At 33.4% G+C, this 243690-nt stretch overlaps 2 protein-coding genes across 3 annotated transcripts; one reads left to right on the top strand and one right to left on the bottom strand.

Annotated features, from left to right (window-relative positions):
• Positions 1-40775: 40775 nt before the first annotated feature.
• LOC124369046 (LIM domain kinase 1) lies at positions 40776-138904 on the bottom strand. Of its 2 annotated transcripts, XM_046826741.1 has the most exons (14): positions 138769-138904; positions 124880-125003; positions 119232-119346; positions 113856-113986; positions 100038-100235; positions 91767-91859; positions 83587-83719; positions 70808-71013; positions 59555-59786; positions 55691-55948; positions 51231-51488; positions 47307-47461; positions 43267-43373; positions 40776-41325 (listed from the first exon to the last, which is right to left on the bottom strand). In XM_046826741.1, exons 1-14 carry the CDS (start codon positions 138782-138784, stop codon positions 41174-41176), a joined length of 2178 nt encoding a protein of 725 aa, XP_046682697.1. In that variant the 5' UTR covers positions 138785-138904; the 3' UTR covers positions 40776-41173. The 2 variants fall into 2 exon arrangements, with proteins under 2 accessions (XP_046682697.1, XP_046682698.1); XM_046826742.1 differs by lacking the exon at positions 91767-91859.
• Positions 138905-148576: 9672 nt separating this feature from the next.
• On the top strand, positions 148577-214713 carry LOC124369047 (VWFA and cache domain-containing protein 1). Its single transcript, XM_046826743.1, has 20 exons — positions 148577-149036; positions 160183-160245; positions 160674-160813; positions 162742-162818; positions 166727-166868; positions 169906-170012; positions 176524-176706; positions 182872-183081; positions 183781-184041; positions 186035-186190; positions 190452-190615; positions 192262-192472; positions 195230-195476; positions 197558-197787; positions 201490-201704; positions 202460-202675; positions 203451-203692; positions 204566-204702; positions 206302-206520; positions 209570-214713. Exons 1-20 carry the CDS (start codon positions 148797-148799, stop codon positions 209845-209847), a joined length of 3738 nt encoding a protein of 1245 aa, XP_046682699.1. The 5' UTR covers positions 148577-148796; the 3' UTR covers positions 209848-214713.
• The last annotated feature ends 28977 nt before the right edge of the window (positions 214714-243690 follow it).

Here is a 243690-nt window from a genome sequence, read left to right on the forward strand (position 1 = left end):
CACTCAACATCTTCCCCACCACAGATACCCAGCTATACCCAGAGCTTCGTCCGTGGGAATAAAAATCATTTTATGTCTAAATTAATTATACAAACTATCAACATTTCGAATATTTGTATATTTATTTTAAATATTAATCATTAATATGTATAACTGCCATGAAATCTATCAATTTGTAACATAGTCTTCGTTAATACTCGTGATTATTTTGCTTCTTAAGCCATTTACAAAAATGTACGTATAAACGCACATAAATTATTTATTTTCTGTAGTTTTAAATTATTTCCTGTATCATAAACGCCAACTGTCATGACTGAAATGTAAGAAATTTTTCCCATTTTTTTGTATAATTCACTACTTTATCGTAGCGTTCTTTATAACTCAGAAACCTAATTCGTACCCGATGCTAATGCATGTGCAATGGTTAGTACTTTTCCTAAAGAAGAAGAATGGTTATTTCTGATAAAATTTCCATTCTTCTTGAAAATAGATATATCTGAAGAAGAATGAAACTCAGGTTTCCACTCTAACTGTTAGGGAACTAATCGAGTTCTCTTAAACTAAGAAGTTTTCTTTATGTTTCGTAGCATTCCCAAAAGTAGAAGGTTACCAAAGCTAACTGTTATTTAATACTCTTGACCAATATAACTTACTTGTGTTAGTTAGTTATTGTTAGTTGTTTTATTGCAGTGTGTTTTTTCTCAGAAACTTCAAACTTGTTACACTACAACTTAAAACACAAGATGCGCATTAACTATTATGATGTTTGGCGTTTAAAAACGTATTACTTGACCTAACATCAACGTACTTTTACATATGAACATTGGAGAAGTAGTTGCCTCTTGAAAAAATGTACTTTTAGTCTAGACACATTTCTTAACCTGGTTTGGCATATTATACTTTGGTGCATTTAATTAAAAAGCGTGTTCCAATAAACAAAATTGGTGCAGGAATTAGTCAACTTCAATTTTAATAAAATTTGTTGAACATGTAGACTTAATAAATAAAATAAACTTTCCCCGGCTGCAAATATTTTATTCAGCAATAAGAAAAAGTATACCCATAAAATAATTAAAATATTTATAAATAACGTCACATTTGATCCCATAGTTTTTAGGTGACTTGTGAAATTTATAAAGGATCAATATTACATAAGTCACTGGGCAAGATATTCCATCCCAAAAATGTCTACAGCTATACGAGTAAATATACTAGTCAATTCACCAAAGGAAGAAATATAATTTCTCTAAGAATGTAACTTATTTATAATTTTATTACCCTATTTTATGCACTGACCGTAAGATTTTACATACGTATTCCAACATATAAATATAAATAGTGGACTTGTAAATTGAAGAACAATGTAACAGCTCTAAAATCGTACAGTTAACATTGTTTTTGCCATTCTGTTAATCACCACATCCCATCAGATTTGGACACTATTAATTTTCAATTTAAAACAAACACTTCAATAATATACTTTTTATATTTCTGCGAGGCCTTTCGTACTCAATAAGCACACCATCAGACCCTTTAGTTATGTGTGTCTGATGATGTGTTCATTGAGAACGAAAGGCCTCACATAAATATAAAAAAGTATATTATCGGAGTGTTTGTTTTAAATTAATAACTAATTCCAATAAGAACAGAGCTTCTAGAATGTAAATATTAATTTATTATCAAGGAAAGTTGTTTTTAATCCAAATACTCGTATAATTTTAATTTTTCTATATGGCACAATATTTGAAAAGGCGAGCATAGCTAGTCAGAATATGACAGCTTATTTTAGTGTGTAGCAAATTTATTGTAGCACTTTTAGTTTTAAGGGTTCTATACATGTTTGACCTTGTGTATTAGGGTTTTAACAACCGAGGAAAAGGGTAGATTTCAGTCATCGAAATGTAGAGTTCTATTTTTGCAACATAACGATGGCAAATGTTCGAAATCCTATTATCGTTTCATTCTAAAAATCTTTGTAATACCTTTATGGAAACAAAAAATAGAAAACTATGAAATCTATGGTTTTAGGTAATATACCATGTTAACTGCAGTTATGAAAATAAAAATGTATCTCTTCATAATTTCTTCCTCAAAACCCATTTATTTAGGTATGCAAAATTATAATTTTCTCAAAGAATTCCTCTTATTGTCCAGACCCAAATAAACAACAATTAAAAAATATCAATCCTTAATAATTGCCCTATTTTCTAGCTCCAATAGTTTTCACATAATACTAAAAAAGTTGTGTTTCATCGTCCGTTTAACACGTTTTTAAATATATAACAAAATCTTAAGGCAATTAAATTTTTGTAAATTAAGAAGTATTGATCAAAAAGTTACGCGAATCCTATGTAAAATAAATATTACATTTTTTATATGGATAATTGTTTATTCCAATGATAAACTGATTATATAGATTTTTACCACGATGAATGAACAGATAATTATCCTAGGCCATGTTTATACATAGTTTTTATGAATTATAATCTCCTGGTTCATAAGAATCATCTGTTTATAAAAATGGAAAATTAACATTTTTTGAAAGGCTAGTACCTATCGAGAAGTGTTATTATATTCCCAAGACTCGATTTTGTGGGGTTAGTAAGATCACTATTCTAGATTAATCTGCTCTCTCACACTAGAATGTGACACCTTATATGGAACACTGTATATGTAATCTGTAGTACTAAGATCTTTCGCTTTAATTGATAATTGTGAATGATCTTGGCGACAACAATTGCATGTTATCAAACCTCATCATAGTCATTATGATGCGTATGTTTGACTAATATTTGAGGTGTTTAAATAGATTTTAATAGTTCTGAGTTATGTCTGGAGATATTCTTCATTTAGTTTTTATTCGCAGGAATAGTGTTATATTAATAAACCCGTACAAAGTAATGTCCCGATAATCATCAGTTTAAACGAATCAATTTAATTATGCGCCTTCAATATTTTAGTGATGTTTACTCTGCGGCCAAGCTAGGAAAATGTCACGAGCAGTAAATGACGGCGCAACAAGTGTTATCTATATTCTATTCCAGTTTACATTGCTGCTATTTCTCATATAAAATCACAATTTTAGATGTTAACTGTTAAATTTGGCACCTAATTATTCCCTTAAAAGAGCTATTGTTGTATTTAGGCGTTTATACATTACCAACGAACAGGGCAAAATTTACCTTGGTGAAATGCTTTGTTCGTTTTGCCTCCATGGTATTACTAACTGTATTTTCAAACATTTATTTTATTTTACAAACATTTTAAAGAAGCAGTTGGGGTCATTCTTATATCTTATAGTGGGCTTTAAATTTTTAAACACTGAACCTAGTAGCATAAAATTTTAAGTCCTATTTCAATATATCTGACTGATGAAAAACATTTTGTAAAAAGTCAATTTTTTATTGTTAGGGAACATGCATTCTTTAATAGACCAACTATCAAAATTTCATAAAAAAGAAATATTGTGTGGATTTCGATTTAAACCTATATTTAAGGAAAGTCTTTTTAAAATCGTTTAGGATTATTAGATACTTACGGTTCTGATGTATTTTAGATAATAATTTAGATTTATCACATAATAATTTATAATAAATCACATCTTAGATTTATTTAATTTTTTTTAATTTCAAATTATTAACAAATGAAAAGATAAAAAAAAGATATAACTTCCGAATTGGAAATTAAATATTCCATGCAATAATTAATTACTTACAAACAAAAATTGATCAAAATGAGCATTGACAATTTAGTTCAACTTACACAAATGCAGTGTCACACGGAGGGGTTGTCCTTTTGAAACAGAGGGTATGAGGATTGAGGAATATATTGCAATAAAGAAAAAGCTTTACTTTTTTATTATGGAACATTTAATACTTTACCACGTGCACTGAGAAAAAAATTACTTATTTCCTAGACTTTGTCTAGTAGTGTGCTTTGTCTAATAGGTAGCATTTTGTTAGGTACCATCGATTTTTTAATAAGTAATCAAATCTTTTAAAACCAATTTTTATGAAATGTTTAAATTCATGATTTTTTAATGTTAAAATACATTTCAAGTTTTCTAATTTAAAAACATATCTTGGTATACGAAATGTGTGATACTGGTCAAGATCAGTCTGTTTGTTTGGATTCTGGAGATAATTGTGTAAACATATACACTCATATATCAGCAAAACCGAATGTTTATTTCTTGGCAACACTTCTTACGCGTAAGATAAACATGCAAAATTTGGAACTTAATGGTTTTGAAATTTTTACTTCAATCGAATCATTGATTTTACTCTATGTATAAGTATTATCTATACAAATATTTTCAACATAACTGAAGACTTTGTCAGTTACTTATTGATAGGTTTAAACGGTCATTAAATGTGTATTATTAAACTACTCAGAAACAAATAAGATTATTGCACAAGAAAATAAAATTGACACTGATAATATTTAAAAAGTATAGAACAAGTAAGTCAGAAATATGCAACAGGAAAACTGCTAGAAAATAAAAATTAACACACATAAATGGAGCTTTACTCGTTTCTCTGATTACTGCATTTATGGTAATTAAATACACAAGACGAGTAGAATACACGTAAGGATAACAGTAAAGATAATTTAAATTGTTTACGAATCCCACGTAAGGAATGTGTATGCATAAGGATAAGCCTTAAATAGTAATGAGGCATGTCAAAACTATGTCAACTAAAAATAGGAAGGAATATTTTGTGATGTTTATAATTTTTCTTAAGATGCAAATAATCTGGGTGATAGTACTTTACTTAGTTTTATAGATGTGCTTTATATTTGGTTTTTATGGAATTCCAAATTGCAATATTTACATTCTTTAGTCTTTGAATGACATGTCATGCAATCTATTTAAATACTTTGCCTATCTTAAGTTAGGTAATACATTACATAACATTTCGTGGATAAACGATTTATATTTTTTTGTGAACAAACTAACTTTAAATTACCAGTGAGCAAATTTATACCACAAGCGAATAAATGAAAAGAAATAGAATGGTAGGGGTAGGAAGGGACATTGTAGATTAAATAAATAAACCAGTTATAGGTCTGGACCTACGCCTCGGCATTTGGCCGAGTGCTTATCACTTTTCCTATTAAACCTAAAATTGCTTCAAAAGTGGAAGTGGTGCATTAAAATAAAACATTGCTAAAATCTAATAATATTATTTCCATTTCTTTTCAAGTGTTGTTACTGGTAAAGGTCCCCTGTACCATACGGTCACTTTATTTTGAGGCCATATTCCAGACGTAACTTCATAACAAAACAGTACATTACTTTCAATCTGTTAGAAAGATTTAGGAAACTGGGCGATCTGATCAGTGTCGTCAATCTATTTAGAATAATTAAGGGGGAAATTATATGATACATGAATTTAAATAATAAATATGAGTATGATAAAAAAGCGTGAGGTAAGGACCATGCAACCGCCATCCCGTTATGTAATATTTCAGAAATGTTCCCACAAAAGCAAAGCACAGTATATTCAGAGTTTCACAAAATGCAGGAACTTGATACATCTAGGTGGCCTAATAAAGTGGACAATTTATAAGAATAAGTTTGATAAGAAATAATTTTGAGTTTAATAACAAAAACCTTTTTAAATGGTCATAGAATGTTATTCCAGATATCAAATCTGATAAGAAAGGATACCTAAACTTTTACTGTCTTTGCTTGGTAAAAGATTTGACATGGAATTCGTTACTTAATGTGTATTGCAATCGCAAACCGTCACCAGATACTTTTCTCATTTCGATGTAATCAAACGTATTGGATTCGGCTCTAATGAAGTGAAGGACGTAGACGTTTAAATTCTATTAAAATTATACAATCATTTTGAAGAATGCCAAGATTAAATTACACGGATAAATAATTCTGGCCATAACAACCTTTCTTGTAAACGTTAATAATCCTCAGCTGAGTTGATATACAAACACAAGCATCTAATGTCATCAGTAAATAGTAGTCTCCCACAACTGTCTTTCGCGTGACCTTCACTGTTGATAAAACTTAGCCTTAACTATTGAAAAGACCTTTAGCCACTCCAGATCTACGAGTTTAAACCTTGCAGAAAGATATCCAGAAAAACAAATTCGTGATTTTCAGGGCTTGATATAGTTACTAAATCAAATGAGCCCAGAGGTGCAGGTTCCGGGTAACGCTAACTTTACAAGTATAAATTGCATCAATTGTGAGCGGTACTTCATGGTAACCATGATTAGATTCTGACATACCTTTGAGAGAGCAGACTGAATGGCTATGGGTCTATAGTTTATATTGCTGTCACGTCGTTTAAAACAATTTCTGTAAACAATAAAGCTGGACAATTTGCAGACAGCTCGAGTATGCAAGAGACCACAAAATTTCAAACTTCTTGACAGTATAAATATGAAACAAGGACTGCATTCCTTGGCACCATCTATTTCTTCACTTCTGGTAAAGTAAATGGTAGAGAATTGAAAAAGCTGCAGTTCGTAGAACACAAAAAAGGAGATTATTGCAAATAAGTCAGGAATATACGTTGGTAGGCTACAAACTAAAAGTAATATCAAAAGTAGTTTCACCATCAAAGCACAGACTGAAAGTAGAATCGTTATAAATTTTAATGGTCTATTGTATACATTATTATTATGTATAGACTAACAGTAAACGGGTATTTGGTTGTTAAGCACGTCCTATATTATATATTATAAAACAGTTATACTCGTAGGTACCTCAGTGTTTCCCTTTATCAGAAATCTATAAATAGAGTTAAGTTTTATGCGTCAAGATATGATTTAACTTTATTACATAATAAGAGGAATTGAGCAATATTCGACGATGAATTTTTTTTCCGAAAGGACATGGAACTAATGATAATTTAATCATACATATTCTCCTCAGTTGTTACTACAAAAAACCACCACCTTCATTTTTAAATAAAAGTCGTGGATAATGTTTAACTAGTCGCTAAACAAATTATTAAAAGTAAAAAACTGTATTTGTGTAAAAGAATGTTTTTTTTAATAAATGCTTGAAAATTACGCTTGCCCAATATCCAAACTTAAAATCTATGATTCTACCAGAATATGTTGTCCAATATAAAGTAACGACTACGGATCAAATACAATGTTACGTCTTTATTGAAATAGAAGTAATCTACTTTTTATTTAAAATACAATTTTATACTCTTTGCCTTGTTGTGAACTTTTTACACATAATATGACATAGATTTTCCATCAAGTGAATTAGTTTCATTTCATATTTCATAAATATGGGCTCCTCTCGGTTAGAATTATAGGCAAACCAAGTAAGCAAAAGTAAATTTGTGGACGGAAGAAAAAAATTTCAAAATCTAGCAAAAACTGGCCTACTCTAAAAGTTTGGGTACAAAATGTAGAACTCAAATGAAAGCATTATTGGATATTGGATAATGATGTATATTTGGAGCCGCTTTGTTTGTAGGTAATAGAACATTTCAATTTTGTGTTTATTATGCATATATTTTTTCCAATTATGGGCAGTATTAAGCTTCCAAAAGGTTTAATAAGCTAATAAAGGAAAATACAATTGAAGATAGACAAAAAGAAAGAGGGCTTCGATCTCAATTATGTGATGAAAAAGGATAGACAAATAAGAGGGAGAAAATACAAACTCGAATACGTAGAAGACAACCCTGATGATACCAGCGATGGACCAGGATTGTTTTAGGATAGGCCTACTTTCAATTTATGCAATAAGAAAAAGCATCGGTCACAGTCCTTTAAAATAACTTTCTGAAGACAAAAAGTATAGAAAATTACAATTTCATAACCAGGCCCAATTATAAACTGCTAAAGTTAAAGAAATGAATATTTTACAGCATTTATGTGAATTATACCTTCAGGATATGTTTTCAAGTATGTGACTTAAGAAAATTATATTTTAATGAAATTAATTTTAGAAAATGATTCAAACTTATTTTTTAATAAAGTATTACATAAGGAAATTCTTTTACTGAATAATACACGTCATTCTTTCCTGTGTCTGTTACAATTGACATCGTTATCATTAGCTGTTTTTCTTGGCGCCTGATTATAACATATCAGTTAACTCTTCTTTATATGCCAAGTTTTCATAAATAATTTTCTATTTCTTGTGACTTCAAGAATGGTACCTTAAAGGCTTGTGACTAAAACCTTCTTTTTAAAAATTCAAAAGAAGTTATGTATCCGAACACCGATTAAACCGCTTTAAATAGCCTGTTTGCTTGCTTTTCATCATGACTTTTCCGAAATTTATTTAGTTATTGAATAGGCTTTTATTCATTTTCAGTAGCAAAAAGTTTTGAAATTTTACCAGAAGTGTACATGATCTAGGCTGCAAGTTCTAGCGAGATATTTTTTATTATTTATTGTATGAAAAAAGTAAGTAAACTTATATCCTAAAGAACTTGTTAAATTAAAAATCAAAATACTCCCACTCAGATAAATTTATTTCTTATATCTTTATGGTTAAGATCGTAGCTTTAATATTGAAAAATAAGGAAGTGAAATATCCCGGGCAATAAAAACTTTACGATTATCGGCAAATTGAATATTGATTTGGGAAGTGTTATCCGAAAACCCAAATTCACATTAAAATGTACTTTATCGACAATGTTATACTACTTTAGTTAATGATGGAACAATGACAATGATGACAATGTTAATAATGTTACTCTTTACTTTGACAATGTGCAAAAGTGTGTGATATTCCTTATATATTAGGCACTGAAGTGATAATATTACAAAATGCAATATTTTCAAGAAAATTGTTTAAATCAATTGTACAGGAATTTATACAATATAACTAATAATCAGTGAAACGAAATAGTAATTAATAATTTTGTAGAAACTAATAGAAATATTTGTTTCTATTTTTGGAGTATTCTTTGGTGTGTACGAATATATCATTTCTGTTTCAGTTTTTTTTTAAATAATTGTCTCAATTATTTTAGTATTGAAGTCATTCTTGATCGCTAAATATCATATTGTATCCTTTTCTTAATTGAACTTCGCTTCCTTTATTGTATAAACGTTTTGGGTTCCCGGGATGATTTCAGACAGTAAAAACCTGTATTTGGAAAAACTTTTGGAATTAAAAGAAATCTACATGATATTATGGTCCTTTACAGTTCACCAACACATCCTTTCTAAACACTTTTATTTATTTTCACAAATGTTATTTGGCAACATATGTTGTTTGTTATATTATGTGATAACTCTTTACTGAGATAATGACCTTAGTCCCGAAACGTCACGTTAGTGTTTATAAATAAATTTGTAAAAGCTACTTATTCACTGAACATTGTCCGCCTTCGAAGTTTTTATAAGGCAGCACTGTCACACGTTGTAGCTTCTGCTTCCGCAGTTCGGATGTGGTTCATTCTTTTTAAATATGTGATTATCTGCACCTCCTAGTTGTGGGGGGCAGGTTCTAAAACGATGAGGCGGTCGTTGAGTTTTTTAGAGCCATGGCTGAAGGCAACGTGGCTGACGCAGAAGGCTGCGGCTTGACAGGTCATTCCCCACGGCTCTTTTAATCAGTTGGTCCTGTTATAGATAACAGAACAAATCATTTCAAAATATCCTTTCATGGATAATTCCGCTGCTTCTCTTCCAAATCCGCTCTTTCCTGATCCCCCTCATGTGCATGTTGTTCTAATAGGGTTTGAGTGCCCGAACTGCCAAAGAGCCATTAAGTACGTACTAATATTGACTTGGATGCACTTCGGTGAAGAACAAATCCGGATGAGGTAAATTCAGGGTGATAGAAAGACTCTCGGGGAGTTGTTTATTATGACGAGGCGATTTCTACACAGAAAGATATTCGATTGTTTTATGAACATAAGCTATTTGTTGGGAGAAACGAAGAATGCCAGACGATCACTCTGTGGAGCAGCAACCCTAAACATGTGCGACCATTAATGTGGCGAATGACAAAAGTGGCTGCAGGCGGCTGATGGCTCCTTATTACATCGTCCGAGTGCTGTGGAGGACCCCATCGCAGCCGTTCTGCAGACATTCTGCATACATGTTGTCTGCGCCCGCCAACGTTACTTGAATCGAGTCTCACGTACAAGATCCTCGCTTTTTTGTCTGTTGCAGTAGAGGCTACTCATGGTCGACACCCCCTTCCTTGTGACAACTAGTTAAGAATTTCGTTCATAATCGTTTGATATAGAGGACGTCAAAAACTGTACGCATGGTTTTGCCGCCACGTCTAGCTGTTTTACGGCTAAAGGCCGCCCTTTGGCAACCAAAAATAAATTTGAGACGATGGAATATGGCCGAATTCAAAAGTGATACAGGAAAGACACGAACCGTACTACGATAGAGGAACTGCAGCGTTTGAGCTTTTGAGCATATTGCATGGCCAGTCATCGCACCCGTTCCTTCTAGCCATCTTCGTTCTCACCTCATCTTGTCGGCATTTACTCTATTCACTTTTAACTTAATTTTTGGTTTTGGAAAAGTCTCAAAATTTGATAGTCGGTTTTCATTCCTAAACGCAAAATAACCCCAACAGCAGCAGCATAAAATCTTAGTTCGAGACGATGAGGATAATCCCCCTCGGGGAGCGAACTTAACTGACGCCTCAGTGTTTCTTTGACGGCGACTGTACTGAAAATGTCACAGTCCTAATATATCAAGGTATTATCTTGTCGGAAGCGCGGTTGAAGTTGGATTAGTTCCATATTGCTTTGTTATATGTTGCACAAGCACTTGTCAACGTGAGTCTCTTTGTCATTGCTAACGTTTCGACAGCGATAGAAGGGGCACGTGGATTTTGAGAGTACCTGGAAAGTATATATTAGTGGAGTCGCCAGAGTATTATTCAGTTGCCGGTACGAGATCGCAAGTTTGTCGTATGGGTGGTGAAATAAGCTAGGACGATTCGTAGTTGTTTTCATAGGCTTGTTGCATTTTCAAACTAGGCCAATCCAAGAGGTTAAGCATAGTAATACGTCAGATAATACCACGATGCCAAACAAATGTATACCAGTTGTATTGGGATTTCACACTCAATACCAGCTCTTTGTCTGCCGCTTTATCATTCTACAAGGTACTGTTTTCGTTAACTTAATTGCTCAGGTTTATATTCCTCACTCAGAGTTTTAAAATATGAATAAAGTCTCGATGAGTACAATCCATTGGACCATGTCGTAATGGATATCTACGGGGATATAGATCAAATCATTAAACAGTTTTAATAAAATAACGGAATACTGGACTTTGTTGCGTCACTGCTGTGTTACAAAAAAATTAGTCTAACATTTGAACCAAACGTACATGAACCCTTTAACAGTACATATTCATTAAAATGAAGTAGTTTATTAAATCCATTCTTTATCCTTGAAAATATTAGTTTCACATACAGTATGTCCATTTTTCATCATTCACATGAAACTTTATTATAGAGTCTGTATCTAGAATATAAATGTAAAAAGTACTTCGATGAAATTTGATCTAGAGAATAAGTTTTAACATGGTTGTTAAAAGACTTGTCCCTTTGATACCTTCTGCAATTCTGGTCTACTCGTGCCATTTTTGTTACGTTCTTAAAGCTCTGTGACTAGTTGTGGGGTGTTTTATGTGTCCAGTATGAAACTAATTTTTCCATATTGTTTATAGATGACACTATAGCATTGTTTTATAAACTTTACGCCCAACATTTTAAGGAAATTTATTTGCCTCAAATATTAACATACAATACAACATGAATAGAAAGGAGAAGAGGATGAATCCCATACACCCTGAAAAGTGCAACGCAACCAGGACAGAAGTCCATTCACCAGGCTCAGTTAAGGCCAAGAAACCCCATCTGGCCTCCGACACTTAACCTGGTGACACGTGGTTTAAAAGTGACTTCCGAACCAGCACCACTAATGGCTAGGAAAGTAGTAGCTTATAAGGACATGACCACTCAGCGGTCACCCATCCGAGGAGTAGCCAAGCTCGTTGTTACTTGACTCGGTTATCTCTCTATAACCACTGTACTCACTAGACAAGGGCATTAGCCTCACACTAAGATATTCTAACCGGAATGGAATTGTGGCGTACTTAAATAATCCATAAACTTAGCGCCGTAATCAATGCTGGCTTAAGACTAATTAAAAACGGCCCATGTGATTAATTATAATTTATTCCAGCAAAGATTACGCATATATTGCTGGAGATACCTGAAATAAATAATTTCGCAGTTTGAAGTCAACCATTAACATGTTCGATTTCTAAATATCAATGGCAAAGAAACGGAAAACAATTTGTCAAAGGGATAATTTTAGGGGAAAGGTCGGTTGTGGATGCCATTTTTTTAAAATATAACGAGGTGATAGTTAAGGCATGATTGATTAAGGGCAATAATTGGCGAGGTGAGAGGCGCTCGCTGGCGGTGTAGAAGTGTGGTCTCGCCGCGGCCATCGAGGAAACTGGAGTTTGGCGTGACTTAAGGGCCACCCTGCTAGTCGCTGTCCTGGCCATGGTCGTAGCGTGGCGCCTCTCCCACCAGCCAGTATAATTTACTCATCTATAACTGGCATCTAGTTATCAGTTTATTACTGTTTCACCCTATACTATCCGTTCAGAAAACATTCAGCTGCCATATCTACTATCTTACAGTAAAATATCCTGAATAACTGGTCTCGATTTACCGTTACTGGAGATCGCGCTTGTTACAACAACAGGAACTTGTTCAACTGTTCAACAATACAGCAAGCACATACAAGAATAAAATGACACAAATATTATCTTATCCCAAGAAAAGTTCAGAAATTTAAAAAAGTCTAGTAACAGATAAAACACTATTAGTGATGAGCCAACAAAACAGAAAAGTCATATTCAATAAAATTCAAAAAAATATATATACACTTGAATAAGTTTCGTAAATATGACTATATAATCGATGCCACGAATCACCAAAATTTCAAATTATATTAAAGCTACAGTAACCGTGCCCTGCAAAAATCGCTAGAAATAACTCTATTAATTTTTTATGAAAACTTTTCCCATTGATATTTGACTGCATAATGAATGAACAGGTGGTACAATCGGTTTTCAGTTCAAATTTTTATTATGTTGTAAACTAAAGTTTGGTAACAGCACTTTCAGATAACATTTTGTATAAATGAAAAATGAAAATATAGTATCACTCCCTAAAGTGTGGTTGGCATATGAAGCATAATCTAGAGGCATATTATTATCTGACAAATAAAAACTGTTTGCAGTATCGATATAAAAGATGGCTGGAAGGAATGGCATGTTTATGTATAAAAAGGCTATTTCCTTAAAAGGAAACAGATAAAACATTTACATTATATTTAATTTAAAATATGTAATTTCGCTTATTCATAATTCATTATAAATATCACTCCCTAAGGTATAACTCATACTGATACCGCAAAAGTTTACATTATTATTTTTTATTTGGCCCTGGTTACAAACTTGCCTATATTTAACACTAAATATCTGTAATTTCTTATGGATTTATGAAACATGTTTTCCACGTTTTCTATCTTGAGGAAAGTTATCTTAAATAGCTCTGAATTTATTATTATGCTTAACCCAAACTATCACAAACGAAAATTGATTGTACCGCCTTAAAGACGCCTGCATGGAAAACTATTTTGTATTTTAACAGTTATATTTCTAGCCATGTGATACTCATCTACCTTATTGTTTAAAATGTATACACTTCATATCTACAAATAACTTTTTACGAACTAGCTTTGAAATTATAGTTAGAAAAGTACAATAAATAAAACGCAGTTTACGGGGAAATTTTTTTTAAGAAGTTATATTTTTAATTGTTTATTGCAAATTAATAATAGTAGAAATCAAGCATTTATATTCTAGCTAAGAGTGTATTTCAAGGATAATTCTTAGTATTAGTAAACAATATCTATAACTTCCCTTGGAGACTTCTCAACATGTAAGTTCAAAATTAAACAATTCAGAAATAGTCGTGTTATTGTGGTTCACAATATTCTATTTGAAAAATCATTGAAAGTTGCTATGGATATTAAATAGCTCCAAGAGTATTTAGCAATTGGATTTCCAACACAGACAGCCATTATTCTTGTACAAACTTACATCTCTGCAGATTCAATTTCGAAAGTAAAGTTAAGAACTAAAATCGAAATCAATACAATTGGAGAAATAATAAATATTTTAATAAGTTATAGGTTAGGAACCTTAATAACAGTTGGATACGATTTCAAATATTAACCTTTTGATAAAATAAACGAAAAACACACAATACACATATAAAATTCTTAGTGGTCTTACAATTCATAGTATTTAAGAGAAACAGTTACAACTAAATTAACATGATCTGAAACTAGCTTTTGTCCATAAATATAACTAAAATTGGCGAAACGCTCGAATTTGTGCCAATAAAATATTTAACTCATAACTAATATTGCACATAGAATGTATGGCTTTAATTGACCGATTAAGCAATGCGATTTAGTAGGACAAATTATGAGATTTATAAAACAAATTTCTTGATCAAGCTATATAATATTAGAGTCCCTAAATGTTTATTTAGGGAAGAGATAATCACGAGCAAAAGTGAGTGTTTTTATTTAAACTTTTCATAATACGAATGTAACATTGCCCTAAGAGTGGACTGTTACAGAGAGATGGAAGACGAAAACATGTATTTCAGTATTACAACATCACAACGTTGTAAGCATATTTTTCCTTGATACTTCTTTTCCCTCCAACCTAAAACGTTATCCCATTTTACTATAGCTTGTATCACTTCTGTATGTCATTAATGATAATTTTCTTACCGCATTCGAAGATCGATTTTTATTTATGTGTCTATATTTCTTTATAATGTTTTGGGAATTTTAGAACTACTGGTTCATACTCTTGATCAAAACAGTGATCATTCTCAAAATTTTTGACTTTCTGCAAATCAATCCGAAAATAATTGAATCTAATAGATCCGATAAGTTCTGATTGCAGCAAAACGGATGATCTTAACTTACATTCAAAAGATGTATATATTCAAAGACGTTATCTGTAATACCTGTACTCAGATGGGAAATATACCAAACCAATAACCGATATTTAGTTATTTATTTGTTTATAGCTACAATTCTTTAATAAACTTTACTTGGAGACAAATAGAATAACTCTTTTTTTACTCCAAATTAATTAAATTATAGGCACTCACAGTATGTATTTTGGGTAGTTAAGACCGCACTCTCAAAAAATGTCTCAAGATAACGACATGCATTTTTACGGTGAAGTATGAGTAATGGCCTGAAGAAATATTATTTTTAATTAAACATGTGATTTTAAGAAAATCATAAATTTTACAAAGACACAAATCAACACCTGAAGTCAAATGAGAATGACCGTTAGAAATCGCATATCCAATTTATCACGTAGCAGTAGAACGTATGTAGAACGCTGGAGATTCGGTAGACTCTGCAATTGTCAGAACTATACACACTTCTATTATACATGTACGTAAGCATTACTTGCAATTGCCAACATCACAAACAACAGCTATACAGGGAGCTCAGTATAGGGTGTCACAAACTTCTGTAGCTGATAGTACATTATCATTGCCCCTTAAACATTGGTCGAGAAGTGTGTCGTTCAGCCGCTAGCCGACATTTTGTATTTTTATAAAACAATTATTATCCCTAGAACTAGTAACGCCACAGATACCAAACTTTGCACATAGATTTTGGTGAATAAGAGGAGAATTAAAGAAATAATGGTGTGATTTACTTTAATATTGACAAAATGGTTTCTCTTGAAGATTAAAGACTAATAACAAAACCCCAGTATTGTTACAAAACATTTACAAAATGCACTATTCAATGCGTAAGCGAGCACGACCACATTGAAGGAATGCTTGCACAAGCCGGGAGCAACAATTATTTTGTCAGTAGAACAAACGAGTAAAAACAGCTGACGGCAATTCTAAATACATGTTGAATACAAATACAGTTCTAAAAATGTAATGCAATACATCACCATAGATAGAATGAGCAATAAAACTAGCCTATAATAGAATAGTTCAAAGGGTTTTGAGACTGATTATAACAGAGTATCAAACGAATCCTTTAGTGTTCTATGTACAATATGCTAGTACAACCGTTTGACCCAAATTTAATTCACTCAATGTCTTTCTGTAAAATCAATTAATACATAAGACACTTTTAAATATTACACACAACTATAAATAAAACATATCAAATCTTAGAGTTGTATTGAATTTCAAATTAACTGATTCGTGCCTTACTTCTAGCCAACGAATAACAACCGGACTGCATGTGGACAAGCTAATAATGTTTTGACAGTTGTAAATTAATAATAATACGATGGCTTACTAACTAAACGAGGGGCTGCTCCAAAAACTGAGCATTTATCATTTGTCAAGTATCGAGGCAAACTAATTAATCAGTTAATGGTGAATGGAACGGAGGCAGGCAGGCAGGCTGGCAGGTAGCCGGAGAGGCAGTGGAGGAGGAAGCTGATCGACTGTTGTAGGACGGGTAGTAGCCAGGGTGAGATTATGTTCTTGTGAATGTAAAATTGTGTGTAATTATAGAGGTGGAGGCAGCAAAAACCAACACAACAGCTATATAATATTATGAGGGAGGAGATTGTAGGATGAGTAACGTCTTTCGAGAGGTGTGGATTAGATGCCTGGAGGCGACCACACAGGACCGTTGTTATCGGCCCCAGCCACCCGCGCACCACACACGTACAAGCGTGCGGCGCGCAGCACCCGTATGCTGCATCTTGACACCGCCGCAGCGCTCCTCCGTGATGCTGGAGCGTTTTTCTTGGCTCTTACCAACTTCATAGCACCAGAACGCTGCATCTTGTCACCGCTGCAGCGCTCCTCTATGATGTTGGTGCGTTTTTTCCCTGCCATAACCACTTCCGTAGCATTCGTATGCTGCACCTTGTCACCGCCGCAGCGCTCCTCCGTGATACCGGAGGGGTTTTCTCTGCCCTAACTACTTCCGTAGCATTCGTATGCTGCATCTTGTCACCGCCGCAGCGCTCCTCCGTGATACCGGAGGGGTTTTCTCTGCCCTACCACTCCCGTACTACCCGTTTTATGCATATAGATAGCGCCGCAACGCTCCTCCGTGATGCGGGAGCGTTTTTTTTTTCGCTCTAACCACTTCCGCAGCACCCGTATGCTGCATCTTGACACTGGCACAGCGCTCCTCCGTGATACCGGATCGTTTTCCTCTGTCCTAACCACTTCCGCAGCATCCGTATACTGCATCTTGACACTGCCACAGCGCTCCTCCGTGATACCGGATCGTTTTCCTCTGTCCTAACCACTTCCGCAGCATCCGTATACTGCATCTTGACACTGCCACAGCGCTCCTCCGTGATACCGGATCGTTTTCCTCTGTCCTAACCACTTCCGCAGCATCCGTATACTACATCTTGACACTGCCGCAACGCTCCTACGTGATGCGGGAGCGTTTTTTTTTTTTCGCTCTAACCACTTCCGCAGCACCCGTATGCTGCATCTTGACACTGGCACAGCGCTCCTCCGTGATACCGGATCGTTTTCCTCTGTCCTAACCACTTCCGCAGCATCCGTATACTGCATCTTGACACTGCCACAGCGCTCCTCCGTGATACCGGATCGTTTTCCTCTGTCCTAACCACTTCCGCAGCATCCGTATACTGCATCTTGACACTGCCACAGCGCTCCTCCGTGATACCGGATCGTTTTCCTCTGTCCTAACCACTTCCGCAGCATCCGTATACTGCATCTTGACACTGCCACAGCGCTCCTCCGTGATACCGGATCGTTTTCCTCTGTCCTAACCACTTCCGCAGCATCCGTATACTGCATCTTGATACTGCCGCAGCGCTCCTCCGTTATACCGGAGCGTCTGTAGCACCCGTACAGTGTTCTGTAATGAAATCAAATCGCTCATTTGCAAATACAAATGTAAATAGCATGGAAAAGACCAATTTAAAATTCAAAAATATATGCCTCATCGAGACTGTAATTAAACTTAAACCTCTCAAACATCCATGCCTTATTACAAACCGTTTTTAGTACTGGGGCTAGTTATATCACGGCCTGGCCTCACAGTCAAATGCTTAAAACTGGACAACGCTCTAAAATCCGTTTTATGTCAATAATAGCTTCATGCCAGTTTTTAATGTCTTGGGCGTAATAACGTGAACACCCGCCTGTGAATGAAAACGTTAATAAAAAAACCCATTCTGTACAGAACTGTGCGGTAATTATTTCTCTTTCCCTACATTCATTTAAGCATCATTTCTCCCAGGCGCATTTAAACATCAAAGTAAAGTTGATTATAAACTGTAGATATATTTCCAAATTATGAATAACTAAATTTGGTAACATTTCCTGCATTACTAATTACAATACAAATTTTTCAATAATACTTTTTACAGCTTCCTCTAACAGAATGGCGTGTCACTGCATACTGCACAAGTTTTTGTGCAGTTGTAACTAAGCGATTTCATTGACATATATCAATAATAAAATTGGACTGAGTATTGAGTATAGCAGGGTTCTCGGTAGCTCAGAGTAGTTGGTTCCAGAAATACATTTGAAAATTGGGCGACTTCAGTTCCAGTGCTTAGAAATAATTAATCCATAAAAGAGGCACTAAAATACTGCGTCAATATTGTCAATTTTCTCTTTATAAACCAAAATGCCCTTAAAAAAACTGGTTGTGTTTGGTCAAACAATTAAATAATCTTGATAAAGTTTTTCGAATATTTTGCTAAGAAGGGGTAAAATATAGACAGGGCGGTAATTATTTACTGATCAAGAATTAATTTGGTTAACGGTTTATAACATGCTTTGAGAAATGTTATGGGTCACATAGACATCTATCTGATATCACAGAATGTTTTCACTGGTTGAATGGTTAATCAACTTCCTCCTCAACTAACTCCTACGAGACTGTTCTGTTGTCTATTCGATAAGTTCCTCTGTGTGTTTTAAGTTCCTGTCCTATTTCCGGCCCTAACCACCCTCGCAGCATCCACAGACTGCACCTTGGTTTAGCAGCCACGTGCTTACGTGCTTCAAGATACTGTCGCGCCGTTCTCGGCTCCCTGCCGGCCGTACAGCAAACATACGCTGCACCGTATCCTTTCCTAGCATAACTATAGGCAGACACTTGTACAATCTTGGTTCAAAGATTGGGATGGAGCCAACGCTACAGTCATACCGGTCCTGCAGAATGTACTCTCATATTCGAAATGCACATGTTCTTTGTTACTATCTACAGAATTTCTTTACTAGGTACTTTTCAGCCAACTACACTCCTATATATAACATAAATAGCAAGGTAGACAGGCATGCAATTAGTTTGTAAGTCATTTTAAAATAGTTAGCATATTAAGTAAGTCGGCAGTTAGCTTGTAAAACCAGGCAAGTGTAAATAAAAAAGTTTTTTTGTGTTAAGTGGAAAGGAACTAATCACAAAAATTAGGTTAATATAAAAAGTAATATATGTATCTCCATTTTTCCTTCAATAACTTAAACACAGTATATGTAAATATTCTCGATTATTTGTCTGTCCTAATCTTATCATAGCTTACTCTCTATCTTTACAACTATCTTTTAATATATATGGACGTTTTGAAGCAGTGTACGTAAATATTTTCTTTTCCAAAGATTAGATATTCAACCAAACATTGTGTGTAAATGCAGAACCTCCAAAGATAAAAGGGAGATTACCTTTCACTAGGGGAGATTTATGCCTCATAGTTTGCTAAGGTGCACTTCTTTAAAGAGCCAGCTTGTCCTTGTTTCATTCCGGGAAAGTGGCAACGCTCTTATGCCAAGTATTTTAGAGTTTCATATGTCAATGTGTTTCTTGGTAGCAATATAAAAATGAATAAAATGTATCTAAAAATATACTTTCTTGATGTTTTTATTAGTTCTTGTAATATATTAATGCCATAACAAGAACGTAAGTAGAACGGTGGTATCTTAATCTCCTACGCCAGCTGTTTTGAGATATCAATCAGTGATATAAAGAGCCGCCTCTTAAAGGTCTAAAGGAAAGAAAACTAATAATACCACGTGAGTGTATCTGACATGGTATTATGAGTGAGATTGGATACAAAACATGTTTATTCCATTTGAGATGAGTTCTCCACTTCTGCGCCTATGCATAGACCCTATCTATGAACATACTGCGCTCATTCGTTAACATTGGTAACCTGCTCAGTGCTCATCGTAATGTAACGGAAAGGAAAGTAATAAAAATGTTCTTATTAGAATAGTATAGGTATTGCTAGTTTGTAACACCTAAATTTACCGGATGGTTAATTCCTTAAATAATGTATTAAATAATATTGTGACGAAAACGGGAAAATGTCTCGTATCGGTGTACAGCATTTGCTTTTGTTTGGTACTTATTTCGTCCCGTTTTCAATTTATATCGCTTTTTGATATTTTACGAATTAATATTATACTCATAATGTTTGACTGTGTCACTGGCAAGCAAGAGAGTACAGCGATTACTGTATAGCCAACTACATTTATTTCGGTTTTATGTTGTTTGTGACACTGTGACACTGTTACACATAAAATTGAAATAACTACTCATTCAAGAAAGCGTGTAGTACGAGTCCATCTGCTTTGTTCGCCATGTCTATCTTTGCCGTAAACGTCCCAAATTTAACCCTCTAGTTATCTTATTGGAAAGTTTGAAATGCGATATTTACAATTATTCAATCTCCTAATTATGTTATACAGTAATATACTATACTGAATAGATCACAACTGTCAGTCAGCCCTCAAAATGAATACTCTCTTATCCCGATTAGCCTAGTATGCCCTGAAGCGAGGAGACGGAGACTTAAATATCCCAAATGTTGACAACGGTGATGGCAGAGGCAGGTGCCTACAAGTTTTCCCCGCCTCCCAAATCTGCCAGATCTAACAATAATGAGTAGAGAATGAGAGGCAGAGGTAGAAGTGGAGGCGGGGAGTCGAGGCGCCTACCGCGAGGTGGTCGGACACCTGTCTGACTGTCACTCATTATGCCAGGTGGTGGCCAGGCGCTCAGGCGCCCGACCATCGCCTCTCCCCTGCCCACAGCGATCCCCTAAACAAACAACTGCAACCTACATTTTCACTGCCAGCTCACTTTAGATTGGACCGGACGATTTGCGCGCAACCACTTATTACGGGCTACATATTGATTTTAATCTGGTGTCTGGTCTCAGTTTGGACTCTGCCGGGCCGGAGGGCCCACACACCGGATCCGATCACCTCATCTTCTGACTCGCAGCAGCTGTTAGCGTAGTCATCTCTGAGACCCTGTCATTGATTGTAGGCTCACTTCAATCCCGAGCACACTACGCGATTCTTGTAGAGAGACTCGACACTAACTAATAAATGTTTTAATATATTGTACATGTTTTGAACATGAGCCATGAAGAAAGAAATATGAAAACGAGATAATTTGGGTCGGATAAATTTACGTGAAATCTAGCGTTAAGAAAAGATTGTAAGTAACAGTTGGTGGATGCAGGCACTCTTGCACACACGCTTGTGTATGTGTGTATTTTGTATAAGACATAGTATACAAAATTAATATATATTATGTATTTTTTATTAATGTATATTTTACCTTATTTCAGCCAAACTCTAAATTTAACAGTTTCTATATTTTTCATGCAAGATACCGTACCTTTCACTGTAATTATTAATGTTGACTACACCGTTAATTATTATATGTTAAAACATCCAATAAACCTAACCCCTTTTAGTTAAACGTTTAATATTTCCTGTTATTTTGTTACTATACCTATTTCTTTACAACACTATACACCACTCTAGGATAAAGTTCATGTTGACAATGTTTGATCTCAAGATATTTCCCCATTCATATCCAGGTTCAGAGTGACATCCTGGTGGAGGAATATATCCAGGAACAGAGATACATGTCCTGGAAAAGTGATGTAGTATAAGTTATAGAGATGGAAGTTTCTTCAATTACCATAACCTACTTAGTGTTGCTAGGGGAAATCTTTGTTCCCCACAACGGCGCAAGTGTTACATTTCTTGTCTTCTTGAAAATCCATTCTTACTCTCTACAGCAATTACAATTAGTAGTTGCTATTATCTGTTTTTTACAGTATAACATCTGAGGTTCTTACATCTCAAGAAAAGATGGTCTTTCCACTAACAGTTCCAACATACATTATTGTCACATTGTTGCTTTGCAGTGCAACCTGGATTTTGGATGAATGTTGCTTCATAACCAAAACACGATACTATTATACTGTAGTACTGACGTCTATTAATCTGAATATGTTGTTTGCTGTTGCTTTCACCTTGAGCAATCCTGCACATCTCATTTGCTTGTTGAATATGTTTTGATCTATTTATCTGTCCTTCAGGCTATCAATTAAGCTTTGTGGATTCTGTGAAGCACCTTTTATTCTGGAATGCTAATTTGAATAGTAGGGCAAGAGATGGCGTCGGAGAAGAACTATATGCCTTAATGAATGGTCTTCCAATACTCCGCATACTGTTCCCCTTGATGTATCACATCAGCAATAATTCTATGCTCCTGCTGTTGCTTCATCATAAGCTTGTACTCTGGGTGCATTGCATATAGGACATTGGATTTATATTCTAGTGTAAACACTCCTTGTTTGTGTATAAAAATAATTAAAGTTTTGAATGCCTCACCTTGACCTTACATTTGATAATTTTGAGATTTTTACTCTATTCCGATGGCAGAAACTGCATTTCAAAGTACCTCACAAAATCCATACAACTTTCCCAAGAGTCTATTTTACTTTTACTGAAGGGAACCAGAACTGTAGAAAATCTCTACCAACACCTCTATGACGTCGTGTTGCTCAATAACATATTTATTCAGTAACTCTCATCTATCTAGAAATGAAATCGTACCTTTTGTTCCGTTGAAACAGAGATTCCACTTATACTGTAATTGTTCTGTAAGCTGCAAATACCCAGTTGTTTTTGAAGCATCACAAGCATATAAGGCGGACCTAAATGGCTTGTAATTCTGAATGGCTGTGGACAGGCCCATACTCGACCGGTTTTCTCGTACAATTTTACAGGGGTCCAGGCCCTCAGAAAACCGGGGTCTTAGCCGGACCTTGCCACACGTTTATTTGAAGAGTCAGTGTCAACGGAAGAGGCGGGACATGACGGGGCCTGGCCGAATATTATTTTCCGGGGCCTGCCAAAGCTGAGTACAGCCCTGGCTGTGGATTAAATTTATTTGAGGTATTGCCAAAGGTTTAATGCTTAGAATTCTTTAGTGTCTTTTAATGATGAAATTATTACTAAAGAAGTGTTGCAGAAGCAGGGGGAATTCTCAACATTTCACTAACAGTAATGCACTGAGTTTTGCCCTTACTCCATATTCTGTAACGGTGAGGTATAGGTTGATTTTCAGCAAGCCTTGTATTTTATGGGGTTATTCAAAGATAGAAAACCTCTTAAACACTAGATAGGGTAGTCAAGCAGCGTAAAGTGTTTGTCACTGCTAACTCGGAATTGAAAGGGAAATAAGAGTGGCGGAGAATGGATGGCTTACAATGACCGTCAATAAAATCTGACAAAAGACTAGCCATAATATTAAAAAATAAACAATAAATCAAATAAATATTAATTCAAAAACTAGTTTCCTCAAAGGCATGCTTCGCTCGACTTCAGCATAAAACTATGGAGCACTGGTGTCAATGAATGTCAACTTACTCAGCAACTTTGAAAGTTAGGAAGATAGTCTGTTTTACCCCTCCTCTCCACTTTTGCTGTTTTCAGCCTGAACCATCTTAATTTCTGGATTCAGTAGATACATTCACCAACACTATCCACATCAGATATCAAAGTCATCGCACTTGATGGTTCATCTGAAAAGTCTCTGCATACCTTTTACGGCCATACTACCAAGCTGAGATGCTCTCTTTTGTATTCATCAAAATTTACTACCTCATGACAAAGCAGTTCCAACCCGTGCAACTTCAGCATTATTGTCTATTCTCTCAAAAAAGAGCTCAAAGTTTATGGCCTCTAGGTTTGCCAAAATTGTAAAAAAGATACCACCTACTGACCTACTGGATTTTGTCAAACAACAAACATTATTCTCTATTTTGGGTTCCAACCATGAACCTGGTTTTCAGTTCATGGGGGGTTTCTGCCAATGGCTCCAGCAGCTTTTCCTGAACTATATCCAAAGGTCAAACGTTTTATACAGGTAAACCCTACACCCTCCAAGTACTATTAAAAAATGTGTGTATCTATGATACTCCAGCAATATGAATCTGACAATTTTGAATCATTGATTTCAACATGATGAAATAGCTTATTAACCAATTAAAGCTTGCTTAAGTTAATGTAACTGCCATAACCTCAGGTTGAGGGTTTAAATGCAGAGAGCCCCACTTCACAATCAAGGTACCTGAATCCCCAGTTTTTCTACATTTTTTTAACACAATCTTAAATGTAATTTTAATTGACTATAACTTTATTGGCCATTAAGAAAAGATTTTGGCAGAAGCAGGCATGTATATGTATTCTACCAGCAAATATCAAACTCCTTGCATAACAGAAAAACTACTGTGCAAATAGAAAAACACTTTTTTCAAAATTATGGCTTCTCATCAACATTATTTATGTATCATACATACCACTCAGATTCAAAAATAAATTTTAAAGTAGACAATAGACAAAGGACTTTATTAACATATTCATAGAGGACAATACATACCGTCATATAGAAGAGTGTACAGACTACATTTTAGTTTAGTTTACAAATTCTTTTTCAGTGTAGAAGGATTTATCTTGTAGCCAATGGGTCTTGTAGACAAAACTAGCACAATACTGTTTGATCGAGTTTAAGGTGGTGGTTAGTGCCTTGGTTGAACTGTATCATGACTGTACCTTCGGTATACATTACTGTGACAATTTCCCTGCAACCAATTTTGTAAATCATTTGTAAAAGAAAGGAATAGGTGAACTGAACTTTCTGGAACTCCTCTTTGTGCATTGACAAGCTCTGATTTGGTTTAGTGTCTGGTGTGGTTCTTAGTGTACTGTATTTTCAATAGCTGTTTTGTATCATTTAGGTAGTTTTGAAACCAGCTTGCTATAGTTTCTGTCACACCTATGACTTTTAGCATTAGAAGTAATTGATTGTGATTAAGGCAGTCGAAAGCCTTACTAAAGTCTAAGAATAAGCTGGTTACTGTCTTGCCCTGTTCCACAAAATATATTATATGTTCCAGGAGTTGAATTCATGCAGAGGATGATGATCTTCTTTTGAGGCTGGCATGTTGTTGGTTTGTGAGCAGATTGTTTTTCTCCAGATATAAATTATTTTTGAAAAAGTCTGGATTAAGAAGATCAGTCTGTGTCTTCCTGTTTCCATAGCATTTTCATTTTAATATTTAGGGTAAAGTTTTGTAGTTTTCAGCAGTGTTGGTAAAGCTCCTTGTTGGGGAGACTTATTTGTGATGTCTGTAACTATTTTTCCAGTGCTTAGATGTATGACTTTTAACTTTGTGCAATCAGAGTCCTTGTGTGTGATTTTTGTGAGACTTTTTCCTGGTTGTTGTCCTGGTCTAATGTTGATTGGAGGATCTTGTGAAAGTTGCTATACGAGAAGTTTAGTTAACATCTCCTGCAGAAAGTACTGTGTTCCAGTTTTGGTTTTTCAGGCTTGTTTTGAATAGATTTGTGGTTTCATGACTAAAAACTCTTACCCATTCATGTGGGTGGCAGGGCTTCTCATTCAATGTCAAAAGAAGAAAAGAGTTCTGTTAACTTGTAATTGTCACTAATAGCTCTGAGATTGTCAATATTTATGTCACCCATGAGAACTATTGTTCTTATTGTCTGCAGCACATTTTAAAGTTAGTGTGATAAAATTTCAATTGCTAGGTTCATGCATTTTGTGGTCTGTATACTCCCAGTACTTGCACTATTTCCATCTTCAATCTTATTTCATATAGTGCCGTTTCACATGTTAGTTCATATTCACTCCCATTTGTGCTTGCTAGTTTTATTATTTCTTCTTAGCCGTTTTTGGTGTAGCCGAGTATGCCATCTTTATGTGGTTTCACCTTATGAAACTACCAATGAAAGAATACCCTTCTATAGGCATATTATCTAGAATTTCTTCAGCACCACAATGTTCTATTACTATTAAAAATGTGGTAAGTGGTAGCTTTAATAGTGAGCCAGTCTGTCTAATTTATTTGGTAGCCAGTTTATATTTTGATGAGATATAGTAATGCTGTATGGTTCAGGGTGTTTATGGGTTAGTTCAGAATGTTTCTTGCTTTTTTCAGGTTTGAGTTGAGAAATATTAGTGCAGAATGTTTGGCTCTGTGTTTTTCCATAGAAAACTTGGCTGAGGCTAAAAAAAAAAAATAGGATTATGTGGCTTCTCCAGTATTGACATTATATGCTATAGTAGAATTTCCATTAGTCAGTAGATATTTATTTTCTAATGGTGTAGTTGATTTGAGTAAGATGTCTATTGAGAAATTAGTTAGATCCTCTGAAGTAAGATGGTTTACTGTTTTTATCCAGCCACTTATTCTGTGAACCACTGTCTCGCGTGATATAGGGGAAAGTTTTAGTGTCTTGTTCTTGTTACCAGGCAGTGGGACAATGGAGTTGTATATGTCCTTCATGTTATTGGACATGTGGATTACTGGTGTTTTCTGCTTGCTTGCCCTGGTATTCATGAATAGATGATGTTTTAGATTTATTAGTTCATATGTTTCCGATAGTTTAAATACAAGACCCGAGTCTTTGTCCTAGCTAAGTGTTTGTTTAAAGTCATTGGAGGTGTGTAAAATTTGTAGGCTTGGTTCTCCTTCGATCTTACTTGTCTTCATTCCCCGGCTGTAGTAGTAGCTGGACAGAAGGGCTGTGCATCTGTTTAGTGTATTAAGTACTTGTGAAATGGTTGCTACATATTTCTTCGAATTTGTAATATTGTACTAAGCTCTGTGTTCTATTAATTGATGGAATTTGATTGGTGTCACTGACAAGCATTCCTTTATGGGATCAACAGAGGGTGACTGTGTGAATAGAACTTCTCCAGCATGCATCATGAGTGCTTCGTCTATAATGAGAGTCTATTGTACCTGTTTCCTGTTTTTAAGTGGCATGAAGAGTTTATTATGAATGAGTGTATAGTGCAGAATGTGTCAATTTGGCGTTTACTAAGGTTCGGGTGCAACTTGCTGTGATGTGTCCAAAAGTCTAAAAATGCATCTTTTATAGGAAATAAGGCAATATCACCATCTTTGTAGTTATTTCATATAAAAGTAGTTTTCCTGCATTTTGACACTCCATAATTTAAATCAGGAATAGAGGGTATCTCAATATCTTTAACTCTATTGCAGAGTTTTAAGTCATTTAGGATACATGTGTCAGATATTAGTATATTCTATTTATGAGAATGTTGTTTGACTTGAATTTTTATTTATTTTCTCTTTTCTCATAGGCCCCCTCAACTGGTAGGATAATTCTTCACATGCTTTTATCGTTAGTCATACAGATTTTAAGTTGATAAATGCATTCTTGATTTTTGTTCTCCTAGAAAAATCTAGACGAAGTGTCTTTTTCAGTGTGGCTAATGTCATACTCTTTATATATCTTACCTATGTCCCTTAGAAGTCTTTATTCTTTCATTTACTACTTTAATATATGTAGTTTCCACTGTCCTTGAAAAGAGTCTTGCTATTTTTCTCTGGTTCTTGTCAATTGTACTGTCAAGGCCTTCATCTATAAACATTTAAAATTTTTATTTTGTGTGTAGAGGTGTGGACGGTGATGGTATGCATTGAATAAAAATCATTTAAAGAAACTCCCTGATGTTGGATTGCCTTACATTTATTACATTCAGGATTTTGTTAACTTTTATAGGGAAAAGAGCACAAAATCGTATACAAACCACAAACTAGTTCTAAGAACCAGAATAATTGTTTCCTCCATTTCATTTAATTACTAGAAAAACATATTAATATTTTTGTTTTGCCTTGGTTGTCAGTTGTAATAAAATTGTTAGCAGACAATTTCTTGTTAATTATTCTCTGGGATACTTTAGAATGGTTCTTTACATCTAAAGATGAAGGCCATGTATGTTTCTCCAGATATATGTTAAAGAAAGGTATTTTACATGTTTTTGGTAGGTCTTTGTCAGTATATTAGCCTTATTCTTCAGACAGGAAAGAAAGATTTTAGGTTGGAAAGTTGGGTGCCATCTTCATACATTAAATAGAAAATTCTGCCTGTATTTATCAAAGAGTGCTTAATATATTTTTGAGTTACAGACGTTGTTTCTGTATCTTCATTGTCACTTAGTGTTGTTAGTATTTAACATGGGCAGTTTTAGATAGGGTTAGATATTATCTTATGAGTTCAGATTGGTTGGTATCGTTGCAGTGTGCTTGGTGCAGTTTTTCCAAGGAGGTTTGGCTCGATCCTCCCTTGTCACAGGTAGAAAAACGGGTTAGTGGGTTTATTTCTGAAAAAGTTTGGATTTTCCTCCTATGTATGTCACTAGGTTTTAAGTAAGTATTTTCTAGAGTACCATTGACTTCATCAATATGTTTATTATGAAATTCCTCAGTGTGTACAATGTCCCGTATTTTTATGTCGGTACAGAGACACATATTATTTGCTAGTGTCAAGCGTGTGGAAACGTGTTGTTGTGGGTTTGCTCTGTGTTTTGCGAGTTGAAGATATACGCGAAAATGACTAGTTACTTATTTTTTTATTTTTTTAGAGTTAGTGACAGGTCTTTCTGTGTTATTCTCAGTTAAAAGAGTTTTGAATAGACATTTTGTGTACTAAGGGATATTGTAGAAGTGTTCTTTTTTTTGTTCCTGTCGGGATTGAAGTTTAATGTATTCTTTCTGATTTTTTATACTATCGATCTCAGCTGAATGAGCTGATATAACAATCATGAGAGTTATGGTGTCTGCTTTGGAGTTTGTGTTGCTTCATTTAGGGGTTGTGTTACCTTTAAAGGGGTTTACTGGTTAATTGGTTGTCATTCAGTTTGTTTTGAAGAGATTTTATTGTTTTTTTTCCCTGGTCATATATCTTCTCAGCGTATGGTTGATGTTCGTGTCATATTTTTCTATAGATATAGCTGAAAGAATTTTTCTTTTTTCACTTGAGCTTTTTCATCAGCTGTTGTTTTAGGTCTAGTATTTTTTCAGCCCAGTTCAAAATGTTCTCTTCTAGGCAGTTGTTTCAGTGCGTACGACTGAGCCAATTTGTGTACCCATATCCAGCCTATTGAGTTTTCAAGAAAGCTTTTTTTATTTTTATTTATTTTCTAGATATAGGAATAGGTTTTTTACTTTTACAGTGTCCTTTGCTGAACCACAAAATGTAACATTGTACTAGTTGGGGGTGTTGTTATTTTTAGATGCATCATTAATTACATCTTTAATTATGGCAGGCCATTTGGAGCATCAAAATGACTTCTTCATATTTGTTTTGTTATTTTGTACTTTATTTATTATTAAAAAGACATTTATTTATTTTGCTGTGGGTTGACTGGTGTTGAAATACTACTGTTAATTACTATTTTGTGATCAAGAAAGTAGAGATAAAATATAATAGAGTTGCAAGTTTACATTGACAGATATTAGTCTGTTGAAGTAATAGTAATCAAGACATAACAACTACTAATTGGGGCCAATATTGAGTTGTTGTTTGGTGTCATGTCACACTACGCCTAAATCATTTGAAATATCTGCTTTTTGTCAATCTGCTATTTTCAGCTGTATGACTGCTATGAGTGTTATGTGTGTCTGTTATGTTGTCAACTGTTAGTAATGTAATGTGATTAAATCAGCCAGCTGTAGTGTGTGGAAGGTCAGTAAGCTACCGAACGTGTAGTTTGCAGTGTCTGACAGTCGACCCAGCTGCTACTGTTGGCTCTACTAAAGACAATGCAGTGTAGACATTTTTGTCTGTTTCTAAATGGATTTAGAGTTTGTCTTATTATTAACATAAATATTACAGTGATAATTTATTTTTGGTCCTTAGTTGTTTGAATGTCTTGATTAGTGAGTTTTAGTTACTGAATTAAGCATGTGTAGCAATGTATCTTGTTTCTTGGAATTGTCATAGGTTCAAGGTATTGAAATTTTCGTTTTTTTTTTTTTTTTTTTTTTTTTTTTTTTGCGGTTTACTTACTACAGAAGATCATTTTGAGATTAATTTAAATCCCACTATCAGCTCGCCGTTGATTTAATTTACTGCAAAAAAATAGACGAAAGCTGATTGGAGGCATATTTCTGCCAACTAATATGTCCTGAAATTTAATTTCTTTATTTTAATTATTTCGGAGAAGGCACTTTAGTGAACAGGGATCAACATAAAAATTGTAACATTCTTTAGCTACATTATAAGTAACTGAACCAGTAGAACTCACAGGTCTCATTGGAATGCCTTCTTTATGCACTTTAGTCAACATACAGCAGTATTACTTATAGGTCATAGTTAATCAATTCTCTATGTTGTTTTTATCTCTTTCTGTGTTAACTCTGATTGCTTTATTTACTAATGAGGTGATGGCACTTGGTGATATTTCTAACTGATTTTAGCATATTATACAAATAAAAAAAGTCAAAGTCAAAAAGTATATACATCCATTGGAGGTGAATATTAATAATGATTTATTGCAGTATGACAATTGTACATTGTAATGTTTTTAACTTAACAACCTTGGACCAAAGCACACTTTGACCAACAAAACATGACCACCTCCAGGACATACAGAGAGAGTTGTCAGCAAATCAAGTGTCCTAAACATATCTTTGCATGACTCTCTGAATTTTAATTTGCAAATAATTTCGGACTACATTCTTTTGGAAGTTTAAATACTCTTTTAATTTATATTTAGTACATCTGCTACAGAGGCCTGGGCCATATGAAATATGAGAATATACAAGATGTTTCATGAAGTTATGCAGAAATTGTGAGAGCTCATTCTGCATGAAAAAATTGTGAAAAAAGTTATATGAACATGGGTCCAAAAATACTTCATAGCGAGTTACGGCTAGCAAAAGATTTTGCCCGGATTTGAGCTCACCATGTAAAACAAGGTCTTCTTGAAATTCTAGTAAGGTAGATTAAGAGGAAAATTCAATTGTTTGTTATGGTTTTTTACCTGATAAATTGAATAAAACATATCCCAGAGCAGTAAGTTAAATAGTATTAGAGAAAAACAGTGCCAAATACAAAAATATTGAGTTAAAAGACACATTTTTCATCTTTGGGCAACAATAACTTTATTTCACCAAGAAACATATAAAAATTTGTTCCCACCAAGAAACACTTGGAGGGAACTTGTACAAAACTTTATTCTGAAAAAAACAGTGTAAATTAAGTATACAGAAAGAGAATATATATTTGATTAAATGAATGTTTATTCAAAACAGTAGAAAATAAAATTACCCGTGAAACGTTAAACCTATTCAACCAAATTACAGTAAATTTTCAAAAGTGTCTCTGCCAAGTTCAATGGATTTTCTACTCATTTAAGGATGGGTCGTTGTTTTCCATACTTCAACAGGGCTTTCCTTTAACTGCGTAAAAACTTCATTAATACATCTAAGAAGTGCCTCACAGGAATTAAGTTTGACCTCGTAAACCTTTTCCTTTATCCATCCCCATATGCAAAAACCCAACGGCGTATGATCTGGTGACCTGGGTCACCAGTGTATAGGACCCCCACGACTGATCCATTTATTTGGAAATTGTTGATTTGATTAGATGGAAACAATACCTGAAAAGTGTGGCGATACACCATCATGTTGGAAGTACAGCTGGCATCGCGTTGCAAGAGAAACATCTTCAAGCAATGTCAGTAATTCTTGTTGAAGAAACACTGCAAGCATGTCTGGCCTGTTAAGTGCTCTTGAAAAATAAACGGTCCAATCAGCTGATCAAGAGTAATACCACACCATACATTAATGCTAAAACGGTGTTGAAAGTTACGTTCAATTGTTGCATGAGGGTTCACTTCTGCCCATTAATGTTGGTTTTTTTAAATTGTTAATACCATCACTAGTGAACTCATCTGTAAATAAAATATATTTAAAGAGTCAACAATGAGTGTTTCACCAAATGCAGTACTCCAAGCGATGGGCATTATCTCCTGGATGTAAATACTGTATTTTTTTGTTAATGGTAGGGATAGAGCTTATTATTATTGACTGTTCTCCATACTTTACTTCGCCTAACCTTGCACCGTTTAGAAATATGTCTTCTACTAATATCTGAACTATGTTCAACAGCAGCAACAATTTTTTCCTCTACAATAACATCATGTTGGCAAGAGCGGGCATACTAAAACTTGGCGCTAGGAAGTAATCCCATAATGTAGCACTAATTGTTCTAGCATTTGTAATTCTGCAGTAAGGGTAACGTCTAAATTCTTCAACAGTGGCCAGAGACTGCTTTCACATACACCATAAATAAACACTATATCGGCGTGTTCTTCACTTGTAAATAAGTGTTGCATTACTACTCCAATAATTTAATAATTACTATGGACAAAACAAACCTTACATGGACTGAAATTCAATTACTATGAACAGAACAATACACACATGGACTGACTCATTTGTTAGCTCTCAAAATTATTTGAATTTTACAGTTAAAATCCAATCATTGTTGAAAAGCTGCTTATTGTATTGCAAACTTACAAAAGAAATATTTCCCGCAAAACATCATTCTGTGTTAATAAATCAAATTACAGGTAAATCAAGCTGTAAAGCATGTCAGCAGCACCTGAATGCACTGCTAAAATCAATCTCTATGAAATAAATCTTCATTTAAGAATTGACATATACAATTTCTTAGTAGAAATTTAACTTATTTAATGAGTAATTAACAAAGTTATTGTCAGTTAAATGTAAATAGCGTGTTGTACTGTTGTAAATAAAAATTCATTTAATCAAACATCTTAATTTGCTTTCTGTGTACTTTATTTACACCATTTTATTCAAAATAAAATATTTACAAGTTTCATTAAAAATTTTGGTCTGTTTCTTTGAAACAACAAAGATATTGTTGCCCAAAGATGAAAAATGTGTTTTTCACTCCATTGTTTGCATTTGACATAGGTTTTTTCAAAAACTACCTAACTTACAGCTCTGGAACCTGTTTTATTAAATTTTTCAGGTAAAAAAACATAAGAAACTATTGAATTCGCCCCGTAATCTACCTTACCAGGATTTCAGGAAGACTTGTTTTACATAGTGAGCTGAAATACAGGTGAAATCTTTCGCTAGCCGTAATTCGCTAACAAAGTATTTTCGTACCCATGTTCATATCTTTCTTCATTTTTACATGTAGAATGAGCTCCCACAATTTCTGCATATCTTCATGAATCATATCTTCATGTATAAGTCAAAGTAGACAAAGATCATCATCGCCACCCCTCCCCCCCTGCAGCTCAATATGGTAATAGATGAAACCTCCTTCGACCATAAGTTATTCAATTTTGGACTGGAATCAATTAGTCCCAATTATGGCCGTCATCCACACAATTATTTTTCATAAATGGGAACAATTTGGTAGTTTATTTTTAAAAATGGAAAATTTTTGAGGAAACAAACAACATATAGTTTAAAAACTACAATTTTAAAGTAAGGACACAATGAAGAAACTTTTATTTCTCCCTGAATGTTTATTTATTAAATCTATTGTGGTAACTAGAAGCTACTGTACAAGTGGAAAATAAATTGTTTTGAAAGTTAAAATGCTTAAGGTAACAAAATGTTAATAAACTTTAGTACTATAAAAATGTAAAACTAAACAACTATTTTACAAATATTCAGATCTTTTCTAAATTGTTCATGGAACTCTAGAGAGCTTATCAACTAGTGGACATATCTTCTTACAATTAAAGCTGCTTTATATTGCTATAACTTAAGTATACTGTAACATGTTGATTACATTCCCCTAACATTTATGGTTACAACAAATATTAAAAGTCAAAATCTTGAGTTTACTTTTACAATTTAGATAATTATTGCAAACGTATGTTATTTTTGACTAAATGTAACTTTTAAGCTATAAGAATCTTAATACATTACCTCAAATAAATCCCTACAGGATTTTACAAACATTTAAATTCGGGTACAGTTAAACGAGACACTCATATAAGTAAAAAATACTATTAATCCATATTTTCCACACAATAATGAAAAATCCTATAATTAGTATTATACTTTAGAATCAATAACCAAACCATATACTTTAACCCTCTGAGTAACAAGGTTGAAATATCCAACCTAAAAAATATTTAATTATAACACAACGACAGAAAAAAGTAAAAATTTAATTTTTGGATGCCAAAACTTTTCAACAAAAAACATAAATCTTTTGATTAAGCTTTTGGAGTAAGAAAAAATTGGAAGTGTAGACTGCCTTCCCTAAAGAAAAATATACAACTTTCCTAAACACTTTTTATTTTTATTTTATCATGGCATTTAAAAAACCAAAAATATGAATCAACCTTTGTTTTTAAATTAATTGAAAAAAAGAAAGAGAAGAAATAAGAAATTTAAATAAATTCTTAAGAAACATCAGCAACTCAGGTAAAGCTCTTGTATTGAAAATTTTAAATTGAAAACCGTTCCATTTAAACAGAGATCTCATTTACTCTAAAAATAAGCATTTTTATATTAGAAAAATATCTAAATCCTCAAATATCTAGAAGACAATTTAGAACATCATTATTTCAGAAACAGGAACTACAAACAACTATCTATATGAAAATACAGTTGTGGGGGTAAAATATAGGTATCAATCCAAACAAAGTGTGTAACATATTTAATATATTATTTTACTAATTTCGTTCAGACTAATAACACATCATACAGAAAAATAGTAATAGTACTAATTTTGATATTATCAAAACTACAGAACTGAACTAAATTATACAATTGTCTTTTCATTTAAAAGCTTTTAATAACAATACGAAAATCAGCTAAGAATCAACTAAATAGATTACTGTCACATATTGTACATTCATCTTTTATGTGTGGATGTACTGAATTAAAAACAATTTGTATAACAATTACAATTCAAAAAAGGTATCTACCAAACCGCAGGCCAATCTTTTCCAGCTTTTTCAAAACTGTGAAAAACTGGGACAAAATCAACCTATGACCTTAATGCAGAAGCATGAATTTATCGATAATATTCAGCGTAGATTTAGTACAGGTAAATCTGTAACAACTGCAGTTTCATTCATAGAGCCAGTTGTAGAGTCTGTTGATAAGGACGAACTATTAATGGAAATTTTATGGCCTTGTCAAAAGCATCTAATAGTGCTAACCACATCTTGTAAAACATAGAAATGTCACTAACATATGTCCTACATACAAAACAGCCTGTCTATATGCAGGTGGATTGAACTTAAAATATCAGAAAAATATTTAAACCAAATGGAGTTTTTATATCAAACAGAACTTACTAATATCATAAATTATTTGAACGACCATAATTCAACCATAAATGTTGATTAAAGTATTTTTATTCTGTTTGATATTAAACAAACAAACAAAAAATTGACACCCCAATATATATTTGGTAGTAAACAGATTAAGATACAAAATATCACAAACTTTCTTGGCTTATATACAAATCAACATTTAACTTGGAATGATCATGTTAGCAAGTTAGTATCTAAAATAAGTTCAGGAATGTATGCACTTCATAGAATGTCAATTTTTGTAATGGTGAAACATTACAATATACTTTATTTTTTATATTCATTCTCAATTTCCTATAGTACTTGCGGCTCTTATTTCAAAATCTTGACCTTATACTTAAACAAGAAAAGAGAGCTGTATGAGTTATTAATAAATTAAAATAGAAATAGTCAGCTACAGAATATTTCAAGGATATTGAAATTCTAACATGTTTTTATTGACAATGCAATACACAATTATCTATTTTGAAATTTTATTTATTAATACAAATCCCACAGAATCAGATGAACGTTTCCACAAAAAATAAGAATTACGTCATACCACACATCATAATCTAAAGTTTGGCAAAAAACTTTTACAGGGGAAAAATCTTTTAGATCACTGCCAGATATAATAAAAAGAACAACAATATTAATAAATTTAGGAACATGTTAAAGGGCTATGTCATTAAACGAATATTATACTCTTATCAATGAGTTTTAATACGTAGATGCATTTTGTAAAATGACTACGTAGCAAGTAAGCACTACTTTTGGAAATCATATTAGTAATTATAAATTACAGTAATGTTACACATGTACATGTGCATTTTATACACATGCACATTTTTATAAATAAAGCTATTTGAAATTGAAAAACCAGACAAGTTTATTATTATATACTATTTCCCTGCACCTCCTACAAGCCACTGACCATATACAAGGATTATCCAGAAAATAACCTCAGTTTTGAAATACAAAGTAAACCAGTGAAGATACAACTTTATTACATACATCTGAAAACTACAACTCTGCTATATTTTTCTACATAGTCACCAAGCACAGATTCAAGTACTTGTCATAACTTTGAACGGTCTTTGAAATAACCTAAAAGCTTTTTGAGAAGCTCTTCAACCACCGAGATGCAAGCCATCGCTAAATGTTCAAGAACAGGTGAAACCCACTAAGAGCCGTGGCAGCCTAGTTTTTCTGTCACTGTCTTGTGTAAAAATAGAAATTTCAGCAAAATGATCGAAAAGTTTTGAAATTATGAAGGCTCTTCATAGGATCTTCTATCACAGCACTCGTATTTTGAATTAAAAACTAGACAACGCACAAATTTACGATGCTTCATCTTTCATAGTTAGAAGCGTAATGAACCATTGAACACAATGATGTCGACATAGCAGTGTCACCCCCACAAACTTAATGTGCTATGCATAAACAGCAGTTACTTCCCGGATATTCTTTGTACAAAAAGTAAAAACTGGCTTCAAATTTCTTTTCAGTTGGTTATTTTTTTATTTAAATTAGGTTGTACGTCCTTAGCTACTTTAACCTATAAAACTCCAAGTGAAAACCCACTCAAACCATGGTAGATAATGCCTTGCTTGAGATACTATTAGTAAAGCCTTGAGAGAAACTACAAAATCTTAATCATCTAGTGCACTAGTTGGGTTAATAATCAACATCTTACAGTACAATGTTAAAACAACATAACATACTACAACAATTATTATCTTAGTTTTAATATTTACTGGTATTTTGTTCTCATAGTAGTTTAATAATATCAGTACTGATTTATAAATAACGAGAGATAAATGCAGAAGAAGTATATTCTTTAAGCTAACTGAAAGAAATAATTTCACAATGACTGAAATAATTACTCGTATTTCTATGAAATTAACCCTTCGCGCGCTGTTGACAAATATAACCGCCAATATTTACTTTGCTCAAAACGCTGTTGACAAATATATTCGCTTTTAAACATTGAGGTTATTATTGGGAGTAAGTAGTTCCCAGTTTTGCCGGTGGAGTGCAGAAACTGATGGAGTATTTATCCCTCAATAGAAAAGCACAGTAATAGTTGTCCCCGCCTCCCGGTTTTTCTCCAAGCTGCAAAATGGCAGCGCACTACCCATGCCACTGCCTGTTTTGCCAGACACAAGCGCTACTGACGAACTAACTCGCCGGTTTAGTTCGTTCGCGGACTGAGAGTGGAACTGTTGTGTTTACGTTGTTAAATTGGTTTTTGACATATTGGGAAGATGTGTTGTGTGTACACGCAACGGTTTACGCAAGGAGACCATTTACGTGTGCGAGACATGCACCGCCCGGCCGAACCTGCACCCGGATACGTGTTTCAAGACGTACCACACGTTGACGTTATCTTGAACACCGTGATGGCTAATTTTATATCTTTTTATACCCATTAATGTTTTATTTTAATTGTATAATATACATACTATACATATAATATACTATAATATAACATTATACACGATAGTAAAATTTCGTTCAACATTTCGTTAAATTTGGTGTATTTATATTGTTTTATAATTTAAATAAACGTATTAAAAAAAATTATACTTTTTTCGTTCCCAAAAGTCTTTTTATATGGTAACAAACTCAAATACAACATTAGCGTTGACTTTATGGAAAAAAAATTTTTGAGGTATATGTAGCGTTTGGGTATGGTGCGTCCCAAATTGCCGTAGCGCGGGAAGGGTTAAGAGAGCATCACACAACCACAGGATTTTCTCCTGTTACATTAAAATGAACATAAAGCATTTCATTTGGTTTTAGGTAAAACTTACAAACACAACAATTTTATATCCAAACATTAATCATATGTGTTCTCTCAGTTACACTGGGAAACTGAAGTTGTTTTTGCGCTTAATTATAACATGTATACAATATAAAATTGTAACTGAAAAATTGTAAAAGGTAAAACTGTTCTTACTAGTGTCCAATCTGCTGGTGAGTGTAGGTAACAAGATAATAAATATATATATATATATATATATATATATATATATATATATATATATATATATATATAATAAATTAATTAGGCTTTTTGCCGCTCATTGTGCATTAACAGTTTGTGTTCCTCATGGTTCCAGTTCATCCAGTTCAGGTAGAAGTATCCATCTACTTCACATTTCCACTACATTTTTAGTTTTTTGTATTTTCATTAATATTAATAAGGATCACTGTTCTATCTGTTTCACTTCGTTTGGCATGCTGTGGTTATTTTCAATCAGGAGTAACTAAAAAGTAAATAAAATTATGTAGAATCTATATTTAAAATTTCGCCACAATGGTAATAATAGAATATCACGATACTAAGGACAGAAAGCCATCCTTAAGGATATTTGATCAAATAAAAGTTTATAGAATTAATTCATTTAGGACTACGTACAATTTGATTTAAATTTTAGACATTTTTTTAGTTGTTTAATGTCATGTTTCACAGACGCTTTAATATGGGGTATGATTGTTGATCATTAAATATATTGCACTATAATTTATTGTATTAATTTCATTTGTCATCACTCCCTTCTGAGCTGATGTAACAACTTGTTATTTCTGTACAGAAATTAAGTGAAGTTTTGTCCTAATTTAAATTGCTGCCCTTCTATTGCACTGCTTCTGGCAGCATCTCCATCTCTAAAACAATATAGGGGTGACTCATTATGCCTCATCCACCCGCTTCCGATATCCGTGAGGAGAAGCAACACGCCTTATTACCTCAAATCACCACCAAATTGCAACACCAGTAAGGACATACTTACCTTTTATGTTTCAATCACAATTTATATACTATATATACGGTACATCATTTAAATATCAAAGTTACCAACAAAAATTAAAACCACATTGGTAATTAATTATAAATTTCATATAATTTATTTTAATCTGAACTACTATCATATTATTAAATTATGAATTATAAGTCAAGTATTAAAATGGTTTACTTTAGAAAATATTCATACACTTTCTTCATATTAAAATTCAGATATTTAGAAATAACTGTTTCATGATTACAGACTTACATAAGGCTACAAAAAATTAATAACCATGGGATTTGACAGATGATAATGATCTGCTTGTTGTTAAGATATTGAAGAGGCAACACAGGTCTCAATGTAATAGACTACAACATGATATTTCAGCATGGATAGTAAAAAGGCATTTTACTAAAAGTTTCTACCTACGAACAAAATGAAAAGCAACATGTCATGCGAGAGATAGTGGAATGTGCTATACACAAGAAATGCTTACTATTAATCAACAATAGAACAACATAAATGCAACTGAAAGACTTATTAATTTTAAAACACTGTCCTTACTAGAAGTTCTGAATTTACAGAACCAATAAAACTAGCCATGTAGGAAATAAAATAAAACTGTTCAATTACTTTATTTTTAGATCATTCACCAAATGTGTCAACGGTAGAATATTAGAAAAATATTGAAACAGTATCTAAATTCACATAAATAATAGAATTATGAAAATTTATTGTAAAGAAATGTTAAGTGCATCCATAAAATTATGATACAGTTTTTAATCCTTGAATCTACAGAGAAGAAACATATCTGCGTAACACAAACATAGGACATTTCATAAGTCAACACTATTTGAGTAAACACTTTGTGGTGATTAATTACTTTCATCCATAATGTTTAAGTTTTGAAATAGCATATATGCTGTGAAATCCATACAACACTACAAGATTTTAAGGATGATGATTAAAACAGATTAATTTTAAATAGTTTTAATATACCAGTAGTTTTAATATTAGTCCTCATTGTATTTGTAATCTTTTGGCACAATGTATGTATATTTGATTGTACGTATATTTGAAGCTGTTTTAAAAATGCATATACTTGAATAAATTATAATTTACTTGAGTATTGAATCCAATTGTATGCGTGCAGATATTATAATGTTTGGGATTTATTATTTTACTAAACAAGGTGAGTTTCAACTGCCTTATCTCATTTCTTTTTTAGTTTATCTCAGAAATGTTTTATGGATCACTGTATCAACACAGTACTTTAATTTATCCATACTTTTGTTATGATCTGTTTAAGATAATTTCCAACTAACAGTATTTCTGATTCTTAATTAGTGAGTCTGGATTAGTAAAGTTTACTGTAAATAAGTGCTGACTTTGATAACTGTTTCATAACAAATTTAACATCCTTTTTCTATTCCTGGGTATTCAGACATACAAATTAGATATAAAAATTGTATTTATTAGTAAATTGCCTAATTAAAGAAATACTACTAAAACTACTTGATAAAATACACATGGTATTTGTTAATATTATTAACAGTATAAAGTTTTACAGAAATATTACAATATTTAGCTTTATGAGAAATAAGACCTTACAACAAGAAAGTTTGTATAAAACTTACAAGCACTTGTTTTTTTACATGAGATTCAGTATGAGATTACACACCTCATCAGGTTGTTAACTACATTTTTTCAACTATACAATAACTAATAATGCACATTGTTTAGTTAGCGAAAAACATATTCGCAACAGCGTCTTCAAAACAAATTATCTTGTTCAAGTCTTATTTGCCCTGTTATAACCTATCTTAATATACCATATCAACATTGAGCATTTTAGAGTGCCGTTGTCTCAACAGTCTTAAAGTGGCACTCTGGACTAGACGATTTCTTCTCATGGATCGAAGTTAGGACTGGACTAGATGTTCGTAAGACTTCAGGTGTGGCTACCTCGGGCGTGGTCGACTCTGATGAGCTCCCACTACGTCCTACAACCAACACAAAAACTGTGATTTTAGAACTGTACTGAACTTCACATTTAACTGATAACTAATAAAAGGCACAACCTACCAAATGAAAACATATTTTATTTCTTATATCTCAACATACTACTAAAGGTGAGCTTAGGAAAAGGGATGAATGTCAGTTGCAGGTCACTCTTATTAAATCTCTTTCCCTTGATTAAATCTCCATAAGTGTTATATGCCTTGTGTATATAGAATCAAGAAAACATGACACATGATACATGTGTGTGTACATATAAATATATATATATTAATGGCATAGCCTAATTTAATTTCAATACAGATTAAATTACAAAAAGTACTTGCTCCTCCGTCAGGACAATAGGGGCTCTTTATATATACACAAATAGTTTTAACATTGTTTGATGGGCAGTACTGAAATTAAGAATTGCTATTCTAATCCAAAGGGAGTAACAGGTTTCACTTGATGTATCATGTTACTTTTACTACAATCAATAGTTTCTTTCATTAGATAAGTTTTAATATTTATATTGCAACTAAAACCTTGACTATATCATCTTACATATACAGCATACATGTTGTTTTCCAACTGTTTCCATGATTTTTATTTTTCAACAAATCCATACAGACTAGCACGCTTTCAACATTTGTAAATTTTCAGAACTAAAAATAATCCTAGGTGGTTTTGAAGAAATAACTTTAGTGTAAATAAATTAATATTATTTAGAGAATTTACGACATTCAGTTCAAATAAAATTATAAAAAGCTTTACATTTGTATGGCTGTGTTTTTTACTTACAAATAGAAAATATATTTGGATTTAAAACAGTTCGTTATCAGGATTAACATTACACGTTATAAAAGAAATGATTAGAAGATTCTCATTTTTTCAGATCTGTTACTAAGGAAATATATAGATATGCTGAACATATAAATGAAACTATTTGAAATATAAAAAGGTACACAAATGTTTCTTATGTTCATATAAATTTTAAGCTGGGCATTTAAGATTGAAAGATTGGACATTTTTACTAACTTTACCTTATAGGATTTTTCAGTAGATATTAACATCTATGTGTTTTGGGTCTATACTCGTAGTTAGAATGTATGAAAATACATATTTTACAATTAAATATGGTGTTTTATGTTACATTAAAAATGTGTTACTTTCATTCTAGTATGAAAGGTACTGTAGTATTAAAAATTAATTTAATTGCAAAAAAAGTTATCATATATTTCTTGAGACGTCTTTGAAGCAAGTTTAGGTTAAAAATGTTCTTTAGAACACTTGCACCTTTTTGTTACCATGTTGCGTCCTTCAGATACTCTCTTATAGCACAACTTGCATTAGCATGATAGATTATGAATTATTCAATCGAATCCAAATCTATGCATATTATCACTTATATTTTTATTGAACATTGGAACACTACATGTGAACAGCTTAAGGTTACATAGCAGACTTAAACATAAGAAGAATTTGTGAACCTCTTCAGTAAAAATGGCACCAACAAAGCATTAATAATGAATAAAACAACTTTCTCGACGGTAAATAGTACAAGACAAAAAAGCTGATGCATTTGTAGTATCCAGAGAGTAGAAGGATGTCAATTTTCTTGTTACTAATAGAGAAAATTAAATTCTCTAAATTTAGCATCAACTCATTTCATCTTGTATTTTGTTGTGTTCAACAGTAACCAGTTGTACATAATGCCTTATAAACGTAATCAATAGATAACCATAAAATTGTTATTTATAATGTCCAGTAAAGAGAAAATCCACCCACATTTATTAGAATTTACCTTTAAAAAAATTGGCAATCTACCACTAACACATGCATTTTTAAGCATTGTGGCAACTCATATGTTAAACAAAGAATTAAAGGTTTATTATATACGGCCAACAAATTACCCACAATATGTACTAGTTTTCAAATACTCAAACCTGTATAATGATAAATATCAAACTCCAAATCTTGAGGCAAAGTTTTCCCAACAGATATATGCATTGCGAGTCCTTCCAGCCACACCTCCATCACTTCAAAGGGTGGCCTGAAATTTAAAATAATTTCTTGTTAATGTTGTTACAGTATAATAATAACAATATCATCAGAAATTAATAGGATTACATTTTTTGCCAGTTAATAAACTAGCAATGATTTTAATTGAGCATAGAGATGTTGAATGGACACTTGTAACACAATTTTACAGTTTCAGACCACTGGTGAAAAATTGCTATTTTATGTATTGATTCCTTAGTCAAAATATTCTATACACGACTTCTGATGGTTTTAAATATGAATTCTATTTACACACTGATGGATGAAAAGACATTAGCTAAAGTTATGTAACTAGTTCTACAAATGGGTATCACACTTAAATTGGTACTGGGACATAGCCGTTTACAGTTACAAATCCATTAGTGAATAGTTATTACTTAATGAAAATATATTCAGCTGAGTTAAAGACAGTACTGTTATAAAAATGTATTACAAACTATCAACCAATCTATCATTGTTACATTGTGTTACAAGGTCACGATAACTTAGTTACACAGATTGTTATGGCCTAAACATTCTAAAATGTAGTTTAGTTTATCATTGTAAGAGTGAGAAGATACACTTTCAAGTGGAAATGTTTGTACATGCAATTCTCTCCGATGTAGCTAACACTACAAGCCAACCAGTGCTGTTCCAGTAAAAGTCATGTAACCTCCGCATTGGTTCATTTAAATCATGTATATACTTCTAGAACAGCGGTTCCCAATCTTTTTTGGTGACTTAGTTTGTACTATGTATTATGGCGTACCCCTTGGTCCATAACACATATATTTTTAAACTGTACATGCATCATTAGTTTGTATTTTTTTATTTTCGTTTTATATGCAATTATAATCACTCGTATGTTATAAAATCAGAATTTCAAAGATAAAATGCAATAAGAATAACTGATCCGTAATGTATTAAAATACAAATATTATATATTTAATTTTTAGTTATTTGTGTTAAAACTTGTTAGGTTGGAATAATAAAATGCAAGAAACTGTATTAATACATATATTTAATTATAATCAAACTACAAAATTCAGAATTGTGGATGTCACACAATGAAAATGTTCGTATAGTTATCATCAGTTATTCAATGTGAGGGATGAGCTTGAATGGAACGGCTTAAACTGCTGATGTCTGGCATAATTGGGCTTAACTTGAGTCTGAGATCACATTCCACTGTTTGCATTCGGTTCCTGTATTTATTTTTTATGTACATCAAATGTGAGAATCCCGCCTCACATAGATAGGAAGTTCGGAATGGTAGTAGAAACTCAACTGCTTTGTCAGAAATTTCACCATACTCTGAACGTCGTTTGATCCAAAAATCAATAAGAGTGGTTTTGTTAAATACTTCTTTGAGATCTGAATCGCAGTTTAACTCAAAAAGTTCCTCTTTGAGTTTCAGAGAAAAGCTGTTTGGAACAATTTTCTCAAATTTTCAGCAAAAGGGGTTTTTAATCCACGAGTATGAACTCAGATTTTCTTGAAAGTATGTTGTAAAGCTAGCTTGGAAGGAGCTACAATGATCTGATATGTCATTCAAAATTGTTTGACTCAGGAGAAGTTCGTTCTCTTTAATAAAAGATTCAAAAGATGGGAACAATGACACTTGGCTTTTCTTTGCTTCCCCTTTTGCAAATCTTAGTTTTAGTTTCACACTATTGATTTTGTCCATAACTAGGAATGGGGTGTTATAGCTTCCTTGTAGTTTCCTTTTAGCATCATTTAACATACTGAATATGTCTCCCAAATAAGCCAATCGGCTCAACCATAATTCATCTGAAAAACGGTAACGATACTGAAAGACTGTGTCGGATAGAAAAATCAATATTTCATGTCGAAGTTCAAAAACTCGAGATATCACTCTTCCTCTCGACAACCACCTTACTTTCGTGTGCAGAAGTAATTGTTTGTGAATACAATCCATTTTATCACATATATTATGGAAAAGGCGTGAGTTCGGTGCTCTAGCTTTAATGAAATTTACTGTCTTTACTGCTTCATTCTGTATATTTTTCAGCTCTGCTGGACATGTCTTTGTAACCAAGGCTTCTCGGTGAAGACTACAATGAATAAACTTAGCCTTTGGGCTTACTTGCTGCACTTGAGTAACAACTCCCTTATGAACTCCAGCCATTGCATTTGCCCCATCTGTGCAAATTCCTACTCATTTTTCCCAGTTCAACTCGTTTTCTCGAATAAATGTGTCTAATTTTCCAAATATTTCATCTGCATTTGTGTGTGAAGGCAAGTTTTGGCAAAATAACATGTCTTCTCTGACAGTATTTCCATCTTCGTACCTAACATAACATATTAGCTGAGCCATGTTAGTTACGTCAGTTGTTTCATCAATTTGAATAGCAAAATATTTGCTTTTTTATTTTCATGAGTAATGTTTCCTTTACATTAGCAGCCATGTCACTTATTCTTCTTGAAACTGTATTGTTAGAAAACGAAAGTGAATCAATCTGTTTAGCCTAACATGGTTGACACAAAGTCTTTAGTTGCTGGCAGTATTAATGTTTCCCCAATGGTATGTGGTTTGCCCTCTTGAGCAATTCTGACTGACTTTATAGGAAGCCTCAACCGCTTTTAAATTCAAACTGGTAAAAGAATTAATAGTTGTCTTGCTGCCTTTTAATGAAGCTTCCTTATTTTTGAAAAAATCCAATGGTTTATCTTTGTAATTTTCATGTTTTGTTAGGAAATGACGCTTTAAAAGAGATGGTTTCATTGCATTGTGAGAAAGTGTTTCCAAACAAATTACACATTGTGGCCTAACTTCATTGTCATGGACCTCATTATAAGTAAATCCATAAGACAAGTAGCTGATATCATATTTACACCTTATTTGTATGCACGTTTGTTTACCTAATGGCTTCGCAGAACACACAGACGAACTTTGATCTTTTGATGAAGACGTACTAGGTACAGGAGTAAAATTACCTTCTTCAAGTGATGATGAAACTTTTTGCTTTTTCTTAACATTTGAAGACTTGCTTAACCACTTATCCATATTGCTATAATAAACACTGTCTATGAAATAATGAATAAAATAACACGAATAATGTGGCAGTATGACACACGCTTAAAACCACACACTTTGCAGACTAGCAGACGATAGACATGGCATGGTCCTGCTCACGTACCACCTGGCAACGGCTCGCGTACCACCAGTTGGTACGTGTACCACAGTTTGGGAATCCCTGTTCTAGAAGACAGTGGTAATTTTTTTATAAATCAACAATAAACAACTGTATGATACTTAACTGCAATACAGTTTATATGATTTGGCAGTCTTTGTTAGTCTAGGCATTGGGATATCGATTTTGGGTTTTCTGATCGTTATGACAATGTATATTTTCTCTGATGATGATAAATTCATCTAAGTTGTTTTTAATGTACAACAAAACACTAATATATATAGATTTATCACAGTTAAAACTTTACGTGTAAAGTTAACAATGCTCCACAGGGACAGCCCAACACAATGTGTGAATATGTTAAAAATTAATTAAAACAAAAGAGAAAAGAAATAAATAGAAAAAAGAAAAGAAAAAATAGCTAGAATGTGACTTAAATAAACACCTAAAAATATTATCTAACTCAACACTTATTTGAACGACATATTATCAACATTTCAACATAGGTATTTATTTCTAGCATTTCAAGTTAAACTGCCCCACTTCTGCTCTTATATATTTTGCCAAAAACCATTAATAAGTCTAAACTAGTATTCCAACAACAAATATTTATTTTTAATAGTTGTAATCTCTTCCTTTCTAACTAACAAACAGTGTTAATAAGTTAAAAATGTAACAAAAATCTCACCACTTTTATCCCCACAAAAACATAATTCCCACCCAATAAAGTCCTATCAGAAAAAAATACAGCCAATCTCCCCTACTTTTGAGCTAAGCAGATAAGTCATTACCTTCGATCAGGTAAAAGGTCACAACAAAGAAATGCTATCCTGTAGAATGGTTCTGGACAAGTTGAGCAGAACTTTTCTCGAAACACGTTCTGGTTCAGACCGAAATCTGAAGATCTTGGAAGATAATCTGGATCGGCATTCACTCTTCCAATGATCTAATTACAAATGAAATAGTGTTATCATAAAACCTTCAGTTCTATTTAATACAAATTTTTATTTTAGTTTATGTTAGAAATTATTCCATTGGCCTACTTTGATGAAATTATTTCACCACTAGCACTATTTAGCATAAAATAATTTTAAGACACCATCTCGACAATAAGTAGTTTGCCATTTTCTCACTAGTTAAACAGTACTATTCAGTCTTAATTTATTATATGTGCTCAATAGAATAATGGGAATAGAGTAATTTGATTTTATAGATCGGCAATACTGCAGCTGGGGAATTACAAAAATAAACAGCTTGGTTCAGTAATAGCTGACCCAAGTAAAGAGTGAGAGTGTAAAATGGCAAATGTTTTAAGCTGAATACATTGTGGACATTCCTTTGACAGTAAAGAATACATTTTCTCATTTATAAAAGCATGGTAATGAAAAATGTAAAAATAAAGATTTTTTTATTAGAAAAGTTATATTTAATTATAAAAATAGCACAACATTAACCCACAAATAACAAATCCAACAATATGAAATATATCTCAGAAACACTGTTGAAATATTTTAAAATGAAACCAAAGATATTTTAAAAAATCTATTTAACAAAATTAACATAAACTTGCCATTTTTAATTAATGTTAAATTGCTATATAACTTTTTATAAAACATGTTGCCTACCTAGAATAATATAAATCTAAGCAAAATTTATATTTTTGACTAAATTAATTTGATATATTGTTCAGTCCAGAGGTTGTATAATCTAGTGGACCAATGGGTTACTTTATATAATCATCAATTTTTAATTCATAATTTGGAATTTAAAAAGGATAACGGAAAATAGTTTCTTTCGTATGCTACTGTTTTATGGCTGTTTAGAACACAGAAATTCCTATTTTTTCATGATTTGACAGATTTTACACTCAAATTGCGCAATAATAAGGATATATACATACAGGGTGTAAGAGAAGTCCTGCACTATACGTATATACAGGGTGTCCCACGAGTAACCCGACAAACTTCTCAGGTTATTTCCTCTTATCAAAATAATTTAAAAAGTTCATATAAACATATGTCCGGAAACGCTTTGTTAGAGAGCTACGGTTAGCGAAAGGGTGCGCTCGATTGGGATTCTAGAAAAGATTGGAAATAAAGCGAAACTGATGTTTTTATGGCGTTAAGATAGTTGTTAAATTTACTGAATCTGATGTAAAATGAACTGAAAAATTAAATAAAATACACTCCAGACCTATAAGACCACCTATTTCTAAGATATCAGACAAAATATGCAAAATTAGGTCATAGCGTTTTATACAAAACGTGTTTTTTATACAAAAGATAAAAATTTTAAAAACTATCTGTGTTATTTACTTCAGTTTTAACAAAACAGCACCTTTTAAACATTTAAAAAATCAAATAACATTAAAACCAGTATAGTTTTAAGAAATGCACAAGATACCAAATATTCAGTACTTTTTATAACAATTCCAATGGTACTTTTCTCAATGAAATCTGTCAATGCATAAGCCAGCATGATCACTTTACAGATACGCTTCCACAAGCCGGGAGCAACAAATAGCTGATACCTCTCCCCTGTGATATGTTTTTTGAATCCGGATTCTGCAAGCATTACATTAAAGTGGTGCTCGCTTAAGCATTGACAGATTTCGTTGAGAAAAGTACCACTGGAATTGTTATGAAAGTTGAAAATAGTTAACATTTTGTAATTTTTTTATAACTAATGCAAAACAGCCGATACCTTTCAATTAATGAAATCTTTATTGCTCCCAGCGGTCTAAAACTTTTTTGCAGCTAGCGGCTAAATGAGACATTTCTCGATCTATGTTTATATGACATTTTTTGTTTGAAATGATCTGTACTATTACCCACAGAAGTTTGTAACACCCTGCATATATACCTGTATAAAGGATGTTCACAAAAAGCTTCTTTAGCTTAATTTGTTTTTCAGATAACGTTTTAATAAAAAATACAAAATGGCAGCTAATGGCTAAAGAGAAATTTCTCTATGTATGTTTATAATGATGATTATTATCAGCCACAGAAGTTTGTGACACCCTATTGTGAACACCCTGAATACATATTATAATATCACATATATAAGCAAATGTACTGAACAGGCGATATGATATAAAATATAGCCTATATAGGTACAATATGTCACCAGAAAATAAGTTTTTGAGAAAATATCAAAATTTTCTATAGAAACAATATTTAGCTGTCTGCTATCTAGCAAACAGCACAACTACTTAGTCAAGTTTCATGGTAATATTGTCTAGTCACAGCATGATTGTGGTACCCCGCTAAAGGATCACAATCCTGCCTCTATTAGCAGTTAACAACTCTCGTAATAGCTTGTCAATGGGTTAAATACAGAATGTCATAACAACGGCAGTGCTGCTGATTGAAGAATATTAAGAAAACTGTAATTAAGAAATTTGTTACCTCCAATATACAAAAGTGAAGCTAAGTAAAGAATGTCTTATTCTACAAGGTGAAGCTAGAGCTAAGAAGCCCTCTCTGACATAACATGGGGACCAACATAAGAAACGCTGTTGTATATGAAGCTTACACATTAATGTAAGACATTAATTGATTTATAAAACATCAAGAACCAAATAACACTTAATTGCTAAATGGAAATAGAATAGACACTGGGAGGCACTGATTATATTTTATCAGTTTTAGCAATACTAACCGCCCTGATTTTCTATTACCATTTTAACTCACAGTTTTCATCCCAAATTGTATATTTTCTTTTATATATTTGTAAAATAAGCTTATTTTTTATTGCATTTTTCAGTGATTAAAGCATTACACAGTCAACAAACACACATATGAACAAGTGTTTTCAAAAAAGGTAAAATCCACTTAAGTCTCTTCACATGGATCACAGACAACTGACACAACCGATTTCAGACAAAGCATGATGTTCCTAGTAAAGGTAGTAGAATGGTGAATGTAGAAACGACTATAGAATTCTTCTTCAAAGCACTGAAGAGGGAAATCACTTTTCAAAAGGAATCTGGAAGGTGATTAAGACAAAATGTTACTTTATTTAGTTTTTGTATGTTAATGTTTACTGCTAACTTCATCAATTTTATGTTAGTGGTAGAGTGCCAAAAGTTTTAAAAGTAGTTTTAAAAAGAGGGCACTATCTCTTATCTGGAGCATTATTTACAAATGAAAATAATGGTAAAATAGTAACAGCCAAGCCTCGTAGTAGGGAAATTTTATTTTCTTGGTTGGCAGCATGAACATTAGTGTGCTTTTGCTCTCTGGCTACTCTAGACGTGTCAGCTGTACTGTCACTCTCAAAAGTTTCATTGGTGTGTTTTATAGTGGACACAAATACTCTCCACATTCCATTGACCTGAGTATGTTGAGATTAACCCAAAAATATTTTAAGATGGTGGGAGACATCTTAATCTAATTGGCTTTTAGTCATTCACTACAGTAAGAAAAATTTTGATTTTTTTTTCAAATAAAAAGAACATGACTGAGACAGAAATTTAGTTCTAAATGTTAAAAATAGTTGAAGAATTTTATCCCATATTGATTTTTTCATATTTTAAATGTACATAGATCAAAGCAATTATGAGAAATATGGTAGTTTGATGGTTACTGCACAATTGTTCTGTAATTGAATCTTTCATTACGCATCAAATTACAATTTTTTTTCTTGTGAATTAAATAATCTTTTACTTACTTAACTTATTCTATAATAAAACATCAAACAAATATATTGTTTACCTCACATAGTACAATTCCAAAAGAAAAAATATCCACTTTCTCATCGTACTTGTTGCCTTTCATCATTTCTGGGGCCATCCAATAAGGGTTTCCGACGACTGTATAGCGCTTCTTGCGCTCACATTTGCGATGGGTGTTGGGACCTGTTTTTGTGCCAAATCTTCGAGCCCCTATTCGACTTATCCCTGAGCCCCGTTCCGAGTTGCTCTGGGAGATGATTCGGGCCAGACCAAAATCGGCTACTACTACAGTCTTGTCCTGAACAAAGAAACAATGCACACTTATTGTATTCAAACATAAAAATAAATATACTTAACGTTCCTATACAAATTGTTGTCCACAGTTATGGATTTTATTAAAGTGACAATTGTAAAGGGCTCTATAAATTAAAGTAAAATAAGTTGAATGCGTAATTAATTAATTTACTACTAGGGAAAAAAGTGTGTAGGCTTGAATTTACATTAATAATCTTGAGAGTGATTCTTACAAACTCGTTGAAAAATAAACATTAAATTAAAGTTAACACTCTTTTAACAATTCAAACTCGAAATAAAATTATGTGATTGTCCACTCAGCTTGCAGGGCCATTATGGGTAGCCATGTCTGTTCTCTGTGTCAAGTAGAAAATCTATGACCAGGTCCTGTCCCTCAGCTCACCTTAGTGAAGCAAAATATCAAAATATGAAAATAGCTTTTATTCCCTTGATGTTAAAAAAAACACAATTGAGACTAACTGTATTTTTATATTGCAAATTAAATACTTTTAAATTAGCTTAAACCATATACTACTCAGCACACTTAAGACAAAATAATAAATAACTAATCAAAATAAGTTTTAAGTTTAAAACTAGCAAACACTGCAAGTATTTAAGAGTTGTACTTAATTCCAGTTATTCAAAGGGTCGAAAATCAATTGCTGCCATTTCAATGCAAGTAATTATGTACATGGTTATGAAATCGGCGAGTGGAAATTCCTTACACAGTTGGCGAGCTGATAGCAAAACTACCCGAGATTTCATTCGAGCTGAGCGAAAGATCACTTAGTGGCCTTACAAGAGCAAAAGGGTTAAGTTATGTACTTAAATCATGACTGTTTTGTTTGATAAGTATATAAAAGATAAACACATGCCCAATTTTAAGTCTATGCAGAAGCCATCATGTTTATATAAGATTATAGATTTCTGTACTTGTACGAGGTGGTATCAGAATGTTCCCGGATTAGCTCTGCTAATTTTTTTTTCTTACCTGGGCTATTATTGGCTGTTATTCTCTTCGAAATAACCTCTATTTGAATTAAGTCAAAGCGTTTTTTTCCACAACTTGAAAACGTCAAAAAACAGCTTTTTCCAGAAAGCTGTTGAGTACTTCCTGCGTTTTTTGTAAGTCTTCAACACTGTCAAAACAGTGACTTTTCATATGCATTTTCAGTTTTGGGAAGAGTAAAAGTTACAAGGAGCTAAATCTGGCAAATAGACAGGATGTGGAAGAGTAGCCATGTTGTTTTTGGCCAAAAACTGTGCTGTTTTCTTGGAAGCATGAGCTGAAACGTTGTCATGGTGCAACAGCCAGTTTTAGTCTTTCCACAAATCAGTTCTTTTTCAAAGCATATTTTCCCTAAAATATCACAATAAAAATCAGAGTACACTGTAACACTAGATAGCACAAACTCACAATGGACAATGCCTTTCAATGTAAAAAAACCACGAGAATTGTTTTTGTTACACTTCTCATTTGTCTTTTTTTTGTAATTGTGGACTTTTCCAAACTGATGACTGCTGTTTTGTTTCTGGTTCATAACCATAAAACCAACTTTCATCACCAGTTATGCTTATGGATATGAATGTGATGTCACTTTCAGATGTCTCTTTGAATTCACTGCACACATCAACACATCGCTATTTCTGATCGACAGTCAAACCCCAAGGCACAAATTTTGCAGCAACTCGATGCACGCCTTGATTTTCAGTTAAACTTTCTTGACAGCTTCCATAGCTAATACAGACACTACTACATAAATCATTTATTGTCTGACTCTTTACGGTCTTCATGACTGAGGTACAGAGATTTTTCAACAACTTGATCTGTTTTGCTTGTGGAAGGCCGTCCTGAGCGATGATCATCTTCAATTGAAGTTTTACCAACCTTGAGCATAAAAAAACCTGTATTCTGCAGTGAATATTCTTCAAAAGCTTCTTGGAAGCATTGCAAAAGTTTTCGTTGGCGATTTCTTAAGTTTAAAGCAAAACTTGATGCAAGCCTGTTGCTCAAATTTATCAGCCATCACAAAAATTGCTATGTAATGATAACACACAACAAAAAAGCACAACTTGTAGAAATAACCTAACCGCTCACAACAACGAAACTCAACACAATGACTCAGCGGCTATTGCAGTAGAGGCTAGGCTATTGGCGTGCTTTGCTGGCTTGTACAGTAGCGTCCAAAAAAAAGGGAAGTACAGTCCGGGGACTTTCTGATACCAACTCGTATACTGTTGCTTACTTATCCATTACTTCATTATCCATTTCCTGCTTCATAAGAACACAGCTTGTTTCAACTCACTTGGACGGAGCACAGACAATCTGTTTTGGAATTCCTATTACCACGGTGCTACTGAGCACCAGGTGTACAGCATTTATTAGTGAATCTACTGCCACCCTTTAAAATCGACAAGAAGCAAGCATAGAAACATCATAGTGATTATCTTACATGCATGTTTATTTATTAAAAGATCTTTGACTGCATATGTTCAATATTGTATTTTATTCCTAAAAATTGTTTACCACAATATGTTGTTCATAGTTGTAAATTTATTGATAGTGATAGAGATACAAGATATATGGCTCTTGTAATATTTATGAGACAATTTCCTTGTAATAACGATAGTCTTTAATAAGTCCCAATTCCTTAATTGTGATCACAAATCAAACATGAAATTCACTTCCAGACTACATCAAAGCACTGGAGAGCCAGACACTGTTCACATCAGGTTTGTAAACACTCTTCCCAGCTTGGACGATCACAGTTTCAAAGTAAATTGTGTGGTCTTGAGTGTTAATGAACAAGAAAAACTATTTTTGAAATGTATTTATTATAGAAAATATTTAATGTTTTGTGTAGTAACATTTTTAATTGTATATTTTATTCAATCCTTTAAACCATAAGAAACTATTATTGTCTCTTAAAACTGCTACACCCACTTTTAGAAAGTCTAATAAAACTGCTAAATGCATATTGCTATATTTTTTATATTTTTGTATAACAAATAATTTTTCCAGTTTCTACTCAGGGTATTGCAATGTTTCTGATACCAAAATTTGCAGAGTTATATTCTCTAACTACAAAAATAGAAAAATGTAAAGTTTACCAAAGTAATGTAATATAATTTGCTGCTAATATGTGTTTTTTGTGGTTAAAAATTTTTATTCTGTTAAAACATAACTTTAAAGCTTAAAACTACAAGAAATAATAAAAACTTTACCATGGCAGCCAAAATATTTCAATTCTGTACTTAATTACCTATAACATATCAAAACGCCATACCCTAAGGGAAGAAATAATAATTTTATAATAAAACGTTATGTGCCAATTTTCTGAAAAATACAAACAAATACAAAACACTCATCAACGGTATAAAATGAGTTCTCATCATTGAACCTATGAAATGTGTTTCACAAAATGTTACTAATACTGAGTCACAAAATCTATTTACAAATTTTTACTAACACTGTTTTATATATTTACAATAACAGTGGATCTATAAAAAATTACCCTAATTGCAAATATGTATGGGCAAACAAATTGGATGGCAGCCTTCTTGGCAAAGAGAACAGTTTCTGATTTTCTTTATTACTCCTGTCACATTTGGTCCCCTTATTTAAGTTTTCACCTTTTTACAAGGAAATTTGATAAACAAAGAAAAACGTCCTGCCCTAGTCCTACCCAGTACACACCTAAATACACCTCAGTATTTCAAACTCTAAGACTTTTAAATAGATGATTTATCTTGATTACTAAATCGCCAATAAACTACAAAATACTATAAACACAATTAAATATACATTAATTGAGCCAATATACTTTATTTTGAAACATGGAATCGGCGGACAGTAAATTGTCCACCTGTACGTTAGGTGAGTAACTCTGCAGACAATGTATCCGCCCATAAGCTACGCGTAGTTTTCGACAGACAATATATTGTCCGCCCTGGTGAAATGGGTTAAATAGGAAGGTGTGATTATTGTTCTAATTGATTCAAAGTTTTTTTTTTACTTAGAGGTTAAATAAAATAAAGAGCTAAGTGAATCTAACTTTGCATCTATACCTTATGTATAGATTATTTTAAATTTAAACATTTCTACACTTTTGATGAATTCCTCCGCGTTGTGATATTAGCAAATTTATACTCTTAAACATTTGCAGTAAAATCTGTTGTTTTGAAGTGTTAACACTAGAAACTCACTTCTCTGACTAGACAGTTATTGGAGTTGAGATCTCTGTGGATGATGTTCATGGAATGGAGGTAGGTCATGCCAGCAGCTATATCCTTGGCAAAACTGACCCTCTGTTCCCAGGGGAGGGGTTCAGCCATATCATGGATCAAGTCCTTTAGAGTTCCACCAGATATAAACTCAGTCACTAGGTGTAACTTCTTGTCTTTATATAAGACACCAATGAATCTCAGAACGTTGTTATGGTGAAGGCTTCTAAGTACTGCCACCTAAACATGGTTAACCGTATTATGAAACAATATTTTTATTGATAAGGATATAAATAACAAAAGCATGATAGATGATAATAGGTGTATGCATGTAGTGTTGACTGTAGATTGAGTTAGATCACAATTATTGTACATGGTTTCTTGAGGATTAAATAAGAAGTTGTCTCCTCCGTATTTACTACAAAACAAGTAAACAGTGTTCTGTATAAATTTATTTACCACTTATATAATAGTTGATTGCCAAACTATTGTGTGTTTAACTCAACTTAACTTTCTAAAGCGAGCTTTCGAGGAATTTCTAAAATTTAGTCCTCAATAAACAAACTGGATACAATCCTCCATCATAATCTAGAGTTTTATTTAGGAGCAGAATTTCTTTTGTCAGATATGTTAAGAGAAAACAGCAATAACAAATTTGAAATAGATTAACATGTTCTTGACAATGGCTTATATCCGGACTCTTATTGCCATTGAATTTTTTGCTAATAATGGTAAAAACCGTAATAGTTTTTTTTACCTTAAATGTCTAAGTATAATGAGAAAAATATGTATGCTTCGCAATGTTACACAAAAAATTATTTCAATATGTTTTTTCAATGTTTTTCCTTCTACCCCAAAGGGTACATAAAAAATGTATTTATCTTAAAAATTAAGCAATTGTACACCCAATGGGATACACAATAGTCTGAGATATTTATTTAAACACTGTATAAAATTTAACCAACCATAAAGGTAGGTAAACAAAAAGAACGCAATAAGGAAATGCATAGCAACGTGTACCTTATCAGGCGCACAATGCGTTTTACAAATTCCGGTGTATACCCAATCAACCAACGAGTTTTACGACATGTAAATACATTTTTGTAGTACATAAGATCTAGTTTTAAGAACATATTATTATTAGAAATTACAAATGACACATATAGTATACAGGGTATTCATAAAGTCCTGTACAGGTTTAATGTTTTCTGAACCATTACATATAAAACAATAACACTTTGTAGATCATTATTACATTATTTACTTTTTGAAGTAACTATTATTGTTCTATATCAGGAGGACGGCCTGCAAGGAATCAAGAAAATCTTAAATGAGAGCATAGGTCGAGTAGTACATCAAATCAAAGGGCTCTATTCACTCTAAAAAATGGCACTGGTTTACAGTTTCAAGTTACAGCTCAAGTTGGGAAAATTAAACTTTGTAAATGCATACTTGACCTACTCAGCTGCCGCCTGAGATCTTAACCACTGATTAACATCGGCGTGTAATTCAGTGTCACTATTGAAGCGCTGCGTTGCCAGTCTTCATAGCTGGAAAGAGATGGTAGTCGCTTAGTGCCAGATCTGGGCTATAAATCGGATGATCAAACACTTCCCAATTAAAATCATCCAAGACTTGTCATATAGATTGGCTGTATGGGGACGTCAATTGTCTTGGAAAAACAAAATTTTTGAGCTCAATTTTCCCCTACGCTTGTTTTGTATCGCTTGCCGTAGCTTCTGCAATGTTTCACAGTACCTCTCTGAGTTGATTGTTGATCCTCGTTCAAGGAAATCAACCAGAATCACACCCTTAGCATCCCAAAAAATAGTTGCCATATGACAGAATTTGGAGACACGTTATTGGTTTTTTTGGAGAATTTGTGTGCCCCCATTCCATAAACTGCATTTTTATTTTACAATTGACATTTTCCACCCATGTTTCATCACCAGTAACTATATGATCGAGAAGTTTGTTACCATGTTTGTCGTATTCATCACGGAAAGTTAACGATGCAGCAAGGCTTTGTTTTTTATGATCTTCCACAAGGATTTTTGAAATTACCTAATACAGAATTTGTCATATCCAAGCTTCCCTATAACAATTTCATGAAGTAAACTTTGTGAAATTTGTGGAAAACGTTCTGAGAGTTCAGTCATTGTGAAACAGCGATTTTCACAAACTTATTCATCAATTTTCAGCATCAAATCTTCGGTCACTAGGCTAAGCCGACCGCTACGACTATGGTCATGAACATTGGTACAGCCATTTTTAAAGTCAATCCACCACAGACTTACTCTGCTTTCACTCATTATTCCATTTCCATAAACTTCACACAGTGGGCGATTGATTTCAATTGGTTTATGGTTTTATGCCAACAAATACCTTATCACTGAATGCACTTTACAAGTGGCAGGATTTTCAATTGCAGCGCACATTTAAATTAATCATAGTGAGAAAAGTAAAAGAGATACAGACAGCGCGACTACAGTTCGATGAACGCCAGAGTGTTTTGACACCAAGATGGCGGTTGTAGCGCCACCCACTGCTGCACTATTAAAAAACATCTGTTACTTTCTGGATAGCCGTCATACTTTGGGTATGAAAAACTGTAGACAAATTACACAATAGTATTTGACTTGAAGCTCTTATTTTTTATATCTATTTCCTGCATCATCGCAGGTCTGCTGCATCATATTCACGGACGAAATCTGTTTGGCAGTAAACAGACATTAAAACAGGTTTTTTGTCATTCTTTGTGTATGAAAAACTGTATGTACAAAACTACAATAACAAAACAGTATGGTTCTTCAAATAATATTTTATTTGAAATTTGTATTTTCTATGTCTATGTGTGTCTGTCACATGGTCACAAGTCACATGTGTCTAGTCACATATGTTAGCAGATTGATGGTAAATGTTTTATTGATTCAGTAAAAAGAACATAGTAGGCCGACAGATGTACAGAACCAAATCAGTATCTATCTGACTTACAACTCAATTCAAAGAGAACAACACAGTCCACAGAGTTGTTCAAATCAGGAACAAAAGACAATGACCAAATCTCCGATTGGCTGATATGGCCATGCATCATGGATCTTCATGATCAGAGGGAAGACTTCCAATTTTGTCAGTGATTTATTGGTGGAACATCCTGGAAGTGCTCATAACATTTACATCAGAGAAGAAAACTCAGGGTTTTTTGCAAGTTTTTTCTTCACGACTCCAGATATGGAGAATTGAAAATAGTGTGAGTTACAAAATAATAACGGTTAAAATTAAATTAGGTCTATCATGTGCTTGGCATTCCCAGTTTTTAACTTGTCAGATAAAAAGTTTCTAATTTACAACCTTCTTCAAATTCTTTTCAAAATTACACTCAAAAATTAAATAATCAGCAGGTATTGTTTTTTTACCTCTTAGTTTAAACAATATTTAGTATTTGAGGGCCCTCCCATAAATATAAGTTTCTGTATTGTTGCATAATTCGTTTTATCTAAATTATAGTAAATATTCTGGTGTGCACTATGGATAAAATGTAAATAATTTTTAGATTTTTATTACATTGTCAATCTTTAAGGAATAGTACAACTAAATTCATATTACTATTATGTAATAACGCTGACCACATTGGGAACTACGCAAAATCTATAGAGAATGTTGTTAGAAAATGTTTATTTTGAAGCATAACTCCTTTATTAATCTTCAGTTAGTAAAATATCTTTAACAGTGTAATATTAATCTTTAGGTTAATAAGCTAATAAAGAGAATTTTGAGAAGATCCTCAATGTAAATCATTCATTGTGTTTCTAAATTATCTTACAATCAATTTTAATAGTAGCTAACCTCTTTAAGAAAGTTTTTCTGGGCATCTTCTTCGACCCTGTATAGTTCCTTTAAGACCATTATTTCACCAGTATCCCTGTGAGTTACTTGGTACACTTTGCCAAAGAACCCTTGGCCTAGCAGCCTCCCTTTGACCAGATCGGAGGCCCTGAATATTCTCTGGTTCTTGGGCTCAACTCGGAAAGAGCGGGTACGTGACAAATCACAGCCATCACGCAGTGTGGGTGGTGATCTAAAATGAGAACAAAAGCAATTATATTATTTCATGTCACCTAATTAGAGATTTCTATTAATTATACAGAAAGTGTTCATTTTTTCCAAAAATCATTTTCAGGAAAACTTTTTTCAGCCTAACACGTTCACTGCAGGCGGTAACTCTGGTTACCACTGCTACACTGCGCTAGGAGCGGGCAGTAACTATGGTTACCACAGAGTTTTTGTTCCAAAATGAGGTCAGTGTGTGGCCAGCACTCGAGCTACCACAACGCCGTATTTCTCGCTCCTTGGGAGGTACTTTTCCCGTGTTTTTATGTACTTTGTTTTCACAATAGACTTTTTTATTATTTTTAATGATTTTTTAAAGTTTTTTTAATAGTAAGTGATTGCATAACATAATGGATCTTCCCCCGTGACCAAGTGGTGTACAATAACTAAGTTCTAGGCGTACAACAGAGCCAGTATTGAGTTCAGATGACAACATGGACGATATGGAGTACCAGACACACACGGAAGTTGAGGATCCTGATTACGAGACCAACCCACCCCAATGGAGCGCTCACAACCGGATTGGAATGAAAGATATTTCCTTTACTAGACAGGAAAGATTTTTAGTTCCTTTGTCAGATGACAAATCTCCAATTAGTTTTTTCACATTGCTTGTGGATAGGTTTTTTAGAGGGAATTATTGTACACTTTTTCACATTTTTATAAACTTTTACATTTGTTTTGGTTTATTCATTTACGTATAAAAATTGTTTACATTCGTCTAAAACGAATAAAATACAGTTTACTTATTTATGATGTATTCATTTGGAATATTCCCACTGCCATAAAAGGGCGTTCCCTAGTGCGAGCAGTAACTAGAGTTACCAACTGGCAAGGAAGACTGTCCCCAGGAGCTAGCGGTAACCACAGTTACCACATTCCCAAAATGGTAGAGAGTAATAATTTTTTTGACTAATACGTAATTTTCAAATATTTATATCTTATTTCAGCCAAAAGTAAGTAAAAATATATTTTAAAACATATACGGAACTCTATATAGAGATTTTTAGCAGCGAACGTGTTAATAAAGAAATATTTATATTATTAAGGAGTGGACATGGCCTTAAAATCATATCATTCTCTTTTTCTGTCCGTATGTGCGATAACCTGTGATAGAAAGGTCCTAGAGACTTGAAACTTATACGTCCTCTTGGTCCAAGGAAGAATTTTATTGATTTTGGAAAAAAAAGATCAAAATTAAAGGTAAAAATAGAATTAAAAAATTTTCCACTGGTTTTATGAGTAACTACGATGTTCAGGTTAAAATCACAAAACAGACTAATTTATACGTAAACTGGGTATAATTTTAATAATATATGTTTTATTACATATACACTTACGTTATTGCAACTGTCAAAGTGAACAAAATGCTGAGATTTTGCATTTATTCACTACATCTGAATCTCATTTCTATGTACAAATTTTACATTCACCTTAATTTTCATTAATTCTGAATTTTTCCCATTCTTGTCCCAATGTCAGTCAGCCAATTACGTGGTCTTCCAAAAGTGTGTCATAAGCTTGTCTGGACTATAGAATACTTCTAAAATCAATGCAGTTTTCAGATAAGATTTAAAAGCCTTAGGAATTGCATTATTTTTTATTGAATTGGGCAGTTGGTTGACAAATTGAACTCTTGCCTGAGAAGGTAAATGTCTAAAGTTACTGTATTGTGTCTCCCAGTTTAGTAATTATCCCTGTGTCTAGTTTAATAAGAGTGTATATTACTGCGTCTTATGAGATTGCAATTTTTCTTGATAAAAAAGAGACATCTCCAAAATGTAGAGGCAGGGTAATGTCAACAGTTTTAGTTTTATGAATGCTGGTCTGCACATCTTTTTGAATTGCAATTTTGCAATTATCCTGATGGGTTTTTTTTAAAAATATACATACATCTGGAAAAATTGTTTAATTAGGTTTTCTATTTACGGGTTTTCAAACACAAAGTATGATAAAACATGATTTTGCAATTGGTAATTTATATAATGCCAATCAGGAATTGTCTGAAAATAGAATCAGCAGACTCACAGCAATAGACAAAAACACATATGGGAAATAATAGCAAGCAAAATATTATTTATTAATGTATGATTAGGTAATCTATTTATGGTTTTGAAAATTCAAAGTAGGGCAAAACATGTTTTAGCGATCCTTAATTTGTGTAAAACTAATTAGCGATAATATTAATGATTGGCATATCTCCCCACATTTGATTGTCGAATCCCATTGATCGATTCAAGATTTGGGATCCGGCTTTGACACATCACTAGAAAGTATAATGATCATACACATACAGAAACCAATATAAAATTAAAATTCTTTCTGTCATGTACACTCAAATAAACCATTAAATATTTCAAACTTAAGAAGAGGATACATCATCAGGCTTGACATTGTTTCCCATATATGATAACTTCAGTTGGATAAATCATGCACAAAAAAGTGCACACTGGGGACTTCAACATCACATGGGACTTCAGTGTTAGAAGTGGCATGCACTGCTTATGTAGCACAGAAGGCCTTGTTGAACAGGTATTATAGCATATGTGGCGTATTTACATACTTTCATATTAAATAACTTTTTAAAGAGTAAATACTATCTAATTGGTATAAAATTCATATGGTTGTAAAGAGAAAGTCATATTTTTTCACTACTTATTTATTGTACTATTGCACAATCATATTTGTTTGCTTATGTTCGGGAGCGATTGGTTAATATTAATTCAGTGTATTGAATAATCTTTTTTTTATTTGTGAACACTTTAAACACATATAATTTTCTGTTTTTTACTCTAAAAAACTGATTGTATTGTAATAAGTTCACAAAAAAATATTGATATAACTTTATCATACAAACTATATATTTCTGATATGAGCATAACGTTTGAGGTAATGTTTATTATTAGATTTTTATTTATACAGTCCAAGTTAGGTATAAAATGAAATTTTGGGGTGAAATTTACACATTACAAGTATTATTCAATTGTATAAAGGTAACAAAAAGTAAATGAACAAAGTATATTACAATGTTCTTTCATAAATGAAATTATGTAATATTTATTGGAGCATTGGTTGTTGAAATAAGTTTTAGAAAAATATATCATTAGTTGGTCTACAGACATTGGCACTAAAGGTAGATTTTGTGCAACTTCTAAGCTTAAACAATAATTAACTATACAGAGTGTAATACTATAAAAACATATTTTTATACATTATTTTAAATTATGAATAAGTTTTTATCCTAGGACAAATAAGTATTTCAAGTCATATGACGCCTATAAAATATTAAAATTTCATTAATCTTAAACATTTTATTTCTTACATACGTGTCTGTTCAGATTTTATATTGAATTGAATTTTCATATTTGTTATCAAAAACCACTAATTTCTGTGTTACAGTAAAATCCATAAAAATAGTTTAATTATGTAACAAAATAAATCAATTTGGTTACCACACATGCATGAGATCATGTAACTAAAATTCTTCAATAAAAAGTTATAATAACATCTGTTATAGTATTTATTGTAAGATAAAAACAGGTATAAACAAATAAAGTAAGGTAAATTAGAGTATTGAATGATGTATACTTTAAACGTGTTTGTTTAGTAATCATAACAAAGAACAGAGGTGCACAGCAACGTGTCACAAGAGGTGAGGAAGTACACTGACCATGGACTGATTACCTATACCTTGAAATTCATCAGTTCTGGATTTCAAAGCATGAGCCTCACACATTTCCCCACCAACAACCCGTCCTCAAGGTTATACAATTATACAATTGTAAAAATAATCTGGTTCTCATTAACCTAATCAGGAGTAACTACTAATCATTATGATAAACAATAATGATACAAGTAAAGTCCACTGCAATGACAAATGCTCTGAATAGTAAATCCTAAATAATGCCATTATGGCTGATTTATTCTCACCTGAACAGCTATCTGACTCTCAAAACATTCTGTTAATACAATTTGTGAATAATAGTGAAAGAAACGGCAGAGAACTGTCGATGACCACAGTACTTTTCATAACACTCTTATCTGCTTTTGCCTTGTTCCTTGTTGTTGTTGGCTACTTTAACTGTACTTTTAAAATATTAAAAAATTACATTTAACCACAATTTTAATAATCAGATTAGATGGTGAATCAAATATGATATTGTCATTCCTAATTAATTATTATATAACTAAATGTATAATTGTTGGATAAGTCTATATTATATACAATTTTATATCTTACTTAACTATTATTCCATTGATACTGTGATCGTGTATATACATAAAGCTTTAGTCCTAGCAAAGAATGGCACTGCACTGGACAAAATATGTATTGTAAATATGTTCAGTAAATCCTTTGAAGAAGCAGTTTAGGTTTCTCCTTGGGTTTTTTATTAAGGAGGATTTAAAAAATTTTAGTAGCTGAAGTACTTTGAGTTTAATAATGTTGTTAATATTTATTACACATGATATGTTAATAATTTACCTTATTTGCATTTAATTCTTGTAAATTTCTTTCATATATCATGAAGTTAAGTGATAAAGATAGCTCAATAATCCTAACTCTGATTTATTAAAAAAATAAATTCTTTTTTAATTCTATTTCTTAAGAGTTCTGAATGCTGTTTTGTTCTTCTGAAAAAAATTGCTTTTTTATTTTTTTCAGTGCATTGGTCTACTCCATGTTTTTTACACATATTTTGTAAAAAATATAAAAGTCTTAAAAAATCAGTTTTTATATTTTTACTTGTGATAACTTAATTCAAATAGAACTTTAAGCAAAGTAACATTACATGTTTAGCTTAATTCATCGCTTTAAGGATTAAACAACAAAATATTGAGTAGAACTTTTCAAATATGGGGTGAAGCAGATCAAAGGCTGCTTGTAGAGAAAGTTAAATTTCACAATATTTTTATTTATATTTGTAATAAAGTACGAAACTTTTAAAACCATCTAAGTTGTGAGATATAACATGAAAAAGTAACTCTGAGAGGTTTTTTATTGATTGCTCAGTAAATTTTAATATTGGTCGGGAAAAAGAGGTTAACCCCTTAAGGTTTTTTTTATGTTCCTAAAATTACGTTGTTTTGGTGTTTAATACAGAAACAGATTTGTAGAGTTTAGATATATACCTTTCTATTCAAAAAAGTTATTTTTAGTTTCTTTTTACAATTTTTTAATATATTTTCCACTAAGACATTTTCCACTATCTGTGCCCATGTCATCATCACCCAAACAAAGCCAATCGCCTATTTTCTGCTTTGGATATTTCCATGGCACAATGAACACTAGAAATAAAATCATAAAACTAATTTATAACTAACACCTTCAAAACTATTATTCAAGAAAGGGTTTTAAAATTTCACAGTTGCTTTTATATGTTGTTAGTATTAGAATTTACTATTAAAGTAATATCAGTTGTCCCTGTAAAGGATGAATAAAAAATAAAGAATCCAATACCTGGAACAGCTAATAAATTATTATCAAGCCAATTTTAAAAAGTAAATGTTATTTTCATTATTAGAGGAATAAACTTTCATTATACGCGATAGAAAAATCAGTCGTGCATACTGCAGAAGCAACTAGGAATCAAGTCAATATCTTTTTCTATCACTTAAATTCCTCTACTCCTCCCCTTATCAAACGCCTCCACTTGCACTACTTACTGTACTGAGCATGTACATTGTTACGGTGAGGAATGTTGAAGCACAGACCTGATAGGGATAAACTAGGAAATAATAATACTCATTTTTATTATTATTAACAGCGTTCATACAGAATCTTTAATTGTGATTATTGGAACCAGCCAAACCAGCATATAAAAAACTGAATCTTTTGTTTACTATTAACAAAATATATTTTCTTATAAAAAAATGTTTGCTAATTATAACTACATTTTAACTACATTTTACAATGTCCAAAAATAAGACTTCATCAACCTAAATATCCATTTGGTTACTGCAGTATTGGTGTCAAATTCTCTGGTATATATTGTACTGGCCCCTGCAAGCAATGGTACCACGCTGGATGCATAAATATCTCTGACAAGCAATTGAAAAAAATTAAAAAAGAAGAAATTGACAACTGGACATGTAAAAACTGTGAACCAATGACATCATCATTAATTTTATCCACTAACCAGGATAACAAAAAAATATGTAGTCCTTCACCAGGGCACAGTCCTAAAACTGCTGACCAAGGCAGTTAACACCAGGGAAATATCTTGACAGCCTGTAGTTTAGCAGAGGAACTAGAAATGGTCAAACAACATGTCCAAAAGTATGAAGACCAAGAGGAAACAGACTTGGAAACCTCATTGACCATTGCGGCTGAAGCTGGAAACTTACTATTGAAGGAGAACAGTAATCTTAAAAGAGACATTCAGGTCTTGTTAAAACAAAAATCGTCTTTAGAAGCTACAATCTAAGGACTGGTATCGAGTGATACCATAATCATGAATGACCTGAGACTATTTCACAGTATCAAAATCATAGATTTAGAGAGTATCCAAAAAATAAAGCTAAATTTAGTGCAAGGAGTCCCAGGCTGTGGAAAGACAACCTACATACTAAACAACTACAAAGATGGAGACCTAGTGCTATTTCCAACACGTGATGCTGCTCAAGACTTCCAAAAGCGGTTCAAAACAAAACACCCAAACGGCAACAAAAGTAATGCAAATGACATTTTCCAAACAGTACACTCTTTCATCATAAACAAAACCAAACAGCTTGACAACAGACCACACCAAAGAGTCATCTTTGATGAGGCACTTGCCGGAGAAGTACTATATGCAACAGTACTCTCAGGGGCAACAGAGGCCCTACTAGTAGGTGACATTAACCAAATACCATATATCAACAGGACATGCTTCTTTGACACAAAATACCATAGCAGTTATCATCCAGACTCTTGACATATCCCACCGCTGCACCAAAAGCACGACAGCTCTACTGGCAAACTTCTATCCTCAATTAATGAAAACCACTAGCAATGTCCAAAATGACAGGGCTAAAAAACTATATGACAACCCTGAAAACCTTCAAATTGATAAACACACATACCAAGTGCTCACATTTAAGCAGTCAGAAAAGAGAGTCTTGGAGAAAATGGGTTACAAAGTTTCATAAATCCATGAATTTCAAGGACGACAAGCTGAACACATAGCGGTGGTAAGAATGTCATCAAACAAGGAGGAAATTTATGACTCCAAAGCACATTGTCTGGTAGCAATATCCAGACACACCAAGACATTCCTATATATAACACCACCTTAAAATGACCAGCTTGCAACTTGGATAGAGAAAGTTAACACCTCCTCACCCTCTGACCTTGACTCAGTATCAATACTGATGCCAGCCACGAATACTACTGAACTCTTGCCAGCCCCAGATAGACAAACACAAATGGACAATAAAGCAGCAACACTCCACATTGAACCAACGACCAAAAAAGTCAACAACACAGCTCTACCAGAGACTCAATGTCACCAAAGACAATGTGACTTTACCAATCAGACCATAGCTTTTTTAGAACCTCTCCCCCACAAAAATATAAAATTCAATATAATTCAGATAATTTTTGAACTCAAATCTGAAAAAGAACCCCAAGATACTAACTTCATAAGTATTCTCCACCAGGTCTTAGAAAGAAAGTAGACAGACTGAACCACCTTCTAAAGGATACTGACCCTAGCATTGTTGTCCTAACAGAACATGGCCTTTCCAAAAAAGACCTAGAAACCACACGCCTAGAAGGGTATTCTTTAATAACAGACTTCTCCAGAGAAAACCACAAACTAGGGGGAGTTGCAATCTACTCTAAAGAGACACTTGTGTCCCAAATAGAACATCTGGACATCTCTGACCTCAGAAGAGAACTCACCTGTGAAGCAGCCCTAACTAGACTAAAGTACAAAAGAAAAACCTTGTACATTCTTGGAATCTACAGATCACCAAGGTGAAAACCAGTATAAACATCTTGTCAGACATCCTGGACCTTATCCAAGCATACAAAAATCATGTGGTACTAGTTGGAGACAAACATTGACAGGCTGAGAAACCATCCCAAAAATGCCCTTCTAGAAGAAGAACTAACTTCTCATAACATCAGACGACTGAAACTACCAGCAACTCGTATAACCTTCGAAACAGCCATCATCCATCGATTGCATCTGCACTAATGTTACAGAGAACGACACAAATGCTATCATTATCCAGTCTGGACTGTCTGACACCAAACAGCACAGATCTGCCTAATATCTGACAAAAGAAGGTCAGGTCAAACATTTCAAATAATAAGAAAAAGACGAATGGGCACTAGAAATCTCAACCACCTGAAAGCTGAGTTAAAGCACAGTGACTGGCAACCAGTTCACTTCGCACCCGACTCCAAAACAGCCTACAACAGTTTCCACACCACAATCAACTCAGCTCTGAATGCTACGTGCCCAATGAGAGACTTAAAAACGGGAAAAAAAGCAGGGACCCATCTTAAGCTATGATCCTGAAGTACAAGCACTAAAGGACGACTACATCAGAGCACTCAACAGACTCGAGATAACTGGGAACAATGAAGACAGAGAAACAATGATAGCTCAAAAGAAGTTATATGACAATAAGCTAAGACTGCTACGTCAAAACCTCAATGCCAGCTATATCACTGACGCTGATAACAAAACAAAGGCCATATGGAACGTCATAAATAAGGAGCGTAAAGCCAAATCCTGTGGATGAAATCAATGCAAATTTGAAATCAACAACAGCATCATTAACGACCCACAAGACGTAGTCGAAACTTTTAACACCTTCTTCGCACAAGTAGCCGAAAAGACCTTAAACCAAAGCGGAACACTCCAAAACCACCCACAAAACCCTATAGACGAACTGACCTGCCATCATTCCTTGACAGCCCCTCAACTTTCAACGAAGTTTTACACACAATTAAATCTCTCAAAACCAAAACCTCAAGTGGCGTGGATGAGTACAGTTCAAAAGCAGTCAAGCATTGTGCAGAAGAACTGACAATTCCCTTAGTATCCATCATCAACAAATCTTTTTCTGAAGGACACTTTCTGTCAGCACTTAAACTCTCTAAAGTCTACCCAAAGCACAAAAAAGGAGCAATCTCAAAACTACCGGCCAATATCGCTTACCTCAACTTTCTCTAAACTAATTGAAAAAATTGCACTTCACAGACTGCTAAACTTTCTTAAACAGAATAACCTAATCACTCCCAATCAAGATGGATTCCTGAAGGGTAGATCAACCAACACAGCAATCATCAGCCTCATAGAACACATAATAGAACAAATTGACAACGAACAGTAAATTGTTGGCCTCTTCCTGGATTACAGTAAGACGTTTGACTGTTTGGGTCACAAACTAATCTCAAAAAAGCTACAACAACTAGGAGTCAGAGAAGTAGCAAACAAGTGGTTTGTAAGCTACCTGGAAGGACGACAACAAGTAGTGGAGACACAATACACAGTTGACAAGTGCACCACCACATTCAGGTCTAACCCTCAGCCCATGACACGAGGTGTCCCTCAAGGATCCGTCCTTGGCCCAATCCTCTTTATCCTTTTAACAAATGACTTCCCTGACTACATCCAAAACTCATTCACCACTTGCATCATTTATGCTGATGACACTACACTGCTCCTAAACAACAACACGGCAGATGCCATTTATGACATCGCAACTACATCCCTAACCATGGCCCTGAACTACTGCAAAACAAATGACCTCGTAATTAACCCAAATAAAACCACCAAAATTAACTTCAGTACAAAACATGACCCTATTCCCGACATCCCAAATATCTTGGAACAAACAAGTACACAGCTAAGAGTCATAAGAGTCATCGAGACAAAAACCTCACGTGGAACAAACATGTCCAAAATATCTGCAAAAAGATGAGTACTGGGGTATATGTGGTGAGGAGAATAAAATGGACCAGCAACCTAGAGGCCACCAAGATTGTATACTATGCACTAGTGGACTCCCACATGAGATACGGAATTGAGGCATGGGGCGGATCATCAGCTGGTAATCACAGCAGAGCACTTATCACCCAAAAAAAGACCATAAGGGCTCTAGCTAACCTAAACCAAGGAGAAAGCTGCAGGCAAGCGTTCAAAACGCATGGCATCCTAACAGTTACCAGCCTCTACATCCTTCAAGTAATCCTTCATGCTTATAATTGCAATCTCGAAACAAACCAAGACGTTCACAATTACAACACAAGGCATGTAGCAAGATACATACTTCCCCGACACCGGACAGCCCTCCTTGAGAAAAGTCCTTCATAAATCAGACGCAAACTGAAGAATCTGCTACCTAATAACCTCCAAACTCTGACTAGAAAAATTCTCAAGAAAGAACTTCAAAAGTATCTGCAGGACAATCCGGTGTACACCTTAGAGGAGTTCCTGGGTCTACTACAATGAAAAAATGCAGTTTTGACATGATTCCATTTCTTGATGTTATTGGATTAGTAATGTACTAATAAACACAAATTGTATAGGCACTATTTTTATCATCATACCTTCTACTAACATTTGCTTGAACTAGCTAAAGTTATTTCAGATACAGAACTAACTTCTTTAATGGTCCATGATCAATCTTCAAACTCAATTGCAAAATTTGTTGACATGTTATATCAGTTTAAAAAGTTGATAGACAATTGGGAAGCCCAAATATCAGTTTATACTCAGACTGTAGTGTATGATTCTTTGAGTCTAGCACCCATATTTGAACTAATATTCTCATTTAACACTTCAAACCCAAAATTAAAAATGGTACCCTCTCAGCTCAATTTTCCTATGTGATTCTAACAACCATAAAAAAACTTTGTGTGAGTAATAACAGTTCTTACATTTTAAAATAAAAATATGATTCATAGTATATAAAACATTTGTTTAACTGATCAGGTTGGTGATGACACAGATGTAAGGAGAAATATAAATGAAAACTACATGAATTCAGTACCCTTCAAGTAGCCTGGAGGTAGAAGAGGAGCGCTCCTGGTTGTTGGTGCGTCCACGGCGCAGTTGGCGTGAGGAGCGTGATCCTGACACATAGCCTTCGTCCTTGCGTTTGAATAGCCTTTCCTTGTCAGGAGGCTTAAGGGTGAGGGGCGGAGGCATAACGGGTCGCCGCCGACTAACCGAGTCAGGGTCATGTTCTATTGTTAGCTATGGACAGACATTAACAGCTTCTATAAGAATATTTTAAACTGTCATCCTTAGCAAAATAATGGTTAATTTATTTAAATGATAAAAAATACGTTTGCCCGTTATCAGAAAACAATCAGAATTTTTATACTCAACAACAAAGTGACTTTCTTTCAATTCACAATAACCTGAAAAAACTGTTAAATTAAAAACTTGTATATTTATCCACAAAGCGATACATAAAAACATACATTAATCACCCAATTAGCTAATGCTCAGTCATTTACCTAACAACATGAAAAATTTCTTTACAAAGAATTTATTAACACAGTCAGAGTTTTTATTATGTTAGATAGGGCTTACTATAGTCTACATGATATATTAGCATAGAAAAACACAATATTAAAAGATTTGAAGCATAATTATGTGTAATTTATTTATTAATGTTTAATTATTTACTGTAACTTAGAATTTTTTTAAGCTTTAAAGTAGCATATCAGAAATATATTAGAATTAGTAATTTTAAATATATTGTTAAGCATAAATTGTCTTATGTACATGATTAGATACCTGTTTGCATTTTAACCACTTCAAATTGTACCAGATAAGAATTTGACTGAAATATTTTAGTAACCGTTGTCTTATTTAATAAAGAAAAATTGGCAATTATAAGGTTAAAGGCCGACCTGGCAAATCACGAATTTGACGTTATCAACGTATTCTGCTCATCCTCCTGAACAAAAATATACATGGTTTTAAGGGGTGCAAATAATAAATAACATGGTTTCAGGGGGCATATTCATAAATAGTTAAGTTTTTAATGTTCTAATGTCCTGTTTGTGGGCTGTGTCTGGATATCTGTAAATATTATCTGCGACCGGGACTGATAGCGTATGTGTTATCTGAGCGCTCCTGGGCAGAAGTCAATGCTTCACACATATTGTGTACTGTAGTTTGGATTGAGTGAGTGCGTGACAATCATGGATCAACCAAATTGTATATGTAAACAAACGCTTATCAGTGACAGCATCACAAATAACCTTAGGAGACGTATACGGAATTTCACTTGACTTTACTTACTATAATAAGCGCTTTAACTTTTTAGCAATATATAGAACTTTTGATAGTGATGTAAACAGTTTTATTGAAGCTCTTGACAACTATTATATGAACTTAGAACACAACAAAAAAATGCATTATGCTGGGAGACATTAACATAGACCTTTTTACAAATAACGACATTTTAGATAAATACTTGAACTGCCTCACTGGCCACGGACTTGTACAATGTGTGGACAGAGCTACTCGGGTGATAGATCACAGCACGACCTGTTTGGACCATATCTTTGTGAGATACGATGACTGGCGGAGTGTGCGGGCAGCAGTGCTACACACCACTGTCACAGACCACTACAGCACCGCACTTAGTATTACACTCGGCAGTGCTGCCCAAGACACCCCCCTCACCGCCCATCACGTACACAGACCGAGCACTGTTCACCGACAATCTTACTAATACTCACTGGGAACCTGTACTGAACTGCTGTGATACAGATGAGTGTGCAAGTAGTTTTGCTCATATTGTTTCAGGTGCATTATCAAATTCAAAAAAACAAATTAAAAATCCTGTTACACGTAAGAAAAAACTCAAGCCATGGATTTCAACCGACCTAATAAGCACTATACGGGAAAGAGATAAAATAAGCAAAATTCTTAAAAAGCAACCTTTTAATTGTGAATTACAAAACCAATTTAAAAAACCTTAGGCAGCATTTGAGCAACACTTTGAAATACGAAAAGCGGCAGTATAACAGGAATAAAACTGAATGAATCAAAAAGAGATGCAAAATTGTTTTGGGAAATAGTGAATGAATTGGCGGGCCGGGAGGGTTAAAATTAGAGACGCGTTTCCAATAAAAAATTTTCTTCCTAGAACGACCACAAATAACAAAGAAATATTAAAACAAGTTAGTAATGATTTCAATACGTTTTTTTCATCTGTTGGTAAAAAAGTTAGCAGACGATATCATTGTAAGTGGGAACCCAGTGGTGAGAGACTCTGACTTTAGATTGAACACGGACTTCACAATACACACTGTGACTGAACAAGAGGTTGCAACGGCAAATCACTGGACTGAGAGGAGGATCCGCACCTGGATGGGATGGGGTTTCGGCGGACCTGATAAAGTCTAATATGCATATTATTTGCAGCCTTTAACACACATAATTAATTTAAGCATATCAACTGGCGTATTTTTCCCCAAAAATTCAAATTGGCTAAATTTACCCCCTTTATAAATCAAATTGTTTTACCGACAAAAGCAACTACCCGCCCTATTTCATTGTTAAGCGTGTTTTCCAAAGTTTTAGAACGTATAGTGAAGAATCAGCTTAGTCTCATATTTACAAAAACAACAATATATTGAGTGTGTGTCAATATGGATTTAGATCAGACAAGAATATTAATGATGTATTGTTTGACGTAAATAAGGAATTGAACGACAATATCTCAAAAAATAATAGGTGTTTACTCATATTTTTAGATTTTGAAAAAAGCGTTTTGACTCAGTTGATCGCACAATCTTGCTACAAAAAATGGAAATGATAGGAATCCGCCGCGGTACTGCTCTAGCATGGTTCACTAGCTACTTGAATGACAGGAAGCAGGTTGTGTCTATATGCGGCGCAACTAGCGATCCACAAAGTGTAGACTACGGGGTAATACAAGGTAGCACATTAGGTCCAATTTTGTTTCTAATATATATCAACAATATTGCAAAAATTCAGTTACAAGGCAAACTTTTTCTGTTCGCAGATGACAGTTTAATATTTATTTCAGGAAGAAGTTGGCTAGAAGCACAGGCCATGGCATTGAGCGATTTGATGAGTATAAAAACAGTGGTTGGATCAAAATATTCTGTCATTAAACATCTTAAAAACAAAATTTATGCCTATTTCTTTAAGCATTAACTCAGAATGCCCCATTCAATTAATTGAAAATTCATAATTGTGGAACTTACACAAATGTAATATGTGATTGTAAGAGTATAGAGAGTGTAGTGTCCTATAAGTATTTAGGTGTGGTTTTCGATCATCGTTTAAAGTGGAACGGAACATGTAGCTTATTTACAAAAAAAAGTCAGAAAATACATCTATGCATTCAGAAGATTAAGTGATATTTTAAGTGACAATGAAATTAAAACATGCGTATTTTGCTTACGTACAGTCTGTATTATCATTTGGTAACATTGCATGGGGAGGAGCTCGAAAATCGGTCCTTGAACCTCTTTTTGTTATTCAAAAAAGTATTTTAAAAGCAGGGTTTAGAAAAGTAAGAGATATCCAACTTACAATCTTTTTCATGAAACATCAATTCTTTCCTTACGCCAGTTGTATATAAAAAGTATACTAATAAACATATATAAACATTTTTCTACAATTTTCTCTTAAACGTCACATTCTTATAATACCAGGCACTCTAATAGAGTGGGGATCTCTGTTATACCATTAATTAAGTCATATTCAAATACTAACTCATTTTATATATCTCAGTCCTTATTTAGAAATATATGTAACAAATTTAGTAATTTTTCTTTATTCGAAACCTTGTCTATTGAAATATTCAAACATAAAGTTACAAGTTTTCTACTGCATGTTGGACTTGAGGAGGCCGAGACCTTGTTACTGTCCGGGGTGTGAGCGGTCATGACCATTCATGTCCATTCTCTGTACCAACTGTTTTGCTCATGATTATGGTTTACCTACGACTAACTGCCTACAGTAGACATTACTGAATACGACATTGCCCCCCCCCCCTCATTCCCATCTTCGGCTGTGGACTTGAAAAATAACCTGTTGACAGGTACTGGAATGCACTGATGGCGATGAACGTTGTATTAATGGAGATACCTTTGGTTTAGAGATATATCAGTGCTACATTCCTGGGAGATAAGTTTGTAAATACATATTAGGTATTAATAATACGACTCTAGCCTACGCACAGGCTGCTTGCCCATGTAGGCTAATTTCCAAACACTATGTTTAATAATTTTAGTTATTTATTGTACATATATTTATTATCAATGTATATATTAATACTAATTGTAATAGTATTGTAATTATACAGGAAATAAACTTTCTTTCATTTCATTTCATTTCACCATCCACTAGTTCAACGAATCGTAGTGAATTGTGTGTGTCAGAGTGTTTTGTCAGACATATTAAGAGTTTACGTTTTGAACCGACAGAAGATTATTTCCTTTTTAATAGAACATTGGAATTTTTAATAATGAGTGTATTTGTTTGTCGTGCGGTCGCGTATTGTTTTTAAATCGGGAGACTTTGATGTTTCGTTGTGACAGAAAAATTTGTAAAAATAGTAAAAAAGTTTTAAATGTTGTAATTTTATTAAATCGGACCAGGCAGGTTCTTTTTTTGGAAGAAAGCGCTTAGACATAGTGACATATTTTGGTTTGGTGACCACGTTGTTGCATTTGAGGCCAGCGAGACAACACTATATTTTGTTGGAGTTTGGCGTTCTGCACATTCTGTGGAACACACTAATGGTAAGTGTTCTCTATTAATGTGCATTTATATATTTATATTAGGGTTTTTCATGATGTATTAAATTTTTTACACTGTACATAATAGCTTTTGCATTACAATTCAATTTATATTTCTGATCAGCACCTCTAGTTTGATATTTTACTGATAGGTACTATCTTGAGGGATGTTTTTCTTTCGTTGACATCAGCGCAGAAAAAAGGCTATCAGCACATTTGGTGCTGCCACAGCCCGCGCTGATGGCCGGAGGCACTCGTCTCACCCCGATAACAAAACTAATCACTTTGTAGCTCGAAATTAGGAAAAACATTTTTCATTTGTGACAAAATTCTGCTCATTTCAGTATTATTTTTCATTTACGTTTGTAAAGATGGTGCCACATCCGATGACATCATCACGAGGTTGAATAACGGTCACAAAAGTCACGTGACACCCGACGTGGATGTACAACATGGACATATTGTTCAGCTCGTGAACAGTTGTTCCATTTTTTATGTTCTACAACTTTGTTATTTCTCATTTGCACCCTGTCAAACCTTATATTGTTTTGTTCTGTAGGTTGATTCCAATACGTTAATAACGCAAAACTCGTATTTTAACCGCTCCGGCCGTTACTTTCACAATTACCGAAAAATTTAATAAACTGGTTTTTTGTTAAAAATTTATCCTACAATTTGAAGAGCCCTCTAGATAAATGTAACCTAGATTGTCATAGTTATTTTATCTTGTCTAAATATCTTAAAAAGTAGCTTCAAATGTAAGGCCTAATCTTGCTTGTAAAAGGTGATTTTTTTATTGGTGCGGTTTTTAAAACTAAATAAAAAAATGAAAAACAACCTGCATTGACATAAAAATGCATTTATTTGAACTACAGTGTCACGACATTAACGTTTAAAAATGATTTCTGGCATATGGGCTCCATTTCGTTCGCGTAGAAAGCCCCATCAAGAAGTCCAATTTTCGAATACTCTTTCCAGCAGCTGTGGTTGAATTCCGCCAATAACTCGACGAATGTTAGCTTCCAAGTCATTTAAAGTTTGTGGCTTGTCAGCGTATACTTGAGACAACATATCCCCACAGAAAGTAGTCTGTTGGCATGATATCACACGACCGTGTGGGCCAGTTGACACTACCTCTAAATGAGATGATACGTTCACCAAATGTTTCTGCCAAGAGGCCAATTGTGTCGTTTGCCGTGTGGCACGTCGCGCCGTCTTGTTGGAACCAGACATTTTCTAAATCCACTTCAAGTTCGTTTAGCTGAGGAAAGAAAAAGTCCCGTAACAATGCCCGATAGCGTTGACCATTTACCGTAACAGTCTGGCCAGCATTGTCTTTAAAAAAATAAGGGCCAATAACACCACCTGCCCAAATGGCGCACCAAACGGTAAGTTTTTGTGGATGAAGGGGCATAGCAACAAATTCTTTTGGGTTTTCATCACTCCAAATCCGACAATTCTGTTTGTTGACAAAGCTGCATAACCAGAAATGAGCCTCATCACTGAAAAAAATCTTGCCTGTGAAAGCTGGATCACGTGTTATCTTATGTTGAGCCCATTCACCGAAATCAAGACGCTTGCGATAGTCTAATCGTTTCAGTTCTTGCACCAACTGAATCTTGTATGGATATAGGCGTAGATCCTTCCGTAAAATATTCCATAGAGTTGAGTAGCAGATCGTTAATTGCTGCGCACGATGACGAATCGACACACTTGGATCCTCTTCAACACTATGAGCAACAGCATCAACAGCCTCTTCGGTCCTTACTGTGCGGCGTCTCTGCCGATGCTTGTCAACAAGAGTGTGGGTATTACGAAAACGATTAACCAAAGCTCGAATACCTGACTCTGATGGACGATTATGAGGTCCGTAAATCAGACGAAGAGCTCGGTAAGTTGCCCGAACTGAACTGGGGTTTTCAAAATAAATTTGCACTATTCGCAAACGCTCTTCTTTTGCAAGTCTGTTCATGGTTACTATACAATAATACGAACTAGACAATACAAATATCGAAATAACATAAGATAATAAACAAAGATCAGCTGTTTTATTCAAATTTAATTGTTGTGTTTAATAGTGGTGCCAACTTAAAAACCACACCAATAAAAAAATCACCCTTTACAATAGAAAACAGTCCAGCACCCAGGAAAACAGGATGACATCTTAACTGATGCACTAAGAAGAAATATTGATAGGCCTGTATGTCTAAGAATTTAGATGGGTAAAATTTCTATAGTAAAAATCAAAATTGTGTTTTAATATAGACTATGTATGTTTTAATGCCAATACAAATTAAATAAATCTCAATGAAGAATAAATGATTAATTTGTATCATGACACCTATTGTTGAAACGACTGCTTGACTGGTCAGTCAAAAAGTCAAGAGCGTTACAGTGTATCCAACACTAAAGAAGAGGAACCTGACTGATAAATTTATTAGTCAGCAAATTGTTATTATGGACCAAATCAAAAACTAAAAATCTAAAAATAAGTGATTACTCTGTGACTTCCATGATTACAATCAGTGACTTATCCATGATTTACGTAGTTAGACAAGCTGATAAGACTAAAAATATATAGGACAAATGAAGATTAGAAACATTACACAACTAAATAAAAACACAAAACTTTGTATGGAACACATTGATATTGCTAAACAAAAAATAAATAACTAGTACTTTGTGAACAAAATTAGTACTTATTATAACTGGACTAATTTAGATCCAAACAGTAGAATAGTGGTAATGGATTTTCATTAAATTCAAGTAAGTTAGATGACTAAAACATTAAAATATTTTATTAATTTAAAAATAGAAAGTTCTTTCTCAATAGAAAGAACAAAAATTTAAGCGGTAAACAAGTGTATTTTCAGTATATGTGAGATTTAGCCTTGTTTCACCCCTTTAGTGCTAAGGGCAGTGGTTAATTTCAGTGGGAACGCAAGGGAACGGCGTTCCCTTACCTCCCAAGAGTGCCGGAACGCAAGGGAACGCTTTTAAAACTACGAGTACAAGTTTTAGTTTAAAAAAATTGTAGGTAGGATCAATATTATGCTATGCTTTGTTTGCGAGTGACTCCTAAGCAGATAGTAAGCGCCCGTACAAGCAGTTGTGAGCTGTGCTGTGATGAGTCTTGCACGGAATCAGGCAGGAGGAAGGTGACGGGCGAGTCATCCAGTTCGCGGCTGCGCCTCTCAATAACAAAGCAATACCCACCCCACCCCCTTCCTTTCCCCCTCCATTCCTTCACCGCGCCACCGCCCCAGTGATCACAAGTGTGTTGACTAGTTGACTTGACCTTGGTGTGTTTCGCGTTTAAGTTACAAGTTGCATCGCATCCCATCACGCTTAAGTTCGTTTTTGAGGTGCAGGTCGTTGATTGTGTTCGTGTTTATGCTTATTAGTGCTGGTGCAGCTAAATAGTTTCCTAATTGACTATGACTACCAGAAAAATTGTTGATTTCTTTAAACCTAACCCTAAGAAACAAAAAGGTTATGCGAATAATGAGAACTGCAGTTCGGAAGCATTGACTACAACTTCAATTGTTGATCAAGATAAAAAAGAAGACGCAATCGGGATCAATGAGGATAATTGCGATTACCATTCCCCTTCGACTTCCTCGTCGGTCAAAATAGTATCCAGGTTGGTGGGTTTGGGATCTGATGCAGACGAAGCTAAGGTTAGTAATGAAAATAATGATTTTGTTAATAGGGGTGAACAGCCAGTTTGTTGGTCTGAAGAACAAATTGTTGAATTTAAAGCTAAAAATCCATGGTTAATTGTGAACAGAGAACTAGGTTGCAACGTTTGCCGTAGTGTGAGTACTCTAGGTGCAGAGAAAACGAAGGGCCTAAAGATTAGCGAAAAGTGGGTTTTAGGAACTGTTACCGCTTATGGAAACAATAAAAAAGACCAGCAATCCTCTCTTAGGAAAAAGATATTTTTACACCGTGGGTCTCGAGCTCATTCTTTAGCTGAAAAAATACTCATTGAAGCTAAGAAAGATACAATGAAAAAAGCTGTTGCTTCTATGCATAAAGAGCAGCAGATTGTAACTGAGCGCACTTTCCGCACGGCTTATAAGCAAGCTAAACTAAATAGGCCATTTTTTGAGTTTGAAACTGAAATTGATCTTCAAATAATGAATGGCTTAGATATGGGGCGAATCCTACATTCAAATGTTGCTTGCTCCAATATAATTCATCATATTTCTGATGAAATGAAATCAGACTTGATAAATGGCCTAATCAAGTCAGACTCTAAATTTTCCCTGCTTTTGGATAAAGCCACTTCAGTTTCAAACAAAAATGCTTTGGTGGTTTATATCAGAACTGTTCTAAAGGGAATGCAAAACCCTATGACAGTGTTCTTAACACTTTTTGAGCTAAATAGCACAACATCAGCTGGTATATTACAAGAACTTTTAAATCAGTTACAAGCATTAGGTCTAAGCTTTGAATTCATGAAAGACCATATGATTGCTCTAACTTGTGATGGTGCTTCAGTGCTACTAGGCAAGAAATCTGGCCTTGCTATACAGCTTACTGAAACGTTCCCCAACTTGTTCATTTGGCATTGTTTGAACCATCGTTTAGAGCTTGCCGTGCACGATTCCATAGAAGAAGTAGCTGGAATCAATCATTTTAAGATATTCATGGATAAAATTAGAAACATGTTTAGTTGTTCATCGAAAAACAGCAGGGAGTTGGCAGAAGTTGCTAAAGGACTAGAGGAGCAAATGTTGAAAATCGGCCGTGTTTTAGATACTCGTTGGGTAGCCTCCAGCTTAATGGCGGTGAAAGCAGTTTGGACAGATTTTAAAGCTTTGTACAATCATTTCATTGAAGCATCTGAAGACAAACAAAGGGACTCGAAGCAACGTTCAACTTACAAAGGGCTTTGTAGTACATTATCTTCTACAACTTTTGTACACAACCTGGCATTGATGTTCGATGCTCTAGAAGAGTTATCGGATTTGTCCTTACAGCTTCAAAAATCAAGCCTCAACCTTATCCAAGCCCACAGTGATGTAACACTGTTAATCAAAGTGTTTGAAAACCGAGTTGAAAACATGGGTAGACGTTCAGTGGAAGCTAAAATTGCTATTGACGATTTGATGTTTCAAGATGTTAAACTTTGTGTAAGATCCAAGATACCCAGTATTCCAGAAAAACAGTTCTATCGGAGCCTCGCTAACAACTTGACTTCAAGGTTGCTATCATCATCTTCAAATGCGGCTGAACACTACACCAAAATCATGAATGACATCAAAGTGATCCACCCCATGTATTGGCCAAAAGACTTATCCATCACCTACGGAGAATGTGAGATCCAGCAAATCTAGATAGATTTAAGATTAGCAGCTCTCAGGATATAATTAGAGACTTCAGACACTTCAAGCAGGGACTGAAGCCTATGTTAAGTGGAGAGAAACCTACTATTCTAGAGCAACCGCCGTCGTTTAAGAAACTGATTTCCATCATAAATAGTATTGCAGTGTCTAGTGCTGAATGTGAACGTGGGTTTTCTGCAATGAATCTAATTATGTCTCCTCTTAGATCTTCACTCTACATTAGCACTGTTTGCGATTTATTGCGGATCAGGCTCCTAGGACCTCCTGTGGCTAGATACAATCCCGAGCGATACATCAAAACCTGGCTGGCGAAGGGACATCATTCTGCACTTGACACCAAGTCAAAACAACGAGGGCAGAAAACTTACCATGAAGACAGCATTGCATTGTGGGAACTTTTTTCCTAAATCTGTTTTTTAAATATCTTTTAGAATTTCAGAACATTAAGTTTTCATTAAAATAACTAGCCTATGCCTAACTTATAGTTGTGTTCTGAACTCAAGTTTCTGAGTTCTTTTTTGTACTTACAGTTAGTTTTGTGTATTGTTGTTTTGTTTCTTTTGTAGTTTTCACTTTAAAATATTAACAAACAACTAAAACTAAGTTTACCAACAGTCTTGGCATTGCCTTACAATATTATACTACAAATCCGTACATATTTGTTATAATAACTAATAAGCAAATAAAATAATCAACTTTAACTTTTTAAAACTACACTAAATTTTAAAAAATGAAACCGTGTTACTCCACTCTGTGTGTCATTTATTTTGTGTGTAATTAAACGCTTCCTTTTCCTTTCCAAGAAGTTGGTTTATTTTGAATGTATTAATATTGTTTTGTACCCATAAGGTATGCAATTTTTTTGTAAAATATGCAAACTTGTAAAAAAGCTGTTATATTAACAAACATCCATTTACATATTAATATGTATTATTATTACTACTGTAATGTGTATAAATAAAACTGTGAATAAGGCTCAATTTGTTTTATTTTACCATTCATTAAAAAATTAATATTGGCGAACTTCATTGATTCAAACAAAATGGTCAATGAAATCAAACCAAATATTTCTGGGAAATTTAAAGTAGGCAACAAGGTGTTAATGGAGTAGAGTAGAGTAGAGAGTAAACTCAATAATTTAAATTCATGTTTTTATTTTCTTACATCCTAATCAAGCACCTTAAAGAAAATAAACAGCATTAAAATATCACTTGGTATTTTATAAAAATGAATGTATTATTATGTCTGGGTGGCCTAAAAACAAAGGTTTACAGTTATAATTTTCAAAAGTTTTCCTGGGTGAGGGCCCCCCTCCTTCCTGGGGTGTATTCCATACCCACCGGTCTGAGCTTCCCGCTTCAAGAGTTCCCACACCTAAAATTTTAGAAATTAAGCACTGGCTAAGGGGTCTGGCGCATTGCCATACCCAAGAGTGCTAAGCATTTTGGTGCATAAATGCAGAGTTTTAGTAAATTCTTTACTTTTCCTTATTTGAGGTCATATCTTGTTACTTTTTTTGTATTGAAGATAAATAACCAATAAACAGAAATAAATACAAAAAATACATTTGTACATATTTGGATTGTTATTAAAAAATTTTCTTTATAATGTAAATATTTTTTTTCACTTTGGCACACAATTTTAGTATGTAAACAATTTTATATTATTTTTCTGATGCTACCATCGGAAAGAGCAACTAAAACTAAATAAATTCCATATATTTTATTTTATTTTTACACAACAAATAAGAAGTGTGAACGAAAAATATATGTTGTCCGCACCAAATTTTGCCCTACATGTAATGTTTGAAACACTCAAGAGAAAAAGTAATACACTTACTATTATTAGCATAAATACTTTACTAACTTTATTATTATTTATAAAAGAAGACATTCAAGCACAGTTAACACTTTTTTTACATAAATAATTGTTTTATTCAGTAATAAAACTATAAAAAAAAGGTGAAGTAACTCATCATAACCCGCAATGTTCTTATTAGACATAGTTTGTAACTTAGTAAAATATAATACGGAAAACGCAAATGAAAAATTAAGTAATGCAATGATTTGGAATACTAATGAAGTAGTATTTCACAATTATAACACAATTTAATGGATAAAATAAGATAAAACAGAGTAAACAAAGCACAGTGTCAGTTCGCTTGCAACGTAAACATCCGAACTGGCCTTCTTTTTATTTCACATCAAAGACGTATAAACAGCTGGTCGTCGGCAATAAAATATACAAATATCGTTACTCTATGGCTTTTGGATGAACTGTCATCGTTTGCAGCCAGTAACTTGCATAAACTGAACCAATATATATATAAAAATACACTGCGTCTACGACGTGTAAAAAGGTTAACAGTTAAAACATACAACAAAACAAATTATTTGCTGAAACAATGAGAACTAATAAAGATTAACAATAGTGAATGAAGTGTGCAGACTATATATGCACGGAAACATCATTCATGTTAAACACTTTTATTTTTTTTGTTCACTTAAATTATTTTTTTGTTCTACTAATATTTTAATTTTTGTGTGTGTTCATTAATGTTACTGCATTTCCTACTTGATATTGTTTAAGTCTGAATTGAAGTAAAACAAAATATTCAGCCTGGATTGAATGGATAAAAGAGTAATCATATCATTATAACAAATATATAAACATTTTACCTGAAGAACAGTGTCTGAATGACGTATTAGATTTTCAATGTTCTCAATGGGCTGGTCTTTGACAGGTGTGCCATTGACTTCCAGAATCCGATCACCTATGTGAAGAGACATCAATTCGCTACTGACATCTAACCTGCAATCAATAGAGTAGTAACTACCATATCTAAAACTTCAAATCTCAACGGTTTTGTTTATTTAACTGCAATAACTAAATATAGAGAACCTATAAAGTCAAACCATACATTTTACATCCAATGTAAGAAGGTTTCAGTAAATATTCTTCAATATGCACTTACATCTCCAGATTAAAATTTGAGGTTACACTATTACTTCACCAAAATCCAGCAAGGAGATCTTCAATTTTAATAGACCAGCACAGTCTGTGGATCACTCAGCACTGCAGACCAAATCAACATGCCCATTGGTTGTTGGATGAACACTAACTAATCGCTATTGTGTTATCATCCAGGTAGTATAAAATTATCACCAGATTGTTTTACAAGAAATTTAAAGTTTGGAAACAATATTGATAAGTTATCACATCTAAATAGAATTGTTTTAACTAGCACTGAGATAGCAAGATATAAACGTACATAGATACACGTAGTCTAACAACTTCTGTACTGATACTTTCTTCTGTATCTTACAAAGTTTTAAAATGATGGCTAATCTTAATTAACAGTTCACATCATAAAAGTCTTGTGACAACTTTGTAATCTTAAAACTTATTGACTTCATAATTCAAAGTTTCAAGGCGGTGGCTGGATATAAAATATATCTATATCCTAACTATGTAAGAAGATATATTTCAAATGTTTCTCTATTAAATAAAGTCAATTTGGATTTAATACATCACTCCTTGCATATTTTGATTCTGCAACCATCAGATGACATTATTCTTCTGTTGTGGAAGATTTCAGCTAAGATGGTTTACTTTTCATTCCATTTATTCCAGAGGGGAGTATGACAAAATTGTGAAAATATTTAAAGCATATTTGTTATTCTTTTTCAATTGTATTCTCACTTGTATTGTTTTAAATCTGTTGAAGTGTCAGACTAACGTATATATTATTAACATTCTTAGAGGAAACAAGTCGGTTTAAGTTTTGCATTATAAACAACTGGAAAAATACAGGAATATTTTTCAAGAATCCAATTAATTAATTTGTAACACAATATGAAACAATTAAATAAAATATTAAAAGCTCAATGAATGTCTGAATTTCCCAATGGGAATCCCAATAATCACAAATAATGGAAAATACATGGTACCTGATATATACTTTATAATAGAGCTGCACTAATCTAAACCCCCACATGTTTGGACATTCAAATACCTAGATAATACCAAATATTATCTTAGAGTGTGCAGAGTAGTCACTCAAAATTTCTTTTCAAATTCCTGATTTTTTCCCAGTTTTCCTAATTTGAACATTTCTGATTCTCTAGTCTATTTTAAAACCAAATAAACAACAGTAATACTATATTTAAACCTTAGGACGAGTGGAAATGTGAATGTTTATCGTCACCAGCTGTATTTGCAGGAAATATCACAAAGCTATGACGGTTAACAAATTTTGTCACTAATATGGGAGAAATTCGGTGACGATTCATCGCTACCACCTATTTTAAGCTCCTTAGTTTTATCTCTGTTGACATAACATTGTATATACCTAATAACTTTCCTTACTGTGATGTTTGGAAAATACATGTATCCAATCTGGGAAAATAAAGAGAACAAGCAATTAATTACCAACAGAGTGCTACCGTAGGACAGCCTGCAGTCCAGCATTGCGGGTCAGAGGTTGGCGGTGCACGAACTTTCGGTACGAGACAACGATTTTGTCGTTATACAAGGTTGGTTCGGTACAAACAAAAAATAAGCCAAATACATCTGAACTCTACTTTTATTTTTGACCTTTTGTGAAAAAAAGCAAGCCTAACATAGCTACTTCAAAAGAATTCGCTGAGATTCAGGCAAATGAATATAAAGTCATATCCTTCACCTTCTCCTTTTAAATCATAGAAATGCTAGCTTATAAAATGAACTTCCACAATATATTCCATTTAGTTACAAATATTTGGAGAAATATTTATAGAAAATCTATTTACGTAAAACTAAACAACGGACGTATAGATAAAATAAAATAAAAGTTTGCGATCGTCTGTCTATTGTCGATCAGCTAATGTCCGCGCACAGAAACAGCAGACACACTTGAATTGGCAAATACAGACATAGAAAATACAAACTTCAATAAAAATATTATTTATATACCACATTATTTTATTACTGTATATTTCTAAATAGTTTTTATACACAAAGAACTACAAAAACATGTTTTAGTAATCGGAAATTTGCGTACCACCGACCAGTTGTTGTCTACAAATAGACGCAGCAGACTAGCGATGATGTGCCTATTTAGTATAAATATAGAAAATACTAATTATAATCAAAATATTACTTGTTGATTTGGTTATCTATTCACATTTGTCAAACAGAAAGTAAAGAAATGGTTAAAAATCCACAATTTGCATACTGCCAATCAGCTGTCTCCGCGAAAAAACTTATTTGGATTCGAAATTCAGCTTCCACACATTACTAGATGTAATATTGTGAAATTTTAAAGTTCTCAGTGTATTTTAAGCACTTCTGTTGGTATCAGAATCGAATTTCTATAACTTACCCATTTGACATAACCCAACCCCATATATTTTAATTTATTACAAACAAATGACAACACACTTGAATATGTACTATTTCACAATTTACCTCTTATGAGAGAAAAAAGACATGTCCAACTTGTTGGTTTATCTTGCTGGTCATGTAAGTCATTCTTTGTATATGTAAGAAAAGTCAAATTACGACTTTTCTTATATTTATTGTAATAATTTTGTAAGAATGTAAGAATGCATTGATCAGTTAAATACTTCATGACTCATATATCTGGTAAGTCAACTATATATCTCAAACTGTACTATATAAAATTTAATATAGCATTGTACTGAATAAAATTCATATTCAATCTCTCCTTTACTTATCAATGGATAAAATATTCCAATGCAAATTAACATGGCCTATATATAACATAATTAAATATAGTACAGCATGTTAAAACTTATTGATTAACAAAAATCCTAGAGGGTGTGATCAGTGCAGGCTTAGGAAAAACTTGAGAGAGCAAACAAATACTATAAACTCACTTAACCATGATGACATACAATTGTAAAATATTTTTTTTGACAAATGTAAATATAGCTGTAATTAATGCAATGATTGAACAAACACAACATAACAATAACTTCCTAATAATTTTGTAGTTAGATATAAACAAGAAAGTGAGGTCAGTATAATGCATTGTTACCATCATATAAATATTAACTTAACAATCCATATTATTTCATGATGATCTTTTTCAGTACGGAACAAGTCACTTTTATTATGAAAAAATTAATTTGTAATATTTCTTCCCTCTTAAACTAGATGCACAGATGTTTTTAAAATTAAATCCACTATTCAGGATCCTTCATTTGATATCAAAAGATAAATTCATTTCTTATCATGAAGTTGACAATCACAAAGAGTACACATATCAAAATAATATATGCCTTTTATAACATTAAAATACAATTTTTCCATTACTCATATATTGCCACACCTTTCCTAATCTATTGGTGCTATTATACCAGAGTAAGCTGATTACTGAAGAAAGCAAGTACACACATTTCATATAATATCCTGTCAATAAAACACTCTCTAAGCAAACACACCTGCTGCTTCAGATGACCATGGACGTTGACATAGTTTCCAAAAACGAGGGTCAGACCAAAGGTTTTGAGATACTGGTATACAGTGTAAAAGAAAAAAACCACTGGTATTATCAAAGGTTAATAGTCCTGTTATAATATTACTGACCACATCTTATTTTTGAATGTCAATCACTATTTGATAGGAATTGGATTCACCAGTGTATATGTGTTATCTAAAAAATGAGTTCCAAAAATGTAAGAATGTATTGATCAGTTAATTTTCTGATTTAGGCTTATTTATCTCAAGTTGCCTCAATAAAGTGTTTGTTGTTAAGGCACAATTATGTGTGCAGCCATTATTATTATTTTCCTTTTCGTAATATTCTGAATGTTTTAGTATATAATAATTGAACAGTTTCCATGGAGATTAAATCCATAAACAATGCAAAAAGTTACTGCATTTTGTTTCTGCTGTTATTGTGGTTGAATAATTATTAACTCTGCAAAAAACAATATTAGGCAGTCAATCCTGTAATTTTAATTTTGATGCTCATTAGTTTATTTCAAATGTTGAAATTGGTATTGAGACATAAATACCATTTCTTATGGTCCAGTTTACTCATAAACTACATTTGATAACAGTGATGGGTAAAAGCATAATCTCGAATACCACCAAATCTTCAACAAGAATTTGGATTTCTGAATTGATCGACGGGAATGGACATTTGAATATTCGCTGCATCAATAATTATCCGCCAATTGACAGTACCTAAATTACCAATAGCTAAAACATGACTTTCCCGTACTTAACATTTTCAAAACCGTAAATACATAATCTAGTTAAGTAATTATCGTAATTTTGTTAATATTTTGCTTGCAGTTAGTACTTTTTATATTTATGTTCCCTTACCAGTGTGAGTCTGTTGTGTTTATTTACGTACTACAGCTGATAGTTATTATGAAAATTACTGATCGCAATAACATGTTTTTATCATACTTTGTATTTGAAAACCCGTAAATAGATAACATAAATAATTAACAAATTGTCGTTTTGTAGATAATATTTTGCTTGCAGTTAGTAATTTCTATATTTATTTTTGTGCATTTCTGTGAGACTGCTGCCTACTTATGAACGACCACTGATCATTAGTATGCAAAGTACCAGTTGTTAAAACACATACTTATTTGTGTTTTGTTTATGAAAATCTATAGATAGATAACCAATTAATAAATTATCAAGCTTTTGTAAATAATATTTTACTTGCAATTTTTATTTTCTATGTTTATTTATGTTCACGAAATGCCACACAAATGACAACAGCTAATTTTGGTTCACTTCACAATTTTTTTAGTTGTATAAATATTTTCCGTTTAAAATGTATTATGTTTATCTTATAATATTCTTTATCATGACTAGAGGTGGTATGAAATTTTTCTAACATTATAAGTTTAAAATACGTTTAATAAGTGGTCCAAATTTGTGGTATTCTTGAATTACTTTTTATATTATCAGATAGAAGGTTTAAGAATGACATAAACTGGATTAATGGTGATTTTGTTAAAATCATACTTAGGTTTAAAAAAAGCTAATAGGATTTGAAATTTGAAGGGAAATAAAGAATCCAAGAATCTACTTGATCTTACAATGTATGACTCCTGGTTATACTTAAAACTAGAAAAAAAATGTATACTAAAAACCTTTCTCCATAGCACACTATTGTAATGTGATACAATGCCTGAGAATATTACTACAAACACGCTTGTTAAAAACTCCTGTTATACCTCAAAACTCTTGGGCTGACCCTCGTAATTTACCTTGTACATAAATATTGTGTTTTAAAATTACATGCAATGAAGAAAACTGTGCCGTACATATTAGAAAATATTTTACATTATAATAAATGACAACCCTTTTAGCTCCAATATCTGAGATATCATACATTATTCCCGAAATCCATAGCACTGGACATCAATCTTACATCTTAAATTATTGATAGCCGAGAAGTCAGATTCATAAACTCAATACTTGCTTTGTGGCTACTGCGTTACCTAGAAGCTATTGAAATTCAATGAAGTCATTAGAAATTGGAAACAATTGTTTTATAACATTTTATCCTCTTTGCAACACTACTCATATCTTCTCTCTCTTTTGTAATTGCGCTCTGCAGCAGGGAAGAGTTTTTCACAGACAATCAGGAAGTAATCAAATGAAACACCTTAACAGCTGCAAGGTGAGGTATAGAGATAGTCGAGGGATGGGACACACACCTTAACAGCTGCAAGGTGAGGCATAGAGACAGTCGAGGGATGGGACACACACCATAACAGTTGCAAGGTGAGGTATAGAGACAGTCGAGGGATGGGACACACACCTTAACAGCTGCAAGGTGAGGAATAGAGACAGTCGAGGGATGGGACACACACCTTAACATCTGTGAGGTAAGGTATAGAGACAATCAGATTTCTCACATTGCTAAATTCTTGTAATCAAACCAGCTACGGCAAGTGGTGTGATAGGGAAGGGGTTCTTTCTCGTAAACATCCTGGGGGGATGGGTGAATCATATTCCTACTCAGTCAATACGCAATAGATAATTCAACCGTAGTCAGATAACTACAGTAATAGAAAATGCACTGTATTTCTGCCTAATTAATTTTAGGAATTCAAGCTTTGAAATTATTAAAAATGATTACTTATCCAAAATAATGTTGAATTATCAATCCTATTTTAACATAATAAGTAATACAAATATCAAGGGTATTTTATACGTGTTCCACCTATTTATAAAGTTTAAAAGAATACAGAATAATGTTCTTTTTTGAAATAAATATGACAAAATTATGTGGGCTCCAATATTAAGCCTTATGATAAGGAGTGCAAGCTTGATAAATCATAAAACACATAAACTAAACTTATTTTTTGTCTTTTATCAGTGTTACCCAATCATAATGTATAAACTACTAATATATGCCATTTCTCTGTAAATAAAATAGTTACGTTTAATATAAAGTAATAAAATGGTATGAACATTTTGTCTAAATTTCATATACATTTTTTTATATGAAGTAAGACACTACCAAGTCAGCAGGCTCACCATTACCAGGTTAAGGTAACCTGTAAAATTGATTGGGGCTAAAAGGGTTATAGCCGTGACAGCTTAATTTGTATCAACTGTAAAAATAACTACACCTACTAGATGCCTAGAAATCTTGATAACAGCATTTTCCTGTTGTGAAACTATTTAACTTAGCTATTTCTACACATGCATCACACACATGATGATAATAGTGAAAACAGGAAAGGCTAATCCTTAATTGTGTTAACATTTATATAAATGAGACAGCCATTTCTTTTTCCAACCTCAGATTTCACGCCACGATGGCCAGAAAGGGAATAGTGAAGTGAAAGTACATCGGAGAATGTGCTGTGTTTACTGAGAAAGCATTATGAGTAATGGTGTTGTACTTGAATGGTGGAGAAATTTTACAGATGGCTGAACTGACGAGCACGATAAAGGAGTTTAAGGATGTAAGTCTGTTGCTACAGACGGCTTTGTTGAACAAATTGACAAAATGCTTAGAGAAAGCTGTAGATTCACAATAAGCTTGTCTTTAAAATCTCCAAAATCTTTTCTTTACTCGTTACTAAACATTTAGGATACAAAATATTTGTACTCGCTGGGTGCCAAGAATATTGATTGACATCCAAAAAAAATCACTGAAAGTCTTTAGCTTTGACATCCCTTGAATCTGACGTTCAGCCATCTTTAAACTTTTCATGTGATTCATACATAACACCATCACTTATGGTGTTTTCTTTGTAAACACGGCACATTCATACTTGCAGGAAATGAATAAAACTCCTCAATTTACGTTACGGCGGGAGAATCAATACAGACAGTCTTGTTTATGTGACTGCAGATCAGGGCAAACTGACTACTTGAACTCAACAGTGACAAATGTAGTGGGGAACTACTGCCAACACCGTGGACCAACCATCTGTCTGGCCATCATGACGTTTGATTAGAGGTTGAACTCTAATGAATGGCTGAACGGCCCTTGTAAAAAGAAGTAAGTGTTTATTTATTTGTAATGCTGTATAAATAAATTTTTGTTATACTAGCTTTATTGTATATTGTACCAATTTATATAATTCTTGTTTTATCCAAATATAAAAAAATCTATGTCAGTGTTTCTAAAACATTTTGAAAACAAACAATTTGGTTACTCTTTGGGTTCAACTTGTATTGATGAACAATAGAAGAAGGATTAACCTTTCCTCATCTCCTAAATTGTAGTATTAATCCACTCAAAATTTGAACAACAGCTAGAGAGAAGAAAAGTGATCTATAGATAACTGAAAAGACTCCAAGAAAACTGTGAAAGTGATAAACACATCAAATCCGGTGACACATGCAATCATGCTCGTCGTACCTATATCGCGAGAGTAGGCAGCAAAGCCTGAACGCTGCTTCGATTAACGAAGCTGCCAATTTTGTCACCTTGCCCACAAGGTTTAGTACGAACCTGAAATATAGTAAACATCACTCATAAAACTATTTCAGACAGTAAAACTGGCAACAGCAGTTGTTTACAGTACAATGTAATGGTTATTTAATATGTTGAGTTCCATCAATCCAGTTACTAATAATGTGGCCTTTTGAACTATTATATAAAAATGCATGGATCATTACTACACTAGTCAATATCTCACGGTGTTTATAGCATAGCCATGTATAATATAGTTTTGCAGTGATAACTCCAAAGTAATGTAATAATTGACATACTATGTAATTGTAAACTATGAGATTAGAGCTAGTTTGTAATATGTAATGAAATAAAAAAGAAAAAAGTGTTTCTCTAACTTAACCCTGGAAGCGTCCATCAGAAATCCTGAAATGTACACAAGTTGAGTAGTTTCACAGGCTTATTTAGTAAAAATAATAAATGTACATAGATGTCTTTGTAGATGTACAGAGTGCTATACATCATATTTCTTGTAAAGAGTTGTAGAGTTAATTATATAAACATAAATTTGTTTTATTCCTGACTTCTAAAAGCTGTCCTTTAAGTAAAAGAAAAGTCATACATAAAAGTATCTATATGTTAATAAAATATTAGTTGCAAAAGAAATTCAGAATGACTAAATTGTAGAAATTTTATCCTGAAAACTGAATATATAATATATTGAGCTGAATTGTCCAGTTTGATTAAAAACAGATTTATATGTACCAGGACTTACATAAATGGAAATTAAATTATAATTTTTTGAATAATTCAATGTTTTTTTAAGTATTACAGAAAGCAAATTCTTACCTTTATCAGTATAAAGTCAATGGTACTGATAAAAACTGCATAGTCACAGACAAGATTTCAAACTTCACTATTTCAAACTCAGATCCAAAATTCAATTTCTTAGACAGCTCAGTCATCAGCCCTCCAAACCGACAACATAATTGTTTTTTATGTTGAACATTTTGATACAGATTGTTTTTGGTTTCATGACATATAGTTTTCAATTATTTATAACCTCTTGAAACCAAAATTGAAACCAAACTATTAGCAATGATTTGGGATTGAAATGAAATGAAAAATGACTTAAGAAATGTACTGAAGTAAAAAAGTATATTGAAATTAAGTAAAACAGTGATTTATACTCGTAATATCTAGAAAAACTGAGAATGGTTGAACCATTACAGAAGTTGCAGCCACATTTAGATCTAGCAGGTATTCCAATAGTTTAATGGGCCACATAAATAGATGTGCATCTACATTAATTAGAATGAAAATTACAGCATAGGTTAAGGAGGAGGATGATGTCCTCATCCACATACACAGAGAGCAGGGCGGTCATATACTTCAGTTTAATTCTTACCACTATACAACCTCACCACCAGTGTTTCCTATCAACACATTCATAGATCACGGTTCATTCTTGCTTCATTGTTCATATTTTGCCTGACTTTTTGGTAAGTGTGAGCACCACTTTTGTTGCAATCAAAAACGGTGAACGATTCTGTGTGTTACAGTTAAGTTTGATTTTGAACGAGCCTGTGATATTTCTTCACTGTATCGGACTACAACTAATGTGCAGATATTTCACTGATACCAGTCCAAGAAATTCTCATTGTGACTTCAAGATTAAAAAAACTCTGCACTCTGCACAAAATCCGCCAATGCACTTTAGACACTGGTAGCAGAGGAAATTAAGTCCCCTACTCATGGTTCAACAAATATATGTAATTGTACCGTATTAAAAACCAGCTATAAATAGAGTATTGTGAAATAAATTTAAAATTTTGGGGAAAACTATTAAATGTTTCAATTTTATTTTGATAAAAATAACATGTAATATTTATTTCAATAGATCGTTCAGTTTTAAAATACCATTTGTGATTTAAGTTTTGTCATCAATATTAACTACAATAAGAGGTTAACATTCCTTTATGTACCAGTAATAAATATTTCAATATTCTGTAGCATATATCACTCTCAAAGGAGAAGAATCAAATACTAATTGTACAAATTAAAAATAATGTAAAATAGAGTTACTAAATTCATTTTCTTTAGTTAGTTTTCTTTTTCTTCTTTAGTTAGTTAGTTTTTATTTTCTTCTATATTACGTTTTTAAGACTGCTTTGCCTAGGTAGTATTACTACTGACTTGGAATTAGTTTATAAATTAATTAATTTTACCTTAATACATGTTATAACAGATTATGGATAAATTTTCTAAAAACAAAACCCTTATCACAAAGTTCAATAAAAGAGGAATAGAAATGTTGCAGGAATACTATATTCAACGGGATATACATACAACTGGATATAAATACAATGGTATAGCGATACAAAAAAACAACAGTGATATAGTGTTCAACTTCTTCAAAATAACAATGAGAAGCTTCACAATAACCTTACACATATAATCAAAGAAATTAACTCTAGCACCTCACGCTTGACTAGTACAGAAATAAAACAATTACATGATAAAAAGAAATAAAATGGTTTTAAAAAGCTGTCTCAATTGATTTATTTAAATTGAGAAAGTAAAGAACTTAAAAGAGACTGGTACACACACATTTACCTTTTTTATGTCTTCAACTCATAACTTTTCTATCATTGAATCCCTAAAAGTACTAAGGAACAACTTTACTAGAACTCTTCACTGAGTTCAAATTACTCTTTCTGCAAAAAGAAAACTTGACCTACTGACTGGGTTGTTCTTCAACCACATTAAAAACAAACTTTTATATAGGAAACAGTGCACTGACACTATAGGTTAAAAACACTTGGCTACCGTTTAATTCCAATGAATATAGCCCCAACACTAGTGCTACCATAAAAATCCTCAGAACACTTCGCGTCCTGTTATAGTCTCTCTCTCTTAATTTATTTTCAATGCAAAAATATATAGCTTTGATTAATAGTAAATTATGATCTTAAAAAATTCAGTTACTCAAAGTCACTTGGAAAAGAAGTTAAATAATGTAACTTTTACAGCTTTTTTTATATACATTCGGAAGAACACTCTTAAACTATATTTCAACATAGTTAACATTTACACTTAAGCAATTATCATATCTAGGTAGCCTTTCAATACCTACTGAATAAAATTTGGCTGCCTATATATAACCGATTGCCGCGGTTTGTACAACAACCTCGCTCCATTGATGGGCTATTCTGTTTGACACTCATGTAAGAAACCCATGTTTTATCACCAGTGACTACGTGGTTAAGACATTTATCACCTTCTTCATCTACCAAAAAAGAAACTTTAGAACTGGTCCCATTCTTTTTGTTTTAAATGCATTAGTCAAGACTTTGGGTACCCTTCAAGCACAAAAATCCACGTTTCTGGTCAGAACTTATAAGTTTTTTTGAGATCTGTTAAAAATGTTTTGAAAGATCTATGATTCGGAACTATCAATTTTCCGTAAGCTAACAATTGATTTGTTCAAAGACATCATCGGTAACCACAGATAGTCAGCAACTTCGCTTTTCATTGAACATTCACAAATAATTGTCTTCATGAAACAATTGGCATTATTTTAACTGCAGTATAGCTCATAGTGTCTTCCCCTTGGACAGAACACAATTCACGATGAATTTCTACCACTTGCATGCTCTTTATCAACATAAATCTAAAACTGCTATATACTTCATAGTCTGCGGGAGAGTCGATTACCATGACAATTTTGAACACTAGTATAGAATGCTTAGAATAGCATAGCAACCTTCACTATGACACTGACAAATGCGTACTGAACATAGCTAATCAGTCTGACTCATTTGGCGACATGTATCTTCTTAAACAACCCTTGTACGACACTGGAATGTCAACTATTTTTAGGCAAATTATACAATGACTTTTTGAAACATTAGTACTATTAACTATACTATAAATAAATACATGTACTTATGAGAGGGTTAAACATAATAAATCGTCTTTTGAATAAAATGTGTACAATAGAGCTAAGAAGGTACATAGCACTCAAACAAAGGAAAGAACCTAATAAGGATAAGGGAGAGGTGCATGTCTGGAAACAGTGTGGCAGTCTAAACTGAACAATCATCATTTATACCAGGGTTTAAACTGGAATGAAAGTTTTTCTTAGCAAAAATGCTACAAGCTCTTCAGAATCTTTAGCAAAAATATTTGTCCTGTAGCACTTATTAATAGCACTGGTGTTCAGCGGAGATTCCAATAATACTTATCAAAAAACAGTCTGAAGTTCTAATATTTTAGCCTCCAGAACCTAATAAAATATTTAGAACCCTAATAATTAAAAGATGAGATTTTTGTGCAGAGGTTTCATAAAAACAATTTTATAACAAAATAACATTTTTAACATAATTTATTGCAAAAATATACATAAAAATGAAAAGTCTTCTCTTAATATAAAATGTGAAATAAAATTAAATAGTGTAGTGATTGTTTTATAAAACAAGTTACTTTTAACATCAGTTTATCTTTGGAAAAATAATTATGCTCTAGCTAACCAATCTCAATAAATCTCTAGCCTTCTTTGTTTTGTTAACGCCAATGGTTAAATCTAATTTAAATGAATTCCTGTCTTTCAGACACTAAAATTAGTTATACTTTAACTGTTACAAATGTTACGACTATAACATAACCTCAAAAAAATCTTCATTACTAGTTACAATCGGCAAGACGAACAACCCTTGATTATGAAACCTTCAGAAGGTCTCATAATCAAGAGTAAAACTTCATTTTCGTTCTTACGGGTATCCGCCACAGCGCACCAGCACTGCTTTCATAGCAACAAAGCATGGGCACTCGTTTCACACTACTCTCGCATTATGCACAACCCACTCGCATCATTGACTGCAAGATGAAACGGTAATAAATTAAATATTGTTTGTATATATTTGATCATTTTCCATAATCTTTTATCATTCGGCCTTTGAACCTCCAATAGCAGTTTTAACAAGGAATAATTAATTTTCAAAATTACAGTTTAGTAATAAAGCATCAAAAATCAGTACTTTTTCATTCTTACACAAACCTTGATTATTGTTTGTAAACAATTTTATTTATATTTCTAGATGCAAAAATAATAATGTAACTCCCATAATTTTAGCTGTATTAGTTAGTTAGTCATTAACGTTGAAACTCAGGCATCTACACTTTTTGATCCGAGAGTAGGCAGGCACTTTCCAACTACATGGGTCGTCGACCGGCGGTGCGTCGTGGTGTCTAATACTCTATATTTTATCTTATATAATTATTGAAAACAGTAGTTTTAACGCTGTAAACTGAACTTCCAAATACGATATACTTTTATGTTTATTCTTTGCAAATTTGCTACAGCTTTTCTAAACAGCTGTCGTCTTTCCTCAGGTCATCTTGCAAAATGCAACAAATGCGATCACAGCTTAAACCCTGATGTATGTGATCTGTTACTCTTCATTTGGTCAACTGTAAATGTGTATTACTGTTTTTCTTGGAAAATATTTAAAAGTTAAAAAAGAAAACAACTTTGTGGATTGACAAACCAACGTTTACATGGCTTGATAAAGGTTCACTTATAAACTGTAACCGCTGCTATCTAACATGCATTATTAGTATTACCAAACATAACACAATCATTTTAGTCCTATAGAATACTAAGTCAAATAACCAATCTGACACAGTCAGCTCCTGTAATAGATCAATTAGGGTACGAATACACAGACAGCGACGTGAAATATCAAATACAGTGAACATATGGAATACAATACTCCCATCACGTTCTGTGAATTTTATTCCATATATTAACATCTGTTGGATAGTTTAATGTGGTGTTGCATTGCATAACATCGTATCATGTCACAGTCTGCATATTTGTACCGTTATGTTGTGGTTTAACTACACTAGTTCAATACCAAATTAACAAGTTCTGAACAGTTGAATTCTAAATCAATGAGTTTGAACACCATCATTTTAAACTGGTGTTTCTTAGAGAATAAATAGAAGTTCACAAGACTGGAGATATGACATAGAGAGTTAAAATACTTTTATGAAAAATAACAAAAATCCTGATCACAAGGGATTACATAAAACGTGAATTTCAGACAAAGACCAGACAATGATGTGTCTTTGGTCCATAAATGTCTAAGGACCACTCTATAACTAAGCTATCTTTTTATCACACAACTCAAATTGTTGGTTTTAACCCAGTATTCCATTACTTATCCAGAACAAGGCGACAATTATGATAATGGTGATAATGAGATTTGAGATTAAAGTAACAAACAATTTTCTTGGCGGCCCTAAATATTATCGATCGCTGAACAATCAGCTTGTAATATAAATAGTAAGTACTTGTAGAAAACGTGACACACATTAGTAGATAAATCATGGACATAGCATTCTCTTTCCTACCGGTATAGGAAGTGGGCCAAATTAACCAATGTTAATAGTGGTCTAAACATAATGTAGTGCAATTTGTAACAAATTTTAATTAATTCAGGTATACAAATTACTTTTCAAATATTTACAAAAAATATTGTAAAGGGGCTCAAGCGATTCCTTAAATTAACCCTTTCCGCTCGGAGCGGTAATGTTAGAATGTCCACAGAGATCGGATGGGCAGCAGTGTTGGCCACCACCATTTCCTCTAGCGCGCGCATTTATTTTTAGAGTTGCCGTCCTAAGAGATCGCATGATCAGCTGTGCTGTCCGTTGAATAATCCTAGTAGCGCTTGGATAGACAGCAGCGTTAACCACAAGTTAAACTCTTTTTTTTTATTCTGACGTATTTTTTTAATACAACGCATTAAGATCAATAAGTTGTTTCATTACAAAGTTTGGAAATTGATCATCTGGTCAATATTGCATTCTAGGCTTTCGTTTTAGCGCGCTTTTAACCACATTGTCACTAGTGAGTTAACCTACACACATTATTAGAACGGATTGTTTATTATTCTTAGTAATGTGCAATTTTATTAAATATTAGTGTAAATGAAGTATTGTAGATATCAGTGTAAATATAACTGTGAATAAAAGTGTAAATATATCAGTATTAATACCTGTATTTTGTGTTTTTAAAGTGATAACAATGAATGAATATAGGTTTGTTGACTGTGGTCCAGGCAATGTTAGGGACATTCTAAATGGTGGAGATAGTGATAGTCCAGTACACTCAAGTGATGTAGACGAAGATGTGGCAGACAAAATGAACAATGAAGATAATAATACTGAAAGTTAACATGAAGATAATAGTACTGAAAGTCAACATGGACTAGATGAGGAAGCTGAAAATGAAGATTGTAATGGTTGGAGGAGAGAATGGAATGAAGGTGAGGAAATGTTTGTAAAATTCAATTGGACACTCAATAGTGGTTTTAAACCTCCAACAGGTGTAAAACCAACAACCCCTTTGCAATTCTTCCAACTTTTCTTTACAGATGAGTTATTAACTGAGATTGTAAAAGAAACTAATCGTTACGCCCAAGAAAAGATAATGAAAGTAACTCCTTTAAGGAAAAAAATCTATGTGGAAGACCTCTTAAAGGAAGAAAAGTGAAGGATTGCGTTGTGTGTAGCAGCAGAGAACAAGGCGGCACCAGGAAAAGAGTGAAGTTTTATTGCAAAACTTGTGAAAATGAGCCCGGTCTTCACATCGGTGTTTGTTTTGAAAAGTACCATTCATCTCAGATATTTCAACAACAAGATGACAACTAGCCTGCAGTTAAATTTGTATTCAGAACAATAATAAGCAGTTCAATTTTATTTTTTATCATGTTATAATTATTTACTGTCACATTATTAATACTTATTGTAACTCATGTTAGTTTATAGAAATATAACATTTCCATTGTAATACTTTTCGACTACATTATTATTTACCTTTAGACCTTTAAATCCATTTAACTTTTTAAAAAGCACAGTATCAATGACCAATGAAAATAAATCCGAGCTGGTGGGGACGCAACAATGACATGGCTGCTGTGTGCACACAGGCGCCATAGTGGACAGCACCTCTGCCCACCCGATCTGAGTGGTCAGTACGCGCTAAAATAATACGAGCCTACGAGAAGCCATATTTGGTCAGCACTGCTGTCCATCCGAGCGGAAAGGGTTAAATTAATGTTTGTATTTAGCCTCATTTTAAATGGATAAATTGACTACATTGTTTATGTTTATAAGTTTATTTAAAGTTTAATCTAATATTAGTAGATAAGTAGCAAGATTTACACTAACTGAGATATGCGAAGTCCAGGACAATGTGCTTCGGCTGGCTGTGGGTGATGGGGGGCACTTTCCACGGACAGTTTGATGCCTCGAGTGCTGTTACTTGTTGGTGGAATCTCAACCAGTCGGATTGAGTGTGGTTTTCTAACGAAGGGTGCCTTAGTTGTCTTCTTCAGTGGCTGCATTTGGCGTTTATAACATGACCCACTGCATGAACAAACAACACTTGAAATTCAGGCGTCACTCATTATAATTATAAACAAAAGTTAAATAATTTTTTCATACTTTCATATATCATAGAAACTTAACCCAACATTAGTTTCATATTTTTTTCATCTCATACCCGTCATTTATGAATGAAATTTTCCTGTCATCAGGAAAATACTGTGATACGATTTCCACCTGAGGTTTTGTAGACTATCATTGTACCTGTCATCCACCTCCCACACTCAGAAAGAGAAGTAATCTGAAGGCTGAAATACCTCCATGGTGATGATCAGAAAGAATAATAGGACCAAATGTTATAAAAAATTAGAAACAAACTCTATTTATTACCATGTTAACCAATTACTGATAATACTGTTTCCAGCAATATCACACTTCGTCTGTCACCTGCATGCTTGCAATCTTGGAAACCAAGGCTATCAGCTCTATCTTTTTCATGTACCAGTATATAAGGTCATCATGGAAATATATGTTTTAAAATATGATGTTCGCTTATTTGCAATTAACAATTTCTAACTAAACCCTAACTTGAATACTTTGAATGAATATCTACTTCTTCAAATATTGTTTTTTAGAAAGTGTGTGGGCACCAATCACACATGTCATTATCTTATTTCTGTCATTATGGCAAACTAACTGACTATTCTCCTATAACAATTATTCTTTTTAATACAATTGAACATTTTAAAATTAAAAGAAAGCACACTGCCATGAATATAGCATTCTGATACAATTCCAAGCAGATCGTTACGCTCATAACGTCTATGCTTTAACTAGTAAAGAACCTAGGCCTAATAGATTAAGTAATTTAATCAGAACTTTAAATAAATCTACCTAAAAAATATTGCATTATTATCTGCACAAAATAATCTGGATTGAAATTTATTAGGTATTAATGATAAGTTTAAGCTTTTTTTATTACTTGTTGTGGGCTGTAGATTGTTCAATCCTTCTGAAACGTAGCTGCATAAATAAATAAATTCAAAATGGTATCATGATGGTCTGGTCTCAATGAAATGTGATCCTGATAAGCTTTATTATCTTCTTAACAACTCTAGTGATCCAAATGGAATGATTAGAGAATTGCATAAGTCATCTAAAAAACAGTATAGGTTGGAGATTCAAAGAGCCAAGCTGGCATTCAACAATGGCATTGTAAATAGTTCAAATAATAAAACCAAAGCTGCTTGGTCAATTATAAATGAAAATAAAGGGTCAAATAGTAGGCCTCTTTCTCTGCCAAGCTATTATCTCCTGACACTTGCAATTACTATTTTGTTGAATCTGTGCAGGAGATCAGCAATAATGTTACTGTAAGTAATAATGACCATAAGTTTTACTTAAATAGATTTAACTTAAAAAGTGAGATAAATTATGTTTTGTCTAAGCCTAGTTTTACCATTAGAAAATTCTCGGTAGAAGAAGTGTATAAAGCTATTAACAATTTAAGCAATAGTTCATCTCTTGATTTTTATGGTTTCAATTCTAAGATTTTAAAACTTTGTTCTGTGTACATTTATGAGGTTTTAACTTGTCCTTTAAATATGTGTGTTGCTCAAGGTGTATTTCCTAAAATTTTAAAAATTAGTAAGGTTGTACCTGTTCATAAAAGAGGTCCAAAACATCTTTGTGCTAATTATAGGCCTATTTCAATTATTCCTATAGTGTCAAAGGTCTTTGAACGCCTGATTCATGTACAATTAATATAAAAATATGTTGTTGGACAAACATAGTTTTGGACAAAGTCAATTTGGTTTTCGACCAAAACACAGCACAGTTAATGCAGTCTCGTCTTTGATTAGTGATTGTTACAAAGGCTTGGAACGTAATGAAAAAGTAGTTTTTAGATCTTTTGATATGTCCAAGGCCTTTGACACTGTAGACCACTGTATTTTAGTAAATAATCTGGATTTTTATTTGTTTGACAACTTAGCTGTTATATTTTTAAATCCTACCTAGAGGGTAGACAGTAGGCTGTATGTACTGATGGAAATTTTTCTCAGACTCTCCCAGTCCCTCATAGTGTACCACAGGGATCTATCTTGGGGCCTATACTGTTTATTTTATATATTAACGACTTACCTAGCAACTTAGCTAATTCCAATGTAAATAGTTTTTTATTAAACCAGATGTAAAGGTTTAAATGTCAGGGAGAGTAGTACTATGAAGGCCCATAACACCCTAGAAGATAAGACAAACACAGTTGTAGACTGGTGCTGTGCTAATAAGTTAAGTCTGAATGCTGGGAAGGTGCAGGACTTAGCACTTAGTTTGTCACCAAAAAGGAAAGAAATCTGTGCTTTGAAGTTCCTGGGCATATTTTTGCAAATTGGCTTAAAATGGGGTAATCATATTGACAATGTAGCCACCAAACTAGCAAAGGGACTCTTTTTGTTGAGATCTCTAAAGAGCAGTGTTACTCCTGACATCCTTCTGAGCATATACTATGCTTACATTCAAAGCCGTCTTAGCTAGGGTATCTCCTTATGGGGTGATTCTGGATGGTGTAAAAAAGTGTTTACATTACAGAAGAGGGCAGTCAGGTTAATATGTGGCGCTCCAGATTAAACCCATTGTAAACCTTTATTCATATACCTAGGAGTAATTTCATTGCAATCACTGTACGTCTTCTCAACCTTGTTGCATATTAAAGAAAATATTAATAAATTGAATGACTCAACCAGTATTCACAGCTTTAACACAAGATATAAAAATAATTTAAACATGAAAAGATACTAGTACACAATGCCACCCCTCACAATACTAACAAACAACAAAAATACTAAAATACTATATTTCAAAAATATTTACACTACAAGTTCAATACAATTTTATATTCTGTGAAAAGTCAGGTGCTAACACAAGGGGCCCCGCGTTGGGCGCCAGTTTGCCACCCCTCCTCGCGGGTTAGCAACATTGTCGGCCTCGCTCAGTGGAGAAGGGCGGTAGTATTGGTAGAGCGCCAGGACAACCAAGTTCTTGCGCAGTGACAGAGGACTACTAAGATTGACGGATACCCAGATGGTTACGGTTTTGCTCGGTAATAAGGGCGCCACCCTTGTTGATGGGGTGTGATAGTTTTGCAGGTCTCCAACAAGGAACAGTTTCCTGGCCCTCAGGTATGCTCAATCTGAGACCACTACCATGCACGCAAGAACTATTAGGTTTACGACACTAAGCCTTAGGTACTTAAATTAGCCACAGATTTCGGTTGATTATTTTCTAATAGTAAGTTGCAAGGTCTCTAATTAAATATCAGGCAATTAGAAATTAAAACCAATATTTCACGTATTTCATTCTGTATTGCCTATTTCTCTCACAGTGCTAAGGTCTTAAACTAAATAAACAAATATATATTTAACTTAACTTAAACTTAACTCGTTGGCCAATTGAAATAAAAATACGAAAAATTATTACGGTAGGAGCGCTCCATCCTCTGGTAGTTGAGTCCCATTTGTCAAAGTTCGAAACTGGATCCACCCTGATGCAGTTATTCAGGCCTAGTCCGATAGGTAGAGGCTCCCACAATGACATTGACGGAGTTAGTCCGACCTCCCAGGGGAGCACGATGGAATAAGTAGTGTAAAGTCTACTCACCAACTGGGCGGACCCAAAAACGCACACAACGAGCCGTCGATTGTATTCGTCCGTGCAATCCAATATTGAAACTTTAATTTCATAAAGTCAGTTTTATTCATTTTCTGCGGCTCATTGAAATCAGTAAACACTACTTATAATCAATCATGAAAACAATGTTAAACTTAACTTAAAAGAAAACAGCTGACTAAAACAGCAACATCTGTCACTATTGTTGGTGGTGTCTAACATACTCGTATTTAGCTTACAGCGGCCAGTAAAAATGTAAAGAAACGTTTAATGTATAACATAAGTACATTAAAAAAAGCGCAGAATCTGCCAATTACAATGATATACAATATTGGTCTTAAACACAAAAGCATAATTATTCTGACACAGAAAAAAATAATTACGTTTGTTCTTACTTAAACTAATTAATTACAATAATTATAGTAATAAGTGTATTGAAGTATTAACATAATGCATTAATGTATGCACTTTCACGGCAATGGTAGGTATGAATTTCATGACAACGGCCTTTTACATTATTCTGAGTAAAACTAAATAATATACAAACATTAGGACATAAAGTTAAACCGATTCAATTATTTATAGAACAGTTAACAAGTTAGTAAGGAAATTTATGAGAGACGATGCAATTGTTACGAGATAATATCTCGGCTAATTATGTACAATTTACAGAAACAATTTGTGGATACAGTATTTGACACTATGAACACGTATTTACAACTATTTATCTCCGTGAACTATTAAAAGACTAGATTAGTATTAATTTATTACAGATAACGTATTAATTTCCTACGTTTATCGACAGGACTTTGACAATCTTACTACGAGGCCCAAGGCTTAGTTTACCGTAGATATTTAATTCTGTAAAGACAAAATTATTATACTGAAATTTTACTAACTGACATACGCAAGCGACAAAATATCAATGGCATGGTAATGGCTCACCTTAGCCTAACTCCTTTATTTGAACAGCTGATTGGCGTCTAATCAGTGACCGTTCTGTTATTGCAGCAACAATGAATGCGCGCTTCTTCATTTGGATGTAAAATTTCGTTATGTAGAGTGATCAGTTCTACATAACAATTGCTCAGGTAAAACAGAAAAGTACACGTCCACAACAACTCCTGTATACTAGTACACAAAATAGTTTTGAATATATGGGTATAAAAATGTACAATGTTTTACCAAATAATGTCAAGAAATTGCTGTACAATAAATTTTGCTCAGCAGTTAAGAGCTTCCTAATCGAAAACTGTTTATACGAGGAGGTCTGTGAATATTTTGACGTAATTAAATCTAACTTTAATTGGAAATATTCTAACCTTAGTGATCTTTGACCATGGTTATGCTGTACAGTCTTCAACAATAAAAATCTTGAATCTTGAATCATAAGTGGTTAGGGGATAAATTTTAGTGTGTTAGGGATAGTTAGGGGGGTCTAGGAGACGGGCTGACCTTAGTTCGGGTCAATCCCAAATGAACTGGGAAAGTACCTCTCCAGGGGCGGCACCGCAAGGTGTCGCTCAAGACCGAAGGGGGATCCGAATCCAACCATCTAACCAATGGTTGGGCTCGGATAAACGCTACTTAGCGTCCTGCTTGAGGTGGCCCTGCTGTCAACAAAACCCCAGGATCTAGGGTAGTGTCTCGAGTGTGCACTCTGCGCAGTGACGGCCCTCGGCGCCGCGCAGTAGTGGTGCCAGTCCGGGTCCGCCTGGAATCGCACCACACACAAAAACTTGTTTTTGACTGAGGGCACCCCAATCCCACGGTGTGAAGCGACCCGTGCCTAAGGGATGCATGGCGCAGGGGTTGTGCGTCGTAAACGGAGCCCTTGGGGGTTGGGCGCCCCCCCAAGCGTAAATAGCCTTACCTGGTCATGCGGGGCTCTGGCTGGGTGGACCGTTATTTCCTCGGTACTCGTGGGACCTTTTATGGAGTCTTTTAACAAAACAACAAAAACACCAACAGATTTAGATCTGGAAGATCTGCAACGGGCAGTTGCATCCGGCACCCAGGCCTTGGATGTATCTGCCTGTTCTTCTAGCGCTACCACCATCGACGATGATGTAGTACTCGATGATGCTAGCGGAAGGGTTGAGTCCATGGACACAGACACTGGAGCATGTGTAATGGACTACAACCTCAAGCTCCCCTTTAAACTGCGCAAGCGTTGGGCGATGGAGCAGAAAAAGGCCGATGGCACCTGGCTTCCGGACAGTCAATGGAGGAGGCAAACGGGCAAGATGTCGGCCAATGAAAGGAAAAAGTTGAGGAAACAGAGGGAGGCAGCACCGGAGGCAACTGCAGGTGCGGTCTCTACTCCTATTGGGAAGAGAGGGCGCTCGGGCGGTTCTTCGGCGGAAAAAACCCCTGCCGAAGAGGCGCCCGGTCGCACCTCCTGGGCAAGCAGCGCAAGCGACGAGTACCAATCCCTCAACGGAGTAGGGGTTGGGAGAAACATTCAGGGAGGTTCTGACGGGACATAAGCTAGTCTTGGTCCCTGCGAATTTTCCTGAGAGGCACCTCTCAGAGGAGGAGGCTATGGAACTTCGGAGGCGCATTCTCGACGAGGTACTCTCAGCAGAGGGTGTGTGTCTGCAGTTCAAAAAGTGTTTCCCGGAAAGGGGGGCTCTAGTCATGCTCTGTGGCAGTGACGAGACCAGGGACTGGCTGCGGGGTCTGGCTCCGGGGCTGGGGATCGGTGGCCCTGGGGGAATAGGGGTGATCTGTGGGGACTATAAAGACCTCATAAGATCTACCAAGGTCTTCCTAAGGGTTGATGGTCCCATGGCCGAGAAGGACTCTGCGACCATTCTCAAAGCCATTGACAAACAGAATGCTGGGATCTCTGTGTCGGACTGGAGGGTTGTTGGAGATGTCCACACGGGAGATTCCAGAACTCTCGTAATTTTAATGGATGAGCAGTCTTCAACCACTCTTAAGGGGAGGGGCTGGAGGGTGTTCATTGGTGTGGAGCAGGTCCAGCTGAGGGCGTGGGGTGGGGCGGTTGATCATGGGGTTCAAGGTTCTTCAGATCAACCTGCAGCACAATAAGGCTGCCTCGGCTGTATTCTGCAGACGCTTCCTGTCGGAAGATTTCCACGTGGCTCTGATACAGGAACCTTGGATCAGCAAGGGAAAAATATCAGGGCTTTCAATGACAGGGGTGAAAATAGTTAGTGCCCAAGTTGAAAATGCCAGGACATGTATTGTTGTATGTTGTAAGCAACAAGGTGGACAGCATTCCTGTTCTGGAATTTTGTTGCAGGGATCTCGCCACAGTCAGGCTGATGGTGGCTGGCACTGGACGAGCCCTGCTAGTTGCATCATCATATCTACCGTATGATGATGCGGAGTCCACGCCCTCCAGGGAACTGGCTGCCTTGGTGGACCATGTTGGGAGGAGTGGAGCGGAACTGGTGGTGGGATGCGACGCCAACTCGCACAACGAGGCGTGGGGCAGCACCAACACCAATAACAGAGGTAAGTTACTTCTAGAATACATAATGTCCCGTAGTCTAATGATTGCAAATGTTGGAAATGTGCCCACGTTTCGCACGAGGACAAGAAGGGAGGTGCTAGATGTGACCATGATGTCGGAGGGTATGGCTGGTCGGATGCATGGCTGGCATGTGTCTGACGAGCCTTCCCTCTCTGATCATGCTCACATCTGTTTCAAGATCGGTGAACAGATGCTGGAAAAAGTTCAGTATAGGAATCCGAGGAACACAAACTGGGTATCATACAAGGAAAACCTCAGGGCACGGCTGGATTCTGATTCCACTAATGGGAAACGGATTCACAGCGCGGCGCAGCTTGACGAATCTGCTGACGGTCTAACTTCTGCGATTGTCGGCTCCTTCGATCTCAGCTGCCCGATTATTAATAAAAACAGATCAAAGGTAGCCTGGTGGAGCTCTGAACTGGCCTCTTTGAGGAAGAGGGTCAGGGCTCTATTCAGGAGAGCCAAAACTTGGGGCACTTGGGACACCTACCATGAGGCTCTTGCACTGTACAACCGCAAGGTTCGTACGGCTAAGAGGTTAGCCTGGAAGAAGCTCTGCACCGATATTGACAGTGTGCAGGGCAGTGCAAGGCTGCAAAAGCTGTTGACAAAGAATCCCATCTCGCCGCTTGGTAGTCTCAAGGACGATCAAGGTGTTTACATTACTGAGCCGGAAGGAGTTCTGAAAGTTATGATGGGAACACACTTCCCGGACTGTATTGTTCATGAGGGTGAACAACCACCCGAAAGTGAGGGGAGACATGCGGGTCGCGCCACCCATTCGCAGTGGAGTCTGGCGCACCGTATTGTTACCTTCAGTAGGATTGAGTGGGCTATTAACTCATTCAGTCCTTATAAGGCTCCTGGGGGCGACGGGGTGAGACCGGTTTGCTTGCAGCGGGGATTGGACATTCTCCTTCCACAGCTGTGCAGACTGTTCAGAGCCTCCGTGGCTCTCAGGTACATCCCACTACCCTGGAGAGTGTCCAGAGTGGTGTTTATACCGAAGCAGGGGAGGGCGGGCATGGATCGGCCGAAGTCTTTCAGGCCGATATGCCTGTCCTCCTTCCTTCTCAAAACCATGGAGAAGATGGTTGCCAGGTTTGTATGGGAGGGAGCTCTTCTGGAGCGACCTTTGCATCCTAACCAGCATGCCTACACTCCAGGAAAATCTTGCGACTCGGCCCTGCATCAATTGGTATGCAGGATTGAGAAGACGCTAGCGGAAAAAAGAGGTAGCTATAGGAGTCTTTTTAGACATTGAAGGTGCCTTTGATAATACAGCCACTCAGGCGATTATCAATGCGGTCTCGGGACGTGGCGTTGATGGTCAGGTGTGTGACTGGATAGGGGCCTTGCTCACGGACAGGGTTGTTGTTTCAACCCTCATGGGAGCAAGTGTTAGTGCGAAGGCTACGAGGGGCTGTCCGCAGGGCGGCGTCCTCTCTCCTCTTCTGTGGAACCTGGTTGTGGACGACCTGCTGAATTCTTTGAATAGCAGCGGTGTCTTTGCACAAGGGTACGCAGATGATATTGTGATTCTTGTGAGTGGCAAGTTCAACACAACAATCACGGAACTGACCAATGCTGCTCTGAACATGGTGGGAAACTGGTGTGATAAGGTTGGCCTCACCGTCAACCCCACCAAGGCTGCCGTGGTTGCCTTTACCAGGAGGCGACAGATGGAGGGCATTGGTCCCTTTCTATTTAAAGGCTCACCCGTTGAGCTGAAGCCTGAGGTCAAGTACCTGGGCGTGATCCTAGATAGGGTTCTAAACTGGGGACCTCATCTAGAAAGGGTCATTGCCAGGGGTAAGTGGTCTCTAATGCAATGCAGACGTGTGATAGGTGGGCCCTGGGGACTGAAGCCGAGGCTCTTGTACTGGCTTTATGTTTCTGTTGTCAGACCTGCACTAATGTACGGAGCTGTCGTATGGTGGCCAAAAACGGAAACCAAGACTGTGGTAGCACATCTGGCAGGTATCCAAAGGATGGCCAGCCTTGCTATCACGGGGGCCTTTCCTAGTGCGCCAGGCGCGGCTCTGGACTGTTGTCTTAATCTCGCCCTCCTGGACATTGTCATTCGAGCTATGGCCAGGAAGAGTGCCTACTGTCTTCAGCAGACGGGATTCTGGTCGGGCTGCAGAGGTGGGCACTGCAGAATTGGCACTCTGATACAGGAGGATGTTTTGCACATGATCTCTCATCAGATGCCACAAAAGTTTTCCTTTGACAAACCCTTTAGGATAATTTTGCCCTCAAGGGATGATTGGTCAGAGGGGAAGCAACCTCTTCCACCAGCGGAGCTCGAATGGTACACAGACGGCTCTAAAACAAAAAGCGGCACGGGCGCTGGAATTCTGGGAGTGAGACCATGTAGAGAGCTGGTGGTTCCTATGGGTCCGTATCCGACAGTCTTTCAAGCGGAGGTCGCAGCCATTATGGAATGTGCTCGTGAGAATCTTCGTCTGCGATATAGGGGCAAGACGATTAACATTTTCACAGACAGTCAGGCAGCACTGAAGGCGCTGGATTCCTGTGCAATCAAATCCAAACTGGTTTGGGATTGCTATCAGACCGTTTCCTCCCTTGCCAGAATCAACAATGTAACCGTCTGTTGGGTTCCTGGTCATGAGGGGATTCTTGGGAACGAAAGAGCTGATGCCCTGGCCAACCAGGGCTCAGCAACAATTATGACGGGCCCTCAACCATTCTGCGGTGTTCCAAGGTGTGAATCCTCTAGGGTTGTCTCTAAATGGATTCGCGCGGAGCATGGTAGAAGGTGGAGGTTGCATCCGGGTTTGAGAGTGAGTAGAATGGTATTACAGTCACCTTCCTCCAAGGTGGCCTCGGACCTTCTCTCATTAAACAGATCAATGTCTTCTAAGGTCATTGGTCTCATTACGGGGCATGGTCACCTGAAGAAGCATCTACACAGAGTTGGCATCCTTCAGGAGGATCCGCTCTGTGGAAGGTGTAATGAGCAGGAGGAGACTGCTGAGCACCTGCTCTTTGATTGCCCAGCAATAGCAAGAGAGCGGTATGCCATCTTTGGTAGCTTGAACAGGGGTAGCGAGTTTTCCCAGGAGGACTTGATAGGTTGTTTTCGGCGGTTTGTTGAACTGCTGAAGTTGTAGACTGGAAGTCCTCATGGTGTTTCCGGGGTGCGCAAAAGGCCCTTGAGGCTTAAGTGCATGGCAGTAGGCCGCCCCAGGGAAAAAAAAAAAAAAAAAAAAAAAAAAAAAAAAAAAAAAAAAACCTTTATTCATATACCTAGGAGTAATTTCATTGCAATCACTGTACGTCTTCTCAACCTTGTTGCATATTAAAGAAAATATTAATAAATTGAATGACTCAACCAGTATTCACAGCTTTAACACAAGATATAAAAATAATTTAAACATGAAAAGATACTAGTACACAACTCCTGTATACTAGTACACAAAATAGTTTTGAATATATGGGTATAAAAATGTACAATGTTTTACCAAATAATGTCAAGAAATTGCCGTACAATAAATTTTACTCAGCAGTTAAGAGCTTCCTAATCGAAAACTGTTTATACGAGGAGGTCTGTGAATATTTTGACGTAATTAAATCTAACTTTAATTGGAAATATTCTAACCTTAGTGATCTTTGACCATGGTTATGCTGTACAGTCTTCAACAATAAAAATCTTGAATCTTGAATCATAAGTGGTTAGGGGATAAATTTTAGTGTGTTAGGGATAGTTAGGACAGCCAGTGGTTACACTCTAAGGTATCAGACTTTGGTTCTGTGTTGTATTGATATTTATCTTATTCTGTCTAATAAGATTTCTGAGACAAGGTTGTAGCCCATGAGATCGGATGGAATAAGGAAAAAAGAGAACCAGCCTCTCAGTTATTCTCTCGAGTACTGGGAAGCCCCTATATGCAATGAAAATGCACAAGCTCTCAAGTCTGGCCATTTCAAAGTGTGGTGATATTTATATAGACATAGTTCCTTTAATGGTTACTAGTGTTTATCTTTGCCATGCTGCTACCTCTAGATTGTTTCCGAGCCACAGTTTTGCCCCAGATGATGCCAATTGAAAAATATTTGGAAACTCTATTAGTGAAGTAGAATCAACAGAAATAAAAAGAAATCTCAAGACATTTGGATTCTTATACCAAACAAAATTAATTCCATGCAATTTAGTGCAACATATTCTGGTAAAGAACAAATATCTCTTAAAGTAGATGTTTCAAAATTGTATTATTGAAGAAGTATAAAATGCAACATATTTAGAATTAATTATACACTTAAACTGAAGTTTACTCATCAATCCAATAGCAAATAAAGTATAATCTATGCATGATATAAAATTGTTGTATACAGACAATTACAGTGACTTTTAATATAGTAAAGACTTTTTATGTGGTATTTCTATAACAATATATAGCAAAACTTACTAAAATTTGTATTATTGAAACATTGAAAATAATATACTTTGATCAAATATAGTTTCATTAACCCATTGCAGATCTCTTATGAAATATTTCGCCATGCAGTAACTGTGCCAAGTGTAACGATGATGAGCTCAGGTTGCAAAAACGATCTGCTTTTAATTTTACCTCCTGATAGTTCAAATAATGTCTTGGAGACAGCATGTGCGTCATTCCTACTCGACTGAATGTTTTAACAAAAATTCTTCCTTTAATTATCCCAAAACTTTTTGTAAATATTCTGTAGCTTACAGTTGTATGTAGATGTTGAAGGATAAACTGAATTTACTATCTACTATGTAACACTAATAATATATTTTTCTCACCTGTTTTTACAACAGCAACTAGTTTTGCATTTTTCAGTATCTATTTTTATATTATTATGTTCTGTTACAAATGGAAAATGTATGATAGTCCGAATTGGATAAGTATTAACTAGAGAGTGTAACATGAAATATTATAGTTGTTAATTAAATAATATATGTCTTTTTTCAAATATATAAACAAAATATGTCTAACTTTTGAAAATCCAGTTCAAGGTACAAGTAAGTTGAGTACAAACATTGAGTGGTTCTATAAAACAAGGCTTACTATTCTGCTGCCTACGTGCAACTTAAAATTAATTCGTGCCCACTGGAACATGTGTGTCGCCAAACAAATCGATCCGCAATGGGCAAGTTTTATCATTAGTGTGTTTATGGTGCAACAAAAAAAGAACAAGAACCAACTTTTGATTTTGCAAAAAAAGCAACCTTCATATAAGTTTGAAACTTAAATGGAAAGAACCAATAAAAGAGTTTTAGAGAATTAATTATTATGACAGTCTACAGTTTATACATTTATGTGTAAAAATAATAATAATATCAATATGTTAACATTTTCGCTGCCAGACAATATGCTCACATCCTGTTCCACAACTATCAGGCCTTTCATCAGCGGCAAGTCTTAAAACTTCCTGCCCATTTTAAGACATTTTGCAACATTTAAAATAAAAATTCAAAAAATTGTTATTAATGATAGAAATTTATTAAAATGTTCTAAATTAACCTAAAAAATTCAAATATATTTTTTTTATTATCTTTGATTAGCGTATGTATTTTTTTAGTTGAACTTTGAAAAGAATATTGAAGATCCAATGCAATTTTACAATTATCAGTTGAAACCCAATATATTTCAGAAGCAATAAAATATTTACCATGGATATATCAATTCTTTATTGCACAAAATGTTTGATATAATACTATTTTTATAATAGGCAAACAAATACATTGTCAGTACTTAAAATAAATTTAAAATTATAGATAACATTATAAATAATATTTTTTGGGTGTTATTATGAAACAATGACATAAATACAAATATGGAATTCATATAAATATAACAAATAGAATAAAGATTATCTTTATATAGATTCATTCTAAACATGATGTTTGTTTAAATCATCTTCTAATGTGACTTTTCATATTTGTTTATTTTAGCAAAAATATGGAAAACAATTGGCAGTTAAAGGAATAAGTGAAATTCATAATCACTGTAGGACCAGAAATTGAAGTAACATTTCTATACCAGACCATAGACAAATGAGATGAGTGGTGCAAAATCTACTGAAAACCCAAGCTTCCAAAGCCAGTGATCTCCTGAAAACTATTCTAAGGGATCTCAGAAGGACTCTAAGAAAGGACTCTTCTGAAAATGATTAACAAAAAAGGGAACTTTTGCAGGTTACCAAATTTTATAAAATTCCAACTAAATTCCCATACATTATAAAACAGTTTTTTATTGTTAAAACAATTATATTCAATGGAAAAATATTTTTCTATGTAGTATTTGATGTACATAATTTGTGTAAAATACCATTGTATTTTTCCATATTGTACCATATATAAATAAAGTCATTTTGAATTTGAATATTAAACATATTTGTTTATAAGCTAATTAGGCCTCATAATATTTTAACAGTTTCACTAAACAATCATTGAGTAAAATACAACCCATAAGATTATATCCAATGTACTCACTCACCAGTAAAGTTTAGATCGTTCCACTAAAGCATAAGATTCACCATCCCCAATGAAACCACCACAAGAAGTGCAGCAGAAGCATTCAGGATGGAATTTATGATCTCCAGCAACCATCACGGGACCAGTTATAATCTGTAAGTATTTGAGTTTTTAATAACATATGTGTACAATAGGCTTGTTTATAATACAAATATGTATACCAGTTATCAGATGATAATCCTCCAATGTAACTCGTGAGTAAAACAGAATATGGCACAAAACCAAACAAATTATATTATAATAACAAAACAACATTATGCTGGAAATAGTATACAGTATAAAATCTACACTTAATATTTTTTCAAAGCAATGATTTTTAGTACATGACTTTTTCCAAAAAGCAATTTTCTAAAAAATAGTATTAACATTTAATTATATAAACATTACATGGAAGTTTTTGATACAAACATTATTCCATAAACCCATATTCAAACATTAATACTCTCTACATCAAGCACAAGTGTTTTATAAATACTAACAGGTTTGTCTTGAGACAAGCTTATTTGAAACAATACAAACACCAAACAACAGCAGGATGGATTTTTATGGGGACCTTGTCAGGCATGTGAAATTTCTCCATTGGTTGGTTATCTATTAGTTTCATTAAAAGGCTCAATTAGAGTATGCATCCCTAATCTTTCACCTATAAATTTTGGTAATATAATTTAGTAAGCAAAGTCATTTGATTACCTTTTGTATTGAATCACAAAAATATTTCTTGCACTTCCTCATTCTTTTGTATCACAGTGTCATTCTATGATACAGCAAATAATATTTTTGTAATCTTACAATAACTATAATTTCCCTACCTGACAGATAGCTAAACTCAATGATTCTGTTTGTGACAATACTTGTGGATTATTTTCCACAGTTAACTAAAAAATTGTTAATATAAGGCCTAAAGTAGTTGTAATAATGCTTTAAGATTGGAGAAAATATTTAAAGATATTATAACTAAACAATATCATCTTTTGGGATTTTTTTAAGAAAAATAATTCAGAACATTGTTATTAAATTCATTGATTATCAGCAAACATTCTTGATACTGGACACAAATCACAACACCTGGTAACTCAACTATGGAAAACTTCACAATGGCTATACTTATATCAAAGTACATGTATATATATATATATATATATATATATATATATATATATATATATATTTATATATCAAACTATAGGATACTTATTTTATTTGCATCCTGTATTTATTAAGATTTGATTTTGAATATAGCAATGAACCAAGAGAATAACACTGAATAGGATACATAATGCACATCACACTGTCCATTTAAAAACTGATTAACCCCCACGGTGATGTAACATTTCTGCACTGGATTTATTCCTATAATTATACAAAACTATTACTAACTTTATTAATGGTAATTTCTGTCAACTGACTATTTAAATACAGTATTAGCCATAATAAACAGTACTGAAACTGAATCAGCAGTAGTTGCCTTCTCGATCAGCTGATTTAATTGTCGATTGTTACCACGGCTTTGTGTTCATTACTTCTTTCTTATTTGAGATTAGATTTTGCTAACACAGTGCTAACAACGGTAGAGAAAGTTTTGATCGTAGAGCATTGTTTTCGCTCATATGGAATTGGACGTGCAGGTGGGCCAAGCTTGTCAAACACTGCATTACGTTTTCAGGAACATTTCCACAAAAACCCACCTAGTAATGCTGTGATTCTTAGTGTTATTGAAAACACAGAGGACTGTCGCAGCAAGTGTTACAGTCACCGAAAAGAAGCCTAATGCGAGCTTCTCTTAAACTAAATATTGTCAATGCGAAGAATGTTAAAAAACATTGGTGGTTTTCCCTACAGGATACAAACTGGACAACCTTTGAACTATAAAAACAAACTAGCCAGAGTTCAGTACTCTGCTTCAATGTTAGCAATATGTTATGAAGAACCTAAGTTTCTGAGTGATGTATGGTTTACAGATGAATGTCATGTGCACCTTAATGGTTTCATAAACAATCAGACAATACGTTTCCTTGGATTTGAACGTCCTAACATTGTTGTAGAGAGGCCACAGCATAGTAAGCGTGTAACCATTTGGTGACCTGTGTTTGGGAGGGGTATAGTGGGACCATACTTTTTTGAAGGCAGCAATGGAGAGACTCTTACTGTAAATCAATATCGATATAGAGCCATTCTTGATCGTTTTGTGAGAGACCTCAGGAGATTTTGTCGTGCATGAAACCTGCCGTTAAATTCACAGTCATTCCAGCAAGATGGCGCAACCAGTCACACTGTCGTTAACAACATTGCTTTCCTCCAACAAACCTTTGGCAACTGTCTCATCTTCCTTAGAACAAACTTTCCTTACCCAGCCCACTCCCCTGATCTTACAACACCGGACACCTACGTTTTCCGCGAGGACCACCATCTTCTCAAAGAAAATATAACCATGTGTATTAGGAGAATGGAACAACCCCTATTCCTAAAAATGACACAAAACCTACAAGAACAGTAAGAGTGTTGCCTCAAACTGAACGGGAGTCATATTGAACATGTTGATACCCGATTAACCAATTTTGCTTCCTTTGGCTTGTATTTATTGGTAAAATTTATATGTAATGTTACTGTGTTTAGCATAATAAAATATTACTATTTCAGTACTGTTTATTTTGGCTAATACTGTACAATAACACTGCATAGTATACAGAATGAGTCAGATAACATGTTCCAAACATATATCAGAAGAAAATTTATAGTTGTAATAAAAAAACAAAATGTAACCCTCCTAATCACACACAGGGAATTTATTTAAAAATAGTTTTATCAGATTTAATGCATAAACCTGTAACCTGACCTACTCTGTACATAGGTCTGTGGATTTACTGTTAAGAGATCATGATACTTGGTATGCACCCAAATCGTCACATCACTCAAAATAGTTCTTCACTTTTAATAGCTCTTATTACTTTTCATTAACACACCCATAATGAAATTTTAGTTTCAAAGATGTAAAAAAGTCTGTTAATTGAAACACTGGAGAAAGTTATATTCTAATAAAGCAAATATCATTTACTAAAATGATATATTTAGATAACAAAACACATACAAACATGTTTTCTGAGTAAACAGTGTGTGTTAAAAGTATGGATACACTCTGTTAGTTTTTTATGGATAAAGATGGAGGGATGGAACTCGGGACACCTTTCTAGGAAATAGAACTTTTTAGTCACTCTTACAACTTTGCCCATTTCCCCAAAATAGGATTTGGGGGAGGTGGTTCAAAATTTTTAAATGTAAAGATCCATTAACCCATTGCGGATCGTATTGTTTTGGCATGCGGGCACCAGCAGGCGCGAATTAATTCATGGTCAGCGGCTCCACGAACAGCAATGGTGTGCCACATCATATCGCTCGCTATTGTATACTAAAAAATTCAGCTGCGAAGGTATTCGTTCAGATGGAACATGGGCCTGCTGGGGTATCCGTGATGTAGGAACGATAACACGCGAGCAAGGTTACGGCGTGGCAGGGATGATGTCTGAATCATAGTCTAAATAAAGCGGCTCGGGCGAATCGATTGCAACATCCGGGCCATTGTCTAGACTAAACCCACCAACATGTACGTCTGCGTCGTTTAGTTGTGTCACTAACCTCAAAAGTATTATAATAACAACTGAGGAAAACACCCAATCAGAAGCGCTAAAAAGCAGAGAGTAAACTCATATGAATGATTTTTCAATTTCGACATACAACTGCGATCTGTAGGATATTTATAAAAGTTTTTAAAACTCTAAACGTAGACCGTTGTTAAACACTCTTAGTAAACAAGTGAAGACGATCGCCCAATCTATCAGACATTAACAGAACTATTTGGAGGGAAATTTAAAAGCAGACCACTTTTGCGACCTGAGCTCGTCACCAGGTTAGGCCAGCTCGTCAGTGATCCGCAATGGGTTAAGAGACATTTGAAAGTTCTTGATAAAAGAAGAAGAACAGTACAAACTAGAGCTTTCTATCTCAACACTGTACACAATGGCAGATCATTCAAATTCATTAAATTAAAAGCATGGATGGATCCTGCTCAACCTTCAATGGACAAAGATAAAAAAATGAAACTCAGGACACCCCTTGGGCTTTTTGGGGGGGGGCAGTTTGAAAATTTTAAATGTAAAGTTACTGCAGCACTAGTAATTACAATTGTGTTAAGCAATAAAATGGATAATAAATAAATGGATAAATCCGTCCAGGTTTGGGGAAGTCTTCAACACTGCCTGTTTCCTGGAAACGTTCAATTGTTTTTGAACTCCTGATTTTGATACGGTGTTTCAATTGAGAAAAGTACCATAAAATAAATTCCTTACTTCAATATAGGATCTCACCGGTCTCCTTAGCCTCGCATCATCAGGATCATAATACGCTCTTGTTCACACACTTAAGCACTCCATCTCAACGTAAAGTATCACAAAAACACTTAACTTTGTTAATTCAAACCAGAAACTAAACATGATACTGGACTTTCTCAAAACTGATAAGATAAGGGAGGCCTGCCCTGCAGCAGGTAATAAATGTAAAATAGATATGAGTTTGTAAGGAAAGTGATTGTCTATTGATGTTATTTACCTTCTGAATGTGGATGTTCATGTTTTGCCTCAATTAATTTTTAATTAATTTAAATGAGCTGCCATTCTGTACTGGGTTGAGATGAAAACCTCTTCTTCTTTTATCAAGACCTTTCAAATGAGGTGTCACTTAATGGGTTTTGATCCCTCCTCCTAAAATCCAATTTTTGGGAAATAGGCAAAGTTGTAACATTGACTAAAAAGTTCAATTCTATTTCCTAGAAAGATGACCCCGAGTTCTATCCCTCCATCTTTATCCAACAAAAACTAACCACAGTGTATCCATACTTTTAAATCACACTGTATATTGTATAGAATAATTGTTCTCATCTTTGAAAGTCATAAGTTTATTATTTGCAAATAAAATTTTATAATATTGAAAATTGTAATAAGGTGTGGTGTCATATTAAATAAAACAATTGCACACTAAAACAAAAATAAAAAGTGACATGTTTATACAAATTTGAAAATTGGTTGAATATTTATAATACATATTAACTGAATAATGATAGTTCTTATCTACATGCCATTAGTTGAACATTCTAAAAATGACAAATGTTTGTCACTGAAATGACTTGTTTTCAGTTTAGAATTAGAAAGCCTAATTCCTAAAATCAAAACTAAATAAATTAACCAATATATTCTCAAATATTATTTGTATAACAATAATGTTTACTGTCTATCTATATAGAAAGAGTGTTAAGAAAAGTTATGAAAAATAATTATCTAAAAATGAGTACCTGACTACAGTCCTGACAAGATTCTCCATATCTGGCCCAGTAGTCATCCTTGCAAAACAGCAGACCATCCTTTTCAAAATACCATGAGGATAGGGATGCGTCACATGCTGAGCACCTGCAACCAATTGACTAATCAGAATCACTTCTAACATTAAAACTTACTCACATAATGTGGAATGGCCAGATGATCACCTAAGTATACAATTAAAATCACAATCACATTTTAATACGCTATATCTCTTCATGAGAACATATATTTATGCAGCTGATAATGTACGTTAAATTCAATTTTGCATAATATGTTCATGATATCTTGGGATACATATTATGTTGATAATGTATTGTATGCTACACACATACATCTAAGGATTGTCATTTTTCTAAGGATTGAAGCAAAGAGATATAAAGTTTGACTCTCATTCAAATTTAATTGGAAGGGATCAACTTTAAAGTGGAATTTAGGTGAGCTGATTCGCATAAATAAATTGATTATATAAAATAGCCCTACATTACCCACTAACTTTAACTTATTAATATAGTGCCATACTTGGATAAAACCTTACTTAGACATTCTCATCTGAAAGTATTTCCTTTGAAACTGGTGATGACAGTCAAACAGGAAGGTTAACTCAACTTTATATGTAAATCATTATCAACTATAAAGTTTACCTGTACATTTAAAAAATATATGTAAGATTCACACTGGAAAACAATCATAAATTTGAGGCTTAAGGACTAATTTATTTCCTTAGAGGTCAGTCATGAGAGGTCGTAAAATAGAATCTCCCTAGTTTGGTTCCGTATCAGGATCGGTAGTGCCTGTTAACTGACATCACCAGATTGGTTGCAAAAGTTGCAAAATAAATGTGTACTACACATGCTGTAATTAAATACAAGACATATTAAAATATGATACAGTATAGCTATGTAAAAATGAAGATTGTATTATTAAAAGATTGTATTAGTAATGGGGTAACAGTAGAGTATCTAATAAAGCTTTTATATGGCAGAAGAAAGCTAAATTTTCGTTCATTTTTGATACAGATATCCAGGGCAATTTTCAAGGATCACTATAGCTTTTGGAAACAAGTTTTTTGCTCTTCAAAAACATCTTAGCTGATGGAACAAAGCTTGATTGAAACCATTTGGTGAAAGTGTTTTAGTTATCCAATGCTTAGATTATATATAAGACAAGCAAATTAATATTTTAATCCTGGGATTTCTGTATTCACCAATCACAAGCATTTACAATTTCTGAATACCACTGGCATTAGGGTACTGCATAACAGTTATTTTGTCAATTTGAGACCAGGAAGATTAGCTTCGGCTTTATGAACAAATTGTTTGGTTAAAGGCACTCTTATATGTATTACAGATCTAATGGAGGCCTAGGTCCACTCCATTAAATTTATAGACAAGGTTTCAAAGGATTCAACATCACATGAGAGTGTTTCACAAGTTAAAAGTTAGCAAATTATACCATAGGTTGAGAGATCAATGAAATATGTGGATGTACCCCAATCATCATCCATGTAGAGCAGGATGACTGGGACCGATCTGTTTGAGTTGATTGGAGTCACAGAGAAAATCATTGGAAACAAAGAGAAGCAATAGTGCCTACATTGATATAACACTAGGATTAACATCTCACCTGAAGCAATCAAGAGAGCACTGAAGGGTAGAGGAGTGGACAGTACGATACCTCATAATATGCTGTCTACAAGAAAAGTTGAAACTCGGCTGGAATGTAACACTATCAAAATGACTACAAGAATAGGCTGTCTTAAGGGAGGAGTACTGTCACACTTGCTGTAAAATCTTGTTGTGGATGAGCTACTTTGTAAACGAACCAAAAATAGGGAAAGGTAGTATCCTCGACAATGGGACTCGAAATCAATTATACCAAAACCATCCTATGCTGTTAGATAGAAAGAGGAAACCTAATTTTTTTAAACCTGATCAAGCTAGATGGAGAAATCCTTGAGTGGAAAACAGAAGCAAAACACTCAAGAACAGTAACTGACAAGAAACTCTTATGAAACACATGTCTTAGGAATCACTAAGTAAGGTACCTAATCCTTGTTGATCTGTAGGGATGCAGGGATGCTGTACAAAGATGGTAAACTAGGAAACTATTTGGAAACTACATGATGAAGTTTTAATGGGAGATTTGAAGAAATAGAGCGTTATTGTTTCTATTTTTCAAGTGTATTTTTGAAGCTGCATCACAGGTTTTTTATTTTTTATTTTGAGTTTTTTTTAGGGAGAGGCAGGAAAATGCTTTTGCGCACACAGGTGGCCAGCCTGTAGTGTGGGTCTCCTACTTACGTAGAATACCCACTAAAAAACCATTTAAAAAAAAAACTTTATTTTGAGAGTGATTCAGTCGGTATAGCAGGAACTAGTTGTAATAATGATAAGGATGTATTATCAATTTGAGATTTGTCTGGATGCGTAGTTTTGAGTTAAGCATTCAGCAGTATTGATGAAACTTTTTCGAGGATAATGATCTGGATGTGAACCCAAGTATATCAACCAAGATCTGACGAAACAGGAGATTCTGATGGCAGTTTGGTAAATGAAGATATTGCTGAAGTTGATCGAGATAGGCAACAAACATGCTACATGTACACTGGCTGTGAAGTAGCTCTGTTCACGGCACCTTGATTTTCTGACTACCACTTACTTAAATACTAATAAAAGGAGTACATTTTGTTCTTTCTATATAATGTATGTTTACTGCTTATAAAATTTTGAATTTATCGTAATACATCAAATTAAACTTAGGTAAGGATTTTTTTTCCAGTGGCCCATGGCGATTTCACCCCCTTTTTAACCATCATATTTTACTTCACCATACTTAAACATGTATCCACTTTATATCACATATTTCTAATATGTAATACGTACATATTTCTGTATTCATTGTGAAATGCCTCCAAACAACATAGATAATTATTTTGCATGGACAAACAAACATGGCAGTAGACTATTACAGCAATGTTTAAAACTAGGCACTTACGGGGTTAAGATGGATTTATAATATAATAGTGAGACATGAGATTTATGAAGCTATTTCCTGAACTAGCAAACTAAGATACAGCAACAGTAGGAAGGCACTTGAAAAAGTGTAAATACATGTGTAGAAATTACAGGAGGAGTGAGATTCTTCGTAACAGCAATCATGAAGGTCCTGCTGGATATTTTATTTGTGCCACTAATGGTAAAAGGGGCTGTTAGGGGAACATGGCTAGTCAGAATGGCAAAATCAGAATCAATTGGGAGGAATATAGTTGATGAGACTCAATTCCTATAAGATGACCACATCTTAAAACAATTGCATAGAAACACCATAAACAGAATGTATTTGAGAAAACCTACCATGTGAGATTGAGGACCAAGAGGGGATGGACAGAAAATGCATTTAATGCTCTTAAGGAGAATGCCTTTAGGTGATTACAGATAGGTCGAAGAGGGAACTGGAGCAGGCATGTTTGAGCCACAGACTAAACATCCTGAATCTTTGGGAGAATCACTGAATTTTTCAGGCAGAGTTGACAGCCATAGTTGTGCATAGTTTTAAGAAATTGTAGAAAAAGGGACACTGTCATTTTGTGTCAATTCAAGCAGCAAACAGACCATAAAATTATCCCTTCATTAGGTCTGATATGGTGTGCTCCTATAAACAGGCTCTCAATGATGTAGGATAAAACAATAACATTCCCTCCAAGATGTCAGGATAGCTTTAAGACCTATTATCTTTCGAAGAAGTCCCTTCCCGCAGCCACACACTTCACCCAGTGCTGTTTTCACTGCTCAAAGCAGGTTTTGAAGTTTAATTTTTTTGAACCTTAAAACTTGCTGTGTTGCATTTTGTTGTATCTCCCCATCTTGAATTCAGCATCCTTTCACCTAACATTTGACTTGGGGGATAAAAATAAATCATTTCCAGAGCACTATGAGATTTTGAGCAGCCAAGATGTGAACTTTTTATTGCTGAGGTGAAAGCAGTATTGACATAAACTTTGAAGAAACACATTACAAATCAAATCAGCTCAAATCTGTGAATTGAACTATCACCAACTCCTAAATCCTCACTGATTTCTTCTACAGTTAATCATTTGTCTCCCATCACTAACTACTGCAACAATGATGCACTTGTTCAATGTTTTCATCACTTTGAGTCGTCGTGAGCCTTCTACACCACTCTCCACTTTCGACACTTTAACAACTTTCTTTAAAATGTTAAAACAACTCAAAGGCTTGCATGACTCATACAGCCATCACTAAAAGCAAGTAAAAATTTTTATAAATATAATTAACTGCTAGACAAAATTGCATATTGATACTGTGATTGAATTCTTCTGACAAATCAAAATGTGATGAAGACCTCAATACATGTGGAGACAAACTGATACTTTTCACGTTAACCAATATTGATTCACCAAACCTTGTTAATAAGTAAGGTAGATTACAAAGTTCAACTTTGCCAAATTTTATTGTCCTGCAATGCTTATCAGTGGAGATATGATAAATCGAAATATTTTTTGAATAGACCTTGTATTATGGCCTAGGTACAAGAAAGGTCTTTAGCATTGGTTGACACAAAATAAAAAAAATTAAAATAAAATAAAATATCTCCTATCTTTCTTCTATCTATGAAAATGCATTTAATGTTTTACTCTTGCTTTGTTGCTAAAAATCTGTAAACCCCTCTCTACAGCTTTATATTTGATTAAGAGTTAGAAATCTTTTGTCCCTTTGTTAGGCGTTATGAAGTAAGTTCATAAATCATTATTTCATTCTGCATACAAGTTTGAAGTTTATTTGATTTTAAAAATTTCTTTTTACACAGTTTTTCCTAAACAATAAGTTTAGTTGGGTTAAAATAATGGGTGAAAATGAAGGGAACCAACCAAATGAAGCTGACCGATAATGAGATGCCAACCTTACCATACCAATCTTGCAGAATACAAAACTCCCGAAGAATGGGGATCACATATTTTTATGTAATCAATGTTTTTAATTGTAACATATTACATAGTCACTAATTTTATATTTATAAGCTTTGCTTAATTTGTTATATATATTGTGTTTTCAGAACAGACCCGTTGTATTACATCACTCTGTGTACAAAGCAACAATTGAAGGCTTGCTATAATTGATTTATTGATAATATTTAATTACGAGAGAAAAACAATTTTTTTCAGTTTAATATCTCCAATTACTGTTGAATAACAATAAAGATAAAATGTGTGCATACATTAGCCTGAACTAGGGGCACATGGCCATCCGTTTCAACCATACTATGGGCTTTGAATAGTGACATGTGTTGTGTAATGGCATCTACAATAGTTAAAGGTTAATATTTGAGTATGTAGTAACGGGGTGAATATTATGTTGAAGGGTTGAATACAGTTACTTATGACCTAAAAGTTACTAACTTAAATTAACTGCATGTGGCAGAATTAGTTTTTAATGTGCATATAAATATTTAAACAAAAATTCAAAGTAAGCAAATAAAAATATTAAATTATTCACTCTTGTATCTCCCCAAAATATATTGCTACATAGATCTTTACGCAATGAATGGGTAGAAATATTTAATTACTTATGTATAAAATTTAAAATTATATTTTAACACTGACCTGAAGCACTCAGTATGCCACTCTTGGTTCAAGGCTTGGATGAATTCATCATCATCCAGTTGATTTAGACAACCAGCACAGACTGACAACTCATTAGACACGTCCACACTTTCCTTCATGTTACCTGTCAAATACAACCATATTTATCAACAGACATCAAAGTAAAAAATGTAACTATCGTTAGGAAAAGTATTAAGCTATACCTGTAACATGACTTTATCAAAGGCCTTTTTACTCTACTAACAAAAACATAGCACTATATACTTACACTTTACAAACTGTAAAACATTTTAGTACAAACATACATTTAGTTCTTAAATTCTTAAATTGCAATGTGCTGCTATATACTGATAACAAGGAAAACACATTTTAACTAGGTTAAAATTAAATTGTGTATGTATAAACTATTTTTTCTTGTGCAGATAATTTATTTTAACAAATATTGGTGGTAAAATGATAGTGCTAACACAATAAGCCAAAGAGGTAAGCTCTCCTCTGGAATACTGAGATTCAGATGAAAAACTGGTATTATTGAAACAATTAAGGATATTTTCTTCATCTATCTAGTTACTTTGAATTCATTAATTTATATATGCTTATCTTTTTATTTATACACATTGACAGAATTCTGTTTAGTATCTTAAAAGAAGCCTTCAGTGAATTGTATTTCAAAATTGTTTACTTTATTTCTATGTTGGCAAAGGAGTAAGAAATTCCTTCTTTTCAAATATTAATTTACTCATGAAGCCATGTTCAATTTAGCAACTTTTAAAGCAAATGGTCAACTCAACAATGAAAAATAAATGTTGAAAAAGTTATGGAAATACTGAACCAATTACTTATTTCTCTTCTACTAACTAATGTAACAAAATTATGAGCATTAAAATGTCATGATACTATCTATAATGAGTAGAAATCTACTGATTATTTGCATTCTATTACATACTAATATAATAGTGTTTTTAAGTTTATTTGTGTAATTTGAATAAAATGTTTATAGTATGTATATAGCTTGATGAAGTATTAGGTAGTTATCTAATTTGCATACTGAATACTTCAGCCTGATGATGAAAATGAAATCTGGATTGGTAGAACAGTGTTGGACGTAGTTAAGGATAAAAATTGGCCTCTACTCCTACATTTCAAGAGTCTCACAAAGAGCCTAAGGTTAACATGTATTTACACTTAGCACCACTTGACAGCCTCCAGTCATCCTCCTTCTAAATCTATTAAGTACATACATATTGTGAATATAAGGAAGCTAAATGAGGTTTTGTGGGTCTGAGTTTTTTCCAGTTATGTGCCATTCTATTACACATGATGGCAAATATCCATCACATTCCTGTTATGTTCACAATCAAACTTTTTAATAATGGGGGATTTTTAACTCCACAGATGAATTCTGAATAACAATGGCTAATTATATTCCAATTTTCAGTAGATCGGCTAATTATATTCCAATTTTCAGTAGATCATCATAACTAACAATTAGTTCTGTGTAGAAGTTCATTATTTCTTGAAACAGAAGAACCAATTAACAGGTCCACGCTCAAATATACACAAATACCAGCAGTAGTGGTAGATTGAAGACAGGTTTACTACTGCTCTCCCTTTTTTTTTCTTTATTTCCTTTATTCCTTAGTGGAACATAGGGCTGCCACAAAGTCACGCCACGCCATTCCTCTCTGTTCTCAGCCATCTGCTTCACGTTTTGCCAGGTTTTTCTTACAGTTCTCAACTCTTTTTCTGCTGTCCGTCTCCAGGTCATCCTTGGGCGGCCCCTTTTTCTATGGCCTTGAGGGTTCCAATCAAAACTATGTCTAGCTAAGTTGTTATGGTCTCGTCTCATTGTATGACCTATCCAGCCCCATTTTCTGCGTCGGATTGTCAATTCGATTGGTTCTTGCCCACTCCTACGCCATAGTTCCTCGTTTGTCACAGTATCTGGCCACCATATCCTGTGAATATTACGTAGGCAGCGATTTTACAAACACCTGAATCTTCATTGTGAGCCGTTTAGTTACCTTCCATGTTTCACAGGGCGTATAGGAGAACCGACTTCACATTACTATTAAAAATCCGTAACTTAGTGCTTTTTCTTATCATTGCCGATCTCCAAATAGGGCCACAATTGTGAGAAGGCTTGCTTTGCCTTGCGTATTCTGCTGGCTATGTCCTCGTCTGCCCCACCATTTTCACTTATCATGCTTCCCAAATAAACAGAAATTAGGAACCTCTCTCAATACTTTCATCCCCGATCTTGAGATTTTCCTGGTTTTGACTATTGACTCGGATTTCTTTTGTCTTCTTAACATTAATTCTGAGTCCATCTCTAGCTGCTTCCAATCTGAGGTCATTTAACTTGCTCTGCATATCACCAAAGGTATGGGAAAAGGAAACATAGGTCATCTGCAAAATCAAGATCTTCCAATCTCTCTGCCAACCTCCACTGTATACCTCTCGGTCTGTTAAGCGCCCTTCTCAAAAACAACGTCAAGAACCATAAGAAAGAGAATAGGAGACAAAATACATCCTTGTTTAACTCCTGAAAGTACATGAAAATGGTTCAGAAACTTTACCATGATGCCACTATTTTTGCAGGAATGACCACTATACAATGCCCTAACTAGATTTATTATTTCTGGGGAATACCAAACGTCTGCATTGCCTCCCATATTCTTCTTCTATCCACACTATCGAATGCTTTTTCAAAATCTATGAAATTGAAAAGGTATAGTGTTGCTTGATACTCTGTAAATTGTTCTACAATAACTCTCAGTGTGTTGAATCTGGTCTGCACAAGATTTTCCTGCCCTAAAAACCACTTTGCTCTTTTCTTAGCTTGTTGTCTCTACAGACTCTCTTATTCTATTTAGAATTATTCTACAAAGTATCTTGCTCGGGACCGATGTGAGAGTTATTCCTCTCCAGTTTGTCACAATCTGCTAGATTCCCCTTCTTTGGTATTTTCACCAAAAGACCAGTATTCCAATCTTTTGGCACATATTCATTCTCCCAGATATCAGTTATTAGGGGGTGGATAAAAAGTGCTGCTTCATCTGCATTCAGCTTTAAAAACTCTCCTGGGATATTATCCTCTCCTGGGGCTTTACAATTTTTCAGCTTTCTGATAGCTTCAGCAATTTCCCTTTCCCCTGGTGCATTCACTTCTATTCCAACCTGTTCGTTCATTACCATTGCAACATTTGCACCATTTGCATCTTGCTCTCTATCTTCTTCATCATTTTGGTTTACAGTGCGGTTTAGGACTTCCTGGAAATGTTGTCTCCACCGTTTTAACTGCGCCTCTTCCGTCACCAACAAATCTCCTGTTTTACTTTTAATAGGTTTACTGTCCGCAAAAGGCTTTCCTTCTCGAGAGTCTTTTAGTTATCACATAGAGCGTCTTACTATCTCCCCTGTCAGCTGCCTCCTGTGCTTTATCCGCTAGATAATTTATATACTTCCTTTTATCTCTTCTAAAAAGTCTCTTAACATTTCTATTTGCTCTGCTATATTCTCTTGATGCAGCTTCTTTTTTGATCTCGAGTTCTGCATTGATTGAGTATATGTTTTGCTTGTTTCCTATTCTGTATTGCCTCCCATGTTTCCTCGGAGATCCAGTCCGGCCTATTCTTATTCCCATAGCCCAAAACTTCTTCTACTGTGTCTTGAAAGATTTCCTTGAAATTCTTCCATTTTTTCTCTATTTTTTCTGAGGGATTTTCTCTCTCGTGAAGAGCTTCATCGTCAATGTCGTCCACCCTTAGAGCCTGGGAATCTATTTTTTCAACTGCATGCTAAACTGCACTTTCTTTGATTCATCGTTCAATTTGACCAAGTCCCACTTCCTCTGAGCACATTGGAGTTTTACCGCAGTCGATGATATCTTAAGCTGTGTGACTCCTATTATCAGGTGGTGATCAGTTCCCGCATCCGCTCCTCTTTTATTTCGCACATCAAGAAGTGATTTCCTCCAGGATTTGTCGATACTGCTCTCCCACTTATCACAATGTCCGATTGATTTGCCTGTAACAACCTGATTCAGTGTTCTTATTGCTTGTTTAAATATCACTTTGAATATGCAGAGGTTGAAGAAAATAAATGGAGAAATTATGGATCACAAAGAAGAGATGTATGGAAATGCAAGGATTGTATATCAAGTAAGTCACAAACTAATAAGGATATTAGTCTTCTTTGAGATATAATTAATGAACTACAAAAAGGGTTTTCATCAAAAATTGAGGATACGATCTAAACAAAATTTGCTACTTTTTAAAGTTATTGGTAAGCAAATTTAAGAATTGAAAAATCTGAATATTTTATTTTTCTCAGGTTGACAATATTGAGAAGAAAATAATGGAATCCAAGACTAAAAAAAAAACACACACACACAACAAGATATAATAATGTCAGGAAATATGTACTTGAAAAATTAAATTGATATACTAAAGTTAAAAGTATTGAAAATGGAGCAATATGGTAGAAATAGGTACCTCCAAATGGACAATATTCCTAAAGTAGCTAATGAGCAAATGGCAGATGTTTAACATGTGTAAACTGTGATTGATAGGGCTAATAACTTCCAGACAGACATTAGACCTGTACATTGTGTACCTACCAAACAAAATAAAGGACCTAAACCTATAATGTTAAGTTCACAAATAGACAGAAACGTAATTCAGTGGTAATGAAAGCTAAAGATACAGATATTAAGTCAACCAACTTTGTATAGTAAAAACTAAAGTATTTGTGAGTGAACACTTTAGACCATATCATACAAATATTCTTTTCCACACCAAAAAATTCAAATATCTAGGTTAAATATATGTATGGCTGTCAGAGGCTAAGATTTTAGTAAGAAAGTCAAAAGGTGTGCAGACAAGGACAAGACATTGAAAAATTATCTATTAATAATATCCACAATAAATGAGGCAATATCAGTATCTTCAATAATCAATATTTACAAGTATAAAAAACAATAGTTTGCAAGACATTAAAATATTTGTGTAAACATAACAAGTATAAGGAAACATTTTGATGAAATTGTTGTATATTTAAATTCCTCAAACATCAGATATGCACTTATTATTTTGAGGTTCTGATTAAGTCCGGTGAAGAAGACAGATACCAGCTTACAGACTTCGACATGTTGCTGCCAGTGGAGTAATTTTCTATGTGGACTCTGATCTTTCATACTCCTACAGCCTTCTGTTTCTCAATAAAGCTGAATAATTCTAACCCTAGAGTGTACAAACTTATTGAATTTAGTTTCAAAACAGATAATGAAAGCAAAGCTGGATTATTACTCATCTTTGATAGATTGTTGTTGTGAGGACACTATAAGTATTGGCATGTTATAAAAAAGTTTCAAAAGCCAAGAAAGAGACATTCAAGAAGTTAAGAGTTAATAACACTCTTCTCCAGATATTGGAGGGAAATAAGTTTAATGTAGCCAATAATTTTTATAATTTATCTTACAAATATAGTTCAAGAGTTGAATGGATTTGGCAGTGACGTTTTCTATAAGGATTTGACACAGAATGACATTTTATTATGTAAATTTAGTACAAGTTACAATGAAATATACACAATATGAAAAATTTATAAAGCTGTGGTTTAGATGGGATAAATATGATTATAATAAAGAAAAATATAACATTATTCATACTATATATAAATTATATCTTTAGTACATCACTACAGCAGGAGATATATTCTCAGACATTTTAAAAATTGTTTGTGCTGTGCCTGTTAGCTCAGGTGCAAAGTTATATCTAGTGCAGCGACGACGTATCTTCGAATCGCCCGATATTCAATTAGCACCATAGATAAATTTTTGAGACATTGTTAAAGAAAGAGCTACTATTGTATCTAACTTAGAGAGGCTTATTTTCAAGCAATCAGTATGGGTTTTTGCTGGGAAGAGGTACGGATATGGGCACAGAGAGACAAGTAAGCTTTAAAGCTGAGTCTGTTGACAAATAATCTATATATACTGTTGCTTTATATCTTGACGTTTGTAAGGCATGTGATGTTTTAAATATTAATATATTAGTACATAAGTTCATGAAGTGTAGCATCGGTGATACTGCTGTTATGGATAATATATTTTTCCAAAGAAAGAAAACAATTTGTCAAGATAAATAGTGTTTTAAGTAATGTATTGAATTCTGTACAATTAAATTATGGAACAGGAGGGGTGCTAGGTCCTTTAGTGTTTTTGATATTTGTCGATGATCTTTTGGCGTTAGAACTACAGTGTATGCATATGCAGATGACACAGCATTGGTCTGTTCAGCATACAATAAAAATATTCTAAAGTTAAGATCGGAAAAAGATCTCCAAAAAACTTTGGAATGACATATTAACAATAAAATGTTTCTAAATATAAATGCATCGCATTTTTTATCAACATAAAAATAAGATTAAATTGCAAACTCTTTTTATTTACAGTGTCAAAGACATTTATGCGTGTAAATGTCAATGTATTGAGTTTGCAGGTCATGTTAAATATTTTGGCCTCAATATACAGTAGTCCAATATTTAAAATAAGATTTACATATAAAGTATTTAGAGAAACAATTAAACAAAATAAATTACTCTCTATATTACATGCAAAATTGTATTAAACTGAACAACTAAAAAAACTTTTATTGTTCATGGCTGGTATATACTTTGAAGTATGACAATACACTATGGCAGAACTTTTCATACTCTGTTTAAACACTATTATTCTATCTTAAAGCAATGCAATTAAAACATTGTATGGGTTAAGGCGAATGGACAGAGTAAGTTATTTTTTTTGCTGAGCAAAATATCTAATTTTGATAAAATTTTCATTTATTGTGTAATTATGTATGTGCAAAGATATTTTGGTGATTTTTAGTTGCTAGGAGTAACTCATTCTTCACAGAGAATAATACTAGAAGAGCCAAACATTAGAAAAAAAAAGAGCACACATCAGTTTTATTAATTGGACCCAAAAATATTTAATAGTTTTATAGAGTGCATAGAGAATAAAATTTATTTTGAATCAAAACCTAAAGTAAAAATTAAAGCTCATAGATATGGTGTATAAAAAATATAAGTGAATTTAACTGTTTGTATGGCATGGATATACTGTACTTGAGACCTTTGAGTAAAATAAATTGATATTAAACATTTATTATGTTACCTTGAAATTAAAACTGTCGTTAGTTAAGTACATATTTCCTGTGTAAATGTAGAAGTTTTTTATTGTTTATAGTTACTTTTTTAGAAAACATCGAAACTGACTGAAACTGACAGGCTGCTTCGATTTGATGTTGAAAGTCTATTCACCAATGTAATATTCTTAAATCAATTAAAATCATTAAAGCTTGATTTAAAGAAGATAAAACATTAAATTGTAGAACAAAACTTCTGGTTTCTATAGTCATGGAACTGTTAGAATTGTGCACTTGATGCAATTATTGCGAAGATGAGGCAATTGGGCCTCCTCTTTCATTTTCACCAACAGGCCAAGCTTTATAGAAGAATTTGAGTATCAATTTGTATGTTGTTGATTGCACATTATCCACGTCTTTTAGCTTTATATCAACTCAGAATATATATATATATATATATATGAAGTATTTGCCATATTTTTCTACTCGTTTCTCGGTTTTCACTCCTTGTACATATGTTAAGATCTCTACTATATCCACTCCTGCTACCATTCATAAAACATCTATCATTTGAAAATTTATTTTGAATCAAACCCTAAAGTAAAAATGAAAGCTCATAGATATGGCCTATAAAAAATATACATAAGTGAATTTAACTGTTTGTATGGCATGGATATACTGTACTTGGGACCTAAAATGCAAACATATTTTTAGTATGTGGGTCTGTGAATTTCCTGAACTTCAGGAACCTGAGGACTGTTAGATGACCCTTCAACTAAATACTTCTAGATGATGTAGTCCAAACAGCGTTCCACCATCTGTTATCAAATTTGTCGCTCTCACCTTCAACGCCCTTTCATTACATTATCCACAAATCACTTTCTAAGAATCTTTTCTGATGCTATCAAGGAAAGCATTACAATTCCCATTGATAAAAATCAGGCTCAAAATGAGATTTGAAATTACCAAACTATAGCTATGCTGCCAGTCTTGGTGAATATTTTTGACAGGTTTATATTGTCTAGGATTAAAAACATTGTACAAGTCTATCAGCTAAAGTCTATATCAGCTTTAAACTAATTGTCTTTCAATATGATATCATTGTAGTCTTTACTGAATGCAATCAGTTGGATACTGTCACAACTAGATTTTTTTTAACATTTTACCAAGTTAGTAGTGGACATTTCTACTGAAGCTGAAGGAGTATTGATTTAATGGATCCTTTCGCAAATGGTTCTTCAGTCAACTAAAGTATAGAATCCTTGAAGTTAGGAATAATTCAGGTTATTTCAAAGAGTTTATCCATACCCATACAATTTTTCAAGGATCTATTTTAGGCTATTTTCTATTCAATGTCCAAGTAATTGAAAACAGAAAAATTGAACTTTAGATGTTTAATTTTCGTGGATGATCCAAAGTTATCGGGAAGGTATTGTTGATATAAATGTGTGATAACATGGATTGAAGTAAATATACTAAAGATAACAAGCAGCTTTATCTGGGCAAATGTACCTAAATATCATTCCACTGCACCAAGTCACATATTACCTTCAACCACTCACTCAATATTATCAAATATTATCAATATTATCAAAGGGTCTGTGAAGTTAGAGACCTTGGTGTCATTCTGAGATCTTTAAGTACAGACTATTTTCAGTGTAGCAATATTTGTCTTGTATTTATCTGCCGACTGATCAGACCCCACTTTGGGTACGTACGTCTTTGTAGTCTGGTTGTCTCATCCGACTTACAGGTAGAAAGAATTGGTGAGGTTACAAAGAGGGTTTCTGTGATCTGTGAGCCAGCTTATATTTTTACTTTACCACAGTTCTTCTGAACGATGTAACCTTATTTCTACACTTTTCTTCTTTCAGGTGTGGTTGGTTTAATCTGGACATCTTCTTTCATCGCCTTCTCAATATCGAGATGGACTGTCATGAACTCCTTGAAAAGATCTATTTTATGATTTCTTGTGGCACCTGATCACATAAAGTCTCTACTATACCCTCTATCTCAAGCAATTATATACATGAAACAGTCCATTAGTTAAGATGTGGTATCACAGAAACTCTCTACTAATACACTTGACATCTTCTATAAATGTTAGTTATGCTGCACTTAAAAAGAAACTCACAAGCCAACAACAATAATATTGTCACAACTTGCACGTACAAGACATTACTCATTTTCTCACACACACCACTTGCGTTTTATAAGTTGTTAAAGGATCTTCTCACAATTTAATGTTAAACTTAGATGCCCGTTGACTTGGGCATGATCATTATGTTTATACTATTAATTTTAGTATTCATGTTATTGTTATCACTATATTTCATATAGTTGTTATTTGCTTAAAGTTTTAATTTCAGTATTTGGTTCATTGTTTTTGCTGTGCTTATAGTAATATTATTACTGTTGTTAATATTAGAAAACTAGGTCTATTGTTAACTTTTCTTAAAATCATAAATTTTTCTCTTTACTACTTTTATAACTGTTTACTCTTCATAATAAAACATTCTTTGATGACCATAATAGTTACAAATTACATTTTTTAAGTTACTTCCAAATTAATTTGGAAAGTATAAATTAAATTTTATATTTAAGAGACTAAGAATGTTTTTGGACAGAATAGCTTTATTTATTACTTTATCCTAATTGTTTAGTTTTAACATCATGTAATGTGAGCCACACTTGCATAAATTTTACAATCAAAAGTTGGGTTATCATTATTATTTTCCCCAAACAACCCCAGATAATCAGGAGTTGACTGAATATGCTGCAAAATTGATCAATTTTTTTAATACAATTCAAAGTGAACTACAGATTATACTTTGTTTTTTTAATACTATATTTTCTAGATTTTTGATACCTTTATATTTGCTGGAGCCAAATATAAAAAGTTGTGTTAGATGTGCCTGAATATTCGCTAAATCTACAAATAAAAAATTCCATGACTTGCAGTTTAATGTTACAAGTTTTATAATCTACTTATGTAACAAAAAGAATACAGAGCTCAGAGATGTACTTAAGCACTTTTTCTTTACATGTCATGCTAAAGCTTATATCAAACTAGAAAATTTATTCTAAACACTTTCACACTTTAAAACTCTTTCATTTAAAAAATTAATCATATAAAATAATTTTTAATACATGCAAATATTGGTTATATTTGGATTTATATTATATTATAGGTGGATTTATTTTATTCAGGTTAATTCTATGTATGGAAATCTTCTAATATTATAAATCTAGCTTTGTTAAGAGCTTATGTGAAATATGTTTTATATTCAATTTCAAGGGCCAGCTACTTTATCACTAAATGTATTGTAAAGTACAAGACTAGTTTTTTGAGTTTTGCAAAGACTTAGTAAAATTACTGTATTACTATTGTTTATTTTTTGGTAAATTATGAAAAAAAACTAGTACTGAACATTGCTGTCTCTGACCACTTTGCGTAGCAGTTCAAGGTTGTAGTGTGTGTGCTTATAAAAGAATCCACTACTTCCGAATTAAGAAGAGTTATTCACCCCCAAAATATTCAAGATATATAATGACGAGGAGTGAATTTTGGGCTTTTTTGAGCTGTTTCAGGCATTATTTCAATTGTTTGAGGTTCTAATTCGACATTTCTTGTCTTTTAAAAAAAGTAAAGCAAATGCAAAAGATAAAAACAATGCCTGAAGTACATGTGGAATCCTTGTCTCAAGAGGAAAACTCAAATTCTATGATTCAATCATTTGTATAGCAATTATATGACAATATATAGAAAAATTATAAGCACTGCTAAGGCCTACTGAGGCTAATTAAGGCTATGATATAGATAAAAGGCTGAAGATCTGTACAAATTTTTCAAAAACTACTTGAAAAATCTTAAACAGTTCCGTAAATATAAAACCTTCTTCAGCAAAAAAAGTCAAATAAAAATCAATAATCAGAGTAAGTTGATTGAAGACCCTGTAGAGGTGACACAGGACCTTTTCCTTGCTTAGCTAGCAATTTATCACCTGATTGCAATTCTTCCTTGAGACGAAAAAATTATTTTAAAATCTACCTTGTAAGACTTAAATTTCCTTGATGACTATGCCATTCTTAGCAAACACAAATTTGGTTTCAGAAAGAATGTCAACGGTTGATACAGTAACAAACTTCTTGGATACCATTGTCAATAGAGAGGTGGGAACAAGTATTTAGTATTTTTCTTGAATTCTATAAGACTTGACTATGTGCATCAATGAGAAATTGTAGCTCCAGTTAGAATTGTGTGGTGTTCATGGTCTATCTCATGGATGGCTTTTGTCATACCTGAGTTAAAGAGACGAGTAGTGATTAAATAGACTGATGCACACACAACACAACTCTCTGCATTGAAGCTAAATCAATCCAAGAATTGGAAATAAAATAATTTGTTGAACTAAATTTGTCCATCCATCACTTTTCTTAAGTCAAAACTATTCAAAATCCATGTTCATAAAATTCGTTTACGTCAAGATGAACAACAAATGCAACATTCAGTGTTTGTGAATGACCTATTAGAACAGAGACACTCCACAAAGCTTTTGGGAATCCAAAACATGGAGTGATCATGTTGATGTTTTGCTAGAGTTGCTTCAAATATTTATGTCTTGCATAACCTAGCAAAGTATTGTTACCTAGATGTCCTAAAAGTGGCCTACTTTGGCTTGATATATTCTCACATTTCATATGGCTTAGGAGTCTGGGACAGAGATGCTAAATATACATTGTGAGAATTTAAACTCCAAAAGAAGGCACTTTCAAGTATTTGCAAATTAAAATTTAGAGAGTCATGCAGGTATGCATTTAGGACGCTTTATTTGCTGACTTTACCCTTCATGGAAAGTCGCTGGGATATCTCATTGGCTTTGGTGCTAAAAATAGCCCATTCTGAGTCTGAAGTCATGTATAAGTATGAATGGTTAGACTACGGTTAATTTAAGAGAAAAATATGACATTGCAATACAGCTATCATAATGCAATACATGATTATTATTATTGTTTAAAAATTCAATATCGTCAAGATTCTCCTCAGCAACAACACTCCTTATTACGTTATTATTCAACAACGGTCTTGAGTCATCTATAATAATAATAAGGAGAAGCCCATTTGATGAACGCTGATAACAAACAACCTGAAAAAAAATATTTACAAGAAATTTAACTCAAAACAGCTGACAACAACAACAGCTCAAACAGCTCAATCAATGCATGGACGATGTAACAGTACTTTTGACACCAAGTTATTCTTTGCATTATACTCTGTTATGTGTCAGAGAGTTAAGTAATGGACTATTCCTTATTAAGCTTTTGAGTGCCAAGAGCTGATAAGATTGGCCCTCGCTATTTATAAGAAGTGCAGAAGATCGATGAGAACAGCTTTTTGAATATTTATTATTATGTTACTAAATGTTAACATATGGCACTGTACTTAGTCTTATTTTATACCAAATAAATCAAATAAACATAGTTGTCTATCTTCATTTGATCTGTTACAGCAAGTAAAAGCTATTTGCTAAATATGAGACAGCTTTTATGCAAGTGCAGATTTTCAACGTTTTGCACTAATATATACGAAAATTCAAAACTCTGTATTACAGATAGGCTTTTATAATTTGGTAAGTTACACCAGTTCCTAGTTACATTGGGGACAAATAATAAGAACTTGCATACAAATGTATTAAGATCAAAAAGTTACAACTTTTCTACAACAAATTGTAAAAAAGATTGTAATTGTTTTTTTTATTATTTTTTTTAAACTTCAACAAATTTTATAATTTGAATAACTATTACAAATTATTGCCTATATCCCCCCCCCCCCCCCAAGACTACATAATAAAACAAAATCATCCTGTTATTATGTTTGTTTTAAAAAGTTATTAATTATTTCGTGGTACACTACACTTACAGCAAAAGAGTGATTGGCACGAAAATAGGTGACCTGTCATAAATGCTTGGCACAGTCAGCACTACTCCCTCCAAAGTGCTTGGCACTCAAAGGGTTAAACAAACTGATGTAAAAAGCTAAAATTTTTAGTATTAAGAGTTGATCTCCTTACTAGCAGAAGACCATTGCAATCAAACATTGGCACTTCTTACACACCTTTTAGATTCAATTTAAACAAGGTGTTGGCAATCAAAGCGTTCCAACAAAACATGCAATTTAACTTTGGCAAGGTTAGTAATCCTGATTAGTCCACTTTCTTTGATTATATCATGCACTGTTTCAATCCTAGGCATTTTTGGGTGATAACCCCTCAGATGTTTGGGAGAATACAAAGGCTAATAAGTGTACCAGAGTTATATTGACTAGGCATATAAGTCAAAAAGACTTAATTATAATAGTAAAGATGCCTTAATATACATGACCTATATGTAACATATCATTCACACATTATGTCACCAGGTTTAAATGTCTAATAAAATATCCAAATTGGCTTTCCTATACTTATGGGCATTTCTTGAAAAATACTAGGTCCTAGAAAACTAATTAACAAAACAGTAATGGGCATAAAACAACAAATTGGGCCTCCCCTATTTAACATAACTATTTAAAACTAGAATCTTAAATCCAATGTTAGATGTACAGAAATCTTTTCTAAATATATTGATTTAATATACTTTATAACAACTTCTCAAATTTCCAAGAAATGTGTAGAGAACTTTGATGAAACCCAAATTACTTGTCATGGTGCACTTAAATTATATCAATGTGAATGTAAAGCTTACCATTAGAGTTATCCATAGTTGTATTACAATTGAATCACATTTTTAACTAAATTTGTATTATCTGATATTGTTTACAGAATTTTATTTACAGGCACAAATTAACCAAACAAGCACCTATCCATTCGTTCAATAGCAGCTTCAACTTAAACTGACAGTCCGACAGTGAGTCGTCATAGAGTAGTGATGCTATTGTATTAGATGTGATTCCTAATGTATAAGAAAAACGTAGGTTTTTGGTTTACCTTTAATTGTTGAGGTATAGTAACCGATGTATAGAAACTATGTGTACTGTATAGCCAATAAAATTCCATTTATTTGTCATTGAAATAACGTTGCCAAGGTCAAGCTATACAATCTAGGTATACGACACTCAAAGTACTATATAGTAAAATGGGTAGTCTAGGTTGAAATATCTTAGCCTGTAGTTGTTAGTGACTTAATTATTGAGAATAAAACTTATATAACCTGTAAAATGACAGCAGTTCTTAAATGCACATGCAAGGCAGTGTTACAATTTAATGCTTTTTTTTATTCGTTTGTATGATTCATTAATTGTAACTGCCACATAATTCTAATTATACTTTTTTGGACTTTAGACGTTTTTGTGAGTCTGTTTAGCTATCCAAAAATTAAGTATTATCTAAAAATTAACAACTGTACTTAAAAACTTTAAATCAAAATAATCAGAGCTTAATTTACCTGCCAGGAAAGTAATATGAGGTTAACGAGCAAAGTTTTTAGTCTGCTTATTCCATACAGCGGTAACTTTTAACTATACGCAAAAGTAAACAAGGCAGGAGTGCGCCAATACGCGTGTCACTAATCAGGCTCAATTAAGTTTGAACGAGTATACATCATGCCTTATTTCATGTCTCGAGAACAGATAGACCGAATAGCAAATCTTACCAGCCTCCTAAGTGACGAGTTTTAATTACACTAAACAAAATGCTATAGAGGGATATGCACTATCCTTAGAAGTTGTTGTCTTTGTTCAAGTGAAGTTACATGAAAACATTTCAATATGAAGTTATATGGCTTCGATAACGCTCAGCTAATCATAGGTGACTTAAGTGAATGCCTATGAGGGATCATACATCAAAGATGTAACGTGATCCCCTAAGTAATGTGACTGTATCACTAATTCAACTGTAGTATCAAATCTAAATTGCATGAATAGTTCAAGACTTTGATATTTTTGAAGATTTTGATCGTTTGAAGTCTAAACTGACATTCAGATAAGGTATAAAACCTTAAACCTTACCTTTAAAGTATGCTCTAAAGTCATGTGAGAAATCATTTTTTAAATTTATTTGGAGCCAAATAGAATAGAATAGAATATATTTATTTCCTCAAAATACAATAAACATTTACAAGTGACTCATTTTTACATAGAAGAAAATTAAACTAAAACTCAAATGCCTTGTTGCCAGGTTTTATTTAGGCTACATAAGTCCTACTTAAAAATAAACTACATTAAATTAAATGCCAGTTTAATTTATAGTTTTAAAACAAAATAAAAATATGGTATTAATGTGTTTGAGGAAATAATAGGGCCTCCAAGGCTAAGGTTGTTTAGAGGTTCCATGAATGTATTTTCACAAATGGTTTAGAACAGTTCAGCTTCAGAATTACAGAAAACACAAAATTCAACTTCTCGCTCAAAAACAATCAAAACCAAACACGCATCTATTTAATATGCTTAAATTGTGCCATATAATGTAAAATAAAATAACTCCTTGTAAAATATACATTCACACACATATCTATATGTACATACATACACAAATACATACATATATACATATAACAATAAAATAATATTAATTATACAGCTACTACCAATATTGAAATATAAGAAATCAAACAATTAATTAACAATGCCTTGCTGCAATTTTTGCTACTACAACTTTAATTTACTTCATCCAGGAATCTCTAGCAATGTTTCAGTCTCTTTCATACTAAATAACCAACTTTTAGTCTTTTTATGAATATATTTACATTTTTAGAAGTTTTAATACAATCTGTTAATTTATTATAAATCCTAGGTGCAACAAAAATAAAGGATTTTGTAAAAAAGGTTGTACAAGGTTTTAGGACAAAAAATGCATTTGTATTCCTAGGTCTATGCTTGTATGCATTATTATCACGAGTCATGCTACCATTCTTATTATAGAACAGTTTCATTACACAGTAGACAAACATATACTGTAATGGAAGTATTTTTAAATGTTCAAAAAGAGGACATGAAAACTCAGTTCTATTTTTAAAGGATATTAATCTTATGAAATGTTTTTGCAGAATGTATAATGGCTTAATGTTTGAAAAATATGTCCCTCCCCAAAAAGCTATTCCATATTCTAATCTACTTTAGACCAAAACAAAATATAACAATCGTAACAATGTCTCATTACACATTTCTCATAAAAAATAAAAGTATCTCAAAATATTGTTTAAATTGTTTTTTAATTTATTATTATGAATTTTCCAGTTTATTCTTTCGTCAAGATGAATTCTTAAATATTTAATGTATTCCGCTCTTTCTACAATAGCACATTTACCCGTCCCATAAACTCCCTGATAAATAAGACAGTTAGCACACTTATATTAAAGATTATTATCACAAATAATTTTCTTCTTCAGTTTAAAATTTATGTACTTGGTTTTCTCTGCACTTAACAGCATATTATTATTGGTAAACCACCATTGAATCGCCTTAAGATAGTTTTACATTGATGATTGAACCAAATCCCAACTTCTACCAACATAACAAAGGGCAGTGTCATCGGCAAATGATGTAACTTTCCCTTGAAATCTGGCATTACATAGATCATTTATATAAATTATGAAAATGGTTGCTCCCAGCACAGAGCCCTGAGGAACCCCTTGCTTTATTATACCAATTTCACTGATGTACGAATTTATTTTAACACACTGTTTTCTTTCTAGTAAATAACTCCTAAACCATTTAAGACTAACACCCCTTATTTCACTTTTATATAGTTTGTCTAAAAGAATACCATGATCAACAGTGTTGAAAGCCTTTCTTATATCTAAAAACAACCCACTGACACGTTTGTTTTCATTGATTCCATTATAGATATCAGTTATAAAATTTGACACAGCACTTTCAGTATTCATCCCTTCCCAGAAACCAAATTGATTCATGCTAAAAAAATGTTTCAATCTTTGCTTCATAATCTTTTCGTATCCTTTAGAAAAACATGAAAGCAAAGATATAGTCAGGAAAAACCCCAGTCTGAAAACTTAAATTAATTAAATAAGTTAGAACTACAACAACTGTTAACTGTACTGGTTTGTTGTTATATATTACAAGAAACCTGTTTTAATAAAAAAGAACTAATCCCATCAATTTCTGGAGCTGTATTATTTTTTAGAGATTTTATTACACTTTCAACATTTTGTGATAAGTCGGGATAGATACATATTGAACTCAGCTGATTGGTTACCGGAAAATAGTCCTTCGATATCAGCGAAGAGAACCCAATAGGCAACATACTACGAGACATATTCTTTTAGTATAAATGGGCGGCTGAAAGGCAAAGTGGTCTAAGTCACTTTTTTTGTCATTTTGAGTTATGGTCATATTTGGATTGCCAGCAGCTGATTTCATTTTATGGCAAAGAGACCCAAGTCGTAGTTCGCCTAAAAATCCGCTAGAGCGCAGAAGCTTACTGTGCCTGACTGATGTCAGCTGTATATTCGGCCGGCAGAGTGGTCTGTCAGACTTAGACCAGTTTGCCTGAAATCGATTTGTTCATTCACTTGTCATACCAGCTGAGGCTTGAAACAGTTGCTTTCTTTTGCCAATTATTGTTGTGTTTATAAAGTTCACGGTGATGGAAGACGATGATACACCTAGTGAGCCTAGCGTTCTTCAGTACTCAGGATCAGATGACTTCCAACCTTCTGATGAATTTAGTTCAGGTAAGAAAATAAATAATTATGAACGTAACCTCAAAACTTGTACCGGGCTGGGCCTAGATCTACACATTACTAGGTACTTTTTTTAGAGCGTACAGCTATAGTTCAATCTGTATAAACGAATATGTGTTTTTTGTTACAGATGACTCTCGGCACTCTGGAAACCCTGAAAATTCTGCTGGTGATGGTGATGGCGAAGGATATGATGAAATGATTCCAGTTGCTGTTCAAGAAGAGCCACCCAAAAGGACACGAAAACGTCAAAGAAGAGAAAGCAAGCGACAAATTAGAAAGAAGCAAAGGAATTCTGGTTCGTCCTATAAAACAGAGAAAGGTAAAACAGTTGTAGCAAAATTATTTAGAAATACTCCGTGCTTGTGCAAAAAGAAATGTGACAATAACATTGATGAAGAAACAAGGAAACATTCTTTTTCAGTTTTTTGGAAGTTGGGATCTTTCAAATTGCAAAATGCCTATTTGTGTGGCTTGGTTAAGCAAGAAATCCCAAAATGTCGTCGGCCAAGGGATGGTTCCCGCTCAAACAAGAGCTCGTCCAACCATTTTTACATTCATAATGTGGATGGCAACAACATCAATGTTTGTAGACAGTATTTTGTTGACACCTTTCAGATCAGCCACGGTCGATTGACGCGATCCTTGAAGAAGCTAAAAGATGGAAAAGCACCTGGATTGGACGAACGTGGCTGTCATGTTCCAGCCAACAAAATTGCTGTTGATCGTATGAATGTTGTTAGGGAACATATATTCTCTTTTCCTGCGTACCAATCGCATTATACTAGGACTCAAAACCCTAACAGAAAGTATTTACCATCACACTTGACCATCACTGCTATGTACAAGTCGTATTTAGAATACTGTAATGGGAAAGGCGATCCTGTCAGTGAGGCGGTGTATCGTCGCACATTTAACACTGAGTTCAACTTACATTTTCATTCCCCTCTAAAAGATACTTGCGGAAAATGCGATGTGTTTAAAAATAAATTGAACGTATTACAAAATGAGCAGGAAAAACAACATTTGAAAGCAATGCATGAACTGCATTTAAGAAAAGCAGAAGCTGCTAGGTCAGCAAAGGACGAAGACGCAAAGCAATCAAAAGATGATCCAAACTATTATGCGTTCACATTTGACCTAGAAAAATCTTTACCATTTCCTAGTCTTACTACTGGTATAGCTTATTATAAGCGAAACATGTATTTGTACAATTTAGGGTGTCACGAACTAAAAAATGGGTTAGGGTTTATGTACACATGGGACGAAACCCAAGCTTCCCGTGGTTCCCAAGAGATTAGTTCCTGCGTAACCAAGCACTTGCTATCAAGGGCTAAAGATTGCAAACATATTGTTATGTACAGCGATACATGTACTGGACAAAACAGAAATTGGAACTTTGCTCTTGCTATGCAAAAGTTGACACAGATGGAAACGTCTATCGATGTAATTGATTTGAAATACATGGTAAGTGGCCATTCATTTTTACCAAATGACACGGACTTTGCTTCAATCGAGTCCTATGCGCAGAAAAAGCTACAGGTAATTTATTCCCCAAATGAGTGGAATGAGGCCATCCTGAAATGCCGAAGTAAGAATCCGTTTCACTTAACAAAAATGGACAGAGAGGACTTCTATTCCACCACGGAGTTAGTTGATGCTGTAACTAAACGGTCAGTGAACGTTGATAAAGGAAAATTCAACTGGCTGAAAACCCAGTGGATCAGATTTATCAGAGAAGAACCTTTTGTCCTTTTCTACAAGGAAACTCTACAGAAAGATGTACAGTTTGAATCAGTGTCTCTCGCTTGGTCGAAACAAAAGACAAAGAAAAAAAACAGTAGCAGTCGTGGGACTGCCGATAGAAGTGAAAACGGAACTATTAAGTTGAGAGTAATTAACAATACGTTATAGTAGCAGTACATCTGTAATTGTAAATGTGACGCGTTTTTAATTTTCCAATTTTAAAATCCACGAAAAAATATTATCAAATAACTAGAAATCTATTTTACCACGCTAGTAAGATAAATCTTATACCGTAATAATACTCATTTCATGATGAAGAGGTTAAATATTAAAAACATAATTAAAATGAATAATGCTAAATTTTAAATACAAATATTCGTACAAATATTAAAAATGTTGTTTTCATTATTCATTTATAAGTGAGTAAACACCGAGTGAACAATAGTGAGTTGAACACCGTTGTAAATAATACAGTTATTGCTACGGATAAAGTATATAATTGCAATAACAATTAAACCCACACATATTGTTTAAAACTAATAAATTAGTTAAATTAACTTGGTTCTTTCGTAAAGGTAATTTTATTGCACAATAAACTAATTTATTGAGTTAATACGGTATCAGTGAGCCAATGCGCCAACTACAGTTCCGGCAGAAACGTTCACTCATCACTTCATACGCTACTACAGGCTAAACTAAACTTCCAATAAAAAAATGATAAATTACAAAAAAAATATTCATCTATTTTCACACAACTTTCTCGCTGTCAAATTTTGTCTGACCAAAAAATAAAAAAAAATCCTCGCTTACTACTTTTTTCTTGTCATTGTAAACGCTATGTAAAATGTAAACAATAATCAAAATTATTTCGAAATTTTTTTAGTATTTAAAAATGTAACCAATAGATTGCCAATATTAAGATCTTTAATTTGACGCATCTTACAGAATTGTACGACATTGGCTTCACTTTTAAATCGCGAGAGGAAGCCGTAAAGGTCACTGATTTTCGCAGTCTGTTTTCATACTCCGCCGGGACAGTTTTAACACAGCGAGACTGACTTTTTCATGCAGGTTAGTAGTCCGCGGCCAAGTCTACGGTTAAAAAACACAGCGAGACTGACTTTTTCATGCAGGTTAGTATCATTAGCATGTCGGTGACGCGAACCGAGGATTTTACCCTCTACCAAAACGCTCAACGCGCCTAAAGAAGTTTTCACTTCAAAAATCGAAACAATGACCAAATACCTGTTGGGTTGATTGAACAAAGTCACTTGTACAATGCTCCCCGTCCTGTGACTAAAGAGAAGAAAAGGGATATGTTAGACCTTTTGGACTATATTCCACCCGTTCATCATGAGTTCTACCATAACTTGATCACAGGTGATGATGTTGAGGACATTGGACTTCTGGAAGAGGTGGCTGAACCAGAGCAAGACGAAAACATTGATTAAAAAAAACATTTATCTGATGTAGGCCTATCATGTCTTTTTATACAAGTTGAAATGTAATAAAGTAAGCTACTTTTTATTATTACCAGTTTTTTTATTTTTCATTTTCCCAGATAGCTAAAAGTATCAACTAACGTAAGCCAAAGTGATCTAAATCACGTTTTACGGTAAAGTGGTCTAAGTCCTGACTTAGACCACTTTTACCCATCTAATTAATTAAAATTGGTATTAAAACTTACTTAAGGTAAAGTGGTCTAAGTCAGTTTTTTGGCTATAGCGTTAAGGAAAAACACGCTAAAAAAAGTTATATGCTTTAAAAAATAAAAGATTATTGTACAAAAGTAACTAAAAAATAATTGTTTAACTAAAGTCAGTCATTACAATATTATTGCAAAAAATCTAAAACATCAATTATCTCAGAAACAGGTTTGTATGACTTAGACCACTTTGCATTTCAGCCGCCCAAATGAATGCAGTGTTTTAAAATGTGTGGGAAAACCAGACCTAAACCCTTTTGATTATTGTTGTTATCATCGGTTTATCAATCAAATCCACAGAGACCTTTACTACAGACGTAAGAATATAAACTCAACCTAGTAACCCTGACTTTTAAACATGTATAGTTTTCCTCTTTTGGCCTGCATTAGTTGCGAATAGAAAAAGGAAAATTTGCTTGTGTTCTTTTAATTTTTACAAAATTATAAAACATTAGATATTATAAATCTAACAATTTCAATGAAAAACTGTTGAACTCATATGAAACTCTTTCCTTTTAAGGCTAAAATAAGTTGTATCTCTGCTTCTAACAATATTTTGCCAGATCCTCTGTTTCAATAACTTGCCAGTTTTTTCTGTAAACTGCAGCCTCCCACATGGTCCTTGATATGACAGTTTCACCTGAGATAGAGAAATTAATTACTTTTATTTGCTAATCTTTTCGGTAAAGTTATGCCTTTATTTAAAACTTTACAATATTTTTTGTATTGAGCCGTCATTAAAAGACAATACAGATTATGCGGTGTCTTATATATAATTCGTTATGTTCGTTAGTTGCGTCTACAGATGCCAGATGTCATCCAAGATGACAATGTAAGTGGCCTCTTCCTCTGCAAGAATGAGCCATAAAAAAATTAATTTGAACAAATAGTACAGCCTTATAGAATGCAATCAAAATGTAAATACTATTTTGGAGAATTCCTTCGTATAGAATACAAACCCCTAATAAAATAAACTAGGCAAAACAATTCTTTTGCTTTTTATTTTACTCTTCGTAATATTTAAACTTAAAGTAAATACCTTGATTGAAAAATATACGTATAACCATAGTTAATAAGAAAGAAAGAAACACTTCTTTATTGAGGCGAAATTAGGACCACATGGTCCTTTCTTACATTTAACCTCTTAAAAAGTTAATCTTAATAATGCAAATTAAGGCTTATTAACTATAACTTACACTTACGGTATTCCATTCACCCTTCCATTCACACTGTCACGATTCAAAGAGTAGCCCCGCCGCCCGCCACGATCATCCGGTCCAGGTTTTTTCGTCTTAGCTCCGCCACAAACTGTTTTCGGCTCTCAATTTGTTTGACAGAATCTGGTAAGGAGTTCCATAATCTACAGGCGGTAACGATGAAGGATCGGTTATAGGTTTTGGTTCTGTGTATTGGAATTCTGAGACTTAATATACCAGACCGAGTTTCTCTTGCGCCACTCCCCGCCAAAAAATGAAAGTTTTCAGATAAATATTTTGGTGAATCCGTATTAATAATAGAGTACAACAATGACAAAATTCGAATCGATCTTGAATCAGCTAATTTTAGAGTTGATGATTGAATAAAATATGGTGTAAAATGATCCCTTCGACGTAAATCAAACAGAAAGCGAATGCAGTAATTTTGTGCTCTTTAGGATGCAGTTTAGTGCTAAGGGCTACAGCCATGTCATTGATTACAGAGTTGCAGTAGTTAAAGTAAGGAAACACAAGTGACTTGATCAACAGAAGTTTAATGTGAAATGGTAGAAGTCCTTGTATTCGTTTCAGTGTGTGCACAGTAGCGAACACCCTCTTACAGGTGTACACCACTGCATCGGTCCATCCAAGTGGATAATAGAAGTTTTAAAGCACATAATTAGTTGCATTACACCAATAATTACTGATCGTTACTAATATGCATGCGTCTCAATGAGTGCAAACTCTCATGCAAGCTTAAATATGCCCCTTTAGCTTTACACTATTTTCATAACGAGGCCGAAATATTTTAAGTATTTTATTATATCATCAATGTTTTGACGTGTTGTGAACCGGATAATTTAGATGGCAGTCTTTACACCATTTGTCTTAGCTGCCAGGTAGTTAATAGATCTGTTCGTTTTCCTTTTTTCAATTCACTCCAAACCTGCAATTGAGCTGAGATGCCCTAATCCACTTCAAAAGGTGCATAAAATTTGTCAACTCCAATTCCGCTCAAGCCAACTTGGGTCTGGGGAAAAAATTCAAAAACATGGACCTATAAAAATAGGTTTTTGAGCGGGAGACGTTGGACATTGGTGATACTTTCTTTGTTTTGTACTCATTTCCAGTTTGGCGGTTTAGCAATATTGTTTTTTGTGTCACAGTGAGACGGTTCTATTCCGATTCCCTTCCGAAGTCTTTGGGGGTTTGGTTCGGAAAAAAGAAGTTACTTAGTACTGTATAGTTGTATTGTTGTAAACACACAAGAGAAATGTGAGAGTGAGGAAGCAACGAGGTGCGAGACGTTTAAATAAAGACAACAGAATGCTATAGATGACTTGTGATTGTGTTTATAATGTTATCTCGTATGTAGCGTATGCATACACGTGATTGTAATCTTGGCTGATACCTATCATTCCATAAAAATGAAGATATCTAAACAGAGCAACTTATATCTTTTGATTGGATTTATTTACATTCGTTGCTATATTAGTGGTGCATTGAACCTCAATTCTGAGTTCAGACAAGACCTAGTAGTCGAAAATGAAGATACCACTTCTTCACTTACTATAAATAATAACATGGAACTGAAACGTCTTGCTAATAAATTTGCTGATAGACTCAAAGATTTGGGTGATAGTGAGTTAGGCGTCCTTTCAATTCAGGTAAGTTAGTAAGCTGGAAGTTATTAAATATCACCTGTGTCCCTTAGAATAATTGCTATGGTAGGCCTAAATGTTTACTTAGTCACTTCACAACATTTGATGTTTTTCAAGAATAAAATGCTTAAAAAGTAAATTAAAATAACAATGGAAAAAATTCAATTTTAGGAAGACTATAAATGAAAAAATTTGTGAAAGGAACTAGCCTAGATGAACGGCCAGTAATGCCACTGGCCATCAGCATAGGCTAAGGCAGGTCAGTAACTGCGCTGAAAACTCCAAAATCAATGCTTGACAACTAAAAATATTACAAACTCACGTAGCCATATTATCCTTCATAGCATCGCAATCGTTAATCTAAAATTTATATGCACACAAATAACTTTAATTCACATTAAGAAGTAAAACCACGTCTTTTCTATTTATTCTAACATAATAATAAGTAGTATACTTAGTGTACTCATGACACTAACTTTTACATTGAGTAGGTAAAAACATATCACTCACTAGCACCACAAAGTAGAATAACAATGACTAGCCTGTTTCTGTAATTGACTATATAAACAAATTTAATTATTCAGGAAAGGCAGTGTCGAGATACCTAAAGAAGTTGTGCTGTAGCAGTCACAACTGCAATAACAAAGGAAACACAATAAATAGGTTAGGCCTAATCCATGAAGGTAGAAACGATGAATAAACTTCACTATGGAGATAATAACTAGGCCGGTAATTCTGAGCAATTACTTGGTCAACCCCAAACTTTTTCATATTTTACTACAATAATCTAAAGATGTATGTGAAATTAAAAAAACATAATTCAGGCCCCGGAAAGTTAACGTAAATGAAAAAATAATACTGATATGAGCAGAATTTTGATCCAAATGAACAATGTTTTTCTTAAATTTCGAGCTACAAATTAATTAGTTGTTATCGAGTTGAGATGAGTGCCTCCGGCCATCAGCGCGGGCTTCGGCAGCTGATCGGGCTGATGTCAACGAAAGAAAAACATCCTTTGAGATAGTACCTATCAGTAAAATATCAAATTCTAGAGGGCAATCTTTGGTGCGTTGCAAAACGCTGTGTTCGTACAAAAAATGTTTTAACTTTTCCTGATCTTCACTTAAAACCGTGAAACTAAGTAATGTGTTCTCACACCCGTCACATAAAAAAGGATAATCGGAGGAACCACTAGCCATAACGGTACTGTCACAACTGGCCTTCGGCGTGTCTCCTGCAAGCCACTGTTATTGCATGGACTTCGAACCTTCTTATCACTTGGCAACCTGTAGGACGGCCTTGCTGGGCTTGAATTATATGTTTCTTGCTTTCTGAGAACATCCTTTGACCGTGGTAAAACATGAAAAAGTTTGGGGTTGACCAAGTAATTGCTCAGAATTACCACTAGGCCTATGACTTAAAACAGAAAAATGTCCAGAAGAACTCTTAAATTACCTTCAAATGTAGTTAGTTGAACTATTCTTCCAGTTCAAAAATTCTCACGTGAATGTTGACAACCTCGTTATCCCCTCCTCCTAGACATAGGTACTTGCTTTTTTAGTTATCCTCCCCCACCCATAAACCTTGATTTCCTCTCAGTCCCCTGGAATAATTTAATAATAAAGGCATAACCTAAATTAGAGCACTCAATTTTTGTGCAATGTATGGTTTCTGACAGTCTATTTCTTTCAGTCAAGACAGTAAGTTCTTTCTAGAATAAAAGTTGGCCTATTAAGAAAAGTTGGCTTATACTATTTTAAGAAAAGAAAGTGGACAAAAATATTGTTGTCCTTAAAATAAACTATGACTATTTACTTACTATGTAGTGGTTAGAAAACCCCAGGGGTGACGTGTATAAGGACTTAACTTTGAACTAGGTAGCCTATAATTATTATATAAAAAATAATTTAAAGAATAATTATAATTAAAAATAAAGAATAATTATAGAGACATTATGGTATATTTGGTAAATATTTTCTTTAGCCATTTCCCATAATTTGTCCATTTCAGAATGCACACAAAATTAAACCTCGATCAGTACCTGGGCAATCCACCATGTAGCCTGTGTACGTAAAGTGCAAGGCAATTTTAGCTGAAAATACTAGCGTTTGAAAAAATGCCTGTAGATAATGTATTTTTAAAGACTGCCTTATAGTATAGTCCTATTGTTTTATAGAAATAGTTGGAGTGTGTTGTTTAATTATAAAAATAATTATACACAAATGCGTTAGTATAGAAAAACTATTTTAAAAATAATTTTATTTTCATAAAAAAAGTTTTAACAGTATACTTTTTAATACTATACAGACTAATATGAATGTATTTATATCCTTTTCAGCAACTTTTGCTTTGACCCAAAGACTGGCAACTAAATTACCTCTATTAGTAGGGCACTTTTCCTAGTTTTGCAAGGGCAATTTTATTAAAAATATAAGAAATACTAAAAATTAACTTGATTACGAATCGCCATACATCAAATTTTTCATAAAAAACTATTTTTTACTGTGCATACTTTTATAAGCATTTTTTAAAAATTTAAACCTTTTTATATTTCGTTGTTTTGGTGGGGGGGGGGAGGGGGAGGGTGGGACCAAACCTACAGAAGTGGCATATTTTTACTAAACCAAAATTCCAAAGTATAAAAATTGATACATCTCTCTAGTTTCAGAAAATATATAGTTTGATAGACTTATTTCATAAGTTTTTATTTTTATATTAATAATACTTGTAATAGAGCATTTTTCATAAAATTAATATTTCACTGTTAACATACTGTATTACTGTACATCAATAATAGTTTTCCATACATGAAACAGTATTATATATCCCATCAAGAGTTAACGATAACATATATTTTATAAATAACAAGTACAAGTACAAAATTATGTAGCAACACATCATATTTATGAATCCGGAAAGTATTTCATTTTCTTAAATGACAAACTTTATATCTTCAAGAAGCAATGTTCAAATTTTCTTCTCATTTTGAATAAATAAAATATTAATTATCCACTAAACACATTCTCTATTGTGAACATATATCCCTAATTGTTATAAATATTTATTTACAAAAATGTACAATGATTAACCTAGTTTCGGTTGGGGCACTGAGATCTAACACGGACTATTTAGATTCACTACCGCTGTCTTGGTCTACTGGTTCACTTTCTAACAACTCTCTTATGTCACTAGGTCGATCTAAATAGTTTCTGTCCATTTCAAATGCGTATAATGTTGATAAAATACAACATATAAAAGAAATAAAACTTACTAAAATAAAAATTTGGCACTCCTAACCTTGGTCTATATAGATTACAAAACTTATTATTTGTTTCACTTCATCACTCCCTTGAAAGAGAAATATTTTTAAAAACATTTTTACCACTTGATTACATAATAACTTCAAATAATATTACATAGGCTACTTGCAACAAGAAACATAACCAAACAAACTAACCAATACGTAAACAGCAAAGCAATTCAATTCAAGCTTTAGGTAAAGAAAAGCTCCTATCTGTAATTGGACACAGTAACGTTCTCTGTTGCCTCTCCTCCCAAATTTGTAAGCCAATTAACCAGGAGCTTCGTATACATCCCAATTGTTATGTTATAAAAATCAGTTGATGGTCTCTGCAATTTTCTAATCAAAATTTGCATTATATAATGAGAATTAGTTAATGTAAAGCTTTTTGTTAATATGTCTGTTAGGATATTTACTGAAACCGAACTCCAAGTTCCGTACCTATAGTTAGTTCATCTAAACGTTGTGTTATTGTTTTTATACATATAGAAAACCATTATTTTTACAAAAATCTGCGTGACACCCAAAACTCCCATATAATTGCAAATAATACAAAAGTGCACATGATGTATAATGATTACCTTTTCACAGAACGGCCTTAAGAATGGCTCTATGGACAACATTTATAGGTTCTAATATGGATTTATAAGCACCAGCCCAAGCTCTGATACCGGCCAATAACATTGATTGACTATAAGCAAAATATGCAAGCATCAATTCATTAAAATTTTTAATTTCACGTAGCTGTCTACGTTAAAAAAATAAATTTTCTTATTTTGTTTTTTATGTGATCTATTTGCACTGCCAAATGCATCCGTTTATCAAACATAATTCCTAGATATTTATATGAATCGACACTGCATATAGTGTCACAATTGGACATCATTACTAGATTGCACATGCAAATAGGTAGCCCAGGCAGCTCTGTATCAACCAACATATGAGGATTCTCCTATTAGTTAAACCATAGAATATTTGGAGTCTTTGAACAGCAGCAGTCAGTTGGTTTTTACATCTGTAAATTTATAATTTTTTTATTTTCTTTTTAGAAAGCGCAAGCGAGTGCCCATTCACTTTTGCACATGGATAGTGCATTCTAAGTTATTAATTTTGATATCATTTCTATATTGTAGGAATTTAGAAACAGACCTATAAGCATTTGAAACCCCCTTCATCCAGATAATGCATGAATAGAGGGGAACAGACCTTTGAACAATTTTTATTACACAATCCAACTTCTAAACAACACTTGTGTCTGTGTTAGCAGTATAGTCCTGTTGGTGTTCCTTATTTCTCTTTGAAGACATACTCATGGCTTCTATATCTAAAACTTGTGTCCACTGAAGTAAGTTATACGATTCCTTTATAGCCTACATAAGCTGTCAATTGCAACACAAACATCTATTTGAGTGTTATTGTTTCCCTTTCTTGATTCTTGGATAGTAAGCTTCATTGAGTTTTCACAAACACTTTTGTTGCTTCTGCTAAAATTTCTTCATGCTGTGAATACACAGTCAGAGGAGAAGTTAGGTTCATAGTTCCACATAAACTTTTGTTCGAACATAGCTTTTGCCTATCTCCCTCATACCAAAAACTAACCTCGAGCGAGGCTCACTAGGCTTAATTTAAGTAGAGTTTTTCAAAGATTGTTCTTCGACACAGTTTATGCAACTATTGGTAAACTTTGAAACTAAATCTACTACAGATTTACAACTTAGTTCCAAAATGCAATTACAATACTTCACACATGTATTTCTCCAAGAACTAATCTAATCAAAATGTAAAATATCAATGTCTACTCTGATGTATTTAAATGTTTCCTTTTTGGAGTCTTGGTAAGAAAAGTTACCTTCCAGTTTTGCCTTAGAAATCCAGATATGTGTAGGACTAGGCTTACAGACAGAAGAATTTTGTGTTTGTGAAGAGTGGCCAACAACTTGTCTTTTCTTTTTAGTATTATAAGTTTTATTTCTTATCTCGATCATATTTTTGCTACCCATTTCAAAAATCCACTAACTTCATACAAAACACCAAATGTAACACACTTTACCCATAAAACTGCAACTCAACTCGCTTACTCGTGTTTGCAAATAACAAAAAAACAACAAATAATTTAGACAGTTGATTTCATATCTTCCTTTTTAACCACCATGATAGCTAAAATGAAATAATTAGCTAGCTAAGGTTAGGATTATTACAAGAGGTGCAAATTCTCACTGACAATTGGTTGATGTAGATTTCTATTTTTTTGTTTTAGATTGTAACTATTTTAACATCAAGTGTTATGATTGTTGGAATAAAGAAACATAATTAAATTATTTTTTGTAATTTGGACTATATAATATCTCACAAACTGGACATCCTTTATACACAAATTTGATATAAAAAATATAGTATGTATATAATATTTATTTGAGTGGCAGTACCATAATTGATCCAAACTCACTTCTAACAAATCTCTATAGTTGTATACTTTAATTTTCACACCAAAGTTTTAGGCACTCACAAACCATATACAAATTAGTTTTTGCACATAAGTTAATAATATTCATAGTTTTGGAATGTAGATTATATACCCAAAATTGTCCATTGATCTAGGGAATTCTCAAGCATTTGTGATCGATAAAACCCTCTAGAATTTGAATATTTTACTGATAGGTAGAATCTTGATATTTTTTGTTCGTCACCATCCAGGGATCTACTATGTTCATGAACAGTACACACACTTTCAGAGTTGAACTTTTATGCAGATTTTATAATGACATAAGTTACAATGGATTTATATTTAGATTTGATTAACAAAATACATTATTTATGGGTTAGAAATTTTATGGACCTTAGTTTTTTATACACATAGAAAATTAAAAAAATGTAAAAGATTGTAAGGTAACAAAAGTGCAACTTACTGCACATTGGTAAATTGAAATGTCCTAAGTTAATTAAAAACAGATGCACCTATCAAAAGCATCTCATGAAGAAAATGTTGCTAAATCAAAGAAATTTCAAAACTTACTTGCATCTTATAAGTTTGACTGAAAAAGCCTGACAAGTCTAAAAATCTCCATGTCACATGTGGACAAGTTAAATTCCTAATAAAACAAATTTTATGAATTTTTGGTGCAATGAACTTTTAATTATTATGACCTTTAATAGCAATGGAGAGAGGAGATTCCTCTGAGTAGAAATCAATAGATTTTGCGCTCTAATCCATGTGTTTAAATGGCCAGCGTAAATAAAACAAAACAAAGAATGACTTTTTGCTGTAGTGTCACTAGCCTAAAATGTTTAAACAACACGATATGTGGTTTGTTGGTTTTGAAAACGATGACATACCAATGAGCTGCCAAAACCAATACCAAAACAAAATTATTTTGTGTTACGAGTTGGTATTTGTCAAAACAAAAGTGAAAGTAAGGGCTATTTGTGAAACCAAGCCAATACCGTTTTCTCATTCATTTTGGTAATGCCTGTAATCGTGTTCTTTTCCAGTTTGTAAATGAATTGTTATTTGTTTTTGCATACACAATATGGTATCGTTCATGAAGTGTAGTGTAGTGCTTGTGCAATATGTTACAACAGGGGTTCTCAACCGGTGGGTCGCGACCCCCAGGGGGGTCGCGACCCCCAGGGGGGTCGCGGGACGGGTCTGGGGGAGTCGCAAGATAGGTGATAAATGAAAAAAAAAACTAAAAAACTCAGGCCATATATACCATATGAGCGGCGAATATCAAATGAAGCGACCATGTACTTATTTAGAAACTGAGTTGAGTGCGCTTGTTAAATACAATAAGTATATTTAATCAATTTACAATTAATCAATACTATTTTAAAATACAACTATAATTAACAAAAAGGAACAAATGGAGCTCTAAATGACTCAACATCGTTGCTAAAAATGATGGTGCCTGCCGACCCGCTTGTATCGTAACGTAGGCCTTATTGTTGTGAGACAAAATTTGTTTATTCTAAAAAAGGCACACTACACAAAATACATTGCAAAAAATAATTTTTTTTAAAATTCCAGCAGAATGACTTAATGAGAAACTTGAGCTAAGCTTTGAATTAACTAACTGTAGAATGTCTGGGTTGATTTTTGTCAAACACAAAATAATATCATTTTCCAGTGCCAAACGATTTCTTGATTTGGTTTTTAAATTCACCATTGTGGAAAATCCTTTTTCACAATTGTAAGAAGTAGAAATAGGTATCAAAATCTTCAATGCTACTTTGGTCAATTCTGGGTGTTCCTTCTTTATACTTAGCCAAAACTTGTCGGGACAAACATCGTCAAAAGTTAGTTTCAATGACTGATCACTTGATATATCTATCAGTTCATTGTGGAGGCCAGCATTCAATTCAGCTTTTTGAACAGCTTTTTCGGAAAATGGTTTTGTTATCCACACAGATCCACTTGTATCTTTAACAGGAATATAATCATTCAACTGCTTTATCAAGGCTTCAAGGTGTGATGATATGAGTAATGAGAAAGATGATGTGTCAATGGATGTGACACCAATACTTGAGACATACTCCTTGAATTCTTGTGTAAGTTGGAAATTTTCAAAGTCTTCATCTTTTATTCTTGTATTCCAAAGAGTAAGTTTTCTTACAAATGCATTTACTCGGTCTTGAGCATACAATATAGTTGTTTCTGGTCCTTGTAGGGATGAGTTCAAAATGTTGAGATGAGAAAAAATATCAGCTAAGTAAGCAAGCTTTATTAACCATTTTTCATCGCTGAAAAAATGGGAAAGTTCATGTTTACTTTCCATTAAAAAAAGCAATATTTCTGATCTCAATGAAAACAGCCTACTCAACACGTTACCCCGGGACAGCCATCTCACTTCGGTGTGGAATAGCAAATGTTTGTGCAGGGCTCCTACCTCTTCACACAAGTTTTCAAGTAATTTACTCTGCAATGGTCGACTCTTGACGTAGTTAACAACTTTGATAGCCTCAGCCAAAACTTGACGCAAGTCATCCGGCATTCCTTTAGCTGCCAAAGCTTGTCTATGTAAAAAACAATGCACCCAGTTTGCATTTGGCATTAACGTTTTCAACCTGGCAATCAATCCGCTGTTTTTACCCGAAAGGGCTCTTGCACCATCACTACAAATTGAAACACATTTGTTCCAATCAATTTCAAATGGTTCAGTTGCCTCAATGAACACTTTAAAAAGACTTTCACCTGTGGCATGGTCTGGCAAAGATTTGCAAAATAATACATTTTCCTTAATAGAGTGACCGCAATCATACCTAATAAAACACAAAAACTGAGCACAGTTAGCAATGTCAGTTGATTCGTCGCATTGAATCGAAAAAAAACGTGCTTTCTTTTATTTGCATCTTTAGCTGGTTCTGAACATCTTTCACCATGTCTGATATTCGTCGTGACACAGTGTCATTTGATAGTGGGATTTTTTTTAGCTTGTCAGCTTCTTGAGGATTAATCATATTTTAAACCATATCGATTGCGGCAGGAAGAATTAATTCCTCAGCAATGGTATGTGGCTTCCCCATTTTAGCAATCTTTAGCGCTACCTCGTATGAAGCTTTGAGGGCATTTTTGCTAACATCAGTATGACTTAATATTTACCTGTTGACTGCAAAGGGACAGCAGTTTTCTCTGGAAAAACTCGACTGGTTTGTTTTTCAGCGCAGAATGTTTAGTTTCAAGATGACGCTTCATTTTTGAAGGTTTCATGCTTTCAACTGATAAAACTTCACTACAAATAACACACTGAGGTTTGTTTTCAAGTTCAGTAAAACCAAACTGTAGATATGCATTATCATACTTTCGGCATTTTGGTTTTGAGACTTCGGAACTACTTTTGCTACATGAAGCTTCTCTTTTTAAAAACTTATCCATTATTAATACTAAAACTTGAGTGTTCAATTTGAAGATCAAAGTACGCACTATTTCTCAAGACGTCAGGCAGTCGACTGGCACAGTGGCTTGTTGGAGGACGAATTGCGCCGTGCGATGGCTGCGCGCGCAGCTCCATGTCAGGCTGTCTCCGCGGCTTTAAATACACCACGCGTCAGTTCTGTAAATACACTGCGCACAGTCTTTGCCTGCTTTGATATTGAAGAATTGAAAATGATTTAAATTACTTTCGTTACATTTATTGCCGGATCGTTTATTAATTATTAAGAAATTAGTGCTCAATAACGGTTTTATATAGTTTTGAATAGTGTTTTTTATGTTTTTTAAAACTAATTATTGCTGTCTTTTTGCATACAAAGGCTTAGGCCTACTTTACGATGTTACAAGAAGGGGGTCGCCAAAATTCTCAACCTAAAAAGGGGGTCGCAGCGTTGAAAAGGTTGAGAACCACTGTGTTACAAGCATAATATGTTATAGTGCTAATTTTTTCTCAGGTAAACTGGTGTAATTTAACACCAGTAATATCTTTTGCACAATTGTAACATTTTGTACATTGATTTTCTTCCAATAAAAGTACGACTGATATACAGTGTAAAAATATTTCAACAAATTATTTTTATTTTATTTTCAGGTTAGAAATCAAAGTTTTCAAATGAGCAAAATCAATGTATTTTCATGCACTTAATTTTTTCTTCTTTGTGTTTTTTATGTCTTAGTCCTTATGCCTTAAATTGAGTGCTTATAGAAGACATAAACCTACAAAAACAAAAATAATTATTAATATAAAAAATATTTATGATATTGATCTAAAATGTTATAGTAAAAAGGTTTTCGGTTGTTTATTAGCTATACAATAACATTTTTGAAGGGCATATGCAATTTTATACAGAATAAATAATATATGTCATTTATATGCATTCATTTTTTTTATTACATTTGAAATCACTGATTCAACGATTCTCAAACATGTTAAAACATGTAATTTTTAATTACTTTCCTATGCTGGTACCTCTTAGACAAGTAAGTTAAAAAAATCACCAAGAATAAAAATATTTTTAAATTTAGTTTTTTACACACAATTGCAAGATATAATAAGTAATATGTGGTGTTCTATAAAAAATGTTAAAGTTGACCGCCATATGAAATTCTAAATTGATATTTTTAATTACCACTAAAAAGTAGATGAAGTCCTCCATATTAACTTTTTTGTAAATTCAGTTGTTTTTGAAATACCAATGGTGGTGCAGTTGAAATGACACTGTGTTTAAAACATATTCTTTAAAATTGTGCAATTCCAAATTTTTACAAAATAATTCAAGTGATTATAAGTACATGATAGGTAGGCTTTAAATTAGTTTCTGGATTTAAAAATCAATTTTAGATTGGCATAAATAGCTTTAGTTTGGCACTATATTTTTCTAGCCCCATTTGCAAAAAATGAATTAAAAAGTGGGTTTTTTTGGATTTCTTGAAAGTAAAGAATTTACAAAATAATTTTTAGTAATTTTTCCAAAGGTTTAAGTTATTTTGAAGTCAAACAAAATTAAGAATTAACTTGACATCTTAAAAATAAAAAATTAACACTTTGAGTAAAAGCTTTCTTTCTGCCAAAAACACCTTTGTGTTTTATACTCATCCAAATGAAGTATAATTGTTAGTAAAAGAAAAGATTTAATGTATCAAGAATGAGGTAACATTAGTAAAATGTTTAAAGTGTATAAATTTGTAATATATAATAAATCATTACACAACATGGCATAACACATTATATAGAACACAAATTACATCCTAAGGTATAACAAATAATTATTTTATTTAGTGGTAAATACAGATTAAACAGTATGGCTAGTTTTGTTATGTTCTACTCTTTGTGAATATTTGTGAAAGTGGCATAGTTTATAATTTATGTATAGGTAAGGAACTGTATCTGTTTCAATAAGCTATATTGACTATATTTTTTGCAGAATATTTTGGATTCTGTCGAGTATAGATCCGGTGATGACGATAGCTCAAAACATGTTCAGAGAGTAAGTAAAATTCTGTTATAATTTTGTAGTATTAATGAATATAAATTCAATATCTTTACTTTCTATTGTACTCAGTAACTAGCGTATAATTATTTTTGTGTCAACAAATATTTGAAAAACATTAAATAGTCATTAGATGGTATAAAACTCTTGAACAATTCGTAAATTTCTATAAATTTATTTATTTGTTAATACTTATTCATTTTACTCCTAAAGGAATGAATGCACCCTAGCCTGCATTTAGTATTAATTGGTTTTGTGATAAGTGCAATAATTATATCACATTAATATGTTGTGTCATGTGATCAGCATGCTTTTTTCAGTGGTGCTGGAATAAAGCATGTATTTTTTAAATTTAATTCAGTACATAATATATCATTAAAATGTGTACTATCAATAAAGAACTATACTAAGATGAACTTTTACAGTTGGCAGAGAGAATGGTAACCAAGCTTTCAGCATACTTTGACGTACTAAACCACAGTGCCAATCTCATCCAAGACTTTAAACATCACTCCAAGAAGCTCTGTTACGTCAATGTTCCTTGTATCTATATCTCTGAAAATGGGTGAGTGATTGTTGTATAATTTATTTTAATAATAGCCTACATAAAACTTCAAAATTAAAATTAAGTTTGGTGTTAAAGGTTATTCTTAGTTCATTTCCTCTAATTAATAAAATCTTCAAAAGGGACCATCAGTCTTTTCAGTGGACATGATAGAATTTTAATGATAAGTAACAAAGATAAAATATAAATGTAGAATGAATATTGTTTTACAACAAGGGCAAAATACCATTCAGTTTGCAAGTTACCATTGATCCAATATACATAGTATTCCTGCTAACTCACTAGCTATGGCTGTTGTAATATATTTTATTTTAGTAGGTTTTATTATTGAAATATTGAACACTAAAAAAGATCAGTTTTGATAAATATAATATTTTTTCTAAACAATGTTAATTTTTAGACTGGAGAACTGTGAAAGAAATACTAGTGATCAACAGGAGCAATTTTGTCACTTGCTGAATTTGTGATGCGATGAGTTGAATACTTTAATGACTCGAGTAACTTGCATTAGCCAACTCAAGTCAACTGATTCATTCTGGTTCTAGTGACGCTACAGAACAGAGTCATGTATTCCACCTTCCATTCCAGATTCAAACCGACTCAGATCTATTACTTAAGTTATTATGATCTCTTTCAAGTATAAATGTATTCCATAATTTAAACTATACTATTGGACATTTTTAACTAACTGTGATAACTAACACTGCCAAACCAAGATAAACAGGCACCATTAACAAAACGGACATTGATAACCATTGTGTTTTATGTTCATAAGAAAATTGCAATTGCCTAGTGCATGTCTTGCTTATGACTCGCATTCAACCTAATTATAGGGTTACTGTAAATGAGTCTACGTTTTATTTAGCTGTCTGTAATGTAGTTGTGGAAAAACAATAATAATTTGATGCAGAAATTAATATCCGTTTTCTATCAAATACATTTCTAAATAAAAATGGTTTTCCTTGATTTAATATTTGATATTAAATAATATTGCAAAAAATAAATTTCTTAAAAAAAATATATATATATAATTACAACATTTAAAAATATCAACTTTTTTAGAGCATATACGCTTCAATAATTTAAGTTTAAAATACTAATGACAGATCTAGTAACCTAATTTTAGTTTAATATGACAGAGAGGATACAATATTACAGAAAATAGCACCAAAAGTTCCAATATAATTGAATGAATCCGGGACGAGTTGAAAGACTGTGGGGTCACACTTTAGATTTGGCTCGTAATGAATGAATTATTTCAATCCGAGTACAAACAAATATGGCTATGTAAGTGGAGCGAGTTTGGGACAAGCATTTATCATTATAAATGTTTAGGTAGTCTGACAAGATGATACATATTGTTATTACGTATATTTACATCAACTACCGGTATTACAATACAAGAGACCCATTGAGGCTTCACCCATTGCAGTTACAACTGTAGGACTGGTAGAAACCTTCGTATTGGTGTTAACTCACTCCCTAATATCGCTAAAACCTGTGATAGTAGTTTGAATAAATCACCGTTTTCGTACCCTAACTCTCCCCACTGTACCAGGTATGTAATCTTGTGGGTTCAAATATGGATATTAGCAAACACCATTATATTCATCAGTGTAAGCAAAAGTTTTCAATTTTAAATCCATATTTTAAATTTTGCCATCCAATATTTAGATTATTGAATTCATGTAAGTCATATTACGGTTTTCCATGAGTTTTTGCTTATGAAAACATGCAAAACAACTTATCCTGAGTATATTTGTAGGACTCCTATAGGTGTTCTAAAATTAATTACCACTAAACTATTACAATTATTGGTAATTTACAGTGTTTTAACAATTCTCAATATGATAAAAAAGTCATTGAAAGTATTGTGGAAGTGCCTATATTTACTATATTTTACTATATTTTCTATATTTTCTCTTTAGGTCATATGAAGAGTCTTACAACAATTCAACAGTAGACTTCAACAATCTACCACTTTCAATCTTAAATCTTACAGAAGGTGAGCATCATCAGTAGCTTAATACAATTTGGTTTTAGTTTGTTCCTAAAATCATATAGTTACTGATTTTAAATAATACTGGATTCTAAAACCCAGTCAAAACCCTTTGGTGCAGTGAGGCATGTGGTCTGGGTGTATTTTTAAATAAAATGCAGTACTCACTCTGTACATCCTTAGAAAACAAATAAAGTGATTTTTCTGGTTTAGAATAATGGTTTGTACAGAGTAATTTAGTATTGTAGTACTCTAACATCTATTATCAATAAAACAAGTCAAGTCATAGTTGCATAAAGGATGTTCAATAATAATAATAATAGTAGTAGTAATATAAATTTATTGTCTCAAAAATTACATCTTTTACAGAGTGAGCTTAGATTCTGGGCTACACAAAGACAGGTGATTAATAATCCAAGGCCTCACACTTGATCCCAAAAAGTTTGTGCACAGCAAAATCATAGCAGATTACAGCATTATAAATTTAAAATGTCGACTTCTAAATGAGAACGAACACTACATTTTCATAATTGACTTTTTTTATTGCTTATGTTCTTAAAGTGTTCACAAGACCGATAACAGTTCTCATAATATAGTGTTAAATTTTTTGAACATATAATAATAGCAAATGCAAAAAATTATTTTTTCCTTTTATATTATCCATTATGCACTTTAGATAACAGGAAAAATCAATGTAATACAAGTAATAATAAGTCCACACTCACCTTAAAAGGAAACCAGAAATATATTTACATACCTAACAACAATAGATTGAACTCTGTTTGGTAACCTTTTTAACATTCAAAAACGTCCATAAGTGCAGACCAAGAAAAATAATAAAATTAAAGAAATTCAAAACATTAAAAAGTAAAGTAAACTGAAAATTATCATCAAACAGATTGTATAAAAATGTGGAGCATAAAAAAATTAATTGCTGTAAATGTGATAGCAAATGTAGTTTAGGACATATTAGTTGAAATGTTTAAACAAGATAAAAAAAATATATTTAGCAAGTAGTGAAAACAAATAAACCTACAGTTGTACTGAACATTTAATAGAGTAACATCATAATTATAAAGGTATTAACTTGTATAATCCCATGAGGTCAGTATCAACCCTCTACTAGTACAACGGTATGTTAGAGTAACAGTTTATCTGCTTTATATTCTGGGTATATATGGGTCATATGTACTAGTACACTAATACTCAACCTGTATAAGCCCATGAGGTCAGTATCAACCCTCTACTAGTACAACGGTATGTTAGAGTAACAGTTTATCTGCTTTATATTCTGGGTATATATGGGTCATATGTACTAGTACACTAATACTCAACCTGTATAAGCCCATGAGGTCAGTATCAACCCTCTACTAGTACAACGGTATGTTAGAGTAACAGTGTATCTGCTCCATATTCTAGGTATATATGGGTTCATGAAACATGCGGCATTCTTGGAATTGAAAAAGTGAAACTAAACACAAAAGAAGGCTACACACTTATCTACATTACGATCAAGGCCCTAAAAATAGTTTTAATATATGTGTAAAACAAAAAAATGTTGTTTCTGAAAATAAAAACAAAAAAATATAAATGGTTTAATAAATTCAAATTTAAAATACTTTTAAAATGATTTGTGTAGATATTTGATTGTTCTGTTACTGTTGGTTAGTGGGTGAAGTGATAAAAAATATTACTTCTTCCCTGTGGTGATTTTGAAGCAATTACTTTGTTTCAAATTACTAAAATGAAAGAACTTCCAAAGAATAATACTTAATTCACATGTATCAGACTCAGAAGCATTTGCTCCTGATTTATGTATATAAAACTTAATAACTACTACCCTGCTGTAGTATTTTTTTGGTATTACGGAGTCTGGCTTAAGTCAGACTTTGTTTTAATTCAGTCAGCATCATGATGATGTTAGATGATCTAGGAGTTCAATTTTAAGTGGCTGAAGATTTTGGAGTTAGTTAAATATTCTTGAGAGATCAATTTCCAAAATATTTTTTGGAGACTATTACACTTTGAATTTTGGACGTGTTAAAAGACGAACAGTGTTCTGTCCATAGAGCTATTTTCCAGAGGACCATCAAGACCATATAACTTGACAACATTTTGAAAAGTTGATTTGATTGGTGCGTCTTATATGGGATATAGGGAGCAAGTGAGCCACACATCCTAGTCTTTATCGTATGGCTCGAGGAAAGAGGCAAGAGTTGACAAAAGTAGAGTGATTACTATGGTGTAGTAGTTTATAAGGAAGTAACAACTCATCATATGTTCCGTACTTCCTGTAGTAGTAACTATCTAGAAGAATTTGTTTATTCACTTCATTGCGATAACTTTAATTTTTGTTACTTTGTAGTAGCTCATCTGACTATTTACTTATTTGTATTTACCTCACTCATTGTAACACTGTGAAAATATTTTCAAAGTATTTTATTTATAAATACTGAATATTGGCAACTGAGGTTATGTCAAAGTTGAATCTCAAATCTATTGATCTTCAAATAATTTTATTCACTGATAAATAGTATGCAAATTAGCAATCGCTAGAGTGTGTTAATGTAAGTTGTGTAAAAGTAAATCATAGGTAACCAAATGAACAAATTACCGTAGTTTTATACATAATATTGTTCTAACAGATTGTATTTTCTATATTTATTTTTGCGCATCACCGCAAGTCTGCTGTGTTTAATCGCAGACAACAGCTGATTGTTAGTACTGAAACTAATGATTAATAAAACATGATTTTTGTTGTATTTTGTGCATGAAAAAACTTATATGACCAAATTAACTAATTATCGTACTTTTGTATATAATATTTAGTTTCCAATCCCTTTCCTGTGCCTATCTAGTTTGTTCATCACAGCGTGTCTGTTGTGTCTAACTGCAGTGTTTGTTACTCGATAGTAAACATACAGACATTCTATTTTTTGTAAAACCAATTTATAAGTGTAACATATTATAAGACCTCTAATATTATCTAATATAATTTATTATAAGAGCAATAATGAACTTATAGATGGTTTAAAACCCTGAATGGCCTAAAAATATTATTAAATTAAAAATTGTACCAATCTTCCACTTTTCCTTATCATATAGTGATCTCGGTTTAAATTACATTACTTTTATATAAATAGCTCAAAGTAAAAATGTATTGAAAATGAAAGATACTTTTTAAACTTCTATTCCAGCCCCTAAGTACATAGTATTTTTTATCATGCTTAAGGGTGGATGTTGTATTTGGCTGGCTGCTTTTAATGGTCAGATTTGTTTTAACAGTAACAAAACAATACTATTTAGTGCATTATATTCTTAGTTACAAATAATACAGTAATTGGTATCGAATTCAGAATCAACTACCGAGACCAAAATGTTTGGTATCGGTATGAATGTTTTTGGTAACGGGCCCATTCCTAACAATAACATTACCATATTATAGTTTTCATTTGTCCCTAGTTGATGAATGGCTTTAGTAGGTTATAAATTTTACTGCCTGTGCTCCCTCTACTATATTTTTAATGGTAATCTTTTTTATGTCATATTGTTATATAGAGCATAACAAATCAATTAAAAATATTACCAACATCATTTTTATTTTTGGCTCAAACAGACAATTTTTTTGTATAAAGCCAGGAGGAACTCCAATAATTCATATGAATTTTAGAACATTTCAAATTGAGTAATATGATGAAATGCACCAGTAATACAGTTAAAATCAAACTTTGTACCATTCCTCAATGGAACTTTACTGTACAATGTTGATACAGAACACTTTGGTGACATCAGTGGGAATGATGTAACAAATTAATAAAGATAAAACACTATTTCATGTATTTTTTGTGAAGTACCATTAGTTTTTATGCATATCCTTCTTGTTATCATATTTTAAAAAGAGATTGTGATTTCAGGATTCACATTATACCCTGAACCAGGTCCAAATAGAAATTTACATTATTTTATTTCTGAAATGGAACCTGAAAGATTGACTCATGTATACAGTGATGATTTTAGTGGTGACAAATGCATCATCATGGACGATCCACATTTCCAGTAAGTATTTTACCATTTATTTATTTAACAGACTCAAATATAAGAGATGCTGGAAGTAACCATCACTTCCATTAGCACTTGAAATAATATGGGTAGTAATACTCGTATGTACCTGTAGTGTGTAATGACGTTGTCAATCTGGCAGTGCTCTAAACAGTCATAGATTCTATAATAAAATTTGTACATTTAGTTTTCTTACCTGTAGCACTTGTTTTAAAAATGGCAATTCCCATTAATAATTGAGCCAACTGTAAATTATACATTATTGTATTTTTGTGTAAGGAATTGAATTAAGTGCTGCACAAATTTATTACAGATGGTGTAAAAGTTTTGTTGCAAACATTAGCCTACAGTATTATAAAATACATGTAAGTTATCATTCTAAAAATACCAATGCTGAGTTGTGTTTTCATTATGGAGTAACTAATGTTGACAAAGCAAAAAATATCATCCAAAAGTTGTGATAGAATTGTCGAAAAGGTAACTGATAAGATTTGAGAAAGTTGTTCAAACTTACAACTTTTCCCCACTGATTAAAGGTAGTTTTGTATGAAATGGAAACCTGTTAACATCTGGTAACAGCATACATAGTTTTAAATGGTGAGCCTCACTAAGGACTAAATTGTAACTTAGCTTACTTAGGTTTAGAGATAGGTTTGAATAAATAGTGCTGAAAGCCAGGGATTGTTACTAGTTGATGAAGATTAGCAGACTTACCTTTAAAACTATCTTCTATGGTCCACTGATTGAAATAACACATAAAAGTACACATATTTTCCACATAATTAGAAATTGTTGATAGCACTGCAGTCTTTCTCAGCCAGTAGAGAACATGCCAATTGTCTATTAACTTTGGGTTGCAGAGTCAGTGTGGGAAGCAGTGTTGCCAATACACTTTTTATAGACACTGTTATCACTTTATAACTGTTGACAGTGTATTGAGTACTATATTAAATATCAATGAAAACTGTTAATATGCTGAAGGGAAGACTTATCTCAGGTTTAGGTGTGGTAGATTTCTGGTAAGTTTTGTTACTCATTTGTATGCTAGTTCCCATCTTCTTACTGTAAGGGATTACAGTCTTTTTTGATAATGATTTAACTATTTTGGATTTTAAGCAGTTATCGAAGTCTGATGTTGCTGCTTGCAGCATGTTGAGGGAATGGTTTTTCTTTGTAGCCTACTTTGACATCTTGTCTGTGCCCATTCTTCACAAGAAATTCTACATTTCTAATTATGTTTAAAATATGTATACTTCTATGTGTTATTTCAATCAGTGGACTTTAGAAGATAGCATTCAAGGTGTTTGCTGATCAACTAGTAACAATCCCTAGTTTTAGGGATGGTAATTTTTTTATTAAAAAGATCCAAATGGTTGCTAGCGGCTAAACGAGACATTTATAGACCTATTTTTATATGACATTTTTGTTTTAAATTATGAATACTATTACTCACAGAAGTTTGTGACACCTTTTTGTGAACACTGTATGTACATGTATGTTTTGTATATAAATAAAACAACACACTTTAAAGGCAATACACAGTATTAAAACTATAGTTTAGACAATTACTGACCTCTACATTAATACATTAAATTGCACTTGAAAATAACAAAGCGTTAGATTGGAAATACCCAACCTTGCAGGTATAAACAGATCAATTGTTCAGTGTTTTTAAATATTTTGCAAGAAGCTGTAATCATGGTGACAACCGTGTAACTTCATGAAAATATCCTTTGTTATTAGGAAAATATTCTTCATAAGCAAATATAGTTTTTACTATTAGTAAGAGTGTCTAAATATCTTTAAGAATCTGTCAGATAAAAAGATTAAGCAACTAAATATTTGCTTCAGTAATATATTTTATAAACCAGTTTCAGTAACATTTTCATCTGACAGAAGTTAAATTTATTTGACGAGTAAAGAAGATAATTATTCTATTTGTTGCGGAGATTTGTTTGTTGTAATAGTTACATGAAATAGTAGTAGAAGATCTATACTTTTTGCCTCAATGTGCCTTTGGGTTCAAGAACTCTTAACACCTGCTGATTTGTAGACTCTGATTCTCGGCTGTTCTTTCTGTCTGCTATTACTCATGTTCAGCCATTTTGTACCGATTGTTACAAGTGCAATGGGTGATTTGTAATATTGTTTATAATAGTTGGTCAGTGTTGTTATCATTGTACAAGTTGTTTTTTAGTGTTGTAATAAATAAATTGTTTAATTACTGCACATTAATTTAATATATTTATTAGTAAAACTTTGTAATAAATGACTGAAGTCTTTATTTTGAAGGCTAACTGTCATCATGTCATAAACTTGTGCTTTTTATTGGTTTTATTTATGTATTTATAATTTTTATGAAAGTATACTCTTTCATTTTTAATAATTTTCTTGCGTACTTTTATAAACTATTTTAGAATGTTTAAATAGGAATTTATCCTTAAAGATACAAAGTATAGTATTTTTTAGGCTAAAAGTGAACTTTTTATTGTTATAATTAATGTAACGTTTTGTTTTTTAATGTATAAAAACAAAACAACATAGATGACTATAACTCAACTTTTTTTATTCCTAATGTACCTTTAATTAAAGTTTACATATGACTCTGATTAAGTAACAGACAGTATTTCTTTATTAATTTTTGAACAATAATTGTGTTATGCCAAAAATCTACCTGCCACTAAGCAGTTTTTATAACTGCCAGTCAGAAGGTTAAGAATGTCACTTTACACCTTGTTGGATTTTGTCACCGTTTTCAGTTATATAAAAATAATCATATTTTCAATCCTCCCAAAATAATGTTTTAGGAACTAAAATATTTGTATGGAATGCACAAACTCAATATATATGAATACAAAATTTTGTTTATGTTGTTGTGTTTAGTATAATTTGATTATTATAGTGACGTGAAAATTTTCCTATTCATTTAAAGAAAATTTTTGATATTATGATCCCTCAAAATTATTTCAAAATGTTAGTGTGGATTTTAGACTTGTAACCGTGTCTGTAATATGCATAACATGTGTTTTTCCAGGAGAGCGTTTCTGAAAACAGTATCAAATGAGCCAAAACAGATAGTCGTGCTTGTGGATAACGGTGTTTCTCTGAGTGAAAACCAGTTTACCATTGCCAAATCTCTAGGTGAGTACCCACTGAAACTGAAAAATTGGATATTTTAAGCATATAATGATCATAGTATGTTTAAGCAGGGCTCATTGTAAGTTCAGGACTCACATCGTTTATATGGTACCACAAAAATTTTGTGAGGTAATAAATAATTAATCTGATTGGAAAAATCCAAATAATGAAAAATGAATCCCTCTACTCTTTACATTTGGATTACTAACTTTACCACCAGCCTTGTCTCTTCCCAAATCTGAAAATATAGTTGGCTAGAAATAGATTTTGCTCAAACAAAGGTGACATTTTAGAATAAAACTAATATTTAGCAATCCTATTTGTAGGAAAGGACAATACAATTGAGAGCATAAATAAATCATGCAAACCTAAGGTAAAACAACTTTATAACGTTTTTTTTTTTATGGTAAAACATGCATTTTTCGTTTTTGCATTGAGTTTTCAAACTGCCCTTGAATCTAAACTTCCCTATGATATAGGTACAAAATCCAGACTATCTCAAAACTGATCCTGTACTATTTGTATGGGAGGATGTTGGGGATGAGGAGGAGTATTTTTGTTTTTGTGTAAATAACTTGTAAGTTAATGTTGCATAATGATGGTGGAAGATACTGTGTTTATCTGTAAAGGATTGATTGAGTATTTATATTTTATGGTAAAGCATACTCTGTTTATCTGAAAAAAATGTGTTGAGTATTAATATTTTATGCTAAGTGTTATGATGTGTAAATGCCCTAGTGTGATTGTTTCTGCAACTTCTTATTAGTTACAAATGCATTCATCTGTAAAATAATGTTGAATTTCAAATATAAGTTATGAAAGTAATAAGATGACATCGAGCACGGTATTTTTAAATAACTTAATATTATATTCTGTGTATGGGGTATGGTTTAATGCATTTGTCTTATTGTAATTGATTGAATAAGAAACAAGTATAACAGTTGTAAATAATTTTTAATTTCAAGGATAGTAGTTTTTTTTTTATAATAAAAAACATTAAAGCAGTTAATAATTTATATTAGTAAATGCTTAATTTGGAACTAAAGTGACTAAACTTATTTACATGTAAAATTATATGAATAAAAAGTTATATTCACAACAATAAATATGTATAGTGACCAACCCCAATAGTTAATTTCCAAAATTGAAATGTACTATTGTGCCTATTTTTTACCCTATTAATTGTTATGTTCATATTGCAGGAGTATTGATTAAGACTGAATGTCAATAAAAAAATATGCATTCAAGAATTGGATAAATTAAAATATAATTAAGTATAAAGTTTTATGATTATTAAACTTTTATGTTTTTAGCAGAGTATTTAAAATTAATTATAATAACTTGTAGAGTTTCTTAGAAATAAAGAAATTTTTCCATTATTCTTTTAATTTGATTAATTTTTTACACCATACTGTACTTAATGTATGTTTTGTATTATTGACTGATCAATATGATATAGCCTAATTTTGTTTATGAGACAAGATTAGGAAGGAATTGTGCAGTAGTTTGAGTGACAGTAATTGACAGAAAATGCTTTTATCTTGGTGTTTATACGTATATAATTATGATCCCATATTACTTTTGAAATTTTTTTTGAAATTGAAACAACATTTTACTTGGAAATAGAGGAAAACCAATTATGTTTAAATGAGTTTAGTAAAAAAATGTATGGCGAAGTAAAATGTAAAGTATTTAGTAAAATAAGTAAAAAGATATTCAGATGGCTTACATACAGTAGATTCTAAAGAGATTCCAACACCAGAAAAATCTTTCCTGTTTTCTAAGCTTTAAGTAGTACTTCAATTGTATGAGCGAAGTTATTATAAATACTTATTTTTGACTGTATTTTATCTACTAAATATTTACATGGGCTTTCAGTTGATGAGCTGAAGTTTAGCCTAAAAAGACAGATGTTTAAATCTGTTATATGCTGGCATATTTATGCTCCTGGATTTATATACAATCTTTATTTCTTGTCTCATATACAGGGTGTTCATTTGAAAACTTCAAACTCGTATTAAAAGACTTATAGACCAAGTATCAAAATTCTGTAAACGGGAGTGTATAGAACAACAATTGGGGAACAAAAAAACAATATTTTTAAAATGGAGGCGCTCACCCCCATGCCCCCAGTACCCAAAGTCAAAATTTTGAAATGGCAACTAATACCTTGTGGCACCTCAAATTGAAGTTCATAAAAAATGCTGTATTTTGGTTTAAAAGAAATTGAAATCAGCCGAGCCATTCGGTGTCATCAGCTAATAATGTAATTTCTTACATAACAATTATTAGTCTACAAACTACTGTACTGCTGCTAATAACAACAAAATTACTCACTGAATACTGTTGTAAATCCTTTGTAAACTTAAAATAAAATGTTCAAATTGGTAGCCATTGTTGTTCAAGCAAAAAATTAACATATTTTCAAATTCTGACCTAACATTTCTAAAAGTTTCTCTGGTTAAGCATCTACAATCAGCAGTGATCCTGTTTTTCAAGTCTTGGACACCAGTGGAATGTGTTTTAAAAACTACTGATTTCAAGTAACCCCACAAAAAAAGTCTAAGGGTGTTAAGTCTGGAGACCTTGCTGGCCACTCAATTGATCCTCTTCTACCGATCCAGTGATCCGGGTAGTTTGCGTCTAACCATTGTCGCACAGGAAGAGCATAATGAGGAGCTCCATCTTGTTGAAAATAAATCATATATTTTTACTCTGAGTCTGCGTACACTAACTTCTACATAAAAGGCTAAAGTGAAACCATATTTGTGGTATATTCTGTGTACATCAATCCAGCTGTTCAGCAGTATGTCACGATTTATACTAATAAAAGCTTTTGAAAGGTCTTGAAAGTTTATTGAATGTGTGTTTATTTATTCCAAAGCCAATTGCTTTACATCAAAACCCTCCAACATAAGTTTGATAACTGCTTTGAGAGTTGATTCAAACTACTGATGAGTTACAATTTTGGTCTTTTTCCAAAAAAAATGAAGAAGTTTATTCAAAAATAGGTTTACAAAACTTTGCTGAAGACATAAAAAATTTAGATGTGATAGTCCAGGTGGCCGGAAATTTCCAGATTGTCTATTTTGGTCATTTAAAATTTTAAAAACTTAATTATAAATGGAAATCCTGGTTTCTATTGACATCTCAAACTGCAGATTTCACTTCCAATGTGGATTCTACTTCCAAAATTCTCTTTATTGATGGAATGCATGTAAGTATAAACTATTTCTAATTCTCTGAAATAATAAAATTTCAGACACCTAACACCTCCACCGCTTGTGAAATAATGTCTGGTCAAACCAGATTTTGGATGCCTTTTTTATTTTAATTTCATTTTTACTCACTCATTCCTAAATGTGTTGGACCAGTTATAAACTTGATTATGAACCAATTTTTTGTCCACAATCTGTACAGTTAATCTAGTAAAACTTGCAATGGGCTTGTCATCTCCGTTTGTTCTAGACTTATCAGAATAATCTTTATCACATGATTACCAAAGTGACCTCTGTGATAAATGTGTCTCTATTGGTATTGTTGATCATAAGTGTTGTAATGACAAGTCTGTTTGTACTTGCCAATATGCCTGTGAAGCTGTCTGCTTCACCTAGTTTAGTAGCCAAGGAAACAAACACTATGGTTTCTATTTGAATAACTATCATACTTTAAAGATGAATTCATAGAACTGTGTATTAAGTAATGTACTAAAACAACAAAATAATAAACTCACAATTGTAATGTAAGTCATAATGTGACTGCCAAATTGCATGTGATTTAGTTTTAAGTGATTATTATTTGACTGCAATTTGTACTGACTGTGAACTTTTTTGTTATTCTGCCCTCTTTTTCTTCAAGGCTCCAAGGTCAGTTTGTTATCTGTGTACCTATTAAACTAATTTAATAATAATAAAATGCCGAGTTAACAGTACTTCAATTTAACATTAAAATTCTTACGCATTTGTAAATATGTATGAATGGATAACTGCATTAAAATTGACAATAATGTATAATTTGAAAAGTTTTATAAATATGAACTAATTATTCTCTTTTTCAAATTTTATTTATGGAAATGAGTTGTTAGAGTGAGGTTGGTCTAGCTATAAATCTAGTGGTGGTATTTTTTGGATCCACCTCATTTTCATTGTTCATTCTAAGTGCTTCTAAAATTCACGTTAGAAAATTGTAGGCTGAAAATTCCCTAATTTCCAATTAAAAATTATACTTATTTGTATACTAGGGATGCGATTACAGTACAGCATTGTTTATCTGGACCTCATTTATTTCGGTTTCCAAGTTATCTGGATCGGTTTTACAGAATAGAGGGAGTCATATTTTTTTAAGAAGAAAACAATGTTTGTTAAATTTCAACATAATTCTTTTACGACTAATGCATGTTTGAATAATGCGTATAATATAATAATAAATTAGCAGTGCTGTAGTAGGCCTAGTAGAGATTAATAATTGCAAATTTGGAAGATGTAAATGAATCAATAGCATTGGTGTGATGACTGATATAGGAATTGTATCTGCAACTTGTTCAAAGAACAGAGGACAGTGATAACGAGTCGATAACAAAGTACTGGAAGATATCATAACTTATTCTAATGCCACAGTGCAGCTAGACCAGTCGATGGTTTATTGTGAGTGACAGTTTGACAATTCATCATCGGAAATGATGCCCTTGAAATGTTTTGCTTGGCAGTGTACCATTAAACAAAAGAGACAGATTTTGAAGAAGCGGTAAACAACATTTCTTTTTACTTGTTATTTCTTTGTTTTCTCTATAATTAATTTCTGTTGCACAAGATAATAAACTGGCTCTCTTAAAATTTTTTATTTAAACAAATAATTTCCTTATTACTTGTAATCTGATGTGTTGTGCTGTATTCATGGTTCATCTGGATTTTCATTTATCCGGATCACTTCCGGTTTCAATTAATCTGGATAAACAAGGTTGTACTGTATCTGAAGTTTATATAGGACCAGCCTATTCTGATAGTTAAAACTTCAGATAAGGCAGACCGTCATAAAAAACTTGTTTCTTGTTGGTATCGATATCTAAACACTAGCTTTAGAATGTAATCAGTTCCTTATTGAATGTGAGCTAATAGCATAATAATGTGTACATTACTAAGTCTAACTCTGTTTACTAGGAAATTGTATAAAGTAACACAAATTTATTTATGAAAACGTACAATATATTGGTGTGTGCAGGAAAACATTGCTTAAAGTAGAACGACACATAAATACAACTAGTGACTAGACTAGACATGGGAAAAAGAATTCAGATTCTAATTAATAAATAAAAATATTTTGATTTAATTTTGTGCATACTCAAAGAATTATTGCAGGTTGCAAAGGAATAGTAACAGCTTCTACAGTGGTAAATCTGCTTTAAAATAAATGGTCTGTTTGCCTATCTTGGATTTCTGTTCCAGGTATTATCTACTCTATTCCATCTCAGTAGGTAAAGTAAAGTAAAATTAAAGTAAAGATGTCTTATTTTACCAGGTGAAGCTAGGGCTATGAAGCCCTCTCTAATCACTTAACCTGGGGACCAACTGCTCAAGTGCCGGGGTGGCTGTTTCAAGTACATAACATTTGAAAAAATGTACCTTGATTTGGGAATAAGCATTTATGAACTGTGCCTTATAACCTAGGTCCTTCATAAACAAAGAGAGGCAATAACAATATAGTTACTGTGTATTTTTATGCAGAAAACAAAAACACATTTATGACAGTAAATTTTTTATTATTTATAAAAATGTTAAAAAGTAATTTTTAAACAATTTGTGCAATAAATTTATTGTTTTAATTTTTTTGTTTAAAGAATTTCACTATGAACAACATACCAAAAACTTTCCCCAAATACATTCTCACATTTCTTATTTAATAATCCACAGTTTTGGAACATAGTGCTTAAAAGCCATGTTACAATTTTGACAAATATGTTTTTTGATCGACTCATGTAATGGTTATATAGATTCATATCATGTTAATAGCTTGGATAAATGTGTTACTATTTAAAAAGTTTTTAAAATAACCATAATTTTTTATGTCTCATTACTGCTTGTTGTAAACTTATTGATCCAAAAAACATCTCATAAGACCATATTAGTTGACGTATTTCAACCATAATATAATATTTGTATCAATAATGGGCATTGGTTTTTATTTTAAAATAACCTATATGTCAAATGTTTGTAATGCACTCCAATTTATAGGTTGGAAGCAAACATTTTCCTTCACACTGTGTCATTATTATTATAAATTCCTAATTTTAAATAAGTATTTCTTAATACAATTCTTTATGATGTATATAAATGCCAATTAGGTCTCAAAAATAAAAAAAAAACAACTAAAGGTTTCTTAGTTTTAAACATCTCTTTTCAAATTTGTTTCAAGATGAAGTACCTACCATTGATACTTGTTTGTACAAAGATATTTGTATTGGTTATTGATTATTACAATACTTGTTTGTTATTTTAATACTGTATGTAATATGTTTCAGCAAACCACATAATTTGGTCACTGTCTGAAGACGACCGAGTGACCTTGTTTGCTGTGTCAGATGTTACCACTTCTGCAATGTCTGTGTCTCCCCACCACTGCTCTCAGTTGTCTATGGCCTACGCTACACATTCATTGAAACACCAGTTCAGTACCTTTATTGATGATCTCTACAAATCAAAAGGTGAGCATTAGCACTATAAGAAAGTAGTAATTAGAATGATAATGGGAGGTTACAATATAACTCAAACTTCAAGTTCAATTAGAAGCAAAACTGAAAATGTCTGTTAAATCGCAAAATTAATAAAGATAAAGTTAAATGTAAATGAGCTAATCTTTACATTCTTACATAATGCTATTTGCCTTCTGCCTCCTTTCATTACAATTTGACATACAATTAATTGTAATGGCAATCGAACCAAAAATCACAATACTATTCTTTAATGTAAATTAAAGAGAGAAAAAACAGGTGAACAGACATAATTCTATTAAAAGCAGTTTACAATATTAAACCTTCGACGGACCGCGACGTACGCCGTACATCTAGTGTTTACCGCTGAACTCGGCCCGCGACGTACGCTGTACGCATCGCGCAGTCCAATCTTATAACGAATACATTTCGGTTATTTTCGGTGTAATACATTCGAGTTATACATCGTTGGAAAGAAGATGAAATGAACTATCTGTGTATCAATACCTATGTATCGAAAGCCGTTCAACATGTATGTAGTTTATAGTAGACGAAAACATCGATCAAGGTGGCGCTTGCTGTCAGCTGTTTCTAACTACGCAATTGACTGTGAAACGACTTTGTCTGCTGGCATGACGATGTTATTGTTTGTGTTTAGCTGTTTATTTGTTTGGTTACGTTTGGTATTGTAGTAGAATATAATAAGAATATCGGGGGTGTGGACCTTAGAGGTCAAATGCTAGAGAACTATCTATTGGAAAGGAAAAGAGGTACTAAATGGTACATGAAAGTCTTCAAGCGTATGCTAAACATTACAATTCTGAACTCATACATCATTTGGAAGTCAAAACACAATATTAATCACTTAACATTAGATTAGGCCTAGTAAAAGAAATGTTGGAAAGATTTCAACAAGAGGTACCAAGAACAGTTCAAGGCAGACCATCCACTGAGCCTCCACCAATGCGCCTAACTCAAAGACATTTTATTGAAAAGATTCCACCAACTAGGAAAAAAGCAAAGCCTCAAAGGAGATGTGTGGTTTGCTACAAACATGGCAGAAGAAGGGACACAATCTACTGGTGTTCCCAATGTGAGGCTGGCCTATGCCTAGAGGACTGCTTCAAGACATAAGTACAGCAAATAACTTCCAGTAAACATGTCTTAAAAATTTTTGTAATGGTATTTTCTACATGTTTGTATGGGTATACTTATATTTTAACAATATAATCACTTTTACAAGTATAGGCTTAACAGAAAATCATTTATTGTATGTATAGGTAATGTTGTCACAAAACTGTGAAAAACAAGAAATTAAGTGGACCACTTAGGGGGTGTTCAGTTCAAATTAAATAGTGCGTTGAAGGGTTAAAGGTATCATTTTTATTTCCTCCTGATAAAATTTCAGTACGGGTAGCTTGAAACAACAAAAAAAAGTATATGCCGCTTTTTTGTAAAAGACTATAAGAAAAGTTATTCAAAATGTAAAGTTAAAGAAAAGCCTTTTAATTTTTATTTGTTTGTGCCTTTCAAATCTCTCAAAATTTTGGTTTCTTTTCTTGTTTGTGGATTTTCTTTTTTAAGGCACTAGGCATTGGTTGTTTTTTTATCTCCTCCTTCCAACAAAATTAAAAGTCAATTTTTTTCATTCTCAAAATGAAACCATACAAAATGTTATACACTGCACCCAAGTGCCTAAAAGTTGGTTGTGCCCTCATGGTTCAACATTGTATGTAAATTTAAAAATTTCTATTGATTTATCACTTCATGTTTCTTGTTTTAAAATGAACTCCTCCATATTCCCTTTTAAATCACAATAGATTAAAGTAGAAATTATAATCATGTTTAATAGGTATGTTCAAAAAGTAACAGGAATTTTCATTTTTTGAATAAAATATTCATCTACAAGTCCTACACAATAGCCCACATTAGATATTATGCACTTGTGCTAGCGCTTCTTCCAATCTTCGAAACACTTCACAAACTTGATCTTTGGGATAGCCTTTAGCTCTTTCAGCAATGCACTTTAAATGTCAATTATGCTGATAATATGTTAGTCCTTTAAGGTTCTCTTTGCTTTTGGAAATAAAGAAAGTCACGTAGAGCCATGTCTGGAGAATAAGGAGTTTGGGGCTTCGTAACCTCTACTGTTTTTGGCCAAAAATTCATGAACAAGCAGTGAAGCTCGCTTCCTCTATGATATATTTACAGAAACAGAAACAGAAACAGAAACAGAAATCTTTATTTTGCTATCATCAAGATAGAAACAGGCGTCATGTAGGCTACATTATATATAGAAAAGAGTCTGTTTGCTTGCCAATTTGCCATGGTCACTCCTCTCTCTCCAGGTTAAAAATTCATTGACACTGTAGAAGGGTCTATCTGCCAGCCAAGATTTTAATTTCCTCCTAAAAACTTTCAGCTCCAAGAACTTCAAGGATGCGGGTAAGGCATTGTAGAATTTTTGCACCTGCGTAAGAAGGTTTTGATTCAAAGAGCTTCAAGCGATGGACCGGCAGGTTGAAGTCAGTTCCATGTCTGGTGCAGTTTGTGTGAACATCCTGATGTCCGCTTATTTATTCCCAGGAGACAAGCTAGTGTTGTAGACTGGAAGATGTATATATTTACAACGGTTAATAACTTCAGATGTTTAAAGACTGGCCGGCAACTATCTTGTATTTTCATTCCTTTTATGGTTCGGATGGCTCTCTTCTGTAAAATTAGAACTCGTTGTAAGTTATGTGCAGAGGTTCCACCCCATACCGAAACTCCATAGTATATGAGCTCTCAAAAAGGGCATGGTAGGCTGTTAAAGCTGCCTCCTCTGTGCTGACAGATAATGTTCTTTTAATGGCGAAGACAGCTGTGGACAGCCTTTGACAGAGAACATCTATGTGCTCATTCCCACTTAAGATCTCCATCCAAGTGTAATCCAAGATGTTTAATTGAAGTGACAGCATCGATGTCAGGAAGGTTTGAGACTTCATCCCTCTTGGTGCCAAAGGTAACCTGCTTGGTCCTTGGAAGCATTGAACACAAGATCATGCCTTGCACAGTAGTCCATCGCCAAATTCAGGCCAATGTACGCGTTTAATTTCGAGGCTTTTCAACAGACCTTCTGAGAAAGTGAGTAGGACGGTGTCCCGTCCGCGTACATGAGGCCCTACAATAAGGCTCCGTCACTGCAGGCAGGTCATTGGTGGACAGCACAAACAAGAGTGGGCCCAAGACCGAGCCCTGAGGAACCCCCCTCACCATGGGCCGAGAGTCCTGATCTGGATGTGGATCTGATGCCTTTGATGGATTGAGCTATTTCAACCACTTGGTTTTCTGTTAGAAAGATAAGATCGAAACCAACACAGTGCCGTATCTCGGATACCAAGATGGTGTAATTTTGTCACAATCATGTCATGGCTTAAACAATCAAAGGCCTTGCTCATGTCAACAAAAATGCCCACAACACTATCCTCCATTTTCTATGCCATCCACAATAAATTCAAACAAATCCACCAAGGCTGTGAGAGTGGACCTACCCTTTTACAAAACCATGTTGTCTATCAGTGAGAAGATTGTTGATATTTAGGTGTTCAAGGATTCTAGATAGAACAATCCTCTCGAGGATCTTAGAGATAGTGGGGATTAATGAGATGGGCCTGTAATTTCCCTATTTCATGTTTACTGCCTTTTTTTGAGAAGAGGAAAAACTTTGCGGTTTTTAGTTTTTGTGGAAACACACCCTGGCCACCGACAGCTGGATGACATGAAGCAAGGGTTGGTAGAAGTTCATGTTTGGCTGCTTTCAGTAATTTTAGCTGAGATTCCCATCGACTCCCGTTGAAGATTTAGGCTTCAATGAATCTATTGTAATTGCAAGCTCTTCAATTGATACGGGTTTTCAGGATAATGTATAGTTATGTTTCCACAGGGATTGCATGAGTAGTTTCAGCTTGGTTATAAGAAGGGCTGCTATTATTTACTCTAATTGTTTCATCTGCTATTGTTGTAAAGTATCTGTTGAAGTGATTAGCTACGTCTGTAGCATTATCTACCACTCTTCCATTTACTTCAAGGTTTATTGGCATTTACAGAAGACTCTTTGGACGATTTCCTCTCTCACCATTGATTATTTGCCAAACAGCTTTGCTTTTATTCATAGATCGGCTAATGACAGATGCGCTATTTTCTTTTTCTTAGAGACCTAAGTTTTAAGTCATAGGCTTTTTTTAGTCGAACAGCAGTCTGTTTATCATTGTCTGAGTTATTCAGAATGTAACTTCCCTTTGAGCCTCCAAAAATTCCCTCTTTCAATAGCTTTGCTTCTTCGTCGTAGCATGCAGATATTTTGTAGTTGCGGTTTTGTCTAGACTTCTTCAGGGGCAGTATATATCTAGATTTAAAAGTTAGAGTGTGAATCAGAGACTCATATGCGCCATCTGCATTGTCTGAACCAAAAACTCCAATCCAGTTTCTCAGCTGCAAGATTTTGTTTTAGGTTGTGCAAATTTTGTGCATGAGAGGTGACGACGAAGAGAAGATTCTGTTATTCGTTGTCTTGTTGGGAAAGTGAGGTGACAAAGCTGACACGTGTGGTCTGAGATCGCCGTATGCATTATATCAACCTTTAATAAGATTTGTACTGACGTTTTGTACATACGGCATCAATAGATGTTTTGTGAAGATGCAGTAATCCTAGTTGCTGGGAGTTTGAAGCCTCGTCAGGCTGTGTGAGGCCATAAGGTCGTTGAAAAGGGTTTTCTTTCAGGCAATGGCTGCAAGTTGTCGATATTGATGTCACCTATTAGAAGTACCTTGCCCTTGTCTGAAGAAGGAAATGAGCCCAGTATATCTGACAGGAGCTCAAGTGCTCGAACGATAGTTTCTTGGCGTTTTATAGGAGGGCGATATACTCCTAGAATGTATAGAAATTTCTTTGCCACTCAACTTGATGGATACTCCTGCTACCCTCACATATCAATGGTAGACTTTTACATTCCACGTTTAAATTAGCAGTTTCGTTTTCTAGGTACATTTTTTTATATATTGCGACACCCCCCCCTTTTGCCGATTTCTTCTCCCGAAGGCAGAAATCAAACTATAGCCAAGTAATCTGGTGTTAGTGATTATGTTGTCGCTTTGTCCATGTTCAGTAATCACAACAATGTCTGGTGATAAAGAATGCAAAAGATTGATTGAATCTATCAATCTTATTGCCAATCCTATCAACATTTGGTGTAGCACAGTTAGATTTTTTGAACGTGTCCATCTTGAATTTATGAAAAGACGTCTTCTTCTCTGAGTAAACTTCCTCTCTGCTTTTCTTCAATGGGCTCTTCCATAAAAAAGAAGTCTCTTGGTGGCATGGGTTCTTGAACTGGGTGTATCTAATTCACCTGACGCAGTTAGACTCAAATACAATGTCACCTGTTACCAACCGAGCAAACACCTACGTGCTTGGTGTCAGACAAGTGCCCCCATAGCTGGTCTGTCTTTTATTTGGTTTCTTTTCAAGAATTGTTCAAAATTACTTTCATAAAAGACTTCAAGACACTCTTTTTTATCCAAGGGGACTGCAAACATTGGGGGTTTATTTCCCAGTTTCAAAGCTGATTGTAAAGCTTTAAGCTCCGAGACAACCGCCCAATCTTGTTTCACAACATCTGGGAGAGAATTACCCTTCTGAGTGTATGACTTTATTTTTCTTGAGTGTTGTTACTGTTTTCTTTAAGACATTACTGCTGTAGGTTGTACAGTGCATGTCATCGTGATGTTAGGTGCATAACTTTGTACATTTATTTATTATTTTTAATAATTTTACTATTTATCTACTGTATATTGTAAAATTTAAGATCTTAATATACAATTTAACAAAACTAATAATAATTTGGATAAATCTGGTAAAATACACCCTAAAACTTTTCCACTCTAGGCCAAGTGCCTGTAGAGAGAGTGATTCTCATAAAGGCAGTGTTTGTATCCGCTATGATCATAGCCATGGCTGTTTTAAGGGACAATAACCTAGTCAAGTCGAACCCCACAAGTGTTAGAGCCAATGTGTTTAGTGCTATCTGGGTTCTTGACCTTGTTGTTACAATTTTTTTTTATTTAGATGTTAACATACAAATATGCTGACTTTAAGAGTAAATAAAAGATGTTGTACAGGTCATACAAATCATTCATTGGGATTCACAATGGCTTTCAAAGCAATAGAGGAATCAATGAAAAATGAAACTGCTAATGCGCTGATAGTGTATATCAGCAGAGGCTTGATGTCTTTCATCACAGAAGCTAAAACATTGATGGAAGTAATAAGCCAAGGTCAAGACTCTGTCATACCCAATGTCATCATCAACACATGCGTTCTTATAGATGGTAAGTATTCTAAAACAATTTTATTATAATTTTTAATGTATAATATTAACAAATAAGTGTGTTTTAAATAATTTATAAAATCATGATTTTGATAGAAATATGAGATATTGTAGCAACATTTTTATTTGACTTTGTACGTGACCTCACAGTAAAAGATCTGATGGCAAATTAAAGTCCTCACTCTGGATTCTTGGTGAATGTCCGTGATTCTGTTATCCTTTCAAATAATTTATTATCAACAATGAAGTTTGAACAAAACAATGAGATATTACTTAACTATTTTTCGCATTTTGAAATGTTGAGGTATCTTCTATTCCCCAATTAATTTGTCCACTACTCAAAATTAAAAAGTGTGCTTTGAGTGATAACTCTTTCAGATTAAGTTTGCCACAAACCAGATAGAAATATCTAAAAATTCCTTTCCGAATGTAAAGAATTCAACAAATCATTGTTTAATCTGCTCCAATCAAATATGGTCATTATTTATAGGAGAGAACTGGTTTCACCCCTGCCAAACCCAATAAGAAATAGAAGCAGTAATAGTTATTAATATTTATTGGTGATAGTAATGAGAATTCTTATTATAGCAGTTTTTATTTACTTATAGTGTTATACAATTATGAAGTATCACAAAAATTTAAAGTTAGATATTGTTAATATTTCATATTAATCTTAGAGCTGGATAACTTGTATGTGTAGATGGGAAAACGATACTGTATGAGAAACATTTCATGAGAGTGGTGGCACAGCAGAACTTCAGCAAGTACAACATCTCAAATGCGAAAAGTGAGGCAGGCATGGTTGTCAAAGGTACAATGGTATCAGTGAACTCCAGCTCTAACATTGGGGCAGTGGTGCGGTCAGTGCTATCCACCCCCAACCTGCAGCCTCATTCTCCACTCCACCCACTGAAATCTAAGCCTACATTCTTGATGCCAACATGGGATGTTACAAATAAAGGTTTGAGTCTTTTTAAGTTAAAAAGGTAAAATATAAAATATATAAATCTCTGTCAATTCATCTTCCTGATTTAGGCGTGTGTAACAACAATCTGCATATGAGTATGTAATTTACTAAGTACGAATTACAATATAATATGAATACGTTTCATAATAACTTAATTTACCATTTTCAAATTCCATAAAAACTCATTAAATATTTCACCTTGTAAAAGTTTTTGCGATACCAGTGCATATAAATTACAGATCACAATTCCTGAAGTGAGAATTAATGATTTTCTTGCACAAAAAGTATACACAGAAACTCTTAGACCTATATTTCTACAGAATATATCATGTCTGCAGAATTCAATAGATAAAAGTGTGGTATGCAGACACTATAGCTTGGAAGAGGATAAATGCTACTTTTGCACATCTAGTAATAAAAAACTTCCTGATCACTAACAAAAGGAATTTCTTCTGTATAGGATTCTTGATTATTGCAGATTATTGTATCCATGGTTTCTATTTCAGACAGTAATGTCATAATCATGATAGCTTTAGACCAGTGATTTGTAAAGTATCAGAAAAAGATTTATAGTTGCAAAATGTGGGTGATCTGCATGAAATTCTGTTATTATATACACAATCATGTTTTATTATAACATGTTAGACCTAACTTTTCAGATTGTTGTGTCTATCAATGATCTCCTTATATTGCCTCCTGTAATAAAGAGACCAAGCATACAGTAATTGGAATAATGGGAGAGGAAACTTTTAGGGTTTTGTAAACATATCATTTCTGAAATAGCTTGTGTAAATAGCTAAATGTATAAATATTAGGCTTATTTTGACAGGTTGTTGACTGACATCACACCTTGCTTGTAAAATGTTACTGGGCTACCAATAAAGGTGTGAGCCATAATCTGTTAATTCTTTTAGCTCAAACAAATATACATTTCAGTATTGTAATTCTTCACTAACTTCTGATAGTGTTTTGAATGCATCACACATTAGATCCAAATTTAGAAAAAAAGCAGTAGATATCAGTTTTCTTAGACTTTGCATCTTTTCAAACAAAACTGTTACAGTTTTGGTCTTCTTTATCTGCCATAAAATGGTTTGTTAGAATTTTGTTGTACTCCCAAATTGCTAAAACTATTTGAAAGCTAGATGCTACCCAATGTGTGTCTGACATCCTTCCAATTTTCAACAGTTAAACTCCAACCAAACGTAACTCTCGACTGTTCTTTAGCGAGGCATGGTACAGAACATACAGTTTATCAATAGACACATTAAATCGATTGATGTTGATAATTTGTTGAAGAATCACAACATTAGTTCTACAAAGTCCAAACCCTTGATTAGAGCAATGCCAAACAATGATAGAGGGAAACTTGTCTTTTACAAGCCACACACACAGCCAAGCATCACTACTGTTCCGTCACATGCCACAGCAATTAATCTATTTTGCAAAACATTGTCATTTTATTTGTAACCTTCCAAAACATTTAATGATGAGATGTAAAACTCCAAGAGACGGCACACTTTCAAGGTCAATCTGCTTCACAAATAAATTCACAGGGCATTCCTTATCTAAATATTTTCGGCAAAATGTAATGTACAAAGTCAGAGTGTATTTTTGGCAAAGTTTTTGATTCATCATTGATGATCGCTAACTTATTGATTGATTTGAATATTTCCTGTACAATGTGTTTTCTCATTTCTGCACTTAGGTGATTTATGTCATTCACACAGGCCTAATTTTAATGTAGGATGCAACCCATATTTAATTCATTGAAGACAATTCTTGCTGTAAATTCTTTCTCTTTTTGCAATCGGGACTTTTTACAATCCCTAGATTCTGGGATTTTGTAGAAGCAGGGCCATCTCATGCAGAACGCTTGACTAATGTTTATCCGAGCCCAACCATTGGTTAGATTTTAATCCCTCATTGGTCTTGAGTGGCACAATGTTAAAGGATTAATGTTAATTAAAATTTGAAACTTTTGCAGGAGAGTTGGTGGTCAGCATATCCAAAACAGTTTTGGATAAGGAAGGCAACCTCTTGGGAATTGTAGGTGTAGACATTGCTCTTGAAGACCTTGCAGAAGATATCATTTTCTATAATGATTTCAGGAGATCATACGCTTTCTTTGTAACAACAAGAGGTAAGAAAAAGAAAAATATAACAGCTTAATTAAATTGTTCATACCTACAAATATGCTTGTAAATTCACAGGGTGGCCACCCGATCGGGAAACCGGGAATGAGCCGAAAATGTTTCTGAGAATCGGGAAAATTTCAAAAATAATTTTTCCCTCTCTAAGAACTTATAAAATCAAGACATAATTTGACAGCTTCTTGAATCAAGAACTGATTAACCACGAAACATTGTATTTTACGCGACGTGGCTCGTGAAAGAAGATCGACATGTGTTTGTGAGCTACATCTGACGCCGGTTGATCTAAGGCTCCACTAGTGTAGAGAGTTTATCTTGGTTAGTTCTACTCCTGTGTCATGTAAGCCTAATTTCCCCCCCCAAAAAGTACGTAACAATGCATTGGCCAATTCGAATCGGCCGACCGATCGTCTGACCGGCACTAAACAAGTGCCACGCTTTAAGCGGTAACACGTCAGAGCGGTAGTAATTGCGATACAAGCGGGTTTTTTTGCTTAAGTATTATTCAGTCACCGATGTGGGGTCTCCGGACGAAGTTGTCCAACTCTAATGCTTGAGTGAAAATAGTGTTTTGAAAAGACGTGTGTTAGATAGATAGCACAGGCCTAAAATGTACAGTGTTATAAACAGTCTTCAGAGTTTGGTTCGTTGATAATGTTTGACGGTTTGATAAGAGGTGCAGCCCGGGTTTTTGAGTACACCAGAATATCAGTTGAATTTATACAAAGCCTAATTTGGAGAAGAATAGTGGGTTATTTACAACAAGTATCGTCAAGAAGGGGGCGTTTGCGTCCTGTTGCACAGCAATGACAGGATGAGCTGAAGGGTGAGCGGCAGGAGAAATTTTAAAATCTAGAATTGGCAGCGGACAAGCGCCATAATGTTGTACTGCCCTGCTGCTCATGTCTGCCATGGCTAGTGTCGAGTGTTCTCTACATGTACAACACAAACATTAAACTTTAAGTTGCCGCTCGATCCAGCGCTAACAGCTTACCGCTCTTATCGCGGCCGTGGCCTCTGTTGGGTCTATGAACGATTGCTCCTCACACATGTTATGATTGTCATCAAACTACATAGGTTAGAACAAAGAAAGTAATGTTATGCTTTAATATCATGATCACATCTAAATCTCGATTGAACTGTGTTTACACTGGCAAAAAAAAGTTTTGTGTCCAACTGTAAAAATCTCTAGTGTAAACGGGCGCAAGAGCTCTTGCGAGCGCTGCCGCAACCAGTACTGGACAGTTGGTTACAAGAACTGGAGAACATTGTCAACTATTAAAATTGTAATTATAAACATTGCCACTCCCGGAACAACCAGCGATACAACTGTAGTAAGTACTTGTGACAGTTCTCGTGAGTAAAATTGCTTTTATTGTTTACATTATACTACAGTAGTTGTGCAAATTCTCTCGCACCTTTACTTGCCAGTGTAAACGCAATTTAATGTTGTTGCCAATCTACAAACGGCAGACGGCCAGCCAATCGAATCAGCCACGCACATCAATTTTTGTCGTCTGAGCGGCATTGATTGGATGACGGCTAGAAATCCTGTTAGTTCTGCAGTCAACTATTTACTGGAACGACTTCTACGCACACTTGACAATCGTTCGGACAATTCGAACTGTTCAAACCAAATAGTCCAACGAGCATGAGGATCTTTATGTCTTGTTGTTTCGTAGTCCTTGACTGTAATCTAACTGACTGACTGAATTTGTACTGTCTATTCGTGGACAAAACGATCGGCAGTACTCAAATTACCGATTGGTGAAATATGTTTTTGTAGTTCTTTGTATATAAAACTATTTAGAAATATATAGCAACAGAAATACGTAATTTATAAATAATATTTTAATTGAAGTTTGTTTTCTCTGTGTCTATATTAACGCTATGTCTGCTGGTTCTATGCGCGGACTTTAGATCCTCGATAGTAAACAGACGGTCGCTAATTCGTATTTTATCCCTACGTCGTACTTTGCGTAGTTGTAAATAAATATATTCTCTATAAATAAAAATCCATACATATTTACGTAAATGTAATATATTCTGGATGTTCATTTTATAACCTATCATTACTATTACTTAAAAAGGTAAAATGACTTGGAATTTTTAATATATAAACTTCTATGAATCTCTGCCAATTCCTTTGAAGTAGTGGTATTTTTAGGCTTCCCCCTCCCTCACAAAAGATAAATTAATTAAGTAGAGCTCAGATGAAAGTATTTGGTTTATTTGTTGATTGTATTGAACCGACTTTGTGTACCGGCAAAATCATTTTCTTGTAACGAAAGTTCGTCCACCACTATACCCCTGACCCACAATACTGGGCTGCAGTCTGCCCCACGGTAGCGCTGTGTTGATATGTATTTGTTATCTTTGTATTTCCGAATTGGATACATGTATTTTCTATACATCACAAAAAGGTAAGTTGTTAGGTATACACAATGCTATGTTGATATATCGAAAGACACAGAGATAAAAACTAAAGAGCTTAAAATAGTTGATAGCGATAAATCTTCACAGAATTTTTCGCAAATCGCTAGTGACGAAATGCTAGAGCACCTCAGCTTTGTGGCATTTCTTGAAAATACTGCTAGTGACGATAAAATATCATCGTTGCACTTGGCGTAAGGGTTAAATACAGTACTACAGTTGTCTATTTGGTTTTAAAATAGACTAGATAATCGGAAATTTTCGACCGGGAAAAACCGGGAATTTGAAAAGAGGTTTTGAGTGGCCACTCTTGATTCAACTCAAATCAACATTGAAGTGTTTAATAATATTCATTAGTGTAATATTGTTTAGTATTGTGATTGTATATAAAAATATTACTGAGCAAAACAAATCTGGTGAGTATTAACTATTACTACAAATATTAGGATATGAATAGCATTTTAGAGCCAGTGCTATGGCTTGAAAATTAATTCTGAACAGTGAAAATTTCCATTGAGTAACTAATGGATTCAATGATTAATAGAATAAACTATTGTAAGAAGTTGTTACAATCACTAACACTTCCGTGAATAGTAAAAACTTAAAATCTCCTGTCTTGCAGAAAAAATTTAATACTATATAAATGTTAAAAATTAACATCAGTGTACGTTTTATAAAAGAAAAACTAAAAAAGATCTATATTTTTTGGGTTCAACAACTTTGTACACAAAAAGAGATTTGTAAAATCCACAATAATTTGTACAGTTACTCTACATTTAGTGTTTTTAACCCTTCAACGCGTTATTTTTTTTTTCATGGTCATACTCCCTCCTGCGTTGATTTTTCTGGCGGTTTTTTAGAGATTTTGTGTTTTATAAATAATATAAGCAAATTACCCAAGTTTATAATTATTTTTATTATACTTCTATGTTGTTAGTGTTTAAAATTAGCCAAATTAAACAAAATTAACCTACTTTAGGTTAATTTCCCTAAAAGCTAGCTAACCTACAAACCATCCCCAACTCATGTTTATAAAACACAACAAATTGTTCCTGTCAAAACGGGATTTCCTTCTTCAAAACAATATAGTTAGCTTGTAAAACTAATAATAATAACTAAACAAAGGAACGTAAAACACACAAAAATATGTCAGTTGAACATAACCATCACACTAACAATGACTGTAAACAACAACAAACGTAAGCTGACAAACGATCGGCTGCACGGCAATGACGTCGTCTTGAATGCAGCTGATTTCTCAGATATTTTTTCTAAAGATCGATTTTTCGAGATATCGACTCAATTAATCGAAAGTTTGAATCTTCTCCTTTCGATTGGTATACATTTTTCATTGAAAACATTCGATAGTCGTCTGTTACAGCTACAAAAATAACCGACTACTCCATGACGTACTCAGTACGGCAAAACGCGATCTCAAGTAAAAGTGTCATGACGTACCTAGTACGGCAAAACGCGTTGAAGGGTTAATAGTTTAAAAGTTAGTTTTTTAAATATGTCTTTCCTCCGGTTGGTGAAAGACAGATTCCTGGAGGCCACTATCTTTTAATGGTTGGAGAACTAGAAACCTTTTTGGCAAATGTCTTGGCCACAAATAGCCAGAGACACATTTTGCAGTAAATTTAATATCAAGATGTGCACAGAGAAATGTAGAACTTGCTGATTGTAAGGCAGTATAATGTTAGACTGACATAGAAAAGATTCATACTAACTCATAAAAAATAGTTCAATTACACAAATTTCTTGATAATGTATTTTACGAATCACATAAATTAAATAAATGGCTTATCTGTTACTCAGGTAAGGCTATGGTTCACCCATTGATGAAGCAACCAAGCAACATGATGTATGAACAACCAATAGCTCTAGACATCACATACTTTGAGACTTGTAAGGCCTTCGCTCGTTCCAAGAACATAATATTTCACAATATCAGTGGTGTCATGTCACTACAAAAAGATAGGGTAAGTTATTAGATTAGTCTTTTAGTCATTGGATATATATAACATATTTCTTATTGATTTAGATAAAAGAAGGTGGATAAGTTTTCACAAATAAACCCTATGTTGTTTATTATTACAATAATATACATACCAGATGATCGTATGGTTTTAATTGGATTATTTCCAGCTAAAGCTTCTTGAAGTTTCAGTTTTTTATTATTTGACTCTTTTTATTTCAGAGGAATATACATTTAACATCCTTGTAGTTTAGGCTGGGCAACATTCGGATTGGTTGTAAGTTCAGTTGTTAGAGAGATTTTCTATGCCCCTCTTGGTTGAATTATGAGGTGTGTATGTATCTATATATAGTATGATTTTTATGTAAGCATACTTTAATAAAATAATCAATAAATAAAAGCTACAGCACAGTGTGGCATCAACATTAAAAAATAACACACACATGTTGCATGTTATCTATTAGTTAAAGAGCCAAATCCAGTCCTCTAAGCCAATAAAGTACTTCACTGCTGGCTTATGCAGTTTCTCCCTCTCTCCTGAAAACAACTGACTGTAACAAGAATATAGAAAGTGTTCCAGTTTCTGGGGCTCTGCACCACAATTACAGATCGTATCTTCAGCCTGCCCTCTCTCCGCTTAACCACCTAAAAGGTACATTAACTCATCCTAGTATGGACACGTTTCATCAAAGATCAGTCCTAATGAGGTAGATTCATTCAGTCTAATGGTTACATAGGATTCATGTTACGTATCCTACTTAAATGTCCAGCTAGTAGTAAATGAGGTTTTTTTTAAGGACTTTTTTTTGTCTTAGGGCAAGAAGCTTAGAAATTGCACCCAGTCCAAAAGGACCTTTGCAAGGACCTTCTGAATTGACAGGATATTCTGGATGGGTAAGGTTGGAGGTAGGGGTCACCTCCTATCAAGATTCATAAGGAAGAATTTAGGGTGCTAATCTCAAGTCATGTTCCCTCGGATGAAGGGAGAGGCCAGATCTGAACCAGCCTCTCCAGTCAAAGCAGGCAGGGTGTGGCATACCCTTATGTTGAGGCTAGCAAGAACCTTTGACACTTAAGGAACGAACCCCACCAACTCTAAACAGTCATCTCCCACAGTAGACTAGATTTATCAAATTACCCTTGCACCCCAGAATCTCTACATTTGCAGGCCCACTCCTGGACATCCATAAGGTTGCCCAGATTTAAGTGACACATCGGTTTTTGCTGTTAGGTTTAACTGGAAGGTTAAACCAGCCAGAAGTGATCCCTGCTGGATAAACTTGGTAGGTGAGATCATATATCGATATTTCAGATTTAAGAAGTAATACTCTTATTTCCCCTGGCAAAGGACAGTTCAAGTATTTGAATTTCATTTTTTGTTGGTAGATGTTTAACTTGTATATTATTAACTCATGGTCCCTTGTAATTGAATATGTGATTGTGCTATAGAACTAGCAAATACTGTTAAAGTCCAAGAATAATACATCAAATATAGCAGAGAAGAAAGATTACATTCAGAGTAATCAGGTTGGTCTTTGACGTCAACCAGCATGCCCAACCTTAATATTATCGATAGATTAATTCTGTAATCAATCCTAATAAAACGAGTTACCATAACCATGAAATTTTACTATATCTACTTTTTTCTAGTTGACATACAGCTGGCAGCATGTTCCCAGAACTCCTTATATCGTTGTGACTGTGAATACTATTTCTCGTCGTAAAAATCCTGTCTGGTCCACGTCAACGGTGCCTAGTTCTGTCATGGCTCCAACAGTCAGCTTCGCCTATCACAGACTCGACCTATCCAATACTGGACAGTACCATTTGTGTAGGAACTTCAGGCAGCTCTCATCTCTTGGTTTGTGCAACAACTTAAATATTTAATATTGAATGAATTTAATAAAACTGTAAATGCTTTTTTTACAAAACGTGTGCAAGCACAATTTCTTTTTTGTGTTGAGTTCTTTTTAACTACTTGAATTTCACTAAAATACAATTGATTTTGACTGAAGTGCTTAAACCATTTATAAAGCAATTTTTAGACAGGATGTTTGTTATTCATCAATTTTTAATATCATAATTTAAAATAATTTTGTTACACCATAATGAAGGTGAAATCTGCCTATACATCAATAAGGATAATCTAATGTTATGGTGTCAATTTATATTTTAACTAATGTAATTAATTGTAAATCATAATTCAAGATTTGTTATAGATATTTGAGGTAACTAAGTACATTAAGATAGTGTTAGGTTATAACAACTCCAACTTAACCTCAATATCTTCGGCCATAAAATAGCAAATAGTATATCTTAGTTCACTTATTTGTATTTTGTAGACGTTTACTGCCAACTTATGATTATCCAGGACAATATCTACCATATTGCATATTGACCTGATGATTTGGTAATAAAAAAGTTAAAAACAATCCTAAGAATCGTACCCGGAACATGGAGAGTTAGGTTAAGTTAGATCTTTGTTAATATATCACAAGTCACTAAGTAATAAAAGTTGATATTTCCAGCTCTTCCCCTCCCTTTCAGTAATTTAATTGTTATTATCAGTTTTTGTGTTGTTGTAACTGATTTTATGAAGAAGAGGATTGACAGATTATATATCCAGATCTTAATTGTTCTCATGTTAGGAAGTTTGTTTACATTAGATCCTGATAGAAACAAAGGCAGATGGTAAAAATTACTTTTTTATAAAATTGTCATGAGAATATTTAAATTTATTTTCTGTTGTTAATTACTACAACCAGTATATAACTAATTTATAATCAATGTGCAATTGTGAACAGTTCATACAACTTGAACCCCTGTTCCAGATTATCATAAAAGGAAATAACACACTGAAAATCGTGTTATAAATAAAGACATGACAAGTATTTTTCCATTTTATGTTCAATAATTGCAATAATTTCTGATTGTAATTGTACTACAGTATTTACTTTGAGTAGGTTAAAGTGTGAGTCAAAGTTACATTATTATAGATAAACTAACACTGAATTATTTTTTTACTAAACATAATAAGCCAGTTCTCATATTAAATCGTGTTTTTTTCTTTTATTTTAAATTATAAATTTTATGTTCAAAATTCTAGCACATTCTATTTATTAAATGCTATTAAAGATATCAAGTTTTTCATGTTAAGTTATCGTGGCGGATGATCAACTGAAGCCTGCGCACAGGCTGAATGCCCATGCAGGCTTTATTCCTTATTAATTATTTAAGTAATATCTTAGCTAGATAACTACTAGTAAACTATTGTTTTCAAAACAATTCTGTTTAGTGCTTTACTATTGTCATTAATTTTAAGTGTATTTCATGTATAGTTGATGGAATAAACATTCATTCATTCATTCAAGTTATCAATATTTGGATGCAGTGATTTCATACTTACATTATCATTATTTGATTGTGAAATTTGTTTTCTGTTAGATATAAAATAACTACAGTGGAGTCCCGCTAATCCGAACACGTGTAATCCGAACGTCGGTTAATCCGAACAGGTCCAGGAGGAATTATTTATAACGATAATGAACAGTTATAGGAACTAATTACATAAAAAATGAAAATGGGTGCATCATTTCGTACATAAACAAAGAAAACTTTAATTAAATAGACATACAGTATTTTATTAAGACAAATTGTGTACGGTACAGTACATAAATAATGAAGTTAAATACAGTACCAAATTGAAACTTATAGGTTAAGTATGAGATTACTGTATTAAGAAGTGAAATCAAACAAAAATTGTACTGATATTATTATTGAGTACAATATTAATTGTTAAAAGACTTAAATTCAGTTATTTTCTTCTGTCGCATTAAAGAGAGTCTATTGCATGACGCGTAGTTTCGTACAACTATTGAACGCGTGGACCCGTACAATACCCAGTACGCTCACATTGCTTAACAATAGAACTCTCACACTAAATACGGTAAATGTGCTTAGTATTCGAAAACACGTTTATTTGTCAAGAAATACAATGCAACAGTCAGAAAACATGTTTTAATAAACAATGTTGATAATTCTATAACAAAATAGACCCATTCTCAAGTTTAAAACCGTATTTTTCTGTAATTCTGGCTAATCCGAACAATCACATAATCCGAATAGGGCTCGGTCCCAATTAGGTCGGATTAACGGGACTCTACTGTACTATAATTACTAGAAGGTCCATAGATGTTTGGTTCTAAACTCTCAGTTGTACATTGAGATACAATATTGACATTCATAGTCTAAAACGTGGGAATTCCTGTATCCCACTCAGAGTCCGCTACTTTGATATACTTAAATTTTGTTGGTTTATACATGAATTAGATGGAGACTACTCACCAGTTATTTTTATTTTTGTCTCTTCTAAAAACATCGCCTTCTCATTCCTGAATTAAATTTTTTTAAATATAATTTTAATCGTATTAAACATGATAGTACTTGGAAAACAAATATATTTTTTACTAATAATGTTTAAAACATAATTAGCAAATGGTGTAAAGCAGGAGACAAACTTGAACACTTTTAAACTAACAAGAAATGTATGCTAGTTTGGTATAATCTTTCATAGTCTCTTGTTTGTAGATTAAACTAATAAATTAATTAAATGTTCCAGACACAGGCAGTTTGTTTCTCAGTGGTTGGTGTTTCCAGTCACCATATAAACATCTTCTGTCAGAAGAAAATATCTCCCAGCTCAATGTGCAAAGCTACATGGCTTATCTGAAGGACACAACCAAACTTCTAGCCAACCCTGGTCTGCGGTCTGGCATCCGTTCTGAACTGATTTCTTTGTCTGCCATTATTCCTTATTGGAAAAAAGTTTACATCCATAGCTCACTCTCTAAATACATTGTTCGCAAGTGAGTTCAAAATATATATTCATTAATAAATTAAGAAATCATTAATTAATCACTGTAATCAAGAAATTTGTCCTGAAGGCATATTTTGCAGTGCTTTATATTGTACAAATTATAAACAATTTCTGTACTCGTCCCAATTTCTGATTTCATTTAATGATAAAAGTAGGTGGTTCTTTTGTGGGGTTTTCATTTCCTGATGTTTGACAAATTAATAAAGTGACCACCAGAATAAGTAAACCAGGAATTTAATGCATCGGGAACAAGCTGGGAATCTCTCTGAAGAACCAGAAAAATCTCAAAAACAATTTTTCTTTTTCTTAAATCAAGAAATAATTAATCCCAAACTTTGAATTTTATGCTACATGATCGTTAAACTTTAAATGAAGATTGACAACATGTAGATAATGATGTTGTCAAATAGTTTATACAGAGTCTGTGGATAGCGCATGGTTACAATTGCTCTTCACTCATGTTCCAATTGGCTGGCCGAATTCCTCACACACGTCAGTTCCCCAATCAAGTATTCGTCTGAATGACTTCCCCGCACATGTAATGATGAGTCGAATGATTCAAACCATACCGTCCAACTAATCATTATGAGCATGAGGAGCGTTTGTGTCATTTTCATGTAGTCCATGACTACAGAACAACTAACGATCACATTGTGACTTGAACCACAGCTTTTCTTGTATTTATTTACTTTGTAGTTGTGTTGTGATGGCATGTTTTTATTCTTGTGTAAGGTTTAACTTTAAGGGAAATACAAAATATTTAAGAGCCAATAATTGATTACGTTAATTAAGCTTACATTCTGAGGGCAGTTATAGAAGGTACCGTTCGGTACTGGTGAACTTTTAATATACTACAGATCGCAAGTTAACCACACTACAGTAATTTATATACCAGATAACTTTCTGATGCATTTTTAATTCCTATATTGATTGACAGTGTGTTATATTCTGAATCACAACACTTCTTTGGGACTGTAGCCAGGAAATCGACCTGGAAAAGTGTTAAATTTGGGCACTGGGAAAAAGGACGTGGATAATGTGTGAATTTTTATAATGTTACTGGGGATGGGTCAATACTGCGGCTTTATTCACTTGATCCTGATACCAACAGTAGTGCTTAAAATATGCTTGAAAAGTCACGATTTCACAATATTAAGACTTGTGGTGTTGAAGCTGATTTTTAATCCAAACAAGTTCTTTGTTCTAGGTATTACCTAGAAATGTGCAGTAATATAATAAAGTGATTTTACTTAAGTTCTTATATAAATTTATATCTGAATTTCTTTCTAATCGTAAATAAAAATGCTTCTCAAATATTGGTATTATAATTATTACAAAATATACCCATACATTTTTACGTAAATGAAATATATTCTGGAATTCCATTTTATAATCCTACCATTTCTATTGTATTTAAAAGTAAAATTTAGATGATATGGCTTGTAGTATTAAAATTGTATCTGTTTTCCTGAACCTCAGAACATTTTTTTTTGAGATAACTCAGATTAAAGTTTCTTTGGTTTATTTCTTGGTCGTACCGAACCAATCTTGTGTATTGGCAAAATCGTGGTCTCTCACCAATAATTCATGCACCGCAGACCTCTGGCCTGCAGTATTAGACTGCAGTCTGCCCCATGGCAGCGCTGTGTTAGTAATTTGTTTGGTCTCTTTATTTTTCTCAATCGGATACATATCTTTTCCAAATATCGCAAAAAGGAAAATTATTTCGTATACATGATGTTATGTTGACACATAGAAAGACAGAGATATAAACAAAGGAGCTCAAAATAGGTGGTAGTGATGAATTGTCACTAAATTTCTAAATTTCACTTGGAGTAATGGTTAAATACAATATTACAATTTTTTATATTTGATTTGAAATGTACCAGAAACTTTCAACCAGAATAACCAGGGAAAAAATTAGGAATTTGAAAAAGGTTTTGTTTGGCCATCCTGAATTAACTCAATTTGATTTTTTTCATGTCCAAATGTTTTGACTGATGTACATACTATAACTACTTTTGCAGTTGTGTCAATGTTGTGAATGTGAAGCTCATTGTGTTTCATCAGGTATGCGGTAACTAGCAGTGGTGCTGTGGTGATGTATCCTGGAGGTGTAGTGAACCATAGATTGGATGTGATGCATCGCAACTGGTACATGCGAGCTATAGAGTATCCCAAAGTAACAACTGTTACACCACCCTACCTGGATTCAGCTGGAGCAGGTTATGTGGTCACTCTCAGCGTTGCCGTTGGACAAGATCCAGTAATGTTCGTACTAGCTGTTGATTTTACTTTGGGTGAGTTTCATCACAGTGTGTACAATTTAAAAAAAATTATCACTTGGTCAATCAGTTTAGAGTAACCGAACTTTTATTTTCTTATTTTTTTAATACGAATAAATAATTGTTGAAGTATAATCCTCTACTTAAAACAGCTTTATAATGCGTTTTATAAATTAGTGCATTAGTATCACAGAGGTGTTTTTTTTGTGTTTCAGTTGCTATTGTTAATTATTGTTGATGCATCAGTATGTTTTAACAGTTTGATCAAGTTAGCTATTTTTGTGTACAAGTGTTACTTTTTAAAATAGAATTGCATTTTAAGACCGTATAACATGTATTAAATACAAGATTTGTTTGAAGATTTCCCGCCTCAATTTGCTGACCTAGTTCTCTGTGTGGATATAGGTAGGGGGGGCACCTCCTGGTAGTGGAAGTCCATCCACTACACACACACAGACCTCAGAGGAAGAGTCCTATAGGTTTCTTTCATAGCCATACAGTCAAATGATTTTCGCACTAGTGATAGGCGAATCCAGAATTTTCGAGTTTTGAAAATTCAATTCTGAATATTCAAAACTCGATTCTTGAATTTTTAGCACTAATAGCTTTTTTTTAAACCTAAGTATGATTTAAACAAAACAATCAGCAATTTTTGTCATTCTTAAACCTGTGGAGACTGTCTGATAATACAAAGAGTAAATCAAGAATACAATTAAAACCTCTATTGTAAAGAGATTTGCTGAAGTTCAGAGAAGTACCTATATTTTAAAAACAAAGTCATATCCCCTACCTTCTACTTTAATTTGATAGATTAAAGATGGTCATTTGGTAGATTATAATATGGGCTTCATGAATATATGCCTTTAATTTGCACAATATATGACCTTAATTTGCACAATATATGACCTTAAATTTGTATCACTTACAAATGGTGATGAGTGTCAGATTTGATGTAAGGCCCTCGTTGCTGCGCCTTTTTGATATATGTCCCCCCGGTTGCAGCGCCAATTGATGAATGTAAATTTGAAGTGATGTCAATTTGATGAGAGTCCCAGATTATAACGCCAATTTGCCGTGTGTCACCCCCACGTTGGTTGCGATAATTTGCTGAAATTCAGTTCTTTAGAGTTATTGACTCACCATGTAGTTGTACGCCCCTTGTCACTAGTGGCACGTTGTTGTACCATGTTCCTCATCATGGTATCGGTCGCCATCTTGCCCAATGCTAGCTGTATTTCCTCGGTATTACTCAAAAAATTATTAGATTTGAACGTCTCTGGTGTTATCACCAGAGACAAGTCTGTGTGTATGTCAGGGTTCCAAAATATGTTAAGTAATGATTACAAAATTTAACATCACTCCACACTTTTTATAAAAGGGATATTTAAAGAAAGTCAAACCAAGTGACCACGAGATTAATTTATTAAATGTCACACTCTCAACACATTATAATTTCACTCACCTTGCAGTGCTTTGATAATTTTAAAAGTCTAAACAATATCCCATCCTTGATTAAATTTCAATATACTATACAACAGATCATTACTATCCCAGGAGAACTAACACAACCTCCTTGCTTCGAGTCTGGTGAAAGAAGACTGAATCTCCGTATAAAACGACGGATACCGACTCAAAACAACACTCATCCCTTCTCTCGTTCAAATCAGCGTCTTCACGAATAAATATAATTTGATTCTTTTTTTTATAATTGTCGAACTTTATTACGTTTACTATAATTAATCAATTTAAGTATTTCTATTTTCTTTTTATTATTTTTTCAAAGCTTTTTTATTTAAATTTTTAGCAACATGTGCTTTATGACGTCATCAATATACAAGTCATTCATACCACAATTGGCTTTTCTGCGTAATTCTATTTAATGTTTTTGTAAAACACGAATTTTGGTTATGTTTACTTCATTTTAATTAATCAAATCTTTTCCCGAATAAAGTTCAATAAATTTCTTCGTTATTAAATAAATCTCAATTCCGACAACATGTGATTCACTGACGTCACAGTCTGCCGATTCATTGACGTCACAGTCTGCCAATTCCCCGCGAATATTCAAATGTCGTAATTTGACCTGTTACAATGGCATTACTGAAACTTAAACATAGAAAATTGATACTGCAAGCAAAATATTATTTACAAAAGCATGATAATGTGGTAATTAAGTTATTTATACGGTTGTCCACAAATAGACACAGCAGACTCATGGCAGTGCCCAAAATTAAATATAGAAAATACAAAGTATAAGTAAAATATTATTTACAAAATGATAATTTGTTAATTAGGTTTCTATTTATGGGTTTTCATCCAAAAAGTACAATACAAAAACGTTTTCACGATTAGTAATTTTGTAATGCCGATCAGCTGTCAGTCACGAATAAACGCAGCAGACTCACAGCTCTGGGTGAACATAATATGGAAAATACTTACCGCAAGCAAAATATTATGTTCAAAATTATAGCAATAACATGTTTTAGAGATCGGTAATTTGTTTACTGCCACCCGATAATTAATGACACAGCAGATTCAAATGTCGAATCCCGTTGATTGATTCTCGCTAATCAAATCTTTGTTGAAGATTCAGTGGATTCGAGATTCGGCTTTAACCCATCACTATTTCCCCCGCCCTTAGATTTAATTGTACAAAATCGTACACATGGACAAGATAAATGTACTTATTATGTAATTGATAAGCTTGTAATGGATAGAGTTATTTGTTTAAAGAAATATTAAGAAATAACCATTACTTATGAAGTAGGTGATTTATTGGGCAAAACAGTACAACTCACAGCACAGATAGAATCTGAACTATTTTACATTTTTCTTCATATTATTGTAAAAGTTTACTAAAAATCCCAGATGAAAATTATCAGAAGTTAAAGCATGTAGTAATTTTGTATAGAAACATAGATAGATAATCAAATTAACAAACTACTATATAGTTTCATGTTTTACTTACAGTTTGTATTTTGTATATTTACTTTCACACATCGCTGCAAATCTGCTGGGTCTATTCAGGAACAACAATTGATGGTAGTATGTCACAACAATTACTGATTGGTAACCCCACGTATTTGTTAAATTTTGTGCATGAAAATAGGAGAATATATATACATCTCCAAAGTAAGTTAGTAAATTAATAACCAACCAAGTTAATAATTTATCGTAGTTTTGTAAATAATATTAAGCTGCTATTTATATTTCCACTATCTTAAGTTTGCTTCCCAGCTGTAAACAAAGAGATGTTCACTAATTTTTGTTTACCTCTTAATTTATGTAGTCATCTAAATATGTCCTTTATACAATATATGTATGTTTATTTCTTTAAATGTTTTTTATGGGTATGGATAGTTCAAAATGTTTGCTGGTCTATCCTACTGCCTGGAATTATTTAAATGGTAACAAAACAAAACCATTTAGTGTATCATATTCTTAGTTACTATACATATGATTAAAGAAGTAAAAAAAAATACTTTGTTGTGAACATTTTTTGTGAGTGTATTGTCTTTTAACACTTAATTACTCTGTAATGAGCGGAGTGAAATTTGAATGAGTTGTAGTGACTATGAAATAAACATTAATGGCTTTATAACATTAGGCTCATTATGAATTTTATAACCTAAGGATTATATAAGCTTGGGTCCCATAGTTGGTCGGTTATAAGGGTCTACTTTAATTTAGGCCATTCTAACTGTGTATACTCTTTAGGAGCCATGTTTAATCTGATGGTGGAGTCCTTACCATCATGTTCATCTCCGCTTGAGGCAGTTCCAAACAACATGAAATGTTTTCTGATGGATGATCGAGGCTACTTAATTGCTCACCCCAGTTTAATAGACCCCCTGGCAAAAGGAGCAGCAGATGAGCAGCACCACATCACACACAGAGAGTCTCTGTTGGCCAATGATCTGCTCAATCACAAAGTGAGTTTTAGCTGTCTATTGACCTGGTCAGATTTAACCTTAGAAGTATATTATTTGATGTTTGAGAATCTCTTCTTTACCTGTCAGTGTTGAGGATGGTTGCTTACTTAACTATTACCAGTTAAATGAATACAATCATAATTGTTATTGACACTTATTGAATACTGTGATAATGGGATTAGTTCATTGAGAATTTTTATGATGTTCTTATGCCAATATATATCTGAATTGAATAAGTGAAATGAATTACCTTTATTAGTCGAGTGTTAATTAATATAATATACTGCTTTGCAGAATTCCAATCACAATAAGTTCTTTGACATATCTAACAAAAAATACCTGATTAAACTCATGAACTCTACAGGCTAACATGTCAAAATTTCCCAGAATATATAATGCGTTTAGTATTGTTCTAATCAGCCGTCAAAAAGCTGTTGTATGCAGGAAAATAGTAATGGAACGTGGATATAATGATGGATTCCACCATTTATATCCACTTCAGGGATCTGTTTTTCCCTTACCCTTCTAAAAGCTATCTGACGGATATAAGTGATGTAGTCAGAAAGAGTGAGTTTACTGTTGAGCATCATGCCCAGTGTTTTTAATTAATGAATATAATCTCAAAGTGATCTTGTTCTTTTTTAAACACATCCATAATATGCTTGGTTTTGGAGTTAATTTAAATAATTTATGATTTGTTAATTCTAAGTATAACAAATGGACTGGAGCTACTTCAAGAAATGTTTATTGTTTAGGGATTAGTGAAGAAACTGGTATGTAATGACTTCACGAGTAACACTGTACAGAGGTTCTATCGGTTCAATATGAGCCTGGACCATGTGGTGACCAACATGATATCTGGGGAGCAGTGTGTACGCTATCAGCTGACCCGACTCCAAGGAACCAACATCTTCCTCGGTGTTGTAAACACCACCTGTGACCTTGTTACAGCATTCTGTCCTTGCAATACAGTAAGGAACTATTTTATTATATTGATTTGTAGGCAAATGCTATACAATTTGTTCAATCTAAGTTAAATATTGATACAGGAAAAGGTTATGAATATTATAACAAATAGTAGGGAGTTTATGATGTTATTGGCTGATCGACAATACAGATCTTGCTCAAATAATGAACAGGCATAGTGAATAATTTATAGTGCAACTTATTACGCTGCTCTAACCCAAAAATATCAGTTTCAGCTAGAAACAATCTTAAATTTTACCAGAAATATACACCTAAATTATATAATAAGTTTTCCAAATGATACTGTACTTTGTTTCTTGTAGCTAGGCAGTTATCCATATTGATAGGTCCATAAATGTTGTTGGTTGAGTATGTACTGTAACAAAGTACAAAATAAGATTAGGAGTAATGAAAACTATTCTAACATTTTCCATTTTATAATGGCTGTATATTTGTGTTATGTATAAGACTGACTTTGTTTATAAGTAAAAGGTTATTGATTCACAAGTATAAAGAACAAGAAACACAAGTTTCTCAGATTTCTTTAACACCTGTAGGACCTAATCATAACAAGTTTTTTCAGCAATCCAAAACGTCTGTGAATAAGTAAAGAAGTTTAACTTTTAAATAAAGACCTTTGTGAATAAATCAATTTTTGAAATGCATATTTGCAAGAAGTAATTCCTACAGTTTTAGATAGTAAAGTGTAATGTGTTAAGTTTAAAGTAACTGAACATTGGAATGTAAAAAATGTCTAAAAACAGAATGATTTGTTGACAGATTGACAGACACTGTTTGAACTGCAATAGGATGGAGCAGAATGAGTGTGAATGTCCTTGTGAGTGTCCATTGTTCCAAGATTCTGACTACTGTGAGGAACCAAAGACTCAATACTCTAACGAGCCTTGCCCACCCAGCTCCGAGCCCAGACTACATATCCCCCAGAGTGTGATCAATGTACTATCTAAATCTTCTGTCAAACCTTGTTTCCAAACTAGCTGCGATCTGCTGACCACTCATAGGTGACATAAACTGATACAACATTACTGTAGTAGTAACAATCAAACAAGTATTAATTTGAAGGGTATTCAAACTGGAATCTGGAACGTTACACAAGCAAAAGGGAGAATATCATTGTTTCTTATAAGACTCTTTATTGGTATTACTATTATTTGATTAGTTGGGGGAAAATTAAAAAAAAAATGTTTTAATCTTGTAAATCCAAATTTTGGACTTCAGAGTTTTTCTGTTTCTCCAAACAAAGAGCATAACAAGCCTTTTATACAAGCGTAACAGTGTTAACACACTGAAATGTATGAGGTTGTACAGAAACTAAACATGATGAATAGGGCTATTATATTCTTTGCCTTTAATTTTTTTAAACTTTAACATTAAATGTATATTACTATAAACATTCAATCCTGACCAAATGGTGTTAAAATAGTACAGACCTGGTGTGATTTCCACACCATTCTCTTATAGTTGTAATTTTCTGTTTAGAATATACCGTAGCACACAGTAAGTCTACACCCATGTTGTTTATTATCTCATACCAGTATGTATCGTATAGTTACTGCACGCTAAGTGGTCTTAAAATAGTACAGATTTGCTATGAGTTTTTCTGATCATTGCCATCTTTCTGATTAGAATCTACAGTAGCACAGTGTTGGCATTGCTTCTCGTAGTGTTGTGGTCTACAATCAGAATCGACCCAAGTCTGATTTAGTTAATGGGAAGCCTTAGTTTTATTAGGTACACTGAAATTTTACTCACAAATAAATTTAATTGTAGGAAAATTGTGTATGTAAAGTTGTTTAATGATGAAGAGTTAGACCAGAAGGAGGTTTAATAAATTATTGAACCTTAGCCTAGCTAATTTTATTGTGTTTAATCAGGTCGTGCCTGGGTGTGATTGGGTGTGAATGGTGTCAGCTTCAGTCTGATGGGATAACTCGTCTGCCTGCCTCATTCTGTACACACCAGGCTTACTGCTATAACGGCATTATTGGCTCAAGTGCAGATAGTACCCGATGTAAGTATTCTCTGGGAGTCCTGCTAATATTTATATTGCTCTATCTGTGTGCAATTGGTAATGAAATGGTAATGGTATATCAAAATCTTAAATATGAATGTAATTTTGAATTAAGTAGAATTTTTTTGTTGTAGACACCTGTATATTTATAAAAAAATAAGAATTATTGAATACACAGCTCTTTAACTCATATACAGTGGAACTTCGATACATAAAGAATTTTAATGTAATGAGGTTTCTATATATATCAAGGCTGTAAGGGCCAATTTTTGTTCTAGTAGTCATTATATCAAGGTTAAATCGGCAGACTTTGATGTATCTCGTCTAGAACAATTACAGTAATACTGTAGGCTTGATTATGAATGCTTTATCGGGAAATGTAGTAAGAAATGGTCAAGAGAGTGTTTGCTGTTAATACCAAAATCCTTTGTAATGTAACTTTTTTCTTATTTCCGGCGTACATAGTCTATCTATGGTAAGACTGATAAGATTTATTCATAATATCAGGTTTATCATTTTGCTAATGCACAAAATACTGCCACAGCTGAAAATCTAACGCATACAGTTTACTGAGTTAACTTAAATTTTCTCGAATGACAGTAATATCCAAATCCGACTGAGAGTGAGGTGGTGATTCACCACTGGCGACAACAGAAAACAATGAAGAGTCGGAGGTGGGGTTTTCAAGTCTCAACATGAAAATACAGTATTGTACATCGTTTTGTTGTGCTGATAAACAGAAACTTCAATATGTACAAGTCAACAGTAGGCAAAATTAAGGGTGAAATTTCGGTATACTCGTATTGAGGTTATTTACATTAATCCTTCGATATATGGAGGTAAAATGAGCATTGAAGAAAATGGCACATTCAAGGGGAATGACAAAACTGTGATTTATCAAGGAATTAAATATATCGAGTTTCGATATATCTAGGTTCCACTAATTAATTGCAGTAGGCTGCATTAAGTTAATTATATGAAAATTCTTATGTAAAATATGGAATAATCAAATATATTTTACTATAGCATAACATTTTAAAATGTTAGTCTTTAAATAAATACAATAAGCTGTATTAATAGTTCAATCACGGAGATGAAATTTCATTTAAAAGTTATGAATAAACCAAACAAAACCAAAATCTATAAATACTCAAATTAACAAGGAAAATTATAATAATATAATTGTGTTGTGTATTGTTCTTTATTAATAAAATTATTTTTGCCCTTGGTGCTACATCTTTTGGTGTTAAATCCGTTATTCTATTTTCTGCTACTCAATTCTCCTTAATCTCTGAGAAAGAATTCTCCTTACTCATAAAAAAATATGAAAACAAATGTCCAGTTTCTTTTCATGTTTTCCCTCTATCCCACATATAGAAATAAATATTTAAAAAGCATAAATGTTATTTTTTATATATTAACCTGGAACTTAATTAATATTAGTAAATAGGCAGATTTCTTTGTATTTTAAAACAAAGCTTTACTTTATTTTATTCACCTTAAATAGCCAACAACTCACACGTAACTTTTTAGTACTTCTTACCTTTGTAATTATATTTTTGGAATAAAAACTAAAAACTACTTGGTTTTGTTTGATAGTGTTAAACAGTGGTGTAGATTCTGTAAGCCCTGGACTTCCGTTTGGCTCAGTGGGAGGTGGAGTGTTTGCACTAGTACTTGCCCTCTCTCTCATGTTGTACTGCTACTGCAAGCATAGTGTTCGAGCGTCTCAGGGCTATATGGTCCCTGATTCGTCCTTTCACATGCTTACCATGGACAAGAATAGCCACACCAAAATCATTGAGGAACCTCCTACAGGTGCGTTAGAGTATACTCTGTTAAAAGTATAAATAAGATGTTGTACTCCCCTTCTATTAAAGAGATGTATGTCTCTTTCTTCCTTGTTGTTGAAAGATGTCATGTATTTTGGAATTTAGTGTAAGTTTGGTTAATAAAGTAAAAATATCCCTAAAATATCATATGTTTTTTTAATCTATTATTTCTTGTAATATTTTTCAAAAACTTGTATTTATGTTTTAGGCAAATAAAATATTTTGGAAAAATCAATTAAAAGCTAAGCCAATTAATCAAAAGATGACCAAACTTGACAACTATGAGAAATTATTAACAGTAATTTTTGTCACACCAATTTAGCAATTTAGTTTAGAGCTGTATGAATATTAAATATTAATCTGAATTGTAAATTTCAAATGTTTATTAATTTCAATTCCACAGTGAGAGTGAAATATTTCAAGATTTTAATTGTGTCACCAATTTTTCAACACACGAGCCAGAAAACCTTCATGATTTTCAGTTCCAAAATGCTTTTGGTTTCACAAGGCTCTATAAAAAAGTTTATTAATTCCTAATCCGCATGCATTTACATGAAAATCAAGGTACTATAATAACATATTCGAATGTGGCAAAGTATTTAGGACTTAAAATAGACAATAGGCTAACATGGAATCCTGATATAGAGAATGTTATATCTAAGGCAACATAAGCTCTTGGTTCTTGTAAAAAGCTCTTTGGGTATGAATAGTGATTAAATCCCAAGATGATATATTGGGCCTATGAAGCCATGATAAAACCGAAGGTCACATATACAGCTCTTTGTGTTGGCCAAAAGTAGAAAAAATCGCTGCAGCTAATAATCTATAGGGTCTTCTAAGACTCTATATACCTGCTTGCATGAATAAGTGTTATAAAGGTAATTAGCTACTGTCCAAATGTGGCATTGGATGCTGTATTAAGCACACTCTTGCGGGGCAGAAAATAAAATAGGCATCCCACACACATGAGCACTTAGGGCAAGGGTTGGTGTTCTCTATTTATATCCTTAAAATGTAATCATTCTAAACGGAAACCAAGCTAATAGCTTAATAGTAATACACTAACCTTGTTATGTCGGAAAGTTTACAACCTTAGACATATTTATCTCTTTAAACATAATAATATTCTGGTGTGGGCGTGGTAACATCAATAATACTAAGAACAAAGTCTGCCTTCTAGCAGAAGTAATTTATGACTTGTTAACTGCTGTAACACTCATGATGTCAGAAAGTATGATTTTCAGAGATGATTTTATGCTCTAGTAATAAATAAAACAGTAAAATGTTTAACCTAAACTCAACTAAGGAATAAATTGATCCCAACAACAATTGGATGGTGAAAACAATTTTGAAAATGTAGCCTCCTTCAGATAACCCAAAACTTTGAATAATCGCATCCTAGATATTCCCATCAATAGTGTATATCTCAGATATATTTGATTATCTAAAGTGCTGTTGGTAGCACATTGTTTACTGTGTACTAAGTGACCTGTGATCTGAAACATTGGTTGGTATTTTAACCTTTTGGTGTCCATAGGCAAACTCAGTCCGACATTGCTATCTCGGCTGTTCCGGTCTAAGGTCGGACTCAGTCCGACATCTGTTGCAATATGAATGTCCAATCAAAAACAAGTCATTCGGATTCATATTTGTTCGATTTACGTCTCTGTAGATCTTGTGAAAGAGTTTAAGATAACCAGACACAAGTTACATTCCTTTATGGTTTCACTTTAAACATTATTACGATGCATCCTTGAAAACCTGTATAGTGTTTGTTTTCAGCCGACCAACAACTTGTAGTGTCTGCTGCTGTTTGGTTAAACATTTGTTTCGAATTTGTTTGTTTAGGAATAGATACAGATGTGTTATGATTATTTAGTTGTCAACAAGAAACATGTAAAGTGAGTTTTAATTTTCAACTGAAATGGTGTCAATTGACGATGCACTTTTTGATTTTGATAGTGATGATGATGATTATATTGATCCTGATTTTGCTATTTCTGAGGACGAAAGTGTAGTAAGTGATCGTGATTTAAATAACCACGAGGATCAACAACAACCTTCATCACCAGATAGGGTTAGTCTTAAGTCTAGGCCCACACAATCCTAGACTCCATTCTAACTCGTGTTTGACAAGTATCATATTAAAAAAAAACTACTAGGCCTAAACCTAAGCATAACTGTAGGCTGATGTGCATATTTTGTAAATAAGATTAGACAGTAAATTTTCTTTTTGTTCATTTATAATTTTATGTAAAGTTGAGTAAGCCATTGTTGTAGTAACGACTTATTTATTTATTTTTACTATTGTACTGATATAACATTAAATAATATAATATTCACTTACACTTAATATTCCATTTTTACAACAATGGTACGAGGTTCTTCCTTGAAAAAAAACAAGAGTATATTACAATTTATTGGTGTATAGTGATATGTACATAAGGAATATTGAAATATGGGCAAATTCACTTGAAATTAATTGGACCTGGTGAGTCATCCCGGTGGGGAACAAATAGGACAAACGGTTAATATTAAAGGTTAATAATCTTTTTGAGTCAGTGAATAACGTTATTAGAGAATAGATAAGAAATTTTAACGAGCAGAAGGTATATTAAAATAATGTAATGTAAGTTTTGTATTATTTTTATGATTGAATCTTAATGTTATTTAATAATTTTTGTAAGTTAAATTCTTTTTTATAGAATGGCGTATGCTCCTTGACTGGAGATTTGCTTACTTAGGGAATTTGTTACTGAGTCGGAGCTTAGTCAAAGTAATTAATGCTGCTGTATTCTAGCTCTCAGAATCATTTCTATGCTAAGATTTATTTACATTTTCAGTTGCTTATATAATTCTTACAGTTTTGGAAGAGATGTTTGTTTATTAACTGTACGTCATCATGTCCAATTTTAATATTTAATTATTGAATTTTCTACTGAACAGAAATGTCTGGTATTAATTTTAATCTACAAATAGCAGTGCTACAATCATATTGAAAATGTTAATTAATTAACGTTATGTATCTTATGCAGGTGCAAACACAGGATTGGTCTCTAACGCCCAAGAGTTGAGTGTGGCACTGATGAACCCATCAGTATCAGTGTCTCCATACCGTATGAGTGCAGGTTACCGTCGGCCTCCCACTGGTGACAGTGACCACGGCTACTCCACCATGACACCCCATGAGGATACAGAACCTCCAGAAGGAGCTCAACCTCCCACACCCCCCTCTCTCACCCCCCCACACCAGACACTACTGCCTCACCACATCATTGCACCTGTCACTGTTCACATGGCTATGGATACATAGTAAACCACTATAAAACATGTATTCTTTTTTATGTTGATTTACTAAATAAAGCAGATAATTTAGTAGTGTTTAGATGACAAGTTTTGGAAAGTTATATGTAATGCAATAAGTCAACAGCTCACATGTCCACTAATATCCAGCTAATTATTGGAAAATAAACATAACTAGTATTGAAGTGTTAGGGAACATCATTGATATTTGTTAGATGTAAAAAAGAAGAACCCCTACAAATTACAGTAATAACATTTGTGTTTTATCTAATGTCTCCCTTATACAGCTCAAATAAGCTTAACAATGGCAAAATTATGGTAAAAATTTCAAAACTAGTAATAATTGTTTCTTTATACTAAAATTAAATCAAATGACCTTTTTCTAGTTGAATACCTATTCTAGTTGTTATATAAATGTTTTGTAAATTTTAAACCAATATTTTAACGTTTCTCTGTTTGTTTGTTATTGTGTGTTGTTTATTTAACCCTTTCCACTCGAATTATGTGAAGCCAGTTTTCACCATCTGCGCTATACTACTTTCAATATTTGTTAACATTTCTTTCAACCAGCCACCTGCTATCAATGGTTCCTGATTTTCCAATACAGATGGCGATGAAGTTTTTGTGTTGTCATTTTTCTTCCTGAGGGATTTTGAACTGTCATTCTGCCGAGGTGCATTTTCTTTGAATTAAGCAAGTTTCTTCTTTAGCATCTTCGCTTCAATTTCAAGATACTGAACTTGAAGCTCACTTCTGTAGTTGACATCTCAAAAGTTTCTTTTCTTCCTATAAAATTATATATCTTTTTCTGAAATTTTCCATCTCTTCTTCTTTTAGAGCGAGTTTTTCCTGGAGCTCTGCAATTCTTCCATCAGCGTTTGTTAACTCAATAGCAATATTTGTCTTCAGCTTCAATTCTTCATTGTGTTTATTTATGGTTGTGTGTAACTTATCAATTTGAACTAAATTTCTTTACAGTTAGTCTCTGCTATAGTTAACTAATTTGTTAAGTTATTTATAACCATATTTTTTATTTTCCAGTCCGGTTTCAAACGTCCTAAAAAAATAAGATTTGCCTATTGAACCGGTATATGTTAATGTGAGATATTATCCATATTGACAACTGAATGTCATAAAACTTTTCAAAACTTGTGTTCTATTTAGATTTTACAAAGATTGAATTGAAATGAAGTCAGTGACATGTTACCATTGTTTATGTTCACTGATGCCGTATTTTTCAAACAAAAAGTTTGTTTATTTTTGAGCTATATTTGATAAAAATTGTCCATATGCATTATGTGCAGAATATGACAATACTTAATGTTATGTAAATAGTGTTTTAAACTACAGCAATCTGTTACATTGTGTTAGTTGTATAATATTGTGTACAACAAATCTGTGATTTAAAGGAAAAGCTATTTTTTATCATATGAATAATTTAGTTTCTAAGATTTGAGAGTTTAGTGTGTAAGACTTAAAGTATTGTAGTTGTAGTGTTATTGTTTGTTAATATTTACAGTATAAGATGAAAAGTAATGTTCAATTTTTTATTTTAATCCCGTTGTGTGTAAGTGTTTCCTTCTTAGCATTAGAACAATGAAGTTCCTCCAATTTATGTTTGGGTCTTTGAATGTATATTTAGGTTTAGGATTTTCATTAATACTCATTTTACATGTAATTATATTTTATACGAAGAACAATCTAGTTTTGTTAGAATATACTATTTTCTTAATTTAATATAAATCACACAATTCGTATTCTTCATAATTTATAAATTATGTTATTTTATAAGTGATAAATATTAACTCTTTTAGGACCAAACAAAATTAAAAACCTTTATGGGATGCTCAATTTTTAAGTCACTTATTACGTATTACTTTACTATTATTTTTACTTATTATTGCTACCTGGACCATCGAAAATAGCGTTATTGCATATTCATTTATCGCTGATAGATTATCTGCCTAGTCCTAAAAAGGATGATATTCTTCACTTATAAAATAACTTGATATGCATTTCTTTGTTTGTACTGCTGATTTTAAGTGCCAAAACATTGAAACAGAAAAAAAGGGAAATCATAAAGTGTCTTCAGACAACTTCTCAAACGTAAATGAATATTGTTGAACAGGTACAAGCAGTGGCTTGTTTAGTGATTTATTATGTGTACTGTTGTGTACACATGGCAAGCTAGAAGTCTGCCTGTACTAGTCTGAGCATGTCATATTACTCATGTGTTAAATTGGAAATTATTAACCTCAAAAAAATAAGCATACCACCAGTTCCAGAACATCAAAGACAGTCTGAAGAGTTTTAATTAGTCAGCAGAGGTTCTAAACCTCTATTTGATGCCATTCATCGTCCCAGAGGGACAGGCAGTCTGTGAATTATCCGTGGAAATTCCTTAAAATCTAGGTATTTTTGACTTACAAGGTATTCAAGAATGTATTGCATTAATTTTGAACGTATACAAGGAGAATGGTATGATAATAATTTTGGATAACTAAACAAAAAATGGGGTTCTTAAAATTTTTTGGTCCTGGGTGTTAAAATGTCATATTCCTAAATAAAATTCATTCAAAAAATGAGACAATGATTTGAATTTTTTATAGTAATTAATAATGTATCATAAGTGGAGTTTCCAGGAAGGCTTATTTTTTACTCCCTTCCCACAAAACATGGAACTGTTTTTGTAATAAAATCCATTTCGGGCACAAATTTTATGGCTTGTTTATATCGAATTGTTTTGGAATGAACTGTTTATTTGAAGTTATATTGCTTAATCCAACATCTGAAAACTGTAATTGATTATTAACTCATGTACAAAAAGCCAATCAGAATCAATAAGGGTCATCCAAATTTCATATCTGTCCCATAACTGTTTTTAGTTAATCGAGATGTTTAAAATGGTTTGCAACTTACGATGCTTACGAAAGATTTTCCATTAACCGTGTACACGTCTGATGGGTCTTATTCATGAAAAGATGAAGAATTACTAAAACCATTCTTCTGTGACTTTATACGTATTTTACAGGCCCTATATGGAGCACAATTTTATTATCATGTTGAACAATGAAATATTTTGTAAGTAGGTCAGGAAACTTAACAATGTCAGAATGTACACATTCCAGTTTCTTATTCCTTAAATGGTTTCTTCCCTTTTTTTTGTATTTTTATTACAGCCTAAACTGTGTTTGTAACAGGGTAGCTTTGATGTTTGTACAATGTTATTGTTAAAATATTCAACCGTCAAAACTTTCCTAGAGTGCGACTAGAAAACATTTTATGGTGTGAGCTATAGGGTGTGTAATACTGTCTTAAGTGTCCAATATGTGCAATAAGTCAATGTTTAAAATGTGAAAATATTTTTCTTAACGTTGCATGATGGCTGTCAATATGCAACTTTACTTGAAATAGCACTAATTCACCAAATATTTATTTTGTAAAAAGCAACTAATAATCTTTCATAGTTTATCAAGTAAAAGAACACGTTTCATACAATAAAACCTATTAGAAACTAGTTTCAGTAGTCTTTTTAGTTGCCAGAATCTGGATAATTTGGCCTAATTGTAAAAACAGCTATTGTATTCACAGCAGGCATTTGTTTGTTTTCATATTTTCGTCAGATTAGGAGTAATAAGAGTGTAGATCCTATATGCTATTACAATTGTATGTAGACTTCTGTCCATTATATTAGAAAATTGTTTGGCCTAAGCTTTATTTGATTAATTCTCCTACAAAAATGGATGTATATACATGTTCTTTAGTTTATTAAAAAAAAGAACTTTTAAGCAAACAAGTTTTTTAAATAATAGTTTATATTATTTCGTACAATATTCCCTCCCTTTTTATTTGAAAATTTCAGAAGTTCAAGTTTTTTATATGTAAACCAAGCATTTTTATCCAATTGTTATTTTTTTATATAAATCCCCATAGAAATAACACTTCAATATTTACTCTTGCCTTTAAGAGGATTAAATATAGTATATGCTATGTACATTTAATTTTGATTTAACCACATATAAGCTATGACTAATAAATATTTGCATCAATTCCATATTTTACACTTCCAGTTTTACTTCATAGCATTAACCAGGAATTTTTTGCACACTCCTGTTTGTTTATGTGTATACAGGGAGGCTGAGAATTATCATAATAGTAATAACGTTTAATGGTTATACTTTTGAAAATGAAAACCCTCCACATGAGTTTAGGGCCATAAAAACAATTTTTATTTGTCTTGATTTTCTTCAGAGTTGTAGAAATTGAATTTATAACACCTTTAAAAATAGTACTTTCCAGTCTATATTTTCACAAAAAAATTGCTACCAACTCTTCACAGGCTATCCCTTTGAGGCCTATCCTTATGACACATCAATGATGGTATAAAAAGTAAGTTTTCATTTTCATGGTATAAATATGTAGAGTTTTCATTTTAAGATTTCAACCATTAAAAAGTTATTCTATATTTCTGATAATATTCATCATCCCTATATAACTTCACATTATTTCATATATACTTTGTTTATCAAATATTTGCCAAGTGTATTAAATGAAGTGGCATTGTGCGTTGTTTACCTGCTTGTTGTTTCCACTCAACATAATACAGCGTATTTTAAAATTTTTTATTGATTTACTTACTGTTTTATTATTGACCGGTGTTATATTCAATTGTATTTTAATATATTGAACCTCTGAACAAATGTCAAGTGTATCTTACGCTTAGTGCCAGTTTCGGCTCTGCCTTATTTTTAGCTTTGTTATACTTAAGACAACAAACATGTACAATACTAATAATAATGTAAAGACTGTTACTTCTACTTTCAGTATTGTAATTTATATTTTGTATAATAAAACAGTTTTTAATGTTTTCAAACTGGATGTTTAGTATTAATAATCCTCCAGTAATTCTTGTTCCATCTATGTATGATAAGAGATCTATGTTCTGGTTGCAAGTTCCAGTCGTGGTTAAATTTGGCTGAGGAATTACAAATAGACGGGAGTGGAGGTGTATTTTAAATTCTTAATAAAGCTTCAGTATAGCTTTAAACGACTATGCAAGGTATTTTAGTGGATAATTAATATAAGTTGTATTAATGAATTTGTCTGTCCAAAATTAATTTAAGTTCTGCAAGTTTGATTTATAATTTGCATTTTTATAACACCACTCACTTCCCAATAACAATTTAAAACTTTGCACTCTGCAGGCCATTAAGTGTAGCCCATACTTATCTATCACTCAACTCTAGTGGAATTACAGGTGGTTGTCCTCTCAACTCGGCAAAGATTTGTCTGTCCAAAATTAATTTAAGTTCTGCAAGTTTGATGTATAATTTGCATTTTTATAACACCACTCACTTCCCAATAACAATTTAAAACTTTGCACTCTGCAGGCCATTAAGTGTAGCCCATACTTATCTATCACTCAACTCTAGTGGAATTACAGGTGGTTGTCCTCTCAACTTGGCAAGCCATTACTAGTGGCACGGTTGAGTTCTGCATCACCACTTGGCACTTGCGTAACCATATGTCACTTCGACTCTGATTTAAATGGCATATTTGACCTTCAGCTCTTTAAATGACAGATTTAAATAAAATTCTCAAACAATTCGATAAACTTTGAAACTTTGATTGGTAATTTATTACTTGCCTTTATAGGAACCAAGTAATATGTAATTTAAGTTGGAGGTTGACCTATTTTAAAAGGTTTTTATTTGCAGAGTAAAAATACAATCAGTCTCTAGTATCAACAGAATTTAAATTCGTTTCCATGTTTTGAGGTTTGTCTCCACCAATTGCATTAGTATTTTAATTAATTGTTTGGATAAATTATAGCATCTACAGTGAAACTGACACTTGGATAAAAACACAATTCTATATGATATTTAATATGGTATGTGCTTCAAGTAGAGAGATATAAATTTAGTTATTTATTTGGCCGAGAGATTGCAGCCACAACTGGATGAGGATCGAACTGGACAATACAGTGTGCCACACGTAGTGGCCTTAGGAGCTCAATGGCCAAAACAGCTAAGACCGAATGGCCCGGGCGAGATTAGGGAAAGGACGTGGTCATAAAGCTTCTGTCAGATAGAACACGTATGGCCATGCATAGTGGTCCTCCAAGCTTAGAGGACAATCGCACAAGTTCAACTCCAAACTCTAAGGATTGAAACACACACAAAATATTTTAAAGTATAAATTGCTACCAAAGTATTTTATTCAGTGATAAAGGATTAAAGGTAGTATGAACAATATGATGATTTTATTTCTATTTTTGAAGTTACTATGGACACCATTTTTGACAGGTTGGGTGGATTTTAGTTCTTTTGGTACTGTTGCAATTTTGAACCTCACAAAGTCAACTGCAGATTATATTTTTATAAGGACAAGATGAATGGTTTCTGGCCTAAGTAGAAAAAATAAAGCATTGTCCAAAGTATAATTTATTTATATATATAATAACCCTTTAACAGTGTTTTCTCATAGTGACTAATTCTTTCTGTGCATTAAAATAATATATCCAATTCAATAGATCAGTTTTTCCTGTAGAACAAACTAATTCAAATTAAATTTTTAATTCATTCATGTTATTTGTTATGAACTCTGCATAGAACTGATACAATGCTGAAAATATGTTGTGAACTTAGTGTTAGTGTCTAAGGTAAATCTAAATAAAAATATAGCTAATAGTTGTCTGCTTGCCACTGTGTATCCACAGACAGCTTAAACCCCTTACAAACATGGGACATGCAGATCTACACATGTATTTAAATAAGTTAACAAATAATAGAGTTACAGTGAAAGTAATGTGGATATGGCCAAATTAAGATTAAGCATATAATTGTAGTTTCGTATCAGAACTCTGCTAATATAATTAAAGTCAACTTTCCAAATTTTAGTCATAAATATACCTGTTTTTACTTTCTTTCATTTAAGACCCACTCTTCTTTTAAGTACATCCCCATATTTGTGTGCATATATGAGTACGATCTTTACATAAGATTATATAAAAAAATAATAGCTTATCATCTAATGGGAGTAGCAATGAAATAAATCTTCATAGTGTTGATGACAACATGAAAAACGATAATACATAACAAAAGCACACGTAATGTTAGAAAAAAACCCTCTTCTTTTCCATAAATTAGTCATCCTACTGTGTTGTACATTGATTTATGTACCTTATCCTGTAAATTTTAAGTAACATATTTCAGTCTGCTCTACTGTGCGTTAAAGTAAAATATGACCCTTATGTGGTAAATTAAATCATAATCAAATAAGCAGTACTTTTTCGATTTACCATCCTAGGTATACGTAAAATAATATATAGGACAGCATAAAAATATCAGAAAATTATAATGTAGGCTGTTTTATACATTACAATGAAGTTAGTATTCGTGCTGATTTCCGGTTTTCCTTGTTGTGCTGGGGCATTATCGAGTTCTTGACAACAGGTCGTCCACATCCCTCACAATTTCACCAGTCCGTCTGTTTCTGTCATAACCAGTTGTTTGCCCTCCTTCACCCAGGCGTACGCCAATTGCTCTCTCACCATCTTCTTGGCCTGGTTGAGTACCGTAATGAATTGGTGTACAGAGTCATTAACGTACACCGGTGACATTTCGAATCTTGAGCTGAGATGTATGGCATCCAGAGCTTTCTTACTTTTGGCTACCTCCATCCACTCTGCTCTGGTAGGATGACTCACAAATTGGATGACTATACGGGGAGAAGGGAGTTGATCCTACTTGTTATGGAGTACACGTTGTGTGAGGCACCATGGCATATCATTCTGGAAACAACCTCCAGGACACTCTAAACGTCTTCATTGTATGTTAGGGGACACCCGCTATTTCCAGGATATGTAATCTACTGTACTGTTGTATATCAAACATCTGGGATTTCAATGTGTCGACCTTGTTAAGAGACTTCAACCTGTTGTCAAGCACTTCACATTTTCCCTCAATTCTTCATTTAAAATTTTTACTAAAATAACGGTAGCTTGTATGACTGACCCAAGTTATTAATTGTTCCTTGAATACTACTGATTTTCTCATTTATCTGCGATTCCATGTTGTATAATTTACTGTCTAGTTTCTCATTAAAATCCTTTCTTATATTACTGATTGCTTTCAATACATTATTGCTGCCAAATATATTTTTGGAATTGCTGTTACTGGTGACTGAGGGAGTTCCAGTAAATCTGCACTTACCACAGTGAAAAGTGATTCTTCTTGACAGTTCGGTGGATGTATCACAAGTCAGAACACTGGAGGTGCAGTACTTTGCCGCACTTGTCACATTTGATACTGTCCTGAGTTCCACTGGTGTTTGTCGGTGTGTCACATTTCCCACATTTACCGAGCATTTTAAATGCATGCTCAAAACACTGTTCACAAAGATATGAAATAAAAATAATTAATTAAGTATATAATAGAAACACTGCTTGCAGTAAAGGGTAAGTATTCAGGCAGGAAATTGTTCAAGCACATTTACTGATTAGTTCCGTCTACATTGGTGGCTAGGTTATGACTGACCTCCTCACAAAAAGTCCAAAATAGTATTCAAATCAGTTAACTCATTCAGCCCAAAGATATGTTCCTTGACAGTACTTGTGTAAATGACAAACATACAGTGAGACCAGATGTGGTAAGGCTAAGTAACTAAAGCTTGTTGATCTACACAGTCACTAATGACAGAATTCTAAAAATTGGTGGTGGTGTTGCAGTTTATGTTAGAGAGGGTCTGAGGTGTAGGCTATTGGCTGCATCTCCCTCTGAATACTCGGCCAGGCCTGAGTTCATGTTCATTGAAATTAGTTTATCTGTATCGGATGTCCTATTGATCTGTGTGTGCTATTGGCCTCCCAGAATAGGTCATCTGATAGACTTTGAAAATGCTCTCTTACATCACTTGCCGGGATACAGTTGAGTCTTTATCATGGGTGACTTTAACACAAACTTACTAAAAATGACTTTATGAATGAATGAGTTTATTTAAAAAAGTGATTTGGTGGCTCAGCGTTAGTGAAGTCTCACTCGAGGGGCTGGAAAATATGTATTTTTCTTTATTCGTCTATATATCTGTCCGCACGATGTCTTGAAAAGAAACAGACCTGTACTCTTGAAATTTTACATGAAAATTAATTTTAATATTAGCAACACTGAGTTCGATTATGGTGTATGTCACTCCATGAGAAGTAGCTGAGCATTAGTAATTATTTTTACATTGGTCGTATGGGTAATCATGATGGCAACAAGAAAATAGCGGAATAAATACATTTGTGAACAACTTTGTACAATAATTTGAGATTTTATTAAGTGGCATTTGTATTCATAGAGTAAAACGAAAATATAATAGACTGTAATAACAAAAATCGGTAACAGAGTTGAACACTGCTGTAAAATCTATCGCAGGCCTACTAGTAAAAAGACTTCTCGCAAAGCTTATTATATACGATTATTTGGAAATTTGAAATGAACATAGTTGAAAAAATTGTATGTTATATTCCATATACCGGAAGAAGAGCACAAGCGACAAAAGTAGTCTTTTGTATGCATATATTTTCTTGCTCAGGATAAAAAAATCAAAATAAAATATAATAATATACTACCAGATATCGAGATAACGAAAGAAATTCAAGTTAAAAAAAAATTGTACAATAAAAACTCAGCAGGCCGTTTGACCACTTTTCGTTTGTTTTCATCTTTCCAATCTTATAAATAATAATGAATCTTAAATAAGTTTCCAAGGGCTAATCTCGAAAACGACTATGCCAATTCGGCTAATTTTTTTTACAATATTCGTTGGAGTCTGATAAAGGTTTTTACGGAGAGAAAATCGAAAAAGATTTCTGGAATACTTCAGAATTTTGAATAATAATTATAAAACTTACGAAAAACAATAAAATATTAACTAACAGTAAACACCTTCAGCTTAAGCTTAACAAACAGACAGAAACATTTTAGTTTTAGAAAATACTAACTACGTAGTTCTTGATCAGTAGTATTATGCAGATTGGAGAGGCAAAGTTACTATCTAATTTTTACTACAGATTTCTCTTGTGACCACAATTAAAATATCTAACGTATAGGAAATACTATTTAAACGTTATTATAAACACCACATTAATGAACAAAGCTGTGAATATTTGCACATAAAGTACTCGCAACTGGTTGATTCCTTTGACTTAGTATATGATATTTTTACTGTGATTTCAGCAAAAACAGGGGAATGGATACAAATATGCCTCAACAGTTCATTCTTTTCTAGACTTCTCGCAAAGCTTATTATAAACGATTATTTAGAAATGAACATAGTTGAAAAAATTGTATGTTATATCCCATATACCGGAAGAAAAACACAAGCGAAAAAAATAGTCTTTTGTATGCATATATTTTCTTGCTCGGGGTAAAAAAATCAAAAATACTAATATACTACCAGATATATTGTAGACCGGAAATAGACGCTTTTCATGTAAGTTATCTTCCGAAACCTACATGTGTACATATTTTCTTGATCGGTGCAACAACGAAAACTCAACTGTAAAACCGTAAATAAATTAGACAAGAAGTGAATTTTAATGGCTAGAATAGATTCATTTAATCACAGTAACTTTTAAGTCTTACTTAAATATATTTATTTTCTTCGTTATTTAATAAAACCCAACCATACCCAAACCCAATTATGGCATTTGAAGTATCTTAGACCGGAAATAGATTACAAAGTGTCAGTAGTAGACATTTTTTGACAAAAGTATGGCTTAAAAACCAACATATATATATCGTAATGGGACAATAAGACAAACTCTACTTAAACAGTGGAGTTGTCTTTCAATGGATGTAAATTAATAGGGCCTGAAGTATATGTTTATGACCAAAGCAGGTTTCTGAGACCTTTACTTGTATGCATTTCCTTGATTGGGATATTAGGAAAGGGACTTAACTGTGGCATCAGAAATGTAATTTAATTAAACCAAAAATATATACTTCGACACGCGCAAACCCTGAAATACACCAGTAAACATTTTATTTAACTTTTAAATCTCTTTACCACGAGCAATATAATAATAATTACCAAATATATGACTACATTTGAGTGAAAAGATTGTCGTAAGATTCCATCGTATTACATTATAAATGATTTCACTAAGAAGGACGCTCTTAGATCTTGAAAATTGCGTGCGAAGCCGCGGGTAACTGATATTAACAAATATAATAATAATTATTAAGTACTTCTGGATTATTCACATGCTGATTTAGAAGCAGCAAAAAAATTTGGAGTGGTGGAAAACGGCAGCAAATTTAGGGCTTGCCCCCCCTGGAAAAATATGTAGCTGCGGCTCTGCATGTTGGTGTAACAAATTTATAATGTATGTTATATTGTATGTATGTCTGTTTAAATTTGTAATGTCTTGTATCATTTATTACATGACTTAGGTGGTGTCAATTTAAAAAAAGTGTTAAACTTGTGTGATGAGTTCCATACGAGTTCAATGATCTATATTAATATATTCACCTTTGCACTCTTGTCGAGTATTTAATATTTAATCTTCATTATATACTTTTGGTTGCACTAATACTCATTTACTTTGTAAAAGTAACACTTATTACAATTAATTCATATTTATTCAACCTCACCAATTCTTTTATAATTTATTTAAGAAATACGACTTTTTATATGCAAATTAGTTTCTTACATTACATTACACAAATGTACACTCATCTATTTTCTATTTTACTAGGAATAAATATAAAACAAATTTGATCATTTGTCTGAGCTCCCACAGTAAAACAAGGTGTTTTCACTTTGAATGCCAATTCAGAAAGGAGATTGATGTAGGGCGAGAGCAGGGTACATCGAAGTATATCCCTTCCACTTTCAATCTCGGACCCAAACTAATACAGACAGATGTTTATATCTTGGTCTATACTGTTTATAAAATACAAATTTCTTTTGTAACTGTTACAAATTTTATTATCTGGATTTATTCCAATATAAAGTTATTTGATCTTTACTCTATTAATGTATTTTACCGTTCACATGTGATCTGACGTCACCATCAGTGAGGAAGCTATATTACGATAATTAATTGGACTATATCCACCCTCTAATTTGCAGTGAACTTCCACTTCTTGTCTCAGTTTTATATTCCAAACTGGTTAAGTTGGCTCTTAAGACAATGTTATCGTGCTTTAACTTATAAATTTATTGTTTGAGCTCATTATCTTTATGCAGTGAAGTATTTCCTGCTTCTACCACTACTATTAATGATGTTTCTAAATCTGCTTCTTCTAACTTGTCATGGTTTTGAATTATGGTTCTTACTTCTTCCAGATTGGTTCTAAAAATTGTTTGTTTGGTGACAGAAATGCCTCCAACTGTTTGTTTTGTGAGAGCTGTTGGGCAATTTGTCTTCTTTGGTTAATGAGCTACGCCTCCTTTAGACCTCCATTCATAGCTGGTTTACATTTAGAACATTCCCACTTCTATATTTCTACCTTAGTAAGTTTTTTGAACTGTTTGTCTGGCCAATTAAGACATTTGAAGTGATACCATGATTTACAGATACCATTGCAGAATATTCCTTGGTATTTATTTAAGACCTATTCTACATTCCCACAAGGAAGTTTAAGCATTTTGATTATATCAAGTTGTTGATTATTTAGTAAACATTATTAAATTAAATTTAACATAACCTGTAGTGGTTGTGAATATTAAAATTACATATGTCACTTTATATATATATATATATATATATATATATATATATATATATATATATATATATATATATATATACAGGGTGTACATAAAGTCCTGCACTGGTATAATATTTTCTAAACAATAACAGATAAATGAACAAGATTTAGTACATCAATACTACACCTAAAAATCTACTTTTTGAAGGAACTATCAGTTTTCTGTAATATCATGGGGACGCAAGGAGTCAGAAGGAAATCTTAAATAGGAGCATAGGTCAATATGCACATCATTTTAAAGGGCTTATCTAGCAGAGTTTAATGCCGCAAACCGCACTCAAAAAGATTGATCCAGTACAAAATGGCGGCTGTTCAAAGGTTTTACTTGGTTACATTTCATTAGTAGCCATAACCCCGGTAAAGCAAAACTGCAACCAAACGAATACTGCAGATAAATACTACATTATGATTGTCAGTCGTACAGAAGTGAATTATGACGTAGGTTATCCTCAAGGGGTACAAATTTGGTCCTAATATATTGATAACAGGGAAAACCTGATAACAGTAACAATTAGAAAGCTCTTATCTTTGGGTCGCAGTTTGGACTTTCCAATTAGCCAGTCTATTCATAGTAGGCTATTCTAGTTTTCTTGTTTTAGTAGTGCTGTCCAACCTTTCTATCAGTGCGCTTTAGTACAAAAGAGTTTGTCGTATTGCTTGTAGTTCTTCAACTACACTATGTCGCTTGATGAACGTGAACGTATAACACTTCTTATGATGGTTGGTTGGGGAAACAACAGACGATCACACGAGGAAGCATGCCATTTATTTCATGACTACTTTCACGAGAGCCAATTTCTAGAACAACTGTAGGGAGAACTGTTCAACGCTTTATGGAAACAGGAAGTGTTTCCGATCGTCATAGGACAGGAAGGCCCGCTACTGCGACAACTGAAGGCAACTCTTTAGATGTATTGCAGTCATTTATTGAGAACCCGCAAGAGTCCCTACGCTCAGCAGCACAAACTCATGACATCTCTGTTTCGTCTGTTAAAAAGATTCTGAAAGGGTCTAATTTTAAGCCTTATAAAGTTCATGTGGTGCACGAACTCAACGAAGATGATTTCGATCGACGTATAGAATTTTGTGAAACTATGATGGCCAAAATAGATCGCAACGGAATTGATGCAAACAATATTGTGTTTTCAGACGAGTGTTCATTTATGCTGAATGGAAGTGTAAACAGGCACAATTGCTGTTACTGGAGTAGCGAAAATCCTCACTGGATGCGGGAGGCACACACGCAGTATCCACTAAAGGTGAATGTCTGGCTTGGTGTGGTAGGTACCCAGTTGGTAGGTCCTTTCTTTATTGAAGGAAATTTAAGTGCAATATTATACCAACGTTTGCTAGAAAATGAAATTACACCAGCACTTCGAAACATGTTTGGAGAACATTACCAGAGTATCTGGTTTCAACAGGACGGAGCACCCCCACACTACGGCATTGACGTAAGAGCCTATTTAAACACTGTTACCAATATATTAGGACCAAATTTGTAACCCTTGAGGATAACCTACGTCATAATTCACTTCTGTACAACTGACAATCATAATTTAGTATTTATCTGCAGTATTCGTTTGGTTGCAGTTTTGCTTTACCGGGGTTATGGCTACTAATGAAATGTAACCAAGTAAAACCTTTGAACAGCTGCCATTTTGTACTGGATCAATCTTTTTGAGTGCGGTTTACGGCATTAAACTCTGCTAGATAAGCCCTTTAAAATGATGTGCATATTGACCTATGCTCCTATTTAAGATTTCCTTCTGACTCCTTGCGGGACGTCCCCATGATATTACAGAAAACTGATAGTTCCTTCAAAAAGTAGATTTTTAGGTGTAGTGTTGATGTACCAAATCTTGTTCATTTATCTGTTATTGTTTAGAAAATATTATACCAGTGCAGGACTTTATGTACACCCTGTATATATATATATATATATATATATATATATATATATATATATAAAACAACATTTAAACAGATATGTATATATATATATATAATATGTTCAGAAATAAAATATGTTTATAATGCCTTAGTGTACTGTACTATTTATCAAACTTTCTGGATTCAAGGCTCCCTTTATGGTTAGGTGTAGAGAGGACTTAATAGTTCTAACCTCGCCAATTGAGTATGTTTTTCTTTGTGTTCAATAAAGACATTTTTCATTTCATTTCCCTCTAGGTTTGTACTACTCTCAGCTCACCTCATTAGAATCCATGAGAAATAAAAAATAGAAATTTGTCTGTATGCATATTATTGTAAATAAGCCATCGTAAGTATCTCAAGCAAAAAATATACTTTTAATAAATTATATAAAACTATGTACTATTCACTATTAATAGGGGGTCTTGGCACAAACATCGACGAGTCCATGATCGACGCGTGTCACCGTCTGTCACGACGACCTATGGGGGACCGACCGCCGCCCGTAGTGGTGAAGTTCGTTCGTCGCATCGACAAGGACAGAGTGATGGAGAAGAGGCGTCAGAAACGGGAGTTCTCCACGAGACACATGGGCCTGGCGATGGACACCCCTGTGTACCTGAACGAGGCCATGTCCCCGGCGAGGAGGCGACTGTTCGCACTGGCGCGGGAGGCGAAGAAGACCAACAACTACCAGTTCCTGTGGAGCAGAAATGGCAAGATTTTTATGCGTAAAAAAACTGGTGATAGTGTTGTGTTAGTAACCTGCCAAGATGACCTAAACAAGCTTAAGTAGCCTTTTAGCTAGGATTACATGATAACTTGTGGTAAGTTTTTATTTCATTTTATGCGTTTTTGTTATTTTGAAGTTAAAACCAATTTTTATTTTAAATTTTAAAAAGTACTTTCTTATTTTATAAATGAATGTAAATAGTGTTATATCAGAGTTAATTGTTGATGAATCAAACCTGTTAGTAATCCATCAAAATATAAGAAGTCTTCGTAAAAATTTTGATTTATTTGTAGCGGAATTATTGGAGAAAAAATATTTACCTGACATTATTATACTTACAGAGATTTGGATATATGAATGTGAAAAAGGTATTTATGAGTTAAATAACTTTACTATGGCAGGTAGTTTTAATTATAGTTATAGGGCTGGTGGGGTGATAGTTTATGTTAAAAATAATGTATTTACTAACGTAAATTTTACAGGATTAGATATGGTAACAGCAGATGCGATTAAACTAACCTTTACTACATTCAGTCAAACTATAAATATATTAGCGATATACAGATTGCATGGTTTCGATGTAGGCAGTTTTTGTACAGAGATAGATGAATATTTAAGCCTAGATGAAAATAGTAAAACTTCGATAAAAAATCTGTTCATAATCGGTGACATAAATATCGATATATTAAATAACAATCCGAGTACTGAGAACTATAAAATTAAAATGTCAAACCATGGTTTAGAATCTTTGATAAATATCCCGACTAGAGTAGGTACATATTTCGATAGCATCAGACAGGAAACAATCATCTCAAGGACTTGTATCGATCACGTATTTGCTCGAGTTAGCGATAAGCGTATTGTGAGCGTAGAGTGTGCCGTGGTGGACGTGGGTATCACGGACCACAGCCTGTGCGTGGCTGTGTTGGGGGTCAAGGGTCGGCCTGCCGCTGCCCTGGACGCCGACACTGGCCCGCCTCGCCGTATCGACTACGCTGCGCTCTGTGACCGCTTGCAATCAGCTGACTGGGCGCCCGTGTACGCCGCGCAAACGGTTTCGCTTGCGTATAACGAGTTTTCTTCAATTTTACAGAGCAACTTTGATCAGAGCCTGAAACCTGTAAACAGACCTTTGCACCGTACTGAAAAGAAATCAAAGCCTTGGATGACAGACGCACTATGTTCTCGAATTCAAACCCGAAATACTTTATATAAACAGATTAAGAATAACTTGAACAATGCTAAATTAAAATCTTATTACACCCGTTTCAAAAATAAATTACAAAAAGATATAAGATTAACAAGGGAAGTGTAAAGGGAATTCCAAGGAAACTTGGAAAAGAGTAAACGAATTAACCAGGCAGAGGGAAAAAAGTAAGAGCAATATTAATTTGATAGTTGGTGACGGTTTAATAACTGATCCACAGTTGGTATCAAAGGAATTCAATAAATATTTTTTGACTGTTGCGGAAGGCTTGTGTTGTCAAGACGATGCGGAGAAACAAAATTTACCGAATGAATTAGCAAACTTTTTTGTAGTTAAGGACGAATTATCATCATTTTTCGTAGGACCTGTTTTGCCTGATGATTTGACTTTAGCTGTTAATTCATTACGGAATGGCAAGTCACCTGGATTTGATGGTTATAGTTCTTTTTTAATCAAAACAATTTTTCCACTCATTTCTCAAGTATTTTTACATATAGTTAATTTAAGTTTTACGCTGGGTGAATTTCCTGAGTGCCTCAAAGAATCTATTGTAATACCTTTACATAAGAAAGGCTCGAGAACCTCGTGTGACAATTACAGACCTATCTCCCTAGTTTCGACCTTTTCTAAGATAATTGAAAAATTAATGAAGCAAAAACTCATAAATTTTTTGTCAAAAACAAAATTTTTTAGCAAAAATCAATATGGTTTTAGAGAAGGGCTTAACACGGAATCTGCTATTCTTAATCTTGTTAAATCGATAAACAAAGGGATAAATAATACGAAGAAAGTCAGTGGGTTGTTCTTGGATATCAAAAAGGCTTTTGACACGGTCAACCACAACATTTTATTAAAAAAAATGTACAAGAGTGGAATAAGAGGCGTTGCGTATGATTGGTTTCATAGTTATCTCAAGAATAGGCGACAACGCGTTAGAATAAATGGCGTACTGAGCGAAAGTGCCATAATTAAGTATGGGGTTCCTCAAGGCTCAGTTTTGGGTCCAATTTTGTTTTTAATATACATAAATGACTTGTGTAATGGCAATTTCAAAGGGTTGGTAACATCATTTGCTGACGATACAGCTATAACTTACATCAAAGGCAGTAATGTGGAAATTCAAGAAGCTATGAATGCAGATTTGGCTGCTCTCAGATATTGGTTCGCAGTTAATAAAATGATTTTAAGTCCTGAAAAAACTGTTTATTTGAATTTTTCCTTAAGACAAACGTGTATACTTTTAAATCCTGTAACTTATAAATGTGTTGACTGTTTAACAAAATATACGGCCTGTAGTCAGAATTGTGTAAATTTAAAACAATGTAACAATATTAAATACCTTGGCATATTTTTGGATGAAAATTTAAATTGGAAAATACATGTATCAAGATTAGTAGGGCAGCTCAGCAATCATCTAAGAATTTTTTATTTCCTTAAAGATATATGCAGCAGTGAAGTGTTACGTACCGTATACTTTTCGCTTGTTCACAGCAAACTGGAATACGCAATTTCAGCCTGGGGTGGTACTTATGCAACGAATTTAAATTCTTTAATTGTTTTACAAAAACAATTCATTCGTATAATTAATAAATCTAAGTCGAGGGAGCCATCTTTTCCATTATTTAGTCAAACAAAAATTTTACCAGTAAGATATATTTATGTTTTTAAAGTTTTGAAATTTTTCCACATAAATCGTGATAAATATGCCGCAAGAGAAGAGGTTTTACATAGTATGGCATTGCGAAATAGAAGGAATTTTTGTGTCCCGAAACCCTATATAGATTATTTTAGAAAAACATTTAATTTTATAGCTCCTCGTATATATAACGTTATTCCTGGAAATATAAAAGCTTTACCAAGTTTAAAGTTATTTTTACGCAGTCTAAGAAGCTGGTTGTTCAAACAAGACAGTATAGACTACCTATTCAATGTAGTGGGCTAAGGCGTGACTTGTGGCTGGGGCGCCTCGCATTACTGCCTTCCATGCATGGACTGAGCTTTGACGGGCGGAGTGTCTCCGCTCAGAGCCGCATGATGGAGCAAGTGGCGAGGATGCCTTCAGTCTGAGTGGCGACCTTGCAGCAACATTCACAACAATTCGTACACTTACACCTACATACAATATTATCTAAGTAAAGAATGCACCCATACCAACACATAAACCGACACACACACACACACAAAACGCTGCTCAAATCACGAAAACCTACAGACAGACAAAGTCATTTTTTTTTCTTTTTTAGTTTTTTTCTTGACACATTTAAACTTTTACGGCCAAAATTAGGGACATATGATCAGCACCTAAAAAGAATATTTTCCTATCATTATTTGTAGTCTATTAATTATATAATGAGTAAGCTACTATATTATTTATTTAATTATTATGCTCGACTTATAATATTTTGTCAATGTAGAAGATGTACCTCTGCACAGGCTTGCCTTTAGAGGTATATTATATTTCCCAAAATATAAAAAAAGATGAATTATTTAGAGCTGGGGGAGAGTATTTTAAGTATGTTAGTTAACCAAAACGTGTTTTTTTATTTTTTATTTTAATTTTAGTACATTCTAGGAAAACAGTTAAGTTAAACTTTTAGATTATATTGATGTCTATGTAAATATTAATATTTTAATTTTGTGAGCTTCAATTATCTTAGTGTAAATCTTATAGCATATTTTTTCTGGTCGACACCCTGGCAGGTCAAGGACTTTATTGTATACATATCTGTTATTGTTTATTATGTATTAACTATGTTTTATTTTTGGGAAATAAATATTTTCTTTTTCTTTCTTTTTCTTTCTTTTTCTTTCTTAATGTTAAAAAAAAAACAGAACACTAATATTATATTATTGTTAGACCTGGAGTAATAACAAGAACACACACACACACACACACACACACACACACACACACACACACACACACACACACACACACATAAATATATATAGGAGAGTAAGTAAAGTACAAAGCGTTTTAAATTTTAAATGTTGCTTTAATAATTCAATAATTGTTTTATACAAATCACAGTTTAGCTAGTCATATCATATCTACTCAAATTCATCACAGTTCATAATACTTGTTTACAATTTCACACAGGCCGGTTGGACATAAAATAATAGTTTAGTGTGAAGGATGAGATTGTTTTCCTTTAATTAGTATGTCAAAATATGTACTCATGTTTGATAATAACTACATACTTCTTTATTAATTTTTAAGTTCGTTCTGTCTTTTGATTTGATGATTGCTAATAACTGAGAAGTCCACCTCACAAAGTCCTGGTAATTTGGGGTATTGTTTTTCGACATTATACCAAAACTCAAGCAAATAGTTTGTTTTGAATCCAGTCTTTAACGAAGTATGGATATCAGTCAGTTGTTCACACTCTTTAACGTTTGGATGCATTTCTTCGTTAAATGGATTTTATATCCACATCAAGTTGATATAGTTGATAATGTGATATTAAATAAAATACACTCGTTAGGAAATGTATTGCAAAAACGTGTCATGCTCAAATAATTTTCTTCAATAAACTGTTTTGAAGTAGGAAATTTAGTATAAACACCTTTCCCATGATAGCTTTCCACAGATCTAGTTTCTTTTTGAAACTTTAAACTTTGTCTGACAGCTTTAAGATATTTATGTTCTTTTCTTGGAATTATTTATTTAGTACTTAAAACTTTTAAAACAATTAAGTACGAAAAGCTAGCTTCGATAGAAAGTCCTTATTAATAAATTTGTCAGCAATGACACAGTTTTTTTCCTTCAGGTAAATATATATTTCGTCCTCAATTGAAACACCCTAGGAAGGGGGTTGCCAAGAGACAATCAACGAGAACAACTGTAGAATAAAACACACAAGTGGTCAGATCATTGCACATTTGTTCAAAAATTCTTACTTTTTAGGAATGTTTTAAATGTAGTTCATTACACCGATAACAATGTTAAGTATACGAGTATCGTGCAGTTCCTCATCGCATCATTCAGGGTCCAAATCGCACTGGTCGCTTTTGCCTGAAATAGAACTCCATTTTTTACCCACCATTGAACTGACACTAACTGTAGGCTACATATTCCAACACATATTTGCTAGTCAATGTCATACTTATTTGTTTATCTGGGTGGAGTCACACCTACTACTCTCTTACTGGAGTGCTCTTCACGAGAGTAATCTTAGCAATCTCTTTTGTTTTTAACTGTTTTAATATAAAAATAAGTTTAATTACTTTTGGAGCTGTAGGTATATTAATGGTGATTAAATAATTCAATATGACATCATAAACCTAGTCTAGCATGAAGGTAATAATAGTTTTTTTTTATTTTTTTCACACAATATGTTATTTTCTGAATCACTGTCACTCAACCGTCCCTGGCAGGGTTTTGTCCGCAGTACACACTTAGAGAAGCACTAATTTAGTAAATAGGTGAAAGTGTATGATTTGATTTATTGATGCTACAAAACAGAAAATTCCAATAACATTGCAGCATTTACATATAATAATTATTACAATTTATAATTAGTTATGTGTAAAGTTCGTACACTATTAGCTTACACAGAAATAACATATAATAAATATCTTTTATAGATATATTGACTAGGAAATTTAAAAACAACAGAAAACGAATGTTTTGATAAAGAAGTAAAAGTAAATAAACATCTACATACAATACAATAAATCATCTGTACTATGTTATACAGCCTACAATAACTTAAATTAAACAAATAAAATTAAATACACAAATCGGGTACATACATTCTAATGTCCCGATACAAAGAAGAAACGACAGAAAAGAATAAATCAATATTTTCAGGTAGAGCATTGCTCAGTTGCATCATCACGTTCAAAGGACCATTAGCACTCAGGCTGGAGCATGGAAAGAGGGACTGAACAACGCTTGTACTCTGGACGCGGGCCAAGGAACAAGGAATCTGAGTTCCAACAGAAGTTTTCCACAGACGATACGCCCATTCATTAAATTATACAACAAGACAAGCATACCCAGATCACTATGTTTATGGAGGCAGTCCATATAAAAAAGTGACAACAGTTCTGAATAAGGTATTAAAAATGTATACACTCCAAATTCTCTGCATTACAAGAACCTTAAGAACTTAATTTGAATCTGTTCAATCATTTGAGAGAGATAATGCTGATGAGATTACCAAACAGTGCATCCGAATTCCAATTTAGATCTAACAATGGAGAAATATAATAGTTTGAATGTACTCAAATGTCTAATGAAACTACCAAATGGACAACAAACTCCAGGGATTCATATGCTGCCTTGCACGATTCAACGATATATTGAGAGAAATACAATTTTTCATCAAACAATACTCCAAGATCTTTGACTTGAGTTCTATTAATTGAAAAATGCACATCCAATATGATAGTGAAACTAGTAAGACACCAGAATACGCCTGGTAAACGGAACTACTACACAATTATCAACATTGAATTTTAAGTTATTCCTACTCCATATCACCAGGCGGTCCAAGTCACCCTGAAGCTTATCACAATCATCACGGGAATTTATTTCACGGAATATTTTCATACCACCAGCATAAAGGAGAACCTGGCCTCCATTGTACAATGAAGAAATGCAAAAACTTGTAAAACTAAGGAGATTAGAGTAATGGATTTACCTGGGAAAAAGCTGTGCTGGTAAGGTGTTATATACTATTAAATGCTTTACAGTTTTAACAAAAGATCATATAAGACAATTTGATCTTTCATTTTAGTTTGGAGAAATATTATTCAACTACCGAGTTCTATAAGAAGACATATGGTATAACTGAGAAACTAATTGGATTTTACGTCGAAAAGCATGGATGATCCATGTCTTCTAACCAGCCAGTCTGCTAAGTCCATGGTGTTGTTTAAAAATAATTATTAAACTGTTAGTCCCAAGTTGAGAGGGCTTCTTAGTTCTAATTTTGCTTTGTAAATGAAGACAACCATAATCTTTGTATTCATGAAATGATTTTTAAAAAAGTGTTCTTTTGTCTTAATGATATTGAAAATGTGAATGCAATGTCAACAGTACATGCATGGTGGTAGAGTGGACTCTCTTCCTCTAAAAATTTTACCAGCACAGGCATCGTTCATCATGGGATCGCTGTCTGTATTACTTCATGAAGATGACTGACTATTATGTCCTCAGAGAAATCTTACTACAATCTGTTCCACTAGGCTGGGCAACTGTAGTGATAAAATAAAGTTTATGAGTAAAGTCATGTGATAATGAGTTTTTTTGTAACCCCTATATAACTTAAAATTATTTATAAAAATACTCTTCTCACCAAACTACTCAGCCTTCTCACCAAAAATCACATAGTTCTCCATTATTGTCATCCTGGTATACAGCAGACAAATCAAGCAGATGGAAAACATACAGGGAGGAAAAGACCAATATACCGAGTACACAAAGTATTAATTAAAACAAACCCTAATTAAATCTAATAACTACAGTACATATTTATTTGTAGATCCTGAACAGTTTTATATATGTTTCAGTACATAGTGAGTAGCACCTAGTTATCGCAGTGTTTAGATCTATTTAGTAACTCTGAATGTATTGTGTCCTCTGTTTGTCAAATAGAGAATTCTTATCAAACACTTTTTCAAATATTGAAATCATTAAAGTTGTTAAGAAAAGTTCTATTTTGGTATATTCAATAAGACAATTTATTACATTTTTTCAATGGGATTATCTGGCGAGTACAGTTTAATGGCAAATTTTAAGACTGTGTTTTAGGATAAATATAATGTCAGGAAGCTATAAACTATTCTGTAGAAAATGAACAATCTGGCAATTCTTCCTCCACAAATTTTCTTAGAAATCCAACATTAAAATTTTAGTTTTATTAACATTTTATTTTATTAGTTTTTATGAAAACCTGAAAATATAAATTTGTTATAGACTATCAAATTTGTAGAATGTGTCCTGAATATATCAGTTTCCTGTCTCCTGAATCACTGATATATCCTGCCTTACAAACAGTCCTAGCTTAATAAGCCTATGGCAGTTGTTACAAAATCATTTTAAAACTATTAGTACCTAATTCTTAACTTAAGCTAGAAAGGGATTCTTAGCCCTAATAGTACCTGGTAAAGCAAAATCTTCTTCAATATTGTATTCATATATTGACACTAACAAATTCAAGATCTTTTTATTATCAATGTGAAAAATCCAATTGCATTGTTAATAGTACACATATAGTGCTCGTTAGAACTTTTATCTAAAAAAAGTTTCTAGCAAAGGCGATGTTCTTCTTGGGATTCCTTACTAAATTATTTGATTAACATCTCATTATTTCTTGGGCAACTAAAAGAGCATAGTAATTTACATGTATAACTAAAAAGTACATTTCTTCTGTCATAGATTACCATAATTAGTAATGTACCTACACGTGTTTTGACGTTACGTCATTAAGCTATGATGTAATGATAAATATTATGAATGTATAATAAAATTGTAATTTGAACGACAATGCAATATCATATACTAGTTCATTTCTTTGTAACCTCTACTTCATTTAAGGTGATGCATAAAATATCTTTTGCAGATTAGATTCTACTCAACCCTCATCGGAACTGCCAATGTCAGATTCTTCATCCCTCTCAGACAAATCCTTGGTTGAGAGAGAGAAAAATAAATCATAGTTCATAAGGTAATTAAAAATATACTTTTCATTCAATAGTTAAAGACTGTCTATTCTTTGACAATAAGAGGCACATGTTGTAGAATAGAGTACTTAACAATTACACACAGTAGTAATTCTAAACTAAAAATGACTAAAATATTTTTGTCAAAACTAACTTTTTCATACTCTTTTACAGAATTTTGTGTCTAATATTGGTTCAGTAGTTTGTCCTTGTTTGATGGAGTCTGGAACAGCTGATATAAGATGATGGTCACTCCATTTACTCTATTTTAAGAGCAAGTTAAAATTAAAATTTATTTTATAAAAATTCATTCTATCACATTATTATGTACTCTGCTACATTTTCCTACAATATTGAACTTAATTCATTGATGTTACAATTAATAACATCAAGGCCATGATAGAATTCTTAGAGTGCACTATGGGATTGTTGGTAATGTAAATGAGTGTTTAGGAGGAATACTTAAGTACAGAGTGTGCTGAACTTCATTGGTCTGGGGCTCAATTCTTGAGTTTTTTAAGTACAAACATATTTAGTGTTATATCATTTTAAAGGTATTAAACAACATGATATTAAAAGTATTTAATATCAATTTGAAAAATCCAATTTCATTGATAATGGTACACAGAGAACAAGAACAACCTTTTTAGGTAAGAATTTTTTCTGTAAAAAATTATTTTAAATTAGTTTGATCAGGTTAACACGCAGATGTAAAATCATATAATTTTCTTTTTCTTTTAAAAATGTAGAGCTGAAATACTCTGAACTGTATGATGTATCACACAATATTGACTGCAGGTGTTAAGATAACATTTAAAAAAATATTCATATCTACTTCCACAGTAAACTCAGATTATTTTGGTATGCATCAGGATAGTTTTCTTTAAAAATATCCTTGTGCTTCAAGTCCAAGTTTTGAAAAATTATAAATTTATACATCACAAAATTCTTAAGTGCTAACATAACTTTGTTTGTCTCTCTAAACCAAACAACATTTGTAGTTGAAAATATTTTTTTGCTTCAATATTATTCACATTAGAATTAAAATATGCTTTTAGAATCGTACTAAAATCTTTAGAATTTTATAAAAAGCTTTTAGACAATTAGATTTTAGTGAAATAAGTGAGAATTTCATTGAAGGAGGAGCTCTTCTTATTGAAAAAATTAATTTTCTATTATTTTATATAAGATAACTCACAATTCTCCAATAATTTTTATATTTTAACAATAGGCCTTTCGACATCAGATATGCCATCGTCAGGTGTGAATCAACAGTTTAAAACAAATATCAGCTGAGTAAAACTTAATACAAAATTTATATGGTTAAAAGTAAAATAAAATAAATATTAGTATATGTATAAGAGTTTTGGTCAAAAAGAATTTAGTTAAGAAATTATTTAAAGTCAAACATTTAGTTTTATTATTTTTTTTTTAATAAGAATACTTTGTTCTAGCTTCTATATGAGGTTATATGTAATAAAGGGCCATGAGGCCTAATTTCACCTCGAATAAAGAAGTATTTCATTTCATTTCATTTCATTTCATTACCTCTCAAATAGCTGAACTGACAGTCAGTCCTCAGGTCCTTCCCAACCATCCGTGAGATAATGAATTGGCCAATTCATAAACAGATAATGTATGTTAGCTATTTAAGAGCAGTTTCTGATATTCATCCAAATTGGTAATGGCTTCAAGTAATGTCACCAAAGTTAAGAGTTATAGTACTAGTGAATAAGGGGTGTTGCTGAACCCAAGTAGTTTCGCACCCACACACAGGGCTGACCAGAGGGGGAGGGGTAATTTGTACATGTACATGCATGTGAAATAAAGAAAAGTAAGATTTAAAATATTGTATTTTTTAAATTTGCATGATGTTAAAATGGAAATAAAAAATGTAGTACATTACAGTAAAAAAAATGCTGCTAACCAGTTCTGTGAAGTATATTGGTTATTTTCCTCAAGGAACATTAACCAAATATCTAACAATGGCATTCATCTGTAAATTGAGAATGACTTGCTTGGAGCAGTGAAGCAACTGCTCTTTTTTTGCATCCCCTGCACACTTTTTTAAATTTAATGATTAAATACGATTGAACCACATTTATGTCAAGGGGGTGTTATTGAAAAATATTAAAAGCCATAAGTCCAGTGTTAATCACTTGAAAATATACATCATGTGGATGGATTTTTTAAGTTTCACTGAAAGGCATTGATGTATAATTACAAGAAAGCATTAGACAAGACAAGAAAAAATGGTGAAAATTTGTGAAAGCTGTAGTCAAAGTTGTTACTTTTTGTCAATATAAATTTTGCATTAACCCTTTGAATGCAAACTGGGAAAGTGTGAAGTGCATAGTCACATTCAAGTGCTGTCACAGTTATCTATTACTCAAAGGGTTAAAAAGAGTACTTTCTACAATCATCTATCAAAACATTGAAAATATCGACAAACATAGAGAGTTGGGTATAGGATTTCAGGCCCTTGCAAGTTTTGAAAATAGAAAAATTAGTTCTTAAAAGTGTAAGCTAATTTGGTAAGCTCAATTTATTGAGGAAATCTTGTTATTACAGCATAATCATAGATGGAACAAATTATGTGTCTCACAAAGAGCAGATAGCTTTTATGTTTTTTAATGTATTGTGTCAAGAAGGGGAGTGGAAAGACTAGGAAAGTCATGAAAGATTTCTGAAACTGTCTGACTCTGAAAAGAGATCAACCTTTTACATCACCGGCCACAGATTTAAATAGAATTCTGTTCCAGTTCATAATACTGTTTCATTGAAATTTTCTACACTGAAGTACCTGATTTCGTTCAAGCCAAAAGAATCTACATTAAACTAACTGTGAAACAATCTAAGCTCCAGTCTTCTTAGAGTTTCCGTCCTCAGTCAGGTTCCTGATTTTGGGACTCTCAGACTCCTAGAACTCTCTGCCTCTAGTAGCCCTTGGGCTCAGGAGTTAATCTCATGTTAGGATATAGCAGGTACCAGCCTCTGGCATTTCTTGGTCCCTTGAAGCTATCACTCTCTAGAACCTGTCATCCTTTGGCAGACACAGGTATCTGATAGCTACCAGCCTTTTAGAGCTCTGCTCTGTTTTGAAATATATTAATGAATTCTGTATTATGATAAATTTCATTGAACGTTTATACCAATTATGATTAAAATATGTCAGATGACAAAGCGTTTAGAATAAAACGTACAAAATAGTTTTGAGCCTAGGTTTCGCCTCATTGTTCCAAAGAGTGATACAAATCCATGCTTGATTAACATTTATTGTATAGAACGTAGATGCTAATTTTAGTTAAAGTCAATCCACCACATGTTCATAGTAACTGTACTTATAATAGAAACGGCTCCGCCCACTTTTCCCAGTTGGTGCTGAAAAAAACATCTTTGCTTAACATTTATAATATAAAATGGGTACTTTGGGATTATACCGACCACACCAGTATGAGGAACACAAAAATATAAATTTATAGAAACAAGCATTATAGAACGAAAAAACAACTCTTTAATTACAAAATTACAACGATTATCTATTATTAATGGGTTTCCTGTGACGCCCAGAATGCAGCAATATCAAGGATGAGTGAGTGTATTGGATTTCCGTCTTCAGCCGCAACTGCCGACCGCCACATGTATTCAGCTAGGTATGAGTCAAGATGGTGTCGTGCTGTTCCTCGTTGTTTTTTAATACGCCATTTAGCTAAACCCCACATTCGCTCAACCTGTTGAGTACTAGCACCAGTTTCCGGGTCGACAAAATTGTATCGATGGTTAACGGTGAAATGTTCAAAACCTGCTGCTTCTAATTCGGCCATTTTGTAACCTCTCCAACAGTCCGAAACAATTGTACTTCCTGGTTCAACGTGGAGTTGAATTTGTTCCATCAAGATTTTAGCTCCACGGTTCGGAACTTGAACCAAAAATCTGCCTCCGGTTTCCCGGCATAAACCCCCAAATATCCACTGTTGCGACAAGAGACGTCCTGCATTACTTTTCCGTTTGGTAAACAAACTTTCGTTTATTTCGACAATACGGCCAACTCCTCCAATCCTACCACCGTTTTTTTGTTCCACAGAGAACGAACACACCTCACGGAGATAGTTATTCCAATCAACAATTGTTTTACCGGTAATCTCCAACTCTCGTTCACACCACGCCACAGATGTCAGTTCCTAAACCCAGTAGTAGAGGAAACGAACCGCAGTAACAAATGGTATTCTACTGTTAGAAAACCAGGTGTCAACGCGCAAACTGACTTTTTTCAGGCACGGTCGAGTTGTACATTTCCAAAACGGAGCCTTATCAAACGAATACAGTGTCATGTCATGTCCATTCAGGCATATTTTAGATTTAGACAACAAGTCATGATCTTGTAAAAAAAACGAATGCCCCCTCTTCGCTCCCAGGTAAATCCCAAATTCTCATAGTGTCACCCATCACTAATCTATTACACACATAGTAAAAGACGGAAGTACAACAAAGCGACGTACTAGACAGACACTGCGGCACGAAATTACAACAATGCGGCGCACCAGCTAAACGGGCGGCGAGACTCTGCAGTCACGTTATCTGTACTAGACCGCTCGACTTTGACCTCTGTCTGAGGATGGGGAGGGGTTTGCGATAAGACAATTCCTGTTTTATATTGACGAAATATTGTTCTACGCTAATCCAGTAATCAGTAGAAGCAAAATGTCAAATAACGATTCATGTCTGGGTGTGGTCGGTATAATCCCAAAGTACCATAAAATGTTACTGTAGTTTTGGTTCAAATGTATCCAAGCACAAGATGTCTACAGTAGGTATATGTGTATAAAGTGGTATTGGTTTGGGGATTTTACCTCCTTAGCTTCAAAGCTGGCTGTCGGGTATCCTTGGTTATTATTATTATGTAGAATTTTGTAGTCAATTTTAGCTAAAATTCATCCAATGACAAGGTGTTCAACATAATTGTACGCATTATAGATTTGACTCTAGGGCGACACCACTTGTGTTTCAAAGAGTGCAGAACAACCATCCTTGATTAACATTTATCATATAGAACGTTCGTACAAATGTTGGTTAAAACACATCAAATCGCATCACATCTATAGTAGTTGTGCATAATACAATGTTGGCGTGGGGCTTCACTTCCTTGGCTATAAAGCTGGATATCCTTGGTTATTACTTGCCCTATAGGACATTCATGTCAATTTTGGCTGAATCCATCTAAATACAAGACGTCTAGTGTAACTGTTTAAAAAATTATTTAAACCATAGGTCCCCCCAGCCCATCGTCAAAGAACGTATCAAAATCCCACCCTCAGTAAACATTTACCACGGAGAATGTCCATTAAAGGGAGAATAACGCTTAGCGTGCTCCTAGGTTATTTAAATGACAATACAGTACTTAACCTAGGTACAATTGACTTCAAATTTTGCAATAATATCCCTAATACTCTCACTAACATCACACACTAACTTTTTTGGCAAAATAAAAAATTAAGTAAGAAAAAAGTGTTATATAAATACATTTTTAAATGCAAGTTTTTTTTTTATTTTATAAATTTGATTTTGATGATCATAAATTAAAAATCCTAGTATGTTGTGTTGGTACAGTGCAGATGAGTGCTGAGTAAAAATTTCAAAGCTCTATCTCATATAGTTTAGGAAATAATTGTACCTATGTGAGAAAAAAAACAAGTTTTCAGAACACCTGATTAAAGAAAAACTTATGTTTAACAGGTTAAAATTTACCTTTAAAATCCTCCTGGCGCGTATTCTTCATCTTCTTTGTCTTCTTCAGAATTCTCCTTCTCACTCTCTTCTTTTTAGTTTCATCTTCGGTCTCCTTGTCTACCTTTAACATTCTTTCCCGGTCGATTATCTAAAGTCCTTCAATCGTAAATTTACCTGGTTTTATTCCAGCTCTCTCCAACACATTAGCTTTAATAAGTGACCCCTCATTAAATGTTATCACTTCATCAGTAACTCCTAGTGTCAGTGTTTCAAGTCCTACAAACCCACTCTTGGGTAACATTTGCCAAATACAGCTATTAAAGCTTTCTTTAGGGTTTTGGGTTTTACCATGTAGGCAGCGCCTTAGTAGTTCATCCTTGGTTAAATCTTTGTACACTGGCTATATGGCTGTCATGATTGCTTCAGGTATAGAGTGCTTGTGCTTGAACACTTTATTTGTTTCCATAGATCTATTGAAACCGCACCAAGAGTCAGGAACAGGTGGACATAAAGAGTGCTGAGGCCTATCGTCAGTTGAAAGCTTATGAAAATATGTAGCCCAAATGACTCTCTTCATAACAGCAACACTTGAACTATTATTTCTAATAGCATGGCCATAGTATGCCTGCAGCTTATCAATTACCTCTTTAGAGAGGCGCCCCTTACCCCCAAATCCCTTTCCATCATCCAACTTTACGCCTTTATTCCCCTCTTTCAACTAACGTAAACGAGTTCCAAGACGCTTCTGTACGTAGCCTATGCACTCAAGCTTTTCAACATTATCATTAGGTCCATAAGGTTTGCTCTCTACCTTTGGACCTTTGGACTCCCATCACCCAAGTACTTTGTGTATCTGACCCTAATTTTGCCTTCACAACATTGACAGATCTTTTTCGCTCCAACCGCCTCCATACCACCACTTGATCCGCTATAGTTAGCTTTACAGGTGCTGTTCCATTTTATTTGGGTCACTTACATTGCTTTTCTTAACACACCCTACACAAAACTTAGAAAGGCACTCAAAGTCGAGAAATTTTCCAGTGTCAAACGATGTGACGATTACAACACCGTTCATAGAAGTGTAGCCTTTTTTGCCAACTTCCATCAAAACAAGCTGCTTTATCTGAGTTACCACCATTCTCAATCACTGCCTCTTCAGCAGCTTGTAATAAAGAAACATTGCATACTTCTGAAGCAGCAGTCAATAGTTTTTTTGTAATATTTCTGTATTCTAGCACTGGGTGAAGCTAGATTCATAATGGCTGAAAAAGTTCGCCCAGCCGCCTTACCACAACCAATAGATCTAAGGGCATAAGTGTACCTGATGTTTATTTCTGCCAGCTTTTGGATAAAATTTGTTGTCATACCATCTTCAATTTTGTTACAAATGGAACATTTTATGTAAATTTTATGTGCCAAACCATTTTTATAGTTGTCATCTATTGTTATGAAAACACAATCAACGTTGTCACAAAACTTACATTTAGTAAAACTTTTTACAATGCTTGACAACAGTTCTAAATAAAATACAAGATTTACATCGGGTAGGGTACAATAAGTGGACCCGGCTTTTTATATCGAAGAATGTCATCATCGATACCTAATATTCGCATCTCAAATCCTAGACTATCAATCGATATAAAAGTATATATAGTTCTTAATAACAATCATATTTTTAAATTAAAATATGAATTTAATATTTACAGTGATCTAACATATTATTATAACGAAAATTAGGAAAATTGAAAACGACCATATTGCTCCTCTCACAGTTACAGTTGTCTTTCAAAGCAATGTCGTGTAGTTTTCTAAAATTGGCTGCCATTTTTAATAATCAAATGCTACTTATGTATAATTGAAATATTACCATACTTGTATTATTTGAAAGTGTTTACAGCTGTTGATATAGATTATTTAAGTTTTTTTTTTTCGTTCTCTTTTAAGCCTCAGCTTTAGCTATGTAGGCTTCGATGTACACTGGTTTATTTTCAAAGCACACACACTGTTTCAAGTATATACATTATTGGCCCTCCCCGGGATTTGAACCTGTGATCCCTCAGTTAGAGAGTCGAGACTATAACCATTAGTCTACGGAGGAAGACTTTAAGTTAATTGTTCAAATAAATAATCAGTATCGATTGATTATATCGGTTTTGATTAAGTAATATCTTTTGCCAATTACAATATAAAAAACCGGGTCCGCTTATTGTACCCTACCCTTTACATCAGCACTACCATAAGTTAAATCAGTAAGCTGAGACAGTTTTGAGGTGGATAGTTTATTAGAGCTAGAAGATTGTTTTTTATTATCTGGGCTAGGCTCACCTGAAGAACTAGGCCTAGGACTAGTAAGGTTAGCTTCAACAGTGTACCTGTTACCTCTAAACTTATGTTTATTAAACATTTTGATTCTGGGCATTGTGTATATCATGTAATAACAGAACTAAACTAACAAAATAACTCAACCGCTGATATTTTTATAATCAAATTTATAGCACAACATAAGATTCAAATCTGTATAAACACAAAGACTGATAATCAGACTAATGTTAGTAATGTTTTTTCCTTCTTTTTTTAAGCCTCAGCTTTAAGCTATGTTGGCTTCGATGTACACTGATTTATTACACTGGTATTTTATTTGCAAAGTTCTCTGATTTATTACACTGGTATTTATTTGCATAGTACTCTATCAATCGTGTCTATGCCTGTTTGGACCTCCCCTGGATTTGAACCCGTGATCTCTCAGTTAGAGAGCCGAGACTCTATCCATTAGTCTACGGAGGAGGACGTTAGTAATGTTGTTTAACTGTCTGCTAATAAACAAAGAAAACAGCAAACAGCTGTTTCATAGAGGTAAAAAATAAAGAGTGACTCTATCGTTAGGTGTAATGTAATAAATAGCTCACGTCCAGCAGGCGCAATTCTGGCGTTTAGAGCGCAAAACCTGATGACACTGCATACTTTATTTTGTTTTACCGTTTTACCTTTACAATTCTTGTATACGTGTATCTATTTTTTTAAACTAGAAGAATCAGCGATTTTGTTTTCAAAAATAAAAAAATTAGCGTTTTTTGAAGGTGTAAGTGCTATTATACCCTTAAATGTTTGCTGTCGTCCTAGCATTAAAATGTACCTTATTTCAATCTCGTGTTAAACAAGTTACAGTTACACTACATTTGGAAAAACTGATGGATGACAGCATTATTTATGTTGTATCTTTTAATTTCACGATTATAGAATTAAAGCGAAAGCACATTTCAAATTAATAAATAACTTTTTTTTATCGATACAACGTACAAAGCGTAACATAAATTAACAGACACTCTACGAATGTTTTATTTAAATACATAATAAATATTGAAATGTTGAGTTCAATTATCTTGTTTTAAAAAACTGACTAAAACCCGAAAACAGCTCTAAAACAATTTCTACATTTATGGAAAATATTTAATTATAAACGTTAGCCAACTAGCAATTATTTGTTAAAAATTAATAATATTGCTAAAATTATCGTATTATAAATTATTATTGAAAAATCAAAATTTTTAATCGGTAATAATGCTTGGGAATATTTTTTATGTCAAAATCCAGTTAATCAACTGATAAATTACGCCATCATCTTGGATCTAGAACATTTGAGGTAGATTCAGGATGGGGCGATTAAAAACTGGAAACATTTCTAGAAGTAGTTAAATCACTCCGCCACAAAAAATAGACACATTTAATTTAATTTTATCACCCGAATCGTCTGTGGTTTCTTCTACAGCATCAGAAGTACTGGAACATCAGTAACACCATACTTTTCACTTTGACCTTTCTAACTGA

The sequence above is a fragment of the Homalodisca vitripennis genome, chromosome X (assembly GCF_021130785.1).
Source record: "Homalodisca vitripennis isolate AUS2020 chromosome X, UT_GWSS_2.1, whole genome shotgun sequence".
Classification (NCBI taxonomy): Eukaryota; Metazoa; Arthropoda; class Insecta; order Hemiptera; family Cicadellidae; genus Homalodisca; species Homalodisca vitripennis.

Bases quoted from the DNA above. Each gene is read 5' to 3' on its own strand.
- LOC124369046 (XM_046826741.1), bottom strand. The intron at 83,720-91,766 runs GTACGACGAGCA...TATTGATTGCAG, and splicing joins TGCCTACTCTCGCGATATAG to GTTAGATGTCAGTAGCGAAT. The intron at 43,374-47,306 runs GTAATGACTTAT...TTTAAATTTCAG, and splicing joins GACCTTTTACCTGATCGAAG to GCCACCCTTTGAAGTGATGG.
- LOC124369047 (XM_046826743.1), top strand. From the start codon at position 148,797: ATGAAGATATCTAAACAGAGCAACTTATATCTTTTGATTGGATTTATT. The intron at 201,705-202,459 runs GTGAGTTTTAGC...TTTATTGTTTAG, and splicing joins ATGATCTGCTCAATCACAAA to GGATTAGTGAAGAAACTGGT. The intron at 206,521-209,569 runs GTGCGTTAGAGT...TATCTTATGCAG, and splicing joins CATTGAGGAACCTCCTACAG to GTGCAAACACAGGATTGGTC.